Below are 288358 nucleotides of genomic sequence, written 5' to 3'. Positions count from 1 at the left end.
ACTTAGAGCATATCACATCCCTATCTGCCTCCCCTACAATACTTTTTATTGGTTCCTGTAACTGAGCAGGATCCTACGGCCTTCCCAGAATAGACCCTACCCGTGTCCACCTGCCTTTTGTCTGTGGAAAAACTTTAAGCAAAAGGATACATTTAATTAAAAAACAGAAAACACGGAAAGAAAGGAAACAGTCAAGCAAGACAAAAAAATAATAGTTTGTTCGTTAAACAAAGTCAAAGATCTTTAGTTCTTCTTAAGAACTATAGATAAGAGTTTGAGCCACATCTTGGAACTATCTTGGCAGATACTGAAACCCTACCAGGTGGAAGAAGTTAACTGTGTGCTCCCCACAAGCATGTAGACTCCAGACCAGTAGGAACCAGAAGGTTGATGATGCTGACTTTCACTTACCTCACAACTAACCAATGAGTAGAATGTTCATGGGCTGACTGTGTTTTGCTCCTTGAACACTGTAGGACTCCTCACTAGCCTCTCCAGGGTGGAAAACAGTTTTGAGGGCATTAGCCTGATGTGGCCTCCTTTGTCTGGCAAAGCAATATTCCTTTCTATTTCATCCCAAACTCTGTCTCCATATTTCAGTTTTGGCAACATTCCTAATGTATCTATGTAAGGGTTGCTTTTTTTTTTTTTAACTTTGAAAAAGGGTTGCTTAGTAACATCTTAAAAAAATCTACTAAATAAATGAAGAAATAATATTTTTGCTTTAGGAGGCTGGAATATTTGCTTGAAATCTAAAGGGAGATACTATTAGAAAATATTATAGTAGTTCAGAGGAGGAAATGTTTTAATAAAACCATTTACAAATTAATTTTCCATTTACTGACTATACCCCAAATTCAGATAGTTGTTTCATATAAACGTTTCTGTGTGTCTATTGGAAAACTGATAATATAATAAGCAGTCATTAAATATTTGTTGGCTATTTTGTCTATTTTTTCTTTTTTGATATTTCTAAGAGTTAAGATTTACAGTTTAAACCTTTATAAGTCTTTTAAAAGTTATAATTAGAAATGTATGAAGAAACATACTGCTGACAAAAGCAGTTAAATCATGTAGATTAGATGGATTTTTTAGGAAGTTTTCTTTTTCCCTTATACAAGTTCATTTTTATTTCTAGCTTCAAACATTTGGATCACTAGAAGAACTTCTGGATTCCAGAGTACAAAGACACTGAAATATGCTTTTTTATCTGCTTGAAGATAATAGCCTATTCATGGGAAACTCAATGCAGAGATTTTTCAACCTAAAAATCCCATATTACTTTCAGAAATAGGGGATTTGAAGTTTTTTAATTATAATGGAGGATATTTTAAATTTTGAGCATTCGTATGATTTCTTTCCTTGAATAAATCTGGTTTAACATTTTCAAAGCTTTTTACAGTCATTAGTTTGTCACACTGTTTTCTTTAGAGTATGTCAATTAATTTTTTTTTATAGCATGAGAAAATTTGTCAAAGAGACATTTAATAAAACAGTCAAAGAAACCATAAGATTTTCTAGCTTCTCTCTCTGGAACTATTTTTTTGAATTTCATTCAGTGATTAATAGTATAATCCAGATTACTTCTCTCTGAAGTAATCACATTAGAGGGTAGGACTTAGGGGAGTGTGACCTGATCAAAAATTATTCCCTTAGTCTGGACAGAAAAACACATTTCTTCTACAAGCTATTGAACCATTTTAGGTTTGGCATTCCAACATTTATTTGGTCTGCGTCTAGACATATGACCGTGTCTGTGACCAGCTTTGCTTCTTGCTTCCTAAGAAAGAGAAATTTCCCTGAAAACAGCAACTGTGTTAGACAAAAAAGATCAAAACAGAGAGTAAAAATAAGACAGAACCATGCAGCTTCATTTATGTGACCCATGGTGTGAAAAGCATTGGAAGCAAAATTGAATATGATTGAGTAGAAGATAATAAAATCCGTGGATTTCCAGTTGAGAAGGAATTTGTTCTGCCCTTTCACTTATAACTGCAATTATGGAAGCATTATCACAAACAAAAGGAAATTATCTTCAGTAATCAGAAAGCATCATAACTGGCTGGCCAGAGTTCAGGGAGTTCAGAGGCAGTTACAATTGAATACTGCTCAGACAGCAGTGACAGACCCATGCTCATTGATTGAAAAGGACAAAAACAGAATAAACTATTCTAGTGGTTTCAAAACAAAAAAAAGTTAAGATACTTCTTATATTAGGAAGACTTCAAAGTAAAATACACAAAACAAACAGATAATACTGTCTAAGGATCAAATAATTCTGAATAATATTCCATGACATATACTGAACATTTTGAAATAAATATTGCAGACAAGCTTTTTAATTAAGGAATGTGATTGAACATGACATGGTACAATGCCATAAACTGAAGTCTGAGATTTTGTCACATACAAGCTGCCAAATGCCTCTGTTGACCCAGTCCATGTGCTCTCTCAGAAGAACATATATTGAGAAGCTCCCCTCAGTGATTATTAAAATGCCTCTACTTTTAAGACAAAGGCCACACCAGTGTTTCCTATGCTAAGCTTGGGGTTATTCTTCAATCTGCTTGCCTCATATTGTCACACTTAAAAGATTCTAAAGAACAACCTATATAGTGAAAGACCTTCTAATTCAAAGCAATGAGGCATCGGCACGGCTGTGACTGCCTTTTCTCTCTTCCTACTATCCTGAAACACATATAGCCTCTGCAGATTAGATTTTTGACTTCTTTCTTCACCACCAGAGACCTCAGATGAAGTACATGTCCCAGAGGAATAATTCATCCAACAGAATACAAGTAAAGTATGGTATTTGGTGCTGGCCCCCAGTCCATGCTGAAAGAGGGGACAAAAAACAATGTTAGTGCAAAATGTTTGTTCTTGGAAAAAACTGTCTTTCCTACTGTTTATCATATTACAGTCATAGTTAATGTAAGTTGTATTTTTCTTAATTAATTAACAAATTATTCTTTAGCTGTTCCATTGATCTTTATATATATATATATATATATATATATATATATTAACTTATGATTAAATATTAATGGGAGCTGGACCTTCTCTAATTCATATAACTCAACAATAAAGTAAGCTAAAAACTCTGATGGAAAATGAACAATGAAGTCTGAGCAGCCCAGCCCTTCCTTGTAAAAGAGAACACAACAGAATGGGACTCAAGAAAGAATTTAAGATTAACAGGTAAAATGAAATAGTTCCATCAGTCCAGTCGCTCAGTTGTGTCTGATTCTTTGCAACCCCATGAATTGCAGCATGCCAGGCCTCCCTGTCCATCACCAACTCCCGGAGTTCACTCAGACTCATGTGCATTGAGTCAGTGATGCCATCCAGCCATCTCATCCTCTGTCATCCCCTTCTCCTCCTGCCCCCAATCCCTCCCAGCATCAGAGTCTTTTCCAATGAATCAACTCTTTGCATCAGGTGGCCAAAGTACTGGAGTTTCAGCTTTAGCATCATTCCTTCCAAAGAAATCCCAGGGCTGATCTCCTTCAGAATAGACTGGTTGGATCTCCTTGCAGTTCAAGGGACTCTCAAGAGTCTTCTCCAACACCACAGTTCAAAAGCATCAATTCTTCAGTGCTCAGCCTTCTTCACAGTCCAACTCTCACAACCATACATGACCACAGGAAAAACCATAGCCTTGACTAGACGGACTTTTGTTGGCAAAGTAATGTCTCTGCTTTTGAATATGCTATCTAGGTTGGTCATAACTTTCCTTCCAAGGAGTAAGCATTTTTTAATTTCATGGCTGCAGTCACCATCTCCAGTGATTTTGGAGCCCCCAAAAATAAAGTCTGACACTGTTTCCACTGTTTCCCCATCTATTTCCCATGAAGTGATGGGACCAGATGCCATGATCTTCGTTTTCTGAATGTTGAGCTTTAAGCCAATAGCAAGAAGAGATAAGAAAGCCTTCCTCAGTGATCAATGCAAAGAAATAGAGGAAAACAACAGAATGGGAAAGACTAGAGATCTCTTCAAGAAAATTAGAGATACCAAGGGAGCATTTCATGCAAAGATGGGCTCAATAAAGGATAGAAATGGTATGGACCTAACAGAAGCAGAAGATATTAAGAAGAGGTGGCAAGAATACACAAAACTGTACAAAAAAGATCTTCATGACCCAGATAATTACAATGATGTGATCACTGACCTAGAGCCAGACATCCTGGAATGTGAAGTCAAGTGGGCCTTAGAAAGCATCACTACGAACAAAGCTAGTGGAGGTGATGGAATTCCAGTGGAGCTATTTCAAATCCTGAAAGATGATGCCATGAAAGTGCTGCACTCAATATGCCAGCACATTTGGAAAACTCAGCAGTGGCCACAGGACTGGAAAAGGTCAGTTTTCATTCCAATCCCAAAGAAAGGCAATGCCAAAGAATGCTCAAACTACCACACAATTGCACTCATCTCACATGCTAGTAAAGTAATGCTTAAAATTCTCCAAGCCAGGCTTCAGCAATACGTGAACCATGAACTTCCTGATGTTCAAGCTGGTTTTAGAAAAGGCAGAGGAACCAGAGATCAAATTGCCAACATCCGCTGGATCATCCAAAAAGCAAGAGAGTTCCAGAAATAGTGCCATAGTATAAGCTAAATTCACATTTATTTAGGGACCTAAGATTCCCTTAGTCCCACCCTATCACTTAACAGAAGTGAGGCTCAGGTCACTAGATTTACCCAAGCTAGGGAGTCAGCTCTGGGCAAAGTGAGAGTCAGAATCTCATTCTTCTCCTGAAGTAATATACATTCTGTTCCAGCAAGCTGCTTCATTCAGATATCATGTAGTTAAGCCTGCTCATTTATAGTAGGAAAGCTAGAGCATACAAGGTTTGTGAAACTATGTTATAAAGAAAGAAAATTCGAATGCTTCACTGGGGAAAATAAGATAAGCATTATGAGAAATTTAAAAAAATGCTATATTCAATGAAAAGAGGATATCAGAGCAATGGTGAAAAAGTAACATCAGAAGATCAGTCTAGGAGAATAGATGGGGCTGAGAAATAGAACTGAGCTACCAGGAACAAGGGAGATTCCTCTTGGCCATTCCTCAACCCAAATCTACTTCCCACTCTGCCAGCCAAAATATCTGAAGCCTTTTGAAAGCAGATGTCTTAGGTTAAAAGAGAGAACTTTGTGTCATAGAGTCTCCTAAAGACCAAGGAAAACCCTATGAAAGAAATGATCATGAGAGATGATCTTTTTTTTTTAACTAGCAGGGCAGAAAGAAGGAAGCAATATAGGCAAAGGACTGATGGTTATACAAATACCAACTGAATGAATATTCAATAACCTATAGGCAGCAGGCTGACAATAGCCAGTGAACAGGTTGCACAATGGCATAGAATATATCTGATAACTCTCAAGGAAAGCCCCTCACTCCTAGGGCTTCTTAAAGGAAAGAGCTAAAGACTCACAGCCTGTTGAAAGGAGAAAAGTTAGGGGGGAAAAAAATCTCATAACACAGGTAAGGAAGCCCAAGGGCTCAAGGGAATAACAGGGGAAGGATATTTCCTTGGGGGAAAAAAATTGGCTTCTTATTAGGCAGAGAGCTAGGATTTTAATAAAAAACTGTTATTAAAAAAAAAAAAACTTAGGGTGTTTAAGTGTGATGCATTCATATCCATAGGCCACAAATTATTGTTTGTTTGGTTTTATCTGCATACAAAGGTGGGCAGAGGAAAAAAGAAAAAAATTAATAAAAGATAAAATAAGAATTGATAGAGCACCAGTCTGAGGCCATTTAGCATAAGTAAGCAACTCCTTCGTCGTGAAGTCGCTCAGTCGTGTCTGACTCTTTGTGACCCCATGGACTGTAGCCCACCAGGCTCCTCCATTCATGGAACTCCTTACCTGACACAAAAATTAGATTCCTATTCCAACAATTCTTTATGACAAAAAATGGTTTAAATGACTCTACTTTATCTATAGAGCTTTGTTTTTTTCCAGTGCTATTTTCTTAGTTTTGTGATTAACCAAGAAAGTTGTTAATTGGCCTTTAACACACCTTGCTCTCCCTTTTTACAGGAAAAGCTAAAACCATTAGGAAATGTGACTGGCTTCCCAGGTGGTTCAGCAGGAAAGAATCTGCCTGCAATGCAGAAGACACAAGAGACTCAGGTTCTATCCCTGGGTTAGGAAGATTCCCTGGAGTAGGAAATGGCAATTCTTGGCAGAAAAATCCTATGGACAGAGGAACCTGATGGGCCACAGTCCATTTGGTTGCAAGGAGTAAGACATGACTGAGCTACTGAGCCCACATGCATGAGTAGCCATGTTGAAGGAAGAATTCTGACTTCATGTTGAAACTGTTTCTTTGACTTTGACCCTTATTTATTTATTGCCAGGCTTGTCATTATAATCATACATAATGGCCTGCCTCTGGAGAAGGAAACTGCACCCACTCCAGTATTCTTGCCTGGAGAATCCCGTGGACAGAGGAGCCTGGCAGGCAACAGTCCATGGAGTCGTACAGTCGGACACAACTGAAATGACTTAGCATGGCATGGCAATGGCCTGCCTCAGAGAATCCTACCCCTCTGCCTGACTGTTCAGCTAAAGTGCCTTTGTTCATAACCCTGTCCATGGCAGGAAGAAAGAACTTAACACACCCACCTGCCTGAGGCTTGCTATTTTAGGAGATATTTGCAAGAATTAACTGGTCTTTTTTCTTTGTTTCCTCACCTATCCCCATCTCTGATCCATAACAGAACTTAACATCCATACCCCAAAAAGATGGTTATTTGAGACATTAGTCTGCCATTTTCTCAGTCACCCAGCTCTCTGAATAAAATCATATCCCTTGCCTCAACACCTTGTCTCTGATTCATTGGTCTGTCATGCAGTAAGCAGAGTGAGCTAGGACTTGGTAACAGCCAGAAAGCAGTCATCAGAGAGAGACAAGAATAGAAGAAATACAAAAGGAGAAAAATTGCAAAAAATATGAGACTCAACTTACATTGCACTGCCCTAACTAGAATTGATAATAACCTCTTTCTATTCTCTAGCTTCCTTCCAGAGCATATATAGCTAGGAATTAGTATCTAGAACAGAGAGGACCTGGGAGTGTGTGGGACATAGAGGCCTTGACTGAGACTGACCTAACTCCACTTTCCAAAGCAGATTACTGAGAAGTCTGCATCTGTCCATGATGTACTGGGCTGTCCCTGTTTAAAATAAAATGCTTCACATTTCCCCATTGGTTAAGTTTACTTCTGGATGTCTCATTTGAGGGAGATGCCTCACAGAAAGAAATAGTGATTGACAACAAAATTTGGTGATTGCTTGGTTCTAAATAATACTACAGTTTGTTATGGATTGAATTGTATCCCCTCAAAAAAAAATGCATTAAAGTTCTAATCTCAGGTGCCCTGGAATGCAATCTTATTTGGAAATAGGGTTATTACAGATGTAGTTAATTAAGGTCATACTTGAAGTAGAGTAGGCTTTTAATTCAATATGACCAGTGCCCTTATAAGAAGAGGACATATTGGTCACAGAGAAGATAGTCATGAGATGACAGAGGCAGAAAGTACAGTGTTATGCCTACAAAGGAATAAATCCCAAGGACTCCTGGAAAATACCAAAAGCTGGGAAGTGGCAAAGAAAAAATTCTCCCCTAGACCCATTAAAGAGAACTTGACCATTTCAACACCTTGATATTAGACTTCCAACCTCCAGAACCACAAGAATATCAATTCCTGTGGTTTTTAGTCAAGGAATTTTTGGGTCTTTGTTTCCAAGGCAGTGGGAAACCTATATGCCATGAATACTAAAAGCAACCATACATCTGTTACTGAATTCAAGCTCATACTGCTCACCACATGACAGGCCAATAAATTGAGAGATGAATCGTTGGGGCAAGGAATAGCAAGTTTACTTGAAAAACCAGCTGACAGAGAATATGGTGGACAAATGTCTCAAAGAACCAACTTATCTAAGTAAGAATTCAGGGTTCTTTCATACCAAAAGGGGAGACAGTGTCATTGGTTGTTGCAAATTTCTTGGTGTCAGAATCCTTGGTCTTGCGACTGTCTATGTAGATCAGGACACAGTGTTCTTGTGAACATCTCCAACAAGATAAATGTTACTATCTGTCCTGCAAATTTCTATCTCCATATGAATAACAAAATATTATAACTTTAAAGGTCAGAACCTTGAGAACAGGCTCTACTATATATTTCAGAGTATAGACAATATTCTTTTTGCTTGTAGCAAAAGCAATAGAGCACAAAGTTTAAAGTACAAGAAACATATCTATTAATAATATAGAGTCATATTTGTTCTTATTTTTCACATGCCCTTTCACTGCTAACCCTTTATGGAATATCCCCCAAATTAAGAGTTAATCACTTTGTGTGTGTGTGTGTGTTCTTGATTTTTTTTTCATTTTATTTATTTATTTATTTATTTTAACTTAACAATAATGTATTGGTTTTGCCATAGTAGCCATGAAAATACAGCATGAAGGCCAAATCTTTGTTTGTTTGCTTTTATAAATACACTTTTATCAGAATATAGCTATATTCATTTGCTAATAAATTTCTTGTGATTACTCTTATATTGCAATGGCAGAGTTTCTGCTAAGTCACTTCGGTCATGTCTGACTCTGTGCTTCCCCATAGATGGCAGCCCACCAGGCTCCCCCATCCCTGGGGTCCTCCAAGCAAGAATATTGGAGTGGGTTGCCATTTCCTTCTCCAATGCATGAAAGTGAAAAGTGAAAGTGAAGTCGCTCAGTCGTGTCCAACTCCTAGCGATCCCATGGACTGCAGCCTACCAGGCTCCTCCATCCATTGGATTTTTCCAGGCAAGAGTACTGGAGTGGGTTGCCATTGCCTTCTCCAAATGGCAGAGTTGAGTAGATGTAATAGAACTGTATGCCCCACAAAGCTGAATATATTTATTATATATATATAAAATATTTATTAAAATATCTTTATAGGAAAAATTGTTAACCTCTCTTCCAAACCTAGCTACAATTTGATATTTTTAATCACTACATGAGATAGAAATATTAACACAAAAAAATATAGAAATCACTGATAGAATTTTCAAAATACAGTAAAGAATCTGTCTGCAATGCAGGAGATGCAGGAGATGTGGGTTTGATCTCTGGGTTGGGAAGATCCCCTAGAGGATGAAATGACAACTCTCTTCAGTATTCTTGCGTGGAGAATCCCATGGACAGAGGAGCTTGGTGGATTATGGTCCATGAGATCACAAAGAGTCAGATAAGACTGAAGTGACTGAGCACAGCACACATGTTATTCTTTATTGTCACAATGTCTTCCAAAACTTAAATTTTACTTCTTCCTGAAGGTAGAAAATATAAGAAGTCTGAAAAGTCCTGAGGCTTTGAGCTAGCTTATTCATGTTGAAGGTAGACAAACAGGGTTGGTGCCCACAATTTAGGGACAAACCCAGTTTAGGGCCCACAGTTTAGGGTTATTATTAGGCCATAATAACCTGAAAAATGGAGGGAGTGTTCCTGTTCCTTTTGTACATTGTAGTGGCCAAGGGGGAGGTTGTGGTGGTTTAATGACCAGATGGACTCATAGCTTGTTGGAATTTAATTCCATTAGTTCTTTCTGGGAAAAATACTCACCCAGGCAATGTTACAGACCTTAAATAGTAACAGCAGCAGCAACAAATGCAAAAGAATTTCCTAATAAAGAAAGGAGAGATAGGACTCCTGAGCAAAGGTATTGAAAATGTGATTGATGCTTCCTTACCACAAGCACATCTTTCTTCTTTTCATATGTTTTGGAGCGTCTCAAGTTATCCTTTCAAAATTTATGCAAAAGATAAGACCAGATAGCATCAATAAGTCTGCCTAATTTGGAAAAAGTAAAAATACTCAGTGAAAGAATGATGTTGTCTACCTAGTATTAATTCTACTCTTCTTCTTTGGTGACAAAATTCCAACTATACTCAGGATGGTAACATGCATACGTTAAAGACACCATTTCCCAGACTCTTCTACAGCAAGTCTGGCTGCACAATTATGTTCCGGCCAAAGAGATTTAATAGTTGATAGGAATATTTTTTAATGGAAAACCAAATACTTGATAAACACTCCTTCATTTCTTCCTCTTAATTCTTATTTTAAGTGCTCTATTTTTGACAGCTGTCATGGCCCTTTAGAGAAAGGAGAAGAATCATATGTTAAGCTTGACAAACTAGATATATAGAAGAAATTTTAATCCCCAAGTCTATCCTGGAGCTGCCATATTGTACTTTATGATATTTGAAATGTGAAAAAACTCTCTGAACCCTGTTTAGCTACTGTTAATTTTAATTTCTATGATATGCAGTCTCCTCCACCACTACCGTATTCTTCATATTGGAAACGAAAAGACAGAATTGCTCACTATCACTCTGAATAACACCTTTGAAATGAGAATGATTATCAAACATACTTCAGCAATACAAAATATATTCAATGACACAAAAAGCAATGATAAAAATAGTAAACATGTATTATTAAATATAAATAAAAATTTGCTTAAATAAATAGGGATGAACATAGACTATGATACCAGGAAGTAAGGGACAGTGAAAATAGATATTACTCTAGACTTTAATATGAAGCATATTAGTTAAAGTAACCACTAGAAAATCAAAGAAAAGATATAAATTTTAAACATTTAAAAATCGTGTTGCATGTGTATGAATAACAACGCTATTTTGAACATACACAAAGAGTTGGATAAAAAAGTAAAACATATGCCCAAAATATCCTAATCTCTAAATCATATATTAATTTAATTTTCTTAACCATTTATAAATTTGATCTGTATACTGCCTATCATGAATTTACTCACAGAAGATAAAATAATATAGTTTTCTTAAAGATTTATTCAAGAAATTAGATATATCAAAGGAACATTTCATCCAAAGATGGGCACAATAAAGGACAGAAATGGTAAAGACCTAATAGAAATAGAAGAGCTCTGAAGAATACATGGAAGAACTGTAAAAAAAAAAAAAAAAAAAAGATTGCAATGACCCAGATAACTACGATAGTGTGGTCACTCAACCAGAGCCAGACATACTGGAGTGTGAAGTCAAGTGGGCCTTAGAAAGCCCTGCTGTCAATAAAGCTAGTGGAGGTGATGGAATTCCAGTAGAACTATTTAAAATCCTAAAAGATGATGCTATCGAAGTGCTGCACTCAATATGTCAGGAAATCTGGAAAATCCAGCAGTGGCCACAGGACTGGAATAGGTCAATCTTCATCCCAGTTTCCAAAAAAGGCAATTCTTAAAGAATGTTCAAACCACTGGACAATTGCACTCATCTCCCATGCTAGTAAGGTTATGGTCAAAATCCTGCATGGTAGACTTTAGCATTATGTGAACCAAGAACTTCCAGATGTCCAAACTAGATTTAGGAAAGGCAGAGTAACCATAGATCAAAGTGCCAACATTTGCTGGATCCTAGAGAAAGCAAGGGAATTTTAGAAAAACATTTACCTCTGTTTCATTGACTATACTAAATCCTTTGACTGTGTGGATCATAACAAAATGTGGAAAACTCTTAAAGAGATGACAATATCTGTAATACCATCTTATCTGTCTCCTGAGAAATTTTTTTGCAGGTTAGAACTGGATATGAACAACAGACTGGCTCAAAATTGGGAAAGGAATACATCAAGGCTGTATATTGTCACCCTGCTTACTTATACTCTGAGCACATCATGAGAAATACTAGGCTGGATGAGTTACAAGCTGAAATCAAGATTGGTGGGGAAACATCAACAACCTCAGATAGGCAGATGATATCCTGTAATGACAGAAAGTGAAGAACTAAAGATCCTCTTAATAAGGGTGAAGAAGGAAAGTGAAAAAGACAGCTTAAAACTAAATATTAAAAAAAATTAAGTTCATGGCATTCTGGCCCCATCACTTCACGGCAAATCAAAGGGGGAAATGTGGAAGTAGTGACAGATTTTCTCTTCTTGGGCTCCAAAATCACTGCAGATGGTGACTGAAAGATCCATATAGTCAAGGCTATGGTCTTCCCAGTGGGCATGTTTGGCTGTGAGATCAGGACTGAAAGAAGGCAGAGCACCAAAAATTCGGTGCCTTTGAACTCTGGTGCTGGAGAAGACTCCTGAGAACCCCTGGCCAGCAAGGAGATCAAACCAGTCAATCTTAAGGGAAATTCACCCTGAACACTCATTGGAAGGACTGATGCTGAAACTGAAGCTCCAATATTTTGGTAATCTGATGTGAACAGCCTACTCATTGGAAAAGCCCCTGATTCTATGAAAGATTGAGGGCAGAAGGAAAAGAGGGTGACAGAGGACAAGATGGCTTGATGGCATCTCTGGTGCAATGGACATGAACTTGAACTTGGGAAAACTCTGGGAGATGATGAGGGACAGGATGGCCTGGCAGGTTGCAGTCCACTGCAGCATGTCCAAAGAATCAGACACAACTGGGTGAGTGAAAAATAATAACAAATAAAATTTCACATATAAAATATGTAAAAGTGTTTTGTTGTTGTTGTTTGTTTTTTATGTGTTTTCCAAATGAAAGGGTGTCAGTTATTTGGGAAGATGCAGTAGTGCTTTTAAGCCCCATACTGCCATCTGGGTTACAAAGCAATCAATTAACAAGTTTAAAGTTTTGATTGAATTGATCTTAAATTGATTAAGTCAAATTGAGATAAATTTGAGAAAAATTACAGAGCGCAATTTGAGAAAATTTGAGAGTTCATTACAGAAAAATCATATGGAATATTTTAAATTTGGACTTAGAGACATCACTCATAGATGATATTGCTCTAAAATAATTGTGTTTTTACTAATTAGCTTAGGTAATTTTATTTTATTTTATTATTTTTTTTTGGAGGAAACAGAAAGGTGGCTTTATTTTTTTTTAATTTAAATTTATTTATTTTAATTGTAGGCTAATTACTTTACAATATTGTATTGGTTTTGCCATACATCAACATGAATCTGCCACAGGTGTACACGTGTTCCCAATCCTGAAGGCCCCTCCCACCTCCCTCCCCATACCATCCTTCTGGGTCATATGTTTTTGCATGTATTATTTGCTTACTACATGATACACTTCGTATGGGAAAGACGTTTTCTTATTTAATCAGTTTTCAGGGGAATGGATTGGTTTTTTGCCATCCTCAAAAGTTTACTTTTTTCTTTTATTAAAAGCTAATTAATATTTAGTAGCTTGATATCCATTACAATTTCATATAGACATGAAAATCTCAAATTGGTCACTGGGACCTCTTCAAATTGACTTTATATCTTTTTATAGTGACTCTAGTTGCTTTTAATAGCTATTCTGTCATCTTATATAGATCTTCCATGTTCATATTTTACAATTCCTACTATGGACATGGATCAGCCAGTTATCCTAAATACTCTGATATTTAAAATATTTATTTACTTTTTAAAAAATTATTTATTTTAATTGGAGGCTAATTACTTTACAACATTGTGCTGTCTTGCATATAGGGTTGTCATTACCATCTTTCTAAATTCCATATATATGCGTTAATGCACTGTTTTGGTGCTTTTCTTTCTTTTTTTTATATTTTATTTTATTTTTTAAATTTACAATATTGTACTGGTTTTGCCATATATCAACATGAATCTGCCACAGCTATGCACGTGTTCCCCATCCTGAACCCTCCTCCCTCCTCCCTCCCCATACCATCCCTCTGAGTCATCCCAGTGCACCAGCCCCAAGCATCCAGTATCGTGCATCAAACCTGGACTGGCGACTCATTTCATATATGATATTATACATGTTTCAATGCCATTCTCCCAAATCATCCCACCCTCTCCCTCTCCCACAGAGTCCAAAAGACTGTTCTATACATCAGTGTCTCTTTTGCTGTCTCGTATACAGGGTTATTGTTACCATCTTTCTAAATTCCATATATATGCGTTAGCATACTGTATTGGTGTTTTTCTTTCTGGCTTACTTCACTCTGTATAATAGGCTCCAGTTTCATCCACCTCATTAGAACTGACTCATATGCATTCTCTTTTAATAGCTAGTAATATTTCATTGTGTATATTTACCACAGCTTCCTTATCCCTTCATCTGCCAATGACATCTAGGTTGTTTCCATGTCCTGGCTGTTATAAACAGTGCTGCGATGAACATTGGGGTACATGTGTCTCTTTCAATTCTGGTTTCCTAGGTGTGTATGCCCAGCAGTGGGATTGCTGGGTCATATGGCAGTTCTATTTCCACTTTTTAAAGGAATCTTGACACTATTCTCCATAGTGGCTATACCAGTTTGCATTCCCACCAATAGTGCAAGAGCGTTCCCTTTTTCTCCACACTCTCTCCAGCATTTCTTGTTTGTAGACTTTTTGATGGCAGCCGTTCTGACCAGGATGAGATGGTACCTCATTGTAGGTTTTTGCATTTCTCTGATAATGAGTGATGTTGAGCATCTTTTCATGTGTTTGTTAGCCATCTGCAGGTTTTCTTTGGAGAAATGTATGTTTAGTTCTTTGGCTCATTTTTTGATTGGGTCATTTATTTTTCTGGTATTAAGCTGCAAGAGCTGCTTGTATATTTTGGAGATTAACAACTTGTCAGTTGCTTCACTTACTATTATTTTCTCCCATTCTGGAGGCTGTCATTTCACTTTGCTTATAGTTTCCTTCATTGTGCAAAAACTTTTAATTAGGTCCCTTTGTTTATTTTTGCTTTTATTTCCATTACTTTGGGAGGTGGGTCATAGAGGATCTTGCTGTGATTTATGTCAGAGAGTGTTCTGCCTATGTTTTCCTCTAGGAGTTTTATGTTTTCTGGTCTTACATTTAGATCTTTAATCCATTTTGAGTTTATTTTTGTGTATGATGTTAGAAAGTGTTCTAGTTTCATTCTTTTACAGGTGGTTGACTAGTTTTCTCAGCACCACTTGCTAAGGAGATTGTCTTTAATCCACTGTATATTTTTGCCTCCTTGGTCAAAGGAAAGTTTTCCAAAAGTGCATGGATTCTTCTCTGGGGTTTCTATTTTGTTTCATTGGTCTATATTTCTGTCTTTGTGCCAGTACCATACTGCCTTGATGACCATAGCTTTGTAGTATAGTCTGAACTCAGGCAGGTTGATTCCTCCAGTACCACCCTTCTTTCTCAAGATTGTTTTGGCTAGTTGAGGCTTTTTATGTTTCCATGCAAATTGTGAAATTATTTGTTCTAGTTCTGTGAAAAATACCATAGGTAGCTTGATAGGGATTGCATTGAATCTATAGATTGCTTTGGATAGTATACTCATTTTCAGTATATTGATTCTTCCAGTCCATGAACATGGTATATTTCTCCATCTATTTGTGTCATCTTTGATTTCTTTCATCAGTATTTTATAGTTTTCTATGCATAGGTTTTTTGTTTCTTCAGGTAAATTTATTTCTAAGTATTTTATTCTTTTCATTGCAATGGTGAATGTAACTGTTTCCTTAATTTCTCTCTCTGTTTTCTCATTGTTAGTGTATAGTAATTCAAGGGATTTCTGTGTTTTAACTTTATATCATGCAACTTTACTATATTCATTTATTATCTCAAGTAATTTTCTGGTTGTGTTTTTAGGGTTTTCTATGTAGAGGATCATGTCATCTACAAACAGTAAGAGTTTTATTTCTTCTTTTCCAATTTGGATTCCTTTTATTTCTTTTTCTTCTCTGATTTATGTTGCTAAAAGTTCCAAAACTATGTTTAATAGTAGTGGTAAGAGTGGGCACCCTTGTCTTATTCCTGACTTTAGAGGAAATGCTTTCAATTTTTCACCATTGAGGATAATGTTTGAAGTGTGTTTATCATTCATGACTTTCATTATGTTGAGGCATGTTCCTTCTATGCCTGCTTTCTGGAGAGTTTTTATCATAAATGGGTGTTGAATTTTTTCAAAGGCTTTCACTACATCTATTGAGATAGTCATATGGTTTTATCTTTCAATTTGTTAATGTGGTATATCACATTTATTGATTTGTGAATATTGAAGAATCCTTGCATTCCTGGGATAAAGTCCACTTGATCATATTGTTTGATATTTTTAATATGTTGTTGGATTCTGTTTGCTAGAATTTTGTTGAGGACTTTTGCATCTATGTTCATCAGTGATATTGGCCTCTAGTTTTCTTTTCTTGTGGCATCTTTGTCTGGTTTTGATATTAGGGTGATGGTGGCCTCATAGAATCAGTTTGGGAGTTTACCTTCCTCTGCAATTTTCTGGAAGAGTTTGAGTAGGATAGATGTTAGCCCTCCTCTAAATTTTTGGTAGAATTCACCTGTGAAGCCATCTGGTCCCAGGCTTTGTTTGTTGGAAGATTTTTGATTACGGTTTCTATTTCCTTGCTTGTAATGTATCTGTTAAGATTGTCTGTTCCTTCCTGATTCAATTTCAGAAGGTTATAGTTTTCTGAGAATTCTTCCATTTCTTCCAAGTTGTCCATTTTATTGGCATATAGTTGCTGATAGTAGCCTCTTATGAGGCTACTTTGTATTTCTGTGTTGTCTGCTGTGATGTCTCCATTTTCATTTCTAATTTTGTTTATTTGATTCTTCTCCCTTTTATTCTTGATGAGTCTGGCTAATGGTTTATTTATCTTCTCAGTTTTTTTGATTTTCAGTTTTTTTGATTTTGCTATTGTCTCCTTTGCTTCTTTGTCATTTATTTCTGCTCTGATTTTTATGATTTTTTCCTTCTACTAACTTTGGGTATTTCCAGACATCAAAAAGTGAAGAGACATTGATTTTTTTTTTAACACAACTGATTTATTGTAGTGTTTTAGCTTTTTGTTTTAAACCATGAAATGGTATTATTTTCCCTAATATTGGCTACTAATTGTGCTCTAGTTTTTACAAAATGTTGTTACAAAAATTTTAAAACATAGAAACAACTTAAAAAATATTTTCTGTAAACATCCTTAAACCCATTATTATTTTGTTGTTCTTGTTTCATTGCCTATGAATTTATCTAATACCTTTACCTAGCTTCAAACCCTTCACAATTATTTGTCCTTAACTCTATGTTATATTTATTTAGATTTATTGACATATAATTTGCATAAGAAAATTCCTCCACTGTAGATGGAACTTGATAAGTTTGTATAAAATTTATACAATTGTAAAACCATCACTACAATCTGCTTTTATAATACTTCTATCATCCAAGAAATTGTCCTTGTCTTGCATAAACTCAAAATAAGTTAATATCTATTGAATAAACAGCATATAAGATGACAGTCCTTATTTAAACATCATCATCTAGTTAGTTGCTTGCAGTCTGTAGTGTGCTGAGAATTTTTGAAACAAAGCATGCTATAGTTATGTCCAGCAGCAGAGATGTTCAGATTCTTGGTGACTATAGTACATGAAATTCAAGGGAGATTGATTTCCAATTAACAGTCTTAAAGAAAAAGACGTTTCTTTTGTTCCTGTTTTGTTTCTCAATTGTATTCTTTTTTTTTTTTAACTTTTTATGTTGTGTTGGGGTATAGACATTTAACAACGTATTCTTGGTAAAACACTGAAGAAGAAATTTCTTGTAAAGTAAGATGTCACAGATTTGTTTCATGAATTGGAATCATGTTATTCTCCAAGCTACCAAATAATATGTTGAACATAGAATCAATTCTAAATACATTTTGATAATGAATTGTAAATATCCTCTTTCCTAGGTATAATGCTAGTGCTTTTAAATTTGAAATAGCATAACAAATATGTTTCATTACTTACAGATTCTCCATTGTCAGTAAGGTAAGCACGATGGCTTCAGTAAAGAATCACTTCATTTATAATGTAAATATTGACTTCAGGTTATATATAAATATTTTATGTATTACAGGATATCTTATTTGCACCTTTTTTGTTAACTTAAGCATGATATAAATCTTGTGATATATTGCATACACTGTGCTTAATTTAACACTATTAATAAAATTTGAAAAACAATTGCCATTGACTATGTCAAAGGGCATGTTTGAAGATTAATTTTAACTACAAAGAAGATATCTCCAGTGCCCTGTGAGCTCCTTGGAGATCACACAGGGAATGCCCCTCAGGCTTACGGTTCTCCTCATTAACTTCGAATTATTCATTTTTGTTTGTGAGGTCATAACCCTGTGCACAGATGAACTTGAATAGGAAATGCTAGAGGCATAGTTTGCAAAAGGCTCTTACAGTTTTTTAATTATGAAATGTAGAAAGTGGGTATAAATATCAGAAAAAAATATGTATTTAGTTTGTCCCAGGTTTTAGCATTCAAATTCTTTACCATGTCCACTTACAAAGTATATTTTTCATATGTAACCAACGAATAAAATCACATTTATTTTTCTTAGATATAAATTCCTTTTGACTCTGGAGTACTTCTAGCTAAGGTTACTTTTAAGGCTAATTTTGCTAGATTTTTAAAGTAATGTTGTGTGACAAAAATCAAACTCTTTCCAGTGTAACGTGACCTAAGAATATATTCTATCCATGTCATAAATGTATGATAATAATTGATATCATTTTAAACTTCACAAATCATGATACAAATGCATTTTTCTATTATTTTCTCTCAGACTTTACTTATAGTGATACTTTTGCCTCTATATTAACTTCTAATATTCCTAGTCAGGAATAAAATGGCAGCAAATCATCTACCAAAGCACTGTCACAGTATTCTTTGTGTCATTTTTCCATTTTTATTTTAGGACAATGACTTAAAAGTAAGATAACTGGCTGTAAAGGGGGAAAATAGGTAGTGATTTCTCACTAAAATGTTGCCTTTTAACAAGGATGAAGATGCTCAACAGAAAGTGTAGGTTGTTAACTGATTCCTGACAATATACATAGTTCTTTGTAATCATTGCTTTCAGATTCCAATGATGTTGAGTTTTAGGTTATTATGAACTTGATACCACCCAGGTCTGAAACACTGGAGTAAAAATAAAGTCATGTAATCATAAGTTCTGTACACAATTTTTTTTTTCTAACCAGCAATTTCCATCTTCCAAATGGAAAAAAAAATCACCTTATGATTTCTACAGAAGAAAACTTTGGGCAGTGTCAAACCATTTTTAACAGTTATTTAACCAGGATGAACATTTCAATGAATGTTTCATGGTTAAGTTAGGTAAAGCACCTGAACAAGGGTAAAGCATTTGTAACAAGTGATGATGTGCATCCAGGACAACAAATGACTTAACTAACTGGATTAAGCATTTGAAATTTCATGTTTCCATACTCTTCAAAAGTATTTTATGAATAGGAGTCCCAGAAGTAGCAGATTTAGTTAATAACATTTTAAATATTTATTTTCAGTGCACTTTGTACTTTGACAGTGTGATAACAAACCTCACAAGTTATGTAAACAAAAATACTCAACCACTTCTTAGAAGAAAATTATTTTAAATAATCAGAAATTTGCATATTGAACAGCATGATAATCAATTTTATAGTGGTAAATTATAACTTATTTAAACTGAAAGTCATTCAATCGTGTCCAGCTCTTTGCAACCCCATGGACTGTTTAATCCATGGAATTCTCTAGAACAGAATACTAGAGTGGGTAGCCTTTCCCTTTTCCAGGGGATCTTCCCAACCTTGGGATTGAACCCAGGTCTCCTGCATTGCAGGTGGATTCTTTACCACCTGAGCCAAAAATTACTATTAAAAATGAAGTAGCAACGTTTAAATGGAGTAGGAAATGGCAACTCACTCTAGTATTCTTGTCTGGAAAATTCCATGGACAGCAGAGCCTGGTAGTCTACAGTCCATGGGGTTGCAAAGAGTCAGACACAAGTGAGAGACAAAGCATGCACACCGTAATGGTCTGTCATAATTTTTTAATGTGTGTTAGAGCTGTCATCTTTCCATTCATATACAGATGTTTATCAAGTGTATATCGTGTGTCAGGAGTCCTGAACAACAAGACCTGATCCTTTGTGTGAAATTTCCTTTGGTTTTATCTCTAATAAATTCATTTTCCATTCGACATTTTGGCTTTTGTAATTTATTTATGGTAGTTTTCTTTGCTTCTACTATTCCAAAGATTTGATCTTATTTCTATTTGCTTCTCAAAAAGACATAGATTCTTTTTTAGTTACACTATTCAGATACAAGAACTATGTTCTATATCTAGGTTTTGGAAAGTATTTTTACTATCTAGCCTTACTATCTTTATTAATAATTTTATTGTCCTACATTTCAAAAATGTTCCCTAGGTCACTGTCCTGGTGCTCCAGTGGCAAAGACTCCATGCTCCCAATACAGGGGACATGGTTTGATCCCTGCTTGGGAAACGAGATCCCACATGCTGCAACTCAGAGTCTACATGCCACAAATAAAAAGATCCTGCATGCTGCAACTAAGACCCAGCAAAGCCAAATAAATACACACATACATATTTTAAAAAATATTCCTTTGTAGTCTTTCATAAAAGATAAATTTAATTTTTCTCCCTTATGAAGTCCATGGGGTTGCAAAGAGTTGGATGTGACTTAGCAATTGAGCATAGCACACATCCATATATTCATATCATGAAATATGAACAATTAACTCAAAGATGTTTCTTCTTTCAAGAATAATTTGAAACTTTATATCTAAACAATTTTTAAGCTTTAAATAGCCAAACAGTACAAGATTACATTTTTCTTTAATGATTCAAATTATTAATCAACACATTTCCTTTAACAAAAAAGAAAATTAGTGGAACATTTGCAAACTACTTTTCCAAAGTAAAAGAACTATTTGACATTTTTCTTTTATTTATTGGTACAGGCAAAGTCTAAGAAGCACTAAGCAAAATGTTAATTAAATCAAAATTAGAAATGCTGACACATATCTCTTTCGATGAATGGAACAGCGTATTACCTAAGGATATTAAATGACACGTTGCATTTAGTGATTAATGTGAATAATTATCAGATTTCTGAAATAACCTTCAAGTTGAAACATTAACATTTTATTTCTATAACTCTTCCTTTGAAGTGTGAATAGTGTGCATCAGGGAGATTAACTGATATGTAGCATTTTGTTGTGTTTTGTTTTGTCCAAAAGCTGACTTGGATCAGAATATTCTTAATATTTTTCCTCTCTTTTCTTGTTGGGAGTGGGGCGGGCCTTGCCTGTAGCTCAGATGGTGAAAGAATCTGCCTGCATTGGAGGAGACCCAGGTTAGATTCCTGGGTTGGGGAGACCCCCCCAGTGAAGAGAATGGCAACCTACTCCAGTATTCTTGCCTGGAGAATCCCATAGACAGAGAAGACTTGTGAGCTACAGTCTTAGGGATCGCAAAGAGTCAGACACGACTTGCAAAAGACTAATACTACTCCTTTTCTAGGAGCAACACTGGTGCATGTCTGTTTAAACAAATCAAATTTATTTCTACTGTCTCATTTTACTGGAGGTGGAGGAGTGGCAAAGCTGTATGACCATTGAGTTAACCAATAGTACCTATAATATTTCCAACTACAATAGTTTCCTTGCATATTAACTTACTCCATTTATTTAAATAGAATCCACCACCTATTCCTGAATAAATTCCAACATGAATATTAGTTAGGAAAATTTGAATTCCTCATCTCTGCCACGACATGGGCACTGGTTGCTTCAGTCCCTAGAATGCTGTGATTCTCCAGCTCTCTCAGTTGCCCACTCCCTCTCAAAGGTAATAAAACTTTCCAGGTTCCTTCTAATAAACTATGAAGGAAACTAGCCACATTCACTGCAGCTCTCAGGCAATCTTTGCCATCAAGGTCATAGAACAGACCTCTGTCAGATTTCTTGGATCCGGGTTCTCCAGCAGCAGTTCATGTGATTGACAACCTGTATACCCTCACTCGGAGAAGGCAATGGCACCCCACTCCAGTACTATTGCCTGGAAAATCACATGGATGGAGGAGCCTGGTAGGCTGCAGTCCCTGGGGTCGCTAAGAGTCGGACACGACTGAGCGACTTCATTTTCACTTTTCACTTTCATGCATTGGAGAAGGAAATGGCAGCCCACTCCAGTGTTCTTGCCTGGAGAATCCCAGGGATGGTGGAGCCTGATGGGCTGCCGTCTATGGGGTCGCACAGAGTCGGACACGACTGAAGCGACTTAGCAGCAGCAGCAGCAGCATACCCTCATTACCCTCATTAAAATGCTAACCAAGATTCAGGATAGTAAATTAGAGATTCCAATCTCTTGCTATATTCTATCAATATTCCTTGTCTTTCTCTTGAGATCACATTTCTTTTACCTCATCTGGACACACGTTCTAATCTATATACTTGTCTGACAATGTCTTTTCAGGCCACTGGATTTTTTACTGTTCCTCAAACTAGCTATTTTAAGACATTAATGGAATTATAAATATCTCTTAAAGTGTAGTTTATTTGCCATAAAAGACACAAAATGATTTGAATATAATAAGACTTAAGGCATTGCAGGCCGTTCCTATAAAAGCTGCTTCTCCTATCTTCCTAGCAAAGATGTTTCTGAGCAGGGGAAGCTTGAGGGTGGAAACATCCCTGAAAGTTCCTTGTCTAGGTTTTATAATGTTGTTATGAACATTTTTCTAATAATTTTTCCATTCAGACTAAACACTAAACCTTACTGTTTTTGTGTTAGTCACTCAGCCTTGTCCAATTCTTTGTGACCCCATGAACTGTAGCCCATCAGTCTCCTCTGTCCATGAAATTCTCCTGGCAAGAATATTAGAGTGGGTAGCCATTCCTTTCCAGGGGATCTTCCTGACCCAGAAATTGAACCCAAGTCTCCTGCCTTCCAGGCAGATTCTTTCCTGTTTGAGCCACCAACTAAGTCCAAGCCTTACTATTGCTCAGTCATCAAATCATGTCCAACCCTTCCCTACCCAATATTTTGTGGGGTTGTCATGGCAAGTATACTGGGGTAGTTTGCCATTCCCTTCTCCATGGATCACGTTTTGTTAGAACACTCCACTATGACCAATCCATCTTTGGTGGCCTTGCACAGCATGGTTCATAGCTTCATAAGTAACATAAGCCCTTTGGCCACGACAAGGTAGTGGTTCATGAAGGGGATCTTACTAAGCCAAATTCTCTCAGCTTTAAGGCCTCTGTTCTTGCTGTTTCTTCTGCCTCCCTTATTTCTATTCTAAGATATTGGAAAAAGGTCATTTCTCATTTTCAAGCACTGACTTCAAGCCCCACTCCTTCCACCAAGCCTTCTCTATTCATCCTAGAGTACCGCCCATCCATTAGCAGCCTCTGTTCCACTGTTCTATTTATTTTTCTTAAAAAGCTCTTTAGGAAAACTGAATTATCTTATGCTTTCATATTCATTGCCAATGCAATCCCATAAGAATGGAAGCTTCATTAGGCCAGAGAAAGCACCTGCCTCATCAGGTTCTCTGCTAAATTCTAGATATTCAATAAATAATTCTTGAATCAAAGCAATAAAATTGCAGTGAAGCTACAAAGCTATCAAAATGCATACTTTTTTGGAAAATGAACAGCACAATTAATTTTGGGTTCATTTTCTCTGCTTCTACAACACATCATTCTTCCATCATTGCAGTACTGTTCTTGTTGAACTTAATTGCTCATAAATTTATCATTCTCCTTGGAATGACATGAGTTCAACTGTCATCACTTTGACACCCTGTGGCACCCTATCCCAGTTCCTAGATGCAAAGAGGAGCTCAGTATACTTGTTGAATTTCTAAGTGGGTATATGAAATCACCAAGTATTTATGAATAAGTGATGCAATTTAGTTATCAATTTTTCAAATAACCTTATCATAGTTGCAAAACTAATCATTAATAGATCTTGGATTTAATAAAAGACATCTCCAAGTAAATGTATGTAACATATCAGAACCTTGTTACTTAACACCTAGTACCAGATTATGTCTGTGTATCTTCTATTTCTATGGGAAAATACATGCAAAAAATGTCAATATTAATAATTGGTTAACAATCCCATACCCAAATTAGTCACTGACCTTCTGCTTGCACATGCTCAGTCATGGCGGACTTTCTGCAACCCTATGGACTGATGCCTGCCAGGCTTCTCTGTCCATGGGATTCCTCAGGCAAGAATATTGCGTGAGCTGCCATTTCCTCCTCCAGGGGATATTCCCTGACCCAAGGATAGAACCTGTTTCTCCTGTATTTCTTGTATTGCAGGTAGAGACTTTACCCACTGAGCCATCAGAGAAGCCCAATGACCTCCTATCACCTAGTTTAGGAAGTGGTACAGGGCCTTCAGGATTCTTGGCAGTTTTCAGGTTCCCTTAACCAAGTCATCATTCTTACACGCATCTTCATGCAGTGAATATGCTGCATCTTTGCCAGGTTAAAATTTACTTTTCTATTTTATTTTTTTAAGTCTTCATGATAACTTTGTAGATAGAGTGTTATTTTTTCTTAATTATAATGTTTAACAGGATATATCCCTATTTTTCACTATTACTGCCATAATTATTACTATTATTTTGTGGAGAAAACAACTGTAAACAAGCCATGCCATGTTTTTTACATGAAAGGCTTCCCTTACGTGCTTCTTCAGTTATTAGGTGGCAGCTTATTGTTCCCTTACATTAGATGAAATGCTTAAGGACACTGGAAGTAAGAACACATGTCATTTCTAAAAACTTTTTGAACACATGACTCCCTGATGAGGAAGTTTTCTCATTAAACTCACCATTAGACATCTGAGAAGGGGAAACCTGCAAGCAAATGGTATGAGGATTTCAGCTGGCACATTGTACCCCTGCCACCAGTCTGAGTTCTTCCAGGATGCTCTGTATTTCATAGGGTTGGACAGAACCTGGAATTGCAAAAGAACAGATTGGGAAGAAACAAGTAGGCTTAAATGGATAATAAGTGCTGTAGAAAGCAATCAATTTTCATGAACGAGCTAAAAGGGGTGACTATGGAAACAAATAATTAGAATGACAAAACTAATCAGCTGCTTTCAGGTCATTAAAATATTCCTCTAGTATGACTGCCAGAGAAAAAGCCACATACTGTAGATGAAAAATGAAGTTTACTGACTTTTGAAAAAAATGTAGGTGGCTTTTTCCTTTCTTTTTTTCCTTTCTACTGTTCTTCCAATCCACCTTTCTCCTTTTCTTCTCTCCCTACACTCTCTTTCTTATTTTCTTTCTTTTTGAAAGAAGTTTGAGTGACTTTTAATTTAGAAAGAATATTTTTCTTTTGTTCTTTCCTCTTTCGTGTCTTTCTTTCATTTTCTTTAAATTGGGGGCAAAAAAGGCTATGGAGATACAACAAATTCACACTAGGGAATGGAATAAAAGCTATTTTGCAGATTATGGGATAACACACCAGACTAAAAGGTAGTTAAAATATGGAATCCTGAATGACACACAACTAATGAGTAGTTGTTATTAATTATTTTTCAATTTTGCTGTGATAATGGGATTCAAGAAATATACCTTTTATGTTCCCATGGCTGCAATCTTTAATTTCTCTGTGCTCAAAGGTGTATCTTCTCTAATTGTAGTGTTTCTCAGGACTCTGACAGGAATTATTTTCTTGACAGAAAATGTGTAGGTGACATTTCATATTTGTCTGGTTTAATAATTATTTTTGTCAAATGAAATATGAACACTTTATGTCAACAGTTCAATTTTGAATAATAAGCTTTTTTTCCTCCCCAAAAGGCTACAGAAGTTGTTTGTCAATGTTTTCTGGAACTTTTTCCCTCATCCATCCATTGACCCAATGTGTGTGCATGCTAAGTTGTTTCAATTGTGTCCAACTCTTTGTGACCCTATGAACTGTGGCCCACCAGTCTCCTCTGTCCAAGGGATTCTCCAGACAAGAATACTGGAGAGGGTTGCCACGTCCTCTTTTAGGGGACCTTCCCTACCAAGACATCAAACCCACATCTCTTTAAGTTGCCTGCACTGGCAGGCAGGTTCTCTAACACTAGCACCACCTCGAATGCCCCACATTGATCCAATACTTACACATGCACCCATCCATCCATTTATTCATCCACTATCTTTTGAAATGGACAAAGACTCTTCTTAAATAAATTTTAGTCATGTTGCTCTCAGACTTTGTCTTGACTAGGCTGCTATCTTATCGTCAGCCTGCCTAGCCCAGTGTTAGGATCCTTAGTATCTGATCATCCTTGATAATTGATCAAGTGCTTCATCCCCTGTCTTTGATGTCTAAGCCCTTGGCCTCCTTTAGCAAGAATTCTTTTAGCTCAGTTTATAAAAATTTCCTTCCCCATAGTCCGTTTCCATCCACTGACTCCATGATCCTGTTGCTGCTGCTAAGTCGCTTCAGTCGTGTCCAACTCTGTGCAGCCCCATAGATGGCAGCCCACCAGGCTCCCCTGTCCTTGGGATTCTCCAGGCAAGGATACTGGAGTGGGTTGCCATTTCCTTCTCCAATCCATGCATGCATGCTAAGTTGCTTCAGCCATGTCCAACTCTGTGCGACCCTATGGACAGCAGTCCACCAGGGTCCTCTGTCCACGGGAGTCTCTAGGCAAGAATACAGGAGTGGGTTGCCATTTCCTTCTCCCTGTGATCCTGTTACTTGGTCATAAATTCCCACTTGTCCTAGTAGTCGGAGGTGAGTTAGGTTCCTCTCCATTATTTCAATAATCTTGAATAAAGTCATCTTTACCATTTTAACAAACATAATTATGTCTTAAACAATATGGTCCCAAAATTCTGACAGTATCAGATTCATTAGTGGACTTGGGCCTCTCACAGAGCACCCCGAGTGTACACCATTCAAGCCTTTGTCTTCACACGTGACTGACTGATCAGGGATCCACTGGTGAGTTCAACTTCTAATCCAATCTTTTGCTCCAGATGACAACATAATGAAGCAGGCTAAGAACAAATTCTGCTTCTTAAGACTCTAAGTGCATGCTCCGAGATCAGGTTAGTACCCCAGTCTTGTTTGGTTAAAAACTGTCTGAGCAAGAATCTTCCTTGATGGAAGACTTCCTGGCTCTTTTGGGCAGGGTTTTATATCCTGATGTTTGAGGTGAAATGCCTGGCTCTTTTGTGAGGACTCTCTGTTTGTAAAATAGACTGGGTTGGAGGTCCCAGGCTTCTTTGTCTATGAGGGATAATTAATTAAAATCACAGGAGCTCTCAGTGAACTGAACCTCCCCTTCTTAAATCCTTACCATTATAATGCAAACTCTGTCCATTTTTTTTCTTGCTGGCGTGATTTTTATACCAATCGATTAGAAATTCATTGGCTTTGAAAAGCTTAAGATCTCCTCCAACTGACTAACCTAAGACCTCTCCCTCCCCTTCACCTCCTTTTTACCTTGTTTTCACCATCTTCAGTCTTCCATTTAGTCCCCAGAATCCTTTAAAGTGTCACCTTCCAAACCCTTATCTCCTCCCTCTCCATCTATCTGTTGGAGCATCCCCATTCCACCCCAGTTCCTCAGCTCCTCACAGTCATTTGAACTTTAGGCCTCTGTCCCCATCGGGACCTCCTGATAGACTCAGGATGCCCCAAAGTAACTACACATCAGGACAAATAAAAATCTTAAAAGTCTCTTCCACAAATAATAATTTACTAAGCTTTGTCACCAATCATTATATGTATTTATTGAGTTGTAAGGTTGCAATTTGTGCACTTTTCTCTTTTTAGAAAGATGACAGAAATTGTGCTTTTTTCAGGTTAATATTCTACTGACTTTTTAGTTGTCATATTAGCATTTCTTAAAATGTGATTTAGTTCAATAAGAAACTATAGAATTCCCTCTTTAGAATGTCAGGAATAACTATCACTAACAACTGGAATTGATTCACATAATATGACTGACTGGCAGGTATCTCCCATCTCCTTTGTCCCTGCCACTTACAGCTGCTCAATGTCCTGAAAAATATGATCTTCCCAAAGATATGTATATTTTCTGGGCATATTTCTGGATATGCTAAATTAAAATCCATATGGATGGATTAGAAGCATTTATTTTTAATCCCCTAAATCATTTTATATGGCTTAAAAATTTTGATATATTTGCCTTTCTTAGGTACTGTGAAGAAGTAAGTAATGTTGAAAGCCTTAGTATTGTGTGTTTATAAATCTCCCACCACTGGCATATCTTGTTAGCAAGAGCTCTTAACTTTTCAAATAAATCAAAGCTGAACTAAATAAAAATTAGAAAAAAAGAATGAAGCAAAATGTACTCTGTTTCATTATGTTTTATTTTTTCTCATAAAAACAATACATGATAATTGTAGGAATTTTAGAAAATTTAAGAAAAAATAAAGTAAAAAGTAACTAAAAATTGTACCAGTGAATAATTACTACTCAAAGAATAATTCTCTCTGTGTGTCAGTAACAATCCACACAAGTAAATGAGATGATCACCAACTCGATGGACGTGGGTTTGGGTGAACTCTGGGAGTTGGTGATGGACAGGGAGGCCTGGCATGCTCCAGTTCATGGGGTCACAAAGAGTTGGACACAACTGAGCAACTGAACTGAACTGAACAGAACCATAATAATTAGAACATAGAAGATAATATCCACTTTCTTATATAGGATAAAAAGAAATTTTCTCATCATATAAAAATTTAAAATGATGGACCATTTTTTCAGTTGTATTAAGGAAAATTTGAAGTAAAATATTAGTTGTAAACATTTTCACATGATACCTTTAATAATGAAAGCTACCATTGTTGGTAGTTTTAGATGTAAGGGATTTTTACATGACTTTAGATGTAAGGGATTTTTTAAAAGAAGTTTTGAAAATATAAACTAAATAATGTGTTTTTAAACATTTAGTACTCTCTCTCTTTCTTGCTCTCTTTCCATCCTTATTGCTATCTAGCTCCTCTTCCATTATTCAGCTTTCAAAGGGAGTGAGAGATGATGCTTCTAAACTTGCTTCTTTGAATTATCAGAACTTGCTTGCATCTCATCTTCTCTGCATGGACTGCTGATAAAACTCTTCCTATATCACCCATCTTTTACTTTATCCATCAGTCACACACATATTTAAGGTCTTCATCTCTTCACTGGAACCTTGCAGCTTCAGGACTGCCAGGCTCCTCTGTCCATGAGATTTCCCAGGCAAGAATACTGGAGTGGGATGCCATTTCCTTATTCAGGGTATCTTTCTGACCCAGGGATCAAACACATACCTCTCACATTGGCAGAGGGATTCTTTACCACGGAGTCACCTAGGAAGCCCTCTGATTGTTCTTGAAGTAAAAGTGAAAGTGTTGGTCTCTCAGTGATATCTGACTCTTTAAACCCCATGGACTGTAGCCTGCCAGGCTCTTCTGTCCATGGAATTCTCCAGGCAAGAATACTGGAGCAGGTTGCCATCCCTTTTCCCGGAGATCTTCCTGACCCAGGAATCGAACCTGGGTCTCCTGCATTTCAGGCAGATTCTTTACTATCTGAGCCACCAGGGAGGCCCCTGATTGTTCTTACTTGGCACCATTTCAGGCTTCATTTATGGTAGCCATTCTTCTTTTGGAGATACGTAGATTATAAATCCTAGTTAGCATGTTTATCCCAGTATCTCTTCCACTTTAGCATTTGTCTTGTATTTCTCATTTTTCAACAAAAAAACATTTTATTTTTAAAAAAGCAAAATTTTATCTTAAATTCCTTTTCTTTTGGGAACTTCAATAACAATCACCCATGGAGCTCTTGTCATTTTTTTCCTTTGATTTTCATTTACTCAGTATATTTTAGATAGTATTGTATTTTTTTAAGTTTAATCCTAGACATTAAATAAGAAAAAAAAGCCTTAGGTGATATTATCTTCTTCCAGAAAGGAATAATTTTTCTTTTCAAAAGATTTTAGAGTGTCAGATATTTCCTTGATCTTCTTAAAATGCTGGATTTCAGATTTTTCAGAGATAGCATATATGAAGAATGTATGCTGCTGCTGCTGCTGCTAAGTCGCTTCAGTCGTGTCCAACTCTGTGCGACCCCATAGACAACAGCCCACCAGGCTCCCCCATCCCTGGGATTCTCCAGGCAAGAACACTGGTTCGAGTTCCTATTTCCTTCTGCAATGCATGAAAGTGAAAAGTCAAAATGAAGTCGCTCAGTCGTGTCCGACTCCCAGCGATCCCATGGACTGCAGCCTACCAGGCTCCTCCATCCATGGGATTTTCCAGGCAAGAATACTGGAGTGGGGTGCCATTGAAGACTGTATGCTAGGCTATAATTTCTCATTTCCACTGTGTGGTCTTTTTGGAACCTCAGTAAAAGCCCAGGGTTTTACCAAGGCCTCCCTGCCCCACAATAGCAGGATTTGTACTCCATTGTCTGCCTCCGGAACATTTTTTAACTGCTAAATTATCTCCTTGGTTCTTTAATTTTCCAGTCACTGTTTCTACCTGGAGTTATTGAAATCTTACTCTGTGCACTTTTAACTTAGAAGTAAGTTTTGAGAGGGAAGTTGCATGTGACTTTTAAGCTCCTTTCCCTGAAGTCTCTCTTTTCAAGATCTTACTCCTAAAGTCCTTTACCAGATTTCAAATATAAGTTTTACTACTCAACCCGATGAAACTGTACTTTTACTCTTCACTTTGTGAGATAGCTAAAAAGACATAATGGGAGCAACTTGCTGTGCTTCTCTTTATAGATGAGGATACGGGGACATAACAGGTAAGGCTGCTGAAGTTTCCAGAGTTGGTTAACGGCAGATCTGGAATTCAAACTCAGCCTGTCTGACTTCTGAGGCTCTGCTCTTACTGTCTAAGGTCAGCCGTCGCCTCTTTATTAAGATGTATTCTTCTGTTGTTGGAGGATCCACACTGAAGGGCTTGTCCACTGAGTCAGCCACTGATGCCTTCCTAAGCGTCTCACTCCCATTTCTTCCTCTTCTAAGATTCCTCCTTAGCTGGTCACCCCCACTGCTGCTGGGAGAATTATTAAGCTGGTTTAAGTAAATCAATCTTTACAGCTACTCCTCCCAGAACATGGTGCATGGAGAGCAGCTAGACTTCAAATTTAAGCCCTGAATTCAGAGATCCTGCCTGTGTTATAACCCAGCCAAGACTACTGCTTTTCTGATCTGGGAACACATAGAAGTTTCCCCAACAGCCCCAGACTCTTGGTTGTATGTCAGTTCCATCTACTCTGAGGGGAGCTTACACCTTGAGTTCAGATTGGTGAGATATATTGGAGACTTCTGACCTTCAAAACTGTGTGATTTAAAAAAATGTATTATGTTAAGCTACTAAACTTGTGATGATGGTTAGGAAACAAATATATTTGTGCTTCAGGTACCCAATACTTTTGAAGTCTGGTGTTGGAGAAGACTCTTGAGAGTCCCTTGGACTGCAAGGATATCCAACCAGTCCATTCTAAAGGAGATCAGTCCTGGGTGTTCTTTGGAAGAACTGATGCTGAGGCTGAAACTCCAATACTTTGGCCACCTCATGCGAAGAGTTGACTCATTGGAAAAGACTCTGAGGTTGGGAGGGATTGAGGGCAGGAGGAGAAAGGGAAGACAGAGGATGAGATGGCTGAATGGCATCACTGACTCGATGGACATGAGTTTGCGTGAACTCTAGGAGCTGGTGATAGACAGGGAGGCCTGGCATGCTGCAATTCATGGGGTCGCAAAGAGTAGGACACAACTGAGTAACTGAACTGAACTAAATCCAAGTATGTACTTTTTATTTCATTTTCCCCGTATGTAAATTTATTAGCTACAAATATTAAATATTTTGTTCTCCTAGAGCATTCTCTAAAGATTACAACATATGTATCTATAAGGGGTGCATTATTGAGTTCTAACCTGAATGATTAGGCAAATTCTGGACAATTTAAGAAAAGCAAGAAATCTGGTTATGCTTCCTACATTTGTGCTAGTGCTGTAATATATTTTAATCTTGTGTGTTTTAGAAACTCCCCAAAACATTATTTTCAAGTTATATGGTATTCCCATTTCTTTATCTACATTAAGCTTAAGCTCCCTATCAGATCTATGACTATTTTCCTTCTGCTTAAAGGCATTATATTTTTAGTTATCTAGTGTAGGTCTGCTATTTTTAGTTTATCTGACAGATGTCTTTAATTGTCCTTTATCTTTGAAGGATATTTTTACTGGTATGGGACTCTAGAATGGTAGCAACATGTTTTCATTATTTTGAAAATGTCATCCTACTGTCTTCTGGCTTTTATTGTTTAACTGAGAATTCAGTTGTGTCTCTTACACTGACTTCTTTGAAGGAAGTGAAAGTGAGATTCGCTCAGTCGTGTCTGACTCTTTGCGACCCCATGGACTATACAGTCCATGGAATTTTCCAGGCCAGAATACTGGAATGGGTAGCCTTTCCCTTCTCCAGGGTGTCTTCCCAATCAAGGGACCGAACTCAGGTCTCCCACATTGCTGGCAGATTCTTTACCTGCTGAGCCACAAGGGAAGGAAATCTGTCTTTTATTTTTCTTGTTCTTCTAAGATTTTAGTTTTAATATTTATTTTTATATCAGTAGATTTGCTTCTGTGTGTCTAGACTTAGTTTTCTTTATATTTATTCGTCTGGAAGCTGTAGAACTCACTTGTTGGGAAATAAGAACTGCAGCGTGCTGACTCCATTAGCAGAAGAACATTTCAGACTGTTTCTCTCTTTCCTGTCACAAATATGATGCTTGAAAATGACTGAGCCTTTGAAGAACTACTTTGAAAAATTACAAAATTATATACTAGTGTCTTTAATGTTTTGAATACTTAAAAATTGTCTGCTTACTTGTCAAATATTTGAAAATCTTCAATCAACAATTACAATGTCCAAATGCTTCTATGTCTTCAGGCTTGTGGTAAGTTGCAATTACTGGAAAAAAAAAAAACAAAAAACACACTTGTAAATAGGAACACATTTAAATGTATTCTTAAGAAACAAATAGAAATAGAAAAAAATTAAACAGCTATAGCTCAAAAGTTGTATACTACTTTATTCTGAACTATTATACAATACTTGCTTTGGATATTTTGACTTGTGAGAATATTATTTTAGAGTGCCAATATTTAGTTCAATAAATTTATATTTTGTTCTAGAACTGAAGAAGGCCTATAATTTTGCCATATCCAAATTTAACAAATAATTTGAGATAATCACAAATAAAGAAAACTCACTTGATGAGTATTGTTCTTTAGAAAGCTTTTAAGAAATGATAATTTTAAATAAGTCATATATAGAAACAAATTATTGCTGTGAAATATTTACAAATTTCACTATGAAAAAGGTTGAAATTGATGATGCTTCCCAGTTCAGTTCAGTTTAGTTCAGTCGCTCGGTCATGTCTAACTCTTTGCAACCCCATGAATCGCAGCACGCCAGGCCTCCCTGTCCATCACCAACTCCTGGAGTTCACCCAAACTCATGTGCATCAAGTCGGTGATGCCATCCAGCCATCTCATCCTCTGTTGTCCCCTTCTCCTTCTGCCCCCAATCCCTCCCAGCATCAGGGTCTTTTCCAATGAGTCAACTCTTTGCATGAGGTGGCCAAAGTACTGAAGTTTAGCCTCAGTATCAGTCCTTCCAAAGAACACCCAGGACTGGTTTCCTTTAGCAGAATTTTATTTGAGCTTACCTGGAACTTCAGTAGCTGTAGAAAATTATTTTTTTAATTAAAAGTATTTTAGTCTAAGAAAAGAATCTAAATAACAAAAAAAGTGTGTGTATAAACTTCTGAAAAAATTACAAACAAATTTATTTAAAGAATGATCTTTCATATAAAAGTGGAATTTTATTCAGAAAAACATCAGTGACATGGAACTGGAGTCATAGGTGGCTAAAAAATTAATTAAAATATGTGAAATGTGAAAAGAATATGTGTCCTACTTATGCTATTTTTTTTAAGTTCTGATAATAAAATTAAGGAGAGCTTAAAATTTTTCCTTAATGATCATTAATATAAACATTTTTTAAGAAGCAGATTATTTTTGAAAATACTCTCTGCTGCTGCTGCTGCTGCTGCTGCTAAGTCGCTTCAGTCGTGTCCAACTCTGTGCAACCCCATAGATGGCAGCCCACCAGGCCCCCTCATCCCTGGGATTCTCCAGGCAAGGGCACTGGAGCGGGTTGCCATTTCCTTCGCCAGTGTACGAAAGTAAAAAATGAAAGTGAAGTCGCTCAGTCTTGTCCGACTCTTCACGACCTCATGGACTGCAGCCCACCAGGGTCCTCCGTCCATGGGATTTTCCAGGCAAGAGTACTGGAGTGCGTTGCGACTGCCTTCTCTGGAAAATATTTTCTAATAGTGATAATATGACAGATTGTCATTCACTGAATAAATAGAATTAATTTCAAGAATCATCTCAATTGTTTTAGTATCTCAGAATTTTTTTATTGGTAAAAAAATCATGAGACATATCCTCTTATCAAATTTATCAAATTATTAGAGTATATTATAATAATGTTAACTATAAACATATTTCTGTGTAGCATATCTATAGAATTTTTTCATCTTGTGTGCATAAAATTCTGTATCCATAGGGGAGCAATTCCTTTATTCTCTTAACCCCAGTCCCTGGCAACCACCATTCTACCTTCTCTTTCTATGAGTTTGACTACTTAATTACTACATATAAGTGGATTTATGTAGTATTTGGCCTTCTGTGACTGGCTTATTTTATATAATGTCTTCAAGGTTTATTTATGTCATAGGCTATAACAGGATTTTTTTCTTTTTTAAGGCTGAATAATATTTCATTGTATGCATGCATATACCACATTTTCTTTATTCATATATCAATGGACATTTAGGGTTTTTCTATTTCCTTGGCTATTGCGAATAAAGCTGCGGTGAAAATGGGAGTCTAATATCACTTCAGGATCCTGTTTTCAACTTTTTAAGGTAAATATCCAAAATGGGATTGCTGGATCACATGGAAGTTCTATTTTTAATGTTTTGAGAAGTTTCCATATTGTTTTTCATAGCAACTACACCATGTACAATTCCAAAAGCAGCAGACAAAAGCTTCAATTTTTTCACATCCTTACCAGTGCTTTTATTTTCTGGGTTTCATTTAGTTTTGCTTGTTTGTGATGACAAGGCCATTCCAACAGGTGTGAGGTAATACTTCACTGTGGTTTTTGATTTGTAATTCGCTAATGATTTGTGATGTTGCACACACCTGTTAGTCCTTTGTGTATCCCTTTTGGAGAAATGTCTATTCAAGACTTTTGCCCAATTTTTATAAAGATTTTGGCTTTTTGCTACTGAGTTGTATTAGTTCCTTACATATTTTGGATATTAGGTTTTGATCAGATATATACTTTGCAAATATTTTCCACAATTCCTAAGACTGCCTTTTAAGGCTGTTGATTATTGTTTTATCATAAAGAAACTTTTTAGTTCGATGTAGCACCACTTGTCTGCACTTGCTTTTGTTGCCTGTGTGTATGGTGTCACAGTAATATCCAGAAATCACTGCGAAGAGCAATATTAAGAAGTTTGTTTCCATGTTTCTTTCTAGAAGTTTTATAGTCTCAGGTCCTACATCTAACCCTTTAAAGCATTTTTAGTTTAGTGTTTATTTAATGGTATAGGATAAGTGTGCAATTTCATTCTTTTGCATGTTGATATCCAGTTTTGAAGAGCTTATCATTTCCCATCATGTAGTTTTGACATGCTTACCAAAGATCACGTGCCTGTATTTACATGAGTTTATGTCTGGGCTCTATTCTCTTCCATTGATCATAAGTCTGCCTTTAGGGCAGTACCATATGGTTTTGATTACTATAGCCTTATAATATGTTTGAAATAAAGAAGGGTAAAACATCTATATTTCTTTTTCTCAAGAAAACTTTGGCTATTTGGGGTCTTTGGTGAGCCCACATGATTTTAGAATTTTTTTTTTCTATTTCTGTAAATAATGCTTTTGGAATTATGATTGGAATTGCAGTTGGTCAGAAATTATGACTTTTCATCTTGAACCACAGGACTTGACTTCTAAATTGAAGAAAGTAGGAAAAACCACTAGGCCATTCAGATATGACCTAAATAAAATCCCTTACACTTATACAATGAAAGTGATAAACAGATTCAAGTGATTAGATCTGATAGAGTGCCTGAAGAATTATAGGCAGAGGTTCATGACATTGTACAGGAGGCAGTGAACAAGACCATCTCCAATAAAAAGAAATGCAAAAAGGAAAAATGGTTGTCCAGAGAAGCCTTACAAATAGCTGAGAAAAGAAGAGAAGCTAAAGGCAAAAGGAGAAAAGGAAAGATATACCCATTTGAATCCAGAGTTCCAAAGAATGGCAAGGAGAGATAATAAAACTTTCCTAAGTGATCATGCAAAGAAAGAGAGGCCTTAGTAAGCATCACTACAAACAAAGCTAGTGGAGGTGATCGAATTTCAGCTGAGCTATTTCAAATCCTAAAAGATGATGCTGTTAAATGCTGCACTGAATATGCCAGCAAATTTGGAAAACTCAGCAGTGGCTATAGGACTAGAAAAGGTCAGTTTTCATTCCAATCCCAAAGAAAGGCACTGCCAAGGAATGTTTAAACTACTGAACAATTGCACTCATTACACATGCTAATAAAGTAGTGTTCACAATTCTTGAAGCTAGGCTTCAACAGTATGTGAACTGAGAACTTGCAGATGTTCAAAATGGATTTAGAAAGGCAGAGGGATCAGAGATCAAATTGCCATCATCCACTGGATCATCAAAAAAGCAAGACAATTCCAGAAAAACATCTACTTCTGCTTCATTGATTATGCTAAAACCTTTGTGTGGATCACAACAAACTCTGGAAAATTCTTCAAGAGATGGGAATACCTGAACATCTCACCTGCCTCCTGACAAATTTGTATGCAGGTCAAAAGACAACAGTGAGAGCTGAACATGGAACAGCGGACTGGTTCCAAATTGGGAAAGGAGTGCGTCAAGGCTGTATATTGTTACCTTGCCTATTTAACTTACATGCAGAGTACATCATGAGAAATGCCAGTCTGGATGAAGCCTAAGCTAGAATCAAGACTTCCAGGAGAAATATCAACAACCTCAGATATGCAGATGACACCAAACTTATGGCAGAAAGTGAACAGAGACTAAAGAGCTTCTTGATGAAAGTGAGAGGAGAATGAGAAGCTGGCTTAAAACTTAGCATTCAAAAAATGAAAATCATGGAATCTGGTCCCATCAATTCATGGCAAATAAATGGGGAAACAATGGAAATAGTGACAGACGATTTTATTGGGCTCCAAAAATCACTGCAGTTGGTGACTGCAGCCAAGAAATTAAAAGACACTTGCTCCTTGAAAGAAAAACTATGACTAACCTGCTGCTGCTGCTAAGTCGCTTCAGTTGTGTCCGACTCTGTGCGACCCCATAGATGGCAGCCCAACAGGCTCCGCTGTCCCTGGGATTCTCCAGGCAAGAACACTGGAGTGGGTTGCCATTTCCGTCTCCAATGCATGAAAGTGAAGTCGCTCAGTTGTGTCCGACTTTGTGCAACCCCATGGACTGCAGCCCAGGCTCCTCCATCCATGGGATTTTCCAGGCAAGAGTACTCGAATGGGGTGCCACTGCCCTCTCCAATGACTAACCTAGGTAGCATATTAAAAAGCAGAGACATTGCTTTGCCTAACAGAGGTCTATATAGTCAAAGCTATTGTTTTCCCAGTAGTCGTGCATGGATGTGCAACTTGGACCATAAAGAAGGCTGAGCATGGAAGAATTGATGCTTTTGAACTGAGATGTGGGAGAAGACTCTTGAGAGTCACTTGGACTGACAGGAGATCAAACCAGTCAATTCTAAAGGAAATTTACCCTGAATATTCATTGGAAGGACTGATGCTGAAGCTGAAGCTCCAATATTTGGCCACCTGATTGCCAAGAGCTGACTCATTAGAAACGACCGTGATGTTGGAAAGATCAGGAGGAGAAGGAGACAAAAGAGGATGAGATGGTTGGATGACATCACTGACATGAGTTTGAGAAAGCTCTGGAAGATGGCGAAGCACAGAGAAGCCTGGCATGCTGCAGTCCATGGGGTCTCAAAGAGTCAGACCCAACTTAGCAACTGAACAACAGCATAAACTTTACATAGCAAAGAAATGTATACATTTTGCTGATAATAAATATACAAATAAATGAATGAATATATTTATTAGTCAAAATGAACAAGATCATTCACAGACAGATGGAAAAATAATTATTAATGTTGCATTTTTACTCAACAACAAGCTCACTTAGCTCTAAACCCAGATATTTCCTGGTATCTTCCTTGCCTCTTAGGACTCTCAGGACAAGTGCTTTTTTCGTCTCAATCAGTGAACCTTAAGACCAAGGCCATAGAATGGATTTGATAGAAATTTGTTGACTGACTAATTGAATAATTAACTCTTCTGAAATGCAAAATTATGAGCTTGACTCTCAATCTGTGCACTTTTCCATGTTGATACCTCTGTTAACATCCATAAGACTCTCTACCAGAACTTTATCATTTCAGTCAGCTTTGTGTGGTACTCTGCTCATATTCATTAGACATCTGGCATTAATGATAGTGATGGATTACAGAATGTGTTGAATTTTTGTGTCATTTTATAATTTCTTATTAGTTTGGAATACCACTAATAAATTATGATTATATCATAGCAAATATCAGAATACAAAATTTTGCTCTTCAAAACTATTTCCTCTCTTAAAATATAAGACATTTTATTGAAAAGTTGTCTAAGAGAACTCAAATTTATCTTTCTACTAAGGTCAGGTTCTCCTTTTAGATACTGTTACATCTTATTATAGCAAATGCTATTTTTCATTTTACAATTAATAGTAATCTATTCTTGTTTCACTTCCAGTTTCTCATTCACTGGAGAAACAAATTAAATGATTTTACACAAATACTCATTTAAAATATTTTAAAATCAACTGAATTAATGTATAAATATGTATACATATTTACATATGTATACATATATATACATATTATGTATACATATACATATGTATATATATTATGTATAATATAGTATATAATACAGTTAAATGTACAGTGAGATGGGTTTGACAAGTAAACTCTCTTATGTGGCTACCATCTAATACAGATGGTAGCCACACAAACTTTCATTAAACTAGAAAGTTCCCTCATGCCACTTTCCAGTTAATGATATTCACTCCTTCCTATGTAAATTGATCTATATTAGTTTTAACTGTTCTATAATTTTAAATAGAACCAGGCTCACACAGTATGCAATAATTTTGGGATGGAGTTATTCATTTTTTGTGCATTTTGGCAGCTTATTCATTTTTATTCTGATTGCCATTTCACTATATGACTATATCACAATTTGTTTTCTAGTATATATGTTGGTGGACATGTGGATTGTTTCCAGCTTTTATCTGTTATAAATACAGCTGCTTTGAACAGTGCTTGTAACTTCTTGAAGACATATTTTCATTTTTCTAGGAATAAAATTGCAATGTTGTAGACTAGGCAGCTATTTAATTCAATAAGGCACTCACTGCCCAAGTGGCTAAGCCATTTAACAATGGCAATAATAATATATAAGAGTTAAGAATCACTCCACAACCTTGCAAGCACTTAGTATTTTTTAGTTTTAGCCATGTGGGTGAGTGTGAAATTGAATCTTGTAGTTTTAATTTACATCTACTTAATGGATAAAGATATTGAGAATGTTTTCATACATTTATTGCCCATCTATGTACCTTCTTTTATGTCAGTATAAGGTTTTTGCCTGCTTAAAACTTCAATGACTCATTGATGTTTTTATGTGGTCTGGATACAATTCCTTTTTCAGATATATGTACTGCACATATTTTCTTCTAGTTTGTAGTTTAACTTTTCATTTTCTTAGTGGTGTTTTTTTCAAGACCTTAATTTATTAATTTGATGAAGTTCAATTTATCATGAACTAAGATGTGATGGTTGGATGGCATCACTGACTCGATCGACATGAGTTTGAGCAAGCTCCGGGAGATGGTGATGGACAGGGAGGCCTGGCGTGCTGCAGTCCATGGGGTCTCAAAGAGTCGGACACCACTGAGTGACTGAACTGACTGAAGGAATCTTCACCTAACTCAAAGTGGTGGTGGTTTTCTCCAACTTTTTCTTAGAATTTTAATAGTTTAAGATTTATTTTAAGTCTATAATCCATTTTAAATTAATTATTATTTATAGTGTGAGTTTAGGATCAAGGTTCACATTTATATCTAGTTAATTCGGGAAATTAACTTGTTGAAAGCATAGTTCTTTTTCTTTTGAATCACCTTAGCTATTGGTCAAAATGATTTTATTTATATGTGTGTCTTTCTATTTCTTGATATTCTAATATGTTCCATTAGTATTATATCATTGTCACACCTTCTTGATTATTCATTTCAGTCTCTCAGTCATATCCAACTCTTTGTGACTACATGGACTACAGCATGCCAGGCTTCCCTTGAAGCCTAGCTTCAAGAATTTTGAGCATTATTTTGCTAGCATGTGAGATGAATGCAATTAATTGTGCGGTAGTTTGAACATTCTTTGGCATTGCCTTTCTTTGGGATTGGAAAGAAAACTGACCTTTTCCAGTCCTGTGGCCACTGCTGAGTTTTCCAAATTTGCTGGCATATTGAGTGCAGCACTTTTACAGCATCATCTTTAAGGATCTGAAATAGCTCAGCTGGAGTTCCATCACCTCCTCAGACAACCATTTTGACCTTTTGCATTTCTCTTTCTTGGTGATAGTTTTGACCACTGCCTCCTGTACAACATTATCAACCTCTGTCCATAGTTCTTCAGGCACTCTGTCTATCAGATCCAATCCCTTGAATCTATTTGTCACTTCCTCTGTATAATCGTAAGGGATTTGATTTAGGTCATATCTGAATGGTCTAGTGGTTTTCCCTACTTTCTTTAAGTCTGAATTTTGCAATAAGGAATTCATGATCTGAGCTTCAGTCAGCTCCCAGTCTTGTTTTTGCTGACTGTATAGAGCTTCTCTATCTTTGGCTGCAAAGAATATAATCTGATTTCACTACTGACCATCTACTAATGTCCAAGTGTAGAATTATCTTGTGTGTTGTTGGAAGAGGTTGTTTGCTATGACCAGTGTGTTCTCTTTGAAAAACTCTGTTAGCCTTTGCCGTGCTTCATTTTGCACTCCAAGGCCAAACTTGTTTGTTACTCCAGACTTCCTACTTTTGCATTCCTATGATAAAAAGGACATCTCCTTTTTTTTTTTTTTTTTATGTTAGTTCTAGAAGGTCTTGTATCTCTTCATAGAAACATTCAACCTCAGCCTTACTTGTTGGGGCATAGAGTTGGATTACTGTGATATTAAATGGGTTGCCTTGGAAACAAATAGAGATCATTCTGTTGTTTTGTAGATTGCACCCAATTACTGATTGGGTACTTGGTATAATAATCTTGATTACTGTAGAATTATAAATAATTTTTGAAATCAGTACTGTAAGTCCTCAAACTTTGTTCTTTTTTATTTTTCCAAAGTTTATTTGGCTTTTGTGGGTCTTTCAAAATTCCCCCAAATTTTAAAATCAGCTCATCAACTTCTGTACAATAAAAACATGGTGTTGTTATATTTGAGAGTATGTTGACTCTATTTACCAAAATTGAGAGAATTAATATCTCTTAGTCAATGACTATGGCATATTTTAAAATTTTTTTTGAATTTCTTTAATTTTCTCAGTGATGTTTTATAGTTTTCAGTCTAAAGGTCTTATATATTTTGTTAAGTTTATTTCTAAGAATTTCTATGCTTTTTATATACTATTTAATAGTACTATTACCAGTAGTAATGTATTAGCCAGTGGTTTTCATGAGCATATGCAAATTAAAATTATTTTTTATTTTGAGCTCATATTCTTCTAGTTGGTTATTTTTAAGATTTTTATAGATTTCTTGAACGTTTTACCTAAATACTATGTAATATAGAAATAAAGACAGCTTCGCCTTATCCTTTAAACATTTTAAACATTGTCAAATGATTTCCTGTATCTATTGAGTTAATCATATAATTTTTATCCCTAATTGGATTAATATGATTCACTAACAACTGATTTTCAAATACTGAACTGTTGTTGCATTTTAGGGATGAATTTTAATGATGAATTTGATCATTACTGTATGTATGCTTTCTGTGAAGAAAGTCCAAATAAAACAGATCCATCTTACAGACAATCTCAACTTCAGGGAAAAGTAAACTTGATATCATTAGCTCCAAGGTCTCTGTTAACTATTGAGATCTGAGCTTCCAGATGCCAGCATTTCTCCCAGGTGCTAGATTGACTCTGTCTGTGTTCGTGCTGTTGCTTTCTTTCATCACTTTAGCTGTGGGTGCTTTCTCTATTCAATGCAGTCTCTGTAGTTCATGTTTTCACTGCCCCTGGCCTGCCCAACCTGTCATCTGACACCTCAGATGTCACTGATCCAAATTTGACCTTCCCAAAATAAATAATGCAATCCTTTTACCTTCCCTAAAGTGTCCCGGAATGTAGGTTTTAATGTGTATTTAGAACACAACTAAAGAGCCTCTTGATAAGTGTGAAAGAGGAGAGTAGAAGAAAAAAAAGACTGGCTTGAAACTCAACATTAAAAAACATTAAGATCATGGCATCTGGGCCCATCCCTTCTCAGTCAATAGAAGGGGAAAAAGTAGAAGCAGTGGCAGGTTTTATTTTCTTGGTCTCCGATGGGGACTGCAGTCATTAAATTAAAAGATGTTTCTTCCTTGGAAAGAAAGGTATGATAAATCTGCCTGCTAAGTCTTTTCAGTCATGTACGACTCTTTGTAACCCTATGGCTGGTAGCAGACCAGCTCCTTGGTCCATGGGATTCTTCCAGCAAGAATACTGGAGTGGGTTGCTATTTCCATTTCCATGATAAACCTAGACAGTGTATTAAAAAGAAACAGAGACATCACTTTGCCAGCATATGTCCATATAGTCAAAGCTATGGTTTTTCCAGTAGTCATGTGTGGATGTGAGAACTGGACAGTAAAAAAAAAGCCTATCACCAAAGAATTGATGCCTTTGAACTGTGATGTTGGAGAAGACTCTTATGAGTCCCTTGGACTGCAAGGAGATCCAACCAGTCAATCTTGAAGGAAATCAACTCTGAATATTCATTGGAAGGATTGATGCTTAAGCTCCAGTAATTTGACCACCTGATGCAAAGAGCCAACTCATTGGAAAAAATCCTGCTGCTGGGAAGGATTAAAGGCAAAAGCAGGGAGAAGGGGGGAGTGGAGCACAAGATGAGGTGGTTAGATAACATCACCAACTCAGTGGACATGAATCTGAGCAAACTCCAGGACATAACAAAGGACAGAAAAGCCTAGTGTGCTGCAGTTCATGGGGTTGCAGAGTCAGACATGACCTAGTGACTGAACAACAAAAAAGAAGCAACTACCTAAATTTAGTTTATTCCTTTAACTACGATAGCATACCTATGGTTATTCCTTGCTAATCAAGTTGTTTCAGACTGAAATGTCTCTTAATTCAGAGTGATTTCCCTATTCCTACTGGTGCAATATTCTTAGAAAATTTATTTATAATTTTATTTTGTTTTCAAATGTTAATCTTGGAAATTTCTGACCTGCATTTCTGTCAGTCCTTTTTTCCTTAAAAACCCTCTTCCTTCAATATCCTGGAGTCATCAGGCAAATATAACAACACCTAACAACTTGCTTTAATTTCCCAGTGGTGCTACGCAGAGTATGTCTATAAGGCCCCCATGTTACCCATGCCACAATCAGAAGAAAAATAGTAACAATAATAATTAAGATATCATATTTTTAATACTTTCTGTACACCAGGCATTTGCTAAGCACTCAACATACAGAAGCTCATTTAAAACTCATGTAAACTCTGGGAAGTAAGCTCTGTAAACCCTAACATACAAAGGAAATAATTTGCCCCAGGCAATTTTGAACCATGGATGAATTATACTTCAAATTCAGATTGATCTCATTCAAAGCACTTTCTCCTAACCTCATGCTAATTTCTATAGGAAAATCACAGTATCCTTAACGTTCCACCCAACCATCCACATACCAAAGAAACACAAAACCATCCTAATGATTTCTCCACACATAAAACAATGATGCTATACATGCCTTAAGTCTGACTTGATTAACTGTCTTAGGGAAGTACCATGAAATTGCTTTTGTTGAGCAGGGGTTCATTATGTGTTTCGGTTCTTAAGTTGCACCAATTGTGATATTAACTTTCAAATATCTTATCTTAGGATTTGAGCTTTTATTCCTGCATCTTGACATTAAGTTTTGTTTGACTCACATACACTTTTTCCTAGACCATGAACCTGTCCTTTAATGTTTGTAGACATTTTATACTATCCACAGTGGGCCCCAAATCTCTACATTATCTTGTACTTTAAAAATAGGTTAACCCTGTATGCAAGACAGCAAAAGAGACACAGATGTATAGAACAGTCTTTTGGACTCTGGGAGAGGGAAAGGGTGGGATGTTTTGGGAAAATGGCATTGAAACAGATATAATATCATATATGAAATGAATCACCAGTCCAGGTTCGATGCAGGATACAGGATGCTTGGGGCTGGTGCACTGGGATGACCCAGAGGGATGGTACGGGGAGGGAGGTGGGAGGGGGGTTCAGGATGGGGAGCATGTGTACACCCGTGGTGGATTCATTTTGATGCATGGCAAAACCAATACAATATTGTAAAGTAATTAGCCTCCAATTAAAATAAATAAATTTAAATTAAAAAAAAAAAAAAAACTGTGGGGAAGCCCAGGTTTGCATTTGGAGGTCTGTATTTGTACTTTACCCACCTCCTGTGTAAAGATAAACTAGAAATAAAGACCTAAAAAGGACAAAAAAAAAAAAATAGGTTTTGGACTTTCATTCACTTTATAATCCCTTGTTGTTTAATCTTTAATTTAATCATTTTCTATAAAGTTTATTTTGGCAAAGTACTTGCATTTAACCTAAACTTCCAAAGCACAGTGCTTGTTTCTATAAGTATGTTTTCTCTAATTATTACATTAGTACAAATGGTTGCATTAATTATTATAAAGAATAAACTGAATTTGGAGGCCAATCTTATTGGAGCAAGTATGAGACAAAACTAGTAATAAACAACCACTGTTTACTTTAATCCATTGACCAACTGATTTTTCATAATTCAGTAAGACCAAGCTACCTGAGCACTGTGAATGTGCGGTGATTCATGCCATACAGGTATAATGAAATGTGATCTGCTGCCTTAGAAAGAAATTTCAGAAATCAACAGATAAACTGGCCTGTGACAATCTAACCAAGAAAAAATATGTCTGTAATTTACCTGTGGGACAAATGGCTGTCTCAATCTTATTCAAAAGAGAATTCAGTTTCTATACATCCTTATCAAATCTTCTATTCTCCCCAGTCTCAATTATCTCAAAAAATGGTATCACTATCAATCTGTTTGCTCAAGCCAAAATGTACACTTATGCTTCTTTCACTTTTTTTTCATCCTCACACCAATAAATTCTATGTATGCATCTCCTCCTGTTCTTCCATTACCCTCATCTTAGTTCAAGCAACATCATGTTTCCAGGTTTACTTCAATAGACTCAAACTGTTTTAATTTCATTCTTGTAACCCATTTCAAAAATGTCTTCTAACATTAATTTATGCTACTCTTATAATACGCAAATTCTAACAATTTAACATCACACTTAAAATATTATTCAAAACCTAACCAAGACCTATAAGCAACTACTTTATATATCCTCTGATGTTTTTTCTCGAGCTCACCTTGTACTAATCTACTGTGCTTCATGCTCCAGACACACTGACTTTTCTTCCCAGGATACATGATATACTAAACTCAATAGTATCTTAAGATTTTTACTTTTGGATAACTTTGCTTGTGTGTATCATTCCCTTCATTCAGGTATCAGCTCAAATCAATTCTTTAGAGAGGCTTTCTCTGATACTCAAATTAAAATGGTGTTTCCAAAGTTCTATCACACCAATACATGGATTTTGATATTTTGTTATTTATTTTTTATTTTTATTGGGTTTATTCATGCATAAGGGCTGGGACCAAATATATTTTCTTAGCACTATGCCAATAAACACTTTTGGGATAATTGAATGAATAATGAATGAACAATTTGTATATAAATACTAAGAAAAGAAAGAAAGAAAGTGAAGTCGCTCAGTCCTGTCCAACTCTTTGCAACCCCTTGGACTGTAGCCTACCAGGCTCCTCTGTTCATCGGATTCTCCAGGCAAGAATACTGGAGTGGGTTGCCATTTCCTTCTCCAGGGGATCTTTGCAATCCAAGGATCGAACCTGGGTCTCCCACATTGCAGGCAGACGCTTTACCCTCTGAGCCACCAGGGAAGTCCTATATAAATACTAAGGCACATGTAAAAATTGTGACATTGACAGGGAATATTAGTCATGGGAAATATTTGTTATGATCATGGGTCTAGTGGCTTACAAGGGACTTCCTGGAAGTGGTAGTATAGAATGAAGCCTTGAGCTTCCTAAAGTGAAAGTTGTTCGGCCATTTCTGACTCTTTGCAACCCCATGGATTATACAGTCCATGGAATTCTCCAGGCCCGAATACTGGAGTGGGTAGCCTTTTCCTTCTCCAGGCGATCTTCCCAACTCAGAGATCGAACCCAGGTCTCCCACGTTGCAGGTGGACTCGTAACCAGCTGAGCCACAAGGGAAGCCCAAGAATACTGAAGTGGGTAGCCTATCCTTTCTCCAGGGGATCTTTCTGACCCAGAAATCGAACCGGATTCTCCTGCGTTTCAGGCAGATTCTTTACCAACTGAGCTATCAGGGAAGAAATCCAAACTTCCTAAGGCCTGGTGAAAAAGAAAGAACCAGAGTTGAAAGAAAAAGCAGTGGGAAGAACTGACCATCTGATTATTTCAGGAGATTTCCTGGAGGGGTAGAGTGTTTCTACTTCCTGCTGGTTCTGGCTTTAAGCCATAGACTCTTGACATCTGAATTCTCTCTAACTTCCTTCTTCCAGTGAGTTGATAGCATGATGATAAGAGTCTTCTGGAGTTTAATTTCAATTGTACCATAGGATAGTAACCCAGCATCCTCCTCCACAGTTCCCACAGTGACACTGTAAATATTCTATGTCTTTATTGGCCCTGGCACTGGTTCTCAGGAAGTCTCACCCCTGTCTTAGCTCTCACCTTGCTTAAACAAAAGAGATATAAGAAGGAAGCAAGTGAGATGAAAGAGAGAGAGGAATTCTGTTGCTACTTGGTAAAGAAACTTAGAGTTGAATGTTGAAATTTGATTCTGATATATCATTGATTTCTTAAAGGGACAATGCCCTGAGTGTAACTTGCCTTTGAATGTTCAGGATTGTCAATTGTCAATATCGACAATATTTGTATATTGGTCCAACAATATATAAAAAGGATTATACTCCATGATCAAGTGGATTTATCCAAAGGGTGCAAGAATGGCTCCATATTTCAATTCAATCATGTAATGTGATGTACTACATTTAGAATAGAAAAGATAAAAATCATATGATTACTGCAATAGACACAGAAAAAGCATAGACAAAATTCAACATGCATTCATGAGAAAAACTTTCATCAAAATTGTTACAGAAGGAACATATCTCAACGTGATAAAGATAAGTTATGACAATACCACAGCTAAACCATACTCAACAGTGAAAAGCTGAAAACAGTTCTCCCAAAATTAGGAACAATATCTCCTCTTGTGTGCTCAGTTGCTCAGGCATGTCTAGCTTTTTGCAATCCCACAGATGGGGCCTATTCTTGCCACTTTTATAGTACTGTAAATCCTGGACTCAGCAATTAAACATGTAAAAGAAATAAAAGGCATAACAAATTGAAAGGGAAGAAGTAAAGCTATCATACATGTTAGAACATCTCCTCATATGACATATAAAAGTAAGCTCAAAATGGATTAAAGGCCTAAATATAAGACCTAAAACTATAAAACTGCTATAAGAGAGCATAAGCAAAACATTCTTTGACAACTTAGCAAAAGTTTTTGGATCTGTCTCCTAAAGCCAAGTAAATAAAGTAGATAAAAGTACAAAGCCTAATTTAACTTAAAAGCTTTTGCACAGCAAAAGTAACTATACAAAAAATGAAAAGACAGCCTACTGGTAGGCGAAAATATTTGCAAATAGTATAATCATTATGGTATAATCAATAGTATAATCATTATAATATCCAAAATATATAAATAGCTCTTAAACAACAACAAAAGCAAACAAGATTAAAAAAATGGACAGAAGACCTGAATAGACATTCTTCCAAAGAAGCCATACAGATGGGTGAAAGATACATGAAAAGATACCCAATATCACTACTTACTAAAGAAATACAAATCAAAACCACAATGAGATATCAACTCACTCCTGTCAGAATGGTTATCACCAAAATGTCTACAAGTAAGAAGTGTTGGCAAGGATGCAGAGAAAAGGGAATTCTCACACACCATTGGTAGGAATATAAACTGGTGTAGCCACTATGGAAAACACTAAGAATGCTCCTCAAAAATTGAAAATATCATATGACTCAGCAATTCTATTCCTGGGTGTATATTCAAAAACATAAAAACACTAACTTGAAAAGATACATGCATCCCAATTTTCATAGCAATATCATTTACAATAGCCCTGAAATGGAAGCAATTCAACTGTTCATCAACAGATGCATGGATTAAGAAGGTATAGTTTTATATACACAATGGAAGGCCACTCTGCCAAAAACTATTTGAAATTCTGTCATTTGTAACAGTATGTATGGACCCTCCAACCAGGGAAGCCTCAGATGGTAAAGAATCCACCTGCAATTGCAGGAGACACAGGTTTGATCCCTGGGTGGAAAGATCCCCTGGAGAAGGGAATGGCTACCCCTTCCAATATTCTTGCCTGGAGAATTCCATGGACAGAGGAGTCTGATGGGCTATATAGTCCATAGGTTTGCAAAAAGTCAGACATGGACACAATTTAGCAGCTAACATTTTGGCTTTCAAATGAGCAAGAGGTGGATGCATAGGTATCTGTAAGAATAATTAATATTAAAAAACCATACTTCATGAAAAGTCAGATTAGTATGCAATATCTGTTATTAGCTAGTCTTAAAATATTCCTATTTTTCCTCTCACCAAGATCTCAAATATATTAGTATTTTTGAGTTACTATTAAGTTCCAGTGAAAAATCTGAAGTTCTTAGAGTTTAATGGTGACAGAGAACTGATTCTCAAACATAATCCTCAAATTTGAAATGTATAAATATTTTTAGGGCACTTTTGAGTTTGCCATTTCTTTCCATACTTGAAAAGTATTATAATATATCTAATTATTATTGCATCATTTTATCTGTGAATGTGAAAAATTTGCATGCCAGATAATGTGAAGATCAAAAGTATATTTATGCAATAGAGGTTCATCTTAAATATACTAAGCAAATCCATTTGTTATATCCCAAATAAGAGCCATGCTTACACTATGACCACGCTCTGTCAAAATAATAAAAAAGGAGAGGGTGGGACGAATTGAGAGTAGCATTGAAACATACATTTCTACATTACATATGTAAAATAGTCAGCCAGTGGGAACTTGCTGTGTGACACAGGGAAGTTCAAACCCAGTGCTCCGTGACAACCTAGAAGGGTGGAATGGGGTAGGCAGTGGAAGGGAGGTTCAACAAGGAGGGGACATATATATATAACTATGGCTGATTTGAATTGATGTATGTCAGAAACCAGCACAATATTGTAAAGCAATTATTCCCCCAGTTAAAAATAAATAAATTATAAAATCAAAACAAAACAAAATCAATTTAGTCAGGCTACAACCAAAAGGAAGAGAGATTGAACCTGTTACTGAATCATAACTGACTTGAGAGCACATTGGCCTCCCTGGTGGCTCAGATGGTAAAGAATCCACCTGCAATGCGGGAGACCCAGTTTTGATCCTTGGGTTGGGAAGATTCCCTGGAGAAGGGCATGGCAACCCACCCCAGTATTCTTGCCTGGAGAATCCCCATGGACAGAGGAGCCTGATGGGCTACAGTCCATGGGGTCACAAAGAGTTGAACACAAAAAGCGACTAAACACACAGAACTGACCTATCAATTCTTTCAAAAAAGCTTATGTAGTAATTCTACAAGTAAAATTTACCTTCCTTCTTAATATTTCCTTCTCCTTTTTAATAAACAGTTAATTGAAAATCTCAATAAAATTTATAAGCTATATGTTTAGTTTTAAAGGGACAAAAATAAATCTAAATAATATCTTTGTGAGCCAAACAATTATTTTTTTTTCTATTTCCCAAAGGGTTATACTCAATTGCATATTTATTATTCTAGCTACTCAAATTTGCATTTAGTTCTTAAGTTTTATCAGTATGCTTGCTTGTTTCAGACAGGGGAAAAAAAAACTGTTAAATTTGTCTTATAGTTTGATAACACAAAATCTAGCACTGAGTCAATACATCTCAGTTTAAATGATAAATAATGGAAACTATCATTATAACTATAAAGTAAAATCATAGGAAAGTGTCATTTACGACTCTCTATATCAAGTAAGTTATGCCACTGAAAACATAACTAACCATCAGACAAAGCTCTGTTGATGATGCCCACTAACAGCAAATGAAATGTTAAGAAGAAAATATTTTAAGAACAAAAACAACATACTTGGAGGATGAAAAGTAATGTAGTAAAATTTAAATTCAGTAAACTGAATTTTAAAGTGTTAAAGCAATACATTACATGAATGCTAGAAAAGATATAGAAGAATATAAAGAAATGGTGACATCTGACAAAACACTGGATGTTCAAAATGACCTTGGAGGGGCAAGAGAAATAATTCATAATCTAACAGTGTTAGAGGATCAAATGGGGAACTCATTAATGAAACTTATTCTAGATAAAGATGTCAAAACAACTGAATAATATGCTATAGTCATCCAAAGAACTTTGAAGAGCTCTCCACTTTTGTACATTTGACTGGTTTCTTTACATTTTACAACATGAGATAAAATTATTAAACATTCTCTGCTAGAGGAATTGGGTTATGGCATACGATCTTGTTCAGATTCCATCAGGTTAGGAAAATCTCTTAATTCTGGCCAGGATATAGCAACAAGGGACCAAGGCAGGAATAGGCCATTAGTGTCTGAAAGACGACATGTGTGGGTTGTTTCTACTCTTAGGGAACTCATTCAAGGACAAGTCTTTAACAAGAAATAAACTCAGAAAACCTAAACAGTGCCTTTAGTTCACAGATTTTTAGTATTCCACTTGGGGAGATATTTTTATTTTTTTAATTTTTTTTAAATTAATTTTATTTTATTTTTAAACTTTACATAATTGTATTAGTTTTGCCAAATATCAAAATGAATCCACCACAGGTATACATGTGTTCCCCATCCTGAACCCTCCTCCCTCCTCCCACCCCATACCATCCCTCTGGGTCGTCCCAGTGCACCAGCCCCAAGCATCCAGTATCGTGCAAAACCTAAACAGTGCCTTTAGTTCACAGATTTTTAGTATTCCACTTGGGGAGATATTTTTATAAATTTAGATTTTTTGCCCTACACAAAACCTCTTGAATAAGAATTTATTGGGTAATAGGCCATGAATCAGCATGTTTAAATAAACACCAGGCAATTCTGACACATTGCATTGAAAACTCAACATTGGAGGATCTGACAAACCATATGGGTTACTTGAATAAGATTTCATGTTGGGAGACCAAAGAGAATCTACTTATTAGATGTAGAGACCTTAATAAAGTAGAAGAGGGATGGGATGTGAGCCTAGGAGTCTTGCCGACCTTGCTATCAGAATTAGGGTGAGGTATAATGTCAAGAAATCATATAAAGTCTAAATCCAGGGTTTAAATGATTCGTTTCACCCTTGGAAACAAGTTTTCCAAGAATAAATCTAGGAATAGGGAGAACATATAGGTCAGACTAACACAGAGATTGATCTTGATGTAAATATAAAATAACTGAAAAATACATCCCCAAAAATCTTCTCCTGAAAGATGCTGTGTTGATACACCAAAATCACAGTTAATATAATTACTGAGTAATAGAGAAAAGACAAAAAATAATGAATAAAAGTGAATTAGACATGATAGGCTGTTTTATATAATTAGAAACACCCAAATCTCAGTGACGTACTATAAAATTTATTATATATTGCAATTTAATTGCCTCAATACCTACCATCTTGGGCTTAGGATCCTGTTCCAGTACCAACAGAGGTTTGCTATCACTGAGTTGAAAAGAAGAAAAATACTTCTGTCTAAGATAAGCCACAGCAGAGTTTACTGCCATGAAGAGAAGAGGCAAGAGTGCTAAGGAATAAACAACAACAATAACTCAGCACCAAAAGGCAGGTTCACTAGGCCAATTAAGATTGAGGTTGTACCTGCCCCATTACAACCATAGCACCAACATCAGTCCACTTCCGGGGAATGGAAATACCATGGACAGCAACTCCCTAGCCTGTGTAGGATAAACAACACTTTAGAGAGCCAATATAGGATTCAGCCATACCAGAACAACAACAATAAATATAACAATAAAACATATAGTAGGGTAGCTATATTTTTTGCATGAAAATGACAGTCACTAGAAACTAATTATTTTTCTGTTTTATTTTTACATTTTGTTACATCAGTGCTACTGATTAATCAAAATAATGATGGCAGCAATAAATAATATTAAGGCTACTTAAGTAATATGTTTGACAAAATAGAGTAATAAATATGAAAAATTTTTTACGTAAATTGTGCTGTCTGAATACCAGATCACATGACCTGCTTCTTGAGAACCTGTATGCAGAGAAGGAAGCACCAGTTAGAACTGGATATGGAACGACAGACTGCTTCTAAATAGGAAAAGCAGGACATCAAGGCTGAATATTGTCACTTTGATTATTTAACTTATATGCAGAATTCATCATGAGACACGCTGGGCTGGATGAAGCATAAGCTAGAATCAAGATTGCAGGAGAAATATCAATAACCTCAGATATGCATGTGACACCACCCTTATGGAAGAAAATGAAGAAGAACTAAAGGGCCTCTTGATGAAAGTGAAAGAGGAGACTGAAAAAAGTTGGCTCAAAGCTCAACATTCAGAAAACTAAGATCATGGTGTCCAGTCCCATCACTTCATGGCAAATAGATGGGGAAACAGTGGAAACAGTGGTAGACTTTATTTTGGGGGGCTCCAAAATCACTGCAGATGGTGACTGTAGCCATGAAATTAAAAGACACTTACTTCTTGGAAGAAAAGTTATGACCAACTTAACAGCATATTAAAAAACAGAGACATTGTTTGCCAACAAAGGTTCATATAGTCAAGGCTATGGTTTTTCCAGTAGTCATGTATGGATGTGAGAGTTGGAATATAAAGAAAGCTGAGCACCAAAGAATTGATGCTTTTGAACTGTGGTGTTGGAGAAGACTCTTGACAGTCCCTTGGACTGAAGGAGATCCAACCAGTCCATCCTAAAGGAAATCAGTCCTGAATATTCACTGAAGGACTGATGCTGAAACTGAAACTCCAATACTTTGGCCACCTGATGCGAAGACCTGACTCATTTTGAAAAGATCTCAATGCTGGGAAAGATTAAAGGCAGGATAGGAAGAGGATGACAGAGAATGAAATGGTTGGGTGGCATCACTGACTCAATGGACATAAGTTTGGGTAAACTCTAGAAGTTGGTGATGGACAGGGTGGCCTAGCAGGTTGCAGTCCATGGGGTCGCCAAGAGTCAGACATGACTGAGTGACTGACTGGCCTAACTGTGCTCTCCGATAGAGAAATTTATTTTACTTAAAAAGAAAAAAAAAACCTATTGGATATTCACATGCTGTAAGCTAGATAGCATATTAAAATATGTAAACAAGAATATTGTGGTGTGGCAGAGGAACATGGTGAAGTAGAAGATGTGCTCTCATCTTCTCCTGTGAGAACTCAAAAATTACAACTCACTGATGAACAACCATTGACAGGAGAATGTTGGATGCCACCAAAAAAGATACAAGTTCAAGGGCAAAGGAGAGGCCCCAAAAAGTTGATCAGAAGGGCAAAATCACATTTAGAATCAAACCCCATACCCACCAGAGACACTCGGAGGGCTGAAACAAACCTTGTGGGCACCAGGACCCAGAGACCCCACAGAGACTGAGCCAGAACTGTGTTTGAGTGTCTCCAGTGGAGATTCAAGTCAGCAGTGGCCTGCTGCAGGGGTAGGGGCTCTGGGTGCAGCAGACCAGGGTATGGCATAAGCCCTCTTGAAGGAGATCACCATTAACCCCACCATAGAGCTGCCAGAACTTCTACAGGACTGGAGAAACACAATCTTGGAGGGCAAAAACAAAACCTTGTATATACAATGATCCAGGAGAAAGGAGCTGTGACCCCAAAAGAGAATGACCCAGACTTGCCCACGAGTGTCCAGGAGTCTCTGGTGGAAGCAAGGGTCAGAGGTGGCCTGCTGCAGGGTCGAGGGCACTCAGTGCATCAGTGCATGCATGGGACCTTTTGAAGGTCCCCATTGTCTTCATTACCTCCACCATAGTTGGGCTCAGGTCAAACAACAGAGAGGAAAGACAGCCCCACCCATCGACAGAAAATTGAATTAAAGATTTACTGAGCATGGACCCACCCATCAGAACAAGACCCAATTTTCCCATCAGTCTCTCCCATCAGGAAGCTTCTGTAAGCTTCCTGTCTTTATCTGTCAGAGGGCCAACAGAATGAAAACCAAAATTCCACACTAAACTAATCAAACTGATCACATGGATCACAGCCTTGTCTAACTCAATGAAACTATGAGCCATACCAAGTAGGGCCACCCAAGATGAACGGGTCATGATGGAGAGTTCTGACAAAATGTGGTCCACTGGAGAAGGGAATGGCAAACTACTTCAGTATTCTTGCCTTGAGAGCCCCATGAATAGTATGAAAAGGCAAAAAGATGGGACACTGAAAGGTGAACTACCCAGGTCAGTAGGTGTCCAATATGCTACTGGAGATCAGTGGAGAAATAACACCAGAAAGAATGAAGAGGCAGAGCCAAAGTAAAGATAACACCCAGTTGTGGATGTGACTGGTGATAGAAGCAAGGTCCAATGCTATAAAGAGCAATATTGCATAGGAACCTGGAATGTTAGGTCCATGAATCAAGGCAAATTGGAAGTCGTCAAACAGGAGATGACAAGAGTGAATGTCGACATTTTAGGAATCACTGAACAAAAATGGACTGGAATGGGTGAATTTAACTCTGATGACCATCATATCTTCTACTGTGGGCAAGAACCCTTTAGAAGAAAAGGAGTAGCCATCAGAGTCAACAAAACAGTCCAAAATGCAGTACTTGGATGCAATCTCAAAATCAACAGAATGATCTCTGTTTGTTTCCAAAGCAAATCATTCAATATCACAGTAATGCAAGTCTATACCCCAACCAGTAATGCTGAAGAAGCTGAAGTTGAACAGTTCTATGGAGACCCACAAGACCTTCTAGAACTAACACCCAAAAAGATATCCTTTTCATTCTAGGGGGACTGGAATGCAAAAGTTGGAAGTCAAGAGATAGCTGGAGTAACAGGCAAATATGGCCTTGGAGGACAAAAGAAAGCAGGTCAAAGGCTAACAGAGTTTTTCCAAGAAAACACACTTGTCATAGCAAACACCCTCTTCCAACAACACAGGAGAAGACTGTACACATGGACATCACCAGATGGTCAACACTGCAATCAGATTGATTATATTCTTTGCAGCAAAAGATGGAAAAGCTCTATACAGTCAGCAAAAACAAGACCAGAAGCTGACTGTGGCTCAGGTCATGAAATCCTTACTGCCAAATTCAGACTGAAACTGAAGAAAGTGGAGAATACCACTAGACCATTCAAGTATGACCTAAATCTAATCCCTTATGACTATACACTGGAAGTGAGAAATAGATTTAAGGGACTAAATTTGACAGACAGAGTGCCTGACGAACTATGGACGGAGGTTCACGACATTGTACAGGAGGCAAGAATCAAGATCATCCCCAAGAAAAAGAAATGCAAAAAAGCAAAATAGCTGTCTGAGGAGGCCTTACAATAGCCGTTCAAAGAAGGGAAATGAAGGCAAAGTAGAAAAGGAAAGATATATGCATTTGAATGCAGAGTTCCAAAGAACAGCAAGGAGAGATAAGAAAGCCTTCCTCAGGTATCCATGCAAAGAAATAGAGGAAAACAACAGAATGGGAAAGACTACAGATCTCTTCAAGAAAATTAGAGATACCAAGGGAACATTTCATGAAAAGATGGGCTCGATAAAGGACAGAAATGGTATGGACCTAACAGAAGCAGAAGATATGAAGAAGAGGTGGCAAGAATACACAGAAGAACTGTACAAAAAAGATCTTCATGACCCCGATAATTAAGATGATGTGATCACTGACCTAGAGCCAGACATCCTGGAATGTGAAGTCAAGTGGACCTTAGGAAGCATCACTAAGAACAAGCTTAGTGGAGATGATGGAATTCCAGTTGAGCAATTCCAAATCCTAGAAGATGATGCTGTGAAACTGTTGCACTCAATATGCCAGCAAATTTGGAAAACTCAGCGGTGGCCACAGGACTGGAAAAGGTCAGTTTTCATTCCAATCCCAAAGAAAGGCAATGCCAAAGAATGCTCAAACTACTGCACAATTGCACTCATCTCACACACTGGTAAAGTAATGCTCAAAATTCTCCAAGCCAGGCTTCAGCAATCCGTGAGCTGTGAACTTCCAGATGTTCAAGCTGGTTTTAGAAAAGGCAGAGGAACCAGAGATCAAATTGCCAACATCCGCTGGATCATGGAAAAAGCAAGAGAGTTCCAGAAAAACATCTATTTCTGCTTTATTGACTATGCCAAACCTTTGACTCTATGGATCACAACAGACTGTGGAAAATTCTGATAGAGATGGGAATACCAGACAGACTGGCCTGCCTCTTGAGTAATCTGTATGCAGGTCAGGAAGCAACAGTTAGAACTGGACATGAAACAACAGACTGGTTTCAAATCAGATAAGGAGTACATCATGGCTGTGTATTGTCACCCTGCTTATTTAACTTATATTCAGAGTATATCATGAAAAACGCTGGGCTGGATGAAGCACAAGCTGGAATCTAGATTGCGGGGGGAAATATCGGTAGCCTCAGATATGCAGGTGACACCACCCTTATGGCAGAAATTGAAGAAGGACTAAAGAGCCTCTTGATGAAAGTGAAAGAAGAGTGAAAAATTAGGCTTAAAACTCAACATTCAGAAAACTAAGACAATGGCATCTGGTCTCACCACTTCATGGCAAATAGATTGGGAAATAATGGAGTGAGTGACTTTATTTTTTGCTGCTCCAAAATCACTGCAGATGGTGGCTGTAGCCATGAAATTAAAAGATGCTTGCTACTTAGGAGAAAAGCTATGACCAATGTAGACAACATATTAAAATGCAGAAAATTACTTTGCCAACAAAAGTCCATCTAGTCAAAGCTATGGTTTTTCCAGTAGTAATGTATCGATGTGAGAGTTGGACTATAAAGAAAACTGGGCACTGAAGAATTGATGCTTTTGATCAATTGGAGAAGTGTTGGTGTTGGAGAAGACTCTTGTGAGTCCAATGGACTGCAAAAAGATCCAACCAGTCCATCTTAAAGGAAATAAGTCCTGAATATTCATTAGAAGGACTGATGCTTTAGCTGAAACTCCAATACTTTGGCTATCTGATGCGAAGAACTGACTCATTGGAAAAGACCCTGATGCTGGAAAATTTTATTGAGGTCAGAAGGAGAGAGTGAGATGGTTTTTGAGTTGACTCTGAGAGATAGTGAAGAACAGGAAGCCTGGCATGCTGCAGTCCGTGGGGTCGCAAAGAATCAGACACAATTAGCAACTGAACAATGAGTTTTCTATTTATAGAAGAATTTTATAAGTTAATTAAACAAATAATATATATTTCATAAAATATATTTTATCATATGGTGTAATGTATTATTTTTATTCTGTTTTCGACCTTTTTTAGTAACACTTTCCTAAACTGCCTGCAGTACTTTAAAAGAAATCTTTCTCTTCTTTCATGAGATTTTAAAATTGAAAATAGTCAATCACAAATTTTGTTCAACTTACAGGTCTGTTTTTATCAAATTTACATAATACCACTTTCTGATATGAATGTAGTGTTATGCCAACAAACTAAATATCTTCTTTAAAAAACATTGCTGTATGGGACATAATATTTTACTTACTAACAACAACATAGTTTTAAACACATGGAATTAGTTTCCAGCTCTCCAAAAATGACCTCCCACTTTGCATCTATAGCCTTGTTTTTGTAGATCAGGTATTTGTCTTTGGGATCTATATGTTCATAATATAAGCTATCCATGTCAAAATGTCCAACATTTTTTAATACTCTGAAATGCATTGACTATTACTGCAAGTTAAGTTCTTTCTCAGGAATAATGGTTTTAAAACACAGAAGTAATTTGAACATGTGAAAGTTGGATTCCAAGAAAAGTCCCAGCTTTAGTAAAGAAATGAGAAAATTGTGCTTAATTTAGCTGCCTTTATCTGGTGAAATATTTTTGAGTTCTGAGGCAGTGTTCTTTCAAAAGACGTTGTCTTTTTTCTTTGTGACTTGTCACAACCTACACATAACATCAAATAACTTAAGTGCAGTAAGTTAATCCTTTTGTGGGCATGTCATGGCTTCTTTTAAGGTTATCAAGAAATTTTGAGTAAATATAATATAAATTTGTGTTTTATTGTAACTGTTTTTTTGACTCATATTCTTACTATATTTCCAAATTAGAAAGCACTTATTTTTGTCCCACAGTTTGAAAATGTAATTTTTACAGCAGACCTCTATTTTAACACCTTTTCTATGGTGGAAGAGAGTTATTTTATAAATTCATGCTGAAAGAGGCCATTTTGCATTTCAACAAAGTAATGTCAATTTCAATAAATACTTCATTTTGAGAAAACCAAACACTAAACAAAATCTTTATTAAAAACCTCAGCATCACAGGTAAACAAACTACACCCTGTTTTTGCAGTTAATTATATAAGAAAAGAGCAATATTTATAGCTATATTTTTATTTTCTTTGATTAGAAATTTGCAGACTTAATTAAATTTGCCAAATTTTTATTTTTACTGTCTTCCAAATAAGCAGATTAGAGAATCAAAGTATATTTTGAATTGGACAAAATGCAACAATCTTTAGTTTTATGTTTTCTTACATTTCATTTAGAAATTTCATTCATAGAAATCAAGAAGGTTATTGCAAACTCTGTTTTTCAAACCAAAGTTCCTCATCTAAGATCTAGAGAGGGACATTTTTGTTGTTCCTGCCATCATTCAAAGAGTCACTTGATATACTCTGGAAGCATGATCATTGTTAAGATTTGACATAATTAGCCCTACTTTGTAAAGTGTCAGTACATCTGCTATCAAAATTTCTTCCTTTGTTCTTCCAAAAGACAATTTGACTGCAAGTTCTGAATGAGGATATGTATCCTTATTGAGCTTTATAGAACTATCAAAGGAACAAAGCAATAATACATGTTTATTTGTGTGGTATGCCCAAATTCAGTGACTTCTGTCTTCAGCTGAACATTCTTATCTTTGTGGGAAATGGAAAGACTTTGGTTTGGTTTCGGAGTGCTTGCCTATCTCACATCGGACTTGTAAGAGCCAGTGTTCATGTACGCTTTCACATCCCTTTCTCCCCACATCCAAGCCCACATTCTCCTTGGAGTATGCTGTATTTTGGCTACCTCCCTAATCCAGTTCCTTCGAGTAACAGTTATTTATCATTTTTCAGTGCTTCATGCTAGTTTTGACATTGCAGTTGTTTCATAATTTAACTCTTAGAAAACATGGTCACAGTAAACTCTGTGTCTGAGACTAAAGTTGCTATTTCTTTATACAAAGCACAACAGTTAATCCATACATAAAGACAGATTGTTTAAGTTCATTGCTATTAAAGTGCACATAAGTCACATTGGTCAGAAGAAATGAAATAATCAGTGGAATGGGCAAAATACAATTACAGTAACAACAGAAGGTGAATGTTTTTTATCCATTTGACATTAAAAGTAGGGTTCTTACAACCTCTATCTTTAGGGCTACAGTATGAGTTTTGTAAATTAAGTCAATTTTCTTTCCTCATCATTGATAAACCAGTACTTCCTGCATACTGGGGATGGGTTTCTCAGAAGTATGTAATAGAAGTACCTAAATTGGGATAGTCCTGGGCAAATTAGCACAGTTGATGACCCCATCAGAAGTTCAGGTCCTGTTGATAACTAAGCATGGATTGGAACAATGAGGAAATCTCTATTGCTAAATTAGTTTGGCATTCCTGACATGAACTTCAGTTGTACTTGGTATAGACTTTAAAAATTTTTTTTAATTGGAGGATAATTGCTTTACAATTGTGTTGGTTTCTGCCAAACATCAACATGAATCAGCTACAGGTATACTTGAACCTCCCTCCCACCCGACAGACCATCCCATCCCTCTAGGTTGTCACAGGGTACTGTGCTGAGTTCCCTCTGTCACAAAGCAAATTCCGACTGGCTATCTATATTACATACGCGTTTTATATATTATTGGGTTGCTTTTACAAAATTTTGTTAAGAAGTTTTAAAGATCTTTGTATTGATGTGAATGAAGGATGCAGGCCTATAGTTCTATTTTCTGGTAAAATTTCTGATTGCTTTTTTATCCAGTTAATATTGGCCTTATAATATGAATTGGGAAGTGAAGGGATACTGAAATCCATCTACTCACCTAGATATCCATTTCATCCAGAGCCCTCATCCTATTCCAGGTTCATTTCACCAAGATGTTCTTTTTCAACTGTTCAAATTCACTGCTTACTTTCTAGTCTTCTCTCCCCACCCAGTCCCAAATGCATTCTACTGTCAAGATACAGTTTTATTTTTTTAATTTTATAAATTCCAGATCTCCAATATAAAAGAGTACAAAATGTAGAGTCATTCTCCAGCATCTGTACTTTTCCTTCAGATCTTCAAATTCTCTATCCCAGAAGCTCTCAAGCCCAGACGTATACTAAAATCTCTTGGGAAGCATTTTTCGAATACTGATCATGTCATACAGGAAGTTATGTTGTTGCAATGGTAGTCTCCAAGTACAATACCAACTGAGCTATTTCAGAGGTCACATAATGGTGAGATTCACAGAGTTAAATTACTCAAGTGACCTTATTACTAAATCATTTTTTAAAGCATGCAGTCAGAAGCAGGGGAAAGATATGGGTACTTTAACACATTTATGATAGAATACAAGCATACAAGCAAGAAGTACCCAGATCTTGTTTTGGAGGGAAGAAAAGAAAGGGAGGATTTAAATTTCAATGGGCTATTAAGTGTCACACGTACTGTATCTCTCCCTGCCACATCAGTTTTCCCTGCTAATGGTGTGGTTATGAAGAACAGAATTAGACTTTTTAGCATTTGGGTCCATAGACAGAAAGGGCCCTTGGTCTTCTTTTTTGACTAGACATGAAGATAATTATTCCTGGCAACAGCTGTCCTTTGCCAATTAGCCAGCAAAATACTTTTATTTATGTTTTGGGAGCATGGAACATTTGAGGCAGAATGAAACACATGGTCAGATCGTCACTATCATATGCCTCTTGTGTATATTTTTGTTATTTACAGGTTTCATAAATAGTCACTCTTGGTACTTACTATCTAGTCACATGCATGCTAATTCACTTCAGTTGTGTCCAACTCTGTGTGACACTGTGGACTATAGCTCACTAGACTCCTGTGTCCATGGAATTCTGCAGGCACGGATACCGGAGTGGGTTGCCATTCTGTCCTTCAGGGGATGTTTCCAACCCAGGGATCGAACCCACCTCACGTCTCTTATGTCTCTAGTATTGGCAGGTGGGTTCTTTACCACTAACGCCACTTGGGAAGCCCACCAACTACTTAGCTTATACTTAATGCATCTCTTCTATTTCTCTATTTTACACTTAACACATACTGTGAATTCTGGCTTTGTCTAACAAGTATTCTGCTCACTAGTTACTTACAGATACTGAAAACATCTTTAGAAGTTTGGCCTATGCTTTACAAAGTACCTACTTATTTACCTAGTGGGTTTGGATAATCTCCAAAACAAATGCAATCTATAGATTGAGTGCCTGAAATTCACTTAGGACCCAATGAGTTAGAATCTCTTTGAGAAGGATCTATATCTTGCATGTGACAAGCTCTCCAGATGATTCCACTGTGCAACCATGTGGGACATTTCTCTTCCCCATCCCACCATGAAACCCACCTAAGAAACCATATGGATGTACTGAGAGTTTCTGCCTCTGCTCTGCTGTGCATACTATTTCATCTCATCCACCTGAGTTATCTCTTTCTAGCTAAAACTTATATAAGCCCCATTTCACTCTAAAGCTCTATCTAGTCATTGAACTAAGTTACCAGTTTAACTTCTCAAAGGTTAAAGCAATCAGCTGAGAACAGCCTCTTCACTTAAAATGTTTTCTGGATATCTATTACCATTTTCTACTTAATCCTGTGAATGCTGGCCTACTAAGTTTATAGTATTTTAATTATGTATATATTTATTTTATGAATATTGAACTCCTACTTTGTGTATATTTGCACTGAGCAATTAAAAGAGTTTAGGTGGCAACTGAGGAAGGAGTTAAAATAAAATAACCCATGCAAACTCCAAGTAGGTTCTCTTATGGAAATACTTAAGAGACAAGCAAGCACACTTGACTATTTGCCTATCTGCCAGGAGAGAGAGGAAATGGAAGAGGAGGGGAATAAAAGACAGGGAGAGAGGGAGGATATAAATTTTAAAAAATGAAAACACATCTAAGTAATTATAGAGAATTTTCCTTGACCACTTCAGTAGAACCAGAGAAGTTACCCATCTTTAGTGAACTGTCATTTTGTTTGGTGTGTAGAAATTGTCATATAATGAAAAGGGCATTCTTAGAATTTCATTTTAAATTACCCTATGTATTTACTTCAGAGAGCATAGCTTTTGCTAAATAATTCTGAAGACCTATTTGTATTAAATTGTTTATGGCATATGTTGTCTTCATGCAAACTCTCAGCAGTATAAATTCATGAAAGTGTCACACACTAGAGCAGAAAAATGAAAATCCTATTGAATAAAGCACTATTTTAGACACTAGACACCAGATTAGCAATCAGAAAATGTTTGGTCCTGACTTTGTTTTTTATTTTGATTATAAATATTCTATGAGACTTCTTATTTAGAAAACTGTTCTTGGTACTCAGAGAAGGCAATGGCTTCACTTTCACTTTTCACTTTCATGCATTGGAGAAGGAAATGGCAACCCACTCCAGTGTTCTTCCCTGGAGAATCCCAGGGACGGGGGAGCCTGGTGGGCTGCCGTCTATGGGGTTGCACAGAGTTGGACACGACTGAAGTGACTTAGCCGCAGCAGCAGCAGTTCTTGGTACTAAAGTAAAATTTTCTTCTTTACACAAGCTTCAGAATTGTCTATTGACTTAATAAGGTAGCTGTTTTATTTGATTAGTAAAATATTATCTTAATATTTAATATTTAATTTGATTGACCTTTGATTGAGCTGACCCTGTTTATCCAAACCAAATGAAATAAAACTTCATGTAATGTGAGGCCCATTATTGTATAAAGGAAAAGATATTCCTGATAGAATTCTTGAGAAATAGAAGTTCAGAAGTTCAATGTGAGGCCCATTATTGTATAAAGGAAAAGATATTCCTGATAGAATTCTTGAGAAATAGAAGTTCCTGTTAGGTTTTCAAAAGTATGGATCACAAGTACTGCTCTTACATTCCACATCACAGGAAGTATGAAGGATCAGTTGCTTACAAAGTGCTACAACAGCCTCCTGACCCATCAGTGAGCACTGGGGAGATACCTGAAGGTGCTTGGTCTTGGTTAGACTTTCAGTTCAGTTGTAGTTCAGTCTCTCAGTTGCGTCCAACTCCTCTCCACCCATGGACTGCAGCATGCCAGGCCTCCCTGTCCATCACCAACTTCCAGAGTCTATTCAAACACATGTCCAGTGAGTCGGTGATGCCATCCAACCATCTCATTCTCTGCTGTCCCCTTCTCCTCCTGCCTTCAGTCCTTCCAAGCATCAGGATCTTCTCCAATGAATCAGTTCTTCACATCAGGTAGCCAAAGTATTGGAGTTTCAGCTTCAACATCAGTCCTTCCAACGAATATTCAGGACTGATTTCCTTTAGGATGGACTGGTTGGATCTCCTTGCAGTCCAAGGGACTCTCAAGAGTCTTCTCCAACACCACAGTTCAAAAGCATCAATTCTTCAGCACTCAGCTTTGTTTATAGTCCAACTCTCACATCCATATATGACCACTGGAAAAACCATAGCTTTAACTAGACAGATCTTTGTTGGCAAAGTAATGTCTTTGCTTTTTAATATGCTGTCTAGGTTGGTCATAACTTTCCTTCCAAGGAGGAAGTGTCTTTTAATTTCATGGCTGCAATCACCATCTGCAGTGGTAAAATCCTTCACTGTTTCCATTGTTTCCCCATCTATTTGCTATGAAGTGATGGGACCAGATGTCATGATCTCAGTTTTCTGAATGTTGAGCTTTAAGCCAACTTTTGCACTCCCCTCTTTCACTTTCATCAAGAGGCTCTTCAGTTCTTCATTTTCTGCCATAAGGTGGTATCATCTGCATATCTGAGATTATTGATATTTCTCCCAGCAATCTTGATTCCAGCTTGTGCTTCATCCAGTCCAGCATTTCTGATGATGTACTCTGCATATAAGGTAAATAAGCAGGGTGACAATATATAGCCTTGATGTACTCCTTTCCCAATTTGAAACCCATCTGTAGTTTCATGTCCAGTTCTAATTGTTGCTTCTTGGCCTGCATTCAGATTTCTCAGGAGGCAGGTCAGGTGGTTAGACTTTAGGTAAGCTATTAATTCAGCTTGTCAAACAGTTACTATATATTGCATATGGATAGAATGAAAAGTTCCTCTTTCATTACTAATTCTCTTTACTGTAAGCAATTACCCTCATTAGATTTTTTTAATGCCCTAGATTCCTGCAGCAAGTGGAACACTTTAAATTTTACTTTCGTCCTTGAATCAGTTTTATCATTAGATTATACAAGGGTAATAGATAGATCTGAAATATCATCAGTATTATGGCATACATTTCATCTCATTTTGTTTGAGCAAGACTGAATTACTAGTAACAGTGAAAGTTTTTAAATTATAATGCCAAAATAAAGTCCAATTATGTGGGCATTTGGATAAGTTAGACAATCATGTGAAAGACAGTGGTTGGCTTCTCATTGGTGGAAATTTGAGCTCCCGACAAAGATGCAACATTCCAAAATTTGGGAATGTTCAAATTAATCTAAAATAATGAAAATTACTTTCGTTCTTTGTTGTTTATGATGAAACCATATATATTACAAACTTAAATTTTATGGCACATCTAAATTCTTTATTTGAGTCTTTTCTGTCCTGATATGAGAAACTCCTTTAAATGGACAGATTTGCTCAGCACATGCCATTTTTAATAAAAAGAAGATTGAGGAAAATCACGAATCCATCTTCCTTTTCTATCCCAGTCTAGCATGGTTTAATCTATAATATTTTCTAAAATTTTGTTTTATAAAATAATGTTTTACATTGCTTGGTTATAGAATCACATACAAATATATCACCCATTGGGATAAATATACTTAACACTAATTCTCATTTTGTGGTTTTTCAGAAGATAGAAAAGTAAAAAGTGCACAAATAATAAGTGCTGGGAAAAGTGAGGAGAAAGGGGAACCCTCCTACACTGTTGGTGGGAATGTACATTGGTGCAGCTTCTTTGGAGAACAATATGGAGGTTTATTTTAAAAAGAAAAGAAGAATTGCCATAAAAGCCAACAATCCTACATCTGTATATGCATGTGTGTGTTTAGTCTCTTCAGTCATGTCTGACTCTCTGAGACCCTATGGACCAAGGCCTGCTAGGCTCCTCTGTCCATGGGATTCTCCAGGCAAGAAAAATGGAGTTGGTTGCCATTTCCTTCTCCAACTTCTGTATGTATCTATATCTATCTATCTATCTATCTATATATATAAAAGATGAAACCTCTCACTCAAAAAAAAAATACATGCACCCTTATATTCATAATAGCACTATTTACAATTGCCAGTACATGATAGCAACCTAAATGTTCACTGGTAGATGAATGAATAAGGAAGATATGATTTATATTCACAATCAAATTCTACTCAGCCATATAAAGAATGAAATCGTGTCATTTGCAGCAGCGTGGTTGGAACTAAGAGATTATTGTACTAAGTGAAGTAAGTCAGACAGAGGGGAAAAAATGTCATATGGCATCACTTATATGTGGAATTTTCAGAAAAAATGATACAAGCAAACTTATTTACAAAACAGAAATAGACTCACAAATACACAGAACAGAATTGTGGTTGCTGAAGGGCAAAGGGGAGAGGGAGGATAAATTAGGACTTTGGGACCAACAGATACATTCTATTGTATACAAAATAGATAAATAAGGACAGGAAATTATATCTAGTATCTTGTAACAACATATATATGACTATATATGCAAATATATGAATCCATGTACATATAAATAAACATATATATATATATATATATATATATATATATATACACACACATATATACATATATTGCAGTCCCATGGACTGCAGGGCCCCAGGCTTCTCTGTCCTTCACTATTGCTTGAAGTTTGCTCAAATTCATGTCTTGAGTCTACAATGTTATCTAACCATCTAATCCTCTGCCTCCCCCTTTATCCCTTTTCCTTCAATCTTTCACAGCATCAAGGTATTTTCCATATGACTGTGCAAATTTCCTCATGGGTATATATCCAAGAGAATTGAAAAAAATGTGTCCATGAAAAAACTTGAACATAAGTGTTCATAAAATCACTCTTTAGAATAGCTCAAAAAAGAAAACAATCAATATATTCATCAACTGATGATTGGATAAACAATATATGGCATTTTCATACAATGGCATATTACTCAGTCATATAAAGAATGAAATACTGATGCATGCTACAACATGGATTATCCTTAAAAGCCTCATTCTAACAAAAGAAGTCAGACACAAAGATCATATGTAGTGTGATCTGTTTGTATGAAATTTTCAAAATAGGTAAATCCATAGAGTAAGTCTGGATTAGGAATGATGAATGACCTCAAATTGGTGTGGAATTTCTTTTTTGGAGATGAAATATTCTGAAATTAAAGAGAAGTAAAGGTTGCACAACTCTTTTAATGTCATAAAATCCCTGAGTTGTGCACTTTAAAAAATGAATGGTATAGTATGTGAATTATATCTCAATAAAGCTACTATGGCGGGCTGCCTGGTGTGCTACAGGCCATGGGGTCTCAAGAGTCAGATATGACTTAATCACTAAACCACCAAATATAACAAATATGGTATATTTATGGACTTCCCTGGTAGCTCAACTGGTAAATAACCCACCTGCAATGCTGGAGATCCCAGTTCAATTCCTGAGTAGGTAGGATTCCCTGGAGAAGGGATAGGCTACCCACTTTAGTATTCTTGGGTTTTCCCTGATGGCTCAGATTGTAAAGAATCTGCCTACAATACAGTAGACTTGGCTTCAATCCCTGGGTTGGGAAGTTCCCCTGGAAGAGGGCATAGCAACTCACTCCAGTATTCTTGCCTGGAAAATACCCAGGGACAGAGGAGTCTGGAAAGCTACAGTTTATGGAGTCACAATGAGTTGGACATGAATGAGTGGCTAAGCACAGCAGATACACACACACACACACACACACATATACATGTGTGTATATGTAACCAGAGTCCCTTGGACTGCAAGGAGATCAAACCAGATCAAATCCTGAAGGAAATCAACACTGAATACTCACTGGAAGGACTGATACTGAGTAATAAGCTCCAATACTTTGGCCACCTGATGCAAAGAGCCAATTCATTGAAAAAGACCCTGTTGCTGGGATAGATTGAGCACAAGAGGAGAAGGGAGCAACAGATGATAAGAAGAGTAGATAGCATCACTGATTCAATGGACATGAATTTGACCAAACTCTGGGAGATGGTGGAGGACAGAGGAGCCTGAGTGTCTTACAAACAGTCAGACACTACTGAACAACAACAATATATGTGTAACTTAGGGGCTTAAAACAAATATTTAATCATGTTCCCTGAATCTGGGATCAGGACTTTGGGCCAGGTTTTGTGGGAATGATTTTCCTTGGCTTTCTGATGTCTGAGACTTCCACCAGGATTCAATCAGCTAGATGACTATGGCTGGGGAATAGCCTCATCTGGAAGTATCTTCACTTACATGTTGGTCAGTGGATGTCGTGTGTTCTGAGACTTAGACTGAGCCTGTCAATCACACTTATTTAGCACTCTTCCATGTACCCTGGCTTGCTTACCATGCATGGCAGCTGTAATGTACTCAGACTTATAAAAGCAACTCAGGGCTCCACAAGAAAGTGTTCCAGTGAATTAGGTATATAATATATTGCCTTCTCTGATACCATAATTATTGCATCATTCTGACACATTTTATTGATTTCAAATGAGTCAAAAACTCACCTAGATTCAAAGGGAGGAGGCAGAAAGCCTGTCTCTCAATGTGAGTCAGTGAATTCATGGCTGTGTGTGTATGTGTGTGTTTTATGATGGAACACACATAAAACAAATGTAACATCTTAACAATTTTAAGTTCACAACTCAGTAATGTTAAGTACATTCACAATGTTGTGCAGCCAATCTCCTAAACTCTTTTCATTTTACAAAGCAAAAAGATCTCTATACCTATTAAACAACTTCCCTTTCTAGTTCCTGGTAAACACCTTTCTATTTTCTGACTCCATGAAATTTATTACTCTAGGTGCCTCATATAATTGAGGGGGATCAACAATATTTTCTTTTTGCAACTAGCTTATTTCACTTAATATAATGTCCTCAAGGTTCTCCCATGTTATAGTGTCTATCAAAATTCCTTTTCCTGTTTCAGTTCACTTCAGTTCTGTCGCTCAGTCATGTCCGACTCTTTGTGACCCCATGAACTGCAGCAGGCCAGGCCTCCCTGTCCATCACCAACTGCTGGAGTCCACCAAAACCCATGTCCATTGAGTTGGTGATGCCATCCAACTATCTCATTTTCTTGTTTAAGGCTGACTAATATTTCATTGTGACTTCCTTGGTTGTTCAGTGGTAAAGAATATGCCTGTCAATGTAGGAGACAAGGGTTTGATCCCTAGATTGGGAAGATCTCCTGGAGAAGTGGCAACCCACTCCAGTATTCTTTCCTGGGATACTGCATGGAGAGAGGAGCCTGGTGGGCTTTAGTTAATAAGGTTACAAAAAGACACTACCGAAGCAACTCAGTATGCATGCACACAGCCATACTACATATTATTCATCTGTTGATGGTTTGCTTCTCATCAACACTTGGGTTGCTTCCACATTTTGGCTATTATGAATAATTTTTTAGAATCAAAGGTAAACAAATATCTCTTTGAGTCCTTACTTTTTGGGGTATATACTCAAAAGTAAAATTACTGGATCAAATGGTTGCTGCTGCTGCTGCTGCTAAGTCGCTTCAGTCATGTCCGACTCTGTGCGACCCCATAGACGGCAGCCCACCAGGCTCCTCTGTCCCTGGGATTCTCCAGACAAGAACACTGGAGTGGGTTGCCATTTCCTTCTCCAGTGCATGAAAGTGAAAAGTGAAAGTGAAGTCGCTCAGTCGTGTCTGACTCTTCACAACCCCATGGACTGAAGCCTACCAGGCTCCTCTGTCCATGGGATTTTCCAGGCAAGAGTACTAGAGTGGGGTGCCATTGCCTTCTCCGGATCAAATGGTAATTCTGTTTAAATATTTAAGCAACTACTATAATATTTTCCATAATGGCTGAACCATTTTACATTACTACCAATAGTGAACAAGGGGTCCAATTTCCTCACATCCTTGACAGTTCTTGCTATTTTCTGTTTTGTTTGTCTGTTTTTAATTTACAGTAACTGTCATAATGGATGTGAAATGGTGTGGCTATATTTTTAAATACTAATTGGGCAAGGGAAAAATGTTACCAATTAAACTGCTGACTCACCTAATCAGAATAGCTTATTGTGTTGAATTTGAACTGGCCTTGTGACTTACCTTGGCTCAGTAACAGAATGCAAGGAGAGGAACATAGGGCTTCAGAGAAATCTCAGTAGACATTGAAATTGCTTCTATCACCCTCTTGGAAATCTACCCTGGAACTTCCAAGTAAAGATCTTCCTTAGTCTATAACAGGATGAGAGTGTGTGGGAGCCTACAGTGAGAACTGTCATGTGAGTGAGCCCCTCTTGGTCCATCCTTTCTCTATCAAGATGCCAATTAACTGCAACCAATAATTGTAGTGTCTCAGGAGTGGTCCAAGAAGAAAACATCAGGGGAATACCTAGTTGTTGGGGGAGTTTGTAATTTCCTCGGTTCTGTCTCGCTGCAGCTAAAATTTGAAGTGACGGATGGACCAGTGTTACAGTTGAGTTTTATGTGGCAAGCAAAGGAAAACAATGCTCAAGGTGTGAGGGCAGGCAGACCCAAAAGACATGAAGAGAAGAGAGGCCCACTGCTCAATTTTGGCTCCCCTTTTTATATGCTCTTTCTCCTCCCCCCTGAGCCTGCCCTATGTAAATTGGGCTAGCCAAAAGAGCTGTTTGTTTTACCTGAGGTTCTCACTCTGGTCCTCATACTTTTCTTTGTTCTATTTTTGCAGATTATTTCCTTTCTTAGTCTTTTAGTCACCACCATTATGGACTCCTTTTTCCTATTCTAACCACCTAGCATTCCTCCCTCAAGAAATGGGGGGCCCAGTTCTTTGGGAATAGGGGCTTTGAGGTCTCTCTGGCTACTTCCTGCTGAACTGGGATGGCAAGGGGCATTGGGCCTCCCCCTCTTGCTAGTCTCAAGCCTCAGAGTCCTTATAATGGTGTCCATCTAAGGGTGAGTGATATTTTCCATGGTTGGCTGTAGTTGTATATCTCCTTGTTGAACTGGCACTGCATGTTGTAGCTTGTTGACCTGGGCAGAGACAATACAGATTAGACAATTGATAATACATGGAGCAATCATAAGTGCATCAACATAATGATTATAGGGATTAGTAGGGGGATTAGCCAACTCCAAATTCCCCATCACCAGGAGAAGGATCCCTCAAAGAGAGATTGTAGCCACTTCAAGAAATTTCCAGCTCATTCTTTGAGGTCCTATTGGATCTGGAATGTTTTTCTTGAGGACCGTGAGACTTTCTTTAACTTAGCTGGAGGCATTTACCCAGAAACAACACATCTCATTCAAGACGGCTCAAGTTTCTCCTTGTTCAGAGATCAAGAGATCTATCTCCTGCCTATTTTGGAGAACAACCCCTACCAGGCTGTGTTGGCTCTTTAGAGCTGTATTGAGAAATCTTATTCTCAGAAACTGAATTTTGGGGGTGTTCATTAGAATGCCACTCATTTGTAGCTCTGAATAGGCATCTGAGATCTCCCAGGGGCTCACAGGTATATTGAGTGTCCTCTTCTGTTTACTTCCATGGCTTGATTCATGAGTAGTGAATCCAGAAGTTATGCCCTGGTACCTTGACTGCTGTGAGAGTAGAAAGTATTACAGGGTAGGGGCCCTTCCATGTGATCTGGTGTTGAGCCTTTGGAAACTCATGTTTCCAGACTTTAATTAGGACCTGAGTCCCTGGATCATAGAATGGTGGCTCTTGAGAATCTTTTGGGTCCTGGTTGACACCCCACAAGCATATATCCTGTTGGAATTGCCCAATGGCAATGTTGCCTACAAAGGGGCAGGATCTGGTTGTAGGAGTTAGTAAGTGGCTTAAGAACAAATTGATAAGAGGCAAAAAACAAGATGTTCCATAAATGTAGAGTGAAGATTTGATCCAGAGGTATGTTTGTAACTTTAGAAGGGTAGTAAGAGTTTGGGCCCAAACGGCCTTCAGGGCTAACTCCCAAAGTGGCAAACATTATCCCTGGAAGCCCAATTGCCCTTAAATGAATACCACCAACAGATTGACTTCTAGCAGGCATTATGTGACTGTCACCCGCCCTAGCATGTTCACTGAGAAATGCTATTGTTGTACATGTTGCAGAAAATATGGAAGATTAAGGCCTGAATATCTAGTTCAGTTCAGTGGCTCAGTCGTGTCTGACTCTTTGCGACCCCATGAACTGCAGCACACCAGGCTCCCTGTCCAACATCAACTCCCAGAGTTCACCCCAACCCATGTCCATTTAGTCGGTGATGCCATCCAACCATTTCATCCTCTGTCATCCCCTTCTCCTCCTGCCCTCAATCTTTCCCAGCATCAGGGTCTTTTCCAATGAGTCAGCTCTTCACATGAGGTGGCCGAAGTATTGGAGTTTCAGCTTCAACATCAGTCCTTCCAATGAAAACCCAGGACTAATCTTTAGGATGGACTGGTTGGATCTCCTTGTAGTCCAAGGGATTCTCAAGAGTCTTCTCCAACAACACAGTTCAAAAGCATCCATTCTTTGGTGCTCAGCTTACTTCACAGTCCAACTCTCATATCCATACATGACCACTGGAAAAACCATAGTCTTGACTAGATGGACATTTGTGGACAAAGTAATGTCTCTGCTTTTTATTTTTTTGGAAATGTGAATATTTTTTTATGAATAATGCTGCTATGAATGTTCATGTACAAGTTTTTGTGTGGGCACATATTTTCATTTTTCTTTGATATATATCTAAGAGTAAAATGGCTGGCTTATATGGCAACTCTATTTTAACCTTTTAAGGAACTGCCATCCTGTTTTCCAAAGCATCTATATCACTTTGCATTCCCACCTGCAGTGTAGGAGGGTCCCAATACTCTACATCTTCACCAACATTTGTTATCATTTGTCTTTTCCTTACAGTCATCCTAGTGGGCGTGAAGTGGTATCTCACTGTGGTTTTGATTTGCATTTTCCTGATATCTGATGATGCTGAGCTTTTCATGTGCTTATGGCCATTTGAATATCTTCTCTGGAGACATGTCTGTTCATATTCCTTGCCTCTTTTTAACTGGGTTGTCTTTTCATTACTGAGTTGTATTTTATTATTATTTTTTTAATTTTATTTTATTTTTAAACTTTACAATATTGTATTAGTTTTGCCAAATATCAAAATGAATCCACCACAGGTATACCTGTGTTCCCCATCCTGAACCCTCCTCCCTCCCCATACCCTCCCTCTGGGTTGTCCCAGTGCACCAGCCCCAAGCATCCAGTATCGTGCATTGAACCTGGACTGGCAACTCGTTTCATACATTATATTATACATGTTTCAATGCCATTCTCCCAAATCTCCCCACCCTCTCCCTCTCCCACAGAGTCCATAAGACTGATCTATACATCAGTGTCTCTTTTGCTGTCTCGTACACAGGGTTATTGTTATCATCTTTCTAAATTCCATATATATGCGCTAGTTTACTGTATTGGTGTTTTTCTTTCTGGCTTACTTCACTCTGTATAATAGGTTCCAGTTTCATCCATCTCATTAGAACTGATTCAAATGTATTCTTTTTAATGGCTGAGTAATACTCCATTGTGTATATGTACCACAGCTTGCTTATCCATTCATCTGCTGATGGACATCTAGGTTGCTTCCATGTCCTGGCTATTAGAAACAGTGCTGCGATGAACATTGGGGTACACGTGTCTCTTTCCCTTCTGGTTTCCTCAGTGTGTATGCCCAGCAGTGGGATTGCTGGATCATAAGGCAGTTCTATTTCCAGTTTTTTTAGGTTGGTCATAACTTTCCTTCCAAGCAGTAAGCATCCTTTAATTTCATGGCTGCAATCACCATCTGCAGTGATTTTGGAGCCCAGAAAAATAAAGTCAGCCACTGTTTCCATTGTTTCCCCATCTATCTGCCATGAAGTGATGGGACCAGATGCCATGATCTTAGTTTTCTGAATGTTGAGCTTTAAGCCAATGTTTTCACTCTCCTCTTTCACTTTCATCAAGAGGCTCTTTAGTTCTTCTTCACTTTCTGCCATAAGGGTGGTGTCATCTGCATATCTGAGGTTATTGATATTTCTCCTGGCAATCTTGATTCCAGCTTATGCTTCATCCAGCCCAGCATTTCTCATGAGGTACTCTGAAAATAAGTTAAATAATCAGGGTGACAATATACAGCCATGATGTACTCCTTTTCTTATTTGGAACCAGTCCATTGTTCCATGTCCAGTTCTAACTGTTGCTTCCTGACCTGCATACAGGTTTCTCAAGAAGCAGGTCAGGTGGTCTGGTATTCCCATCTCTTTCAGAATTTTCCACAGTTTATTGTGATACACACAGCCCAGTCAAATGCTTTGGATTAGTCAATAAAACAGAAATAGATTCTTTTTGGAACTCTCTTGCTTTTTCAATGATCCAACAGATATTGGCAATTTGATCTCTGGTTCCTCTGCCTTTTCTAAAACCAGCTTAAACATCTGAAAGTTCGTGGCTCACGTATTGCTGAAGCCTGGCTGGAGAATTTTGAGCATTACTTTACTAGCGTGTAAGATGAGTGCAATTGTGCAGTAGTTTGAGCATTCTTTGGCATTGCCTTTCTTTGGGATTGGAATGAAAACTGACCTTTTCCAGTCCTGTGGTCACTGCTGAGTTTTCCAAATTGTCTGGCATATTGAGTGCAATAGTTTCACAGCATCATCTTTCAGGATTTGAAATAGCTCAACTGGAATTCCATCACCTCCACTAGCTTTGTTCGTAGTGATGCTTTCTAAGGCCCACTTGACTTCACATTCCAGAATGTCTGGCTCTAGGTCAGTGATCACATCATCGTGATTATCTGGGTCATGAAAATCTTTTTTTGTACAGTTCTTCTGTGTATTCTTGCCATCTCTTCTTAATATCTTCTACTTCTGTTAAGTCCATACCATATCTGTCCTTTATCGAGCCCATCTTTTCATGAAATGTTCCCTTAGTATCTCTAATTTTGTTGAAGAGATCTCTAGTCTTTCCCATTCTGTTGTTTTCCTCTATTTCTTTGCACTGATCACTGAGGAAGGCTTTCTTATCTCTCCTTGCTGTTCTTTGGAACTCTGCATTCAAATGGATATATCTTTCCTTTTCTCCTTTGCTTTTCACTTCTCTCCTTTTCACAGCTATTTGTAAGGCCTTCTCAGACAACCATTTTGCTTTTTTGCATTTCTTTTTCTTGGGGATGATCTTGATTCCTGTCTCCTGTACAATGTCACAAACCTCCGTCCATAGTTCACCAGGCATTCTATCAGATCTAGTCCCTTAAATCTATTTCTCACTTCCAGTGTATAGTCATAAGGGTTTTGGTTTAGGTCATACCTGAATGGTCTAATGGTTTTCTCCACTTACTTCAATTTCAGTCTGAATTTGGCAATAAGGAGTTCATGTTCTGAGCCACAGTAGTTCCTGGTGTTTTTGCTGACTATATAGAGCTTTTCCACCTTTTGCTGCAAAGAATATGATCAATCTGATTTCAGTGTTGACCATCTGGTGATGTCCTTGTGTAGAGTCTTCTCCTGTGTTGTTGGAAGAGGGTGTTTGCTATGATCAGCGTGTTCTCTTGGCAGAACTCTATTAGCCTTTGCCCTACTTCACTGTTTACTCCAAGACCAAATTTGCCTGTTACTCCAGATGTTTCTTGACTTCCTACTTTTGCGTTCCAGTCCCCTATAATGAAAAAGATATGCTTTTTTGGTGTTAGTTCTAGAAGGTCTTGTGTCTAGAAGGTCTTCATAGAACTGTTCGACTTCAGCTTCTTTAGCATTTCTGGTTGGGGCACAGACTTTGATTACTGTTATTTTGAATGGTTTGCCTTGGAAACAAACAGAGATCATTCTGTCATTTTTGAGATTGTATCCAACTACTGCGTTTTGCACTCTTTCGTTGACTATGATGGCTACTCCATTTCTTCTGAGGGATTCCTTCCCACAGTAGTAGATATAATGGTCATCTGAGTTAAATTCACCCATTCCAGTCCATCTTAGTTCACTGATTCCTAGAATGTCGATGTTCACTCTTGCCATCTCCTTTTGACCACTACGCTTACTCCTTGGAAGAAAAGTTATGACCAACCTAGATAGCATATTGAAAAGCAGAGACATTACTTTGCTAACAAAGGTCTGTCTAGTCAAGGCTATGGTTTTTCCAGTGGTCATGTATGGATGTGAGAGCTGGACTGTGAAGAAAGCTGAGCACCAAAGAATGGATGCTTTTGAACTGTGGTGTTGGAGAAGACTCTTGGGAGTCCCTTGGACTGCAAAGAGATCCAACCAGTCCATTCTAAAGGAGATCAGCCCTGGGTGTTCTTTGGAAGAAATGATGCTAAAGCTGAAACTCTAGTACTTTGGCCACCTTATGTGAAGAGTTGACTCATTGGAAAAAACTCTGATGCTGGCAGGGATTGGGGGCAGGAGGAGAAGGGGACGACAGAGGATGAGATGGCTGGATGGCATCACCGATTCAATGGACGTGAGTCTGAGTGAACTCCGGGAGTTGGTGATGGACAGGGAGGCCTGGCATGCTGCGATTCATGGGGTCGCAAAGAGTCGGACACGACTGAGCGACTGAACTGAACTGAACTTGTTTACATGTGGAAATCAACAACCTGGAGCTTTTTTCAAGAGAGCACTAGTTAAGCAGTTTTAACACATAACCAGATCCAGTCATGTAGATGCAGAGAAGATAACAACTATTTGGTAACAAGGGAACAGAGTTGAAAAACCCTGTCTGGGCTGTGGACAGAAGCAATACTTGGGAACAACTGGGGCTGCTTATTCTGGTGGCTGAGGGTTTGGGAGCTGTTACTGCTGTTGGAAGTTGTATTGCCAGTGGATATCAATTTGAATAGCTGGCATTTAGCTCATTGTGTTCTACTGGGAGCCACTGCCCTATTACAATATCCAACAGGCCTGAAAAAGGCCTTGGGACCACCTACCTGCACACAGGGCAGATACATTGCATAAGATGTTGTATTGGATATAGGCTAAGCTTCTCTAACAAAATGATTCCAATGTGATGTCTCAAATGGTGTAAAGTTTATTTCTCTCTCTCATTACAGTCCATGAGGAAATGGACAGTACTATGTGGGCAGGTGGGTTTGTTTCCTCAGGTCTTCTCAGTACCCAGCTTATTCCTAATGTGTTACTCTTCCATCCCTCAGGGTATGATCCTTGTCTCATTGGCAATGAGTCAAAGCTGCCTCATTGGCATGACATCTGATATCTAGTCTGTAGAAAAGGTAATAAGGATAAATGGAAGATGCATAATTTATTTTTATGATAAAGAGACAGCACTCACATACATCACCCATGCTCACATACCATTGATAAAAAAATTTATTCATATAATCCACCCAGGGATATGGATAAATCTGTGTCTGAGCAGCCACATGCCCAGCTCATGGGACTGTTGTCTGTTACTAAAGGTGGAAGAGAAGAATAAGGTTAGGGAATGATTACCAGTCTCTGCTACATCAAAAATGACCATTTATAGAGTCATCCATTTATCCAATGGACTTCCCTGGTGGCTCAGACAGTAAAGCGTCTGCCTACAATGTGGGAGATCCAGGTTCAATCCCTGGGTTGGGAAGACTTCCTGGAGGAGGAAATGGCAACCTACTCCATATTCTTACCTGGAAAACCCCATGGATGGAGAAGCCTGGTAGGCTACAGTCCATGGAGTCGCAAAGAGTCGGACACGACTGACCTACTTCACTTTCACTTTTATTCATCTAACAAACATGAATCGAATCCTATCATGTTGTTGTTCAGTCACCAAGTCATGTCTGACTCTTTGAGACCCATGCACTGCAGTATGCCAGAATTCCCTGTCCTTCACTCTCCCTGAGTTTGCTCAAACTCATGTCTATTGGGTTAGTGATGCTATCCAGCCACCTCATCCTCTGTCACCCCCTTCTTCTCCTGCCCTCAATCTTTCCCAGCATGATGTAGCATATTTTAGATGTGCAGATCATAGAGAAGAAAAACTCAGTTCTTAAAGTTCTCACAGCATAAGAGACATCTAAATAGATGGAATGTAATACATGAAGTTTAAAAGTACTGTGAACAAAATATCACAGGATCCCAGAAGAAAAATCAAATAACTGCCTGAGGGGGTTATGAAAGGTTTTATTGAGTTGGAATGTAAATAGAGTGTTGAAGAATAACTAGACATTTACAAGACAGAAAAAGAAAGGCATTATAAGCAGAATAAGTCCCTTGACATTTACGGCATGTCTGAGATCGGTCAAACTTAAGTTGTAGCCTCCAAAATTGCAGACTTAGAAACCAGACCTCAGAATGTAGCTTGAAGGGGAAAAAAAGTATTAGCATAAAATGTTTCAATCATGTATTTATTTTTAATTGGAAGATAATTGCTTTACTACATTGTGCTAATTTCTGCTGCACAAAAATGTGGATCAGCCATAATTAAAACTGGATATATATACCACCTCCCTCTTAAGCCTCCCTCCCACCCCTCATCTCACCCTCCTAGGTTATCACCGAGCACCAAACTGAACTCCCTGTGCTATACAGCAGCTTCCCACTAGCTATCTATTTTGCATGGTAATATGTATATGTCAATACTACTCTACCAGTTCTTCCCACTCTCCTTCCCCTACTATGTCCACAAGTCCATTCTCTGTACCTGCAATGAAGTCAATGTTAAACAATAAAATTTTTGCCATCAAAAATTCTGAATATGGGTGTCCCCTGAAGCCTTTCTTGATGTTACTACCTTTGCACACATTCTGTTGCTATCACTCCATTAACATTCTTTCACAAAACATTTTCTGAAGTAATACTCCATAGCTCTAAAGCAAGCCTTCACTTAAGGCATAGTCCCTTTCAAAATTTTAAAGACATTATGCTTTTTAATTCAATAACAAATTTATAAATTGCAGTTTTTAGAATGGAATCACTAAGATGTTTAGTTTTTATAGTCATTTCCAGGATTCAGTTACTAAATCCTTTTCTTTTTAATCAGATGACAAAGAAAATAGCAGTTCATAGACTTAATCAAGAGGAAAGAATTCTCTGTGGTCAGACAGAGAAAATAGATATTAATCTTGAAATAGATTTATATATTTTATTGAAATATAAAAGCTCTGAAGGAGAAGCAAACTCACATTAATCCAGTTTGACAAGCTGATTATTTCTATTTCTAATCAGCTTTCTAACTGAATTCACTACCCTGCTCACCCACTTTTGCTGAAATAGTTTTTGTAGATATAATTAAGGGGGTAACACACTTTTGAATTCTTGACATTTTTTTTGAAAAAAGAATCAAATGTCAATTACACTGTGAATGATATTTGATGAAGTAACTTTCCCTGCCATTTTACCGAAGACAATGGAATAACAAAACCATTAAGAAATTCAGGTTTTTGAAAGCCCTAATTAATTTTGTGCTATAATACCCTGGGAGCTAGGACTCTTGGGTAATGCAATTTGTCCACTTGGTTCTGACACAGTAATTTCTGTACTTCTGGTAGGAAAGGAGAAGGGGGGAAACTGACAGGGTTTTACTGAATGTGTGCATATTTGGAAATGGATCATAGAATTGAATTGCTTCTCCAATTACACAGTAGAATAAATGCTCAATATACCTAATGAGGTGAAAGATAACCAGTAAAAAATTGCCTAATGTTCTAAAATTATTTTCAATAATGATTATTAGTGCATTGTGGTATTGCATTTTGCTGGATTTGGAAGAAAGTCAAATTCTCTATTGTTGCAAATTTCTGCATTCCTTAAAAATGTTGACAAAAAAATTGTTCTTTAATCATTAGAAATAACCCTGAAAAAAAATAAAATGGAACTAGTGCAAATATTTGAAAGAAAAAATATATATATTTATATCCTAATCAATGGTTATTACATTACAAATAGTGGTTTGTGGGGTTCTTTTTATATAATTTTGAAGGGGCATTCAAGGATTTCACAGATCTTAAAAATAATTCATAAACGTATCAGTCAGAACATATCTGGTTATGCTGTAAAAACCAACAACTAGAAAACTCTCAGTGGTTTGAAAGAGCAAAATTTATTTGTTACCTAAGCTTGTGGGTTGGCAAGGTTTATGAAGGCATCACCTTGACAGAAGTTTCCATGACCACAGAATTATCTATGAGAGTATGGCATGCCATGTTCTAGTACTCAACACCTCTGCCTGGAAGTGACACATAGAGCTTGCATTCATGTTTTATGGGCCAAGCAAGCCACAAGGCAAAATCTGACTTGAAATAGCAAGCAAGTCAATCCTACCATATGTCTGGAATGAGAGCACTCAACATCTGTGAATGGCCATAATGACAAACAGAGCCTACCCTTTGAGTTATAAATATTCAAGTCCCTGGAGATGGCAATGGCACCCCACTCCAGTACTCTTGCCTGGAAAATCCCACGGACGGAGGAGCCTGGTAGGCTGCAGTCCATGAGGTTGCTAAGAGTCGGACACGACTGAGCGACTTCCCTTTCACTTTTCACTTCATGCATTGGAGAAGGAAATGGCAACCCACTCCAGTGTTCTTGCCTGGAGAATCCCAGGGACGGCGGAGCCTGGTGGGCTGCCGTCTATGGGGTCGCACAGAGTCGGACACGACTGAAGCGACTCAGCAGCAGCAGCAGCATTCAAGTCCCTATCCTTTCCCCATGCATATACAGTACACTGACTTCCTCTAGGAGGAAGAAAACCCAAAAGTCCCAAATGATATTTAGTCCAGTGTTTTGAAATAATTTGTATCAAGACCAACATGATTTTTCTTGGTTTAATAATCAGAAAAAGAAAGAAAGAAAACATCTGCTCCTAATAAATAATATCTATGCAATGAGTTAGGGAAAAGATAATGGTGATAAAACATGTCCATTCTAACTTGAGATCTTACTGAGCAGGTACTGCGAGGAACCCCTATCCTGAGCAGAGGATAGAAGGGAAGTGGTCCTTCACTAAGTTTCTGGTCTAATTCCTGTGGGTAAATCCATCAGGTCACTGGACACTCCTGTTGCCTGACTCCATGGCTAATCCTGAGGGCTGGGCAGCTGTCTCAGTTTCCTTGCTGCTTCTAAAGGATAAAGGTTCCAAGGTCTAATATTAGTACTTAATAGTCATACTGTTCTAATTCAAACTGTTAATACCATAGTTTCAGTACACTGTCTAGCTCTTTTAAAAATCTGTTTGTGTTCGTATCTAATTATGGTCAACTCCACGTGCTGTAACCAAATTCATAGTTCTTTTAGACACAGGCTTTTCTGTCTAGACTTAATTATAGGTGTCTTGAACCTCTCAAATATCCTTGGCAAGACTCAGCCCTTAATCTTTTCTCTCTGAGCCATTACTGAACATCAATATACCAAACTTGGAGAATTTAACAAAGTGAACTCCATACTCATTATTAAGTCTGTTTTGTAGAGCTTGATTTTTAATCAGCAATGTAGAGAAATTTCTGAACTCTCTGTATCCTGCTAGAAAATTTGTTATGTTTCTGAACATATTTATTTTCAAATGTTGTTAATAGCATTTATTCCATGCTACCATTTCAAATAAAGTTAGGCTCATTGGACAACTCTTTCTTTTAAGTTATCTGATGTGGGCATCTTATCAAATATTTTGCAAGCATAAAGTCTATTACTATCCTTTTAATATAATAAGGATATATATTTATTGATACACTGATAAAAATAAAATATATCCACTTTATTTATTTACACTTTTATTCAATAATTTATACACAAGTATGAGTTAGGTGCTTATCCAATATTATATGTACCTCTGAAATACAAACATATATAACAGAGATCGTTAAGAAATAAAATTCTTCATTATTGCATGTATCATTAAAAATGGTGTACAAAAATATTGTCACTAGAAATTTGAATAGTTTAAACTATTATGTATTGATTATTCTGTATCAGACATGATTTAAGAGTTTACATGCATAACTCATTTAGTCAACATTGAAGGCATATCTGAATGCTGAATGAAATAAATAAATCTGAGTGATTGCTTCATAAAATGCTCCCATGAAATGTACAGTGGCCTGTTTTGAAGTATAAAGTCAGAATTCCACATAGATTGTAGCTTCTTGTCCATCTTTCCCTACTTGATTATACTTAATATTTTTCACTGATTTTTAATATCTACTTTACCTAATTAATAACACTAGGGAGGTGGTTCTCTATCAGGGAGAATTTTGTTCCCTGGGAGACATTTGGCAATACATACTGATATTTTTGGTTGTTCCTACCTGATATATGGGGGATGGAGTTTATTGTTATTTGATAGGTAGAGTCCATGTATACTGGTAAATATCCTCTGATGGCTCTCAAACAAAGAATTATTCGACCCCAAATGTCAGTATGTCCAAAACTGAGAAACTGTAGTTAGGATTCTAGTACAGTTTTGACCTTGACTTTTAATGTAGTTCTCCAATCCTTGGAAGGGGAAAGATGTTTTAGGAAGTTTCAAAGTCTGAAATGAAGGTGCAAGACATATACATTAAATACAGTGAGCATTGGGAAAGATCTGCCAAAAGTGATGCTCAGGGATTTATAACTTATTTTAATGTTTCTAGTCCTATGTATGAACTCTCCTTAAAAAAAAAAAAAAGATAAAATTTTATATTTGAAAGAAATTAACTAATGTGACTAATACTGATCTCTCACCCATGCAATGATATCCTTTGCACCGTCCTTAGATTCCAGAGTAAGTGTAAACAAGTTTATTTTCTATGTTCAGTTCAGTTCAGTCCCTCAGACATGTCCGACTCTTTGTGACCCCATGAATTGCAGCACGCCAGGCCTCCCTGTCCATCACCAACTCCCGGAGTTCACTCAGACTCACGTCCATCGAGTCAGTGATGCCATCTAACCATCTCATCCTCTATCGTCCCCTTCTCCTCCTGAGCCCAATCCCTCCCAGCATTAGAGTCTTTTCCAATAAGTCAACTCTTCGCATGAGGTGGTCAAAGTACTGGAGTTTCAGCTTTAGCATCATTCCTTCCAAAGAAATCCCAGAGCTGATCTCCTTCAGAATGGACTGGTTGGATCTCCTTGCAGCCCAAGGGACTCTCAAGAGTCTTCTCCAACACCACAGTTCAAAAGCATCAGTTCTTCGGCACTCAGCTTTCTTCACAGTCCAACTCTAACATCCATTCATGACCACTGGAAAAACCATAGCTTTGACTAGACGGACCTTTGTTGGCAAAGTAATGTCTCTGCTTTTGAATATTCTGTCTAGGTTGGCCCTAACTTTCCTTCCAAGGAGTTTTAATATCTACTTTACCTAATTAATAACACACAGGAGTAAACGTCTTTTAATTTCATGGCTGCAATCACCATCTGCAGTGATTTTGGAGCCCCCAAAAATAATAAAGGCTGACACTGTTTCCACTGTTTCCCCATCTATTTCCCATGAAGTGATGGAACCAGATGCCATGATCTTCGTTTTCTAAATGTTGAGCTTTAACCCAACTTTTTCACTCTCCTCTTTCACTTTCATCAAGAGGCTCTTCAGTTCTTCTTCATTTTCTTCCATAAGGGTGGTGTCATCTGCATATCTGAGGTTATTGACATTTCTCCCAGCAATCTTGATTCCAGGTTGTGCTTCTTCTAGCCCAGCATTTCTCATGATATACTCTGCATATAAGTTAAGTAAGTAGGGTGACATTTTCTATGTTAGAGGCACTGTAACATAACTTTATAATAATTTCCATAATAATGGAAATTAACTTTCATTCCAACATTACTTATCAACACCAGTATTATTATTTTTTCATTTCCCATGTTCATATACCTTCAGAATACACTACCATTCCTATGTATAGTACCACCATATCCCTCAGAACCTATCACAGTATAGGTGTATAAAATGGGTCTTTAAACAATTGTCTTAGTCAAAATCCAGTTAATTGTAGTTACTCTTTAAGTGTCAACATCCATGAACATTGGCCTTAAATGACACCTTAGATTGAAAGACAATAGATATACACAGAATGTGTGCTTAGTCACTCAATTGTGTCTGACTGTTTGTGACCTAATGGACTATAGCACACCAGGTTCCTCTGTCCATGGGATTATCCCAGCAAGAATACTGGAGTGGATTGTCATTTCCTACTCCAGGGGATCTTCCTGACCCAGGAATTGAACCCACACCTCTTGTGTCTCCTGCATTAGCAGATAGATTCTTTACCATAAGTGCCACCTGGGAAGCTCCATACACAGAGTATTTCTTCCAAACTCTGCAGAATACACAGTCTTTTCATGTGTACATGGAGCATTCTGTGGGATAGATCACATTCTAGGCAACAAAACACCGATAAGTCTTACTAAATTTAAGATTGAAATCACATCAAGCATCTTTTCTGACTACAACACTATGAAACTAGAAACATATCACAGCAACAAACTTGAGAGAAAAAATCCACAAATACATGGAGACTAAATAATACACTACTAAAAACCAATAGATTAATGAAGAAATCGAAGAAGACATTAAGAGAAAAAAATGAGAAAAATGAAAATGTCTATTTCTAAATAGACGTTTCTCCAAAGAAGACATACAGATGGCTAACAAACACATGAAAAGATGCTCAACATCACTCATTATCAGAGAAATGCAAATCAAAACCACTATGAGGTACCATTTCACACCAGTCAGAATGGCTGCAATCCAAAAGTCTACAAATAATAAATGCTGGAGAGGGTGTGGCGAAAAGGGAACCCTCTTATACTGTTGGTGGGAATGCAAACTAGTACAGCCACTATGGAGAACAGTGTGGAGATTCCTTTAAAAACTGGAAATAGAACTGCCTTATGATCCAGCAACCCCACTGCTGGGCATATACACTGAGGAAATCAGAAGGGAAAGAGACACGTGTACCCCAATGTTCATCGCAGCACTGTTTATAATAGCCAAGACATGGAAGCAACCTAGATGTCCATCAGCAGATGAATGGATAAGCAAGCTGTGGTACATATACACAATGGAGTATTACTCAGCCATTAAAAAGAATACATTTGAATCAGTTCTAATGAGGTGGATGAAACTGGAGCCTATTATACAGAGTGAAGTAAGCCAGAAGGAAAAACATAAATACAGTATACTAATGCATATATATGGAATTTAGAAAGAGGGTGACAATAACCCGGTGTACAAGACAGCAAAAGAGACACTGATGTATAGAACAGTCTTATGGACTCTGTGGGAGAGGGAGAGGGTGGGAAGATTTGGGAGAATGGCAATGAAACATGTAAAATATCATGTAGGAAACGAGTTGCCAGTCCAGGTTCGATGCACGATGCTGGATGCTTGGGGCTGGTGCACTGGGACGAAAAATGGAAACATAATATTCAAAATCTATGAGACAGAGCAAAATTTCATAAGGAGGCCTGCATGACAAATAATAAACAAAATGAAATTGCAGTGTGCTAAACAGGAGAAGAAAATTGCAAATAATATGCCTGGTCTGGGTTAGTATACAAAATACGTAATGAAAACATTCAGCTCCATATAAAACAGTTCAGTTCAATATAAAACAAATAAATGATACAATTGAAAATAGATAGAGGACCTAAACACACATTTTTCTAAAAGAAGTATAGGAGGCACATGAAAAGGTGCTCAATATCACTAACCATCATGGGAATTAAAATTAAAATAATAACGAAAAAATAATAATAATGAGACACCATCTCACACCTTTCAGAATAGACGTTATCAAAAAGGTAAGAACTAATAAATGTTGTTAAGGATGTGAAGAAATTGGAGCCCTTGTAACTGTATACCACTGGTAGGATTGTACATTTGTGTAGCCACTATGGTAAACAATAGAAGTTTCTCTGAAAAGTTAAACATAGAACTACAATATATAATACAGAAATTTCACTTCTGGATATATATCCAAGTAAAGGAAAAATACTAATTTGAAAAGATATGTGCACAGCAATATGTACTGTAGCATTATTTACCATAGTCAAGGTATAGAAGCAACTGAAGTCTCCCTCAGCAGATGAACGGATAACGAAGATGAAGGTTTCATACATATACATGTGGGTGGGTGTGTGTATATATGAAAGTGAACATGTTATTTGTTAGTTGTATCTGACTCTGCAACCCCATGGACTGTAATCCACCAGGTTCCTCTGTCCATGGGATTAGCCGAGCAAGAATACTGGAAGTGGGTAGACATTACCTTCTCTGAGAGATCTGCCCAATACAGGGATTGAACTCAGGTCTCCTGCATTGCAGTTGGACATGACACACACATATATATGTAATGGAATATTACTCAATCATAAAGAGACTGAACTCTTGCCACTTTTGAGAACATGGATGGGCCTGGAGGGCATTAGGTGAAGTGCAATAAATCATAGAAAGAATACTGTTGATTTCACTTACATGTGGCATATATAAAAACAAAATAAAGTAACAAGAAAAACAAAACAAAACAGACTCAGAAATACAGAGAGAAAACTAGTGCTTGCCAGAAGGGAGGCTGGTGAGGATGGGCTAAATAGATGACTTAGATTAAGAGGTACAGACTTCTAGTTATTAAAAAAAGTCACCAGAAAGAAATATACTACAGGGAACAGAGCTATTAGCAAAATAATAATTTTGTACACGAACAAATGATAACTAAACTCATGGTGGTGATCTCTTTGTAACATACAAAAATATCAGATCAATATGTTATACACTGATGCTAATATAATACTGTAAGCCAAGTATACTTCAATTAAAAATTATTTCCAATGAAATCATGATGAATATAATCCTAAATATTAATAAAATCAATTCTTTTTAGATTCCAATAATAAAATTCCTACTTCCTCTCTACACAGAGAATCAAATTGAACTTTAAAAGAGAAAGTATGCTGAATCCATGGCATAATATTCAAACTTTCTATGGTTAATATCTAATCTTCTCTATTCTGACAATCACCATAATCCCTATCAGCCATGAAATTTCCAATGTCTTAAGAACCTGAAATGCATGTGTCTTCTGAAAGTGGTGTCTGGGAAGTCTTACAGCTGATTACTTACAAGGACTCTCACTGTTGAAATTGTTTATCTATCACATAATATGGATCTTGGTGTTCTTCTAATCTTTTATTCATCAGAAGTCTTTATATATATATTTGTTGATGGGTTTGTCCACACTAACACTTTTGTATCTAATTCAGTAGGCTAACAGATTCCAACGAAAGAAACTGATTATATGAACTATATAAAAATATTAGGACACTGATGGCACTTCATCATTTATATAACTTAAATGCATGAAACCCTTCTTTATTCTGAAAATCAGAACATACCTGCCAGACTCTATCAAACTTCAGAAATGAGTGATGCTAGCACCAAGGCAGAAAATAGATTCTTCCTGTCTGCCTTGGCAATCATGGTCATAAACTGAGACGCAGGATTTAATATTTCTTTCACCAGGCTCTACCTCCTGTCTCTGCAGCTTGAAGGCTAGCCCACATCCCCTCTTCTATATTACATCATCATATTTTCTTGTGCCTGACAGCTGCTGATATATTTGGACACTGCTTATACTTCTGTCATCCTGTTTCTTAGATTTGTGACAAATTTGATGACAGGCCTAGAAAGATGAATAACATATGAGAATTTGAGGGCTTTTCACTAGGGGATATTAGGCATAGATGGAATGTGGACACAGGTTCTACCCACATGCCACACACACCCCCTTTTTAGTAGCTGTGGACATCACTGAGTCCTGAAATAATTTGTAGTAATTCAAACTCTTACTGGCTGGAAGTGTTTTAAGAAATTTTATTGAATCTATGAATATCGAAAATATTCTTTTCACATTTATAAGCAAGAATGTTAGAATGTTGTCACTTCTCCAAAACTCCTTTCCTTTTCTATCACTGTGGCAATAAGAACAAGAAAAGGGGCTATGGGATGGTTCTCTGATGTCTCCTAGATGTTGAGGGATCTTGGCTTACTCTAAGGATTTTGCCACCAGTAAGTCATCCTTATGCTTTCAAGACGGAGAAGGCAGTGGCACCCCACTCCAGTACTCTTGCCTGGAAAATCCCATGGACGGAGGAGCCTGGTGGGCTGCAGTCCATAGGGTCGCTAAGAGTCGGACACGACTGAGCGACTTCCCTTTCACTTTTCACTTTCATGCATTGGAGAAGGATATGGCAACCCACTCCAGTGTTCTTGCCTGGAGAATCCCAGGGACGGGGGAGCCTGGTGGGCTGCCATCTCTGAGGTCGCACAGAGTCGGACATGACTGAAGCAACTTAGCAGCAGCATACTTTCAAGAAGCAAATTTTCTTAAATTTATTTTTCTTTTACATTGGTTCCCTAGAGAGACTTCAGGAAAGAATTATGGAAATAGTAGTGGTATTCTAAAGCATTAAATTAATGAATTGGATTAAAATTAAAGTCATGAGGTAAATTTCTATGTAAACTGATTTAGAGTTATTCCAAAGTGAATAACTTTGGTAGATATGAGGAAGATTATAGATTTGAAAGTTCAAATGCTATACCATTTAGTAGATTATTTATCATAAGTATCTGTCCTCTATATGCTTCTTAGGATTAGTCTTCGATAAACATGAGCCAGTTCCTAATTAGGAGAATTAGGACAAAATTGGGTCTAGGGGCTAGACTTCTGGAACCTGAAAAAGAGCTGAAGATTAGGAATAAAATTTAGGCAGGGGCATAAAAAAGGATGTAGAAATCTAGGCAGGATGAAGAAGAAGAAAGATTGTGGAAGCATGAGAAATACAAAATGTTTGGCCACATGAGTTGAATCATGAGTTAAATAACAGAAAAAATTTGGTTTAGATAGAGGCTCAGAAATTAGATCAGGTTATCTGAAGGTGTAAATACATAAGTAGTAGATAGATAGGTAAAGATTAAGTTAAATTATATAACATTAAATTTTAAAGTATCCACCAGGCCCAGACATAATTATTCTGGACTCCTGTAGCTTCTGTAAGTTTAGGTGATTTTATTTGAGGTAATGTTGCTATCCTATCTTTATCCCCTCACTGTTATACATGTCCATGTATATTATATATTCATGCTATAAACATACACACAAACCTGACATTGAGATGCCAAGAAGTTCTTGACGTCAATCTCAACCCTTTCTATCCTTCCTTCTAGAATACAAGCTAAAAAGCTTTGGGATTTTTTCTGTTTTGCTCACTGTGAAATCCTCAGTACCTAGTGGAATATCTTGCATGAAGCTGAATGAATGAATGAACTAACGCAAAAGCATTTCATGTTTTTGACAGACTTCTTCCAGCTGTAAACACCATTAGATGAGAAAACCTCAAGAAGCTACCTTTTCATAAGCTGACACAACCTTAGTGTAGCTAAAGGGCAGCAGTTAAAAGGTGACTTAAAATTCATTCTCTACCACATCTGATACCACTGTTGACCTCAGTCATCATCAGACATTCAACCTGGTAACTTATCATCATTCAGATTTTGTTTTAAATATTACTTCATTGCCTTCTAATTCTCAACTTCTGCCATGCTCTATGAAACTCAGACTGTATATTTACCAAAAGGGAAAAGTTCTTCCTTTATTTTCTCTTTAGGACACAACTTTCCTTGTAGCCTTCTCAAGGAAGCTGTTTTATTCTATCACAGGAGATGTCTCTCAAGGCCAGGAAGTGGGGAGGGGATATTCTTACTAATTGTTGCTGCTTCACTGTGATTCCTACCTTCAGCCAAATTTTTTCCTGGATGCATGTTCCTCTCATGAAAGACTGGGACAGGCACTTTGGTTCTTGGGACTCACTTGAAGCTTTAGTAAAACTGTTCCCACTGAGAACATCTCTCCTCATTTGGGGTCAATCTTCAGACTTATGCTCTATTGGGGCATTCTTTAAATGCTTACTCACAAGCTTTATTCCACCTTGACATCAGTCCTCTCTCAACTCTATGATTTTGCTTGCACTGCTATACAGTTTCTTTGACATTCTGACCTTTACCCCAGTAATAGCCTCAATTCTGACAATTAATGACAGAGGCTGGTAGCTTTAGTTAATTGCTTCCATTGCTTTTTCCATAGTAACAGCCCAATCATTTTTGTCATGGTCAGAGTGTATAATGATTGCTTCGTTTAGAGACAGTTTCTTAGTTTGGATAAAAGAGTTGACAATTATATTTACTGAAATGCATTGCTCATGTGCTATCCAAGCCAATTAAACCACCCAAGGTCTTGTTGATTTTATTTGTTTTAGCAGTGAGTGTCTATTGATTTGTTAATCACTCAGTTGTGTCTGACTCTTTGCAACCCTGTAGACTGTAGCCTGCCAGGCTCCTCTGTCCATGGAATTCTCCAGGCAAGAATACTGGAGTGGGTTGCCATGCCCTTCTCCAGGGGATCTTCCTAACCCAGGAATTGAACCCAGGTCTCCTGCATTGCAGGCAGGTTGTTTACTGTTTGAGCTACCCAGGAAGCCCTCCATTGATCTGAAGAAGTTCAAATGGGTTTTATTGACTCAAAGAACAATGATTCAATCTAAATTTTCCAAAATAATTTAGATAAAAAACCAATATATTCATTCAGTTCAGTTTAGCCACTCAGTCGTATCTGACTCTTTGCAACCCCATGGACTGCAGCACACCATGCTTCCCTGTCTATCACCAACTCCCAGAGCTTGCTCAAACTCATGTCCATCAAGTCAGTAATGCCATCCAGCCATCTCATCCTCTGTCATCCCCTTCTCCCCTCGCCTTCAATCTTTCCCAGCATCAGGGACTTTTCCAGTGAGTCTGTTCTCCCCATTAGGTGGCCAAAGTACTGAAGCTTCAGCTTCACCATCAGTCCTTCCAGTGAATATTCAGGACTGATTTCCTTTAGGATGGACTAGTTGGATCTCCTTGCAGTCCAAAAGACTGTCAAGAGTCTTCTCTAATACCACAGTTCAAAAACATCAATTCTTTGGTGTTCAGTTTTCTTTATGGTCCAGCTCTCACTTGCACACATGACTACTGGAAAAACCATAGCTTTGACTAGACAGTCCTTTGTCAGCAAAGTAATGCCTCTGCTTTTTAATATGCTGTCTAGGTTGTTCATAACTTTCCTTCCAAGGAGTAAGCATCTTTTAATTTCATGGCTGCAGTCACCATCTGCAGTGATTTTGGTGCCCAAGAAAATCAAGTCTGTCACTATTTCCATTGTTTTCCCATCTATTTGCTATGAAGTCATGGGACTGGATGCTATGATATTAGTTTTTTCAATGTCGAGCTTTAAGCCAGTTTTTTTTCACACTCTTCTTCGCATTAATCAAATGGCTCTTTAATTCCTCTTTGCTTTCTGCCATAAAGGTGGTGTCATCTGCATATCTGAAGTTATTGATATTCCTCCCTGCAATCTTGATTCCAGCTTGTGTTCCATTTAGCCCCGCATTTCTCATGATGTACTCTTCATGTAAGTTAAATAAGCAGGGTTAAAATAGACAGCCTTGATGTACTCCTCTCCCAGTTTGCAACCAGTCCAATGGTTGTCCAGTTCTGTTACTTCTTGACCTGCATACACATTTCTCAAGAGGCAGGTAAGGTGGTCTAGTATTCACATCTCTTTCAGAATTTTCCAGTTTGTTGTCATCCACACAGTCAAAGGCTTTGGCATAGTTGATACAGCAGAAGTAGATGTTCTTTTGAATTCTCTTGCTTTTTCTATGATCCAACAGATGTTGGCAATTTGATCTCTGGTTCGTCTGCCCTTTCTGAATCCAACTTGAACATCTGTAAGTTCTTGGTTCACATATTATTGAAGCCTGGCTTGGAGAATTTTGAGCATTACTTTGCTAGTGCATGAATTGAGTGCAATTGCGCAGTAGTTTGAACATTCTTTGGCATTGCCTTTCTTTGGGATTGGAATGAAAACTGACCTTTTCCAGTCCTGTGGCCACTGCTGAGTTTTCCAAATGTGCTAGCATAGTGTATGCAGCACTTTCACAGCATCATCTTTTAGGATATAAAGTAGCTCAACTGGAATTCCATCACCTCCACTAGCTTTGTTTGTAGAGATGCTTCCTAAGGCTCACTTGACTTCACATTCCAGAATATCTGACTCTAGGTGAATGATCACACCATCATGGTTATCTGAGTCATTAAGGTCTTTTTTTGTATAGTTCATCTGTGTATTTTTCCACCTCTTCTTAATATCTTCTTTAATCAATGTATCATATCTTATTTATCCACTATTTTTTGATCAGATTCTAATGGATTTTCCAGTCATAGCAATGAATACCAATTACTGTTGCAAAATATTTAGTCTTCTAAATGCAGAATGCATTGAAATTGGGCAAAATAAATATTGACCTTTTAAGCTGCACAAGAAAATTGTTGTTATTTTTAAAAAACAACACACCATAAAATACAGTAGTCATAAGGTAGGATTCAAAACATTGAATAAAGTATATAATAATTATTGTATTAATGTTTTGAATGTTACAGAGTTACCATCACTTTACCAAAAATAAATGACAGAGACACCTTTTCTCTATTTCTTTCCTGCAACCAAATTCCACCTGTTCTATGTTGCAAAGTGTTTCTTCTGCTACTTCTTTTCTCATTAACACACAAGCTTGTTTTTAAATTAAAATTCGATTTTGAGATAGATAATTGTCAGTTTTTATACTATTATAGAAATAGTACAAAATATCCCATGTACATTTAACCCATGTTCCACAATGGTAAAAACTTAGAAAACAATGGTACAAGATCACAACCAGGAAACTGACTCTGAAACAATCAATATGTAAACACCAAATGGTTTTTCATTTTACCTTTTTTTTCCCTTTAGCCACACAGATGTCTCCCCCCTCTTCTTCTTACCTTATTTACTAAACCCTAGAAACCAAAAAGGAGATAGATGCCCAAATGTATTATTTTCTACATGGATAGCCATTTGATATCCAATGATAATTTTTTGAAAGAACTCTTCTTTTTCCAATTGTGTTGTCTTTGCACCTTTGTCAAAAAATCACTTGACTGTAAATATAAGGGTTTATTTCTGAATTCTCATTCCTATTCCATAGATTTTTCAGTTCAGTTCAGTCACTCAGTTATGTCTGACTCTTTGCAACCCCATGAATCCCTGCACACCAGGCGTCCCTGTCTATCACCAACTCCTGGAGTTCACCCAAACTCATGTCCATCGAATCTGTGATGCCATCCAGCCATCTCATCTCTGTCGTCCCTCTTTTCCTCCTGCCCCAAATCCCTCCCAGTATCAAGGTCTTTTCCAATGAGTCAACTCTTTGCATGAGGTGGCCAAAGTATTGGAGTTTCAGCTTCAGCATCAGTCCTTCCAATGAGCACCCAAGACTGATCTCCTTTAAGATGGACTGGTTGCAGTCCAAGGGACCATAGATTTTTGTGTAAGTACAAATTCTCTTGATTACTGTAGATTTTTAGTAAATTCTGAAGTCAAAAAATGTCAATCTCTAACTTTTATTTCTCATTTTTTGGGCTATTTTCAGTTCCTTTTATTTCCATATCAATTTTGGGAGCAGCTTCTCAATTTCTGAAAAGAGATATAAAAGCTGGAATTTTTATAGGGTTTGCATGAAACTGTAGATCAACTTGGAGAGTGTTTTAATCTGGAACAATATTAAATCTTCTAATTCATGGGCAGGAATGTCTTTCCATTTATTGAGATATTCTTTAATTGCTTTTAGTGATTATTTGTGTTTTTTAATGTGTAGGTCTGGTACTGCTTTTATCAAATGTATCCCTTAGTATATTATTTTTGATGGTTTGTAAATGGAATCATTTTCTTAATTTAATTTTCCAAGTATCCATTGCTAGTATGTAGAAATAAAATTGACTTTATCTTTGAACTGTTATCTTGCTAAATTATTTATTAGTTCTAATAGTTCTCTTATGGATTCCTTGTAGTATTTTCCACACATCATCTGTAGATAGGAAAATATGTTACTTCTTATTTTCCAACCTGAATGTCTATTTCTTTTTCTTTATTAGCTAGAACTCCCCATGCAATCTTGAATAGAAATAGTGAGAGTATACATATTTGTCTTATTTTTCATCTAAGGGGAAAAGAATTCAGTCCTTACCATTAAAGATGATGTTACATGTGAGTTTTTCATTGATACACCTAACAGGATGAGGATATTTCCTCCTACTTTCAATTTGTTGAATATTTTATCAGAGTAATGTATTTCATCAAGTGATATTTTTCTAAATCTAAAAGATGATTGCCTGCTTTTATCCTTTATTTCATTAATAAGCTATATCGCATTGATTTCCCTGCATATATTAAGTCAAATTTGCATTCCTGTGATAAGTCCAATCAGATCACAGTATATAATCTGAGTCTGTTTAAGCTGTTTCACTCTTTGTCTTTCTAATTCTCATACTTGTATAATCTTAATTGACACATTGCCTCGTGCACTGCTTTTCATTTTTTAGTTCAAATCTGTTGTTGATAAAAAAAAAAAAATCTGTTGTTGAGCTCCTCTAGTGATTTTTTCATTTCACTTATAATCTTCAATTCCTGAATTACCATTTGGTTATTTAAAAAGTGATGGTAGTGACATTGATATTTGGTGACACATTGTTCTCATACAGTATTTAAAATATAGAATGGTTTCCTTTACAATTCTCAATATTTGTAGTGATCGATTTGAAGTTCATTCTAAATAAGTCAAACATTTGGGCGTAATTCTCTTGACTCGTGTTTCTTCTGTATATAAGCCATACTATTTTCTATTTCTTTGCTTGCCTCATAATCTTGTGCTGAAAACTAGATTTTCAAATAATGTGGCAACCCTGAAACTCCTCCCCCAAACCAGAATTCACTGTTGTTGCCATTTGTTTGCATAGTAACTTCCTCAATTAATTTCATAAAGTGTGCATTTTTTCACATGTATGGACCTTGAAGTCTTACTTAGTTACTTTGCTGCTGCTGCTGCTACTTCGCTTCAGTCTTGTCCGACTCTGTGCGACCCCATAGATGGCAGCCCACCAGGCTCCCCCGTCCCCGGGATTCTCCAGGCAAGAACACTGGAGTGGGTTGCCCTTTCCTTCTCCAATGCATAAAAGTGAAAAGTGAAAGTGAAGTCGCTCAGTCGTGTCCGACTCCTAGCGACCCCATGGATTGCAGCCTACCAGGCTCCTCCGTCCATGGGGTTTTCCAGGCAAGAGTACTGGGGTGGGGTGCCATCGCCTTCTCTGGCTTAGTTACTTTAGCAGTCAGCTAATAATTGAACAGACTTCTTTAAATACCTTGAACCTTCTTTAAATACCAATAAATCTCCCCACCTTTGTAGAGAGGCAGGCGGTTTCCAACTCTTTTCCCTTCACTACTCACGCACCGAGCCTCAAGGTCAGCAAGACAGGAGAAGTTAGGCCCTACTCAGGTCTTTCCTGGGCATGCCCATGGTCCTAATCATATGCATAATCGTCTATGTTCCCCAGAATATTTCAGGACTTTGCAAGTTTCTTTGTGCATATATATTTATCAAATTTGTATTTTTAAGGTTTTTATCTGCTTCTTTTTAGTCCCAACTAGAATCTTCCTGAACACAGCCATAAAATTAAGTGATTCTCACTGATTATTTTTGACACATGCTATAAGGTTTTATTATTTGTACAAAGCAATCTCTGAATCAGCTCAAATAAAGACAGTGGAGCTTTTTATAGGCCTTCCGAACAAATCAAACAGTGACAGTTTTCTGGGCATGCGGCTTTCCAGGATTCCCCAAACACATGCTGCCCCTTACACTGGCCGCTAGGCTGCTGATTTTTACAATTTACTAAGTGAAATTTCAGATTTTAAATTCTAAGTATCATTGCTAAACTCTTCTAGAAGATGCAAAGGTTATATTTGCAAGGTTACTGGTATCAAGGCTATCATGGAGTTTGGAAGAAGGGATGGGACTAGCACAGGTTAAAATACAAGAAAATGTACTGCTCTTACCAAGATACGACCATTTGTTTCTGGAATAAATGTTCCTCAGATTGTTCCAAGTCTTGGGCTAGCTTCTAGAATTCTTAATTTTGGAATTGAATTTTAAAACATTGACTGAGACAATTTTTACCATTGATCTCACTGATTTTATGGAGGAATGCATTTTAAGAGTTTCTTATTTCAAATGTGCTCCTACATCTGGATTATTTTCAATTACAGTCTCACACACATTGTCAAATTTTCTTAATGAAATACACTTGGATTCGTTCACTGAACTATTGTTCTTAGATAACAAAATAATAATAAGCTCTAGTTCAGTGTTCTGAACTCTTAGTATTCTGAGCTGGCCAATCATTAAAACTTATTTCTAAATATCCCTTTCATGTCTCACCCTTAGGCAAGCCACTGATAACTGACTTATTCACTTCAAACTTTTTAAAATCAACTTTTTTTGCAAAAGATCTGGGATATCCTTCATATCTTCTATCTTTGTATGGCCAAGCAAAAATGCCATGTACTTTATGATGATTTTGTTTAGTAACTTAGCTAGAAATGCCTTTTATAAACTCCTAAAATAATTATTTTTTCCATTAGAATAAAATGTCTTATAATAATAAGATATTAGTAGCCCTGAAAATGTATCAGTTCAGTTCAGTCGCTCAGTCATGTCAAACTCTTCATGACCCCATGGACCACAGCACACCAGGCCTCCCTGTCCATCATCAACTCCCGGAGGTTACTCAAACTCATGCCCATTGAGTCAGTGATGTCATCCAACTATCTCATCCCCTTCTCCTCCTCCTTTCAACCTTTCCCAGCATCAGGATCTTTTCAAATGAGTCAGTTCTTTGCATCAGGTAGCCAAAGTATTGGAGTTTCAGCTTCACCATCAGTCCTTCCAATAAACACTCAGGACTGATTTCCTTTAGGATGGACTAGTTGGACCTCCTTGCAGTCCAAGGGACTCTCAAGAGTCTTCTCCAAAACCACAATTCAAAAGCATCAATTCTTCTGTGCTCAGCTTTCTTTATAGCCCAACTCTCACATCCATACATGACTATTGGAAAAACCATAGCCTTGACTAGACGGACCTTTGTTGGCAAAGTAATGTCTCTGCTTTTTAATATGCTGTCTAGGTTGATCGTAACTTTCCTTCCAAGAAGTAAGTGTTTTTTAATTTCATGGCTGCAATCACCAATTGCAGTGATTTTGGAGCCCCCCAAAATAGAGTAAACCACTGTTTCCAGTGTTTCCCCATCAATTTGCCATGAAGTGATGGGACCAGATGCCATGATTTTAGGTTTCTGAATGTTGAGCTTTAAGACATGTTTTTCACTCATCTCTTTCACTTTCAAGAGGCTCTTTAGTTCTTCACTTTCTGCCATAAGGGTGGTGTCATCTGCATATCTGAGGTTATTGATATAGTCAACAAAAACAAGACCAGGAGCTGTGGCTCAGATCATGAACTCCTTATTGTCAAATTCAGACTGAAATTGAAGAAAGTAGGGAAAACCACTTGACCATTCATGTATGACCTAAATCAAATCCCTTATGATTATACAGTGGAAGTGAGAAATAGATTTAAGGTACTAGATCTGATAGATAGAGTGCCTGATGAACTATGGACTAAGGTTCGTGACATTGTACAGGATACAGGGATCAAGATCATCCCCATGGAAAAGAAATGCAAAAAAGCAAAATGGCTGTCTGGGGAAGCCTTATAAATAGCTGTGAAAAGAAGAGAAGTGAAAAGCAAAGGAGAAAAGGAAAGATATAAGCATCTGAATGCAGAGTTCCAAAGAATAACAAGAAGAGATAAGAAAGCCTTCCTCAGTTATCAATACAAAGAAATAGAGGAAAACAACAGAATGGGAAAGACTAGAGATCTCTTCAAGAAAATTAGAGATACCAAGGGAACATTTCATGCAAAGATGGGCTCGAGAAAGGACAGAAATGGTATGGACCTAACAGAAGCAGAAGATATTAAGAAGCGGTGGCAAGAATACACAGAAGAACTGTACAAAAAATATCTTCACCACCAGATAATCACGATGGTGTGATCACTGATCTAGAGCCTGATGTTCTGGAATGTGAAGTCAAGTGGGCCTTAGAAAGCATCACTACGAACAAAGCTAGTGGAGGTGATGGAATTCCAGTTGAGCTATTTCAAATCCTGAAAGATGATGCTGTGAAAGTGCTGCACTCAATATGCTAGCAAATTTGGAAAACTCAGCAGTGGCCGCAGGACTGGAAAAGGTCAGTTTTCATTCCAATCCCAAAGAAAGGCAATGCCAAAGAATGCTCAAACTACCACACAGTTGCACTCATCTCACATGATAGTAAAGTAACGCTCAAAATTCTCCAAGCCAGGCTTCAGTAGTACCTGAACTGTGAACTTCCTGATGTTCAAGCTGGTTTTAGAAAAGGCAGAGGAACCAGAGATCAAATTGTCAACATCCGCTGGATCATGGAAAAAGCAAGAGAGTTCCAGAAAAACATCTATTTTTGCTTTACTGACTATGCCAAAGCCTTTGACTGTGTGGATCATAATAAACTGTGGAAAATCCTGAAAGAGATGGGAATACCAGACCACCTGACCTGCATCTTGAGAAATTTGTTTGCAGGTCCAGAAACAACAGTTAGAACTGGACATGGAACAACAGACTGGTTCCAAATAGGAAAAGGAGTACAATCAAGGCTGTATATTGTCACCCTGCTTATTTAACTTATATGCAGAGTACAACATGAGAAACGCTGGGCTGGAAGAAGCACAAGCTGGAATCAAGATTGCCGGGAGAAATATCAATAACCTCAGATATGCAGATGACACCACCCTTATGGCAGAAAGTAAAGAGGAACTCAAAAGCCTCTTGATTAAGGTGAAAGAGGAGAGTGAAAAAGTTGGCTTAAAGCTCAACATTCAGAAAACGAAGATCATGGCATCTGGTCCCATCACTTCATGGGAAATAGATGGGCAAACCGTGGAAACAGTGTCAGACTTTATTTTTGGGGGGCTCCAAAATCACTGCAGATGGTGACTGTAGCTATGAAATTAAAAGACGCTTACTCCTTGGAAGGAAAATTATGTTCAACCTAGATAGCATATTCAAAAGCAGAGACATTACTTTGCCAACAAAGGTCCATCTAGTCAAGGTTATGGTTTTTCCAGTGGTAATGTATGGATGTGAGAGTTGAACTGTGAAGAAGGCTGAGCGCCGAAGAATTGATGTTTTGAACTGTGGTGTTGGAGAAGACTCTTGAGAGTCCCTTGGACTGCAAGGAGATCCAACCAGTCCATTCTGAAGGAGATCAGCCCTGGGATTTCTTTGGAAGGAATAATGCTAAAGCTGAAACTCCAGTACTTTGGCCACCTCATGTGAAGAGTTGACTCATTGGAAAAGAGTCTGATGCTGGGAGGGTTTGGGGGCAGGAGGAGCAGGGGATGACAGAGGATGAGATGGCTGGATGGCATCACTGACTCGATGGACGTGAGTCTGGGTGAACTCCGGGAGTTGGTGATGGACAGAGAGGCCTGGCGTGCTGTGGTTCATGGGGTTGCAAGGAGTCGGACACTACTGAACGACTGAACTGAACTGATACTTCTCCTGGCAATCTTGATTCCAGCTTGTGATTCTTCCAGCCCAGCATTTCTCATGATATATTCTGCATGTAAGTTAAATAAGCAGGGTGACAATATACAGCCTTGATGTACTCCTTTTCCTATTTGGAACCAGTCTGTTGTTCCATGTCCAGTTCTAACTGTTGCTTCCTGACCTGCATATAGGTTTCTCAAGAGGCAGGTCAGGTGGTCTGGTATTCCCATCTCTTTCAGAATTTTCCACAATTTATTGTGATCCACACTGTCAAAGGCTTTGGCATAGTCAATAAAGCAGAAATAGATGTTTTTCTGGAACTCTCTTGCTTTTTCCATGATCCAGCGGATGTTGACAATTTGATCTCTGGTTCCTCTGCCTTTTCTAAAACTAGTTTGAACATCTGGAAGTTCATGGTTCAGGTATTGCTGAAGCCTGGCTTGGAGAATTTTGAACATAGTTTTGCTAGTGTGTGAGATGAGTGCAATTGTGTGGTAGTTTGAGCACTCTTTGGCATTGCCTTTCTTTGGGATTGGAATGAAAACTGACCTTTTCCAGTCCTGCGGCCACTGCTGAGTTTTCCAAATTTGCTAGCATATTGAGTGCAGCACTTTCACAGCATCATCTTTCAGGATTTGAAATAGCTCAACTGGAATTCCACCACCTCCACTAGCTTTGTTCATAGTGATGCTTTCTATGGCCCACTTGACTTCACATCCAGGATGTCTGGCTCTAAGTGAGTGATCACACCATCATGATTATCTGGGTGGTGAAGATCTTTTTTGTACAGTTTTTCTGTGTATTCTTCTGTGTATTCAATTATTCTGTGTATAATACACCTCTTCTTAATATCTTCTGCTTCTGTTAGGTCCATACCATTTCTGTCCTTTATTGAGTCCATCTTTTCATGAAATTTTCCCTTGGTATCTCTGATTTTCTTGAAGAGATCAATAGTCTTTCCTGTTCTATTTTTTTCCCTCTATTTCTTTGCACTGATCATTGAGGAAGGCTTTCTTTTCTCTCCTTTCTATTCTTTGGAACTCTGCATTCACATAGGTATATCTTTCTTTTTCTCCTTTTTTTTTTTCTTTTCTTCTTTTCACAGCTATTTGTAAGGCCTCGAATGCATCAGACATTCAATAAATGCTCCATGATTGATGCAAATACTCATGAATAAATAGAATATATACAAGTGAATGCTATTATCTCTTGTAGATAAAGGATTTTTACAAAGTATTAGTTTTCTCTTATATTTACTAAAGATGCCCTTTATATTGCAACCTACTCCAGTACTCTTGCCTGAAAAATCCCATGGATGGAGGAGCCTGGTAGGCTGCAATCCATGGGGTCATGAAGAGTTGGACACGAGTGGATGACTTCACTTTCACTTTTCACTTTCATGCATTGGAGAAGAAAATGGCAACCCACTCCAGTGTTCTTGCCTGGACAATCCCAGGACGGGAGAACCTGGTGGGCTACTGTCTATGGGGTCACACAGAGTCGGACACGACTGAAGTGACTTAACAGCAACAGCCGTTTATATTATGTAATGAGAATATATTAAATTACTAATTTAAGCAAGACAGTTTATAAAGTTTAAGTTAAAAATAACACTTATTTGTAATTTCAGCAGTTTTAACATTTTTTATATTTTCAGAATATATTGAACAGAGACATTGACATTGAAGTAATTTTTACTATATTATTTTCTAATATCAAATATTTATGTTTGTGATAACTCTTGTATGTGTATACCTAAGTCACACTGGCTATAAGCAGTCTATGAATTCTTGTACAAGAACATTCATATTCTATAACCTGATACAGAATAGCCACTTTATTTTTTTATAGAAAATATGCATGAAGGAGGAAAAGGTGATCATGTTAACAGAACTTTGGATATATGAAACATCAGGAAAAAAATGTGAATGAAGATACATCAGCTGTAGCTCTTTAAACCATCTTTCCATGTCACCATAATGGTGGCATGAAAGTCCTGGGTGATTCTCTTAAGAGTATCAAAAGTACCAAAAAGAGAGACAAACTCCAGATGCTTATTAGGCAGTGTTGCAATTCACTGTCAGATTTTTAACTGTGATGATGAAGCACTGGTGAATTTGAAATTATCAATGATCATAGGGCTGGGAAAACGTGTGGAGTGAACAACCCCAGATTTGATGTGCAACTCAAAGATCCAGAAAAAAATGACCAAATAACCTTCTCCTATAAAGTCAATTTGGTTTCATTGTACTGACAAACTCAGCTGGCATCATGGGCCATGAAGAAGCAAGAGGAAAACACAAGAAGGAAAATTCTTAGATTTTTTCTCTAGGGATATAACACATACAAATAAAATGCCTTAGAGGGAGAAAAAAGAAACATCAGCTGTACGTGTATGGCCAGATGTCATCAAAAACAACATTGATTCTGCTAAAAAGATACTATAGTACCTCTACTATTAGAGCAAAATCACTTTGGGGAAAGTTTCCCTTTATTTCTCAAATACTGTTAAATGATTTACTTCTAGATAATAGAAAAAGTAGAGTCTAAAGTCTCATTCAGTGTATAAACAAATAATATCTTGAATGTATTAGTGATAAACAGAAATGAAATGAGATAAATCATGCTTGAAGATTACTTTTAACATAAACTTGGAATTTGTTGAAATACATTTATAACTAGAGTTTAAATTTTGGCAATATAGCTTCTTTTTTGTCAGCTAACCTTTCTTCTTTTATTTTCTCTTTTGCTAACAAACTGTTAGACAGTTACAACATAATTTTTCCACATTTATCCAAATGATTAGCATTTCCTGGAAAGGAGTTTATGAAAAGTGGCCCCATACCAGATATTTATTTTGATACCCAGCCTTGACAACAAGACCCAAATGAATTAAGTTTTCAATTCTCCCCCATTTGAAGATGTTTATGAATAAATATATACTCCCTAGAAGTTATATTTAGGTTTTGCTTTTGTAGTTATGATATCTTAATTTCTTGCTTCCAATTTCTTCATAAAATAGTTATTGTTTAAGAGAGATGAGGAACTGAAAATGTTACTCAAGAAAGAGAAGATGCAATTCCAAGAGACATCCAGAAAAAAGTACAGAAGTTTCTTAGTCAAAACTAAAGAATCAGTACAAAGACAATAAAATATCTTCCGTGGTTGTGTGCTAAGTTGTTTCCATTGCGTCTGACTCTGACTCTTCGCACCCTGATGGGCTGTAGCCCACCAGACTCTTCTGTCCATGGGATTCTCCAAGCAAGGATACTGGAGTGCGTTGTCATGCCCTCCTCCAGGGATCCTCCCAACTCAGGGATGGGACCCACATCTCTTACATTTGCTTCATTGGAAGGCAGATTCTTTACCACTAGTGCCTCCTGGGAATTCCCAAAATATCCTCTACCTGTAGAATAACACTATGGGTGTGTTTCATAAGAAAATAAAGTGAAAGTGAAAGTCACTCAGTTCTGTTCGACTCTTTGCAACCCTATGGACTATACCATCCATGGAATTCTCCAGACAAGAATCCTGGAGTGGGTAGCCTTTCCCTTCTCCAGGGGATCTTCCCAACCCAGGGATCAAACCCAGGTCTCCTACATTGCAGGCAGATTATTTACCAGCTGAGCCACCAGGGAAGGAAGTTAATTGAACTCAAATTCCCACCAATAAATGTTTGTTGAAAATATATTTATTAAAGAATATATACAACAGTAATAAAAATGAGAATCTTGTCTGAGTATCTGGGTCTCACAAGGACCTAGGAATGTCACACTGAGGCTTCTAAAAAGAGAAATGGTGTCTGGAAAGTGACATGGCTAGTTATTCATTCCCTCTTTCCCTTCATGGTAACTGTAAGTTGTTTTTTTTTTTTCCCCTACATCTGTGACACTATTTCTGTTTTCACTTCTACTGAGTGAGAGGCTGGACTTGATAGTGTTTGAGTAAGGAGCTTACACAGTGGTGGAGGTTTGGATTAGCTTTAGAAGAGAATGGGTGAGAAACTGAACAGGTACAGGAGAAAACATTGACAGATGGAGTCTAGAGTTTGAGAACAGGTGGAGGACAACCTGCCAGTCCATTTTTATTATGTGATTTCTTCCTGATCATGAGATTTCAGGCCTGCCAAAAATCTTCACCCAACTCCCTGACTAGGAATGATGAGGACAGATGAAAAGATTGCTCAGAAGATCAATCACATGTATTTAGAGAGAAAAAAAATAGTTAAGAGGCTGGGAAGATGGAGAAGTCAGGGACTGGAAGGCTTGAAGAGACAGATACCAGTGTAAGCAAGATGGGGATTTGGATAAGAAAGTAGGACCTCTGAACAAGGTGAGCCAAATTCCCAGATGATGCTATGGTGTGTTGCATGTGGTAGGTTCAATCTGGCCACAACTTCTTGGCAGCTCCTCATTACTCTGAGTCTGACCAGGCCTTCAGACTTGCTCTGATCAACAGAACATAGACGAAGTGAAGGTGTGTCCATCCTGAACTCTAGGTCTGTAGAGGCCTCGTGGTTTCTGCCTTCCTGGTCTGAGAACAATGCCCTGGGACTGTGATAGAAAAAAAAAAAGTTCATGATGAAAGACCATGGGAAGAGTGGGCCTAGCCTCTTCTCAACTGAGCCCATCTTCTACCCAGTTTTGGCTAAATGGAGCCATGGGGGTGAGCTCCAGGACACCAGCAGAAGGATGGCCCAGTCAGCAGACAGACGGAGGCAAAATATTAAATAGTTGTAAATTCTGATGTATTTTTTAAGACTAAATAAGCCAGGCATGTTTGAGGTCCAGCTGATAATCCAGAGCAAGCAGAAGATGAGATCAGAAAGAACAGTGGTGGTGAGCAAAGTGTTGAACATGCAGAAGATGAGATCAGAAAGAACAGTGGTGGTGAGCAAAGTGTTGAACATGCAGAAGATGAGATCAGAAAGAACAGTGGTGGTGAGCAAAGAGTTGAACATGCTTAGAGATTATTGGACTTGGACTTGAACTCTGAGATACAAAGCCATTCAAGATTCATGCAGAGGAATGACACGATCTGCCTTGAGTTTTAAAATGATCATTTTAATGAATAGCTACAATATGACATTATATGCAGATATGGTGTGACATTGCTCTGTTCATCAGTTCACTGAAGATCAGTTGGCCTATGGATAGAAAAAGTTGGGATTTAGCAGTCCAGTTGACAGCTAAATTGGATAACTTGACTCCCAATATAGAAATGTTGGCTTCAGTTTTTGTGCACATTTCTATTAAAATTTTGCTTCTCCAAGCCTCTAAGTTACTTTTCACAGTTCCTGCCTGAGTTCATGATTTCCCACATCATCCAAATTAGAGCCTGGGTCAAGTAAAAAGTTGTAAAAACACATATTTCTATGCAAAAGTAATTTTTTTCTAGATTTCAGAGTTGTATTCTATAACTATAACCAAATTAAATATTTTTTACAAATCAGAATTTTTTTTCAGTAACTCTCATAAAATCTTTATTGCTAAAATCTGTCAAAATACAATTAACCAGTGACGTTGCTCAGTCATGTCCGACTCTTTGCAACCGCATGGACTGTAACTTACCAGGCTCCTCCATCCATGGAATTTTCCGGGCAAGAGTACCAGAGGGGGTTGCCATTTCCTTCTCCAAGGAATTTCCTGACCCAGGGATCGAACCCAGGTTTCTCACATTACAGGCAGATGCTTTACCATCTGAGCCACCAGGGAAGCCCAAAATACAATTAAAAACCTCATAAATAAAATCTTTGGGATAATAAAGCTGCATTATTTAAATTTACATTTACAACTTTCCACAATGACATCTCCTTAAATATGACACCATATTCTAACAAACAGGTAAGTTTTACTAATAGCAGTACAACAGCCTACCTCCAACCTTTGAAGTAGCAAGACTAATGTCATATTTTATTTTTATATTCAATTATCTATGCCTAAAATATAATAAATACTGAGTTTAAATGTGTCAAATATGAACTCAACAATAATGCATTTTGCGTGATTCCATCTTAAGGCATTACTTCAAATTTTTTGCTTGGAACCAAAGAGTTGTCAGGAACAGGCCTAAATAATTACAGAAACGAGAGGAAAAGAGGCTTTTAATAAGAAATTATAAATCAAGATAACATCTAAAAGTATAAAACTTGGGTCTGGAAGGAAATATATGCTGAGAAAAAATGACAGCATGATCTTAACACATTTTTTCAAGATTCAGACAAATATTACTATCTGTAGCAGGGTAATATATTAAAATAATAAATTTGTATCTTATATATTTCCCCCTGTCCATATTCTAAGATCTTTAATAATTTCTTAGAGAATTTTGCAGTTAGCAAAGCATAAATTACTATTTCAGAGATTATTGGGTATAAACATTGCATTGTTTTATTTAAAAAAGACATCTTTATTACTTTTTATGCTCTGGGAGAAATTAAATATTAGAATCTGATCTTTAAACATTCAATAGAAGTGCCCCCTCAGTAACCCTGGAACCATGCACTTTGGAAAGGAGAGGTTTAGCTCATTTGCAACTTTTCCTGTCCTACTATGGAAACATACACTGTCTAATCTGTTTTAATAAAGTATAGAGTGCTTTAATAAATTACATTTTCATTGGAAAATTTCCATTTCATTCAAGATATCTTTTCAAAGAATTGTGCAAAGTAGTTTTTTTTGAGTTTTCAAACTTTAGTCAATTTCTGTGATCTTTTCCATTTTTTACTTATTACATTATATATCTGTAATTGTCTTAGTTTTCCTTTGATTGCATAACCTAGTACCTAGTGGTTCAACTATTTTGCCGACTTTCAAAAAAGTAGATTTTTAAAATTTGTTTTACTGTTTTTCTAACTTATTAAATTTATCTCATTAATTCATTCTTTCAGTTGATTTTGGCTTTATTTTAATATTTTACAAGTATATGCTTAATTTATATCTGCATGAATATATTTAATCCAATTTAATCCAATTTAATATTATGAATGCTCCCATAAGTACTGTTTTACATGTATCCCAGAGATTATGATACATACTGCTTTCTTTGCCATTCTTTTCTACAAATCTTATAAAATTTATTTGACCTTCCCTCTGCATCAGCAGTTTCTTATAAAGTTTTAAGATCTCTAACTAGGAGGATTTTTCCTTTTATAAATGCAATTTTTATTTTTATTTAATAGAATATTAGATTTATTATTTATTTTTGTTCGCTTGGAATTTACTAAAGGTAAATTATCTGTGAGGCTTTTATATTTGGTCCTTTTTGTTATAATCTTATTTATTTATTTTGGGCTGTGCTGAGTCTTCATTGCTGTGCGGGCTTTTCTCTAGTTGTGGTGCGAGGGTTTCTCATTGCAGTGGCTTCTCTTCTTGTGGAGTACAGGCCCTAGAGCTCACAGGCTTCAGTAGTAGCAGCACGTGGGCTCCATAGTTGCAATTTCGCATGTTCTAGAACATAGGCTCAATAGTTGCCATCCACCGGCTTTGTTCCTCGGAGGCATGTGAGATCTCCGATCAGGAATCAAACCTGTCTCTCCTGGACTGGCAGGTGGATTCTTTACCACTGAGCCACCAGGGAAGCCCTGATCATTCCTTGTATATTTTCTAAGAGCAGATAAAAAGAAGATATACACTCTAATTACACTTACTGAAATCATATTTCTTTGACCTTATCTGTGTCACAATATGCTGCATTTACTAACTTTAATTGATGTTTGATTCTCAATTATTAAAGATACGGAGATTAACTATATCACTTGACCTAACAAAATCTCTTTCCCTTTGTTTCTCATTTTATGATGGTTGTGTCATTTCCTCTTTCTTATATGGCATGTATATTTCATTCTGTCACTCGTCTACATTTACTTTTCCTTAGATTTCAGCCTAGTTAAGATTCTGTCCCTGACTTTTTGCTCTAGTTTCCTGAAAATATACATTTGGCTAAATGTTCCCCACTTTCTCATAAGGCCTATAAGAACAATATTTCCTGAATTATTCCCCGCCACCCCCATTTGGTTTTCTTACTTGAAAGACATTAAATATGATATACATTAGGTGGTTGCAGTGGAGTGAGGGAGAAGGAAGTGCAATTAATGATGGTAAGAATGTGAATAAGGGAATGTATAACAATATGACAGAAACTTCAGTTAAAACAGTGTTCAATGCTGCATGGAATGCACACATATATTTTGTACCTGAAATTTATATGACTCAATGTCATTATTCCAGGCAATAAAACTTTAAGTGTCTGTGGATGAAGTAAAATTGTGCATATTAATTTATTTTAAATAATAGTTATATGAATAGTTATTACAGGCTGTTAATTTACTCACAATTTATTGAGCAGCAACATACCCTTTGTGCTAACTTGTATCAGAAAAGGAGACAGACAACAATCCTTGCCCTCTAGGAAGTTACATTTACACTAGCTAAATATATATGTAGAGCTTTTCTCTACATAATCTTTGAACATTCTGTTCTTCTGAGTCTGAGATTATACACAGCTTTTTAACACAATTTGCTTATGTTTCTGAAACATATTTTAGTTGTAGAGAACTATGTACTATATATTTGAGAATAATAATAATGTCAGTTGCATATATAATGAAATATATCGAAAGTAAAATGCTGTGGGACTTCCCTGGAAGTCTGGTCCAGTGGTTAAGACTCTACATTCCCAATGCAGGGGGCATGGGTTCAATCCCTGGTCAGGGAACTAAAATCCTGGATGTTTCAATTTTGTTGTTGTTCAGTCCCCCAGTCATGTCTGACTCTTTGCAACCCCATGGATGGCAGCATACCAGGCGTCCCTGTCCCTCACCATCTCCCAGAGTTTGCCCAAGTTCATGTCCATTCCATCATTGATGCCATCCAGCCATCTCATCCTCTTATGCCGTCTTCTCCTTCTGCTGTCAATCTTTCCCAGCATCAAGGACTTTTCCAGTGAGTCAGTTGTTCACATTAGATGACCAAAATACTAGAGTTTCAGCTTTAGCATCAGTCATTCCAGTGAATATTTAGGGTTGATCTCACTTAAGATTGACTGGTTTGATCTCCTTGTTGTCCAAGGGACTTTCAGGAGTCTTTTCCAGCCCCAGAGTTTGAAGGCATCAATTCTGTGGCATTCTTTCTTCTTTACGGCCCTGTGCACACAACCATGTGTGACCACTGGAAAGACCATAGCCTTGACTATATGGACCTTTGTCGGCAGAGTAATGTCTCTGCTTTTCAAAACATTGTCTAGATTTGTCATCACTTTCCTGCCAAGAAGTGATCATCTTGGCTGTAGGCACCATCTGCAGTGATTTTGGAGCCCAAGAAGAGGAAGTCTGTCACTACTTCCACCTTTTCCCCTTGTATTTGCCATGCAGTATTTGGGCCAGATATCATGATCTTAGTTTTATTTATTTATTTATTTTTAATATTTAGTCTTAAGCCCACTCTTTCACTCTCCTCCTTGACCCTCATCAAGAGGCTCTTTAGCTTCTCTTTACTTTCTGCCTTTAGAGTGTTATCATCCACATATCTGAGGTTGTTGATGTTTCTCTCACCTATCTTGATTCCAGCTTGTAACTCATCCAGACCAACATTTCTCATGATGTGCTCAGCATATAGGTTAAGCAAATAGGATGACAGCAGATAGCCCTGTCATACTCCTTTATTGATCTTGAATCAATCAGTTGTTCCATACAGGATTTTAACTGTTTCTTCTTGACCTGCATGCAGGTTTCTCAGGAGACAGGTAAGATGATCTGGTATTCCCATCTTTCTAAGAGCTTTTTACAGTTTGTCATGATCCACACAGTCAAAGGCTTTAGCATAGCTGATGAAACGGAGATAGATTTTTTTTGTTTGTTTTTTCCTGAAATTCCCTTGTTTCTCTATAATCCAATAAATATTGGCAATTTGATCTCTAGTTCCTTTTCCTTTTCTAAATCCAGCTTGGGCATCTGTAAGTTTTGGTTCATATAGTGCTGAAGCCTAGCATGCAAGATTTTAAGCATGACCTTACTAGCATGGGAGATGAGTGTAACTGTCCGATGGTTAATGCATTCTTTGATACTACCCTTCTTGGGAATTGGGATGAAGATTGACCTTTTCCAATACTGTGACCATTGCTAGGTCTTCCAAATTTTGTGAAATAATGAATGTAAAACCTTGATGGCATCCTCCTTTAGGGATTTGAATAGTTTTGCTAGAATTTTATCGCACCAACTAGCTTTATTAAAAGCAGGGCTTAAGTCCCACTTGACTTTGCACTTTAGAATGTATGGCTCTGGGTGACTAACCACACCATTGTAGTAATCTGGTTCATTAAGATTTTTTTTTAATACAGTTCTTCCATGAAGAACATATATTCTTCATGTTCCTTTCATGTGTTCTTTCCATCTCTTATTGATCTCTTCAGCATCTACTAGATCTACCATTTTTATCCTTTATTGTGCCCATCTTTGGGTGAATGATCTCTTGATGTTTCAATTTTCCTGAAGAGATCTCTAGTCTTTCCCCTTTTGTTGTTTTCTTCTATTATTAAACACTGTTCATTAAGAAGTCCTTCTTGTCTCTTATAGCCTTTCTTTGAAACTCTGAATTTAATTGGATGTACATTTCCCTCTCTCCCTTACTTTTCAATTCTCACTGTTCTTCTGCTATTCATAAAGACTCATCAGATTATCACTTAACCTTCTTGCTTTTATTTTTCTTTGGGATGGTTTTATTCATCACCTCCTGTATGATATTATGGACCTCTGTCCATAGTTATTCAGGCACATTGCTAGCTAGATCTAGTCCCCTGAATCTATTTGTTAACCTCTACTGCTAATTCATACAGGATTTAAGTCTTGCCTGACTTGCCTACTCTTCTTCCTGGTTTTCTTTAGTTTAATCCTGAATTTTGCTATGAGAAGCTGATGATTTGAGTCACAGTCAGCTCAAGATCTTGTTTTTGCTGACTGTATACAGTTTCTCCATCTTTGGCTACAAACAGTGCAATCTATTTGATATCAATATCAACCATTTGGTGATGATCATGTGTAAAGTCATCTCTTGTATTGTTGAAAAGGGGTATTTCCAATGGCTCTTGGCAGAGTTCAGTTAGTCTTTGTCTTCATATTGTTCTCTAAGGGCAAACGTGCTTGTTTCTCCAGGTATATCTTGACTTCCTACTTTTGCAATTCCAATCCCCAATAATGAATAGAACATCTTTTCTAGGTGTTAGTTCTAGGAGGTCTTCTAGGTCTTCACAGAACTGATCAGCGTCTTCAGCAAGGGTGGTAAGGGCATAGACTTGGACTACTGTGATGTAAATGTCTTGCCTTGGAAATGAACTGAAATCATTGTCATTTTTGAAGTTGTATCCAAGTATTGCACTTCAGGCTCTTTTGTTGATTATGAGGGTTACTACGCTTCTTCTATGGGATTCTTGCCCACAGCAGTAGATATAATGGTCATCTGAACTAAATTCCCCATTCCCATCCATTTTATTTGGCTAATTCCTAAGATGCTGATGTTTATTCTTATCATATCCTGTTGGACCACATCCAGTTTTCTTTGATTCATGGACCTAACATTCCAGATTCCTATGCAATACTGTTCTTTTCAGCATCTGATTTTACTTTGAACACCAGACACATCCACAACTGAGAACTGTATCCACTTTGGCCTAGCCACTTCATTCATTCAGGGGCTATTGTTAATTCTCTTCCTCTCTTTCCCAGGAACATACTGGACACCTTCAGACCTGGGGGACTCATCTTTTGGTGTCATATCTTTTTGGCATTTTATACAATTCATGAGGTTCTTACAGCAAGTATACGGGGTGTTTTGCCATCCCTTCCTCCAGTGGATCACATTTTGTCAGAAGTCTTTGCTATGACCAGGGTCTTGGGTGGCCCTGTACAGCATGGCTCATAACCTCATTGAGTTACACAGGCCCCGCCACCACCACAAGGCAGAGATCCGTGAAGGGGGGAAGTTTCATGGCCCAAAACAAAGCAAAGCAGAAAACACCGTGAAAATGCAAATAGTGCAGAAAATGCAAGTGGATACTTCAAGAAACTTTTTTTTTTTTTTTAAGAAAAACATTGTATTTCACAAATAATGATTTATGTTTATTAGAAGCACTTTTGTTGATACTAGCTTACTAGTATTAGAGCAATTATATTGCTTGTAATTCTCAAGTATTTTATTCGGTAACTTTTTTCATTTTGCTTTCAAAAAGCAGAGGGAAATAAATGTTGACTACATATAATTGGAGAATGGTGAGATTTTCTTCACTAGAGAAAGTTCAGATTTCAGTTATATACTTTTCAGCAGCACTTTATAAACATGAATATCTTAGTTCTTGCCATCTAGTGGTAAAATTATCAATTTCTAGGCCCAACTCCCCAACTAGAATATGAGCTCATGCACACAGGCAGATGTAATGTCTATTTATCTTTGCATCCACTGTGATTAAACAAGATTTGATGCATAATAAACCTTCAGTATATTTTCTGCCTAGAACTACATCTTTCCCTATATCTTAAGTGCCAGGATAAGACTAGATTTGAAACACTAGATACTGCCTCTGTGTTTTTCTCTAAGCAGAACAGTGTTTTGCTTGCATTTCCAAATGTAGGTGGTCAGACCTGCTTGTAGAGAGGGAACTGGGTCACGGGGACAAATTGGGTTATCTACATGGAGACCTACAGCTCGGCTCCATGAAAGGCTGCCTTTGGTGCAATGTGCTGCAGTGCCTTGCTCAGCATGTTAGGCACAGGGAGTGGGACTTGGCAGTTGTTTGGTCAGATCAGTGGCCACTCTCTCTTGATTCTCAGTCCCTTAGTATTTCCGCCATGCCAGCCTCATATGGAATGCTTTCCTTAAATTCTCTCCCCTGAGCTTCCTACAATTTAATCATGTCCTAAATAGCTAAGAAGTGGAAAATGGATGCACAGGGGTTGGCATTTGCTGCCAAGTGGCTGCAAATAGCGTGACATCAAGATGTGAAACCCAACTAAGTGTCAATGTCAATAATGTAAAGCAGCAGGAACAGGTCAATGAAAGCACAAGCCCTCCCGTGCCAGCTGCCCAAGGCCAGAAGCTTGCATACTACAGAGTCCCAGGGCCTGAGAGAGAGCTAGGACTTCATAAGTCAATCTGAACCTTCTTATTTCCATACAGACACTCCTTCTGCATGGACAGAACAGAAGGTTACCCAAGGTCATCCTGAAATATTTCCACTGAAGGAAATGTGCAGTGTTTCTGCTCCTGGGAATAAAACTTCCCAGAACTACATGTGATAATTGAGGCCAAGTGATAAAATACATCTAGTTTAATCATTTTTGAAAGGTGGAGAAATCCATTTGTAATATGCTGAGTTAAAACTGAATTATTGAGGCAATGACCTAACTGAGTTAAAAATTACACTTTGCCTGAAATACATGAACTCTTTCATACATTGTATTATGTGAATCAAACAATTCAACCCTAAAGGAAGTCAACCTTGAATATTCATTGGAAGTATTGATGCTGAAGCTGATACTCCAATACTTTGGCCACTTGATGTGAAGAACCAATTCATTAGAAAAGACCCTGATGCTGGGAAACATTGAGGGCAACAAGAGAAGGGGGTGACAGAAGATGAGATGGTTGGATGGCATCACTGACTTAATGGACATGAGTCTGAGCAAATTCTGGGAGATAGGGAAGGACAGGGAAGTCTGGAATGCTGTAGTTCTTGGGGTTGCAGAGTCAGATATGACTTAGTAATTGAACAACAACAAGCATTATTATGTGAATCAATCACACTTTGTTTTCTAAGTAGCATTATAAATAGAAATGATTCCTCTTGACCTCTAAATCCCCATCTTGTTTTTCAAAATTATTTTTCATTGACACACAATAAATATATTTTTAATCACACCTTGGTAAAGACACACACACACAACTGTAGCATGAACAAAAGCATCATAGAATAATACTCACCCTTTGCATTATGCAGCCTCATGTTTTCTGTTATTTACTATTTTATTTCACTTATTTATTTTATAAAGTCATCAGCACTTTAATTTTTGCTCACACTAAGCATACATTCTCATTCTAAGTCAGCTGTGGTTCTGCTTCATGTTGTCTTCACCCAGAACCTAAGATGATGAAGTAGATTCTATCTAGAACATTGCCATTTCTTGTGGCACGTGGAGAACTATATGCTGGTTTGTAAGGCATTTGCCCCCACATGAAACACATTTCACTCACATAAGCAAGTCAAGACATGTGGCTAAGTCTGATATCAGATTCAGAAGACATAATCTTCCTTCAGAGATAATTAGCAGTTATTTATGAATAGTGATTATAATGTAGTCTACTGCAGAGATTTATGTACATTTATAGTTTCTTATAAATCTTAAAGCCATGTTTATATTAAGTATTATTCACTGTATTAAAGAGATTACAAAATGAGGCTCCTAGATCAAAGAACTCATGGACCCAGCCTGAATTTAGAACTTCTCTAGGAGCTTTCCTGGTGGCTCAGATGGTAAGAGTGTCTGCTTGCAATGCGGCAGACCCAGGTTCGATCCCTAGGTTGAGATGATCCCCTAGAGAAGGAATTGTCAATCCACTCCAGTACTCTTGACTGGAAAATTCCATGGATGGAGGAACCTTGTAGGCTACAGTCCGTAGGCTCACAAAGAGTTGGTCACGCTCACATGACTGAGCGACTTCACTTTCACCTCATGATATATAAACCCATTCTCATAACCTATACATCTTTTAAATCACATCCCAATAGACTGAGATTTCACTTACAAGATCTCCCCAAACCTAACAATTACAGTAATGAAGACATAAGCTTATTAATGATATTCTACCATTAAAAAATAACTATTGTCCCACTGAGAAAGATTGAGCTCTGCAGCTTGAATAACTTTGTTCCATGGATGGCCAAAGAGGTTGGGAATGTGGAAAAATATTTTTATTTTCCATAATGACCTATTCTAAAAAAATAGTATTACATTAAGAAACGAATTGAATTACAGAGCCATGAGATAACTGGAACGGGTGAACTAACATCACATCCAATTTTACACACACAAGGTGTTAGATAAACCTTATTTCTGGAAAAAAAAAAAGGGTTTAAATTATTAATTTTATGAGTGTAATATGTCTTTAATATTCACCATAAGAATGTAAAGCAATCCTTACTTAAATCCAAATAGCTAGCAACTGTGTTTCTTTTTTATATAATTTTCTTGACAAATTACTTTCTAGTTCTTTTAGAGCATTTTAATGGGTGAACTTCTAAGTGCTTTGCATATTTTACCTCAATTCATCCACACAATAACTTATAAATCAAGGAATATTATTTCCTTTATTTGACAAATAAGCAAATAAGAGGGCAGAAGTGAAGTAATGTGCTTATAGTCACCCAGTCGGTGAGTGAGAGAGTCAAGGTCACACCCAGGCTCTCTGGCTCTAGAAAATATGTTCTAATTTTCTAATTATGATAAAAAATAATATAAAAATTACCATTTTAACAATCCAATAGATTTAAGAGCATTTTCACTGTTGGGCAGCCATGATCACCATCCACTTCCAGAGCTGCTTTCATTTTGTAAATCTGAAACTCTACCCATTAAACTATAACTCCACACATTCCCATGACTGCCTTCATTTTCCTTTCAGTTTCTATAATTTGATTACTCTAGGTACTTAATATAAGTGTCATAACACAGTACTTGTCCTTTTGCTACCGGTTTAGTATTTTTTTTACAAGGTTCATCCAGTTAGTAGCATGTATACCATTTGGGCTTCCCTGGTGGCTCAGATGGTAAAGAATCTTCCTGTAATTCAGGGGACCTGGGTTCCATCCCTGGGTTGGGAAGATCCCCTGGAGAAGGGAACAGCTACCCACTCCAGTATTCTGGCCTGGAGAATTTCATGGACAGAGGGGCCTGGCATGCTACAGTCCATGGGGTTGCAAAGAGTTGGACACGACTGAGAACCTTTCATTCACTATCTGATCTTTTTCTTCTTTAAGGCTGTGCTTGTAAATTTCCATTGTATGTATATGCTACAATTTGTGCATCTGTTCATTTCCTGATGAGTTCCTTGTTGACCCCATCTTTTGGTTTTATTGACAGACCTGTTATGAACATGAGAGTACAGATATCTTTTCAAGTTCCTGCTTTCAATTCTTTTGAGTATACACTCAGAAGTGAAATTGCTGGAGCATATAATAATTCATTATTTTAAATTTTTGGAGGAATTTCCATAGTATTCTCCACAGCAGTTGCACCATTTTATATTACTACTAGTAGCGTACAGGAATGCCAAATTCTCCTCTTCGCCAGCACTTGTTACTATCCGACAGTTTTTCATCTTTTTAATGATCTTTTTTATTTTTATTTATTATTATTATTTTACTTTACGATATTGTATTGGTTTTGCCATACATCGACATGAATCCACCATGGGTGAACACATGCTCCCCATCCTGAACCCCCCCTCCCACCTCCCTCCCCTGCCTTTTGTTTATTTTTTATACTAATCACCCTATTGAGTGTGAAGCTATTGTCTCTTATGTCTGCTCTCTGGTATTTTTCAGAGAAAGTTTCTGTTGATTTATTTTTCTTTGAATATGCCACAGTTAGTGTTTCTTTATTTGTGCTCTGCTTTTGTTGTGGTGGTAGTTGTGGTTGTTATTTAAAAATGTACATTTGAATGATTTGTTAACTGGAGATTAGAGATTTTCCCTTTCCCAGGATGCTGGGGGGTTCTTGTTTCTTTTCTGCTTGTTTGTTTGGTTTACATGTTTTCTTATTGTAGGGTTTCTCTTGGGGCATGTGCAATGACTTTTTAAATTCCCCTTTATATGCAACTGCTTTGAATGTCCTAATCCTTAATTGCCTGGATCCCAAAAGACGACAAAGAGAAAAATGAAAGAGAGAGAAAAACAAACAAACAAACAAACAAAAACCAGACAATGGATCTTGAAATCCCTAGAAGTCACTTCAGCAAGAGGAAAGGTTTGTAACAGTTTCTGCCTTTTCTGTGTCTGACCTCCACAATCGCAATCAGAAAACGAATCCCCAATATTTGGAGGACAGAATCCTTAGTGCCCACCCTGATTCCCGCAAGTTGCTGACAAACTGCTCCAGGAATATATGAATTCTGCCTGCCATGTGGCTGTGGGCTATAGGAGAGATACCTGCTACTGCTCTACTGCCCCAAGATCTGAAATTGACCAAAATGAAGGGTGTTTAACTATCCAGGACATCCTGTAGATATTGCAAGCTATTAACAGTCTATACTCCGAAGTAGTTACATCAGACAGATGTTATTTATGTGGAAAATCAGATTCCTAGTGCTTGCTACTCATCCATTTTAACTCTTGAGATAATATATTCCTAAATACCACACTCAAGTAGAGTTCTTTATTCCTCTTCTGACCAAAATTTGCCATTTGGCTTCCTTAGACATAGGCTGTATGAGATAAAAGCATAATTGTCTGGACATTTCCAAGTGAATTAAACTATGGACTGCACCCCAGGGTCAAGCTTCTTTTAGTCTCGGAGGCCTTGGAGTTTTCCAGAACGTGCTCCTGGAGCACCACTGATTTGCCAGTCATTCCTTCCTCGTAGAGTTAATAGGTCTCACTATGCAAATAATTAAAGACATTAACTTTATTTTCTAACTTTCCCTAAAAAATTTCAGTTCCAATACTCATTTCCTTTTCAACACCACAAGTGAGTCTGGGTGATAAGTGAAAAGGGAAGGTTTTTCCCAAATGGAGAAAGAGCTTAATAAGTAGGTTTGAATAATAATGGAACCTTAAGTAAAGCTCTATTAATTCTGCTTCTTTCATGTCCCTCTTCCCCCTTCTCAGGCTTTCCTGGTGGCTCAGCTGTAAAGAATCTGCCTGCAATGCAGGAGACCTGGGTTGGAACCCTGGGTCAGAGCCCTGGGTCAAGAAGATCCCTTGGAGAAGGAAATGGAAACCCACTCCAGCATTCTTGCCTGGGAAAGCCCATGGACAGAGGAGCTTGCTGGGCTACAGTCCACAGGGTTACAAAGAGTTGAACACAACTTAGAAACTGAGCAAGTTCTCCTTCTCACATGACAATGACTAGTGCTGTCCAAAGCCCACCTTGCCTCTGTTATTTGCCTCTGAACTGTTTTCCTGGCTCTACTCTGTCCCCTCGACTAGATATTAGATACCAGTACAAATGTGATCTTTCAAAAACACGTATCTGATCATATTACTCCTCCACTCAAAACCCTATATTTTGAAGATATGAATGCAGCTATTCACCTGGCGTTGTCTTTGATCACCACGAACTAGATCCAACTTGTATCCCCCTCACTTGAGGCATGGATAGGCGGTATGCTGAGAAATACAGCCCAGTGTGAAGAATTTCCTGAAGCCAAAGGCAGGGAAACTAGGTATATGAAGCAGTCATGGTAGATTTTCAAATCTTTGTTGAAGGAGAAGAATAAGAAACTAACCCCCCAAAGTGTCATATACGTATACAGAGAATTCCATGGACAGGGGAGCCTAGAGGGATACAATGCATGGGGTTGCAAAGAGTCAAAGACTCAACGACTAAGACTACTACTACTACTACTGTGTATACAGAAGACATATACTCAAAGATATTATCTGCATAGCATTCTTGAAAAATGTTTGAATTGAACCTAACCACGAAAAAACAATCATAAAAATTAAATAGTTGGGCTTTCTAGAAGAAAACTGGCCTATTCTCATCAAAGATTTGATGTTATAAAAAATAAACAAAAAGGCAGAGGACAGTTTTAGATTACAGGCAATTAGAGAAAAAAGGCATGAACTTTCAGCTGCAGTGTATGGGCCTTGAAGATATTCTGGACCAGAAACACGCACAGCCACACAACTATAAAAGGCATTGGTGATGTTAAATGCAGCTGTCCACTAGTTAATAATACTGCATTAATGTTTATGTCTTTAGGTGGCATGATGCTTTGGGAAGGAGTTAGAATTGACACAGTAGGGTAAGGGGAAAACTTAAAAAGTTGCCTTGAACCAACAAGCGTGATTATTCTAACACTTGGCACCTCAAATTCAGCTAGAAAACATATCAACAGATAGTAAGAACCTTTTAAGATTTCAAGCATGAAACTTAAGTCCATGAATCTTTAGCACTTTCCATGAATCTTTCAAGGCTTAGCATTGGTTTTTTGTTCCTGACAGTCCTGCATTCTATACAAGGGGCCAGGCCAAAACACAAGGGTTCTTATAGGCAGCTGTGCCCATTCATGTTTCTGCTGCTTTGTTCATGCTACTTTATCTGATGAAATGCTCTTTTCCTTTTCTTATATAGCATAATCATACTCATTTTTCCAGACTCAAGGACATATTAAAACTTTCCTACCTCTCTCTCTTTCTTCTGCTATTTCTTTGAACTCTAACCTACACACACACACATGCACACACACACACACTTCCCCTTAATGATATCCAAGACTCTATAACTATTACTTCCTCTTATCAGTTTATGTGCCTCTCTAGATTGATCTTCCATTATGGTGGAGACTATGTTTTATTCATGCTTGCTTTCCAAATACTGAACAAAGTGGACATAGGCAGATGTTCAATAAATATTTGTGACAAATGAATTGAGGAAGGAAAAACATCACGGTCTCCTTACATTCTCAAGCTGCTGACCAAAAGGAGAATTGTTTGGCAAGGTTATCAAGTTAACAAGAGTCAGCACTGGTTAAATCCTAGAACAGAGTTCTCTGATACAGTGCATTATGAAATCATATGGTTTTCATTCATTTTTAAACATTTATTGACTACCCACAGTGTCCTCAAAACTGTTCATGAATCTGGGAATACAAAGAGATGAGTAACACACATTTCCTGTGCTTGAATGTCTTAAAATATACTGGGAATCAATAAAATGTATCTCATATTTATAATAGTGCAGGTAATATTTGAAAGAAAAAAAAGAGGCTTAGAAGGGAGGATAATCTGAATTTAGGGTAGGGAAGATAAAAGTTTGAGGGTAAATATTTCCATAGAATCTTAAAAGATGCATGGAATTTGGACAGGTAGGGCAAGAAGGCAAGGAAAGAAGGAATAGTGAAGGGGATTCCATAGAGGAAACAGAGGGTGTGAACACCTCCTAAATTTTCCCTCCTACTCTGTTCCCACAGCCACCATCACCTTAGTTCAAATTCTTACTACGTCTTGTGTGGCTTAGTGGTGCTGGGCCTTACTGCCTTCGTTCTCCATACCCAACCCACTTCAAGCCATTTTAAACTCCACCACATTAATTATATCCCAAATGCAAAAACCATAGTAACTAATGCTTTGCTTAATATCTTTCAAAGACTTGATTTTTGCTTTCAGGTTGAAAGCTGCACATCTTCTCTTATTACAGAAACTTCCTGGTGCTTCCATAGGAGTTCCCTGGTGTTTCTTGTCTGAGCATTAATTCTTTCATGTTTCCAGTTTGGTCATTATGTGTCCATCATACCAAGCTCTTGAACTTGCCTGAACATCCTAAAGTCACCATCCTATTTCCTAGCACATATTTCTCCCATATACTGGCCTGCTCTCTAATCCTCCCCCACACAGTCCTTTTTTTTTTTTTTTCGGTCCCAAATTTCATTATTTTTTAAAGCAAGTGTTTACCAAACACTACCAACATTCTGGGCTTCCTGGGTGGTTCAGTGGTAAGGAATCTGTCTGCCAATACAGGCGATGTGGTTTTGATCCCTGGGTCAGGAAGATCCCCTGGAGGAGGAAATGGCAACTCACTCTACTATTTTTGCCTGGAAAATCTCATGGAGAGAAGAGCCTGGTGGGCTACAGTCCATGGGGTCACAAGGGGTTGGACACAACTGAGTACTGAGCACATACCCACAAGTGAAGATTCATGACATCTTCTTTGTGATCCCAATGCAATAGCATCATGTTTAAAAATACTTTCCTGTTGGCTGCATTTTATATACATACATATATATATATATATATATATATAGCATTATAATTATCTGTTTATTTTTCCAGTACTGAGAGTTATCTGTGATATCCTTTAAGACAATAATTGTGTCTTTTTTAATCTCTGGTCTCCAAGTATTTTTGCTGTCATTCAGTCGCTCAGTCATGTCCAACTCTTTGTGACCCTATGGATTGCAGCATGCTTCCCTGTCCTTCACCATCTCCTGGAGCTTGCTCAAATTCATGTCCACTGAGTCAGTAATGCCATCTAAGCATCTCATCTCCTGTCTTCCCCTTCTCCTCCTGCCTTCAATCTTTCCAAGTATCTTAAACATTTAAAATAAATACAAGTTTTGTGTCTTTAAAAATTTTGTTGAAATATAGTTAATTTGCAATATTTTGTTAGTTTAAGGCATACAGCAAAGTGATTCAGTTATACATATATATTCATTTTTAAATTTTTTCCAATACAGATTATTACAAGATACTGAATATAGCTCCCTATGCTATACAGTAGGTCCTTATTAATTATCTATTTTATATATAATAGTTTGGGAGTACACTTTAATCCCAAACTCCTAATTTTTTACAGATTAAGTGTTTTGGAATAAAAGTTTTGATGTGAATGAATGAACAAATTATCTTTGCTAAAATTAAGTAAAGCCAGATGCCTGATTAATTTCTAATAACCCTTTCTCTGAGACTAAAGAGCTTCTTGATGAAAGTGAAAGAGGAGAGTGAAAAAGTTGACTTAAAGCTCAACATTCAGAAAACTAAGATCATGGCACCTAGTCCAGTCATTTCATGGCAAATAGATGGGGAAACAGTGGAAACAGTGGCTGACTTTATTATGGGGGCCTCCAAAATCACTAAAGATGGTGATTGCAGCCATGAAATTAAAAGACACTCCTTGGAAGGAAAGTTTTGACCAACCTAGACAGCATATTAAAAAGCAGAGACATTACTTTGCCAACAAAGGTCACTCTAGTCAAGGCTATGGTTTTTCCAGTAGTCATGTATGTGAGAGTTGGACTATAAAGAAAGCTGAGTGCCAAAGAATTGATGCTTTTGAACCATGTGTTGGAGAAGATTCTTGAGAGTCCCTTGGACAGCAAGAAGATCCAACAAGTCCATCCTAAAAGAGATCAATCCTGGGTGTTCATTGGAAGGACTGATGTTGAAGCTGAAACTCCAATACTTTGGCCACCTGATGCAAAGAGCTGACTCATTTGAAAAGACCCTGATGATAGGAAAGATTGAAGACGGGAGGAGAAGGGGACAATAGAAGATGAGATGTTTGGATGGCATCACTGACTTAATGGACATGAGTTTGAGTAAACTCTGGGAGTTGGTGATGGACAGAGAGGCCTGGTGTGCTGCAGTCCATAGGGTCACAAAGAGTCAGACATGACTGAGCGACTGAATTGAACTGAACCCTTTCTCTTCATTGAGAGAACTCTATATTTTGAGAGTGGCTATTTTAACGAATAAACAATTTGTCATTTCCCTTGAAAACTAGGGTAGCCAATGTTATGAAAAGGAAAGTTGTTGTACAGTGAGGTCTTCAAGAAAGCTCTTTGAGGGGGCTGACTCTGTTAATCCATATTGCCTTTACCTCCTCTTTCCTTCTTCTTTCTTTCTGGAAGCCAAATATGATGGCTGAAGCTGCAGCCACCGCCTTGCAACTAGAAAGTGAAAAACATGCTCTAAAGGTATTGGACAAGGAAGATGGATGAATGTTGAGGCATTGACAATATCATAGAGGCACTGCACTCCCTCTGGACTGTCTGTCTCTAGATTTAAGTGAAAGGAAATACCTCCCAATCTGCAGAGAAACCAGATAAGAGAATGAAATAAAACTTTGCAAGATAACTCCATTGCTTTAGAGTGGTCTGGTGGATGGCAGAGAAGAAAACAGGTACAATGTATAGCCCAGATCTTAATGGAGGGAGCAGCCAAGGGAGAAATCAAATCAAGATGAAGAGGGGGGCTGAAAGGCTTGAAAGTAGGTTGCAAATATTGTCAGAATGTTGAGTGTAATTTTCTTTAGTAAGATAGAATCATGGTCATTTTGGGATAAACTGGTATTGGGAAGCCCATGAGGTATCCAGGAGGAATGTCAATGAGAATAAAAGGCATTTGAGGAGGGAGTTCCCAGAGAAGTCTGGATTCAAGCTTAACGTTTCACACTAGATGCTACCAGCAGGAGAGTCAAGAAACAGAAAGCAGATACATCATTAGTCTTTGAGGAGCAACACCATGAAGAATCAGAAGGAAGAGGAGAAGCCAGAGTCATTACTTTCAACAGGAGAAACATAACTCAGTATTATGTAATAACACACAACAGCAGCAACAAAGAAAGTGGTGTTAAGGTGTGCCTGTGTACAATTCAATAAACTTGATTGTATTTGGATTGTTGATTCTTTGAAAGTATAAGCTAAAGATTCTAAAGAATATTTTTAATCACCACATTTCCTAGCAAAATCTAGTATATGTGCTCCTTCGCTCCATTGTGTCTGACTCTTTGCAGTCCTATGGACTGTAGCCCACTAAGCTCCTCTGTCCATGCAGTTTTCCAGGCAAGAAAGCTAGAATGGGTTATCATTTCCTTCTCTAGGAGATCTTTCCTATCCAGGGATCAAATGCTTATCTCTTGCATCTCCTTCATTGACTGGCGGATTCTTTACAACTAGTACTAACATAGTTGGCTCTGAAAAGTTTACTATTTTAATTTTTGTTGATTCATCCAGAACAGGCTCCATGCTTTGCAGACAACAAGGCCGTTTTGGGTGCTTTCAGACTGCTGCTGATGAACTTTGCATGTAACTTGCTCCCTTCTTTAGTATACTTTAGAAGTAAAGTATAAACATTTTAAAAGGAAAGAGTTATACCGTGTTTTCCTTGGTTAATATAACTGAGGAAGGAGAAGCAGAAATTTTAAGTATATTCTGTGTGTTCTGCCTTTAAATCAAATGAAATAACTTCGACTCCAATCACAAGTAGGTTGCTCTAGTAATCAGTTTTTCCTAAGGTGATAGCTAAAGTGATATAGGTTCTACATTATTATTTTAGCATGTGACTAGATTCTGAGAAAAATAGCTCCTCTCAACATATCTGTAAAAAATCAATAAATGTTAAAATAAGCAGGCTGCTATAAAAATGATACCGATTTTTAGTCACAGCAACTACCTTCAATTTGTAGACTGGAGAGAGTTTTCTAAAATGGTTTGAATTGGAACTGAGCATTTTCCAGCCTTGTACACTAGAAAATAATAACCACAGCGCCCAAGGTGTGTGTGTATATATATATATAATTAGTCTTAGAGAACTTGAAAACCTGCAACAACTGTACTTAACAGAGGTTCACATAATTCCTGCATCATAATCCATTCTACTTCGCAACCAACATCTGCTTTTGTACAGAACTACCATCCTGAGCGTCTTGGTGCTTCCTATATTATCAACCATCAAGTTACTTCTATTATTTTACATATGTCTGTCTCCTCCAGCGTCCCTGAACATTACCTATAGGATAGAAAAAACAATACATGAAAGTGTGAAGATTTCATCTATACTATCAAGAGATGACTTTTTTTTTTTTTTTTTTTTGACTTAACCCCTTGGGTAGCAGTACCATAATTACTGAAACATTTTTATTAATATTTAAATTTCATGAAAATATTTGGTAGAGTTATTTAGCATTTATTCATTTCTGTAGAGTGAAAAATAAGAGCCCAGAGCTGGGTTCAAATCTGTGTTCTTCCAATTACTGGCTGTGAGACCTTAGGCAAGTTTCCTTACCACTTTGCACCTTGGGTTTTTTTTTTCCACATGGTGGAGATAAAGCAATACTTAGACTAGGAGTTTTACAAAATCAAAACATGTAAAATCCTTTACAGAGGCAGTTGCTGAATCAGAGTAAGCCCTTACAAAATTTTACCAACCACTCTTTAAACATGTATTATGTTTATTACTAATAAAACATATATAGATAGATAGATAGATAGTGACATATACGTAGATATACACAGCATTCCACTCCAGTATTGTTGCCTGGAGAATCCCATGGACAGAGGAGCCTGGTGGGCTATAGTCCACAGATCACACAGAATCACACACAGTTGAAGCAACTGAGACTACACACACACATATATATATGTATGTATATATATACATATGCACATATATACATATATAACATGGGAAAGAAAAAGAAAAGACCAAACAATCTGTTGCACAGTCCCCAGTCATGATAACTGTGTTATCATAGTGACACCTCTTCTGAAATACTTCATTTTCAAAATTTTCAACCATATGCTACAGATAAGTCACACTCCAAAACAAATGTCCACACAGAAAACAAGCTGTCATGTCAATTTCCAAGTAGAAGACATCTCAAACTTGAATATTTATTTCATTTTCATTTAAGTTAAAAGTTGTTTGGCTTGTTTTGCCTTGTTTTTAAATAGTCCCAAGAGAATATTCTATTGCCAGTAAATGAGGCAATACCATTGATAACATGGTAGGTATCATTTTTATAGTAGTTAAGAAAGCAAAACTTTATGTTTTTATAAAAATATATAAGTGTGAATTATCAATTCGTTATAGTTTTTTTCTCAGCTTATTCACTGTCATAGTCTTTCAGAGGGGTCCTCCAAGCAAAAGATCTCTTGATGGCCCAAAGCACTGATTTGAAAGGAAATGGTTTCAACTGGAATTTTAATGTCAACTGGGACAAGCTGAATATAAGAAAGATGTATTAGAAAATGGTGTGGAGAATAAAGTCTCAACACACTTAGTTAGTGTATTTTAAATTATATATATGTACTTTAAGCCTGTGATTTCCTGTACTCTATAGGAAGATTTCAAAGAGGATATATAAATGCCTGGTCTTTTCAATCTGAAAATTAGTATGCCATAAAGTAGATGAAAATTCATTTCCTTTCTTCTCATGTGGCATATTCATCCTGCTTTTGGTTACAATAAAAATTAAGATGAATACTTACCTTCTATGTTTTAGTTCAAATCATTTTCAGTATATAATAATAAGTTTCATTTCCATGAACTGTGGCCAATAGAGAAGATTGTATAGTTTGTCTTTAATTTTCAAATGTATATACATATGTTTCAAAGTCAGTTAAGTCCTTTAACTTAAAAAAAAAAAAACACTAATTAGATATATCTCTGAGAAATACACAATTGGCAATCTCAGGGGCTTTTCCCCACAAATGCACAAAATCAAGACTGCACTTAGTTTTCTACTAGTTCAACAGTTTCTCTTTAGCAAAATAAGTTTACTTTGGCATTAAAAAAAAAAGAATATCAGGACTGTGAAAGCAGAGGTAAATGGCTCTGTGAATGTGAATGTGTGCTCAGTCACGTCTGACTCTTTGCAACCTGTGGACTGTAGCCCACCAGAGTCCTGTGTCCATGGAATTTTCCAGGCAAGAATACTGGAGTTGGTTGCTATTTCCTATCCCAAGGGATCTTCTTGACCCAGGGACTGAGCCCATATCTCCTATGTCTTCTGCATTGGCAGGCAGATTCTTTACCACTGAGCCAGCTCCATGCACACATAAACTTGTAAATAAAACAAAGTGAATTTTGGAGAAAAAAAATGATTTAAAGATTAATGGAAAAATGACACATCTATTCATTCTCTTAGCAAAGTTTTAGGTGCCAGTAGGTTTTAGGTGCCAAAAATAAAGTGAAGAATAAGAGAGAGAACCTATTCTCCTGGAAATTGGCATTGTAATGACAGTGATGTCTAAAAAAAATTGAGGTACACACACTTAGATGAATAGTTAAGATGCCTAAGGGTGCTTCCATGCTGGAGGGCAGAATTACATTAAAATCCTTTCTGTTCTTATTTTGGTGGTTTGAATAAGCTGTGGGTTTTTCACTGTGGGTTTTTCTATATAAAGATAAATATCAACTAATAAACTAAAACACTATATTTTCTGTCTTTAGATTTATAAAGCTTACATATAGGAAGCACACATGACAAATGTTACAATCAGAACGTTTTCAGATAGTTTTTATGTTCATATGTGTAGCCATGATTTTAATCTGATAAAAAGTGTAAGGTCTAGCATAATGACAATAACCTGTTGATAGCTGAAAGTAAAGATGTGAAATGGGTACTAGAAATATAGAAGGTAATTATAAAAGGGCTAGTGATTTAAACGCAGATGTGATGCCTGGATGGCAGCAGCCATTTGTGACCACGTGGCAACAGTACTGATTTTAAAAAAAGGAAACGTGATGAGAACAGTGGAAATAAATGCAATTAACCCTTGAACACTGTTTGGGCTTGGGTGCCAGTCCTTCAGTGCAGTTGAAAATCCAGGTAACTCATAGTTTACCCTTATTGCTGTTGCTGTTGCTAAGTCGCTTCAGTCGTGTCCGACTCTGTGCGATCCCATAGGCGGCAGCCCATCAGGCTCCCCCGTCCCTGGGACTGGCCTTCTCCGAAGTTTACCCTAAATAGATGTAATTCCTCTATATCTGATGTTCTGAAACTGTGGATTCAATCAACCTGGATCCTGTAGTACTGTAGTATTCACTATTGAAAAAAAATCATATAAGGGAACCTGAGCAGTTAGAGTGTCAACTGTAGTCTCGTTTGTTCAGGGAACAGCCAGTGTTTTCTTATTTGTAGATGAAGGCATTGGCTCTTCAGTATTACAGTTACCACGGGTGAAAAGCAAGGTTTGGATTAAGAGTTTTTCATACATTAACTTGGAGGGTGTTTAACATGATGATCCCCTGGAGGAGGAAATGGCAACCCACTCCACTATTCTTGCCTGGCAAATCCCATGGACAGAGGAGCCTGGTGTGCTGCAGTCCATGGGGTCACAAATAGTCAGGCATGGCTTAGTGACTAAACAACAACACACCTACACTGGAGTCATGGTTTGACTGAATGAGAGGAACCTCCTACCAGTCCTATGGGAGAGAATCAGACTAGGATGCAGAGATAAGCAGCAGGCACAGAAAATAATGAGTGAGTTTTGCATGCAGAGTGAAAATGGCAATTCACTGTGGTAAAGGAAGTTCAGAGAAAGTCTCGCCTCTGATGAAAGTTTAAACATATGGGAAAAGGACAAATCCTTTGGCAGTGGTAATTCTTAAATTCCTGTTTCATTTCTATGCTCTGTACATCCAGTTAGGTGGCTAATCAAGTTTTCCTTTCCCTTATGTGTATTCATTTCTTCCTGGTATTAATTCATATGCAGCATTGATTGCATCAAGCAACAAACCTTCAAGCAGTAAGCATTATTTTCTAACAGGGAAAGAGTAAAATTAATTAGCACCTTTGGCATTTGAAGACCATAAAACTTGCCTGAGGTCACCAAAAATGAGCACTAATGGGTCTTTATTAGCAACTTTATGCCTAGTCCACTGGGCATCTGTAGGTCTATTTTTGTCAGAACTTTTAAAGAAATAAATTATTTATATCCTAATTATAAAAAGTAAACATTTCAGATGGTTATTAACAATGGCCCCAGGAAACATATCAACCTAAGAAGTAAACCTGAATTTACTGAACATAGAAAGATATAAGGTTTTTTTTTTTTTTTCTTTTTTTGAGGAAAAAGTGAGATGATGGAATTTGTGAAGTTAAAGATATATATTAAAAGATACACTTTCAAAAAAAAAAAAGGAAAACTAAGAAAGATCCTTAAGATGGCATGCTGAATTCTAGAGAGAATATTATAAAAAGAATTAACAATATAAGAAAGAAGCCATACAAATATCTCTTCAGTTTATTCTTAACAAAGCAATCACTGAATGCTTAAAGATTTTATAAATTGCTTCCAATAGCTTGACTGAGTTTGACTGAGTTATAAGAATTAAGAATGTTGCAAATATAATGCAATCCCTAATAGGATCTTTCTTATAATGCAAGCTCCTTCTTTCAGGGATAGTGTCAATAATTCTGCTTTTCCCTAGAAATGTAGCAAGGTAAAATCAGTTCCAAGTCTTCAACTTATTATTGATTTTTCTTTGTTCAACATATAAACTTGCCTGTTAAGAGCTTTCCAGAATGTCAGGTATTGAGTGAAGGGAACGACAATATAATATATCTATTCATAAAAGCTTTCAGTTAGAATTCTAGACAAAAATACCATTTGAGAACAATATATTTAACTTAAAGAAGTAAAAGGGATACTATTAGTAGATAAAAGGTAGAGTAGGAATTTAAACTGGAGAAGGCAATGGCACCCCACTCCAGTACTCTTGCCTGGAAAATCCCATGGACGGAGGAGCCTGGTGGGCTGCAGTCCATGGGGTTGCTAAGAGTCGGACACAACTGAACGACTTCACTTTGACTCTTCACTTTCATGCATTGGAGGAGGAAATGGCAACCCACTCCAGTGTTCTTGCCTGGAGAATCCCATGGACCGAGGAGCCTGGTGGACTGCAGTCCATGGGGTCGCACAGAGTCAGACACGACTGAAGCAACTTAGCAGCAGCAGTAGCAGCAGGAATTTAAACAGCCTATAATTGATTGACAAGCAGTTGAAAAGTAAACAGTGCTCCCTTTTACAGCATCAGCCAAAATGAAATAGTCTGTAGGCTAGTTCTAGATGCATTCATCTGTATGACTTAGTCATTAGGAAAAAATTCATTTTATACAGGTGAAGGGAAAGTGTTAGTAATTCAGTCATGTCCGACTCTTTGCGACCCCATGGACAGTAGCCCTCCAGGCTTCTCTGTATGCAGAATTCTCCAGGCAAGAATACTGGAGTGGGTTGCCATTCCCTTCTCCAGGGGATCTTTCTGACTCAGGGATCAAACCTGAGTCTCCTGCATTGCAGGCAGATTCTTTATTGTCTGAGCCACCAGGGAAGCCCCTTTATATAAGAAGTGCTAAGTTATAAAACTATTTTTTATGATTTGGAGAAAATTAATTCAATCCATTGCATTTTTTAAAGTATATACCTAAAGATTTTCCTTTAAAAATGTTAATCCTATTGTTATTGCAACTGGCAAAACAATTCAAAAAAAAGTCAAAATACAAAACATAGCAACTAGCTAAATAAAATTTAATCATCTCATCCTGTGAGATACAATGCATTATTTAAAATGTTAGAGTTGATTTATTGATCAAGAAAGATGTGCACTGTATCTTACGTTAAAAAAAGATTATGTCAATAAACTCCTATTAAAGAGAGAGAGTCCAGTTTATGAAGAAAAAGAAAATATTGCCTGCCATTCAAGTTTTATAAGGATCAAGCCATTCGCCACCACAGTCACCCACTGACGCTGCATGAACCTGAGGCAAACAGGATGGAGAAAAATTTTTCCTTGCATCTCCCGTTTTCTATGGACCTTCCCTAGATTGGAAAGATGCCCTGGAGAAGGGAAAGGCTACCCACTCCAGTATTCTGGCCTGGAGAATTCCATGGACTGTACAGTTCATGGGATCGCAAAGAGTTGGACATGACTGAGTGACTTTTACTTTCTCATATAGAAAAGCACTACAACCATTAACTTGAAATTCTTTGTGATTAGCAGTAGTCTTTAGGTGTCTTTTTTTTTTTCCCCCAACAACAACAACAACAATCATGTATATCCTGGCTCCCTCCTTACCTCTTTGGAGCAGTTCCTCTGAGGCTGTCTCCCAGGCTACAGTCCTTAATAAGATCCCCAAATAAAACCTTTACATTGTGCATTTTTCTTTCTGTCAATAGTTCATGTGTATGGTATTTCTGCATCCTTGAAATACATAAGAAAATACATAGAATAGTATACAATTTTAATAGTGATATCTTTGAGATTTTTGAGCAGATTTTTATGGATTTCTTTTTTTGTTTTTGACTTTGATAAAGAGAAATACAAATGCCATTTAAAAAATTAATAGTGTAGAATTCAAATTCAGAGAGAAATGAAAAGTTGATCTAGACCCTTCTTAGATGATATTAGAATAACCTCTGCATTATTCTTTCGGTGTGATAACTCAGCTTCTAGCTGCATGCCTCTGAACAAGTGTAGCTCACTCACTTCAATTTAGGCAGGTTGAATGGAAAGTTTCAAGCATGAAAAATATCTTTTTCTTTCCAATTCCACTCTTCCTACTTGTAACTCCTGTTTGGCTCTTCCTGTGCATAAGTGGTGCGAACAAGTTTCTTTCTTATTATAAAAAGCAGGCCTCACAGTACATCAAGAATGCTTAGTACTCTGAGTCCTTTCTTTCCCAGGTCTCTTCAATCTCTTGGCCTAAAGTGAGGGGAGCGGGTGGGGAAGCAGGGAGACTCAGCATTTGATGATACGGCTTGAGCAGACCACCTCTCCTAAGCAAGGCTCCAGACGGCCCCTCTTGCAAACAAACCACTTTCCACAAGCACTTTCAGGGGTTCCTTCACGTAGCTGGGGGATGAAGGATTAAAGCACCTTAAATGAGGGAGTGTAAATACAAGTGCATCCATCCTAGTCTAAGAACATGGAATGCTGACTCATCTTCTGCCTAAAGGAACATTTTTGTACCCAGACTTGTCCAAATGATTTTTAATGGACTTGCTAGGAAAGTAAGAAGAATTAGACATAGCACAATTGAAGACAGTACCTGAAGAAAAAAGAGAAAAAAATGATTCTTTTTAAAATCCACGACTGATTCCATGTATTTTAAATACTTCCACGGTTAGTCAGCTACTTGAGTCATTTACAGTACCTGACTCAGATTTTGCATGTGGTAATACTCAATGATATTTCCTATGCTTAACACATGTCTTACAATTAGAATCATACGCACACAGGTTGTTTTTTTTTTTTTTTTTTTCGGAACCATAGCAGAAGTTTGACAAATATCCACATTGAAAGACAAGCAATCCATAGTTATCCTGATCAGTTGAAATATACACAGTACATAAATGAATTCATGCACAATTTATTCTATTCTATTTATTCTATTTGCTGTGGATGCGGACTTTAATATATTATAACATTATTAGTAAATCAGCTTAGAAATTAACTGAAGAAAATTCCCGATCTTATCTTCAAGAGATCTGATGGGTACCTGCCAGTTAAAGTTAGGCTTTTTAAATTACTGGTTGCTCTTAGTTTGGACTCTGATGTAAACAGCGGTTTCAAATCTTTTTGGCCAAGAACAAAATGTAGCAATGCAAGAGCAGACTCCAATGCAGCAGAAAATATGGAGTTAAAAATATAAGATCCTTTGAGGAGTATTAACTCATGTACATTATATAAGTAGGTAATAATTCAAAATGCTATTTTCTAGCATCCTCAAACCTCCCACAGAGGCCCCATTTATTTGGACTTTTAAAATAGCTCAGCATAGGTTGAAGCATGAAATGCATTTGGGCCACTGAAAACACAGGAGAACCACAGTGAGTCAGCAGTCAGTCACAGTCTTCTGTCCCACAGGTCAGAGATCAGTCTGTTCAAAACCCTATGAGTGAAAATTCCTGTTAGGTCATATAGCGTGAAAATTCTTCTCTCACTTAAACAGGAGGAGGGTGGTTCTCCACACGACTGTTTTAGTTCTGCTACTCACTGGTCACCTAGGGACATCACCAATTCAGATTCTGGATGGTAACTAGAGGAAACTTGTATCACTCACCCATGCATCCCATTACAGAGCAGAAATGGAGCAGAACCAAGCCTGATTCAGCAACTCAGCCTCATGCCTGAGAGCAAAGGCAGCTGCCTGAAGCCAAGGTAAAGCTGAATCCAGAGAAGAATAGAATCACACAGAGATAGATAAAAGGGTGAGAGAAAGACATGTAAAGATGGAAAAATAAATATACTCCCACATAGAATGCTATAGTAACACTAGATGTCTGCTCTTTCCTCCTTTAGCTGTTTCTATTTAGCCGTTTAATCTTTTTTTTTTTTTGCAGGACCTCTCAGAGCCTTTAATGATTGTCATGTATTTGTGATTTTTCTTTCCTTTTTTTATATTGCCGTATTATTGCTTTACAATGTTGTGTTAGTTTCTGCTGTATAACAGTGTGAATCAGCCATATGGGGAGAGTGGGAGGGATGTCCATGGGGTTTTTAATTGCAATTACTATGCATACCACTTCTAGAAGTGCTTTGTCTGATTGATTTGGTTATTTATTTATTTATTTTGGTAGTCACTTATTCTCTGGTCATACTTTCATTCTTTTTTTTTCTCTAAAACATATTAAATGTAACTGTCTTATACTTTGATAATTCTTTTTGTGGGTCTATTTCAACTTTGTATTGTTCTACTTATTCTCATTTATAGAGTTTTGTTTTGTGATTTCTGACTCTAAGCAAAGCATGCCTTTAAACTTGATTTTTGGGAATTTGTGAAGATGTGAATTGAAATTGAGCTTCTCAGAGACTGTACTTTCATCAGCCAGTCTAGGGGACACTTCTAATGTAGTGAAGTGAAGTGAAGTGAAGTGAAGTCGCTCAGTCGTGTCTGACTCTTTGCGACCCCATGGACTGTAGCCTACCAGGCTCCTCCATCCATGGGATTTTCCAGACAAGAAGAGTCCCTCGCAATTTAATTATTAGCTTGAAGTTGTTAGTCTACTCTGGTTGTATGAATGTAGACCAAAACTGATGAAAGACACTCAGTGATACGGATTCTGAGTAGAGATCTCTTCAACACAGCTGAAAACTACAGCATGTTGTATCTCTCCACTTGGCAGGATTCAGTTCATCTTATACCAAGGGTAACAGCTTCTACTGCCTGTGTAGGAGTCTGGTTTCAGATTCCCCCATTGTGCCAGCATCCTAATTGTTATATTCCATTTTTACTACCCCATGCAGCTATCAAAAGAGTCTAATTTATCTCCTAGGAGTCTGTAGCTACATCATTTCTTATTCCAAATTTGAATTTTCCTTATTTTATTGTGCCTGCTCAGCTCAGCATTTTGTTTCAAACAAGAGGATAATTCAGGATACCCATCCCACTAAACTGCTGAAATAAAAATAAAATAAACTCAATTGAAAAGGTTCATGTTCTGATATGTTTCCCCCAGTGGACTATGTTAATAATCTATCTCTTTCCAGGACCTTGCACAAAGCTGACCCTAAGTGGGGCTAAATAAAACTTGGAGAGAAGAACAAATGCATTTCATGGCTTCTTTTGGTTGTTCAGATTAGTTATGCTCACTCCCATACCAAGAAACTTGCAAAACCTATTCCTTCTTCACCTCCCAACTTCAATCAATACAAACCAGAGATCTCTTACTTAATAACCCTTTCTAATGTTCAGAAAAGTTCATTTGCCTAATTTATATTTATGTAACTCTCTGTGTTTCTTTTTTTATGGTGTTATCACTAATCCAGGGGTGAGTTGTTTGATGTCAGTCTCGCTGTATCTTGTTCCTGGAAAAATCTCCAATGCCTGCCATGGTGCCTGATATAAAATAGTGCTTTGCTCATTTCCTGTTGAATGATTCTTAAAAGAATAATTTAAAAACATTTTACATACATACTGAAAAGGGGGATTGCATGGCAACTACTTTTTTACTTTTCACTTTAAATGTGTAACAAATGTGGGAATTAATAGTCATGTAGATGAACAGTGGTGTGTAACCAATTCTTCCTTCTAATAAGGCAGGCAGATGGAACACTGCCAGGAAGGCAGCTAGGAATTCCTTCCCCTTGTTCAAGCTCCAGGAAGCTATATTATTTACAATTTCAAGGGTTTAAAGGGGAAGGAGATGACAGAGGATGAGATGGTTGGATGGCATCACTGACTCAATGGGTATGAGTATGAGGAAACTCCGGAGGTTGGTGATGGACAAGGGAAGCCTAGTGTGCTGCAGTCCATGGGGTTGGAAGGAGTCAGACACGACTGAGCAACTGAACTGAACTGAAAGTGAAGAACAACACTTATGTGAAACCATTTATATGAGTTAAACTTTTAAAACCTGAAATTTATTTAAATCAAGACATTGCATGCTTAATGTATCTAATTATTTATATTTTGGCTTTGTAGTAGTCCCTGTAGGGTATTATAACAAAATTATAAATATAAAAGATAACTGCTGTGTGTATAAACAGGGGGACACACCAAAACTCTAGCTTCAGTAATCAAATGCATATTTTGCCCTTCACTGAATTGTATCATTGTAGGTATCAAATAAACCTTTATGATAATTTCACTTGATTTCTATTTTAAGCTTGAAACAAAACTTTAAGGAAAGAAAACTCCATAAAATAAAATAATGCTATCAAGAAATATCATATTTATTCTGGATTTCTTTAATGACATTTCTTTTGTGGTTTGATGAGAATAAGAAGCTCATCTTAAAGATACTGGGAATGAATTTATGCTAAAAGTCTAAAGCAATAGCTAAATATTCCATAACAAAGTTAATATGTGCTGTGTGCTGTGCTTAGTTACTCAGTTGTGTCTGATTTTTTTGAGACCTCATGGACTGTAGCCTGCCAGGCTCCTTTGTCCATGGAATTCTCCAGGCAAGAATAGTGGAGTGGGTTACCATTTCCTTCTCCAGGGTATCTTCCAGACCCAGAGTTGAACGCATGTCTCTTGCATCTCCTGAACTGGCAGGTAGATTCTTTACCACTGTGCAACCTGGGAAGTCCAAAGTTAGAATAATCACCAAAATAAAAATTCTATAAATATGAAAGTGAAAGTTGCTCAGTTGTGTCCGACTCTTTGCAACCCCACGGACTATACAGTGCATGGAATTCTCCACTCCAGAATACTCGTGTGGGTAGCCTTTCCCTTCTCCAGGGGATCAAACTCAGGTCTCCAGCATTGCAGGTGCATTTTTTGCCAGCTGAGCCACAAGGAAAACCCAAGAATACTGGAGTGGGTAGTCTATCTCTTCTCCAGCATATCTTCCCTACCCAGTAAACCAACCAGGGTCTCCTGCATTGCAGGAGGATTCTTTACCAACTATTTAACCTGAAATATCACATGCCAAAAGGATTCTTTGTTTTCTATTTTATTGTGAAAAACAAAATTAAAAGCAAACTCCTTAAGCCAAACAGATATAGATTTATATTGGAGTATTAATTTTTTAAAATATGGAAATGAATCAGTAATCTTCTTTTGATACATTTTCATACTTAGAAATTGTTAAAATTTTCTTTGTCAACAAAAGTAAAAATAAACAAATGGTACCACTTTTTGTTTAAAGAGAAGTAGATCACTTTTTTGTCAGAGGATATGACTATACCCAAAATTATATATTACAATAGATGCAGTAATTTCAAATAGCCACAGCCAAAAATTCACTTCACAGGGTCAGCAAATTCAACAGATTTTATTTGGCTGAAAGAAAGAAACCTAGAGTGATAACCGAACCTAATAGAGGCAATTCAGTGGGGAAAATAACAAGTAATGTCTGTGACCATTTCATGGCTTACAAACTACATACATAACTTACAAAATTCACATGTGATGACTCAGAGAAGGCATCGGTCCACCTTTTCTAAAAGGAAGGCATCTTACACAGAAAACCCCCTTAATTTTTTTTTTAAATTATAGTATAATTACTTTACAAACTTGTGTTGGTTTCTGTCACACATCAACATGAATAGACTATAGGTATACATATGTCTCTTACCTCTTGAACCCCCTCGTCTCCCTCCCCATCCCACCCTTCTAGGTTGCACCAGCTTTGGGTTCCCTCTGTTATACACCAAACTCTCACTTCTCATCTATTTTACATATGGTAATATATACGTTTCAATGTTATTCTCTCAAATCATCCCATCCTTTCCTTCCCTCACTGCGTCCAAAAATCTGTTCTTTATGTCTGTGTCTCCTAGATTGCAAACTCTTTTTTCTCAAGTTCAAAGAATAGAATCAAAACTGGAGAGCTAGAACAAATAATTTCACAATTTGTATGGAAATACAAAAAACCTTGAATAGCCAAAGCTATCTTGAGAAAGAAGAATGGAACTGGAGGAATCAATCTACCTGACTTCAGGCTCTACTACAAAGCCACAGTTATCAAGACAGTATGGTACTGGCACAAAGACAGAAATATAGATCAATGGAATAAAATAGAAAGCCCAGAGATAAATCCATGCACATATGGACACCTTATCTTTTACAAAGGAGGCAAGAATATACAATGGATTAAAGACAATCTCTTTAACAAGTGGTGCTGGGAAATCTGGTCAACCACTTGTAAAAGAATGAAACTAGAACATTTTCTAATACCATAAACAAAAATAAACTCAAAATGGATTAAGACCAGAAACTATAAAACTCCTAGAGGAGAACATAGGCAAAACACTCTCTGACATACATCACAGCAGGATCCTCTATGACCCACCTCCCAGAATATTGGAAATAAAAGCAAAAATAAACAAATGGGACCTAATTAAACTTAAAAGCTTCTGCACATCAAAGGAAAGTATTAGCAAGGTGAAAAGACAGCCTTCAGAATGGGAGAAAATAATAGCAAATGAAGCAACTGACAAACAACTAATCTCAAAAATATACAAGCAACTCCTACAGTTCAATTCCAGAAAAATAAATGACCCAATCAAAAAATGGGCCAAAGAACTAAATAGACATTTCTCCAAAGAAGACATACAGCTGGCTAACAAACACATGAAAAGATGCTCAACATCACTCATTATCAGAGAAATGCAAATCAAAACCACTATGAGGTACCATTTCACACCAGTCAGAATGGCTGCGATCCAAAAGTCTACAAATAATAAATGCTGGAGAGGGTGTGGAGAAAAGGGAACCCTCTTACACTGCTGGTGGGAATGCAAACTAGTACAGCCACTATGGAGAACAGTGTGGAGATTCCTTAAAAAACTGGAAATAGAACTGCCTTATGATCCAGCAATCCCACTGCTGGGCATACACACTGAGGAAACCAGAAGGGAAAGAGACACGTGTACCCCAATGTTCATCACAGCACTGTTTATAATAGCCAGGACATGGAAGCAACCTAGATGTCCATCAGCAGATGAATGGATAAGCAAGCTGTGGTACATATACACAATGGAGTATTACTCAGCCATTAAAAAGAATACATTTGAATCAGTTCTAATGAAGTGGATGAAACTGGAGCCTATTATACAGAGTGAAGTAAGCCAGAAAGAAAAACACCAATACAGTATACTAACGCATATATATGGAATTTAGAAAGATGGTAACAATAACCCGGTGTACGAGACAGCAAAAGAGACACTGATGTATAGAACAGTCTTATGGACTCTGTGGGAGAGGGAGAGGGTGGGAAGATTTGGGAGAATAGCATTGAAACATGTAAAATATCATGTATGAAATGAGATGCCAGTCCAGGTTCGATGCACGATACTGGATGCTTGGGGCTAGTGCACTGGGACGACCCAGAGGGATGGTATGGGGAGGGAGGAGGGAGGAGGGTTCAGGATGGGGAACACATGTATACCTGTGGCAGATTCATTTTGATATTTGGCAAAACTAATACAATTATGTAAAGTTTAAAAAAAAAACAAAACAAAACTGGAGGCAAGTTCTTTGTACAACAAAGAGGTGATTTCCCACAATACCTGGTGATTGAATTATGCCTGAGAAAAAGAACTATTCTAGCACAGCATGGAAAGATATGCTTCTGCAACCAAAATATAAAAGGTTAGATAGTATATAAAGGTATAATGTCAGTTTAATAGTGAAATAGATGAATAGAAATATAGGGTAGTGCGAAGGAACTAGCTTTAGTCTGTATTGTTAGACTGCAGTAGAAATATTATGCCAGGTTATGAGACCTATACTTTAGAAAAATTATAGATCAAGGGCCACTATTGATATCAGGCCTAGTCAAATCTGTCCCAGAAATGTTATTTTCTTAGCCAAAAACAAATAATGAAAATATTTGACAATGATCAAGACATGGAAGCAACCTAAATGTCCACAGATGGATTAATAAGATTGGTACACACACACACACACACACACACACGCACACCCCACACACTGGAATATTATTCAAACAGAAAAAAGAATAAAGAAATACCATTTACAGCAACATGGATGAACCTCAGTTCAGTTCAGTTCAGTCACTCAGTCATGTCTTACTCTTTGTGACCCCATGGTCTGTAGCACATCAGGCTTCCCAGTCCATCACCAACTCCCAGAGCTTGCTCAAACTCATGTCCATTGAGTCAATGATGGCATCCAATCACCTCATTCTCTGTCATCCCCTTATCCTGCCTTCAATCTTTCCCAGCATCAGGGTCTTTTCCAATGAGTCAGTTATTCACTTCAGGTGGCCAAAGTACGGGGGTTTCAGCTTCAGCATCAGTCCCTCCAATGAATATTCAGGACTGATCTCCTTTAGGATGGACTGGTTTGATCTCCTTGTGGTCCAAGGGACTCTCAAGAATCTTCTCCAACACCACAGTTCAAAAGCTTATATTCTTCACTGCTCAACTTTCTTTATAGTCCAACTCTCATCCATACATGGCTACTGGAAAAACCATAGCTTTGACTAGATGGACCTTTGTCAGCAAAGTAATGTCTCTGGTTTTTAATATGATGTGTAGGTTGGTCATAGCTTTTTTTCCAAGGAGAAAGTGTCTTAATTTCATGGCTGCAGTCACCATCTGCAGTGATTTTGGAGCCCAAGAAAATTAAGTCTGTCACTGTTTCCATTGTTTTCCCATCTATTTTCCATGAAGTGATGGGACCAGATGCCATGATCTTAATTTTTTGAATGCAGAGTTTTAAGCCAGCTTTTTCACTCTCCTCTTTGACTTTCATCAAAAAGCTCTTTATTATACTAAAAGGAGTAAGTGAGAGAAAGATAAATATCATATGTCACATATGTGGAATCTAAAAAATGATACAAATGAATTTATTTACAAAAAGACTCATGGACATAGATAACAAACTTTTAGTTACCAAAAGGGAAAAGGGGGATAAATTTGGAATTTGGAATTAAGATACACATTACTATTTATACAATAGAAAACTAATAAGGTCTTACTCTATAGCACAGGGAACTATACTCAATATCTTGTAATAACCTATAATGGAAAAGAAGCTAAAAAAGAATATATATATATGTAAACTGATGTATATAACTGAATCAATTTGCTGTACACCTGAAACACTATAAATCAACTATACTTCAATTAAAAAAATTTTTTTTTAATCTTGAAATATGCCTGCCTGTGAGGATTACAGACCTTGAGTGTCCAGGTTTCCTTGAGCATTATCACTCTCTAGTGTCTCATTTCCAGCAACTGTACACTTTCTCTTTCCCTGCCCCTGGTAGGGATTTGAGTTTCTAGACTACTGATATGAATAAACTAAGCAATTTTTCAAAATTGTGGCCAGGTGGTGAAGGGATAAGCTGTGTCATCTGAGGATAATTAAAGAACAGGGCAAGTCTAACTTGAGACAGAAAAGTCTTGATTATGTGAACAAGTAATATGAAATTTGATGGTAGATTTTTATCATGTCCTTACTGTGCTTTAAACCATGTAAATTTGTTTATGCCTCAAGGACAAAGGCCAAATGTTTGACAAGTCAAAATAATCCCTTTTCCCTGCAATCTGACCACACCTTAAATTCATTTTCTCTCAATGTAGGAAACTGCAGCAAAACGCTCTGAACCCAGTGGTCTCATGACTCCATATTCTTGCACAAAGCCCTCTGACTTTAACACAGTTGCTAGTCTTGTTTGCCTAAGCAAGTCACTTTTCTGCATTTCAGCTCAAACTTCTGTTCTTCTCAGAAGCCCTCCTAACCTTCTTGCAGAGCTAAGCTGTGTTCTTCAAGCTCAGTTATACTCTACAGTGTTTTCACTGTGGCTCACTTTTTCTCTTCCTACATTACTCCAGGAGACCTGTCAGGAAAGAGATTGTGTCGCCTTTATTTTTGAGCCCTTGTTTTTTAGTGCAGTGCTTGGCACATAAAAGGTACTCAAATAATGTTTATCAAATGATACTAATACCTTCTTTTCAATGTTTGAACACCTGGTGGGTGCAACAAGAAAGCATGATTACCCTACATTGATGGGGGCTAGAACTAGGGCCAGTGAGTGCAAGACATAGGAATGTGGATTTCTATTGAATGGGAAAAGATCTTTCCAACAAATCTGAACTCTTCCAAAGATACAAAGACCTCCCTGCGTGGAAAAATATGGAAGACAACCAAGTGTGTGAAGCATGAGCTAAGGACAGAATCTAGCCCTGATAAGTGGATTGATTCAGTAGCCCTTTAAGTTTCTTTCAATTTTGAGCCCAGTAATTCTCTGAATGTTTTGTATTACTGGCCATGTGGAAAGCTGGCATGCACAGAAATACTACCCTTTAAGTTTTAGGAACAAGTCTCCTCCCTGGGGCTGTGAGTAGGAGGGATTTCTATTCAATCAATTGGATCTTAAGGAAAAAGAAAATAAGAAGGGTCGATCTGGTAATTAGTATGGTTCTGATGACTCTTGCTGAGGTTTTCAGCGTGTTCCCAAATCACCAGAGGGTTTCCCACAGAAACACTGCCTTCAATAAAACTTCCTTAAGTTCACCACCAGAAATAGAACCTACATGCTTTTTATGTTGAGGAAAAACATAATGATCTTTAAGGTTCTGGGAATCTGGCCACCTTGAATTAAAATTTATAAATAAACACCAAAAATACATATATTCTACAACCTAGAAATCATAGTCACTTGTATTTTTAATTTTTTCTTGGCTACTGTTAATTCTCTCTCAATTGTCTTTCTTTTACCTAAGTTCTATTAAACTTAGGTCCTCTTCCCTCCCCAGTCTCTGCATCCATCTACCTATTTTTCTATAATCTATGTCAGTGTAGGTTATTGCTCTGTTCTCCAACAGTGTCATTCTTTCCTGCACATAGGCGTAGAAAGTGTCTCTACATTCCTTTCAGATTTCACTGAATTACAGAAACAAGACCCTGCCTAAAACTGTTCATTCTTCTAACACAGTCACAACAATTCTACCCAGAGAACACCCAGGTAGATAAATGGACAGATTTTAAATCCTGCTTCACACAACATCCTAAGTTTCTAAAGATCAAGAAGAATGTTTCAGATTTCTGCAATTTCTGGAAGTCACAGTTTTAAAAACTAGAGAAGGACAGAGGTAAGACTAAGAGCTGGCCTACGCAATTACAGTGAAGACCCATAAACGTTGACATGTGGCACTTAATGGGGCGACTTTTTTCAGAGGAAATTCCATGACCCTTTCTCTGAAGCAGGTGCTAGTGGAGGATTTAGCATAGCGATGCTGGAACCAGGTTGCTTGTATTCATGTAAAGGATTGACCACAATAGAAGCTGTGTGCTTATGGCTTTTATATTTTCCACCTCTGTTTCCACATTTGCAATGATAATATTCCTGACATTATGTGGGGATTTTTTTGATAAGGATTAATGAAATGTATCCTGGTGAAATGCTTAGACACCTTGAGAGTTTAAAATACCCCTTTGAAAAAGTTGTTTCAGTAATAGAGTGCAACTGAGGCTAAATGACTTCAAGGTGTTGAATTCACTACAATCTGATTAATAGAATAAATCTCAGACCCTGCTGTACATTCAAGTATAAGCAATCAATTACATGAATTGTATGGCATTGTAAATGAATCAGTATAAAAATATCCCTACTAATATGCAGAAAAACTGCAAATAATCACATTAGGTATACATTCATTCATTCATTTATTCATCTGTAACTCACACATATTTTTGATTGCCACTTAGGATTTATATGAAGACCAGTTCTTTCCCAGAAAAGCTGAGGGAATGCAAACTTAATGTTTTCTTTTGCAACTGTGGGGCAAAATGAGCAAACAAGACCCAACTTATATCTTTATTTTAAATATACATTTCCAGTATGGTGGACCTAATGAGCCGTCCCCAGGTATCCTTTGGTATTTTTGTTTTCTTTGGTAAAAATAAGTTGATTAATATTATACAATAAAGTACCTATGAACAGTCAGGTATGAAGTGATGTAAGCAAATGAGACACAAGCAGAGGCCTAAAGAAACATTTTCACTATTCACACGTGGCTCAATTTTTATCATAGTCCAATGTGATTGCAGGGCCCAGTAGACATGAATGTCTAAATGATGTGTCCATGGAGGATGGGCAGGGAAGGTCCCACAAAGTTTTCAGAGTCCAAGTCCACACAAGTCATACAATAAGATGTCACAAACAAGATCCAATGTTTTCCCCACGTCTCTCTCATCACACACATACACAAATAAAAAACTATTAGCCATGAGAGGAAAGCAATTGCTGGTTAGTTCTTTAGTTTCCTCTCTTTCTCTCATACACAGACACAGATACACACATACACACACATAAATAAAAAGTGTTTGCCATGAGAGGGGAGCAATTGCTGGTTAGCTCTTAGATTCCTGAAGAATTCCTGGATTTAGATTAGAAATATTTTAATGAAAAATTGTATTCTCTCCAGTGAACATTTCCATTTCAAGAAATTTTCTGTAGATTGTTAATATTTTAAAAAATTCATTCTATAACTATAATGAATGATTCCTGTTATCCCAGTAATGCCAGTGATTCTGTTTTACTTTCATTTTCTTTTGACTTAAGCAAAGCTTTCAAATCTAATACCAAAATTAAAATCTAGTAGTTTCCCACCTTACAAATAAATTTTCATTAGAGCTGCCCTATCTTCTTAACTCTACTCCAGTTCTTATAGATTTTCACTTCCCTTTGACTTGAACGGTTGATAAATTATCCTAATAATGCTGTGTTAAAGTTAATGATCTGTCTAAAGGAATTAGAGACTTATTTTACAAAGTGAGAAATGTGACTACCAAAAGAAAAGGCAAGATAAACTCTGAAATGACAGCTTTTGTGCTGAACTTTGATTTTTTTTCCCCCTTAGATTGGCTAAAATGCCATCTGACTAGCAGTTATAGTAGATATGAAAAGTGAGCTTCAGTATATTGAATAAAATATTCGGTTAAAACAGTACACCAAAGACAGAGCTGTAAACAATGAGAAATGAAAGAGATAAGTGTCTCATGCAATTTTACACAAAAGATCAAATTAGATTTGCTTTAATACATAAGATATTGAAATCTAAAAAAAAGTGTGTCTTTGTGGTTTAGATATACTGAAAAATGTTTTGTTTTTAACAAAAATAAAAACTATTTCATCCGATTGATGCACAAAGCACTGTTTTTCATTCAGAGTGATTCTAGATGATTCTTTGTATAACATATTTCAAAACTTGGCCATATCATTCTGTTCCCTTGATGAATACAACTTCAATGTTTTCAGCTGAAGACTCAACTCAAAATACCAACATCAAAAATAAATTCCCAGCATCAACATATATACACTACCATGTGTAAGACAGATAGCTAGTGAGAATTTGCTTTATAACACAGGGAGCCCAGCTTGGTACTCTATGATGACCTAGAGGGGTGGAATGGGTACAAGGGAGGGAAGCTCAAGAGGGAAGTGATTTATGTATAGTCATGGCTGATTGTGTTGTTGTACTGTGCAAACCATGGAAGAAGAAATAGCAATCCACTCCAGTATCCTTGCCTGGAAAATTCCATGGACAGAGGAGCCTGGTAGGTACAGTCCATTGGGTTGCAAAGAGTCAGACATGACTGAGCAACTGAGCACATAGCACAACACTAACACCATATTGTAAAGCAAATTTCCTCCAATTAAAAAATAAATTGAAGAAAAATTAAAAATAAATAAATTCCCTCTTCTTCAATCCCATATTTTTTGTTTGAAAAAAGAAGTCGCTCAGTCATGTCTGATTCTTTTTGACCCCATGGACTGTGGCCTACCAGGCTCCTCCATTCTTGGGATTTTCCAGGCAAGAGCACTGGAGTGGGTTGCCATTTCCTTCTCCAGAGGATCTTCTCGAACCAGGGATAGGACCCAGGTCTCCTGCATTGTAGGCAGATGCTTTATCATCTGAGCCACCAGGGAAGCCCTATTTTTGTTTAGGACAAATTAATTTTGGTGTCCACAGATAAAATTGTGAAAATTAAACTATCTTAACATTTGGGTAATTTGACTATTATAGTATGAGGAAATTTCAACCTCTAAAGGAAAATAACTGAAATAATGCAAAAAAGCAAAACTCTTAAAAATCTACTTTCTAATGAACTCAATTGAGAAAAACCTATGCTGAATATTTATAGTTGATGTTCAAAGGAAGAGTGTGAAAGATCAGATATTTTAATTTAATGTATAACAGGAAGTTGATAAACCTAAGTGTTGGTAAATAAATGCAGATCAAAACTTTTAAATGCAGCCTATACTCTGTCAGTCAAATCCATAAAGCTTGCTTTTTGGGGAGTGTGAGAACATGTTATTTTTGATCTGAAATCTCAACAAGTGTCCAGGTTTGACAGTTAGAAGAGTATGATCTCTCAGACCCCAAAATATCCTTTTTTTTTAAAAAAAATTAAATTTATTTATTTTAATTGGAGGCTAATTACTTTAAAATATTGTATTGGTTTTGCCATACATCAACATGAATCTGCCATGGGTATACATATGTTCCCCATCCTGAACCCCCCTCCTACCTCCCTCCCCATACCATCCTTCTGGGTCATCCCAGTGCACCAGCCCCAAGCATCCTGTATCCTGCATTGAACCTGGACTGATGATTCATTTCTTTTATGACATTATACCTGTTTCAATGCCATTCTCCCAAATCATCCCACCCTCTCCCTCTCCCACAGAGTCCATATACATCTGTGTCTCTTTTGCTGTCTCGCATACAGGGTTATCATTACCATCTTTCTAAATTCCATATATATGCATTAGTATACTGTATTGGTGTTTTTCTTTCTGGCTTACTTCACTTTGTACAATAGGCTCCAGTTTCATCCACCTCATTAGAACTGATTCAAATGTATTCATTTTAATAGCTTAGTAATACTGCATTGTGTATATGTACCACAGCTTTCTTATCCATTCGTCTGCTGATGGACATCTAGGTTGCTTCCATGTCCTGGCTATTATAAACAGTACTGCGATGAACATTGTGTCTCTTTCAATTCTGGTTTCCTTGGTGTGTACGCCCAACAGTGGGATTGCTGGGTCATATGGCAGTTCTATTTCCAGTTTTTTAAGGAATCTCCACACTGTTTTCCATAGTGGCTGTACTAGTTTGCATTACCACCAACAGTGTAAGAGGGTTCCCTTTTCTCCACACCCTCTCCAGCATTTATTGCTTGTAGACTTTTGGATTGCAGCCATTCTGATGGCTGAAATGGTACCTCATTGCGGTTTTGATTTGCATTTTCTGATTATGAGTGATGTTGAGCATCTTTTCATGTGTTTGTTAGTCATCTGTATGTCTTCTTTGGAAAAATGTCTATTTAGTTCTTTGGCCCATTTTTTGATTGGGTCGTTTATTTTTCTGGAATTGGACTGCAGGAGTTGCTTGTACATTTGTGAGATTAGTTGTTTGTCAGTTGCTTCATTTGCTATTATTTTCTCCCATTCTGAAGGCTGTCTTTTCACCTTGGTTACAGTTTCCTTTGTTGTGCAGAAGCTTTTAATTATAATTAGATCCCATTTGTTTATTTTTGCTTTTATTTCCAATATTCTGGGAGGTGGGTCATAGAGGATCCTGCTGTGATATATGTCGGAGAGTGTTTTTCCTATGTTCTCCTCTAAGAGTTTTATAGTTTCTGGTCTTATGTTTAGATCTTTAACCCATTTTCAGTTTATTTTTGTGTATGGTGTTAGAAAGCGTTCTAGTTTCATTCTTTTACAAGTGGTTGACCAGATTTCCTAGCACCACTTGTTAAAGAGATTGTCTTTTCTCATTGTATATCCTTGCCTCCTTTGTCAAAGATAAGGTGTCCATAGGTGTGTGGGTTTATCTCTGGGCTTTCTATTTTGTTCCATTGATTTGTATTTCTGTCTTTGGGCCAGTACCATACTGTCTTAATGACTGTGGCCTTGTAGTAGAGCCTGAAGTCAGGCAGGTTGGTTCCTCCAGTTCCAGTCTTCTTTCTCAAGATTGCTTTGGCTATTCAAAGTTTTTTGTATTTCCACACAAATTGTGAAATTATTTGTTTTAGCTCTGTGAAAAATACTGTTGATAGCTTGATAGGGATTGCATTGAATCTATAGATTGCTTTGGGTAGTATACTCACTTTCACTATATTAATTCTTCTGATCCATGAACATGGTATATTTCTCCATCTATTAGTGTCCTCTTTGATTTCTTTCACCAGTGTTTTATAGTTTTCTATATATATATGTCTTTCGTTTCTTTAGGTAGATATATTCCTAAGTATTTTATTCTTTCCGTTGCAATGGTGAATGGAATTGTTTCCTTAATTTCTCTTTCTATTTTCTCATTATTGGTGTATAGGAATACAAGGGATTTCCGGTGTGTTGATTTTATATCCTGCAACTTTACTCTATTCATTTATTAGTTCTAGTAATTTTCTGGTGGAGTCTTTAGGGTTTTCTATGTAGAGGATCATGCCATCTGCAAACAGTGAGAGTTTTACTTCTTCTTATCCAATTTGGATTCCTTTTATTTCTTTTCCTGCTCTGATTGCTGTGGCCAAAACTTCCAAAACTATGTTGAATAGTAGTGGTGAGAGTGGGCACCCTTGTCTTGTTCCTGACTTTAGAGGAAATGCTTTCGATTTTTCACCATTGAGGATAATGTTTGCTGTGGGTTTGTCATATATAGCTTTTATTATGTTGAGGTATATTCCTTCTATTCCTGCTTTCTGGAGAGTTTTTTATCATAAATGGATGTTGAATTTTGTCAAAGGCTTTCTCTGCATCTATTGAGAGAATCATATGGCTTTTATTTTTCAATTTGTTAATGTGGTGTATTACATTGATTGATTTGTGGATATTTGAAGAATCCTTGCATCCCTGGGATAAAACCCAGTTGGTAATGGTGTATGGTCTTTTTAATGTGTTGTTGGATTCTGATTGCTAGAATTTTGTTAAGGATTTTTGCATCTATGTTCATCAGTGATATTGGCCTGTAGTTTTCTTTTTCTGTGGCATTTTTGTCAGGTTTTGGTATTAGGGTGATGGTGGCATCACAGAATGAATTTGGAAGTTTACCTTCCTCTGCAATTTTCTGGAAGAGTTTGAGTAGGATAGGTGTTAGCTCTTCTCTAAATTTTTGGTAGAATTCAGCTGTGAAGCCGTCTGGACCTGGGCTTTTGTTTGCTGGACGATTTCTGATTACAGTTTCAATTTCCGTGCTTGTGATGGGTCTGTTAAGGTTTTCTATTTCTTCCCGGTTCAGTTTTGGAAAGTTGTACTTTTCTAAGACTGTCCATTTCTTCCAAGTTGTCCATTTTATTGGCATATAATTGCTGATAGTCGTCTCTTATGATCCTTTGTATTTCTGTGTTGTCTGTTGTGATCTTTCCATTTTCATTTCTAACTTTATTGATTTGATTTTTCTCCCTTTGTTTCTTGATGAGTCTGGCTAATGGTTTGTCAATTTTATTTATCCTTTCAAAGAACCAGCTTTTGGCTTTGTTGATTTTTGCTATGGTCTCTTTTGTTTATTTTTCATTTATTTCTGCCCTAATTTTTAAGATTTCTTTCCTTCTACTAACCTTGGGGTTCTTCATTTCTTCCTTTTCTAGTTGCTTTAGGTGTAAAGTTAGGTTATTTATTTGACTTTTTTATTGTTTCTTGAGGTATGCCTGTATTGCTATGAACTTTCCCCTTAGCACAGCTTTTAGAGTGTCCCACAGGTTTTGGGTTGTGTTTTCATTTGCATTCATTTCTATGCAATTTTTTATTTCTTTTTTGATTTATTCTGTGATTTGTTGGTTATTCAGCAGCGTGTTGTTCAGCCTCCATATGTTGGAATTTTTAATAGTTTTTCTCCTGTAATTGAGATCTAATCTTACTGCATTGTGGTCAGAAAAGATGCTTGGAATCATTTCAATTTTTTTTGAATTTGCCAAGGCTAGATTTATGGCCCAGGATGTGATCTATCCTGGAGAAGGTCCTGTGTGCACTTGAGAAAAAGGTGAAATTCATTGTTTGGGTGTGAAATGTCCATAGATATCAATTAGGTGTAACTTGTCTATTGTATCATTTGAAGTTTGTGTTTCCTTGTTGATCTTCTGTTTAATTGATCTATCCATAGGTGTGAGTGGGGTATTAAAGTCTCCTACTATTATTGTGTTATTGTTAATTTCCCCTTTCATATTTGTTAGCATTTGTCTTACATATTGTGGTGCTTCTATGTTGGGTGCATATATATTTATAATTGCTATATATTCTTCTTGGATTGATCCTTTGATCATTATGTAGTGTCCTTCTTTGTCTCTTTACACAGCCTTGTTTTAAAGTCTGTTTTATCTGATATGAGTATTGCTACTCCTGCTTTCTTTTGGTCTCTCTTTGCATGGAATATCTTTTTCCAGCCCTTCACTTTTAGTCTGTATGTGTCCCCTGTTTTGAGGTGGCTCTCTTGTAGACAGCATATATAGGGGTCTTGTTTTTGTATCCATTCAGCCAGTCTTTGTCTTTTGGTTGGGGCATTCAACCCATTTACATTTAAGGTAATTATTGATAAGTATGATCCCATTGCCATTTACTTAATTGTTTTGGGTTTGAGTTTATACACCGTTTTTGTGTTTCCTGTCTAGAGAATATCCTTTAGCATTTGTTGGAGAGCTGATCTGGTGGTACTGAATTCTCTCAGCTTTTGCTTGTCTGTAAAGCTTTTGATTTCTCCTTCATATTTGAATGAGATCCTTGCTGGGTACAGTAATCTGGGCTGTAGGTTATTTTCTTTCATCACTTTAAGTATGTCTTGCCATTCCCTCCTGGTCTGAAGAGTTTCTATTGAAAGATCAGCTGTTATCTTTATGGGAATCCCCTTGTGTGTTATTTGTTATTTTTCCCTTGTTGCTTTTAATGTTTGTTCTTTGTGTTTGATCTTTGTTAATTTGATTAATATGTGTCTTGGGGTGTTTTGCCTTGGGTTTATCCTGTTTGGGACTCTCTGGGTTTTTTGGACTTGGGTGACTATTTCCTTCCCCATTTTAGGGAAGTTTTCAACTATTATCTCCTCAAGTATTTTCTCATGGCCTTTCTTTTTGTCTTCTTCCTCTGGGACTCCCATGTTTCAAACGTTGGGGCATTTAATATTGTCCCGGAGGTCTCTGAGATTGTCCTCATTTCTTTTAATTCATTTTTCTTTTTTCCTCTCTGATTCATTTATTTCTACCATTCTATCTTCTAATTCACTAATCCTATCTTCTGCCTCCGTTATTCTACTATTTGTTGCCTCCAGAGTGTTTTTTATCTCATTTATTGCATTATTCATTATATATTGACTCTTTTTTATTTCTTCTAGGTCCTTGTTAAACCTTTCTTGCATCTTCTCAATCCTTGTCTCCAGGCTATTTATCTGTGATTCCATTTTGATTTCAAGATTTGGGGTCATTTTCACTATCATTATTTGGAATTCTTTATCAGGTAGATTCCCTATCTCTTCCTCTTTTGTTTGGTTTGATGGGCATTTATCCTGTTCCTTTACCTGCTGAGTATTCCTCTGTCTCTTCATCTTGTTTATATTGCTGAGTTTGGGGTGGCCTTTCTGTATTCTTGCAGTTGTGGAGTTCTTTATTGTGGGGTTTCCTCGCTGTGGGTGGGGTTGTACGGGTGGCTTGTCAAGGTTTCCTGGTTAGGGAAGCTTGTGTCGGTGTTCTGGTGGGTGGAGCTGGATTTCTTCTCTCTGGAGTGCAATGAAGTGTCCAGTAATGAGTTATGAGACGTCAGTGGGTTTGGAGTAACTTTGGGCAGCCTGTATATGGAAGCTCAGGGCTGTGTTCCTGTGTTGCTGGAGAATTTGCATGGTATGTCTTGCTCTGGAACTTGTTGGCCCTTGTGTGGTGCTTGGTTTCAGTGTAGGTATGGAGGTGTTTGATGAGCTCTTGGTGATTAATGTTCCCTGGAGTCAGGAGTTCTCTGGTGTTCTCAGGATTTGGACTTAAGCCTCCCACTTCTGGTTTTCAGTCTTATTTTTACAGTAGTCTCAAGACTTCTCCATCTATACAGCACCTTTGATAAAACATCTAGGTTAAAGAAGAAAAGTTTCTCCACAGTGAGGGACACCCACAGAGGTTCACAGAGTTACATGGAGAAGAGAAGAGGGAGGAGGGAGTTAGAGGTGACCCGAATGAGATGAAGTGGAATGAAAAGAGGAGAGAGCAAGCTAGCCAGTAATCACTTTCTTATGTGTGCTCCACAGTCTGGACCACTCAGAGATGTTCACGGAGTTATACAGAGAAGAGAAGAAGGAGGAAGGAGACAGATGTGGCCAGGAGGATAAAGGGGGGAATTAAAAGGAGAAAGAAAAACCCAGCCAGTAAGCAGTTCCCTAAGTGTTCTCCACCGTCTGGAACATGCAAAGAGATTCACAGAGTTGGGTAGAGAAGAGAAGGCAGAGGGAAGAGATAAAGGCGACCTGGTTGAGAAAAAGGAGAGTCCAAAGAGGGAGAGAGCAGTCAAGCCATTAATCTTGCTCCCAAGTAAAAATGGGTACTGAAGACTGGGTTCTTAAAGGTACAAAATTGATAACAAATACCAAAAATCAAAGATTAAAAATCTAGAGTAGAGGTTGGATTTTCAAAAATACAATATTAAAAAAAAAAAGTCACAAAAATTATAAATATATATATATATGAAGTTTGCTTTAAAGAATAGGGTCTTTTTTTTTGTAATAGTAATAGTAGGTTATAAAGTAATAGTAGGTTATAAAAATGAAAATTAAAGGAAAAATAGAGGACTTAAAAAATTTTTTTAAATAAAAAAATAAATAATGATCATAAAAATATATCTAGGACTTTCTCTGGTGTTGTTGTGGGCAGTGTGGGGTCAGTTCATTTTCGGATAGTTCCTTGGTCCGGCTTATATTTCTCAAGATCTATAGGCCCCTTCCTATGTAGTCAATACTAACTACAGGGTTTTAATCTATTGCACCTGTCACTTTCAAGGCAGTTCCCTCTGTTTTAGCTTTTTTTGTTTGCTGGTCTCTCAGTGTCTGATTTCTGCCCTGACACAAGGGGGCCGGTAGTGGACAATTTTTCAGGCTCACTTGTTCAGTCGCGCTGTGGAGAGGGAGGGGTGCTGCAAACAAATAACACTGGCGTGTGCTCGCAGTGTCTCAGCCACACTGGGCCTGCCCCCACTCACGGCGCATGTGCCCTCCCTGCCCACACTGCTCAGGCTCTAGGTTGCTCTGCCGAGAACTGTCCGAGGCCAGCCCTGGGCTGCATGCACCTCCCACTTCTAAGCTACTCAGGTTCAGTCACTCAAGCAGTCCTCAGAGGCACAGACTCGGTTGGGCCTGCGTTTTGTGCCCTTCCCAGTTCCGAGCATCTCAGGTGATGAGGTGTTTGGCAAGTGCAATCGCTGCGACTTATCACCTCCCCTGTCCCTGCCACTCGGTTTTCTGGGTGTACAACCTACACACCTTCTCAGGTGGATGTTGACTGTCCAGAACCCCAAGAAGTCTTAGTTAGCAAAGAAGCCTGCTTTCAGTGTGGTTGATAATGTCTCTCTAGGGCTGTGATTGTCCCCTTCTGGCTCTGGCTGCCTGTCACCGGAGGGTCTGCAGCCAACTAGCTCTGTACAGTCCTTTGTTCTGTAGCAGGCCTGGTGGTGTCTTAAGTTAGGGCTTTTCACGTGGTATCTCTCCCACAGTCTGGTTTGCTAGCTCAAGTTAGTTCCCTCAGATTGCCCTTGGGACGTTCAGGCCCGGTCCTTACTCTAAGTAATGCAGCCCGTGCCTCCCTGCCCAGCCCCTGCTTGCTAGTGGCGGGTGCAGGCGTCTGTGCTACTTCTCTGCTGGGGGAGTTACCGTTGGGCATGTAATCTGTGGGGTTTAATTATTTATTTCTTTTTCCTCCCAGTTATGTTGCCCTCTGTGGTTCCAAGGCTCACCACAGACTCGGCAGTGAGAGTGTTTCCTGGTGTTTGGAAACCTCTCTTTTTAATACTCCGTTCCTGGGATGGAGCTCCATCCCTACCTCTTTTGTCTCTTTTTTTGTCTTTTATATTTTTTCCTACCTCCTTTCAAAGACAATGGGCTGCTTTTCTGGGTGCCTGATGTCCTCTGCCAGCATTCAGAAGTTGTTTTGTGGAATTTACTCAGCGTTTAAATGTTCTTTTGATGAATTTGTGGAGGAGAGAGTGGTCTCCCCATCCTATTCCTCCACCATATTAGGACTGCCCCCAAAAAAATACCCTTCAGTATATGCCCCGTGATAATGGTACTCCTTTAAGCATCTCTCCTTTCCAGTGAGCACAAAGTTAAACTTTCTAAGTAAGAGGTGCTGGCAGGATTTGAAAGAACAGACTCCCCTGATGACTCTGTCTGGTACTTGGTGAGTCTGTCATGTGTGTATGAGAACATCTAGTGGAACTTTGTCCTTGAGAGTAGTCCCCTAATGGTGGTCCTTTGGTGAACTTGCAATTTGTGCTGATTGAACTCAGTCACTCAGTCGTGTCCAACACTTTACAACCTTTTGGACGGTAGCCCACCAGGCTCTCTGTCCATGGGATTTCCCAGGCAAGAATACTGGATAGGGTTGCCCTTTCCTTCTCCAAGGGATCTTCTTGACCCAGGGATCAAAGCAGAGTCTCCTGTGTTTCCTGCACTTCAAGCATTTTTTTTTTTTTTTTTTTACCTGCTGAGCCATTGGGGAAGCCCCAACTTGCAGTTTGGTCTGACAATAACCAGTCAGTAGATCTCATCCCAGAAACCATCATCCCAAAGGGTTCTTATCCTGAATGTTGTCCAAACCGGCTCCATATTACACATTAACACTCAAAGTCATATCAAGAGTTCTAGCACCACATTCCCAATGCAAGCTTTCTCACAGTCTGCCTCGCTTAACTTCCCTACGTTCCCATTGAACCTCTGTATCCTCTGTAAGCCCTGTGCACCTTGTCTGTGGCTTGAAAAGTTTCTGACCACCCTGTTCCATGCCTGTGCTCCAGATCACTACCTGCTTAGCCAGTAACTATATATCAACCCCACACTAGCCAAGCCAGCAAACTTCTTTGCTCTCCAGTGAGTAGAAGCACACCTTCTCCCACAAGCTCTGAAAATCTACCAAGGATATTCTTCCTCATTCCCAAGATACTATATTGAGTTTTCTTATCTCTTAAGTTTACTTTTACCATGCTTAAATGGTTATTTATACTAAGCTTATCCTGTTTAATCTACTCTAGGGTTTCTGTTTTCTGAGTGAATCTAGACTTATCCATCAGAATATACAGCACCTATTTGTATATCCATGTTAGAAATAAAAATAAAATCATATGTCAAATTCAGAACTTTCCAAATAGGCTTCACTGGGTCTCTTCTGACTTTTCAAGATTCTAATACTGAAAGGTGTGTCTATTTCTCTTCCCATGAAAAAAATCATCTGATATAAAATTTACATGACAGAGAAATTTGCCAGTGTCTTACTTACTACGAAAAATAATGACCTATGAAATTTTGCATATGGTCACAGTATTAGATTTGTTTTTCTACCATAAACAACTAGAAAATTGGATAAATTATATGAAAAGCCTTTTTCAAGCTTTGGACAGCATGCAACACCAGAGTTTCATGTGTAAGAAAAGGACAACAAATGATATAGGTCCTATAACTCTGATTTTACACTTTGAAGCAATTTCAGACCTCAGTATAGGGAGAGGTAACTCAGGCAGAAGGTGTCTCCTCACTGACTTAAGGACACAGAAATCAAGCACAGGAAGACCAAGATGCCAAAATGTATGAGTCATTATATATGGGATGTATACTGTGAGAAAGCTCCAGAAATCTGCCTATGGATCACAGTGAGTCTACTGTACATTCCAGTTGCACATATATTGAATAAAACTCCACAAGGACAGGCAAAGAGTAATGGATGCCTATGAATTTAGCAGGTCCTAAAACTTATGCAGAGCTAGTATGCATCGAATTTACAGTGAGTCAGAGTGAAGATATTTAGTAAAATACTTACATCATTCAATTAAGATAGGTGAATCACAACGTAGTAGAATGGATAACTTACTCAAAGCAAGATTTCATAGACTTCCTCTATCAAATCTTAAATATAAGCTTTGATGGAATCAAGATGATCTGCAAAAAGCTAACAACCTGCCAAAATAAACTCTGATATTGCTTAGAAGAACATAAAAAAATCAATGCATCCATAAAACTAATAATACCAATGTTCCATATCTAATAAAATTATTAAACATGAACAAAAGGGAGGTGAATATTATCATTAGTTTTAAAAGAATCAGTTCTATTAAGAAACAGACCTAAAAGTAAAGAGAAAACATCAGATAAAAACTATAAAACATCAATTATGCCCCCAAAAGATAAAGGAAAACATATATATAATGAGGAAATAAATACAAGAAAAAAACCATCAATTAAGATAACCAGTAATGAAAAATTATCTGAAATGAAAAGCCATTAGATAGGCACCAAAATGAGAAAAGATCAGTAGATACATGATAAAAATGCTGTGAAATGAACAACATTGAGAATTTACAAAGTTCAATTTTAAAATTAAATTTCTTAAGATAATACACAGTTATTATGCTTTTGTGAACAAAGATTATTTATATTTTGTTAGGGAAAAAGTTAGATTCAAAATATGAAATCAAGGATTACTGTTTCTAGTCTATTTGGATACATAAATTTTTGCTTTAATACAATCATTTTGTTTCAGGCATTTAGCAATATAATATTTGAAATGTATACTTGTAATGACATAATAGGTCTTTAAGATAAAATTCATAATATTAAGGACTTCCCTGGTGGCTTAGTGGTAATGAATCCACGTGTCAATACAGGAGATGTGGATTTAATACCTGGGTGGGGGAGATCCCCTGTAGAAGGAAATGGCAACTCAGTCCAGTATTCTTGCCTGGGAAATCCCACCAACAGAGGAGCCTGGCAGGCTACAGCCCATAGAGTTGCAAAGCGCTGGGCATGACTTAGCAACTAAACAACAACAATAATATTAATAAGATTTACCAAGACTGTGTAAAAAGATATTACACAAGTAACAATTCAATAAATGAAGGGAGCAGGGTAAAGCAGAGTACAAACTTTTAGATTATAAATTTTAAAATAAGTACCTCTATGTAAAAACACACAGAAAACATGAAAACTCACTATAATCTCACCATTTTCCATGACTCATATTTTGCTCGAAATTTCCATGGGAATTTGGAAGAAGGAAAATTAAGCAATTGTGCTCGCAAAATTATCTCAATCATAAAAATCTGAACATATCTATTTTTAGAAGTGATGATATTTCAAAATAAGAACACAATAAAACAAACCATAGCAAAAAAGAATGAACTGCCATTCTTCAGGCACTAGGACCTTTATACAGAGTGAGAAATTGAGATTAAAAAGAGAACGAATTATAGCAAAAAAGGTCTTCCCTCTGAGCTGACTAACATAGTTCCACGCATCTCTACAGTAGTTATTGTTTTCAGGAAGGAGAAAAAATCAGATTATCCTCTGTCATTTCTTACAGCATGACTTCCAATTCAGGTTGCAGTCTTATAAGAAACCTTATAAGTCTTATAAGAAAAAGAAAAAGAAAAAAAAAGCACTGTATATCTCTCGTCCAGCTAACTAGTTAAGAAGAGAAGGAAGTCCATGCCTTCTCTATCCATAGTGAGCAAGGGACAGAAGACAGAGTTAAGGTTTGGGCAGAGTACATTCTAAAAAGGTTAAAGTGTTAGTTGCTAAGTCACGTTGAACTCTGTGATCCCATGGACTATAGCCTGCCAGGCTCCTCTGTCCATGGAATTCTCCAGACAAGAATACTGGAGTGGGTACCCATTCCCTTCTCTGGGGGATCTTCCCCACCCAGGGATGGAACTAGAGTCTTCCTCATTGCAGCCAGATTCTTTACCATCTAAGCCACCAAAAAGTCCCTACATTCTAATATAAAGTTAATAAAAATGACACTGAAAGAGAACTTGAGGTCAGGAAAGACATCAGTAACCTTTGAACAAAATATAATCAATTATTGGCAGAAGGATTGCAAGTCATATGTAAAGACTGTGAATCTTATACGCCAAGTCCTATATTGTAGGCGCTGCTATTAAAAACAAAACAAAACAAACTAATCAATTCTGTGTAAATATACTTGATCTATCTAGATGTTCAGGCAACCAGAGCCTGAATAAAAAAGAAAAGAAAACCAGGCTGCTCTGTCCGTGGAATTCTCCAGGCAAGAATACTGAAGTGGGTTGCTATTCCTTTCCCCAGGGGATCTTCCTGACCCAGATTGAACCCATATCTCCTGCATTACAGGCAGATTCTTTACCATCTGAGCCAGCTTTAGAGAGGTGAAAGGAAGATAAGAAGACCACACAGCAAGGAAGGGCTTCTGGGTGGGCTGAGCCAAGCAACTGTGAGAGAGAACTGTTCAAGTGGAACACACTAACTAGCCTAAAAAATATCTGTGGGGACTTCCCTGAAGGTCCACTGGTTAAGACGTCGATTTCCAATGCATGGGGTGCTGGGTCAGTCCCTGGTTGGGGAGCTAAGATCCCACATGTCTCGCAGCCTAAAAACCAAAACATAGAACAGAAGCAATACTGTAACAAATCCAATACAGACTTTAAAAACGTCTCACGTTTAAAAAAAAAGAAAAGAAAAGAAAAGAAAAAGAAAACATCTGTGTGTACATCTCGATTATGTGGTCAGTGAAGTTATATAATCATTTATAGATGAAAGATTAGAGTGGCTATCCAATATTAATCTCTTTTCCTTACAGGGTGCAATTTTAGTTTTACTCCTGGAAGCTTTAAATAAACAGATGCTGAAAAGTTCTTTGAAACAAATGAATGTGAATATTCACAAGAAGAATTGAGGTGGTAACTGGTAAATGGGGATTTGTATTTTCTCTGATTTTTTGAAGTCACTTTCAAGGATGGAGATATTGTTAATGGAGAAATAGAGTAATGAAAATGTTGTAGGAAAGGGGACCCCCTTCCAGGGCCCGAAACTGGGCTCTTGTCTAACACTCAGAAGTGAATTGTCCAAGGAGACACATGTATTGACAAAGCAAGAGATTTTACTGGGAAAGGGTGCCCGGGCAGAGAGCAGGAGGGTAAGGGAACCCAGGAGAACTGCTCTGCCACGTGGCTCACAGTCTTGGGTTTTATGGTGATGGGATTAGTTTCTGGGTGGTCTTTGGCCACTCATTCTAATTCAGAGTCTTTCCTGGTGACGCACGCATTGCTCAGCCAAGATGGATGCTAGAGAGAGGGATTCTGGGAAGTGGACGGACATGCAGCGTCTCCTTTCAACCTTTCCGTAACTCTTCTGGTTGGTGGTAGCTTATTAGTTCCGTATTCCTTATCAGGATCTCCTACCATGGTGCCTGGCCAGGGTGGGCAGTTTCAATCAGTGTACTTCCCCTAACAAAAAGACCACAGATAAAGATAATCAAAGGATTCCCTCTCCAAATCCTTGATACTCCCATGTATCCACACCCCGAGAGAGTTACAAGGATCACACCAAAACCATATCCATGACCCTAGGTACATTTCCAAATGACAAGACAGAAATTATAAAACTTGTATAGATTTCACTTGACTAAATTACTTATATAAAGGAAATGAGGACAAAGTATAACATTTAAAACTTTCAAAATTCTAGGGCAGCAAATAACAATAAACTTAATACTTACATGCATTTGTTAGTAAGTCAGATAAAAGGCAATAATCTATAAGGACAATAGGCTCACCCACTTGGATTTTACAGTGCTACCAAAAGGAGACCTAAATACGTGGATGATTCTCTCACCACAGTTGTGTGCTGTAGAAATGGAAGGAACCAACGAGTACTGACATCAGCTTGGCCATTGTGTGTTTCTGAAGTGGGGACCATTCTGACAATGACTTTTCGTCTTGTTCAGTGGGAGGGACTGCCATGACCCTGCAGAAGGATGAATGCACAAGAAAAAAAGTGATTCGACATCCAGCTCTAAGGAAGGAGTTAAGTAAAAATACCCTATATTTTAGCTAATCTCTTGAATTCATAAGTACATTTCAACGATTCTCAAATTGCAACAAAGTGAGACACTTTACAGAGGAGTTTTATAAACAAAATATAATGTAATATATTTGTTTATATAAATACAAATATATTTGTATATATTTGTGTTTATATAAAATATAAACAAAACAAAATGATGTAAAATGCTGTTTTTCACAGTCCATAAAATTTTGCTCTGTTGAATCTGGTCAAATCACATTTGTTTCTATTTCTAAATGATTTCTCTTATTATAGGGGAATCTTTTTTGTGGATACAAAATGAAACTTTAAATTATTTTGCAGTCATCACCTTTAATTGTGTCCTCCTGGCCTTACATAGCAATTAAATAGTTTTTTTTTAATGGTATCTCAGACGGATTTTATAATTCTTTCATCTCTTTCAGTGTTCACACAAACTCACTTAACTTGCTGAGAGTTGGTCTTCCTCATTTAAATAGCAGTCTCATATCTGATTGAAATTCTTTCTACTCCTTTCCTGAAATCCCTCCCTGATCATAGCATCTTGGAATGGAGTGAAAAAGACAGGAGCTTCTGGCATGCATTTCCTCCTGCTCCTTCTCTAATTTAACCTCTGAAGTTGAGACTGCTCAAAGTCAATTCCATGGAAATTAGTTGGCTTAAAATCAGTTTACCAAAAACCAATTCTCCCAAAAATCAGTTTGCCAAAGAATTAATCGAGTGAATAACCTATTTCTTTCTATAAACTGTATATATGATTTTTATAATTCATATTAAATGCTAAATTTTCATAGATTTGAGGTTTTTATGAAGATTATTTGAATGACTTTCATGTTTTTCTTTTTATATTTTTCATTTTTATATCATTTTAAGCTTACCTATGATGTATTGTTTTGCAGATTTTTGACTACAGGGCACTCAGAAAGAGAGAGGGTAGTGCTGAAATTTGGTATATTCTCTTTCTGGCCATGAGTGGGTGGGCCTGATTTCAACTGGAAGGAATGATTTTTAAAAAATGATTTAGAAAGTAGTGTGCTCTATGGAGCAGTAGTAGGTGCTGCGTCATTGAGAAGAAGGTGGGAGAAGGAAGATCCTATGTTTGTAGCAAGATAAAGCATCATTTAGGTCTCCTAAAACAGGGGATAGGCTGGTGGACAAGAGAAGCTTAATTGAGGAACCAAAGACAGTAGGAGATGAAATTAAGAAGATGTTAAGAATGAGGGCCTAATAGGGAGACAGAGAATTAGGAAGCAGATGTTTCTTATCAAGTGGCATTCCTCTTCTTGTCTGGTCTGATGTGGACAGGTGGTGGCCAACTTGTCCTGCTGAGAAAGAGGTTCATTCCTGTGACCTGCTTTAAGCACTGTGGGTTCCCTTGGCTTCAAACTGGTTGCATCACATGACCTTTCTCTGGTGTACAAACTTCTTTGGCAACACAAGGTTGCAGTTCTGGCAATATGGTAACTTCCAGTCTCATCCAATCTGCACAGTCAAATTGTCAACCATTGGGAAGGAGAAGGATTCACCTCCTATTCCTCTCAACAGTCTTACTTCAGGAGGATCAGTCTCAGTCCGCATTCTGTAGGCAGTCTGCCTGCCATTTGATCTTGCACAAGTAGCACAAGAGAAGATCACAGTATTTCCTGGTCAATGAGCAAATCAATGCCAGCCTTTTATTTTTCAAAGCAATCTCCATTCAGTCTTTATAAGTGATTAGTTTTGATGGGAAGAAATTGCGGTGCACGGGGCTAATATTTGCTCTACTAATATTCTCCTGACATTGTTGGAGGGAAAAAATGACAATATCATTAACTTTAATAGCTATACTGATTTTTTATAACTAGCATCCATTTGAGATAGCCAGTGCTGTGCCAGACTGGCTAACAAATAAATATCATTCCTGGTGAAATTTATTCTCTAAGCTTGCACGTTTCAACAAATCCTGTGAGAAGATTTCTGGCCCTAATCACAAATGGGCCTCAGAATTTACAGATTGGGATATACGTTTCCTTTGGTCTCTACTTTTGGGTTTTGATAACAATTCTAGGACCCAAGAAAAATCCCACTGAGCCCTTCTAAACCATTCTTTAATAATGCTGCTATGATGAAAGGTATTTTATTGCCTTTTTAAATGAGCATATGGTTACATTATCCAATGCTTTCTTTGATTGGTAGTAAAGAGCATGTGGTGATGCTTATCCATTTTATTCATATGCTTATAAAATATATATACTCTTAATTTGTATGATGCTCCAGACACTAAGATAAACAAAAATGAGAATAAATAAATATAATTAGAACCATGAAGTCAGGAAACTAAGTTTTTAGGGGAGAATAAAAAAAGGACCTTAACATGTACAGATAAAATACAGCAGCAGTTAAACGTGGGAGATTACCCATACATGATGGAGCAGATAAATTTGATCTGGGTCTTGAAGTAAAAATAGAAATGGGAACCAAAAAAATAGAAAGAAGATGTATGAACGTATTATCAAAACATTACCCTCTCTTCTAAAATATAGTTGATAATAACTTCCAACTCTGAATTTTTTTATTGAATTCTTATAAAATCTTAAATCTGTATATAGACTGACTTGGGCATTCTCAGTAATATCATAGAATTTTAAGAAACCAATTTCACTCCTCTACATTTTAGCCTAATTGTTGAGTACCTGATAATCTGTGCCTATCAGGAATAAAAGATACTCTTTACCTTCAAGAATTCAGTCTAGTAATAAACAAGTATAATAAGTGATTCATACCATTCCATTCAACTTTTCAATTTGAATGAGAAAGCAGGCAACCTGTAATTAAGATGATCCTTCATATGTCAGAAAGTATCTGCATTTTACCCTCCTTGAATTAGTTTGTTCACAACTCTGGGTGATGACGAATACTTTCTTTTCATCAGGAAGAAATAGAAACAATAATTGTTCACATAAAATTTTTATCAATAGCATATAAGTAAGTAACACAAACTATTAAGAGAAATTAAGCTTACTGCTGATTTTTTAAAGATTCTTTTTATTTTCTAAAATTTCTAAAATGTATACATATTACTTTTATCATCCCAAAATAATATTTGTTATGAAAAGCTGTAAGCAATCAATTTCCACATGCCCAATTTTCTAAATGAACAATTTTGAAGATTTTGGAAGAATTTCATATATATTTTATTTCTCTTATTTTGTTGTTATGATTTTTTAAAACAAATTCCAGCCATCATTTAATGTTATCTCTATAAACTTCAACATATACCTTCAAAAAGTATGAACAATTTCCTGTGTAAAGTGAATGGCTTTTTCATACATAACAAGATTAGCAAATTCCTTTATGTCAATTAAAATTGAGCATGTAATAAATTCCTCAGATTTTTTTAAAAACTCTTTTTCATATATACTTTGCCTAAATCAAGATTCTGAAAATTCATATGTTAGTCACATTTGCTTATGAGGATCTCTTTTGATACAGAGCAGTCCTCACTAACTGTTTCTAAGCCATTGATTTGTTTCAGAAATAAGTTCTTTTTAACTTCTAGGACATTCCTATTTTTAACTTCCTCTCTGTGGCTTATGCTAGTCATAATTATAGTCATGTTTATGCCACCTAGACTATTAGTCTATCTATAAAGATTTCCTTCATTTCCTTGTTTTCATTTTAGAAGAAATTCCTTCAATCAAGGATTTATTTCTGTTTTATTTTCTCTGACATATTTAGAGGAGTCTGATTCCCAATATCATTTAGAAAGAAAGAAAAATGTTTTCTTTATAAAAAAGTGGTGCTTGTTTTTTAATTTAGGAGATGCAACCAGAGAATACTGAATTTGAAATATTTGTTCTAATAGTCTTGTTCTTTAAGATACACAGCTGGTGGAGAAAATCGGCACTCCAAATGGCTAAAAATTTTGTTTTAAAAATTTCTGTCTTGTTACTTTTGACTGATTAAAATCTTATTTTTTTCTTTCCCAGGACTGATTTTCTCTGTAATAATTTTAGAATATATATCTTGTGAACTTGATTACCTTTTGCCTATTTTTCCTTTGTGTCTTTTCCTTCAAATTTATTGTCTATGATTGATACTAGGAAGCATATGCCTATGATTAATATGAGCTTAGGTAACATATGCAAATGAGTATTAACCTGATTTTGTTTTTGAAGGATGAACCTCTTGCTAAATATTTTAAAGTATTAAATATGCCAGTATTTCAATTTCATATTTCAAAAATAACTTTAATAAAGACAGAACAATTTATAATCTGAGCTTTTATGGATTTTAAATATTTTTTTATTGTTGTTGCTTGAAAAAAGTCAGGTACAGATTTTTGCTTTTCCTCTGAACCTATGTGAGTAAAAATCAACTCTGATTTCAGCAGGATTTCCAACCTAGCTTCATCTTCTTTCCTTTAAAATCAGATTTGGCTCCTATGAAGAAAACAGGGCAGAGTAAGGCAGATCCAACAGCTTTTTTTTTTTTTTTTTTTTAAATTTTATTTTATTTTTAAACTTTACATAATTGTATTAGTTTTGCCAAATATCAAAATGAATCCACCACAGGTATACATGTGTTCCCCATCCTGCTTTTTATGACCACCCTGTCTCCTTAGAGATTGCACACCCTTTTGTGTATGTGTTTAGTTTTGATTGAACATATATTTGTTCTGTGTAACTATGTGGGATTGTATTGTTTGAGAAACATACATAGTACAATTAAAAAAAAAATACAAAGTACTTCTTTCTGGTTTTTTATCCCAAGAACAATTTTCCACTGAGATACTCTTTTACTCCAGGATCATCATAATTTTTCCTGATCCCAGGCACAAAGGCCAATGGTTGTTGATCCATCTGCTGGAATAATTCATCTCTTTATACCTTATATTAATGAAGGTTTTTTCTTTTTATATATGAGGTGCTCATTCATTCAGTCAAGTTGGACTATTTGCGGCCCTATGGACTGTAGCCTGCCCATGGGATTTTTTAGGCAATAATACTGGAGTAGGGAGCTATTTCCTTTTCCAGGGAATCTTCCTGATTCAGGGATCAAACCCAGGTCTCCTGCACTGGCAAGTGAATTCTCTACCACTAGTACCACCTGGGAAGCTCTTCAAATATATAAGACTCAGGAATAAACCAAGAGAGGATCAATTGGAATTAAATTTTTTCTTCTATTTGGATCCAAAGACCAAATTTACATTCCTAATCTTGCTTTAACACTAAGACACATTGAGCAAATTCCTTTTCTTCCGTGGACTTTGCAACCTCTTTGCCAACGATTCTTTTTCCATATAGCCAAAAGTGCAATTTATTTAGCAGTCTCAGTTACCCCCTGGTGCCTTCATATGTGAACCTAAGGGACAATCTTGGAAGAATGAAGAATTATTTAAAAGACAAGAATATTAGAAATGTTCAGATGCAAACTGTTTAAAGTTATTTGTTATTAGCATTTTTTAAAATTCACCCACCTATTCAAGTTTTCTTTTTATTGCTCATCTCTTTATCTAAATTGCCTTAGTAGCATCTGTCAGCATCTTCAACTTTGGATTGCAAATTCCCAAGAGATAGATTATGTCTGTCTAACTTTGTGTGCACAGCAACTAATAAAGCATGTTATGAAGATAAATTTGCAATGTGTTTTGATGGTGATAAATTTTACTGACTCCATTTTAATATCTCATTCCAGATACTTTTAAAAGGGAAACATCATTATCAGTATACCACACAATTAACCCTAATGCATTTGAAAAGAAAGCCAAGATATGAAATGTTTTTCAATTTTTTTTATATCTGACTTAGGTGAACTGTATTAATTTTGCAGCAAAACTTTTTTTATATGATATAATCCAAATGCCATTGAGAAGAGAGTAATTTAAAAATATCTATGAAGATTAGTTTTCTATTATTATCTAGTTAATGATCCAATTATTTCATAAGGAAATAGCTTAATTTAGTCTTTATTCATTTAAAATTTTGGCTCAAAGCTATTGTACGTTTTTATTGGCTGATACCAATAATTATGTGACTCTCGAGTGATCAGCATGCTGCTGATAGTCTCAGTTTATTTTAAGGTTACAGTTGTAAACAGAAATGTAGCAAAAGACCTCACTTATAAAACAAATAAAGACACATCACAAAATTATTATCTGAAATCAGTGTTTCAAATTATACTCTGATGAATTTAGGAACCCATTTTCTGCCAAATTTGCAAAGGGATTTTTATTTTAGAGAATTTTTTTTTAAACCAACAGCTTAGTGTAATCACAAAAAATAATTTTTGGACTTAATTTTAGCACCAAGTCATCATACCCTATGCTTAACTTATTTGAGCTTCAGAAAAATGTCTACCACAAATTTTTCAGAAAAATGACACATCTATTAGTTTTGCAATACACATTTCCAGGAGGTATTGTTCACCTTTTGGTTGGAGATGAGCTAAGAAAAAGCTCCAGAGTTCTTCCATAATCTAAGTCCTTCAGCGTCACAAATAAAACACACTTTTTTTCTAATTTCAATATAAAAGCACAGTCCAAAGGGAATTAAATCATTTTGAATAATCTAGAGTTGCTCCTCTTTATTAGTTCAGTTAATTTAGGAGTGAAAACAATGTATAGGATATTCCAAAATCAGGATCTCTTATCATTTTGTAAATCAAAGGTGAAGCTTCTGAAACTTCTGAAACTCTGAAGGTTAAGCTCTTGGGGTGCCTTTTTGATCTCTCCAAGCGCTGATCCCCTCATCACACCCGGAGTATTCTTCACCATACCCTCCTGAATTAAAGTAGTTAGACACTTGGGTACCCTGAGAAGGCTACATTTTCCCCTGAGTTAGTGTTGCTCAGTTGTCTCTGGCTCTTTGTAAGACCATGGGGACTGTAGCCTGCCAGACTCTTCTGTCCATGGAACTCTACAGGCAAGAATCCTGGAGTGGGTTGCCATTGTCTTCTCCAAAGGATCATCCCAACCCACTTCTCCTGCACTAGGAGGTGGATTCTTTACCATCTGAGTCACCTGGGGAGCCCACCATAGCTTTTTCTGGTCCTTTTCTTGGAATGTTTTATTTTCTGTTCTCAGGACTGATTTCTTTACAACTTGTACAAGTTTTCCTTTCAAATCTTACCTTTAACTTGAGAGTTTCCTTGATCAGTCTTGTTCACAATTCCCTCAAATTATTCCATAACTCATTTATTTGACAATTGCAAAGAAAATGTCCTGTGACAATCTCATTTTTGTTCCTTACCATTTATATTAGTGATAAGCTTTGCATGTTGCAAAACTTTTCTGTAGAAGGTAGTCAGTGAATTAGATGTCTATGTATTCCTTTCATTGCCAAGGAGAGTACAAAAAGAGTATGTATGATGAAAAGAACAAAGGAAGAAAGTGAACAAAGGGAATGACCTTCAGCGCTCTCTCAAACTGAGTTAACATTGTGTAGCTGTACGAAGTTGTTTGATTTGGGTAACACCAGATGTGAACTTCAATAACAAGAGTAAAAGGACTTGTGGACTGATGCTGGGTAAGCAGAACTCTTGTGCATGTAACAATAGTTGATTAAATTCTGTGAAGAATGTGGTTTGCTACTAGACACAACTATGTCTTTGATGGATTAAAACTAGTCATATGTCCAGAAATCTTGGCAAAAACACACTTTTATAAATTGGACAAATAATTTAAAATAACATTTCTTTTATAAGGAGAGGTTGAGTGAAAATGAAAAGAATAGAGTAGTCACAATTGAATATTTGAGAAATCTGATTCAGCGTATACTTTAACTGGCCAGCACTATCTATATTCTTTTTTCCCTATTAGAAATGAACATTCCTATAACTGAATTTGATGGTCAAGGAAGTTACAGAGAAATCATTTTCTTTTTTTATTGAGAGGTAGAGCTTTGCCAGTTTAGGGTTTCTTGCTTGTTTACATTGTTTGCTTATTTTAACTAAAATATTATAAGCATATATGTATACACACCCAAAATAGACAAAACTGAAATGGCTACAAGAAAAAAAAAATGCAAAAGTTAGTTTTTGAAACATTTTTGTTCTGTAGTTTTATATATATATATATATATTTCATATATATATATGAAATAATACAACATAGGAGAAATACAATAAAGAATATATATATTAACATATTTGTATATATATATATATACACACAAATATATGTAGCATTAAGAAGAGAGATAAATTGTAAATTGACCTTATTTTTGAAGTCCTCTTTCTTGTTTTAAGGGTTCTTTGAATACTATAAAATCTTTTTATAAGTTTTTTTTTAAGTCTTATTGAATTCATCACAACAATGCTTTTGCCCTGTGGTTTTTATTTGGGGTGGGGGGTGTTTTGACCATGAATTATATGGAATCTCAGCTCCCTGACCAGGGATTGAACCTCACGCCCTGTACTGGAGGGCAAAGTCCCACCCACTGGACCACCAGAGAAGTCCCCAGAGGCCTTCTTTTACAACCTTATCTCCACTTAGATTTTGAATCCAGAGCTGCTATGTCCCTCAGAGCCCTGCGTAGCTAAAGAAGGCTCCTTTCTTACTGCTTCTGTGTTTTCTTATAGACCTCGTAGAGATATATTAGGTTTCTCCTTAGTTAAAGAAAGAAAGAAAATGTAGTAACATTTCAAGGGAAAACTGATTATTTTCTTCAATAATTTTCATATTTTGCAAAGAAGGACTAACTGAATTTTGTCTCAGGGCTGGTAACTTTGCGAAAGTCCTTGTATTTTTCAAACTGGGGTTAGCAAACACATTTTCCGGCTCTTCAAGCTATATGAAAGTGAAAGTAAAAGTGTTAGTTGCTCTGTCCAGTCTGACTCTTTGTGACCCATGGACTATAGCCCACCAGGCTCTTCTGTCCATGAAATTTTCCAGGCTATAATACTGGAATGGGTTGCTATTTCCTTCTCCAGGGGATCTTCCCAACCCAGGGATCGAACCTGGGTCTCTTGCATTACAGGAAGATTCTTTACCATCTGAGCCACTAGGAAATATCCTACGCACAGACTTTTTAAATACTGAATATTATTTTATTTTCAGTAATAGTATATAAAAGAAAAAAGAAACTGAAAATAAGCTGAAGTGTTCCATAACCCACTTTTCATTGGCTGTTACAATTACCATGACAGAGCAGCAAAAGGAATCAAAAGTAAATTTCACTTTTTATTGGCATGTTTAGAGGACACCAATATCAATCCAACTTATAATTCAAAATAATACTCCATGGAAAAGCTTGCTCCCAATCCTCTAGCTTCCAGTATTGCTTACACCTCTCAGCCTCTCTCAAAATTGAAGTTCTCTTATTAATCCTCACCTAAGCCCCTGCACATATCATGGACCTTTTCATTTTCTCCCTTTTCTTTCCCACTTTTCTTTCTTTCTCATTCTTTATTTTTTTTCTCAGGCAACTGAGCATTCTCTTCCTCTTTTTAGTATTTCTTGCCCACATCTTGACTATAAGCAAAGATAACTTTAATATAATTAAGTAAAAATTAAATAAAATCTGTACAATAGCCAATAGGAGCAGAAGGTGAAATGCTTAGGTGGTAAGAAAGAAAAGAGGCATGAAAAATAATTTTTGTGACCCTTAAGCACATTCCAACCTCATTAGGCTCTGAGTTACAGTATCATTTGTATGTGATCACATAAATTAAGAATAATTGCATTTAAATTACATGTTTAAATATTTCAGACTAAGGACTGAAGTTCTCAAGAAGTCCACAGTGATTTTTCAATAGCCCTCAAATATTTACATTTGCAAATAAGCTTTCTGAGTTGAAAGTAGGATGAACTCTCTAAAATGGGGTAGATTGTTGGATAGATTTGCACAGTCCATGTGAGATAGAAGCTTATGAGAATAAAAGTGAATAAAAAAGTGAAAAGTCCAGGTGTCACTGGGCCTACAATGCCAAATATAGATATTTGGCCAATTAAATAGAAATAAGAGAGGTGCCAAGTGTGTCCTCTTAGAACAAGGAACAATTTCTATAGCCTTTCAAGCTGACTGCTTTGGACAAACTCACTGTGGAAATTCATTGAATTAAGGGAGCCAATTTAATAAACATTTAAAAAATATGTAAAATATGTATCTATACCTCAATAGACAATTATATTAAAGTTTTAAAAATGTTTTATTAGAATAAAATATGCACAGAAAATAACACACAACTTAATTGGCAGCTTAATAAATTGTCACAAAATGAACACAACCATGTAACCATAAACAGAGAAGGGAACCACAATGAGATACTATACAGCACACACTAAGATGGCTATGATTGAAAAAAGAGACAAAAGAAATGAAAAATAACAAATGTTGCCAAGAATGTAGAGAAAATGGTACCCTGATGTATTGTTGGTAAGAGTGTAAAATGGTACAGTCATTGTAGATGATGGCTTGGCATTTCCTCAAAAAGTTAAACACAGAATTACCATGTGATCCAGAATTTCTATTCTTACACATATACCACCCAGTTGAAAACAGATACTCAGATATTTCAAATAATCATAGCAGCAGTATTCACAATAGCCAAAAACTTCAATTGTCCACCATGGACCAATGTGTAAACAAATTGTGCTTTTTACATATATTTAAAATGGAATATTAGTCATGAAAATGAATGAAGTACCAAATGCATGTTACAAAATGTATGAACTTCAAAAACATACTAAGTGTAAGAAGTCAGACACAAAAGGTTTTATATGATTCTATTCATAAGAAGTATTCAGAATAGGTAGATCCATAAAAACAGAAAGCAAATTAGTGGTTGCCAGGGCCTTCAGGAGGTGAGGGAATAAGGAAGGACTGCTTAATGGGGATGAGATTTTTTTTACTGAACCAAACTTAGATTACTTACCCAAAGCCCAGCAAAGCCAATCTATTGACATCAGGCTGAAGTGAAGGAAAATGCAGAGTTTATTGCAAGGCAACCAACATAGGGCTAAGTACGAAGAATGAGCAAGTTATGCTTCCAAGTCTCCAACACCCTCAAGAGTTTGGGGAAAGGGTTTTTAGAGGCAAGGTATGGAATAGGATCTCAGAGTGCCTGCTCAGCTTATGGACATTTCTTCTGACTGGTTTGTGATGAGGCATCAGTGTGGTGTATCAGGAGTTAACAACATCAGCCTTCTGGTTCCAACTCGTTTGAGGTCTATGTGCTTGCAGTCATCATGCAGATAACTTTTTCCACTGGGTAAGGGTTTAGTGTTTACAAAACAACTCAAAAATACAGCCTAAAATATTATCTATGGCCCTTAAGGATGAAATAAAGGTCCTCGAATTTGTTTTGTTTATTTTATCTTACTTGACTATTTTCCTTTGCTTCTGCATTTTCTCACATCTCCAATTAAATTTGCTCTTTGGAACTCAGAGAAAGCCTAGGAAACTATAGCTTCCCTACAACCAAAAGACAGGCAGGGGATAAGGGAGTCTAGCCCTGGGACAGCCCCACAGGTCCTTCTTGGTTTCATCTTCTTTAGTTGATAAAAATGTTTGGAATTTGATAGAGGTTGTCATTTCACAACTTTGTAAGTGTACTAAATTTCACTGGATTATATACTTTAAAGTGTTTAATTTTATATTATATAAATTTCACTTATTTTAATATAATATATTAAAAATATTCAAAGATATTTTTAATGTATCAGATTAGAAAAATGCAAAAAAAGTTTGATAAGGCACAAACGACTAAAATGTGAAAAAAGTCATCTATTCACATTGCAACTGGACATGCAAATGAGCACAAATATTAAGGAGGGCAATATTTTTAAATATAGAGTTTGCAATTACCTATAATCACAACATTATGCATAATAAGAAGATAAAGTATAATTCAAATGATTAAATAAAGCATGATGTAGTCATACATTGGAATGCTGTATGAGGAGCAACCCCACCTCCAAGGACTGGTGGCTGTGCGGGCACAGGAGGGCCTAGAGGAGCTGTTTCACATTCAAGGTCAGAAGGGGCGGCAGTGAGGAGATACCCCTCGTCCAAGGTTAGAGAAACCCAAGTAAGACAGTAGGTGTTGCAAGAGGGCATCAGAGGGCAGACACACTGAAACCATACTCACAGAAAACTAGTCAATGTAGTCACACTAGCACCACAACCTTGTCTAACTCAATGAAATTAAGCCATGCCTGTGGGGCCACCCAAGACGGGAGGGTCATGGTGGAGAGGTCTGACAGAATGTGGTCCACTGGAGAAGGGAACGGCAAACCACTTCAGTATTCTTGCCTTGAGAACCCCATGAACAGTACGAAAAGGCAAAATGATAGGATACTGAAAGAGGAACTCCCCAGGTCAGTAGCTGCCCAGTATGCTACTGGAGATCAGTGGAGAAATAACTTCAGAAAGAATGAAGGGTTGGAGCCAAAGCAAAAACAATACCCAGTTGTGGATGTGAATGGTGATAGAAGCAAGGTCCGATGCTGTAAAGAGCAGTATTGCATGGGAACCTGGAATGTTAGGTCCATGAATCAAGGCAAATTGGAAGTGGTCAAACAGGAGATGGCAAGAGTGAATGTCGACATTCTAGGAATCAGCGAACTAAAATGGACTGGAATGGGTGAATTTAACTCAGATGACCATTATATCTACTACTGCGGACAGGAATCCCTCAGAAGAGATGGAGTAGCCATCATGGTCAACAAAAGAGTTTGAAATGCAGTACTTGGATGCAATCTCAATAACGACAGAATGATCGCTGTTCGTTTCCAAGGCAAACCATTCAATATCACAGTAATCCAAGTCTATGCCCCAACCAGTAACGCTGAAGAAGCTGAAGTTGAATGGTTCTATGGAGACCTACAAGACCTTGTAGAATTAACACCCCCAAAAGATGTCCTTTTCATTATAGGGGACTGGAATGCAAAAGTAGGAAGTCAAGAAACACCTGGAGTAACAGGCAAATTTGGCCTTGGAATATGGAATGAAGCAGAGCAAAGACTAATATAGTTTTGCCAAGAAAATGCACTGGTCATAGCAAACACCCTCTTCCAACAACACAAGAGAAGACTCTACACATGGACATCACCAGATGGTCAACATCGAAACCAGATTGATTATATTCTTTGCAGCCAAAGATGGAGAAGCTCTATACAGTCAACAAAAACAAGACCAAGAGCTGACTGTGGCTCAGATCATGAACTCCTTATTGCAAAATTCAGACTAAAATTGAAGAAAGTAGGGAAAACCACTAAACCATTCAGGTATGACCTAAATCAAATCCCTTATGATTATACAGTGGAAGTGAGAAATAGATTTAAGGGACTAGATCTGACAGATAGAGTGGCTGATGAACTATAGACTGAGGTTTGTGACATTGTACAGGAGACAGGGATCAAGACCATCCCCATGGAAAAGAAATGCAAAAAAGCAAACTGGCTGTCTGGGGAGGCCTTTCAAATAGCTGTGAAAAGAAGAGAAGCAAAAAGCAAAGGAGAAAAGGAAAGATATAAGCATCTGAATGCAGAGTTCCAAAGAATTGCAAGAAGAGATAAGAAAGCCTTCCTCAGCGATCAATGCAAAGAAATAGAGGAAAACAACAGAGTGGGAAAGACTAGAGATCTCTTCAAGAAAATTAGAGATACCAAGGAAACATTTCATGCAAAGATGGGCTTGATAAAGGACAGAAATGGTATGGACCTAACAGAAGCAGAAGATATTAAGAAGAGGTGGCAAGAATGCACAGAAGAACTGTACAAAAAAGATCTTCATGACCCAGATAATCACGATGGTGTGATCACTCACCTAGAGCCAGACATCCTAGAATGTGAAGTCAAGTGGGCCTTGGAAAGCATCACTACGAACAAAGCTAGTGGAGGTGATGGAATTCCAGTTGAGCTATTTCAAATCCTGAAAGATGATGCTGTGAAAGTGCTGCACTCAATATGCCAGCACATTTGGAAAACTCAGCAGTGGCCACAGGACTGGAAAAGGTCAGTTTTCATTCCAATCTCAAAGAAAGGCAATGCCAAAGAATGCTCAGACTACCACACAATTGCACTCATCTCACAAGCTAGTAAAGTAATGCTCAAAATTCTCCAAGCCAGGCTTCAGCAATACATGAACTGTGAACTTCCTGATGTTCAAGCTGGTTTTAGAAAAGGCAGAGGAACCAGAGACCAAATTGCCAACATCCACTGGATCATGGAAAAAGCAAGAGAGTTCCAGAAAAACATCTATTTCTGCTTTATTGACTATGCCAAAGCCTTTGACTGTGTGGATCACAAGAAACTGTGGAAAATCCTGAAAGAGATGGGAATACCAGACCACCTGACCGGCCTCTTGAGAAATCTGTATAGGTCAGGAAGCAACAGGTAGAACTGGACATGGAACAACAGACTGGTTCCAAATAGGAAAAGGAGTTCCTCAAGGCTGTATATTGTCACCCTGTTTATTTAACTTATATACAGAGTACATCATGAGAAACGCTGGACTGGAACAAACACAAGCTGGAATCAAGATTGCCGGGAGAAATATCAATAACCACAGATTTGCAGATGATACCACCCTTATGGCAGAAAGTGAAGAGGAACTAAAAAGCCTCTTGATGAAAGTGAAAGAGGAGAGTGAAAAAGTTGGTTAAAACTCAACATTCAGAAAACGATGATCATGGCATCTGGTCCTATCATGTCATGGGAAATAGATGGGGGAACAGTGGAAAGAGTGGCAGACTTTACTTCTTTGGGCTCTAAAATCACTGTAGATAGTGATTGCAGCCATGAAATTAAAAGGTGATTACTCCTTGGAAGGAAAATTATGACCAAACTAGACAGCATATTCAAATCAGAGACATTACTTTGCCAACAAAGGTCCATCTAGTCAAGGCTACGGTTTTTCCAGTGGTCATGTATGGATGTGAGAGTTGGACTGTGAAGAAAGCTGAGCACTAAAGAATTGATGCTTTTGAACTGTGGTGTTGGAGAAGACTCTTGAGAGTCCCTTGGACTGCAAGGAGATCCAACCAGTCCATTCTAAAGGAGATCAGTCCTGGGTGTTCTTTGGAAGGAATGATGCTAAAGCTGAAAGCTCCAGTACTTTGGCCACCTTATGCGAAGAGTTGACTCATTGGAAAAGACTCCGATGCTGGGAGGGATTGGGAGCAGGAGGAGAAGGGGATGACAGAGGATGAGATGGCTTGATGGCATCACTGACTCGATGAATGTGAATCTGAGTGAACTCTGGGAGTTGGTGATGGACAGGGAGGCCTGGCGTGCTGCGATTCATGGGCTCTCAAAAAGTCGGACATGACTGAGTGACTGAACTGAACTGATGATGTTGCTATTAATACAAAAAAAAACAAAGAACTCTATGATATGTGATACAAGATATATTATTACATATAAAATAATCATGATTCAGGTACATTTGGTGTGAGAAGAAGGAAAATTGGATTCTATATCTGTGTTGTTTTTGTATACATATAACAACAAAATCTTAAGGATAAAATTATGGAAGCTAGCGGTAAGAAAAATGTTTACATATAGGTCTTCACTTCCTTCCTTCCCTAATCTCCCAAGCCCATTCCAACCTGGATTCTGTTATTTCCTAACACTTAACTGAATCTTCTTGTCAAAGATACTCTATTTCAACAAAATCCTCATGTACTTCTCTGCCTGCATCCTATAAGAGCTCTGTGTCAGCAACTCTTGACAAGACAGGAGGATCTTCTCTCTTGAAAGCCTCCCAGCATCAAGGACACCATACTATTGTGATTTGCTTATTGGCTTGTTTCTCCTCTTTGCCTCAACCTCAAATGATTGGATTCCTCAAAGTTTAGTCTTAAGGCCTCTACTCTTTTCACATAGAATCCTAGACCTTAAGAAATCTTATCTACCCATAATAATGAGTTTAAATATCATTAGTTCAGCATGGGTTCCTTGTATTTTCTGTTTCATAAGTTCTAGGTTCCTATGCCCAACATCTACTTTTTAAAATTAAACGTGTCTCTCTCTAAGAACATTTAAGTTTTACTCTCTTATACTTTCTTAGTAAATTCATCTCAGCTCAGTTCAGTCACTCAGTCGTGTCTGACTATTTGCGACCCCAGAAACCACAGCATGCCAGGCCTCTCTGTCCATCATCAACTCCTGGAGTCCACCCAAACCCATGCCCATTGAGTTGGTAATGCCATTCAACCATCTCATCCTCTGTCGTCCCCTTCTCCTCCTGCCGCCAATCCCACAAGCATCAGAGTCTTTTCCAATGAGTCAGCTCTTTGCATGTGGTGGCCAAAGTATTGGAGTTTCAGCTTAAACATCAGTCCTTCCAATGAACACTCAGGACTGATCTCCTTTAGGATGGACTGGTTGGATCTCCTCACAGTCCAAGGGAGTCTCAAGAGTCTTCTCCAGCACCACAGTTCAAAAGCATCAATTCTTCAGTGCTCAGCTTTCTTCACAGTCCAACTCTCACATCCATACATGACTACTGGAAAAATCATAGCCTTGACTTGATGGACCTTTGTTAACAAAGTAATGTCTCTGCTTTTGAATATCCTATCTAGCTGGTCATAATTTTCCTTCCAATGAGTAAGCATATTTTAATCTCATGGCTGCAGTCACCATCTGCAGTGATTTTGAAGCCCAGAAAAATAAAGTCAGTCACTGTTTCTACTGTTTCCCCATCTATTTCCTGTTAAGTGATGGGACTGGATGCCATGATCTTCGTTTTCTGAATGTTGAGCTTTAATCCAACTTTTTCACTCTCCTCTTTCACCTTAATCAAGAGGCTTTTTAGTTCCTCTTCACTTTCTGCCATAAGGGTGGTGTCATCTGCATATCTGAGGTTATTGATATTTCTCCCGGCAATCTTGATTCCAGCTTGTGCTTCTTCCAGCCCAGCATTTCTCATGATGTATCTGCATATAAGTTAAATAAGCTGGGTCACAATATACAGCCTTAATACACTCCTTTTCCTATTTGGAACCAGTCTGTTGTGCATGTCCAGTTCTAACTGTTGCTTCCTGACCTGCATACATGTTTCTCAAGAGGCAAGTCAGGTGGTCTTAGTAAATTACACAATTTCAATTATACAATACAGTGCTGTCAATGATACACCACATTATACCTTATATCTTCAGACCTTATTCACCTCATAAGTGAAATTTCATACCATTTTTACCAACTTCCTCCTATTTCTTTTGGCAGCCTCTTTTCCCTTCCCTTTTCCTATGAACATCTACTCTTAGCTATGATAGAAATATCTCAAATTTAGCATGTCAAAATGGAACCTCTGGTTTTCCCCATGCCTTTCTCCCTCCATCTTTTCCACTTTAGCAAAAGCACTGCATCTGCTTTGGTGTACTAAGAAAAGAAAACATAGAAGTCATCTTAGTCCTCTCTCACTCCTCCTCAGGTCTTTTCTAATATACCTCCAAAATAGATCTGGGTTCTCTTTTTTTTCCCATTTTTAATCCCCCCACCCATCTCTCCCCTCAGCAAGCACAAAAGTACTCTCTTTTCAGTACTTCCTCTTTGCTTCTTCCGAGCCATTCTCCACAAAGCAGCCAGCATAATATTTTAAATGTGTAAATTGTATCATGTCACTGGCTCACTTAAGAGATTTAGTTAATTGGATCCTAATTGCATTTAGAATAAAACACACATTTCTCATCATCCTGTTAAGCATGGCGTGACCTGACCATAACCAGGCTAACCCCTGGTTTTCTGTACCTTGATAAACTGACTTTTAGTCACACTGGCTTCTTTCATTTTTTGGATCTATTTATTTTACTTTGATTTATTTCTATTTCTTTGGAATAGGAATGTGTGTGTTTCTGTCTCTTTGTATGGCTGTCTCCTTCTGTTGTTTCACTTCTGGGCTTAAAGATCTCCTTCCCAGAGAGACTTCCTCTGAACATGCCTGCATGGAAGTAATGCATTCTTCCTCCTCCATTATTCCGTATACAACTGACCCTGCCAATTTCATTTATTACAAATTCTATATTTATTACAAATTCTATATTCATTTGTATATAATTATTCTCTCTCCAATATTGGACTGTAAGTACCAAAGATTTTTAATCTGTCTTTTTCAGCATGCCTTTTAGACATTTTCCAAGAAATACTCGTAAATGCAGGAAATTGGGATGCAGCTAAACAAAGGAAAATTCAGGGTATCTCATGTCTAGCACTGCTTATACTACATATTATTTTCCTGATAACTATTCTAGCCAGGGAATCATTCGTTGTTGAATTATTACATATCTGGCACTCAGTGAGGAACTGGGGACTAAACGGTGAACAACAGTTTATAGCCTTATTCAGATAACTGATAAGTAAAATATCAAATTAGATCATGTATACTCCAATAGGGGTCAGTGTATAGTGATATTTGGAATCTATTTCTCCATTTCCTTGAACTGGGTGAGCCGTGCATCCAGTTCCAGACAGAAGCTCTTAACTGATCTGGCAGCTTGTGCTTCCTGCCTCCCTTAAGAAACTAATTGTTATGTAGTGAGGCAATCCTCATGGAGAATCTACATTTAAGTGTTCCAGTCCAAGGCCATGCCATGTGAATACTCTCTTGGAAATCTTGGTTTCAGCCAAGTCTTCGGATGACTCAGATCCCAACCACCATCTGTCTGAATGTGACTGCAGGCAAGATCCCAAAGAACTGCCCAGTTGAAACAAGCCAACTCAGAAATCTGAAAGAAACAATAATGACTGTTGTAAGCCACTAAGTTTTAAGTTTTGTTTTTTGGGTTATTTTAAACAGCAAAGGATAACCTCAACAGTGACTACAGGGTATCTCTGAGACAGTGCAGGTTTAGTTTCAGACTAGTGCAGTAAGACAAATATTGCAATAAATTGAGTCACACAAATTTTCGTTTGCTTCTCAGTGCATTTATAACCCATGTTTACGTTATACGGTAGCCTTCTATGTGTGCAATAACACTATTTTGAAAATATACATATTTTAATTAAAATGGCTAATAAATGCTTTATAGCTAATAAAAGCTAATCATCATTTGAACAAGTCTTATTGTTCAATCACTCAATCATGTCTGACTCTTTATGACCCCATGGACTGCAGCACGACAGGCTTCCCTGTCCTTTACCATCTCCTGGAGCTTGCTCAAACTCATGACCATTAAGTTGGTGATGCCATCCAGCCATCTCATCCTCTGTTGTCCCCTTCTCCTCCTGCCTTCAACTTTCCCAGCATCAGGGTCTTTTCTAATGAGTCAGGTCTTCACATCAGTGGCCAAAGTATTGGAGTTTCAGCTTCAGCACTAATCCTTCCAATGAATATTCAGGACTGATTTTCTTTAGGATGGACTGGTTTGATCTCCTTGCAGTCCAAGGGACTCTCAAGAGTCTTTTCCAACACCACAATTAAAAAACAATTCTTCAGCACTCAGCCTTCTTTATGGTCCAACTCTCACACACATACATGACTACCAGAAAAACCATAGCTTTGACTAGATGGACCTTTGTTGACAGTCATGTCTCTGCTTTTTAATGTGCTGTCTAGGTTAATCATAGCTTTACTTCCAAGGAACAAGAGTCTTAATTTCATGGCTGCAGTCACCATCTGCAGTGATTTTGGAGCCCAGGAAAATAAAGTCTGTCACTGTTTCCAGTGCTTCCCCATCTATTTGCCATGAAGTGATGGGACCAGATGCCATGATTTTCAGTTTTTATTTATTTTTATTTTTTTTCAATTTTTAAATGTTGAGTTTTAAGCCAGATTTTTCACTCTCCTCCTTCACCTTCATCAAGAGTCTCTTTAGTTCCTCTTCTCTTTCTGCCATAAGGGTGATATCATCTGCATATCTGAGGTTATTGATATTTCCCCTGGAAATCTTGATTTCTGTTTGTGCTTCATCCAGCCTGGCATTTTGCATAATGTACTCTGCATGTAAGTTAAATAAGCAGAGTTACAATACACAGCCTTGATGTACTCCTTTCCCAATTTGGAACCAGTCCATTGTTCCATGTCCGGTTCTGTCACTTCTTGACCTGAATACAGGTTTCTCAGGAGGCAAGTAGGATAGTTGGTATTCCCAGCTCTTTAGGAAGTTTCCACAGTTTGTTGTGATCCACACAGTCAAAGGCTTTAGTGTATTCAATGAAGCAGAAGTAGATGGTTTTTCTGGAATTCTCTTGCTTTTTCTATGACCCCATAGAGCAAGTCATAGGGAAACCATAAGCATTTTCCTGCTGGAGGGTCTTCCCATGATGTTTATGATTACTGACTGATCAGGATTGTGGTTGCTGATGATTGGAGTGGCTGTGGCAATTTCTTAAAATGAGACAACACTGAAGTTTGCTGCATCAATTGACTCTTCCTTTCATGATTTATTTTTCTGTAGCAGGCAGGGTTGTTTGGTAACATTTTGTTCAAAGTAGAACTTCTTTCAAAATTGGAGTCAGTCCTATCAAATTCTGTCACTGCTTTATCAACTGAGTTTATGTAATATTATATATCTTCTGTGGTTATTTTAACAATCTTCAAAGTATCTTCACCAGGAACAATTTCCAACTCAAGAAGCCACTTTCTTTGATCTTCCATAAGAAACAACTCCTCATCCATTCAAGTTTAACATGAGATTGCAGCGATTCTGTCACATCTTCAAGCTCCACTTCTAATTCTAGGTCTGTTGCTATTTCCAACACTTCTTCAGTTATTTCCTCAATGAAATCTTGAATCCCTCAAAGTCATTCATTAAGGTTAGAACCAACTTCTTCCAAGCTACTTTTAATGTTGATATGTTGACCTCTTTGCGTGAATCAAGGATATTCTGAATGGTATCTAGAATGGTGAACCATTCCCAGAAGGTTATCAATTTATTTTACCTAGATCCATCAGAAGAATCACTACATGTAATACCTATAGTCTTAGGTAATGTATTTCTTAAATATTAAGACTTAAAAGTGGAAAGTATTTCTTGATCCATGGGCTACAGAATGGGTGTGGTATTAGCAGGCATGAGAACAACAAGAATCTTGTTGTACCTCTGGATCTGACTTTTAGATGACCGGTTATATTGTCAACAAGAAGTAATATTTTGAAAGGAACCTTTTTTTTTTTTTTTTTTTTCCTGAGCAGGGTGGGCTGAAAATATTCAGTAAACCATTTTGTAAATAGATGTGCTCTCATCCAGACTGTATTGTTTCATTTAGAGAACAGAAGTTGAATAGATTTAGCATAATTCTTAAGTCCCTAAGATTTTCACAGTAGTAAACAAGCATTGACTTCAACGTAAAGTCACAGGTGCACTAGCACCTAACTAGAAAGTCAGCTTGTTTGTAGCCAGGTATTGACTTTTCTTCTCTAGCTATGAAAGTCTTATATGGCAAATTCATCTCATAGAAGCCTATTTTGTCTACATTGAAAAATCTACCATTTAGTGTAACCACCTTCATTAAATTTCTTGGCTAAACCTTCTGGATAGCTTATGCATCAGTACTTGATTCTTCATCTTGTATTTTGATGCTATGGAGACATTTTCTTTCCTTCTACCTCATGAAAGAACCCTTGCTAGTTTCAATTTTTTCTCCTGCAGCTTCCTCACCTCTCTCAGCCTTCACAGAATTTGACAAGAATTAGGACTTTTCTCTGGATTAGACTTCCACTTAAGGAAACATTGAGGCTGTTTTGATCTACCCAGAGCACAAAAATTTTCTTCATATCAGCAGTAAGGCTATTTCACTTTCTTATCATTTGTGTTTTCACTGGAGTAGCACTTTTAATTATTTCAAGAACTTGTCCTTAATACTCACAACTAGAGGTCTAGCTTTTGACCTATCTCTGCTTTCGACATGCCTTTTCTCATTTCTAGCTTTTAATTTCAAGTGAGAAAAATGTGACTCTTCCTTTCCCTTGAACCCATTGTAGAGTTACTAATTAGCCTAATTTCAATGCTGTCATGCCTCAGGGAATAGGAAGGCCTGGGGAGGAGGAGAGAGATAGGGGAAAAAGAAAAAAAAAAAACTAATCAGCTGGAGCAATAAGAACACACACATTAAGCTTGCCATCTTATATGGGAATTTGTGATGCTCCCAAAACAATTACAATAGTAACATCAAAGGTCACTGTTGATGGATGACCATAACAAATACAAAAACAATGAAAAAGTTTGAAATTTACCAAAATTTCATAAATTTCACATTAATTACCAAAATAGGTTACAGAGATACAAAGTGAGCAAATGCTGTTGGAAAAGTATTGCTGAAAGATTTACTCCATGTAGTGTTGCCACAGACCTTCAATTTGTAAAGAAAGCAATATCTGTCAAGCACAATAAAATGAGGCGTGGTTGTACATTTTCATTATAGTATTTTTAGCCTGTATTTGTTAATAACATAACAAGAAAAGAAAAGAATATAATTGCTTAACTGAGGGCAACTGAGGCTACAGAAAACATACATATCAGACTCTGCTTTGTTTAAACTCAGGTCTATTTAACACTTCCGAAGATACCTTTCTCTATGTCAGTCTATACATCCACACATTCATTCTTCCAACTCTATCCATTTTCTCTTCCATCCATCTACTCATCACTCCATAAATCCATTCATTTAAGATTCAGTTCAGTTCAGTCACAAAGTCGTGTCCAACTCTTTGCGATCCCATAAACTGCAGCATGTCAGGCTTCCCTGTCCATCACCAACTCCCGGAGTTTACCCAAACTCATGTCCACTGAGTCAGTGATGCCATCCAACCATCTCATCCTCTGTCGTCCCCTTCTCCTCCTGGTTCCAATCCCTCCCAGCATCAGGGTCTTTTCCAATAAGTCAGCTCTTTGCATTAGGTGGCCAAAATATTGGAGTTTCAGCTTCAACATCAGTCCCTCCAATGAACACCCAGGGCTGATCTCCTTTAGGATGGACTGGTTGGATCTCCTTGCAGTCCAAGGAGCACTCAAGACTCTTCTCCAACACCACAGTTCAACAGCATCAGTTTTTTGGTGCTCAGCTTTCTTTATAGGCCAACTTTCACATCCATACATGACTACTGGAAAGACCATAGCCTTGACTAGACAGACCTTTGATGACAAAGTAATGTCTCTGCTTTTCAATATGCTGTCTAGGTTGGTCATAACTTTCTTTCCAAGGAGTAAACATCTTTTAACCTCATGGCTGCAGTCACCATCTTCAGTGATTTTGGAGCCCCCCAAAATAAAGTCTGACACTGTTTCCACTGTTTCCCCATCTATTTCCCATGAAGTGATGGGACCAGATCTTAGTTTTCTGTATGTTGAGCTTTCAGCTAACTTTTTTTACTCTCCTATTTCACTTTCAACAAGGGGCTCTTTAGTTATTCTTCACTTTCTGCCATGAGGGTGGTGTCATCTGCATATCTGAAGTTACTGATATTTCTCCCAGCAATCTTGATTCCAGCCTGTGCTTCCTCCAGCCCAGCATTTCTCATGATGTACTCTGCATATAAGTTAAATAAGCAGGGTGACAATATACAGCCTTGACGTATTCCTTTTCCTATTTGGAACCAGTCTGTTGTTTCATGTCCAGTTCTAACTGTTGCTTCCTGACCTGCATACACATTTCTCAAGAGGCTGGTCAGGTGGTCTGATATGCCCATCTCTTTCAGAATTTTCCACAGTTTATTGTGATCCACACAATCAAACGTTTGGCATAGTCAATAAAGCAGAAATAGATGTGTGTGTGTGTGTGTGTGTTTTCTGGAATTCTCTTGCTTTTTCGATGATCCAGCAGATGTTGGCAATTTGATCTCTGGTTCCTCTGCCTTTTCTAAAACCAGCTTGAACATCTGGAAGTTCATGGTTCACGTATTGCTTAAGCCTGGCTTGGAGAATTTTGAGCATCACTTTACTAGTGTGTGAGACGAGTGCAATTGTGTGGTAGTTTGGGCATTCTTTGGCATTGCCTTTCTTTGGGATCAGAATGAAAACTGACCTTTTCTAGGCCTGTGGCCACTGCTGAGTATTCCATATTTGTTGGCATATTGAGTGCAGAACTTTCACAGCATCATCTTTCAGGATTTGAAATAGCTCAACCGGAATTCCATCACCTCCACTAGTTTTTTCATAGTGTTACTTCCTAAGGCCCACTTGACTTCACATTCCAGGATGTCTGGCTCTAGGTGAGTGATCATACCATCCTGATTATCTGGGTCTTGAAGATTTTTTGTACAGTTCTTCTGTGTATTCTTGCCACCTCTTCTTAATATCTTCTGCTTCTGTTAGGTCCATACCATTTCTGTCCTTTATCGAGCCCATCTTTGAATGAAATGTTCCCTTGTTATCTCTAATTTTCTTGAAGAGATCTCTAGTCTTTCCTATTCTATAGTTTCCTCTATTTCTTTGCACTGATCACTGAGGAAGGCTTTCTCATCTCTCCTTGCTATTCTTTGGAACTCTGCATTCAAATGGGTATATCTTTCCTTTTCTCCTTTGCTTTTTGCTTCACTTCTTTTCACAGCTATTTGTAAGGCTTCCTCAGACTGCCATTTAAGATTATGGAGCTCTTATTCTGAAGCAAGTCCTTTAATAGACAATAAGAATATAAAATTGAATGAAATATTTTTGATTCCAAAGAGAATGTATCTTATTGGAAACCATTATTTAAAACAAAATTTCAGATACATGGTGAAAGTTATAAAAATAGAAGATGCACCTTTTGTTTGTTACTGTTTTGTTTTGGTTATTTCAAAATGGTTATTTCTCCTAGAGTCTCAGATCATTCTCAGTTACATGAAAGCCTCACACACACTTCTCTGTTTTTCATATCTACTGAAAAAAAGAAAACAAGTCTTAGCCGATAATTGAAAATAGTTGAGAATCTACTGAGGAAGATGGCTTGCTATAGGAGCTAAGTCTGATAACAGAACAGAGTAATTGAAAAAGAGATTCTTGCATCACCCTTTTATCCATTGCCCTCCAAGAAATTCCAGCAGATGCAGGAGAAAAAGAGCCAGAGAAATAAAGTAACAATTGTCTGGTTGTCTTTAGACACATCAGGTGTCCAATCTATATTGATTATAATTTCTAAATTTTTATCAGCATTTACTTAACTTTATACATACGTGACCTAAGTCTGTATGGTACCAATTATTAAAGTAGGTGAGTTATTTGGTAACTCTGTGTCTACTTTATCAATGTAGGCTACATAATAGAGTTAATAATAATTTGGGGGTCATACTTGATTATTTGCAGTATTATATAGACTTCATTTCCCATAGATTTTTAACATGTGTATATCCTTCTTCAGTGACAATGAGAGTATCTAATGCATTTTGATCTGATTATAAATCTCTTTGCATTTTATTTTTTGTCTTTTCTTTTTGTCCAGTGTTTGTTTTTTTTTTTTTCAACCGATATGTTTATCTTTGGTAGTCAAACCATGCTTCATGCAGTTAACCATAAAAAATTCATGTTTCTCGAGTTCACTTCAAAAGCACTACCTGATCGGTCAAAGTTTATTTTAAAATGTCATAATGCCTTTCCATTATGCCTTTATTTGGAGCTGTGGTGCTTTAAAGTCCCATTCTACAGAGGAAAAACACAGATTCTTTCTACTTCAGAAGGACAAGTAGCAACACATTGGTATATGGGAGGACACTCACAAACCAGCAATGATTTAATAATTTTTGTTGTAAATTAAGTAAATGGAGGAGAAGGCAATGGCACCCCACTCCAGTACTCTTGTCTGGAAAATCCCATGGATGGAGGAGCCTGGTGGGCTGCAGTCCAGGGGGTCGCTAAGAGTTGGGCACGGCTGAGCGACTTCACTTTCACTTTTCACTTTCATGCATTGGAGAAGGAAATGGCAACCCACTCCAGTGTTCTTGCCTGGAGAATCCCAGGGATGGGGGAGCCTGGTGGGCTGCCATCTGTGGGGTCGCAGAGAGTCGGACACGACTGAAGTGACTTAGCAAGTAAATGGACATTCAGACCTTGGGGAAAAACACATTTTCAAAATCTGAGATAAAAATTAATCACTATGATGTTTCAGTTGTTAAAGATAAAGTTAACAAGGTTAACCCCTCATTGTTAATTTCGAAGGTGTGTATTATTTAGCAAAATTTCTCTATATAGCTAAGGATGAAATTCTGAAAGTTTCAGGCTTCATGTGTACTTTCATATGAACTTGAATTTGAAGTATGAAATAGTAGAATTAATATCAAAGGAAATGGTAAAGAATTGTGGAAGCTTCATTCTGTAAGCAATGGTTACTCAACTTGATGTACAGTTTAAATATGTCATATGACTGCTAAACTCACTTGTTTCCTGTCCCAGAAGAGCTAGTTAGTTTTGTTCAGGTTTCTAATCTTAAGGGCATCTAGCACCTTAACCTCAATTTTATAATCTATTAGAAATTCTATGTCATAAGGAATGTATATTGCATATATCAATACAACTTATCATTATAGAAGAAAAAAAATAGTCTCTATAACTGAAGTTACACATGTGCAAATTCACCATCATTCTTGCATGAATGTCTTAATTGTCTATCAGTTCAGGTCACTATAGTTACTAATATTAAACAAAGGTTTGTATTATGTGACAAACATCGTGATGGAGTTGAGGGCCTTGTAGCTGGAAAGCAATATAGACATGTTGCCTTCCTATCTGGACCATCTAATCTAGTAGGAAAACATAATGAAGAGGGAAGTTTAGAAACCTTAGCCTCAGGTTAGGACCTTAGCATAAGGTCCAAGCCATCTATGCTCAGTTTGCAACAACCTACTTCAATAAATGCCTTGCTCTATGATTTCTTGCCTTATGAGGGAAAAAGAGAGTCCTAGAATACATGTTGAATAAAAGAAATTTAGTATAAAGTGACACAAGATAACTATTTAGTCAGCTCTGATGTACAGAGCTACCCTGGGTCAAGTCCCACTCTCCAGCTCCAATCTCTGGTGATCCCTCATTTCAGTCACAGTGGCTCCATAGGGGAATACTCTTCAGGGGCCTTAGAAGTGGACACTCATGAGCTTCATAACGTGGCTTCTCTCATTTCTCAGCTCTGTGCATATACAGGTTAATCATTCATGGAATCTGATAATTAAAACTTTATGGAAAAGAAAAAAAAATGCAGTTCTTTCTTTGAACTTATTTTTATTCTGTGAGGACATGCATCTTCCCTATTCTGTGAATCATTTTGAGACAAAGAAGAGCATAGTGGGCACTGGGCAGACTCACATATGTTTTTCATGTGGAGTCTTAACTCTGTCTTCCCCTTTCTCTCCCACGCTGTAACCCTGCCACCAGCTGGGGCTGCCTCTTCTTTAAGAGATTTGTATTGTATGCAAATTCTTACCCTTCACTTTAGCAAAGTCCAAAGACCTTCCTGAAATTTCTGTGACAAAGGCACTTAAAGTCACCTGGTCCCTTCTGGTTCTGAATCATCATCTTTGCTGAACTCTGGATTTCACACATTTTTCAATTCCTACAGCTGTTTATTACCTTCTCTTCCATGCTCGCCCCATTTCTATGCCTACTTCTTTTCTTTGGTATCTCCCAAGATAACTTCATTTGTACTTATCTGTATGTATAACAGATTTCATTAAACATTTTGAAGTTAGAGATGAGCTTTAAACACATTCAAAGTACTTAACTTTAAAACTTTGACCATCTTTCTCTAAGTGTTATGGTTGCCATTTCCTGCCAATGTGTGCAACAATCTGTCTCCTGCAAAATTTCAATGTCCTTTGCTTTATTACACAGAACTAACTCCATCTCCCCAGTTCACTCAGGCTCACCTACTATGATAAAGTACTATCTGCTCTCAACATCAATCTAGGATCACAGAGAACTCCCCCAATCTGTGCTTTTTATTTGAAAGTGAAAGTGAAAGTCACTCAGTCGTGTCCAACTCTTTGCTACCCCATGGACTATATAGAATTCTTTAGGCCAGAATACAAGAGTGGGTAACCTTTCCCTTCTCCAGGGGATCTTCTCCACCCAGGGATTGAACCCAGGTCTCCCGCATTGCAGATGGATTCTTTACCAGCTGAGGCATTTTCTTTATCTCTTACTAATCAATCTCTGCTATAGGATAGATCAGAAGACATTCTAAAGTGATTAACCTCCCACTAATAAGAACAGTTAGAACTGGACATGGAACAACAGCCTGATTCCAAATCGGGAAAGGAGTACGTCAAGGCCATCCATTGTTATCCTGCTTATTTTACTTATATGCAGAGTACATCATGAGAAATGCTGGGCTGGATGAAGCATAAGCTGGAATAAAGATTGCTGGGAGAAATATCAATAACCTCAGATATGCAGATGACACCACCTTCATGGCAGAAAGTGAAGAAGAACTAAAGAGTCTTTTGATGAAAGTGAAAGAGGAGAGTGAAAAAGTTGGCTTAAAATTCAACATTCAGAAAACTAAGATCATGGCATCTGGTCCCATCACTTCATGGCAAATAGATGGGGAAACAATGGAAACAGTGACAGACTTTATTTTAGGGGGGCTTCAAAATCACTACAGATGGTGACTGCAGTCATGAAGTTAAAAAACACTTGACCCTTGGAAGAAAAGTTATGACCAACCTAGACAGCATATTAAAAAGCAGAGACATTACTTTGCCAACAAAGGTCCATCTAGTCAAGGCTATGGTTTTTCCAGTAGTCATGTATGGATGTGAGAGTTGGACTATAAAGAAAGGTGAGCCCTGAAGAATCGATGCTTTTGAACTGTGGTTCAGTTCAAAAGACTGAGAAGACTCTTGAGCGTCCCTTGGACAGCAAGGAGATCCAACCAGTCCATCCTAAAGGAGATCAGTCCTGAGTGTTCATTGGAAGGACTGATTCTGAAGCTGAAACTCCAATATTTGGCCACCTGATAAGAGTTGACTCATTTGAAAAGACCCTGATGCTGGGAAAGATTGAGGGCAGGAAGAGAAGGGGACAAAAGAGGATGAGATGATTGGATGGTATCACTGACTCAATGGACATGAGTTTGAGTGGACTCCGGGAGTTGGTGATGGACAGGGAGGCCTGGCGTGCTGCAGTCCATGGGGTCGCAAAGAGTCGGACATGACTGAGCAACTGAACTGAACTGAATTGAAATGAACTATGCTGTTCACAAATGGAAGAGAGCTGTGATTAAATCTGCACTGGGTTTTAAATAATTTTTCACTTTATTGCAAAATTTTACTTTGAGTCTGAGTTAGGTAGCTCCTGTGCAGTCCCTACAAAATTCATCAGGACACAGATTATGCGATCAATTTAACGGTCTTTATCTCCCACTAGGCTGAGATTTCCACAAGCAAAGAAACCCTGCATTTTTTTTCATTGTGTGTATTTTTTTTTTTGTAACACCCAGCTTCAACTAGAAGTAGCTATTCAACAAATAGTTGTTATGTGAATGAGTGAACAGCATCATATCTCTGACAAGACCTTGATTTTTGGCATTTGCTACCTCTTTTTGTTATACACATATATTTTTTGCATATTCTTTTCCATTAGAGTTTATCATAGAAAGTTGAAAATAATTCCTTGTGCTGTACAGGAGGAACTTATTGTTTATCCATCATGTGTATATAATAGCTGGCATCTGCTAATCCCAATACTTCCTTCCCTCTCTTCCCCCTTGGCAACCACAAGTCTGTTCTCTATGTCTGTGCATCTATTTCGAGATCATAGTTTCTCATTCTAAAGTTGAGGATGCTTTGACCAGAGAAGAGAAGCAGCTTGGCTTCATTTTGTTACACTGCAAGAAATGTGCTGTTCATAGAAATCAGACTTCCTCTTTCTCTGGCTCTGTGCCTTCCCATTACACCACAGATACACCCGAGGCATCAGGCATTCTTCATCTCTGAACCATGAATGGAGGAGCAGTGCACAGCTTTCCAGGGACCAGCATTGTTCGCTTCAGCATCCCTTTACAGGTAGTGTGGGATATGTAGAAGTCTCCCCACTCCTGGCAACCTGAGATGTCTTTTCAAGTTTAGGAAAGTAACACAGGAATTCCATCTTTCTTGGCAAAAAAAAGTACATGGGCTTTCCAAGGGCATTTCAGATTTTCAAAAACTGTTTTTTGACTCTGGAAAAGTTTAGTTCCAAGAAAGTGGTTTAAGTGCTTCCTCTGGGCATGAAAGGATTAAGAACTGTAAGGGAAATCCATTTAAGAATAAGAAGAATTAACTTCCAAATAATTCTTGCATTTATTTGTTCTGCTGATATATCTCCTAGCAAATTTCTTCATTGCATGGGACAAATGAGAATAGTTGGAAAAGAATTGATAACCCATAGATTAGACAAATCTCCTTGAGAACAGCCATTAGATATTTAATCCCCACTGTGTCCCTTTTCTCACTTCTTTACAGTTTCCATGCATCTTGTCTATCTCTTTGACCTCACCCCCAAACTCTTCATTCACATCCTGCATACAAGCTACAGAAACATGGCTGGAATATATTATTAGAGACACAATATACCAAAAATTGCTTCCATTTCAATCCTTGCTCCATCACCTTCTGGTTATGTCACATTTCTAGCTGTGTTGACTGTTCCATTCTGTTTCTCCCTCATTTGAAAATTAAAAAAAAAGAAGGAGAGTAATAATTAGAGAGTTTTTTCATATAAAATACTTGCCCAGCACATAATAATTCATCAACAAACGTTACCTACCTTTGACAAAATCTTGTTTGCAATTCTACAGACTTCAATGATAAGTTTTATGTAGTTCTTTTGTAACAAACCTTTAACCCAACTTGAGTTCATCTGACAGTAAAATTCAACTGGAACTGATGTGAGACTGTGTCTAGTCTATATTTATTTTAATTAGTACAAATATGATTCAGTTCATTTCAGTCACTCAGTCGTGTTTGACTCTTTGCGACCCCATGGACTGCAGCACGCCAGGCCTCCCTGTCCATCACCAACTCCCAGAGTTTACTCTAACTTATGTCCATCGAGTTAGTGATGCCATCCAGCCATCTCATCCTCTGTCGTCCCCTTCTCCTCCTGCCCCTAATCCCTTCCAGCATCAGAGTCTTTTCCAATGAGTCAACTCTTCTTATGAGGTGGCCAAAGTACTGGAGTTTCAGCTTTAGCATCAGTCCTTCCAATGAATATTCAAGACTGATTTCATTTAAGATGGACTGGTTGGATCTCCTTGCAGTCCAAGGGACTCTCAAGAGTCTACTCCAACACCACAGTTTAAAAGCATCAATTCTTCAGCACTCAGCTTTCTTCACAATCCAAATCTCACATCCATACCCGACTACTGGAAAAACCACAGCCTTGACTAGATGGACCTTTGTTGGCAAAGTAATGTCTCTGCTTTTGAATATGCCATCTAGGTTGGTCATAACTTTCCTTCCAAGGAGTAAACGTCTTCTAATTTCATGGCTGCAATCACCATCTGCAGTGATTTTGGAGCCCCAAAAAATAAAGTCAGCCACTGTTTCCTCATCTATTTCCCATGAAATGATGGGACCAGATGCCATGATCTTCATTTTCTGAATGTTGAGCTTTAAGCCAACTTTTTCACTCTCCACTTTCACTTTCATCAAGAGGCTTTTTAGTTCCTCTTCACTTTCTGCCATAAGGGTGGTGTCATCTGCATATATGAGGTTATTGATATTTCTCCCAGCAATCTTGATTCCAGCTTGTTCTTCTTCCAGTCCAGCGTTTTTCATGATGTACTCTGCATATAAGTTAAATAAGCAGGGTGACAATATACAGCCTTGATGTACTCCTTTTCCTATTTGGAACCAGTCAGTTGTTCCATGTCCAGTTCTAACTGTTTCTTCCTGACCTGCATACAGGTTTCTTAAGAGGCAGGTCAGGTGGTCTGGTATTCCCATCTCTTTCAGAATTTTCCACAGTTTATTGTGATCCACACAGTCAAAGGCTTTTGCGTAGTCAATAAAGCAGAAATAGATGTTTTTCTGGAACTCTCTTGCTTTATCCATGATCCATTGGATGTTGGCAATTTGATCTCTTGTTCCTCTGCCTTTTCTAAAACCAGCTTGAACATCTGGAAGTTCATGATCCACATATTGCTGAAGCCTGGCTTGGAGAATTTTGTATACAAATGTGATTACTTTAATGAAGAATTTGATTAGTTTGATTACAGGGTGCTGTTCCAGACCCCACTGGGTATTATAGTGAATTAAAGCTCAGTATTGTGTTTCTCACTTCTTATAAGCTTTAAATTCTGAAACACATTGAGACCCAAAAGTTTTGTGTAAGACACTATTGGTTTCAGGTTTATTTATCATATTATTATATATTATTATTATCTCAATATAAGTCACCAAATCAGCTATGTTTGCTTCACATACCTCATCTCTCACTTACCCTTGTCCTATTGATTCAGGGAAACCCAGGTCCAATGTTTGTAGGGCTCTGTGGAACTTTCTTCACTATTCTAATCACTGGGACCATTTTTTTTGTTCCTTAATGGTTCTTAACCCTCTACTCCATACAGTTTTCTTTCCTATATTTTGTGAATTGTATCCCAAGAAAATTAGATAGCACTTAAGAGAACAAATAAATTATACCCAATGAGTATTTTCTGTTTACACTATTACCTGATGAAAAATAATCATGCAATATTTTAAAAATCTATTTTAAACATAAAATGAAATGCTAATATTTTAATGATAAAATTAACTATGTGAATAGTAAAATATTTTTTTCTTTCTGGTTTGAAAAAAATAAGTTGCTATTGCTATGAAATATGTCCTAACAAGTACTTACACATATTCATGAAAACACATGAAAACCCCACTGCCAACAGAAGAGCAGGCTTCCTGTTGCCAAAGGAAAAACTATTCCTTTTGAGAACTGAACAATCACAGGTGTTTCAATGATACAGTATTTTAGATAGTTATAAGGGAATAATTTCAACAAGATATCAGAGGGCATTTTAAACCTTTATGGATCTAAAAAGTCATTATACACGATAATCCTTAAGACTTTATGTCAACATATTTTGAAAACTTGTTATTTTATTATAGTTTTACATCCCTATTACAAAAATACTATGTCTGTTGTAGAAAACTTAGAGTATATCTATAAGCATAAAGAAGAAAACATGTTTGCTAATACTCTTCACTAGCCAAAATTAATGCTATTTACATATTTATGATGTTATTTACTTAAGTATGCATATGTAAATAGTATATGTGTTTGTGTATTGTAGATCTGCTATGTTTTAATTATAGTGAAAAAATCATAGTATACTGCAAATGAAGCAATTATACTATGGAATTTCTAGATTTAATTAGATATGGTTTGAAATAGCAAAAAAACAAATATAGAATTATCGTGGCTTTCCATGAAGGAAACTTACAGGGGGCTGAAATATAGGGGAATAGGGAATAGAGTCATTAGGGCAGAAACTCTGAAAACTTCCAAAGACAAAGTGTCTAGAATACTGGGCAGAGAGTGAAACAAGATGAAAATGTAGAGCTTCATAGAGACCAGATCATGAGGTGCCCCGTGGTCCATTATAAGGGTATAAACTTATTTTGATAAACAGTGGAACAGCATCAGTGGGCTTGCTGCAAAGAGACTGATGTGATTTGGCCAAATCTGGGCTATTCTGCTTCAGCACTATTGACATTTGGGGTCAGATAACTCCTTGTTTTGGAAGACTGCTCTTTGCATCGTAGTATGTGTAGTAGCATTCAAAAAACTAAGATCATGGCATCCGGTCCCATCAGCTCAGCTCAGTTCAGTTCACTCGCTCAATCGTGTCAGACTCTTTGCGACCCCATGAATCACAGCATGCCAGGCCTCCCTGTCCATCACCAACTCCCAGAGTTCACTCAGACTCACGTCCATCGACTCAGTGATGCCATCCAGCCATCTCATCCTCTGTCATCCCCTTCTCCTCCTGCCCCCAATCCCTCCCAGCATCAGAGTCTTTTCCAATGAGTCAATTCTTCGCATGAGGTGGCCAAAGTACTGGAGTTTCAGCTTTAGCATCATTCCTTTCAAAGAAATCCCAAGGCTGATCTCCTTCAGAATGGACTGGTTGGATCTCCTTGCAGTCCAAGGGACTCTCAAAAGTCTTCAACACCACAGTTCAAAAGCATCAATTCTTTGGCGCTCAGCTTTCTTCACAGTCCAACTCTCACATCCATACATGACCACAGGAAAAACCATAGCCTTGACTAGACAGACCTTTGTTGGCAAAGCAATGTCTCTGCTTTTGAATATGCTATCTAGATTGGTCATAACTTCATGGCAAATAGATGGGGAAACAGTGGAAACAGTGTCAGACTTTATTTTTTTGGGTTTCAAAATCACGGCAGATGGTGATTGCAGCCATGAAATTGAAAGATGCTTACTCCTTTGAAGGAAAGTTATGAGCAAAAGAGACACTGATGTATAGAACAGTCTTATGGACTCTGAGGGAGAGGGAGAGGGTGGGAAGATTTGGGAGAATAGCATTGAAACATGTAAAATATCATGTATGAAACGAGATGCCAGTCCAGGTTCGATGCACGATACTGGATGCTTGGGGCTAGGGCACTGGGACGACCCAGAGGGATGGTATGGGGAGGGAGGAGGGAGGAGGGTTCAGGATGGGGAACACATGTATACCTGTGGTGGATTCATTTTGATATTTGGCAAAACTGATACAATTATGTAAAGTTTAAAAATAAAATAAAATTTAAAAAAAAAGAAAAAAAAATAATAAAGAATCTGGATGCTTGATGAGTAAGTGAGCTGCTGCTATTATAGTTTTCTTACCATTATGGGATAAAATATATTAAAATAATAGGTTTAACAGAGTGGAGGGCAATGATGGGAAAGCCAAAGTGGAAATGGAAGAGTAGTGGGTTTGAGTGAAGAGTACTAGTGGCTTGTGTAGGAGATGAGAGTACCTTGGACCGAGGAGATCTGTCTTGGAGCTGTGTCTTATGGTGTCTTGAAATTGTGGCTATGGAGAAGTTGTAATAATCAAGATTTTTTTGGAGCTAGAACAGACATGATTTGAATTAGTACTTCAATCTGGGTATCATCCCATTCTTTTGCTTCATTTCAAGCAAAACTTCTCACAAGAGTTGTCTGTTTTCCAGAAGGAAAAAAAAAAAAGAGGCAAAGTTTTATATAGTGTGTATACTATCTTGGTATAAGACTGAGGTTACGTATAAGCCAAATGGCACACAATTAACTGTTTAATACATGTTGAAACAGACGGCATTCTGAGAAAAAAATTTTAAATAATGGATTTCCTACAGAATGCCTCTAAAAAATAAAATTCAGATTGATAAAAGACATAAATTTGCAAAGTAAAATTTTAAAACTATGAGAAACAATATAGGAAAATGTTTCCTAGAAATGTCTTTTTGGGATTGAAACATATTTATTAATGATATAAAAGCAAATCTCACAAAATAAAAATATAATTATATGTATTACAACAACAAGAAAACAAATTTTTTGTCTTCTGAAAGACTTTAGAAACCAAAAGTAAGGTACGATATAATCTGAAAAATAGACATTTCTCCAAAGAAGACATACAGATGGCTAACAAACACATGAAAAGATGCTCAACATCACTCATTATCAGAGAAATGCAAATCAAAACCACTATGAGGTACCATTTCACACCAGTCAGAATGGCTGCAATCCAAAAGTCTACAAATAATAAATGCTGGAGAGGATGTGGAGAAAAGGGAACCCTCTTACACTGTTGGTGGGAATGCAAACTAGTACAGCCACTATGGAGAACAGTGTGGAGATTCCTTAAAAAACTGGAAATAGAACTGCCTTATGATCCAGCAATCCCACTGCTGGGCATACACACTGAGCAAACCAGAAGGGAAAGAGACACGTGTACCCCAATGTTCATCGCAGCACTGTTTATAATAGCCAGGACATGGAAGCAACCTAGATGTACATCAGCAAATGAATGGATAAGCAAGCTGTGGTACATATACACAATGGAGTATTACTCAGCCATTAAAAAGAATACATTTGAATCAGTTCTAATGAGGTGGATGAAACTGGAGCCTATTATACAGAGTGAAGTAAGCCAGAAGGAAAAACACAAATACAGTATGCTAACGCATATATATGGAATTTAGAAAGATGGTAATGATAACCCTGTATACGAGACAGCAAAAGAGACACTGACGTATAGAACAGGCTTATGGACTCTGTGGGAGAGGGAGAGGGTGGGAAGATTTGGGAGAATGGCATTGAAACATGTAAAATATCATGTATGAAATGAGATGCCAGTCCAGGTTCAATGCACGATACTGGATGCTTGGGGCTGGTGCACTGGGACGACCCACAGGGATGGTGTGGGGAGGGAGGAGGGAGGAGGGTTCAGGATGGGGAACACATGTATACCCGTGGTGGATTCATTTTGATGTTTGGCAGAACTAATACAATTATGTAAAGTTTGAGAATAGAATAAAATTAATTTAAAAATATTTTATAATATTTAGGTGCAAGATTTATATACAGAATGTATAAGAAACTTCTTTATCACTTCAGTTCAGTCACTCAGTCATGTCTGACTCTTTGCAACTCCATGAATCGCAGCACGCCAAGCCTCCCTGTCCATCACCAACTCCCAGAGTTCACTCAGATTCATGTCCATCAAGTCAGTGATGCCATCCAGCCATCTCATCCTCTGTCGTCCCCTTCTCCTCCTGCCCCAAATCCCTCTCAGCATCGGAGTCTTTTCCAATGAGTCAACTCTTTGCATGAGTGGCCAAAGTACTGGAGTTTCAGCTTTAGCATCATTCCTTCCAAAGAAATCCCAGGGCTGATCTCCTTCAGAATGGACTGGTTGGATCTCCTTGCAGTCCAAGGGACTCTCAAGAGTCTTCTCCAACACCACACTTCAAAAGCATCAATTCTTCGGCGCTCAGCTTCCTTCACAGTCCAACACTCACATCCATACATGACCACGGGAAAAACCATAGCCTTGACTAGACAGACCTTTGTTAGCAAAGTAATGTCTGCTTTTCAATATGCTATCTAGGTTGGTCATAACTTTCCTTCCAAGGAGTAAACGTCTTTTAATTTCATGGCTGCAATCACCATCTGCAGTGATTTTGGAGCCCCAAAAAGTAAAGTCTGACACTGTTTCCACTGTTTCCCATCCCTTTCCCATGAAGTGATGGGACCAGATGCCATGATCTTCATTTTCTGAATGTTGAGCTTTAAGCCAACTTTTTCACTCTCCTCTTTCACTTTCGTCAAGAGGCTTTTTAGTTCCTCTTTTATATCCCCCCAAATAAAGAGACAATGCAATTGAGATAAATGTTGAGTAATTTCTAAAATGGTATCACAAATGCTCCCATCCATATGTAGTTCTCTAATTCCACTACTAACTAAAGAAATCCAATTCAAAGCAAAACAGTAACTACATTCACAAAAAGTATACCCACAAAGTATATGACAAAAAAACAATGACAATTTCCAGTTGTGTTAAACAAGTGGAATATAAGAAATCTTACAGGTTCTAGTAGGAACAAATTAGGATTTTTTTTTGGTCTAAATATTGAGTAGAGATTAAGATATGCTGATTCTAAAAACATGATGCAATTTAACTTCTGGGTATGTGTGTGCCTTGGAGCAATTCTGTGCAAGTATACAATGAGACATTGCATTATTTACAACAAGAGAAACAAAGTTTTAATGTTCACACAGTGAATAATCTTAAACAATAAAAGTGACAGAAATAGGTTCATACAGTATCAAGCTAGAACTGAAAAGTAAATGATGGCTATTATAAATAATATTTTATTGAATATTCTGTGCATATGTATAAATATATATATATATATATATATATATATATATATTGTTTTTGTTGTTGTTGTTGTTGTTGAATATTCACCTCAAAGTGAAATTGGTTGTTTGGAGGGTATAATACATTTTGCTTTAGCAGATTAGGTCAGTAGATTTAGCAGTTCATATTCGTTTCAATGGTTTTCAAAGTGGCAATGCCAATTTAAATACTCAACAGTATGGAAAAAACTAGACATAACCCCATATCAAAAACAATAGAATGTACCATTGTAGCACATTCATAAAATTCTTTTGAAAGTAAAAATAAAAGAATCAGTGTTCCAAATTAAAGAGAGACATCTCACAAGAAATAATGCTGAAGGAAATATGACCCCATTTATTTAGAGTTAAAGCAATAACACATCTAATCCATGATGACAGAAATTAATTAAGGGCATGAGGACTGAATGAAGACTCCAGAGCAGCTTCCTGGGCTGGTTTCACTTACAATCATGAACACATGATGTTCTAAGGGCCCATAATTTGGTAAAAATTTATCCAGTCCAGTTCAGTTCAGTTCAGTTCAGTCGCTCAGTCGTGTCCGACTCTTTGCGACCCCATGAATCGCAGCACACCAGGCCTCCCTGTCCATCACCAACTCCCAGAGTTCACTGAGACTCACGTCCATCGAGTCAGTGATGCCATCCAGCCATCTCACCCTCTGTCGTCCCTTTCTCCTCCTGCCCCCAATCCCTCCCAGCATCACAGTCTTTTCCATTGAGTCAACTGTTCTTATGAGGTGGCCAAAGTACTGGAGTTTCAGCTTTAGCATCATTCCTTCCAAAGAAATCCCAGGGCTGATCTCCTTTAGAATGGACTGGTTGGATCTCCTCGCAGTCCAAGGGACTCTCACGTGTCTTCTCCAACACTACAGTTCAAAGGCATCAATTCTTCGGCGCTCAGCCTTCTTCACAGTCCAACTCTCACATCCATACATGACCACGGGAAAAACCATAGCCTTGACTAGACAGACCTTTGTTGGCAAAGTAATGTCTCTGCTTTTGAATGTGCTATCTAGGTTGGTCATAACTTTCCTTCCAAGGAGTGTCTTAATTTCATGGCTGCAATCACCATCTGCAGTGATTTTGGAGCCCAAAAAAATAAAGTCTGACACTGTTTCCACTGTTTCCCCATCTATTTCCCATGAAGTGATGGGACAACTTCGCACTTAATATTTATGCACATTCTGTATGTTTGAATTCAACAAAAAAATTTTTAAATATAATGTTAGTTTTTAAAAAGTGAGATAAAATATGACTGATAGAATATACCAATGTACAGTTTTCAAAGGTAAACACAGCAATACTACGCATATTCTCTCTCTCTCTCTCTCTTTATATATATATATGTATACACACACACACACTTGTGTGTATATATGTATGTATGTGTTGGACTTCCCAGGTGGTACTAGTGGTAAAGAATATGCCTGTCAAGACAAGAGACATTAGATGCAGGTTTGATTCCTGGGTTGAGGCTATTCCCCCTGGAGGAGAGCACGGCAACACACTCCAGTACTCTTGCCTGGAGAACCCCATGGACAGAGAAGTCTGGTGGGCTACAGTCCATAGGGTTGCAAAGAACTGAACATGACTGAAGTGACTTAGCACATGTATATACATACATATATATATATATGTATGTATACACATATGTATATATATTTGCATCCACAGGTGAGCATATATTTGAATACACATATGTGTATATATTTATATGTACATACATAAAAGTTTCTGGGGAAGGAAGTCAAAGAATAGCTGGGCCTGGGAAGTTGAAAATAAGAAATTTCATTCATCTGTAGAGATAACAATATATGTACTTCATGGACTGTTGTGATGATCAAATGATTGAAAAGATATAAGACTCAGAACAGGGATGAGCATAAAGGGAGCTATACCTGATAAATATTATCCCTCTTGCTTCACAATGGAGGGCTAGCTTTTCAAGAAGCATGATTAAGGTTTAGGAAACAAAATTTTGGAATTGTCACCAACCTTGTCACCATCCACATTACATTTTAGTGAACTGATAGCTTCTGCTCTCCTCAAATATATGCTTAATGTGTGCATATGTGTGTGTGTGTGTTCCCTGTGTATGTGTGTGTGTGTGTGTGTGTGTATTCTCTGTATAGGTATGTGTATGTATTCTCTGAAGCTTATATCTTGTTGCAGACATGAATACAGATAAATTAAAGAAGCATACTGTATTCAGTAGCCTCAAAATGAAATGACAAACTATCTTAAGTTAGTTCAATCTTGCTAAGCAACATCATTTCTCTTTCTCCATAGAAAACTTCTTCTATGATAGGTTTAATTATTCAACTTCAGTTGCTAATCATAATCTTCAGAATTCACATCTTTTATTTTCTAAATTACAAATGAGATAGTCATCATAGAGGATAAGTTTGAATTAGTTATAATGGATATAGATGGCACTGAATTGCTATTTTATCTATGAATTTAACTGATGTTTACTCAAAGCACGGTGTGGTGTGCTTTTTGCCAGAATAATTTTGACCTTTGTTTTACTCTTATGTCAGTTTATAATTATCACCACCCCCTAGATCAGAGATCTCAGATGTACACTAGTTTAAAAAATAAAAATGAAAAACCGCGAAGTTAAAGTCTTTGTGATTCAAAGATAAGTTTGAGCACTGACTTTTATTCAGTAGAAATAGCTCTGGGGAAATAAAAACATCTACAGTGTGTAACCATTCATCTAAACTCCAGTTAACAACTCTCTTTCAGTCACATATACCTTCCTGATCTTGAAGAGCAGAACATTTTTTGAATCATTCAAACAATTGCTTTAAAAAATTATTACTATTTATTAAAACATACCATATGCCTGACACTTGACGGGGCTTAGGTAAGTTATGATCAGATAAGATCAGATAACTGTAGATCCCTGTTCTCTTCAGATTTAATGTCTTTTAGGGATGATGACTGGAGAAGGAAATGGCAACCCATTCCAGTATTCTTGCCTGGAGAATCTCAGGAATGGGGGAGCCTGGTGGGCTGTCATCTATGGGGTCGCACAGAGTCAGACACGACTGAAGCGATTTAGCAGCAGCAGGGATGATGACAAGTAAGGATGGAAGTAGATGCAATAGGATTAATGCTTTGAAAGACAAGTACTTCTTGATATGGTAATATTAAATGTAGGTGGCATAAGACCTGTCTGGGGCAGAATGAGGAGATTAAGGGCCCTGTTATTAAATGCATTCTAAATGTTGGTAAACAAACAAACAAACAAAAATATCCTTCTATCAAATAGCCTTATGAGAATTTAGACTGACTTAATGCGGTTGACATACAATGTGAATAAAATCCATAAATTTATTTTTGTCCTTTTACCATGCCTCTTTAAATCACAATTTAGAGAACAGTGGTCTACCTTTGAAAAAATAAGAGGTAAGGCTTATGCTGAAACATAAATAAGTTCTTAACTTACATTAGTATATTCTGATGCTTTCATATTTGAAATGTATTAGGTGGGAATGCAGTTTATAGAATTCAGAATTGCTTAAATAGTTCAATGGTGGGGTTTTCAATTTTTAAATATAGAAAAGGGTAAATAATTCCCCAAGACTTTTTTACCACCACAATGTTAAGACCATAAGCAGAATAAGCTTTTTCACACTTTATTACTGAATTTAAAAAATGCTCCAAGCACTGAGATTTAAAAACTAAATCATGATACCGTGAAAGTGACCATACAGCATACTCTACAAATGAACAAAATGTGTATCTTTAATGGCAATTAACTAAGATGCAGGGTTATGTAGCATAATGAAGAAAAGATGTGCTATAGTTCAATTCTTGAAAACTATTCCAGAATAAATGCATATGAATATCCTGGGTCTGCTGCTCCCAAGATTGATTTTTACAAAACTTTTACACAATTCTGACGTAGCCAGCGAAATACGTTGGAGTCACTGAACTAAACTGCCCATTCAAATCTAAGATTATATGATATCTTGTGAAATGGAAAGGAAAAACTACTAGACGAAATATAAATACATATGTAATAAGGAGATATAATACCTGTCAGAGAAAGAAATATAACTACTTTGTTGTTGAATTTCAGAAAAATGCCATAGCCAGTCTTTTTTTTTATTATTATTAAATAAATGAATAGGTTTACCTCGGAAACTCTGAAAGAGGGCTGACCAAGAGAGAAACATATTACAAAGGAAAGGTGCATTAAAGAACATGCTGCATTCAGCATATATCAAGTAGTAACTGTACAATGCTAAGTCGCTTCAGTCGTGTCCGACTCTGTGCGACCCCATAGATGGCAGCCCACCAGGTTCCCCCGTCCCTGGGATTCTCCAGGCAAGAACACTGGAATGGGTTGCCATTTCCTTCTCCAATGCATGAAAGTGAAAAGTGAAAATGAAGTCGTTCAGTTGTGTCCGACTCCTAGCGACCCCATGGACTGCAACCCACCAGGCCCATCCGTCCATGGGATTTTCCAGGCAAGAGTACTGGAGTGGGGTGCCATTGCCTTCTCCAACTGTACAACAGTACATAGCAATTTATATATACCAGGAATGGCTTTTAATGCTTTATACATTTTGATATTTAATGAATAAAATGCAGTTTGTCCCTTTTTTTATAGTTGAAAGGATTTAGGTAAGAAGGGTGCAATTAGTTGCCAGATTTCAAAGCTAATAAAGGTCATGATAGAATTTGAACCCAGAAAAGGCTGTTTCTCCAATAGAGAACATTGAGGCAGCCATGAAAGATTGTAAAATACATTAGATATTGACCTCAGATAATTAAAAACTTAGATAATTCATATCAAATTACCTGCCAAAAAAATTAGCCTGGAGTATATGTAAAATCTAATAGAAGTTACCAAAGAACTAAAACTGCTGTGAAGAAAATAACTGGCCAATAAATGAGCTTGACATTCTGACTTGTTGATATGAGAAAAGCAACTGAAAGGCTGGGTAGCATTTTTGATTGTCTCCTGGATCTAGGAAGTAAATGTTAGAGCACAGAGCCCGTGGAGAATGGTGTTTCTAGCAATCCATCCTCTATTTGGAGTTAGAATGGCACAGAAATAAGGATGTTATTTCTTTGGAGTTAGAAATGACCCAAGAAATAAGGATGAGCTGGAACATACAAGAATATTCACACAAACTGTAGCTAACTTCAATTTTAAATTTTTAAAAATTCCAATTCTTGAAGTTTGCCTATAATAATATCACATTTTCAGTCATCTTGGGATGAGCCAAGAAAAAATTCTCCCCAGAGGAAGAAAACATTCTTTCTCTCAAAATGTTTGCTTTTTTCCAAACTATTTACTACAAAATCAAAAAGTACGAGACATACATATAAAGGGTAACATAAATTAAAATCAGCAAAAGAACTAACAATGTAATCAGTGGCTCTAGAAAGTGAAATTATCTGATACAGACTTAAAAGAAAAAAAGATTGTCACTACATTAAAAAGATAAAGATCAAGATAGAATATTGAAAGAGAGAACTGGAAACAGACATACTTAAAAAGAGAAAAAAATTAATTCTAGAATTAAAAAATATATAGAACATGAAATTAGGGATTCAGAGAGTAAATGTCATAGGAGGTTAAATACAATTCATTAGATACTTACAGAACTAGAATGCAAAGTCAGGAGAAAGTAAGTAGAAAAAAAGCAGCGAGTAGTAAGAAGACAGAAAAAAAGAAAGGATGCAAATGGTTAAAGATTTAATGTACATATAATTGGCATCTCAAAAAAAAAAGAGATGGAAAATAAGGCAGGATTAAAGAGATTTGACTAAGAAATTCCCTAAATTAATAAAAATACATCAACCTTCAGATTTGGCAAGCTTATTCTGCACATGCAATCAACTTATAGATAAAAGAATTTCATATAGCATATATAAAAGTACAAAAACTAAAGACAAAGACAAAATATTAAGTCACTAGAAAAAGAAAACAAACTACAAGCAATAGTAGTAGGCACTTATAAATGATTTCTATACAAACAATGCCATTATACAGTGGAATGACATATTCTTAGTCCTGAAAGAAAATCATTACCCAAATAAAATATTAACTAGTGAAAATACATGCCAACAAATAAAGTGAAATAGACATATTTTCTTTCCATAACTCATAAAAAAGTATGTTACCTAACAGATTGCACTAAAATAAATATTATAATAAAGGATGTTGTACATCCAGAAGAAACTGTAAAGGCCATGGTTGGTTGAAGATACACCGAGGAATGAAAAATGGTAAAGCCAGAAAATCTGTGATGTAGTAAAAAAAAAAACTGACAAATTATTGATAACAACTTATATAATTCCATATTAACTATAGAGTATATTCATAAATAGTAATAAAAATCTTCATAAAGTAAAAAAATGGAAAGCAAACATTCTAAGATTTTAGTGTTGCCTGAAAAGAAGAAGAATTGAAGATTAGTGCTAGATTTTAGTTAATCAAGGACACGTAATCTGGCTTAACACTAAAACAATAAGGAAAGAGTGCATGGTTTATAAATAACAAAGGAAAGAAAATTAAAGATCACAAAATGGTCAGGACAAATAGAAAGTTTTCGTTAAAATGATAAAAATTAGTGATTACACTGAAATTAATTGAACAAAGAGACAAATTCATAAGGAGCATTATATTCTGGAAATAAAATTATATTTTGTTTAAATGTGATATATGTAAAGCATAAACACTGAAAAATTAAAAAGACATATGATACAAACATTAGCTAAAAGAAACTGGTGTAGCTATATTAAAATTTGAGGAAAGGTAGAATTAAGGCATTATTTAAGAGTTGCATTTTCAAATCAAAGCTGGTTGTGTTTTCAGACAGAGATATCTTTTTTCATCTAGGACATTTTCTGGAAATCTGTAATTTTATTTTTTTAATCTTAGAAATAAATACTTCCTTTTTCAACCTACATAATCACTGGTTCTAGAGTGTGTCTCAGGGGAGACTTCAATACAGTATGTTTCTCACACTGCATTACTCAAATAATACTTCAAAACATTATTTATGCTTATATAAACTAAATATATATCTTGCTGCTGCTAAGTCGCTTCAGTCGTGTACAATTCTGTGCGACCCCATAGATGGCAGCCCACCAGGCTCCCCCGTTCCTGGGATTCTCCAGGCAAGAACACTGGAGTGGGTTGCCATTTCCTTCTCCAATGCATGAAAGTGAAAAGTGAAAGTGAAGTCGCTCAGTCGTACCCGACTGTAGCGACCCCATGGACTGCAGCCTACCAGGCTCCTCCATCCATGGGATTTTCTAGGCAAGAGTACTAGAGTGGGGTGCCATCGCTTTCTCCGACTATATATCTTAAATCTCTGTTTATTTAGTATGTAAACACATAAATGTTTCCTCTTCTTAAAAAATTGAAAGTAAATTAATTTAAATATTCAAAATGACTTGTTCATTCTTAGTTATTTACCTAAATGTGAATGTCCATTTAGGTAGTAATCATTAGACTTACAGGTCACAGAGGAATAATGCTATGAAATCACAAAAACATTTTATTCTGATTGCAATTATTAACATATATTTATTCAGTAAATGTTCTTGACTAGTAAGAATATTTGCTAATTATGTCTGAACAATAGAGTGTAGGAGGTTATTCTTTTGGGATTAAGTATCACTTTGCAAAAATGTGTTTATAGAATGAAACTTTACTGATTACTGTTCTGCTAATCTCCCAAACCTATAATTCTGTATTCAGTAAATGTTAATTCTATTCTCCTTTGCTTCAGTTACTTGAATAAATACTTAAGTAAAACTTTTACTACACATTGATTGTCATGAATCCCCATAGTTACATGAAATTATTAGGTTGGTACAAAAGTAATTGTGGATTCATACTGTGCATTTTAAATCATAACTAGGCTCAAATACATCTTTATCAATCAAAATAGGAACCATTACATCAACATATTTTTGCCAATGTGAAATAAGTGTATTCCTGCAGCATAAAAATCTGCTTCAGGATTTGATACATTCTGGAAAGCATTATCTGCCTCCTACTGGTTGTGGAAGTGTTTTCCCCACAAAAAAAAAAAAAAAAAAAAATTGTCCAGATGCTTGAAGAAGTGGTAGTTGGTTGTTGAGAGATCAGGCAAATATGGTAGATGAGGCAAAACTTTATAGTCAAATTCATTCAACTTTTGAAGTGTTAGTTGTGTAAAGTGTGGTCAGGCATTGTCATGGAGAAGAATCGAGACCTTTCTGTTGACCAATCCCTTCTGTAGGCACTGCAGTTTTCAGTGCATCTCAGATTTCCTGAGCATATTTCTCAGATGTAATGATTTTGCTTGGATTCAGAAAGCTGTAGTGGATCAGACCAGCAGCCGACCACCAAACAGTGATGATGACTTTTTGGGTGCAAGTTTGACTTTGAGAAGTGCTTTGGTGCTTCTTGTCAATCCAACCATTGACAAGCCGTTGTCAGCTGTTGTATAAAACTCTTTTTGTTGCACATCACAATCCAATCAAGAAATGATTCCTTGTTGTTGCACAGAATGAGAAGACATCACTCCAAGATGATGATACTTTTTAGTTTTGATCAGTTCATGAAGCACCACTTAAACTTTTCCACTTTTCCATTTGCTTCAAATGCCAAACGACTATAGGATGGTCAACACTGAGTTCTTTGGCAAATTCTTGTGTAGTTGTAAGAGGATTAGCTTTGATGATTGCTCTCAATTGTTCACGGTCAATTTCTGATGGCCAGCCACTGGGCTTCTCATCTGTGCAAAAATTCTTGTGCAAAATTTCACCACTTGCAAATATTCTTAAACCTGTGCAAAAATTCTTAAACCACTTCTGCACTGTATGTTCATTAGCAGTTTCTGGGCCAAATGTGTTGTTGTTCTGAGCAGTCCTTGCTGCTTTATGACCCATTTTGAGGGAGAAGGCAATGGCACCCCACTCCAGTGCTGTTGCCCAGAAAATCCCATGAATGGAGGAGCCTGGTAGGCTGCAGTCCATGGGGTCGCTAAGAGTCAGACACGACTGAGTGACTTCACTTTCACTTTCCACTTTCATGCATTGGAGAAGGAAATGGCAACTCACTCCAGTGTTCTTGCCTGGAGAATCCCATGGACGGAGAAACCTGGTAGGCTGCAGTCCATGGGGTCGCACAGAGTTGGACACGACTGAAGCGACTTAGCAGCAGTAGCAGACCCATTTTGAACTCAAATTTTAAAAATCACTCAAATTTGCTTTTTATCTAACATAATTTCTATAATATAAAATAAACAGCAAGCAATGCCATTTAAAAAGCATAGAGTGAGAAATGCTCATTAAAATGATGTGTAACGTAACTACATATATTTATGAATGTATTCAAGTACTAAATGGCAAAGGTCAACAATGAAAAACTGCAATGACTTCTGCACCAACTTAAACATATTTATCAAAATATTTTCAGTACTGTGCCTAGCTGAGAGCACGCCTGTTGTTTAAAGTATCTGCAAGTAGTGTTCTTTCTGCCAAACAAGATCAACTACCTGTATTGCCCATCAGTGCCTAATGCAGAGAGAGCTTGTGTTATAGGAGAGTGACACTATAGTTCTTAGGGCTGTATCTTTGTATGTTTTTAATCCCATGTTCTATTTTTTTGTTCTTATCCCTAAAATTCCATAACTGGTTATAGAAGTTAACTAGTCTCTGACCTCAGCTATTCTGTAGTCATTTTCCCAGGGAAAAATTTGGCTTTTTCTGGTCTCGGCACTATGAGGCATGTCTGACCATGAAAGAAAGGGGAGAGGAGAGTAAAATCCAAAGATAAAGATAGGAAAAACCAAATGTCAAGCTAAATAATAATGATTTGATTATTTGCTATTTCTATAAATATTCCATTAGAATTTCTTAATTAAATCTCCTCCTCTGCTCCCCAAAGTTTAAGCAAAGGGCAGATAACATCAAACAAAGTATTACAGAGTGGAAATTTTCATCTGACCTTGGTGTACAAAAATGTCTTCTGGATTTTTCCCTCTGATTTACAAGGTCTATGTTTAGAAATCTGGTCATCAGATGACTTAATAAAATAGCACTCTGAAAAACACAGAGCCAGTCAGTGCTTGGGCAACTTACACCAGCTCTGATCTCTGATCTAGGGCAAGTGCCTAAGTATTTTTTCCTTAATTCAAAGTCGTTATTCTATCTTGAAAGTATTCTTTAGTCTCCATAGCAGTCCTTTGACTATTCAATAACATGATCTTACATATATTCATATTTGTTCTGAAGTAAAAGACCCTGCTACTTTCTTATTATTGAACACTTGGGGGAAAAAAAGGTGAAAATGTTCCATAATAGTACCGTGATTTTATAACTAAAGTATGGAAGTTCTCCAACAAAAATTCCAGTTTCTCACCGGTCAGAGCTCTGGGAAAAGACAAAATCTGGGAACAAGTTGCCATAGACATCATAGCCCTTGTTCTCTAAACAGTTTTAACATTTAACAGAAGATTTAGAGAACACAAATACTTAATACAAAAACACATTATTCACATATATGTATGTACAAAGACTTTATATTCATTCATATATATATATATATATATATGAAATATACACATATGTATTCACACTTTATATTCAGAATATGTAACCACAGAATAGGAAAATTATATAAGTATAGCATATGAAACATACTGTAATTCTATTGAGGACTAGGCAGAATGAATTAACCTGGAAGTTACTGAGATCAACTGAGACAAATAAGAAGGAAGAGGATTATTTTTTACACTGTTTCTAAGATTGGCAACTCCCATGTCTACCTATCATGTGTAAGTGTGTTAGACCTAAAAGTTACTTAAAGTCAGACATGTGCATAATAGATATCTTGAATGACAGACAGGTTTGTCTTCAGTGAATGATGAAAGTGACCAGGTGATAGCAATTACAGAGTAGCAAGATGGAGAATTATAATGATGTTGTAGTAGTAACAGTAGCAGTATTAACAGCAGTAGATGTCTCTTGCAAAAGGAAGAAAAAATAATAGTTTGGAAGAAAAGGGGGGTACCCAAGCTGTTACTTCAGAATGTTTCGAGAATGCAGAGTATTCATGGGGCAGTTAGGTTCAGTTAAGCTAGAAGGTAGAGGGGATGTTCAGGAAGAAAGCTGAGGATACAGTACTAATCACCTAGCCACACTTCTGGGAACACAATGGAAAGATTTGGGTAACATAGGAGGGTTATACAGATCAGAGCAACACAACAGTAGGAATTCCCCTGTTAATGGGTGACTGTGGGATCGCAGAAATCTTCCAGTGTCTGGGTTAAATGAGCACAGACAATGGTGGGGATTGTTCTGATGGTTTCTTAGAGGGGAGTAGGTGCTAGAGTAGGGTGGTATTGGTAAGATGGCTTCCAAGAAGCCCTTCCCTCACACAGTTCAACTGAAAATGATTGATGGCTTTAAAAGGAAAGAGCACAAAAGATGCATGTGAACAAATGAACTGGTGGTTGCAGATGGACAAATTGAAGAGGGCACATGATAGTGAAGAAAACACTGCTAGCACATAAACTGACAACATCCAGAGACTCCAAATGCTTAAGTATAATTGAAATGAAATAGATAGGATGGCTTTGCAATAGTGAGAGATAAAAGATAGTCAGAAATAGCTGAACCGTGAAAGGCTTATTGGTCATACCAAGGCAATTTTTCTGAGTGGGTTTAATTTCACCTGAGTCTAAAATACCTTGAGGACTTGTTAAACTTGCAGAATTCCAAATCCCTCTCTAGTCTAATAAGAATCTCTAAGATACAGAGCCTGAGAATCAGGTCCTTAAGGATGTGTGCGTGTGTAATAAGTTGCTTCAGGTGTGTCCAACTCTTTACAACCCTGTGGACTGTAACTTGACAGGTTCCTCTGTCCGTAGGATTCTCCAGCCAAAAATACTGGAGTGGGTTGTCACTCCAGGGCGTCTTCCCAACCCAGGGACTGAACCACCGTCTCTTATGTCTCCTGCATTTGTAGGCGGGTTCTTTACCACTAGTGCCACCTGGGAAGGCCCCTTAAGGATAAAAGGAATTACAAAGGCCAAAGTTTGAAGACATGATTTTGGTACTTAATTTTGCAGACAAAAAGGAGAAAATGAAAAATGCTCAAGACAAGAATATTATCATTGTCATTCTCATCATCACCATCTTATAGTGGATTTCATATAGAAAAAACTTCTGTGTACATAAAAATGAGCACTGATTTAATATACAGTATAAGCTTTAAGTTAAAATAAAATTCGAGTATACATATTCCACTTTTATGAATATTTCCTTTTACCAACTTTTTCAATTAACTCACTCAGATAAGAGAGCTTCTACATATAAAAATATTAATAGTAGTCAACTGTGGAGTTGGAATTACTAGAGAAATATTTTTCTTTATTTTTGAATTGATGTTTTCTGAACTTGGTTAAAAATAACATTATTTAAATAATTAGAATAAAAATATATTGGATAACAAAAATTAGAGGCAAAAGGCCATCAGTCTAATGCAAACAAACACAGAAGCAGCAATATTCAAATCAGAGTGAATATTAAAGATGAAAAACTACTAAATTGGCAACAGAAATTCATTTTACATTGATTAAAATCTAGAACTTTTGTCAGCCATCGTCATATTATATAAAAATTAAAAAAATCAAAGAAATCTATTTAAGTAATGCAAAAAAACCCAAGAAAATTATAGTAATCCATTTAGTATAAGTAATGTTTTAATATAACTCTATGGATTACGAAAATAAAAGGTGAAAATGAAACAAGATTTAGTTTTGTGAAAGAATTAATATATAAAGAACACTGTACTCTACAAATAGAGACTACCCATTCTCTTAGGTTGCCAAGATGTTGACCATTTCTTTGCCAACCCTATTATTTAGATTCTTGGTAAGGAACAAGTTGCACACACACACACACACACACACACACACACACAATGGATAATTTGAGGAGTTTTAAAGAATGTGTAGGGAAACCACAGGGATGGTGTGATGTCCAGGAACTTGTCCTAGATTCCTCAAAGGCTGAAGAAGCATCTGCAACATTCAGAGAGAAAGAGAAGGTTGTATGGAGACCCACCTCAAAGAAACTGTAAAATTTAGAAAACAGAAGGAGCTGAGGAAACAAAAACCTCAGTCGTCCTCTCTTCCTTCTCTCTGCTCTCCTGAGAAGCTCACTCCCTGCTTCCCAACAGCTAAATACAATCTGCAGCCAGTTGTCATGGGCGACCATTGGTTCAGCCTCTGGGTCACAAGCAGGGTAGAGAGCATGGAGAGTTGATATATAGAGGAAAAACAGAAAATACCTGGCACTATCACAAAGGAAAATTCCAATATAAGGATAAAATATAAGACACTTATCCTCTGATCATAATTATTTCAGTTTGCCCACTATTTAGCTAGAAATGTTGTAGCTATTGTAGCTTACAAAGATGAAAATCTTTGTAAGGAAGGCATTAATTTTGATGTAGTGGAAGAGAAATGGCTGCATACATATCCAATGTTAGAGACCATGTCTGAACTGATTTTTCAGCCTCAGTTACTTGGTCAGAAAGAGAAAGCTGAGGACTAGGTCTTCATAAAAATGAATGACAAATGTCCAGGCCATTTTTAGAGTTTTCCTCAATTTCTCTCTCTATACAGTAGGACCTGATAAATCGATTCCAAAGTTTGGCAAACTATGATCCACTGATCCACAGTTTCAATCTAGTCTACCACTTCTATTGCAAAAAAAAAAAAAAAAAGTTTTATTGGAACACAGCCAGGCTCATTCATTTCCATGATTCCTGTAGCTTATTTCATATTACAATGTCACAATTTAGTAGTTGCAACAGAAGCTATCCAAAAATACTTACATCACATTTTAAAGACTATTCAGATACAATAAAATTCCTAAATAAAGCATGTCTACATATAGAATGAAATTCTGAAACAATCATGTGAGACACCCATCATACAGCATAACTTTAAATATCATAATGAATGGAGAAGGCAATGGCAACCCACTCCAGTACTCTTGCCTGGAAAATCCCATGGACGGAGGAGCCTGGTAGGCTGCAGTCCATGAGGTCACAAAGAGTCAGACATGAATGAGTGACTTCACTTTCACTTTTCACTTTTATGCATTGGAGAAGGAAATGGCAACCCACTCCAGTGTTCTTGCCTGGAGAATCCAGGGACAGGGGAGCCTGGTGGGCTGTCGTGTTTGGGGTCGCACAGAGTTGGACACGACTGAAGTGACTTAGCAGCAGCAGCAGCAACAGTGACTATATAGCATCCAGCTGAAGGCTAGTGGGGGTACTCTTTCTGCCCCCTTCTGATGCCTATGTCAGAAGCTTTCTCTATCTCCTTTATACTTTAATAAAACTGTATTACACACACACACACAAAAATAAATAAATATCATAATGAAAGTTCACATAGCAAGGTAAATTACTTAAAAACAAACCTATATTCCTGTGATATACTATGTCAAAAAGTAAATAAAAATAATTGAAAATAATTTATAAAATTCTTAAAAATGATAATATTATTTAAGGAAATGCTTCTCATAAATTCAAGGTTCCACATAAATATAAAATTATTACACACATTTTACCAAAAAGCTACTAAAATCAATATTGTAAGATAGCTTCAAACATAACAGACAATAAATCTAGAGAAAGCAAATAGAAGGAAAGAAAAGAAATAGATGTTAATAAATTTGGCTTCGAGTTTCAAAATAAGAATGGTCATTGTAAACTGAAAAGCACCATTATTTACAGGTAATATTTGTCTTCTAAGGGCACAAGAGAAATATCTACATAAAATCTACTAGAAAAGACTAGCTGTGTAGTTACAAAATAAATATTCACAAATTAAAACTTTTTACCTATTAGGAAGTCTCAGGAAATTAATGGGAATAAAATATTGTCTTCTAATATTCTACTAAGTTATTCAAAATAACTTGTAACCATCTTGGCAAGAAATATTAGAAATACATGAATATCTCTAAAATATTTGATAAGAGGTCTTAAAAGATGATGTGCAAAGTTAACAATGATAATGCACAAAACATTATTAAATTATTAATACATTTAATACATTATTAAAGTGTATTAGCAGACACTAATACAACATTGTAAAGCAATTATCCTTAATAGTGTAAACATTTCCTCTCAATAAATATTTACAAATATTCAATATACTTGAAGAAAATATCCCTACAGATTTTTAAAAACTACTTTGAAGTTCATTGACCAGATATATAGCAACATTTTTTTTTCTGAAGCAGTAACAAATGAGACACTTATCTCTAGAGAATGTTAAAAAGTAATGTAAAGACAAAAATAACTATATTCTGGTTATAGGACATAGATTACATATAAACATCTCCCTTTGTATTAATGCCTTGAAAAAAACAATGAAAATATGTGTTCTTTGGTAATGAAATTTCAGGAATAAAGATAGAGAAGATAAAATCTGAGAAGCTTAAGGGCAGGAGATGAGTGGTAAAGGACTTGAATCCAGAAAACAGAATCCTCAGCGGGTGGTGGAGTGAGTTCACTTTCACTGCAGAATCTTCTGAAGCCCGGGAATGGATGACATCCCATATTTCAGGAAGTGAGTGTGAAAGCAAGGAAAACAAGAGGATTAGTTAAAAATGCAATTAAAAAAACAAGCTCCCTAAATCACACCCGGTATGGACCTAACAGAAGCTGAAGATATTAAGAGGAGGTGGCAAGAATACACAGAACTATACAAAAAAGATCTTAATGACACAGATAACCACCTAGAGCCAGATATCCTAGACTGTGAAGTCAAGTGGGCCTTAGGAAGCTTCACTACGAACAAAGCTAATGGAGGTGATGGAATTCCAGTTGAGTTATTTCAAATCCTAAAAGACAATGCTATGAAAGTGCTGCACTCAATATGCCAGGAAATTTGGAAAACTCAGCTGTAGCCACAGGAATGGAAAAGGTCAGTTTTCATTCCAATGTCAAAGAAGACAATGCCAAAGAATGTTCAAACAACTGCACAATTGCACTTATCTCACACACTAGAAAAGTAATGCTCAAAATCTTCAAGCGAGGCTCAACAGTACATGAACCGAGAACTTCCAGATGTTCAAGCTGGATTCAGAAAAGGCAGAGGAACCATAGATCAAATTGCCAACACCCATTGGGTCATCAAAAAAGTTCCAGAAAAACATCTATTTCTGCTTTATTGACTATGCCAAAGCCTTTGACTGTGTGGATCACAACAAACTGTGGAAAATTCTTCAAGAGATGAGAATACCAACTACCTTACCTGCCTCCTGAAAAATCTGTATGCAGGTCAAGAAGCAACAGTTAGAACTGGACATGGAACAACAGACTGGTTCCTAATAGGAAAAGGAGTACGTCAAGGCTGTATATTGTCACCCTGCTTATTTAACTTACATGCAGAGTACATCATATGAAATGCTGGGCTGGATGAAACACAAGCTGGAATTAAGATTGCCAAGAGAAATATCAATAACCTCAGATATGAAGATTACACTACCCTTATGACAGAACGTGAAGAACTAAAGAGCCTTTTGATGAAAGTGAAAGTGAAGGGTGAAAAAGCTTGCTTAAAACTCAACATTCAAACAATGAAGATCATTTTCATCCAGTCCCATCACTTCGTGGCAAATAGCTGGGGAAACAATGGAAACAATGAGAGACTTTATTTTCTTGGGCTCCAAAATCACTGCAGATGGTGTTTGCAGCCATGAAATTAAATGGCACTTGCTCCTTGGAAGAAAAGTTATGACCAACCTAGACATCATATTAAAAAGCAGAGACTTTTGCTGACAAAGGTCTGCCTAGTCAAAGCTATGGTATTTCCAGTAGTCATATATGGATGTGAGAGTTGGACCATAAAGAAACCTGAGTGTCAAATAGATTCTTTTGAATTGTGGTGTTGTAGAAGACTCTTGAGAGTCCCTTGGACTGAAGGAGATCCAACCAGTCAATCCTAAAGAAAATCAGTCCTGATACTCATTGGAAGGACTGATGGTGAGGCTGAAGCTCCAATACTTTGGCCACCTGATGTGAAGAGCTCACTCACTGGATGCTGGTACAGATTGAGGGCAGTAGGAAAAGGGGACGACAGAGGGTGAGATGGTTGGATGGCATCATCTACTTAATGGACGTGAGTTTGAGCAAGCTCCAGGCTCTGGTGATGGACAAGGAAGCCTGGTGTGCCGAAAGTCCATGGGGATGCAGAATCAGACACAACTGAGCAACTGTACTGAACTGACACCACACCATGATTCCAGGCACAGGTATACCTCTTATTCATCTCTTTTGAAGGGTTGCCTGTAGTGAAGGTCACAGTATTGTAGCCCAGGAACCACTAGCAGAGATGAAGGTGAGATTCCAGCACTTACTGTAAACAGCAGCCTCAGTGAATATTTACTCTTTGAAATATTGACATACGTGGTACTTATTCCCCACTGAGCTACCATAATGTTAGCACATTATACTCTGTAGATCACTGAATGAAAGATTATTTTCTGGGAATCTTTTTGATCAAGATAAAAGTTCTCAAGGTACATTGGGGCCAAGGCAACCCTTCTCAGGTACCATGGGAGAAGTAAGCCCGGATGATCCAGGACTTCTATTATACACAAAGAATTAAGCTGTCTTTTCTGAATCTAAAATGGTACAAGCTAAATAACTCTCCTGAGAAAATAGCCATGCATACATATTTTGTGGTACTTATTTCTCTCCCAGAACCCTGATGAGAAAGGTCAGGCCTTCAGTGAAAACCCCAATCTATAAAGTATACTTACACATAGAAAACGTTGATCAGCATCCTCTCTTATGTATGAAAAATAACAAGGAAAGCAGAAAATTATACTCTGTGGAGTTTCTAACTATTTCATCTAGGAAACAAGAACAAAGTGCTTTGACAAATAAATACTTGAAACAAATAAGCTTGGAAATCATAAATGTTTCAGCAGAAATAAGAAAAATTAACAGAAGCTATGTGGATGAACCTAAAGTTTATTATACAGAGTGAAATATGTCAGAAAGAGAAAAAAATATCATATATTGATACTTATATATGGCTTCTAGAAAAAATAGTACTGGTGAACTAATTTTCAGGGCAGGAATAGAGAGGCAGATATAGAGAATGGACTTATGAACATAGAGGGGGGGACAGCATGGGATGAGTTAGCACTGACATATACACAGTACTGTGTGTAAAATAGATAGTGGGAAGCTGCTGCCTAACATGGAAACCTCAGCTGGATGCTCTGTGATGACATAGAGGGATGGGATGAGGGTGGTAGGAGAAAGGTTCAGGAGGGACAGTATATATGTGTACACATAGCTGACATTGTTCACATTCATGTTGTTCTGCAGCAGAAACCAATACAAGATTGTAAAGCAATTATCCTCCAATTAAAAAATAATGACAATAATAAAAATAAAATTTAAAAATAACAAAATGATCAGAAGATAAAATTAAAACAATATACTGACCAGCAGAGCAAAAATAGAAAAGTGAAGAAATGTAATGAAAATATTTTTTAAAACACAAATTCAGTCTCAAAGGCCCAACATGCAAATTAGAGTTCTAGAAATAGAAAATCAGTAAAGGGAATCATCAAAGAAATTTCCTAGAATCAGAATAAGGAATTTTCATTTTGAAATGACCCATTCAAAACAATGGTAAAAAAAATTATTCTCTCACTGAAAGGTACATTTGCTTATATTTTTAAAACTTAGGAGACAGAAAAGAAAAAACAAGTATAATTACGAAGGCTAACAAGTCATAATGGCAACAATGACATTAAAAGTTTAACCACAGTGTGGTGTTGCCTATAAGAGCCTAGAGAAATGATTATTTCCAATATAGAATTCTAATACCAGCCAAACTGCCACAAATATGCCAGAGCAGAAATAGAGAAATTACTTTCAGATATAAAATACCTTCCATATCTTATCTTCCATGGTCACTTTCTCAGGAAGAAACCGAGAGAGTAAACCAAGGAAGAGAAAGTCATGGACTTAGAAAACCAGGTAACAAACACAGGAAAAAAAAATAGTCAAAGGGAATGGATAACAGTGAAAAGAGATTCCAAGGTGATTGCCTGCAGCTATCCTAGGAATCAGCTAGTACTGCCTCAAGTAGCTCGTGAGGCTCTGGGAAAGTGTCTGGAAAAAGATGAAATGACTAAAATACTGTAGTGTTTAAAAACATTGAGAGGCAATTTAAGTAACTGGAAGTGATTTGGGGGAAGTACTAATGTGAAAACAGGATGATTATTAACTTCAGGGAAAAATGCTGTGTAGGGATATAAGTGTAATCTTATTGTGCCACATGTTCTTCTGTGGATTCAAAATATGGAGTTGAATATGTAAAATAAGAAAAAAATCTGATCAAAGTTATGATATAATTCTTTGGAAATATTGGGAAACAGCATTTATGCCTGTGAGTATGGGTGGTAGAGAGAATATGCCACTTATTTTCAATACATCATGAAGTAGTCATTCAAGCACATAGTTTAGAGCCGCGGAAGCATATGCCAAAAGAAACAACTGAAAGAGGTGTGGGGTCTTAGGCTTTGCACCTTACACGCACTGCCTTCCCGCTGTGGTGTCTGTTCTTGTGTCTCCTTCTACTCAATTTACAACGTTCTTTCTGATATTCCAATCTCACTTAATGTTGACTGTTACTCAATTTTTAGCTTTGTCACTTCCTCAGAAAAGTCTTCCTGAATATTCAGAAGCTTCAAACTAGTGCAGATTCTATTGTGTCCCTCTTGACATTGTAAACTCTTCTTTGTAAAGTGAACAATGGTTCCAGTTGTATTTTGTATTGTGAACTCCAGGGTTCAGGTACTGCATGGGTTTTTTGGTTCCTTGTACCCCTAGCAACTGACTGGCTGCGGTTGCTGACTGCAGCATCCTGACTGCAACGGGGAACTTACTATATATTTGTGGAATAACCAAATTAAATACTGTGACTAATTAATAATTTATCACAAAAATACAAACCATAAGCCAACTATAAATATTATGAATTTTAAAATCTTAAATCATATATTTGCAAATAAAATTCACCGTAATTTAGCAACAGTCACTATGGAATACATTAAGACAATGTATCTTATTAATGTGACAGAAATATGTGACTACCTCATTACCAGAAAAAATGATTATCTTCAATATCAGAAAGTCTGGAAATAGATCCTTTTTATTAAATAAACTATTTCTTTAAAAAACAAAGCAGAAATATAAAAAATAACCATAAGACCAATAGGTATCATTATATTTGCTTTTAAAGCATTATTTATTCCCTTTAATGCAAGGAACAAGAAAAATACGCTTATTTTCTCAGCCATTATTTGGCATTGCTCTTTGTGTTGTAGAGACTGAAATTGAAAAACTAAATGAAAAATTAATAGAAAAATCTTTCAGTAGGATCACAATTCTTTTAGAACCTGTCTATAAGAACCAGTTGGAAAAATAAAATGAAAATGAGACAAGATTCTGTTTACAATAGTGAAAACAAAAGTAAAGAACTTAGGATTAAATCATGTAAATGAGTAGTCAGAGATCTTGGAGGAAAACCAGCAGTGAGACTTCATTAGCTCAAACAGAAAAGAATGTTTTAAGATGGATAGAATTTCAGAGTGCCAAAAGCTGGTTAAGTTTAAGTAAAATAGGGACCTAAATATAAATATTGCATATCAAGACAAAGAGTTAATTGGACTCTTGGTGAGATTTCTATATGCAGAAAACCACAGATTTTTACTGAAGGACATGACGTATTTAGCCAATAACTAGGTATGCACTGTTTCATGACAAGATGTTTAATTTCCTGTAGCTAATATTTTAAGTGAGTACAATTTCATCCAATATCATTTTTTTAATAAACTCATTAATTAAGGCTTAGGATATTTATCAACATGATAATATATATCTGCTGCTGCTGCTGCTGAGTCACTTCAGTCGTGTCCAAATCTGTGTGACCCCATAGACGGCAGCCCACCAGGCTCCCCTGTCCCTGGGATTCTCCAGGCAAGAACACTGGAGTGGGTTGCCATTTCCTTCTCCAATGCATGAAAGTGAAAAGTGAAAGTGAAGTCGCTCAGTCGTGTCCGACCGTCAGCGACCCCATGGACTGCAGCCTACCAGGCTCCCCCATCCATGGGATTTTCTGGGCAAGAGTACTGGAGTGGGGTGCCATTGCCTTCTCCGAATATATATCTATGTTGGCCTAAATTCTTTATCCTTAATGGAGAAACACTAGACGAGTTTCTAATTAAATGAAGAAAAATATATTGTTATTGTCCAACATTTTACTGGAAGTAAAGTAAGCTACACAAATTGCATAAGAGATAAAACTATCACTATTTGCTGATAATGTGACAGCATAAGATAGTTCAGTAAGATAGCAAAGCATAAAATTAATATACAGAAATAAATGTCATTTATATAATCAGAAACTAATCCTGAAAGATGATGCTGTGAAAGTGCTGTACTCAATATGCCAGAAAATTGGAAAACTAGGCAGTGGCCACAGGACTGGAAAAATACAGTTTTCATTCCAATCCTAAAGAAACACAAAGCCAAAGAATGCTCAAACTACTGCACAATTGCACTCATCTCACATGTTAGTAAAGTAATGCTCAAAATCCTCCAAGCCAGGCTTCAGCAATATGTGAACTGGGAACTTTCTGATGTTCAAGCTGGTTTTAGAAAAGGCAGAGGAACCAGAGATCAAATTGCCAGCATCTGCTGGATCATGGAAAAAGCAAGAGATTTCCAGAAAAACATCTATTTCTGCTGTATTGACTATGCCAAAGCCTTTGACTGTGTGGACCACAATAAACTGTGGAAAATTCTGAAAGAGATGGGAATACCAGACCACCTGACCTGGCTCTTGAGAAATCTGTATGCAGGTCAGGAAGCAAGAGTTAGAACTGGACCTGGAACAACAGACTGGTTCCAAATAGGAAAAGGAGTACATCAAGGCTGTATATTGTCACCCTGCTTATTTAACTTATATGCAGAGTACATCATGAGAAACGCTGGACTGGAAGAAAAACAAGCTGGAATCAAGATTGCCGGGAGAAATATCAATAACCTCAGTTATGCAGATGACACCACCCTTATGGCAGAAAGTGAAGAGGAACTAAAAAGCCTCTTGATGAAAGTGAAAGTGGAGAGTGAAAAAGTTGGCTTAAAGTTCAACATTCAGAAAACGAAGATCATGGCATCCGGTCCCATCACTTCATGGGAAATAGATGGGGAAACAGTGGAAACAGTGTCAGACTTTATTTTTTTGGGCTCCACAATCACTGCAGATGGTGACTGCAGCCATGAAATTAAAAGATGCTTACTCCTTGGAAGGAAAGTTATGACCAACCTGGATAGCATATTCAAAAGGAGAGACATTACTTTGTCAACAAAGGTCCGTCTAGTCAAGGCTATGGTTTTTCCCGTGGTCATGTAAGGATGTGAGAGTTGGACTGTGAAGAAATCTGAGCACCAAAGAAGTGATGCTTTTGAACTGTGGTGTTGGAGAAGACTCTTGAGAGTCCCTTGGACTGCAAGGAGATCCAACCAGTCCATTCTAAATGAGATTAGTCCTGGGTATTCTTTGGAAGCAATGATGCTAAAGCTGAAACTCCAGTACTTTGACCACCTCATGTGAAGAGTTGACTCATTGGAAAAGACTGTGATGCTGGGAGGGATTGAGGGCAGGAGGAGAAGGGGACGACAGAGGATGAGATGGCTGGATGGCATCACTTATTCGATGGACATAAGTTTGAGTGAACTCTGGGAGTTGGTGATGGACAGGGAGGCCTGGCATGCTGCGATTCATGGGGTCGCAAAGAGTCAAACATGACTGAGCGACTGAACTGAACTGAACTGAATGTGAATTTAAAAACTTGATTTCCAATAATTGCACTAAGTGTAAACTACCAAGAAAGAAACTTAATTTTAAATATGTAAAGCCCTTATGAAGAAAAAGATTTCAATACTCCTAATGACACAGGGAAAGACTTGAACAAATGAAAATACATAACATGCTCTTATTTGAATATTCCAACATCAACATTATATTATTATCCCTAAGTTTTTTAATATGTTTCTAATTTAAAAAAAAAACAAAGGATTTTTTTTGTAAGAAAAAAATTGAAGTAAAATAAGCACAGAAAGTAAACAAAAAAGAAAACTTCAGAAAAGTTTCAGAAAAAAAGAACAGTGGGTGGAAAGGCCATTACCCATTGTTTAAATTTGTTATAAAATAAAGTTAAACACTGTAAAACACACATAAAGAGATAGATCAATGGAATTAGAACAGAAAGCCCAGGAAGAGAAGCCCATAGAAGTTGAAATTTAATTTATAATTAAGATGGTATAATCAGATCAGTAGGAAAACAAGATAGGAACAATTTCATAGTTATTTAGGCCAAAAAACTATCAGATCCAATCATACAGCAAAACAATTCCAAAAGAATCAGCAATTTATATTGATATTTTAAAATAAAATATTAAAATGATAAGAAGAAATCATATAATTCTTTCAAGAGAAGGCTGTTTGATGACTCAAATTTCTGAAGCCAAACAAAAGATGAATGTAGTTTAACCACATTTTTTAAAAATATGAAATATGTTCAGAAAATAAATTATAAAATGGGGGACATATTTTCAACTAATATCACAAAATGCTTTACTTTTTCCTATTTATAAAAGGGTTTCTAGAAAAGAGAAAACTCCATGAAAAAATTAAGAATCAGTTCAGTAGCTCAGTGGTGTCTGACTCTGGAACCCCATGAATCGCAGAACGCCAGGCCTCCCTGTCCATCACCAACTCCCGGAGTTCACTCAAACTCATGTCCATCGAGTCAGTGATGCCATCCAACCATCTCATCCTCTGTCGTCCCCTTCTCCTCCTGCCCCCAATCCCTCCCAGCATCAGAGTCTTTTCCAATGAGTCAACTCTTCGCATGAGGTGGCCAAAGTACTGGAGTTTCAGCTTTAGCATCATTCCTTCCAAAGAAATCCCAGGGCTGATCGCCTTCAGAATGGACTGGTTGGATCTCCTTGCAGTCCAAGGGGCTCTCAAGAGTCTTTTCTAACACCACAGTTCAAAAGCATCACTTCTTTGGTGCTCAATTTTCTTCACAGTCCAACTCTCACATCCTTACATGACCACGGGAAAAACCATAGCCTTGACTAGACAGACCTTTGTTGGCAAAGTAATGTCTCTGCTTTTCAATATTCTATCTAGGTTGGTCATAACTTTCCTTCCAAGGAGTAAGCATCTTTTAATTTCATTGCTACAGTCACCATCTGCAGTGATTGTGGAGCCCAAAAAAATAAAGTCTGACACTGTTTCCACTGTTTCCCCATCTATTTCCCATGAAGTGATGGGACCGGATGCCATGATCTTCGTTTTCTGAATGTTGAGCTTTAAGCCAACTTTTTCACTCTCCGCTTTCACTTTCACCAAGAGGCTTTTGAGTTCCTCTTCACTTTCTGCCATAAGGGTGGTGTTATCTGCATATCTGAGGTTATTGATATTTCTCCCAGCAATCTTGATTTCAGCCAATACAGACTGATAAATGCTATGCACTATGAATTAATAAATACAACAAAAGAAATACAATGACCCTTAAACATGAGAAAGGTGTTTAGTATAACTCATATAAGAAAATGCAAATGTGATGCCATTTTTCACTATCAGATTAGCAAAAATTCAAAAACTAGAAAATGCACAGTGTTATTAATGCATGAAGGAAATGAATATATATATATATATATATACTGGAGAGAGGGTAAATGTTTATCTTTTATTGTATAAATGTTATATTGTATATGAAAAACATTATATACAAATGATATGTTTTATTTTTGTTATGTTTACTCCAGACACAAAGTAATTTTGTAAGAACTATCAAAATTATAAATATGGTTGTGCTTTTTTACCAAACAGTTTTATTCCTGGCAAACTGTTCTTACACAGTTGTGCTAATCTGGATATGTACAAGTTTAATCATAATAGTAGTGTTGATAATGGCGAAAGATTGGAAAAACTCAAATGTCCATTGAAAAGTGAAAATGTTAGTCTCTCAGTCGTGTCTGATTCTTTGCAATCCCATGAACTATATAGCCCATGAGGCTCCTCTGTCCATGGAATTCTCCAGGCAAGAATACTGGAGTGGGTTGCCATTTCCTTCTCCAGGGGATCTTCCCAAGCCAGGGATCAAACTCAGGTCTCCTGAATTGTAGGTTGATTCTTTACTAGATGAGCTGGTACCTCCATAAAATGCAATCAAATTATTTAGAAAGATTAAGGATGCCGCCCATATACTAAATGAAGACACCCTAAATGTATATTGCCAAGTGAAAAAAGCATATTGTTGAGGAATAACTTTTGTTTAAAAAAAAAGAAAAAGTAAATAAAAATCTATAATTACTTTAGGACTTCCCTGGTGGCTCAGAAAGCAAAGAATCCGTCTGCAATACAAAAGGCCCTGGTATAATCCCTGGGTCGGGAAGATTCCCTGGAGATCTCCCCATGGAGAAGGGAACGGCTGCCCACTCCAGTATTCTTGCCTGGAGAATTCCATGCACAGAGGAGCCTGGCAGGCTACAGTCTATGGGGTCCAGAGAGTCGGACATGATTGAGCAACTAACACTTCCATAATTACTTTAACATATATTTAAAAAAACACTTGGGAAGTATACAGATCTTCAGTTCAGTTCAGTCGCTCAGCCATGTCCAACTCTGCGACCCCATGAACCTCAGCACGGCAGGCTTCTCTGTCCATCACCAACTCCCGGAGTCCACCCAAACCCATGTCCATTGTGTTGGTGATGCCATCCAACCATCTCATCCTCTGTCATCCCCTTCTCCTCCCGCCTTCAATCTTTCCCAGCATCAGGGTCTTTTCAAATGAGTCAGCTCTCCGCATCAGGTAGCCAAAGTATTGGAGTTTCAGCCTCAGCATCAGTCCTTCCAATGAATATTCAGAACTGATTTCCTTTAGGATGGACTGGTTGGATCTCCTTGCAGTCCAAGGGACTCTCAAGAATCTTCTCCAACACCACAGTTCAAAGGCATCAATTCTTTGGCACTCAGCTTTCTTTATAGTCCAACTCTCACATCCATACATGACTACTAGAAAAACCATAGCCTTGACTAGACGTACCTTTGTTGGCAAAGTAATGTCTCTGCTTTTTAATATGCTGTCTAGGTTGGTCATGACTTTCCTTCCAAGGAGCAAACATCTTTTAATTTCATGGCTGCAATCACCATCCGCAGTGATTCTGGAGCTCCCAAAAATAAAGTCAGCCACTGTTTCCACTTTTCCCCATCTATTTGGTGTTTACTGATTTGCAGGAGAAAGGTGACAAGGGAACTGGGAAGATGGCAAATAGGATGAGAGGAAGAACTTTTACCATATACCGTTTATGCTTTTTGGCTTTTTAATATCATGAATGTTAAAAACTTTTCTTTTCATACTGTCAAATTATTTTGAAAATTTTCAGGAAGGATAAATTATTGAAAATAGACAAAATAGTGAACAAGACACCTTACCCTACTGAAAATTAAAACACACTCTAAAAAGTCAACTGTGCATCAAAAATAATACTGTGTTATATTGGCCCAACAAAAGTAGGCATGACAATGGTAAAAGACATAGAGATGCACCTAAATATAGTATATGAGAGATATGATAAATGTCAGGAGAAAGGATGGATTATTCAATCAATGGTAATAAAATTGCTGCTGCTGCTGTTGCTGCATCACTTCAGTTGTGTCCGACTCTTTGAGACCTTATGGAATGTATAGCCCTCCAGGCTCCTCTGTCCACAGGGATTCTCCAGGCAAGAATACTGGAACGGGTTGCCATGGCCTCCTCCAGGGGATCTTCCCAACCCAAGGACCAGGTCTGTGTCTCTCATGTGTTCTGCATTGGTAGGCTGGTTCTTTACCACTGCTGCTGCTGCTGCTAAGTCGCTTCAGTCATGTCCAACTCTGTGCAACCCCCTAGACGGCAGCCCACCAGGCTCTCCCGTCCCTGGGATTCTCCAGGCAAGAACACTGGAGTGGGTTGCCATTGCCTCCTCCACTAGTGCCACCTGAAATTAACAGGCAACAATTTAGGAAAAAATAGTACAGTTAGAGCCCAACTTCATACCATAAACTAATTCTAAAAGTACAAAAGAAAAAATTAGACATTTTTGATAGCAGACCCAGTGCAAAGAGAATTCTAGATATTGTTTATGAGGATGGGTTGATTATACTTGGAATCCATGCTCTAAAACCACTTAAAATGGTCTGTAAGTGAGCTTTCAGAGAAGAACCCTTTTAGACCCATTGTCAATGACCCAGAAGAGACAGCTATTTCAAATCAACTCTTCACAGGCAGTTAAACAAACTTCTGTTGCTTATGCTGCAATCTGTTTTCTTCACTAAAATTTCACAGCTGTTCTCTTTTGTCACTTTGAAGTATCCAGCAATTGCAGTTTTGATTATTCTTTTTAGATTTCATCCTGCTACAGGTACCTAAATGTTTCTTATAATTGGCCCATCTTCTAGGTTGTGCTGCTGATCACGGAGTGTTTTCCTAAAAGGGCTCTTGATTTGCACTGAATGCCAAACCTAGGTTCTCAGCACGAAATCATCTTTCTTCCACTCCTTTTTCCCAGCATCATGAATTTTTATTTTACTGCTAACTGCAGTGCCTTTAAGTCTAACACTTTATCTTACATGTTAAACAAATGACTATAAAACATAAAAGTACTTTCATCTTAGGATTTATTTTCCCTTTCCTTTCTCTGCTCTCCTTCCTGTTTACCAAGGACTTTATATTCATCAAATCTCAATCTGTCAATTACACAAAAAGAAATTTGTGCAAACAAATATGGTATCTAGACATGCCAGGAGTATTTCTTTTATTCTTTGTTTGTTTGATCCCTTGTTTACTTGTTTTAATAAAGCAGAGCTAGGGAGTATAGATGGAATCAAAATATACCTGGGCTCAGTTCCATATCTAGCTGTTATATAAGACATCATAAATACCTTACTTAACCTTGCTAAGATTCAGGTTCCTCAACTGTCAACTAGGGATAACACTCACCTCATATAATTGTTTTTAGGACTAAATAAATTTCACTGTAAAACTAGGTATCTTGGGCTTCTCCAATGGCTCAGCAGATAAAGAATCCCTCTGCAATGCAGGAGACATTGGAGAAATGGGTTCAATCCCTGAGTTGAGAAGATCCTCTGAAAAAGGAAATGGCAACCCATTCCTGTATTCTTGCCTGAAAAAAGCCCATGGACAGAGGAACCTGGTGGGCTACAGTCTACAGGCTTGCAAAGAATCGTGTACAACTGAGCGACTAAGCACAAGCACTAGGTATCCTGATGCTAACGAAACATCTTAGTTGTTTATCTTATATTTTATATACCTAAAATTTTTGGCATATAAATATTGGTACTGTTTCCTGCAAAAGGATGATGTGAGAGGGAACAGCGGCCTCAGCAATCTAACAGCCTCTGTGAGAATGCTTTTCTGTTATTATGTAAAGATTGCTATTACCCTTTTCATATATGTCAAATGAATGCATCCTAGATCCGGACAAAGTAATGATTTTCCCTGGCTGTTTTTCAATGGGGAGACTTTCAGGCAGAGAAGCTGATGCCTTGCTCCCCAGGAAGGGATCTGCTTCAGGACTGTAAACCTGTGAGCAGAGGTGCCCTTCCTGAAAGCACACAGGTAACCTAAGCACACTGTACTTTAAATGTTTGTTGAATACAGCTCTGACAACAGAGCAATTTTGCAAGAGTAAGTCAAAAGCTCAGACTTGGAAATCTGGACCTACATGGTCCATCCACCTAGTCAAAGTTGTTAATCACAATCCATCTAACTTCTGACTAAAGCAATGTTTAAACTTGGTGAGATTAAAGGGTTCCAAAACAGTGGAAACAGTGATAGACTTTATTTTGGGGGGCTCCAAGATCACTGTAGATAGTGACTGCAGCCATGAAATTAAAAGGCACTTACTCCTTGGAAGGAAAGTTGTGCCCAACCTAGACAGCATATTAAAAAGCAGAGACATTACTTTGCCAACAAAGGTACATCTAGGTAAGGCTATGGTTTTTCCAGTGGTCATGTATGGATGTGAGAGTTGGACTATAAAGAAAGCTGAGCACCGAAGAATCGATGCTTCTGAAAACTGTGGTGTTGGAGAAGACTCTTGAGAGTCCCTTGGACTGCAAGGAGATCTAACCAGTCCATCCTAAAGGAAGTCAGTCCTGAATATTCATTGGAAGGACTGACGCTGAAGCTGAAACTCCAATACTTTGGCCACCTGATGCGAAGAATTGACTCACTGGAAAAGACCCTGATGCTAGGAAAGATTGAAGGTGGGAGGAGAGGACAGGGAGGCCTGGTGTGCTACAGTCCATGGGGTTGCAAAGAGTCAGACACGACTGAGCAACTGAACTGAACTGAACTGAAGGGGTTCTAAGAGCATGATGGACACCAGAAATAATAAAGAAACATTGGCCAGGTAAGAATGCTGCTCCTTTTGTGAATGATGAACAATAAGCAAGACCCTTAGAGTTGAATCTGGGCTGTCTTAGGTATGATGGATAATTGGTACAGATGCATTGTTTTATTCCTCAGATTTCATCTGGTGAGAGTTAGAAAAGAGGGTATACCAATCTGAGGAGCTACAGAGAATGGAAAGGAATTTAAGGAAAATAAGATAGTTTATTTCTTTTATATCCAGGGTGTTTCTATATCTTCTCATTGATGATCCATAGCAAAAGGTAACAAAGGGAAACCAAATGGTGTTGGAAGGAAGGAGAGAAATGCCCTTCCATGAGATCTCATCATGTGGGTCAAGGTACATACAGTGATGTCCCCACTATCTTTCAGTTCAGTTCAGTCACTCAGTCGTGTCTGACTCTTTGTGACCCCATTAACCGCAGTAAGCCAAGCCTCCCTGTCCATCACCAACTCCCGGAGTTCACCCAAACCCATGCCCATTGAGTCGGTGAAGCCATCCAACCATCTCATCCTCTGTCTTCCCCTTCTCCTCCTGCCCTCAATCTTTCCCAGCATTAGAGTCTTTTCCCATGAGTCAGCTCTTCGCATCAGGTGGCCAAAATATTGGAATTTCAGGTTCAGCATCAGTCCTTCCAATGAATATTCAGGACTGATTTCCTTTAGGATGGACTGGTTGGATCTCCTTACTTTCTTTAAACATGCTAAGTGAAAAAATATTTGAAACAAAACTGAGAGTAATAGCAACAGGCATTTATGTGATTTAGCAATGCTAATAGATTTTACTCTTTTTTTTTTTTAATGTGGCTGGTTTCTTGATACAGTCTTTAGTGAATTTGTTACAAAATTGCTTCTGTTTTATTTTATTGCTTCTGTTTTATTTTTTTCGGGAGGGGGGCTGCTGAAGCATGTGGGATCTTAAGTCTCTGATCTGGGATTGAACTCTCACCCTCTGTATTGGAAGGTGAGGTCCTAACCTTCAGACCCCAACAAAAAGTCCCTGTAAATTTTACTCTTAATCTAAGGTGAGACTATTTCCGATTGAAGTCTTTAGGATATTTACTCAAAGAAAAGACAAAAAAAAAAAAAATGTCTTAAAGGCAGAGAACACAATGGCTATCATCTCCTTGGACTCAACTTTAAAAATAAACTTCCTTATAATAGATTTATGGATTTAAATTTATAGAAATAGATTTAGATATACAGAGACTTTGCAATGACAGCATGAAGTTCCCATGTATCCTGTGCAGAGTTTTGACTACTAATATCTTACATTGCTACAGTTATTTTGTCACAGCTAATGAATAAAAATTGCATTATTATTAACTAAGTTTCGTATTTTCAATAGTTTTCTCTAATGACCATTTTTTCCCCAGAATTTCATCTAGAACCCCATACTACATTTAGTTGTTATGTCTTCTTTGGCTTCTCTAGGCTATAACATTTTCTCAAATTATTGTTTTTGATGACTTTGACAGTTATGTGGAGTACTGGTCAGGTATTTTGTAGGAAGCTCCCTCAGTTGGAGTTTGTCTGATGTTTCTCTCATAATTTAGGGGAGAGAGACAACAGATGCCATTCTTATCACATCATAGCAAGAGTACATACTATCAAATCTACAAACATTAAATGCTGGTGAAATTGTGGCGAAAACAGAAAGAACTCTCCTACACTGTTGGTGGGACTGTAAATTGGTCCAGCCACTAAGGAGAACAGTATGGATGTTCCTTAAAAAAACTAAAAATAGAACTACCATATGATCCTGTGATCCCACTCCTGGGCATATATCCAGAGAAACCCATAAACGTTCAAAAAGATGCATATACCCCAATATTCATTGCAGCACTATTTACAATAGCCAAGACATGGAACATATATACTGTATATATATATGTGTGTGTGTGTGTGTATATATACAGTAAAATATTACTCAGGCACGATAAAGAATAAAATAACGTCATTTGCGGCAACATGGATGGGCCTAGACATGATCATACTAAGGGATTTAAGTCAGATAGAAAAGGACAAACATCATTTGATATCACTTATATGTGGAATCTAAAAAATATTATATAAATGAACTTATTTGCAAAACAGAAGAGTCTCACTAGATTTAGAAAAAAGATTTATTGTTACCAAAGGGAAAAAGTAGGGGGGGATAATTTAGGAGTTTTGTATTAACATCTACATTTTGCTTACTATGTATAAGCTAGATAGTCAACAGGACCTACTGTAATGCACAGGGAACTCTACTCAATACCTTACAATAAGTGATATGGGAAAAGAATCTGAAAAGGAATAGATGTATATGAATATGCATAACTGAACCACTTTGCTGTGCACATGAAACTAACACAATACTATAAATCAACTATATTCTAATATAAAATAGAAATTTGGAAAAAGAATATAAATCATGAGTTAGATCATCACTGCTGAGGTTAACCTTCATCCCCTTTCTGAGGTATATTATCAGTTTTGCTATGTAAAGTTGTCCTTCTTTCACCTTTTTTCATATTATATTATTTAGAATTAAGCAAATAAGCACAGTCCACACTTAAAAAGTGAGGAGTTATGCCTCACATCTTTGAGGGGAGTGACTGCATAAATTATTTGGAATTCTTTGTGTAAAAGGTTTATATCTTCTCTTCCATTTTCTTATTGCATTACTTAATTGTATCACTATAGACTCATGAATATCTATTTCATGCTTTGGGTAATAATGTATTTGCTCTTTTGCTGTTGTTCTTCCAGTGACTCCAGGTTTATATTAGAAGCGCTTTCAGTTGGCTCCTATGTCCGTTTGACAAACACTCATTGCTTTGTTCTTAGGTTCCTTCATTACCTTTTGGCACTCAATATGCCCTAGGCTTATTTTGTATATTCCATGGCCCAGCAGGAGATTAGTTTTAGCCTAACATGTTATTCTAAGTTTTCCACAATATATTTTCCTATACAAAATTAAACTGTAACTTCAGAGAAACAATGTCTTTGCAGACTAGTTCTCACTAAATCTAGCCAAAGTAAAACAATGCCCTTCAGTATATTCGATGAAATGTAACATTGTATACAGTACTTTTTGTTAACTCTCTGCTTGCATGGGCTATGCCTAGATGTCTTCAAATTCTCTTTACCTGCTAGGTAAAGAAAATACAATTCAAGGTCCCTTAGATACTGAGAGATATTTCTTACCAAAAGAAGCAAAGAAAATAAAAGATACAAGAAAAAGAAAAGACATTTTAAAAAGTGAAGGAAAATATAAAGCCAAGAAAAAAAAATATTCAGACAGGCTGACAAAATCAATGGTGTGGGAAAGAATAAAGCCAGATATGGGATCAGAGTATCCACAGGTATGTGAGTAGTGGGTAGGGCAAGCAACAGGTGACACCATTAAGCAGATTTGTCTGTTGTAGAGATCTTGCAACTTTTATAGGATAAAGGGTGCCAGATAGAGAGAGCATTGAATTTAGAGGGCAATTTCTAAATCTTGGATTTTACTCCTCTGAAAGAGAAACTTTCTTGGTACTCTTGCATCAATTATAGATCAAAAGCTGTAGCACTTGACTAAAAAAATTTTCATTTTACTGCCTAAGTATTCAATGGCTACCTATCCTTGGCATCAATGACTCAATGGACATGAGTCTGAGCAAACTCTGGGATCTGATGATGCACAGGAAAGCCTGGTGTGCTGCAGTCCATGTGGTCACAAAGCATCAAACATGACAGAGCGACTGAACTGATCTGACTAACTGACTGACCCATACCTGGGGAGGACCCTTTCTAGGCACTGTGAATATAGCAGTGAAAGAAAGAAACTACCAGCATTTGAGAAGCTTACTTCTAGTGGGGAGACATAAATAATAATACTAATAACAAAAGAAAAAGTGTTCTGGCGCTAGTTACAAGTACTGAAAAGAAAGAAAGAAATGGAGAAATGAAGATAAAGTGATGGAATAGAAGATGCAAGTTTCACCATAAAATAGACAGAGATATCTTTGTAAGAGATATTACAGTAGAAACCTGAGGAAGTGAGAAGGTAAAATATGCGGAAAAATGGGTGAAAGTTTTGTAGGTAGAGGAAAGGCAAATGCAGAGGCTTGAACCGGGTGACTTGACTTGTTAAGGAAGACCAAGAAGACCAGTGAGGCAGAGATGAAGAAGTAACAGTTAAGGGAGGAATAGAAACTGTCCTATCTTGTAGGAGAAATGGGAAGCTACTAGAGGATTTTTAAAATAAGAAGGACATGATCTGACATGTTTTTAAAGGTTTATATGGCTTTTCTATGTAGATTAGAATGGGTGAGAGAGGCAGGACAGTCAAGGATGTTTTAAATACAGGTTTTACTATAATTCATGTACAGTGAGGCCAACATATCAGGAGACTACTGCCCTACTACCATTGAAAAAGTGGTTTGTTACTCACAATTCCCTAGAGGAAGGTTCATTGATTGTGGTTTCTGTGGGAAAGAAAAAAGACAATGCAGGGTGTGCAGTCATTGGATTGGCTAGTTTGAGTAATTTCAGTGACTATATAGGGTAGGTCTCTAGTAGTCTGGAAGCTGCCCCTAGGATGATTAGGGCAGAAAGATGATGATCTGGAGTATAAGATCTCTGTAACAGAGAAAGTTGAAGTTACGGGCTTGGATTACGTGGTTTGCATTTGAAAGGAGCACTTGCAGGCCAGTATATCTCTAGAGATTGGCTAGCCCTGGGAGGGCAGTCTCTCCAAGGTCAGCAGGACCCCAGGTGTCAAAGCATCAAATATATATACATAGCTAGTAGAAAATGGAAGCAGAAAAAATTATTTAGGAGACTATTCAAAAACCCAAGTAAGTCTGTTCTCTATGTCTGCATCTCATGTTGATGTACACCAGAAACCAACACAATATTATAAAGCAATTATCCTTCATTTAAAAACAATTTTTAAAACAGAAACACAAACAACAGAAAATAAGGATAAATCACTGAGTTGGATATACTTTGAAAGTATAGCTGACTGGTTTTGAAGATGATTTAGGTGTGGCATATGAGAGAAAAAGGGAAGTCCATGATGACTCCATGATTTGGGGTCTGACCTAAAAGAATGGAGTTTCCATTCACTAATATGGAAAAGTTCATGAGAGAAAAAAAAAAAAAAACAAGAGTTTGGATTTGAACTTTTTAATTCATGAATCAGTAGACAGATATGTAGATATCAGCTGGGCAATAGGATATATGAATCTGGAGTCCAAGAGATGGTCTTGTCTGCAACTACAGACTATGAGGTCATCTGTATATAAATGACATCTTAAACCATAGAAATAACTCAAAAATCTATTATTGGTAAATAAGAGGTATAAGGACAGAGATGGGGGTGCTCAAATGTGTGTGCCTTACAATCCAGCAAAGAAACTGACAAGAGCTGTCAAACAGCAGCAAGAAATGGAGAGTGAATTGAGAGTAGTCTTGTTTGCTGAGGGTTCTAAAACCTGGTCTTCCTGTCTGCATTGGGTTTCTATAGTCTTTCACTCTCAGAGAAGGCAATGGCAACCCACTCCAGTACTCTTGTCTGGAAAATCCCATGGACGGAGGAGCCTGGTAGGCTGCAGTCCATGGGGTCGCTAAGAGTCAGACACGACTGAGCGACTTCACTTTCATTTTTCATTTTCATGCATTGAAGGAGGAAACGGCAACCCACTCCAGTGTTCTTGCCTGGAGAATCCCAGGGACGGAGGAGCCTGGTGGGCTGCCGTCTATGGGGTTGCACAGAGTCGAACACTACTGAAGCAACTTAGCAGCAGCAGTAGTCTTTCACTAACTTCACTACTGGATGTGGTATTATTAAGAGACACATCAAGAATTCTGGGAGATTTAGACATGTTTTCCTGCTTCACTGAATAGCAGCAATCATGATTAATAATGAAAGCCAATCACTTTAGCCAATGTAGCCTTTTTGGCTTTGGAGTCCAATCGTGTCACGCACTCAAAACGGCATTGTGATGTCCCAACTTCCAGTTCAATGAGGCAATTATTGTTAATCCTTAAACAAGCAGTGCTCAAGGTTAAGAGAATGGAATGCAAAAACATTGCAAATGGGTTATCAGGTACAAAACAGAAAAATGATACTAATTCTTTCATATATTGCATGAGTACCATATGTTTGCCACAAGTTCAAAGACTATGCTGAATACTGTAGGACAGCACTCTAATCTAGTAATGTATTGCCTGCAAGCTAATGCCTTAACTAAATGTCCAATTTGACAGTCAACTTGCCTACTTCACTTTTATTACTGCAGAATAAATTTCATAACCAGAAGCAGTAATACATAAAATATATTACACAGAAAATTTACAGTAAGCCACATGGTAGTGATCCTTGCAGAAGCATGATGGTCACAAAAAGAAAATCCATATTCAATATAAATATTCTTTACAGTAAAAGGTAAAAATTCCCCCATGATAGAAGAGATCCAATAGAATTAACCAGCTCCCAGATAAATGACCGGTCCCTTCATATTCTATATCAATGAGTAGTTCAGCATTTTCTTCAGCTATTAGCAAGTGGGTCCTTGACAGCGACAGTAGCCAGATAAGCCTTACTGGATGCTTGGAGCTGGTGCACTGGGACGACCCAGAGGGATAGTATGGGGAGGGAGGAGGAAGGAGGGTTCAGGATGGGGAACACATGTATACCTGTGGTGGATTCATTTTGATATATGGCAAAACCAATACAATACTGTAAAGTTAAAAAATAAAATAAAATAAAAAATAACATGTGGCTTGTGCCTCTGCCACCACAGCCACTTTGTTTATGAGTTGTAGTGAAAGAGACTTCCATTCAGAAATGGAGTTTATTTGATTACTTAGAGCCATCTTTGGTATGGATGCCATTAATAAAGTATTTGTTAGGTAAAAAGCAAATATCCTCCCACTCTGAGACAACCATCCACATATGCGTTGTACCATCAATCCTCTAATACTATTCCTACCAAACCCCTGACCATTCAATCATACTCCCAGGAGGTACGAATCCAGACCTCAGATTATCTAAGACTCCAGGACAAATGGGCAACTAGTTCTCCCCATGGAATAATTTCTCTGTGTTTTAGAACCACTGGTTAATGGGGTTGTAATGCCCAGCAAAGCACTTATGACAGGTATTTGCATGTCATATACAATCACCAGATTCTATATTTTTCTCTTACTCAACTGCTGATAGGAGACTCCTTAGGTGGCCAGAGCAGGAGTTGAAGCGGGAGCAGAAGTGCAAGCAAAAGAAGGTGCACGGAGTGTGTGGACCTACTGCTTATATAATGTACATGTACCCCAGCCCAATGTTGGGTATACTATCACCATTTGATGATGGTGTGCCACTTAAAACATCCAATTTTATAGCTTGGGTTATCACATAATAATTAATGATGGGCATCTCAAGCCCTTGGATCATATTTGGTCTCATGGTTAGCCATTAATCTCAGTTAGGTTCCATTTGCAAACCAGGAATTATTTATCAGAAGAAAAGTGGTTTATAGAAAACTTCATGACTTTCCAGGGAAATCTATGGGACTACACTTTGGTTCCCTTATCAGGGATTTCCACAGGCTCCATTCAGAATCATGTCCTATAATGGAAAGTGTTACTTAGAGTAACACTAAGTATACTATGCCATAGGAACCAAGTGGCAGGGATTCTTGCCCATAAGCTAGAGCCTACTAAAGAGACCTGTCTTTCAACTTCCGGAATATTCAAGCAAAGAAAAACTTAAAGAGAGATTGTTGAAAGCCATCACTTATGCCAAAGGATTTGGCATGCTGTAAAAAAAACAAAAAATGGGAAGAAAAAGAAAAGAGAAAGAAATTTAAAATGTTAATAACTGTAACAAGAGGGATAAAATTGGTGGTGATAGTGTCCCAGTACAAAAAGGCTGTTAAAGAGTGAACCACAGTAGTCACCTGTGTCTGTGCCTCCCTTCTTTATTGGGGATATATGGGCTGGAACAGCAGATTTCAGCTACTTATATGAACAAGTCCTTTATTATTATTATTATTATTTTGTGTGTGTGAAAGTGTTACTTATTCTTTCACTTGTATGTACAGAGAGGTTTTTCTGAATATTTATTTTAAGGGTTAAATCACTTTTGCTTGTGTTTATTACTGCTTGAGGTTGAGCCTTTTTGCATATTTAAAAATATATACCAACAAACTCCCCTCCCAAGGAAAATATTGCCACCATTTACAGACCATGTAACCTTCAAGTATGTGCTATTTTTTTTGTCCCTGTATCTAACCCAAATCAGGAGCTGTATTTTTTTTAAACAATTTGCTTTTGAAACTTGAAGTCTTGAAAACATTGTGATGCAATTGCTGTTGTTCTAGTCCCCAAAGAGTTTTCTGTGCAAAAATCTTAAAATCAATAAAGATGGAAGGGAGAACTTGGAATGTTTATTTGCAGCCCTCAGAACTTTACTTTAGTAACAGCACAACAAATTAAAAACAACTCATGCCATAGTAAAAAAAATAAATAAATAAAATTGAGACCTGTCTTGCTCTTCAGTCTACTCCAAACATTAGAGATTACTAGGTAAGGAGGTAACTCATGTACCAATACATATTGCTCTTCAGTCTACTCCAAACATTAGAGATTACTAGGTAAGGAGGTAACTCATGTACCAATACATATACCTTCCAAAATCAAAGATGTCAACAAGAATTCCTTTCTTATTAATAATAGTGGCTTAAATGTAGCATCTAGTTTTTCACTCTAGACAGGATATCACAACCAACCACAAACATTTGGGTTTAAGAAAATTTACTAAAATGTCAACCCTTAACTATTTGTGGGATAGTATATAGTATATCTCACTACCAAAAACTATTATATCCAAAGACATTTGTATTGCTTGCTTCTTACTGTTCCTGATATACAATCATCATGAAATCAACATTACAGAAGATTTGTTTTACTCCAGGTAGGTATGAAAACGGAGAAAGCAATGGCAATCCACTCCAGTACTCTTGCCTGGAGAATCCCATGGACGGAGGAGTCTGGTAGGCTGCAGTCCATGGAGTCACTAAGAGTCGGGTACGACTGAGCAACTTCACTTTCACTCTTCACTTTCATGCATTGAAGAAGGAAATGGCAACCCACTCCAGTGTTCTTGCCTGGAGAATCCCAGGGAGGGGGAGCCTGTTGGGCTGGCGTCTATGGGGTCGCACAGAGTCGGACATGACTGACGAGACTTAGCAACAGCAGGTATGGAAAGCAAATTAAGAGAAAGCAAGAGAGTTAATAGTACACTAAGGAAAGACTGAAAATTGTCCTGCTATATTTATAGATTACATACAAGGCTTAAGTTTTGTTTTATTTTTATTTTTTTAATTTAATTTTATTTTTAAACTTTACATAATTGTATTAGTTTTGCCAAATATCAAAATGAATCTGCCACAGGTATACATGTGCATTAAAAAAAAAAACTTCTGAAACAGCATCTGAGATTATAAACATAATTTTACTTAGGCTACTGGTCTGTTGCTATTCACTAAGATACAAATGTGAGATATTTTAATCCTATCGTAGATCTTCTCCTTGTTCTGTGTCTTGAATTTGAAGCTCTTAAGCCATATCATACATTTGGAAATAGCCAGTCAATTCTAGCACTTATACTTCGTATTTCTTTCTGAAACACCACACGTACTACCAAGGAAGCACTTTAAATTGGCCTTTCATTCCAAGAGACTATATGTGAGAACTGAAGAGACTATTTTACCATTCATTCCATGGGCTAGTAAAGCCCCATCATGTAGTGATAGGTAGATTCTCAATGCCTTCAAAGTCAACTAGAGCAAATAACCAATCCAAAGTTGTTGAAAAGTTTGCTGCTTATAAGCATTTCTGATAATAAACTATCTATTTTAATAATATAAATAATTTTGCTACTTTAAGTATAAAGTGTTTTAACTCAGAAAATTAGGTGCTCTCAAATTTGTTAAAAGAGTTGAAAGAAAAAGCTGGACCTTTTTCTAGTTATGACTTCCAGAAGAAAGTGACAGACTTGTTTCTCAAAGGAGATGTATCCTTCCTTGCATAATCAGAAAAACTGTTAATTCAGAAATTACTACTGCGATTACTGGCACCAAGCCATCCCATTTCTAGTACAATTTTGTTTAGTTGCTAAGTCGTGACCAACTCTGTGACCCCGTGGGCTGTAGTCTGCCAGGCTCCTCTGCCCATGAGATATATCCCAAGCAAGAATACTGGATTGGAGTGTCATCTCGTTCTCCAAGAGATCTTCCTGACCCAGGGACTGAGTCTCTTGCTTGGTAGGCAGATTCTTTACCACTGGGAAGCCCAACTACTACAATAGGGAGAGCCTAACATCTGAAATTCAATAAATCTGAAAGATGTGGCTTTTCATTTTCCTGGTTCCAGTTTGTCAGGAAGGTTCCTGAGAAGGAGATTGGAGCCAGTGTGAACGAGTTAATTCACTCTATTATTGTTGTATAATATTATCAAAATAATACTAATGCAATTTGTCACCAAATTAAAATTATTACCTGAATGCTATAGGTAGAGTGATTTCAATCTCTTTCTGTAAACATTATAGACCTCTAACTAATTTCATGAGAATGTACTGGTACCTTGTGCATATATACATATATATATATATACATACATACATATATGCACACACATATGTATGTACATACGACAGAGGATGAGATGGCTGGATGGCATCACTGACTCGATGGACGTGAGTCTCAGTGAACTCTGGGAGTTGGTGATGGACAGGGAGGCCTGGCGTGCTGCGATTCATGGAGTTGCAAAGAGTCGGACACGACTAAGTGACTGATCTGATCTGATACACATATATATTAATATATATGCTCCACTTAAACAGATTCAATTATCTTCCTCATTCTCCTTTTTGTTGCTTTTTGAACTAATTACATACATACATATTTATAACAAATTTGATCTTGGATCAAACAGGACTGCTTTAATGTGATAAGATATTAATTTTGTCAGTCAATATATTGATTTTGATTTATGTCTCTGATTATCTCATCATGTCTTTATTCAATCACTAACTACCAAATAGAGGATTTTCAATGACACACTGCTGATCACTTCTTGGCCTTTTGGCAAACATCAAGTGTATCTATGACAGTGCTGGTAGTTGAGCCTCATATATTCCCCAACTTTGTTTTATATTGATCCATTCACCATGTCATGTTGTGTAGAAATTTGAGACCTATTAGGCATACTTTAAATAATGCTATCATTCAAAGCAAATACCTGCATCTTTTAAAGAACTCTATCACAAGACATTAAAAAATTCCTTTATAAAATAAGTTTATATCTATAGTATTTACCTGGCATATGAGCCTAGCAAGATTATTCTTTTAGTACCAGGTTAACTATTCTCCTGTATAAATACTTGATACAGTACAAAACATTTACCTCCCCAAACAAATACTACTTTCTTATGCCATGCATTCATTCATTAATGACTTTATTGAAATGTAATACACATCATGTGGTTCACCCACTTCAAGTACACAATTCAGTGTTTTTTTTTTAGTTCTGATTTGTGCAACATTATCATAATCTAATTTTCATATATTTTCATCACCCCATAAAGAAAATCCATCCCTGTTCCCCATTGCCCTCACTCCACCCAGCCATAGACAACTAGCAATCTACCTTATATCCCTATAAATTTGACATTTCTGACAGTGTCATCAAATGGAACCATACAATTTTGGCCACAAAATTCCCTGGTGGCTCAGATGGTAAAGAATCTGCCAGCAATGTGGGCGACCCAGATTCAATCCCTGCATCAGGAATGTCCCCTGGAGTAGGAAGTGGCAACTCACTCCAGTGTTCTTGCCTGGGAAATACCATGGACAGAGGAGCAAAGAGTCAGAAATGACCAAGGGACTGACAATTTATCCATGTTGTAGCACATATGAGAACTTGGTTCCTTTTCAGAACCTCTGCCCCACTGCTCTGAAGACTGGGGAAAGGAGTGGCCCACCTCTCCCCACTTCTCCCTTAGACACATCTTTTCTACTTGTGGGTCTCCACATGCTCATGGTCTTTCGGGCTGGATTACCCTGACATGGAACCTATGATCATCAAGATAGTTGCAGCACAGATGTTCAATTCCCAGTATTCTTAGCCTACTGCAGCTGGAGCAGAGCTTCTGGCCTATGTGTGGGAGCTGTGTAGGGAAGGAAGCCCAGGCTTCTTACCCCCATTAACCCACAGTAAAGCTTCTACCATATGGAGTTAAGTGATGAGATATGCAGGAAGGCTGTGCCTCACTGTATAGGGTGAACCTGTAGTCCTAGATTGGGAGCGTGGGGTAAAGGGAGCCTTTTATTCTTGGCTGCAACTGCTAGGAGTAGACCTTCCATTGCATTAAGCACAGAAGATGGGTGTGAGTAGGTCATGGCTCAAATGTCACAGACTCTCACTGTTCTTACCACTATTTAGTAGATGTCCTTAAATAGGTATTTCTCCATTTGTTGGATACTTAATTTCCAGAGATGTTAAAAGACAGACTTTCATAATTTGGGGTGAAATTGTTGTCTCTCAGGGCTTCCCTGGTGGCTCAGTGGTAAAAAATCCACCTGCTGATACAGGAGACATGGGTTCGATCCCTGCTCTGGGAAGTTCTCACATGTTGAGAAGCAAATAAGCCCAGACACCAACTATTGAGCCTGTATTCTGGAACTTGGGAGCAGTAACTGCTGAAACCTGCATGCACTACAGCCCGTGCTCAGCAACAAGAGAAGCCATCACAGCAGTAAGCCTGTGCACCGCAACTGGAGACAAATCCCTGCTCGCCACAGCTAAAGAAAAGCCTGCAGAGCAATGAAGGCCCAATGCAGCCAAAAATAAAATTATTTTTAAAATTGTTGTTTATCTGGTAGAGGCTCTTCTGAGTTCCTTATATAGGCATATTAAGTTGTTAACCCCTGTGAATCCATTTGTTAATGATATTACTATTTTTTGGTTGTTTGTTTTTAATTTATTTATTTTTAAGTAAAGGATAATTGCTTTACAGAATTTTGTTGCTTTCTGTCAAACCTGAACATGAATCAGCCATAGGTATAATCTATGTCCCCTCCCTCTTGAAACAGACATAGAGAACAGACTTATTGCTAATATTTTATTGAGAGGTGATTCAAATGCCAGAAAAGTCATCCATTTAGAATGTACAATATATTGATAAATGTGCAATCATCAACAGTATCTGATAGCAGAAGATTTTCATCATTCAAAAGAGAATTTCCACGCCATGAAAGTCAACCCTCACTCTACCCTATCCCCAGTCCCTGGAAACCACAAATCTATTTACTAAACCTAAGGAAGGATCTGACTGTTTGAGATATTACACATAAATGAATTCATGTAACATGTCGGGGGTTTTGTGTTTGGCTGTTTCACTTAGCATAATGTCTACAAGATTCATCTGTGTAGTAGTTTGTATCAGTACTTCATTTCTAATTGTTGAATAATATTCCATTATACAGATAAATCATATTTAATTTTTCACTCAACAACTGATGGACATATGAATTAGTTGCACTAAATGGCTATTATGAATACTGTTACTATAAGCATTCATGAACATTTTTTGCGTGAGGACCTATGTTTTTTATTATCTTGAGTGCATTCAGGTGTACCACTTTGCAAACCTACCAATAGTGTATGAGGGTTCTAATTTCCCCCACATGCATGGCAATACTTACAATCGTCTATCTTTTTAACTGTAACATCTTAGTGTGTTTGAAGTGATATCTCATTTAGTTTAGATTTGTATTTCCTTAATAATTAATCACATTGAGCACCTTTTACTATGTCAATCATCTATTTGTATATTTTCATTAAAGGCATGTCTGTTCAAATCCTTTGCCTACTATTATTTAGCTTATTTTCTTTTTTGTAGTTTAATTTCATGAGTTCTTTATATTAATATATTTTGAAAACTAGACTCTTACTAGTTATAATTTGCAAATACTTTATCCTTTATATCACTCCCATGATAGTGCCTGTTGAAACTAAAAGTTTTAAATTTTGGTAGAAAATGATTCACTTTTTTTTATTTGGCTTCCTCTGCTGTTGGCGTCATATCTAAGAAACCACTGCCTCAACCAAGGTCACAGTGATTTATGCCTGTTTTCTTCTAAGAGTTTTATAGTTTTAGCTCTACCAGTAAGGTCTTTAATACATTTTACATTAATTTTTAATATAGTATGACATGGCCACTAGAGTTTCTGTTCAGTTAGCACACTAATAAGTTAATGATTGGACAGAGGTTTCCTTAAATGCCTGAAAAATTTCTTAGTCTTTACCAAGGGCCTCAGAATGTGTATGCATGTACATATCAGTGCTCAGTATATTGTTTAGTTTTGCCTTAGCCTTCACTTTGTAGTTGCACAGAGCCTCTAAGTTTGACATTGATGAGGGCTCAGGATCTTTTCAGGACCTTTCAGAGCATGCATACAGCCTTAAGCATGCATAGACCTGTACACATATGTATGCCCTTCTAGACTGCCAGATGTCAGAGCTTTTCCAAATCTCTTAAGAACAACTAATTCTCAAGTTTGTCCTATTAAGCTTTTTAATTTGTGTATTGTTTACTGTAAAAGTTTTCTACCATTGTAGGAAGCCATATTATTAAATTATTGTCACTGATTGATTACAACTGACACCCCTGAGGGAAAGCTGTTCTCACTGGGCAAGCTCTGAGTCAGGTCAGATAAGACAAATCTTGTCCAATTCTTTGAAATTAGAGCTTTGAACAATCTTCAAAATCATCTGCCTCATCCAGTGGCTGTCAATCACAAAGGCTGTGGGATGCTGGTTTTTAAAGCTACCATAGAGTTGTGATAGGGTGATGGGAAAGAGCAAGTTAAAACATTACAAAGGTCACTGTTTTTACCTAGATTCAGTCACTTTTATGAATAAATACTGCAATTCTTTGGTTCATTCCTAGGGTTTTAAAAATTTGTAACCATTTTTGATTCTGACCATTTCTTTTATGCAAGAAATAACTTCTGGAGGTCCTTGCTCTGACACTACCCCCATACATTCATTTTTAATGTTCCACTTGCTGAGAACACTCTCTGCTCTCACCTCTAATGAAATAGCCACAAGATGCAGTTCTATCTGCTCAGGCTAATCTTAAAAAGAAAGTATACCTTCATCCTCTGAATTCTCTAATAATTACACATATTTATAGTTGATTTTCATAGAATGGTGTTTCTTACAGTTATTACCTAAACTCTGGTAATAATTAATGGTGGTGTTTAGCTTTTGATATGTATGTTTATGGGGCTTCCCAGATGGCTCTAGTGGTAAGAGAACCCACCTTCAAATGTAGGTAGATATGAGACATAGGTTGGATCCCTGAGTCGGGATGATCCCTTGGAGGAGGGCATGACAACCCACTCCAGTATTCTTGCCTGGAGAATTCCATGGACAGAGGAGCCTGGTGGGTTACAGTCCATAGTGTGGCAAAGAATCAGACACAACAACTGAAGTAACTTAGAATGTGCTGCACCATGCATATTTGTAGTAATTTCTTTCTTCAGCTAGATTATAATTATTTTAAATGGAAAAAATAATATCTGATACATATTTTATACCATATATATATGGTATATATAAATATATATATATAAATAGTTCTAAGTATATGAACTGATATTGTTGATGGATGGGAGTTGGTGATGGACAGGGAATCCTGGCCTGCTGCAATCCACTGGGTCTCAAAGAGTCAGACAGACTGAGCAACTGAACTGAACTGATATGAACTGAATTCAATGAGTCAGTTATTTAAACTGAAGTTACAATATTGACTAAGTTACATAAAGCTTCCCTGATAGCTCAATTGGTAAAGAACCCACCTGCAATGAGGAGACCCTGGTTCGATTCCTGGGTTGGGAAGATCCCCTGGAGAAGGTACAGGCTATCCACTCCAGTATTCTTGGGCTTCCCTTGGGGCTCAGCTGGTAAAGAATCCACCTGCAATGCGGGAGACCTGGGTTTGATCACTGGGTTGGGAAGATCCCCTGGAGAAATGAAAAGCTGCTCACTCCAGTATTATGGCCTAGAGAATCCCATAGGCCACATGGGGTCGTAAAGATTCAAACATGACTGAGCCACTTTCACTTTATATAATTGACTACAAAAATTGTTATCAAAAGTTTTATATATATCAATATATATAACAGATAGATACATACATACACACCATATTTTCCAGAGCTAAAATGTTTTTGGAGCAGAATACTTACTTATATTGGCAGACTATTACTTCAGATTATTTTTGAGGCATTTTTCATGTGACAAGCTTTACATCTTTTCATTACTTTTCTGAAGAGGCTGTTGATCTTCACCGAAATTCATATATTTAGCATGCCCTAAATTTTACTTGTCACAAAACCTTTTATAGTTATTCCCTTTATACTACAGTCACAGCCTTCATATTCCACTAAATAGAATACCAAATGACATATTTAGTTATATTTCTTTGTAGTGAAATTGCTGTACTTTTCTAAATTCATGTTAGACTTTTGGGAACTTAATAGTTACTTAATGTGAATGATGTTTACCACTTACGAAATGCAATTGCAGTGAAAAAGGTTGAAGAAAATATCCTACAGGCATTGTCAGGCTTTCACTGGGAGAACCATAAAAGATGAGATATTTCATGCTGTTGAAGTAATTAGAAATAATTCATAAACACGCAGGAAAAGGATGATGCAATTTTTATCCATCAGACACTGGTGCTTGCACGCCAGGTAAGGCAGCCTCTGCTTGAGTTTTCTTGAAACTTTAAAATATTCATGGTGACAGCAACCATGCCTTCTCTCTGATCTAAGTACTGTGAAGGAGCATTATATATAAGTTGACAATAACGTTTTCTGTTTTCCTTCAAGTATGTAATTGAGTTGGCTGAAAATGAAAAAATAAGCTCAATTTTCTTTTCTTTCTTCATCCTCTCTCCACAGGAGAGGGAGCAGGAACACAAAATAATAAAATTATTCAGTGTTAGGACAAAGACCAGGAGCATCTCTGTGTGGGACATTCCGCATCTGGGCCGCTAGACTGGAAGTAACAATAAATGTTCTATGTACCCTCTCCTGCCGCTACTTGCCCATACCCAGGCATTGTTTTTTCTCTACTCAGCTTGAAAGCATGTAAATGATAAGGCTTAATGCAAACCTGACCCAATCAAAAGGCTTTTGTTTTTCCCTCAGGAAAACTCTCCTCCGTGTGACAGAATAATCACTTGAGAACAATGGATGGAAACAAACAACAGAAATGATTTCCAAATCAAAATGCTAATGCACCTGTTAATTCCCTGACAGTAATTTTCAAGTCAGCGCTTAAAAATAATCTTATTCAAGAGATTCATTAAACCTGCCATGATAGATATTAACTGAAAACAATACTCATTTACTGCCATGCAGAGTCAGCCATAACTAAGATATAACTTGGGAAACCAAAAAATGTGAGCTTCGGTATTCAAAGCTAATGAAAAACAAACTTTATCAACTGTAAATTTCACTTGCATAAGAAAATATTTTCATGCTTGATGTGTTCAACCATTGCACTAAATCTCTGATTAAAGACTGAAGACAAATTAAAATTTACTTCTATAACTTAGAAAAATTAACTGTAAATAACTGTAACTTAGTTAATTTTTACAGTGATTTTTATTGGGGGTTGGTATATGTTGTGATTAGTTTTTTATATGATAATATATGTCTGCTGCCTTCAGAATGAAGGGCAATTTAACCATAAATAGAAAGCCAAGACACACATTTTCTTTTCCCCTTAAAATTTTGAAAGAGTTGTCCTTCAGATTCTTAGTATTGAAAAGTCTGAGGCCAATCTGATTTTCCTGTTCTGTTGTTTAGGCCGAATCCTTTATTTATTTTTTTTTTGAGTTATGAATGTTTTATTTTTTTAATTTTATTTTATTTTTAAACTTTACATAATTGTATTAGTTTTGCCAAATATCAAAATGAATCCGCCACAGGTATACCTGTGTTCCCCATGCTGAACCCTCCTCCCTCCTCCCTCCCCATACCATCCCTCTGGGCCGTCCCAGTGCACTAGCCCCAAGCATCCATTATCGTGCATCGAACCTGGACTGGCAACTCGTTTCATACATGATATTTTACATGTTTCAATGCCATTCTCCCAAATTTCCCACCCTCTCCCTCTCCCACAGAGTCCATAAGACTGAAAAGTTACATGTCGACACTTCAAGAGAAAACATTTTGAAGTTAGTATCATTTTATTAACTTCTCGTATAGTCAGGAGACTCTTTGGATATGCAGGTACATACCTTGATGTTATTCATGTCAGATTTTTTTTTCATTTAAATATATTTACATTTTTCCACTGTCTTCTCTGTTGTTCTGTTTCCTCATGACATTTTCGGGAGTCCCTGATCTTCTGGTAGGGTTTCTCTCACTAGTACTGTCCAGTCATAATGATGTCTATTAGGAGGAAGAGTTGTAGGTTGAACCAGTATGTCTTTGTTTTCCATACTCTCTCATATACACATTCCCAAAGTACTTGGATATGGGAGATGATGCTCTATCATCACTAGATATGGTGTGGATTGTCTTTAATCTGTGTCTTCTATTGGCCATTGCAATGAGAACTTGGAATCGAGGATTGACAGGCCCTGGTTAGGCTCATTTTACTCTTTCTTGTAAACAACTGATAATTTTTTAAACTAGTTTTTCCTTTGCATCGCATGCTCACTCTTGTGTGTCCGACTCTTTACCACTCCATGGACTATAGCCTGCCAGGTTGCTCTGTCCATGGGACTTCCCAGGAAGAATACTGGAGTGGGTTGCCATTTCTTTCTCCAGGGGATCTTCCTGAACAAGGGATCTCCTGCATTGGCAGACAGATTCTTTACTGCTGAGCTGGGAAGACCACTGCATTAGAAGAATACATCACATATAAAATACAAGGTTTGTTAAAATGTTAAAGAACATCTGGTTGACAAATATGGTGCTGTTATTTCAATTTTCAAAGTTATTTTATCAAGATCACTTTTGCCAGAATAATAGAGAAGTTAGATTTAGAGAATAAAAGCTATTTTGTACCAACTTCTAGACTGAAACAGGCTTCCCAGTGGCTCAGTGGTAAAGAATCTGCCTGCCAATGCAGAAAACGTGGAGGTGCTGGTTTGATCTCTGACTCAAGATGATTACCTAGAAGAGGAAATGGCAACCCGTGCCAGTATCTCACCTGGAAAATTCTATGGATGGAAAAGCCTGGTGGGCTACAGTCCATGCGGTCTCAAAGAGTCCCACACAACTGAGCATGCACACAGCTAGACTGGAACATCGCTGAGATTCCCAAAATCCAAATGATATTTAAATTCTCTGTTCTAAATAAATAAAAAATAAATTACTTTTAAGCTGAAACTTTATTGGTGGAGGAGAGTTTTCTAATGCAGAGGTATCACACTCAACTGTTTGTCCGTAACACCGTATTTAAGGGTAGAGACCCTCTGATGGATGTTTGTAATAGTCCCTATGGGTTTGTATTTTAAAAACAAAATATCTAAGTTTTCAGTAATTGCTAAGATGGTGTACACTAACTACACTTTACCTCACCCACTGATTACAATTTAAACACTCTGGAGAGACAAAAATAACTCCTGAAGACTTGAAAAGTAAACACTAGCAGAATAGAGGATGGAAGTGAACACTTAAGAGTGACTCCTAATGGTAGTGGTTTCATACTTCTTCTCTTCCTTTTCTCTTGGCTTGGATCTACCCCTGCTGTCTATCATCCCTCAACTCCGAGCCTGGTCTCCCAGCTCCACAGTAGTGCTGGCATCTCCACTTAGCATTTTAGCTTCTCAACATCTACTTCTCACTTCTAACATCAGCATATCAGAGGATTTAGCAGATTCCTACAGAATGTTGGGTTCACTTCTCTGTGGTTCCCTTTTTTCCCTGGGCCTTGGCCTGGCTAACCTTTTATTCCACATCCTGCATTGAAAATGTTTCAGGAAAATTCTAAACGCTCTCAGTCTCTGCTTTCTCCTTGGCCTCTCTGGCACATTTCAGAAGCACACTGAGAAGAAAACATAGCAGAGAAGGTGGCCTCTCTTCTCTCTGCAGCCTTGGCCTTTCAGGTCCTAGTTTTCTCTTTCTGTTTTATTTTTCAACGTAGCTTTCTTGCTGTCTCAGTGCAATATTGAACTGATGCAAGCTGCTGTGATGTAACCAGAAATGGAAGACCTTATAATTTATGATTTAAAACCTTGTTAATTATTAGCTTTATTGGCCAAATTTTTTTTAAGTTTTAGAAATTAATAACCTTTAAGTATTTGAGACTTGGTTAAGTATTTGCTCTGACATATTCAGCTGGTACCCATCTCTTTGTTATATAACCAAAGCATTCCCCTCTTCCTTTTGCAAAATTTACTATATATATAGGTTCCCTTTAATATGAAATACATGTATGTTCAAGGAAGTATTTTCTGAATCCTTGTAAATTGTCATAAATATTTTTAAGCAAGTTTTCAATACATTTAAGTAATTTCAAGCAATTGCATGTATATTTAGTTAATATTGTTTGGGGATTAAGGCTAGTATTGAATTTTTCAAAGCCTGTATAATTCACTGTGAAAATCTATGCATTGTACAAAATGGATTTAAATGTAAAACTGCCTCCCCAAAATAGATGTAACTTGATTAAGTATGCCCTCATACATATCTAAAAAAATTTAAAATCACCTAACTTATTAATCTCTGTAAAGGTATGGAATGATAACTTCATAAACATTATATCAGAAAAATCCAGTCTTGCTGATGCAGCAACTGCAGGTCTGATCTGATTTAAAAATTGGATGTGTAACATTTTTTAAATCACGAGATGGAGCCACAATTCTCAGAAAAAAAAATTCTTCAAAATAATTAATCTATTATGTGATTCTCATGTCTGAATAGTCATAGATATAAAGAGTTGAATTACCTTTCAGCTACTAGTGTCAGCTTTCTATTGGCTTTAAGTTCAAAATGTGGAAAATTCATCTTCTGGGAAATATGTCATACTTTGGTTTACAAATTCTTAACTGAGGTAAATAAGAAAGTGAGGGTAGGGAAATTTTGTTGGCAAAGTACAATGAGCAATTCCCCAGTAGCTTTCCCATTCTGCAGTTTCACTGAGGGACACAGCTTGTCACATAAGATCCTACCCAATTCTGATAGGTAAGACAGAGTCCAGCCACCAGCTTTATAATGTGTCATTTTCTGAGGTGTCTTCTCCAGTTGTTTAGACCTGGAAAGCTTTTAAGATGTTTTTATCTGAAAGAAGTCTGAACTTTTCTTCTTCCTGTAAGTAATGACTACAACCTCACAAATTACAACTTGACAAATCAAGGCACTATCTTGGGGTAATATCACAAAATAAAGCTTCACCCTCTTCAAATGTGTGTACTATCCCTTGAGAGAGAGCACTCAGAATCACATGTTGGTCAAAGGGTACAAAGTCACAGTTATGTAGATGAACAAGTCTAGAGATCTAATGTGCACCATTATGATTGTGGCTAATAATACTGCACAGTACACTGGCAATTTGCTAAAGAGAAAATTTTAGGTGTTCTCATGACACACAAGAGTAGAAACTATTGCATTGGCCAAAAAGTTCCTTTGTTTTTTTAAGTAAAAATAAGACATATGTTTCTTTTTCACCAAGAAAGTTATTGAACAATGTATTCACCATTTTGTTATACTGCATTCTGCTATTTTTTAGGAAACTTCTTAATTCCATCTTCCCAAAACTTTTTTTTAAAGTATATATATATATTTTGGCTGTGTTGGGTCTCAGTTGCAGCACTCTGGCTTCTGTCTAGTTGTGGGTGTGACACACTGGCTCCTCTGCAGCATGTGGGATCTTAGTTCCCAGACCAGGGATCGAACCCGCATCCCCTGATTGGAAGGCTGATTCTTAACCACTGGACCATGAGGGCCATCCCATCCCAAAAACTTTTTGAGAAAATAGTTGTTCCAGGTGATTTTTACAGTCTTCCAGGGAATTGAATTTTTTTTTTTTTTTTTTGTCCATTAAGAGAATTTTGTAAAGACTGAAATAAAGATATCCAAAAGTGTAATGTCTGGTGACTACTAATCAGAACTACCCAGCCAAGCTGTAACAATTTTTGCCTGGAAATCAAAGAAAAGTGGTCTTGCATTAACCTGATTGAAGATTATGCATTTTCTGTTGACTAATTTCAGATGCTTTTTGTCAAGTGCTACTTTCTGTTAGTCTAATTGTGAGCAGTACCTTTTGGATTTAATCTTTTGGTTTTTCCAGAAGGTGTTCATACTAGAGGACATGCTTCCACTGTATACACAACATTACCTTCTTTGGATGAAGACCATTTTGCTTGCTGCATGATCTCTTCCATTCCATATCATTGTAGAGTATCTACTTTTCACTGCTCATCACAATTTGCTTAAAAAACAGAACATTTTCATTATGTTTCAGTAGAGAATCACATGCAGAAATACAGTCAAGAAGGTATTTTTCACTTAAGTGGAACCCAAACATCAAGCAAGTAACATAACCAAGATTTTCAACCCTTGATATGGATATTTTGAATATGTCAGCTGTCTCCTGCATGCTATAATGTTGATTGTTCTTAATTAGTCTCTCGATTTGATTGCTATTAACTTCAACTGGTTTATCTGACCATAGAATAATGTCCAGCAAGAAATCTCCAGCATAAAAGTTTGCAAACCTCTGTTGACACATTTGATCAGTCACAGTACTTCTCTGTACACTGCACAAATCTTTTTTCCTTTTTGCATCTCTATTGTGTTTTAATATTCCTTGAAATAATAAAGCATAATATGCCTAAAATGTTAGTTTTTCTTCCATCTTCAATATTGAAATGGCTACACAAAAATTCACCAATTTTGATATGTATTTTTCAATGCGTACTCATATGACAGTTATCACAATACAATCTAACAAAACTGCTTTGCTTGAAGCGATTCATGGTGTCCCAAAGAGTCAGACACGACTGAGCAACTGAACTGAACTGAACTGAACTGAAACATAACCAAGGGCTACTAGAGCCATCTTACAGAAAAAGCTGGACAAACTTTTTGGTCAACTCAGTAAATAAGGAGATGAGTATGCTAACTGGTCTGACTATAATAATCTATGTCTCTATTTAAATGTATATCAAAACACTGTTGTAGTACTTGCTGCTGCTGCTGCTGCTAAGTCGTTTCAGTTGTGTCTGACTCTGTGAGGCCCCATAGACGGCAGCCCACCAGGCTTCCCTGTCCCTGGGATTCTCCAGGCAAGAACACTGGAGTGGGTTGCCATGTCCTTCTCCAATGCATGATAGTGAAAAGTGAAAGTGAAGTCGCTCAGTCGTGTCCAACTCTTAGCAACCCAATGGACTGCAGCCAACCAGGCTCCTCTGTCCATGGGATTTTCCAGGCAAGAGTAATGGAGTGGGGTGCCATTGCCTTCTCCTGCTGTAGTACTTAAATATATACAATGGTTTTTTTTTTTGGTTATAATATCTTTTTTTTTCTCTTGTGTTTTCTTTTATTTATTTATTTTTAACTTTACAATATTGTATTGGTTTTGCCATATATCGAAATGAATCTGCCACAGGTATACACGTGTTCCCCATCCTGAACCCTCCTCCCTCCTCCCTCCCCATACCATCCTCTGGGTCGTCCCAGTGCACCAGCCCTGAGCATCCAGTATTGTGCATGCATCGAACCTGGACTGGCAACTCATTTCATATATGATATTATACATGTTTCAATGCCATTCTCCCAAATCATCCCACCCTCTCCCTCTCCCACAGAGTCCAAAAGACTGTTCTATACATCAGTGTCTCTTTTGCTGTCTCATATACAGGGTTATTGTTACCATCTTTCTAAACTCCATATATATGCGTTAGTATACTGTATTGGTGGTTTTCTTTCTGGCTTACTTCACTCTGTATAATAGGCTCCAGTTTCATCCACCTCATTAGAACTGATTCAAATGGATTCTTTTTAATGGCTGAGTAATACTCCATTGTGTATATGTACTACAGCTTTCTTATCCATTCATCTGCTGATGGGCATCTAGGTTGCTTCCATGTCCTGGCTATTATAAACAGTGCTGTGATGAACATTGGGGTTGAGAACACATGTCTCTTTCAATTCTGGTTTTTTCAGTGTGTATGCCCAGCAGTGGGATTGCTGGGGTCATAAGGAAGTTCTATTTCTAGTTTTTTAAGGAATCTCCACAGTTTTCCATAGTGACTGTACTAGTTTGCATTCCCACCAACAGTGTAAGAGGGTTCCCTTTTCACATACATCATAACAGGATCCTCTATGACCCACCTCCCAGAATATTGGAAATATTAAGAATTTTAAAAGGATAACATTTAATATATCTTTATAGTGAAAGATGCCTGATCTGGATTTTACCAAAGCTTCATGAACATTTAGTCAAATCATAGGAACACTGACTTTGCATCAATTACTCACCCGATCCCAGTGGCACTATTGTCTTGATCACACCCGTATGTTCAGCTTATTGCCATCGAGCATATGTAGCTCATATTAAAATACATCACAGCAGGATCCTCTATGACCCACCTCCCAGAATATTGGAAATAAAAGCAAAAATAAACAAATGGGACCTAATTAACCTTAAAAGCTTCTGCACATCAAAGGAAACTATCAGCAAGGTGAAAAGACAGCCTTCAGAATGGGAGAAAATAATAGCAAATGAAGCAACTGACAAACAACTAATCTCAAAAATATACAAGCAACTCTTACAGCTCAACTCCAGAAAAATAAATGACCCAATCAAAAAATGGGCCAAAGAACTAAATAGACATTTCTCCAAAGAAGACATACAGATGGCTAACAAACACATGAAAAGATGCTCAACATCACTCATTATCAGAGAAATGCAAATCAAGACCACTATGAGGTACCATTTCACACCAGTCAGAATGGCTGCGATCCAAAAGTCTACAAATAATAAATGTTGGAGAGGGTGTGGAGGAAAGGGAACCCTCTTACACTGCTGGTGGGAATGCAAACTAGTACAGCCACTATGGAGAACAGTGTGGAGATTCCTTAAAAAACTGGAAATAGAACTGCCTTATGATCCAGCAATCCCACTGCTGGGATACACACTGAGGAAACCAGAAGGGAAAGAGACATGTGTACCCCAATGTTCATCGCAGCACTGTTTATAATAGCCAGGACATGGAAGCAACCTAGATGTCCATCAACAGATGAATGGATAAGCAAGCTGTGGTACATATACACAATGGAGTATTACTCAGCCATTAAAAAGAATTAATTTGAATCAGTTCTAATGAGGTGGATGAAACTGGAGCCTATTATACAGAGTGAAGTAAGCCAGAAGGAAAAACACCAATACAGTATACTAACGCATATATATGGAATTTAGAAAGATGATAACAATAACCCTGTGTACGAGACAGCAAAAGAGATGCTGATGTATGGAACAGTCTCATTGACTCTGTGGGAGAGGGAGAGGGTGGGATGATTTGGGAGAATGGCATTGAAACATGTAAAATATCATGTATGAAACGAGATGCCAGTCCAGGGTCAATGCATGATACTGGATGCTTGGGGCAAGTGCACTGGGACGACCCAGAGGGATGGTATGGGGAGAGAGGAGGGAGGAGGGTTCAGGATGGGGAGCACATGTATACCTGTGACGGATTCATTTTGATATTTGGCAAAACTAATACAATTATGTAAAGTTTAAAAATAAAATAAAATTAAAAAATAAATAAATAAAATGTCCAGGTAATTTACCACCAACCTTCCAAGGGAAATGACGCCTCATGGAAACATGTTCAGAGAATAACTTTTGTGCAGTTTTTCAAAGCCCTGAACAAAGAATCAATTCTAACTAGGATGATTATTGCTTAGGTAGAATAAACATCAATGCAATTCACAATTTTGGTCTCATTTGGTAGAATAAAGAGAAAATCATCAGACATTGTAAACACTCAATAATCCAGTATTGCATTCTCAAGGACTCCTAAAATGTTTATCATCTAACGTTGGCCTCCATATTCTATAAAATCCATCTTTTTCCAGTTCATATTAAACTTCTGTGTATTTTTTCTTGCCCCTATTAATCTCAACACTGTATAATGATATTTGTTGTTGTTTAGTGGCTAAGTTGTGTCTGGTTCTTTGTGACCCCATGGACTGTAGTCCACCAGTATAATGATATATTCATACACAAATGTAGGGAAAGAATGATGACTATGGAAAGCAAAGATGAAGTTTGTGGGTAAAAGTTTCCATTTGGCAATTTAGAAAAGAAAAATATATATGGTCATATTTTGAAGACATGTTTGACCAAAGAAATGAAATGTCAAAGGGAATTTGAATTATTTACTGTAGATTAGAAATTATTCACATTTGTGGGCCCCCAAATGTGAAGCAAGAGGATGTGGGGCAAAGAGGCAGGAAATGTAGCCAGCAAAAATTCTATAATAAAAGAAGACACATTTTCCTTAATGGGAAAAATAACTTTTTAAAACTTTCCTAAATAATATGTGCTCAGACTTGTCAAACTCTTTTCAACCCCATGGACAGTAGCCCACCAGTTTCCTCTGTCTGTGGACTTTTCCAAGCAAGAATATTGGAGTGGGTTGTCATTTTCTTTCCAGGGAATCTTCCCAACCCAAGTCTCTTACATCTCTAAAGGGTAATAATTTTTACCAATTCATGTAGAAATATCTAACAATTCAAAAGTCATTTTACCTGGCATGATATCTAGGTTTATTTTCTTCCACACAATTCATCTTATGAGTTACACAGTTGTTAAGGTTAGTTTCAAAATGATTCCCTATGTCATATATTATAGCATCAACTCCACTTTTTTCCCTGGAGCATTTCTTACTTAAACCTTCTACATTGATCTGGGTTAGTTGCTCTGCAATCTGATATATGTACCCTTGGACCTTACTACATTCTTTTATTGGAATTTCTGTTTTTTAGTCTATTTGGGTCTCCTCCCTGGCTTACCTTCTTGAATTGATGAAAGACATCCTCCAAGCTTTGTAAAAAAGGTGAAAAAATATTTTGACTCCTTCATATTTTACAATTTTTAATTCTACATTTGAATACTTTGGCCATATGATATGAAGAATCGACACATTAGAAAAGACCCTGATGCTGTGAAAGATTGAAGGCAGGAGGAGAAGGGAACGGCAGAGAATGAGATGGTTGAATGGCATCACCAACTCAATACACATGAGTTTAAGCAAGCTCTAGGAGATGTTGAAAGACAGGGAACCCTGGCATGCTGCAGTCCATGGGGTTGCAAAGAGTCAGACACAACTGAGCGACTGCACAACAACAACAATTCTATGTTTATACTCAATAATTTGGTTAATAATGAAGTTCTAAATTAAAATGATTTTCACTGAGAAAGTTGACGGCATTTCTTCATTTCCTTCTGGCATCTGTTATCAATTTTAAAATCAAATGTTTAACCTGTAGAACAGTCTTTGGTCTGTGCCAGGGATCTCCTGGCTTGGCTTGACCATCCTTCACTGGAACACAGCACATCCTTGGTAGTATGCAGCAGAGGAAACCTGCCCAATTCTGCAGCGAGAGTCCCTAGACACCTGTGAGCATTTGCGTTCACACTGCTAATGTCATCATGTCCATCACCACCTTCAGCTCAAGTAAGTACATTGCTAAATATCAGTAAAAAACATCATGACAGGTTGAGATAGAGACACTGTGGACTGAAGGAAAATGTTTGATATTTTAGAAGTTAATGACACTTTTTTTCCTGCTTTTTGAACAAGGGGCTTTAATTTTCATTTTGTGTTAAGATCCACAAATTATACAGCTAGTTTTGCACTGAAGATTCTGAAATTTCTTCTGATATGTCTTAGAGTGTATCAAAGAAGAGTATGTAAGTCTATGTACAGACAAGTTCTGTTTTAAGAGCATATTCATAACTCCAATCTGTTCATAAGTCCAACGAAGTTAGCCTAGGTACCCAACTAACACAGTCAGTACTGTACTGTAAGAGGTTTACAATACTTTTCACACACACAATATGTACATAAAAAACAAGCACAAAATAAAGAAGACATTTTTAATCTTATAATACAGTACCTTGAAAAGTACAGTAGTGTGCACAACAGCTGGCATATAGGGACTGACATTAAGTGAAAAGGCAAGAAGGGTTACTGACTGGAGGAAGAAGAGGTGGGAGATGGGAGAGCTGAAGGACGGTCAGCAATAAGAGACAAAGGGCAAGCTGCAATTTCACTCATGCCTGGCACATGGCAGTCGGTGGCACAGATTCTGGCTCCTTGCTGGGTTCAATTTTATCTACCTTCTTGAGAAAAAGATGCAGTGATGTCTGAGTAGTAGCTCTTTGTTTTTGTCATGGAGAACACAGTGGCACTGGATTGCATTCTGAACGACTGTTGCAGCCTTCATATACTGCTCTGCGTTCAGGTCCTGTGCCTCAAAATTAACAGTGTCTCCTCAAATAAAGAAAATGCTCTGCCATTTCCTGTGTCACAAATTTCTCCCATTCTTCCATTACTTCTTCCTCTTGTCTTTCTTTGTCCTGTATCTGGGCCTCTAACTCCATCTTTTGCCTCGCTTCACTCTCTCAATTATTTTCACTTCTGTTTCCATCGTTTTTGCTTGGCACTTCTTAGCAGTTGCAGCTGTATCACCTCTGCTTTTAAGTTTGCTTCCAGACATCCTGGGCTTGAAATACGCATACTGTGCCACTGTATTCTATACAGTATTATACAGTAAAGTACACAAAAGCACAACCACTTGTATAGGATGTATGTATGTAACAATGTATGCCAGACACATGAACTAACTTACATGACTGGACGTGCAAATGCATATTCACATATTGGAAAGCTTGCAGCTTGAAGGTTTGTATGTAGGAGACTTACTGGGTTAGAGGTCCTTATAGGGTTGTGGCCACTTTTTCATCGGTGACTCACAAGCCTAAGTGTCTAGACATTTATTCTGTAGGATGGATCAGAGGGGAACTATCCACTCTTCTCCATAATGGGCATGGGCCTGCACACTGGCTTCTAAGGAGTAAACTGCAGAAATTGTCACTCTGTAAATTTTCACTAAATCCCCTGTATCTCCCAGTGCCTCGTTTCTAATTTTATTTATTTTTTCTGTAACATTGTGTCCTGAGCTCCTCTCATAAAATTTCTCCAGGAAGATGTCTTTCTGAATCTGCCATCTGCAAGTAGTCCAGGGAGTTGGTGTGAGGCAGGTTATGAGGAAAAATGGATGTATATTCACTCTGAGTGCAAATGTTCAGATCACCCCTCAGCTCCAATGACACCTTTAAGTTCTATGGCACTTGGTACCTCTCAGGGTTCTGCGAAGTGAACATGCTCACTAATCAGCAGGAGAGTCTCAGCAGGAAGAGGAGTTTGCCCATCACTCCAATAGATCAGGACAGTTATCATTCTTCCATCCACCTTCTCTCACTCAAAAACTCATGGAAGTCTCTTTTCTATTTATTTTTCATTTATTATTCTCTTTGTACTTGTGTTTATAAAGTTGGCTTTATTTCTCTACTGTCATTTAAATAGCATTTCATAAAGTGGAAAAGATAAGTGTGTGTTCAATTCAACAACTTTAGCTGGAACCCTCAGTCATCATGTTTAATGGCTGTATAACACTTGCCTGTTAGAAGGAAAAATGACTGATCACATTCATTCCAAATTTAGAAGTTTATTTACTATCTTACATTCACATCATGAACAATATCTCATACATCCATCTTTATATGATAATTCCCTAAAAAATTAGAGTCAGGCTCTATATTAAAATGTTGATGTATATGCATATACCTGATACATGAGAAAATTTCTATTGAGTTACCATTAAGCAGTGAGTTGGTTACTAATTCAACAGGATAAGTATTTTTTTCTTTTTGCAATAACTCTTTGCTAATTTCTTCAAACCAGGAATAGATGTTGAATTTTATCAAACTTTGTCTAATTTATACTGAGAGTATATATTTTATTTATTTGTATTATAACATGAATAATTATTTTAAAGATTTATTGACATTGCACTATCTGAATTTCTAGAGAAAATCCCACTTGATTATTGTTCGTTTAGAACAATTTGATTCTTAGTTGCCATCTTTAAATTTGGGCTTTTGCATATGTACTTGTAAATGTTTTTAGTCAGAGGTTCAGTTCAGTTCATTTCAGTCGTTCAGTCACGTCCGACTGTTTGCAACCCCATGGACTGCAGCAAGACAGGCTTCCCTCTCCATCACCAATTCCTGGAGTATGCTCAAATTCATGTCCATTGAGTCGGTGATACCATCCAACCATCTCATCCTTTGTCATCCCCTTCTCCTCCCTCCCTCAAACTTTCCCAGCATCAGGGTCTTTTCCAACGAGTTAGTTCTTCACATCAGATGGCCAAGGTATTGGAGTTTCAGCTTTAGCATCAGTTCTTCCAATGAATATTCAGGACTCAATTTCTTTAGGATGGACTTGTTGGATGTCCTTAAGAGTCTTCTCCAACACCACAGTTCAGAAACATCAATTCTTCGTCACTCAGCTTTCTTTATAGTCCAGCTCTCACATCCAAACATGACTACTGAATAAACCATAGCACTGACTAGACGGACCTTTGTTGGCAAAGTAATGTCTCCGCTTTTTAATATGCTGTCTAGGTTGGCCATAGCTTTTCTTCCAAGGAGCAAGCATCTTTTAATTTAGAACCATTCAACTTCAGATTCTTCAGCATTACTGGCTGAGGCATAGACTTGGATTACTGTGATATTGAATGGTTTGCCTTGGAAACAAACAGAGATAATTCTGTAATTTTTGAGATTACACCCAAGTACTGCATTTTGGACTTTTTTGTTGACTATGAGGGCTACTCCATTTTTTCTAAGAGATTTTTACCCGCAGCAGTAGTAGTATATCGGTCATCTGAATTAAATTCACCCATTCCAGTCCATTTTAGTTTGCTGATTCCTAGAATGTCAACGTTCACTCTTGCCATCTCCTGTTTGACCACTTCCAATTTGCCTTGATTCATGGACTTAACATTCCAGGTTCCTGTGAAATATTGTTCCTAACAGCATCAGACTTTACTTCCATCACCAATCACATCTACAACTGGGCATTGTTTTTGCGTTGGCTCCATCTCTTAATTCTTTCTGGAGTTATTTCTCCACTGATCTCCAGTAGCATAGTGGGCACCTACTAACCTGGGCAGTCCATCTTTCAGTATCTTATCATTTGCCTTTTCATCCCACTGTTCATGGGATTTTCAAGGCAAGAATACTGAAGTAGTTTGCCATTCCCTTCTCCAGTGGACCACATTTTGTCACAACTCTCCACCATGACCCATCTGTCTTGGGTGGCCCTACTCAGCATGGCTCATAGTTTCATTGAGCTAGACAAGGCTGTGGTACATGTGATCAGTTTAATTAGTTTTCTCTGATTGTGGTTTTCATTCTTCCTGCCCTCAGATGGGTAAGGATAAGATGCTTATGGAAGCTTCCTGATGGGAGAGACTGACTGTGGGGGAAACTGAGTCTTGTTCTGATGGGTGGGGCCATTCTCAGTAAATCTTTAATCCAATTTTCTGTTGATGGGCAGAGCTCTGCTCCCTTCCTATTGTTTGACCTGAGACCAAACTATGGTGGAGGTAATGGAGATAACGGTAACCTCCTTCAAAGGGTCCCATGTAGGCACTGCTGCACTCAGTGCCCCCGAGCCTGCAGCAGGCCACTGCCGACCCATGCCTCTGCTGGAGACTCCTGGACACTCACAGGGTCAGTCTCTTGTGGGGGTCATGCTCCTTTCTTCGGGGTCCTGGTATGTACAAGGTGTTTTTGCTTTTGTTTTTTTTCACACAAGATATGGAGTAGAAGGACTTGCACTCGTGTTCTCCTGCAAGAACTCCAAAATTACAACTCACTGCTAAACAACCATTGAGAGGCAAATGTTGGCTTCCACTACAAAAAATTACCCCATGTCCAAGGGCAAATGATAAGCCCCAGCAAGATTGTAGGAGGGGGGAAATCACATTTAGAATCAAACCCCATACCCCCCAGAGACACTCAGAGGGCTCAAACAAAACCTTGTGCACACCAGGGCCCAGAGACCCCACAGAGACTGAGACATACCTGTCTTTGAGTCTTTAAGTGCCTTCTGAAGAGTCCCTGCAGTCAGCAGTGGCTGGCTGCAAGGACAGGGGCTCTGGGTGCAGCAGACCGGGGTCACACAGTGTGTGGCATAAGCTCTCTTGGAGGAGCTCGCCTTTAACACCACTATAGATCTGCTGAGTAGATGGCCCACGAACTGCAGAACAATTATACCAAATAAATTATTGCACTGTTAGGAAAGTTCTAGGACCCACAACAGATTTCCCAACCTGGGGATCTGACAAAGGGACTGAGAACCGCCAGGGAATTTGACTTTGGAGGCCAATGAGATTTGATTACAGAATTTACACAGGACTGGGAAAACATATTCTTGGAGGGCACAAATAAAACATTGTGAGCACCAGTCAGAGGTTATCTTTTTTTTTTTTTTTTAATTTTTACTTTCTTATATAGATTTAGTACAGTAAGTATATTTGCCTGGAAAAAGAACTGGGAAGTCCTTATTAGTCAAATTTCTAGTTCTATTATCACAAAAAGTATCTATTCTGAATTTACCTGTAAAATTCTCTGCCACAGCACTTGTCTTAAACTATTATTTAGAAAATTAAAATCTTTAAACCTTGGGTTCAAAACATAAAAATAAAAGATCTATCTGAGATACTGGAAAAGCTTCAGAGATGGTTCCGTTTGGAAGCAGCATGACATAATGTAAAACCTCTTATTTTGGAATTAAATAGCTCCATCTTTGAGTTCTGTCTGTACTACATAATAATAGATAATTTATCTGAGATACAGGTAGAGTGAAACAATAATGATGAGCAAATAAGACACTATATATAAAACAGTGGCAGAATAGAACAGTACATAACATCTTTAATTATATAAGCAGTAAAACTCATAAACCTGTCTGAGGTTATTGATATTTCTCCCAGAAATCTTGATTCCAGTTTGTGCTTCATCCAACCCAACATTTCACATGATGGACTCTGCAAAAAGTTAAATAAGCAGGGTGACAATATACAGCCTTGATGCACTCCTTTCCCAATTTGAACCAGTCTATTGTTCCATGTCTGGTTCTAACTGTTGCTTCTTAATCTGCATATAGATTTCTCTGCTATGATATTTTAGCAAATAAAACACAGCAAAAGTATTGTTATACAGTAGAATTTACTATGAATTTTTTTTTCTCATTTTAAATACTAAAAACAGCTACTATCGCGAACGTCAGAAATGGAAGTGTGGACTTTTTGGCAGGTGAAATACATCAGTAAATAAGTTTGAAGAACTAGTCCCCTGATGGAGACATCTTGGATGAGAATCATTAAAAGAGCCCTGTTTGGGCTCAGAGAAGAGTTGGATGCACTTGACAATTGATTAGAACGGTGCTTCTCCCACTCTACTACTCTACTTACATCAGAGTCACCAAAGGGATTCTTTTTTATTCTTTTTTTAAATTTAAATTTATTTATTTCTAATTGAAGGATAATTGCTTTATAATATTGTGCTGGTTTCTGCCAAACATCAATATGAATCAACCATAGGTATATCTATGTGATTCTTGGAACACAATGATTCTGATTCAGCAGGTCTTGTGTGGGGTCAGATAATTTGAATATGTAACAAGTTCCCAGGTAACGTAGATGATGCTGGTCCAGTTCACAATTGGAGAATTATTGCTACAGAGAAATTAGTCCCTCTGTCAATGATGTTCTCTCCTGAGACAAACTACCCACAATCGTCAAGGCTTACCATAAATTGCATCTGTTTTGGTAGTCACAAATCTATACTTTGGTCAGATAGGTACCAGTGTCTCTATTCTGAGGGCTTCCCTTGTAGCTCAGTCGGTAAAGAATCTGCCTGCAATGCAGGAGATCCAGGTCTGACTCCTGGGTCAGGAAGATCCCTTGGAGAAGGAAATGGTAACCCACTCCAGTATTCTTGCTTGGAGAATCCCATGGACAGAGGAGCTCTATTTTTCATATGAAGAAGTGGCCAGGTGATATTTTCTCAATCACTAAAGAAGACATTAGAACCTCGGGTTCTCCCTAGAGAATCTCTCAGGCATCTGAAGAACGTTAAAACCCAAAACTCCACAGTGCACTTCAGTCACCGTTTTTAAATGTAAAATTCCTTACAGTCAGAGATTTCATCCTTTTAACAAAATCCCTGAGATTTACATATAAAAGTCAAAGAAGATTAAGAAAACTGGAATTGAAAAGAAAATAATACTGTAAGCATCTTGAAAGCAGGGATAATGTAGATCATCAGCACCTTGTTGTGTATCTGGTTTAAAATAGTAAGTTAATCTTTTTTCAATAAAAGGATGAATTTATATTTGTTTTGGATTATTTATATTCCTTTTATTTTTGTGGTATCTTCAGTTCTATAATGAGATATTCCAAAGTGAGAACTATGGAATGCCACAGAAACAAATTTAATTCTAGCATGTCATCTGAAGGAAATCCACAATAAACAAGAAAAAAATACATTTTAATAGCTCAAGAAAGGTCATTTAAAAAAAAAAAATGTAACAAAGTAAATCTATAAATCTAGCCAGCAATTGATTCTAAGAACAAATGTTTTAAAAAGCATCTGACCTTTATATTGGTTTTCTCTCCAATTAATGTGTGCAAAAACCAGTGAACAAAAAATAATGCAGTTCATTTAAATTACATTGCGTGTGTGTGCTTAGTCATTCAGCTGTGTCTGACTCTTTGAGACCTTATGGACTGTAGCAGATCTTCCAGGCAAGAATAATGGAGTGGGTTGCCATGCCCTCCTCCAGAGGATCTTGGCAACCCAGGGGTCAAATCCAGGTCTCCTGCATTGAGGTGTATTCTTTACCATCTGAGCCACCAGGGACATTGGTAATGCTATATATAAAAGGATCGAAATATAACTCAAAATTTCTAATAATTGATATATCAAAGCATCTTTTTCTCCCTAAAATATAAATTATAGTGTTTATTATCTCAAGAGGGAAGGGACATGTATACCTATGGCTAATTCATGTTGATATATCATAGAAACCAATGCAATATTGTAAAGCAATTATCCTCCAACTAAAAATAAACAAATTAAAATAAAACATATCTCAGAGCATAATTCATAATAGAGAATTTTTAAATACACTTTTATTTTAAACCCTAGCAGCACCAGAAAATGAAATATAAATGCTCAGTCTTTTTAGCAAAACAAGGAAAAAAAATTATTTATAAAGCATCAACCACCCAAAGTGAATAATAATACAAGCAAGCAATAAGACTTTATCTAAGAGCTCCTGTTGTATATGAACAGAAAACACAGAGAGGATACAATGACTAAAATGCATCAAATGAGTGGAAGAGCCAAATTGTATGCCTGTATCCTACCAGTTCAGTGCTCAAGGAACTTCTCACAACTCAATCCATCTGGTAGAACTAGTCAACATACCTGGTACTTATTGGATTTGAACCTGGTTACTAATTTAATAAAAATCTGGCCAAGTAATTGAAGTTATTCACAAAATCTTTTCTCCATGAAGGTTACTTTTTCTAAGAGAAAATTATTTCAATTCTACTACAAGTTTAAGTATTTATCATTGACATTTTTGCATTAATATACACTGTGAATTTCCTAAAAGAGAATAAAGTATGTAACATTTCCCAAACTTATTTGGTAACTAAATTAGTTTCCTATTATAACCAATTAACACAAGCCTAGTGGCTTAGAACTCAGTTGTGTTCAACTCTTAGCTACCATTTGAACTATAGCCCACCAGGATCCTCTGTCCATGGGATTTTTCACACAAGAAAACTTTAGTGGGTTGCCATTTTCCTCCTCCAGGGGATCTTACCAACTCAGGAATCAAATCCACATTACATCTCCTATGTCTGCTGCAGTGCAGGCAGATTCTTTACCCTCTGCACCATTGGGAAAGCCCCAATGTGTGGCTTAGAACAATACAAAGCTATTCTTTTACAGTTCTGAAGTCCAAGATGTGTCAGGAGGGTTGTGTTTCTTCTGGAGCCTCTAGAAGAATATCCATCTGTAGCCTTTCTAGCTTCCAGAGGCCACCTGCATTCCTTGGCTTATGGCCCCACTATCCATCTATAAAGCCAGGAAGGTAGCGTCTTCCAATCTTTCTCTATGTCCGTCTGTTTCCATTGTCACATCTCGGGCTCTGGTCCCTCTCTTACATGAACCTTATTATTATATTGAGCTCACTAAAATTATCCAGAATGATCTCTTAATCACATGTGCAAAATCCCTTTAACCATGTAAGGTAACATATTCATAGATTCCAAGGATTCGGATGTGGTTATCTTTGGAAAGCCAACATTCACCCAACTACAGCTATAGCATCCTCTTTTTAAAATAGAAAATCCATTATAATCTCACTGAAATAGTATTCTGTAGAATAAAGTTTGGGAACTTGTGTTTTTATAAGAATATAAACAAGATGCCAGACACTGGAAGCAAATATGTTATAGCCAAGAAAACTGTACAGCAAAGACCAGTTCACTATGGAGAAGCAATAATTACTGGAGCCTGTAGCTTGCGACTTGAACCACTTGTGTCAACATGAATGGTCAAATGAGGGAAGGAAAAGCACCAGGAAACTGTTCTGACATGCTCCAGATTCCTTAATGCTATGTTGAATGCTCCTTAAAATGATTAAGAAACTATAGAAAAGTGTAATAAACGAAGAAAAGATGGATGTGAATACTCTGACCTGTTGGATTAAGGGAATTTGTATGTTTAATGAAAATGTGCCCTGATACATTGTTAATAAGGGTAATTCAAAGATAGGATTTCTGAAGTTCATGAGGTTGTGTGAGGTTGGGATTAGATAGGTATCTTTTATTTACTTTTGTTTGGCTGCACTGGGACTTCACTGCTGCTCTTAGGCATTCTCTAGCTGCAGCAATCCAGGGTTGCTCTCTGGCTGTGGTGCAAAGGCTTCTCATTGAGGTGCAAGAACCCTGCTCTTGTTGCAGAACTGAACTCTGGAATGTGAGCTCAGTAATCGTGGTGCATAGGCTTAGGTGTCCTGCAGCATGTGGAATCTTTATGGACCAGGGATTGGATCCATGACCCCTGCATAAGCAGGTAGATTCTTAACCACTGGTTCACCAGGGTAGTACAAGTTAGGTATCTTATGTCATGCTATGAAGCATGCTCCCTTGGCTAAATCAAGGCAAAGAAAAAACAAAAAGTAAATTCTTGTTTTAGTTAAAAGGTAGGGTGATACAGTGGTTACTAGCCCACAGTCCAAGTTCAGGTTGCAATACAGAACTGTTGTTCCACGACATTAATTGCCTTTGCCTCTTTCTACTACATTTTTCTCATCTGTAATCAAATGCATGTCTCTGAAGTCTAACTTGCTCTTTACCATCACTTGGGCATTCTCAGTATTATAATTGCTCTGGTTTCCCAGGAGAAAAGCAAAGGGCAACAATGACAGGAAATATGACCGAGAGCTACGTGTGCTGTGTCTTCTTCTTACATTATCCTGTCTGATTAGAAGTGGATGAATGTCTGGCAACACACCTTCTGGAACAGTGAGATGAAGGAAAGAATAATTCTCTTCTGAAAATCTGAATTGATTACATGAAATTACTGTTCATACTACATACTTTAATGAAATATAAAGACTGCTCTGAAAAAAGAATCCCCTCATCAAATGGTTCTCAAATATTGGTACATTTTTTGGAATCAACTTGGGCCATGAAGGAATACCATTGCCTGCCTAAGGGGGCATTCTTGGCATTGGTGTTTGTATAAGCTCCTTTAATGGTTCTAATGTGCTGTGTGGATCACAATAAACTGTGGAAAATTCTGAAAGAGATGGGAATACCAGACCACCTGACCTGCTTCTTGAGAAACCTATATGCAGGTCAGGAAGCAACAGTTAGAACTGGACATGGAACAACAGACTGGTTCCAAATAGGAAAAGGAGTACATCAAGGCTGTATATTGTTACCCTGCTTATTAACTTATATGCAGAGTACATCATGAGAAACACTGGGCTGGAAGCAGCACAAGCTGGAATCAAGATTGCCAGGAGAGATATCAATAACCTCAGATATGCAGATGACACCACCCTTATAGCAGAAAGTGAAGAGGAACTCAAAAGCCTCTTGATGAAAGTGAAAGCGGAGAGTGAAAAAGTTGGCTTAAAGCTCAAAATTCAGAAAACGAAGATCATGGCATCTGGTCCCATCATTTCATGGGAAATGGATGGAGAAACAGTGAAAATGGTGTCAGACTTTATTTTTGGGGCTCCAAAGTCACTGCAGATGGTGACTGCAGCCATGAAATTAAAAGATGCTTACTCCTTGGAAGAAAAGTTATGTTCAATCTAGATAGCATATTCAAAAGCAGAGACATTACTTTGCTAACAAAGGTCCATCTAGTCAAAGCTATGGTTTTTCCAGTGGTCATGTATGGATGTGAAAGTTGGACTGTGAAGAAAGCTGAGCACCAAAGAATTGATGCTTTTGAACTATGATGTTGGAGAAGACTCTTGAGAGTCCCTTGGACTGCAAGGAGATCCAACCAGTCCATCTGAAGGAGATCGGCCCTGGGATTTCTTTGGAAGAAATGATGCTGAAGCTGAAACTCCAGTACTTTGGCCACCTCATGTGAAGAGTTGACTCATTGGAAAAGATTCCGATGCTGGGAGGGATTGGGGGCAGGAGGAGAAGGGGACAACAGAGGATGAGATGGCTGGATGGCATCACTGACTCGATGGACGTGAGTTTGAGTGAACTCCGGGAGTTGTTGATGGACAGGGAGGCCTGGCGTGCTGCGATTCATGGCGTCACAAAGAGTCAGACATGACTGAGCGACTGAACTGAACTGAACTGAATGTGCAAAAAAGTTTGAGAACCACTGCCCTTGCTGGTTAAAAAATTGTTAACTACTAAGGAAGAAATATCAAGTTTACTATGTAGCAGCATGCACTTTATTACTTTTGAGTTCATATTAGAATTAAAGTCTCTGAATTTCTGTATAGTATGTTGAACCATATTATTAAATTACTAGATATTCAACTATTTTGACCTTTTTTAAAATGGTAATTTCAGGTGCAGTGATTCAGAGTACTATCTATGCAGAATAGCTCTTGTTCTAAAGAACCTAAATGTCCAACAGTGAATGAATGGATCAAAAAAAAAGTGATATAGACACACAATGGACTATTATTCCATCAAAGAGAAGGAGCAAATCTTGCCATATGCTACAGCTTGGATGAAACTTGAGGATATTCTGCTTAGTGAAATAGAATCACAGAAGGATAAATACTGCTGATTGCACTTGTATGAGGTATCTAAAAAAGTCAAACTCTTAGAGAAAAACAGTACCATAGTGGTTTTTAGAAACTAGGTAGAGGGAGAAATGAGAGGTTGCAGTTCAAAGAGTACTCAGTTATGCAAGATGAAGCGTCCCAGAGAATTTCTGTATAACACTGTATTTATCATTAGTAATATGTTACTTTACACATCAAACATTTTTAAGAGGCTACATCTCATATTATGCATTCTTTATGACTATCAGAAGGTACTACCTAGTAAAAACTAGATTGGCTAGCAACTGTAGTACTCTTACAACTTCTTCCAAATAGAGTGTCTTCAGTTTGCATTCCATTGTAGAACAAATTGTAGAATTCTCAAGTTTTTTGTTTTGCTTCATGTTTATTTCTTTTGGTATTGATGTGTAGTTTATTTACAATGTCTTGTTAGTTTCAGTCATATAGCACAATGATTCAGTTATATATATATTTTTATATATTATATATGTATTTAAGTTCTTCTTATATAATATATAAATATATTTAAATGTATATTATGTATATTTGACCTGTGGTGTTGGAGAAGACTATTGAGACTCCCTTGTACTGCAAGGAGATCAAACAAGTCAATTCTAAAGGAAATCAATCCTGAATATTCATTGGAAGGACTGATGCTGAAGCTGAAACTCCAATACTTTGGCCACCTGAAGTCAAGAACTGACTGATTGGAAAAGACCCTGATGCTGGGAAAGATTGAAGGCAGAAGAAGGGGATGACAGAGGATGAGATGATTGGATAGCATCACTGACTTGATGGACATGAGTTTGAGCAAACTCCAAGAGTTGGTGATGGATAAGGAAGCCTGGCATGCTGCTGTCCATGAAGTCTCAAAGAGTTGGACATCTCTGAGAGACTGAACTGAATTGGGGTATATTAATATATATATATATTAGGGGCATAGACTTGGGTTACTGTGATGTTGAATGGCTTGCCTTGGATATGAACCTAGATCATTCTGTCATTTTTGAGGTTGTACCCAAGTGCTATATTTCAGACTCTTTCACTGATTATGAGGGCTACTCCATTTCTTCTATGGGATTCTTGCCCACAGAGGTAGATAAAATGGTCATCTAATTAAACTCTCCCATTCCCATCCATTTTAGTTCACTGATTCCTAGGATGTCAATGTTTATTCTTACTCCCTCTGGCTTGACCACACCCAATTTTACTGGATTCATGGACCTATAATATTCCAGGTTCCTATACAATACTATTCTTTGCAGCATCAGGTTTTACTTTCATCACCAGACCCATTCACAACTGAGTGTTGTTTCTGCTTTGGCCCAGCCATTTCATTCATTCTGGGGCTACTGGTAATTCTCTGCTCTTCCCCAGTAGCATATTGGACACCTTTGGACCTGGGGGACTCATCTTCTGGTGTCATATTGGTTTGCCCTTTATTCAGTTCATGAAGTTCTTATGGCAAGTATACTGGGGTGGCTTGCCATTCTCTCCTCCGGTGGATCACTTTTGGCAGAACTCTCTGCTATGACTCATCCATCTTGGGTGGCCCTTCACGGCATGCCTCACAGCTTCATTGAGGTACACAAGCCCTTCACCACAACAAGGCAGTGATCCTTGAAGGGGAAATGTATATTTTGTATATTATACAATATGTTAATATATATTAATATATTGCATAATATTATATGCAATAGAATGTATTAAACATATATGATTACATAATCATATATTATATATTATTTAATAATATAAATTGTATTATATCTAGCATATATATTAAATAATATATCATACATATGATATATATACTTTATAATTTATATACAATATATATCAGATATTGGTTATATATTAGATATATATTCTATATGATATATATTACATAGTATATAATATATTAAAGGTTTACATAATATACCATATTTTATATATAACATATGTTAGTTATATAATGTATATTAGATATGTATTATATATATTGTATTTTATATATATATATATATGTATACTATCAGAGAAGGTGATGGTACCCAACTCCATTGCTGTTGCCTGGAAAATCCCATGGATGGAGGAGCCTGGTAGGCTGCAGTCCATGGGGTCGTGAAGAGTCAGACACAACTAAGCGACTTCACTTTCACTTTTCACTTTCAAGCAAAGGAGAAGAAAATGGCAACTCACTCCAGTGTTCTTGCCTGGAGAATCCTAGGGACGGGGGAGCCTGGTGGGCTGGCATCTATGGGGTCGCACAGAGTTAGACACGACTGAAGTGACTTAGCAGCAGCAGCAGGAACTCACAATTGGAGAAGGCAATGGTAACCACTCCAGTAGTGTTGCCTGGAAAATCCCATGGACGGAGGAGCCTGGTAGGCTGCAGTCCATGGGGTCACGAAGAATCGGACATGACTAAGAGACTTCACTTTCACTTTCATGTATACTATTCTTTTTTCAGATCTTTTCCCCCATAGGTTATTACAAGATATTGAGTAGAGCTCCCCATGCTATACAGTAGGTCCTTCTTGCTTATCTATTTTATATACAGTAGTGTGTATATGTTAATCTCATCCCCCTACTTTACCACTCCCACTCCATTCCCCTTAGGTAACCATAAGTTTGTTTTCTTCATCTGTGGTCCTTCAGTTTTATAAATAAAGAGCTCATTAAATCTTGAAGTCCTACTTCCAATGCTGCATTTTCCATCAGTGCCTTATGTTGTAAAATAAAGGTCACAAACCTTGCCCATCAGATGACATCTCAAGGATATGGCTGTGACAAGAGAAAGAAAAAAAGATATGAACTTCCTCTAGAGAAGCATCAAAATTTTAATTTTAAAAAATCTATGGAGAAAACTGATGAGTGAGAAATTGTGGGGAACAGAATGCTTGTGAGAATGCTGGGGAGAAGTGGGAACAAGAGGACTGAATTCTACAAATGTATGATGACCCAGTGCAAGAACAGGTGCAGCAGGAGTGAGAGTGGACAGCACAGGCCCAAACACTGGGAGACAGGAGGCTCTGGTTGATGACAATGAGCACAACTGCAAATAAATGATATATGTGCATGTTGGGAGAGTTAGATAAAAGCACAATACTGCTGCAAGTAATTAGATGTTAGAATTAAATTATGCTTACTGCTGTTTTATTTGTGTACAATTCAAATCGTGGGTGATTAAGGATCTAGTATAAGAAATTGGCATACGCTCTTCTCATGGCTTTCTTCTTGGCATACTTTCTGGAAGGAAACGAGCATGTGATGCAATAAGGCAATGCGGCACCTCTCTTTTCTGCTTGATCCTTTGAAGTCCTTGTGTAGTAAGAACAGTACAGTGTGTGATCGTGCTGACAAAGAGGAAGACCTCACTCGGGAATAAAGAGGGGCAATTTCCACGGACGCAATCACCGCCTGATATTAGCCCTCTTCCCCATCACCCAAGTCTTCCCTTTTGCTAAATCAAGAAAGAGTGATCGTGACTCCGATACTCATGTCCTCAGTGTTCTAGGTTTCAAGGAGAGAGAAAGTCAAATTTTCATCACTAACCGCGACTGTAAATGATTGCTTTTTATCTAAACACCTGTGTACTTCTTTTATTATGCTTATTGCCAAGTTGTTCATGGGCTTTGATTGAGGCATCCTAGGGCTTCAGCAGGAAACAAAGAAAGGAGAAGTAGGACCAGGACAAGTAAAGCAAAACCAGCTGGGCAGTACGGCTGATCCTATGGGTTTGTTGCTACATAATAAAGCATAGTGATAAAGTGGGTGAGGGCAATGTAATGTTACACCCATCAAGAACGGCTCACCCAGGATATTACAACTGACGACTGGGACAGGGAAAAAGTGCAGTGGGTGGATATACTGGATATTAAATCAGTGGTTTAACATTTCCAGGTGATCAGTACATAAAGATCAATTTACATGGCCAGCAATTTAGAGGATGTGAAAAATCATGCTTCCTGGGAAAAAGAAAGGTTTGCTAAAGATAGATTGGATGCTAAGAAGGTGTCTGTCAAGACACAATAGAAAATAGCAGTACTAGTTAGAGAAAGGAAGGCAGAATCTCCAGCTCAAGAGGCTGGCACTTGTGTTTTGAGTACCTTTATATCTAGAGTCATCAAAAGTACACTGGATTCTGGGTCTGAGCCTGTATCTACCTGTATACTGCCTTCTAAATCAAGAAAGTATCAATAACTAAAAGGTCCTAGACTGTTTGAAATAGGAATCAGTAACTAGAGGTAGAAACATTGAAAGCATAGTCAGTCGTGTATAATAGTTACTTATGCACTTAATATATTCCTTATGCTGCTGCTACTGCTGCTAAGTCACTTCAGTCGTGTCCGACTCTGTACGACCCCATGGACTGCAGCCTACCAGGCTTCTCCGTCCATGGGATTCTTCAGGCAAGAACACTGGAGTGGGTTGCCATTTCCTTCTCCAAATATATTCCTTATACTACACAGTAAAAATCCTGAGGACATGGAAGATGCCTGATTTATCTGAATCCCGGGAGAAGTTTGTGTCAATTATACATTTATAAGATAAAAGCTCAGAGAACTGTCATAGTTCCTCTAATAAAAGCCAGGGCTCCTTCATGAGTTTATATCTAGTTTTGTTCTATAGATACATTTATTCTTGAATTTAATTGATACATCTCTGCCATCTGGCATTTCATGGCTAGGCAAAGCACCTTCTCCAGAAAGTGAAAAGACAGTGATAATAAAAAGCAGCTTGAGTTCACTGTGAATCAATAACATAGTTTCTGGGCTGTAATCCACTGCTATGGAATAGAAAAGGCATAAAATATGAGCATCAAAAAGCAACACATATTGAGATGTATCATGCCAAACAGAGGAATGAGTGTAAGGAATGATGAGGGCTTCAGTTCGGCTGGTGGTTAAGCAATGTGTTTGTCAAATGCATTCAACACTTTTTACCCCCGAGAGTTTGCTCATGTAGTTCTTTACTGCCTTAGACTCCTCCCACCAGCACTAATATGAAAATTCTGCTGATTCCAGGGTTAGGTCAAATGGTATATTTTACGTGAAACTTTCCCTGATTCCTAACTCCATGAGTGGAATCTCATTGCCCTTTCTTGTAAACCTTATTAATTGTCTGCAGTCCCTGGCCTTAGTGTTTGGGTCTCTTCTCTATCGATTTTATGACTGGTAAGTGATCTTATCCAGTCCCAAGACTTTCAGTGCCACCCATAATTATTGAGTTCTTCTGTTTTTCCTAACCCTAACCTCTCTCTTGATGTAGTCAACTACATGCTTTACATCTGTGTATGCATGAGAAGTGCTTCAGTCATGTCCAACTCTTTACGACCCTATGGACTATAACCTGCCAGGCTCCTCTGTCCATGGGATTCTCCAGGCAAGAATACTAGAATGGGTTGCCATGCCCTCCTCCAGGGCATCTTCCAAGCTCAGGGACTGAAACTGCACCTCTCATTTCTCCTGCATTGGCAGACTGGTTCTTTACTACTAGTGACACCCGGGAAGCCCACTCTACATCTATGCTTATATAGGAATAGAAATCTCAAATTTAACATGTGTGAAACAGAACTGTTAAGATTGTCTTCCCAAATTATCCTCTTCCATTGGTCTAAAAAGATGAGGACCTATTTCTGATTCTTCTCTTCTTTCACACCACAGATCCAGTATTCTCGAGCGAGTTTCATCAGCTCTGTCTTACAGATACACCAAGGATTGGATGGAGCATTTGTCACCTTTCCGCCACCACCCAAGCCTAAACCAGCATCTTCTCCAGCCTAGACTCTGCCAGGGCATCCTCAAAGATCACCCAGTTCTGCTCCTTCCCCAGCTTTTTTGCACAGAGCCACTGGAATAATTGATTCAAAATTTAAATTAGATCATTTGATACAGCTGCTCGGACCCTTCCAACACCATCTCATCACACTGAGAACAAAAGTCCAAGTCCTGGGCTTCCCTGGTGGCTCAGTCGTGAGGAATCTGCCTGCCAAAGAAGGAAACATGGGTTCGATGTCTGATCTGGAAAGATCTCACATGCCAAGGAGCAACTAAGCCTGTGGGCCACAACTATTGAGCCTGTGCCCTGGAGCTGCAACTACTGAAGCCTGAGAACACTAAAGCCCATCTCTGCAACAAGAGAAGCCACCGCACTGGGAGGACTGTGCACCTCAGTGAAGGTTTGTCTCTCAGTTAGAGAAAAGCCCGAGCAGCAGTGAAGACCCAGCACAGCCAAAGAAAATGAATAAATAATTTTTTTTAAGTCCAAGTCCTTCAACACAGTCTAAATTCCTGCATTCTTTTCTCCCAAAAACATCCAACACTCACCCCCCAACCCACTTATCTCCACATGTACTTGCCTCTTTGCTATGCTTTGGACACTTAGGTTCATGGCTCCTTTGCACCCTTTACTTAACCCACATGCCCTTCCTTCCATCCTCCTATGGTCCCTCCCTTACTTCACTGGGTCTCTGTCACATAGCCCCTCTTCTGAGAGGCCTTTCCAGACTTCATTTCTTAAAAGAGTGTCCCTGGCCGACTTTTTGTCCTTTATCCTAGTTAATTTGTCTCCCTACAATTCATCACTATCTGGCAACATACTGAATATTTGTGTGTGTGTGTGCTCAGTCCATGGGATCTTTCAGGCAAGAATACTGAAGTGGGTTGCCATTTCCTCCTGCAGAGAATTATCCAGACCCAGGGGTCAAATCTGGGTCTCCTGTCTTGCAGATGGATTCCTTATCATCTGAGCCACCTGGGAGTCCCCATATTTACGTATGCATTATCATTCTAACTTCTTTGGGATATTAGTTTCATTAGGGCGAATTTTTTGTTCTGTCTGCCATTATATCCCCACATCCAGAGTAGTGACAGGCACAGACAATATGTGCTAAACATAATAATGTCAGGCTATAGCAATTTGTTTGAATCCTATTTAGAGTGTTTTAATTTTTATAGTTATTTAATTTTATATTTAATCTTTCCTAGAATACTATATGCTTCTGGAGAGCAGGAAAGCTATCCATTAATGCATCCTGTAAAAATCTAGCAGATAGCTTTGAATTAATGATACTGAATAAGTATAAAAAAGTAACAGTGGTAGTTGCTCAGTCATGTCCAACTCTTTGTGAACCCATGGACTGCAGCCTGCCAGGCTCCTCTGTCCATGGCATTCTCTAGGCAAGAATAATGGAGTAGTTAGACATTCCCTTTTCCAGGGGATCTTCCCAACGCAGGGATTAAACCTGGATCTCCCACACTACAGGAAGATTCTTTACTATCTGAGCCTCCAGGGAAGCCCCCACAGAATAAGCATATTTTTACTAAATTCATTAATTCAAGAGCATGAAAGTAGTGTTTGGCATTTTAGCATGTTTAGAAAAGTTGAAAGATGATCACTATGGAGCAATTTTTATAGATTCTAGGAGAAAAATAAGGCTATCTGAAAACTCGGTCAAGGAATGCCATCCTCTTAACTAAAGTACTTGATTAATGGCTACTATATTAAGATTGTGATGTAGAAAGAATTGGAGATGAGGGAAAAGTAAAGGCAAAGTATCAGTTTAGAGATTATAGCAACAGGCTGGATGAAAAGTCATTATCTGAAGCCAGGCATTTGCTAATGAGATTAGAAAGAAAGCAAAAAGTACAAGATGCTCTCTTGTAGAGGGTAAGCTGGTAAACTGGATCATCTTGGGCTTCCCAGGTAGCCCTAATTGCAAAGAACCCATCTGCCAATGCAGGTGACATAAGAGATGTGAGTTCAATCCCTGGGTTGGGAAGATCCCATGGAGGAGGACAAAGCAACCCACTCCAGTATTCTTGCCTGGAGAATCCCATGGACAAAGGAGCCTGATGGGCTACGTCCATAGGATCACAAAGAGTTGGACCCAACTGAAGCAACTTAGCACAACACACACACATATTGGATCATCTTGGTTACAAATTAGAAGAAAAGGTCATAGAAAAAAAAAAAAAAAAAGAATCAAAGCAACTTTAAAATTTTTTACATAATTAACACGGAGAACAGCAATATCAATAAAAATAAGAAAGTAACAAGGAGGCAACAATTTAATGAGAAAAATTAATTTGGTTCAAGCATTTTTAGATCAGAAAAAAGGGAGTAAAGCATAAAGATAAGAATGGGAGCAAACAAATAAATAATTATTGTGCCAGGGACTAAAATTCCACTTTTTAAATGATGATCCACATTTAAGGTGTTGCAATTTGCTTCCACATCCTGGTTATTGTAAACAGTGTGGCACTGAATACTGGGGTGCATGTATCTTCTTGAATTATGATTTTCTCCTGATATATGCCCAGTAGTGAGATTGTTGGATCACATGATATTTATTCTTAGATTTTTAAGGAACCTCCATACTGTTATCCATAGTAAATATTTATCAACAGAATAAATAATGAATAAAGAAAATGTGGTACATATATACAATGGAATATTACTCAGTTATAAAGAACAAAATAATGCAATTTGCAACAACATGGATGGACTCAATATGACTATTGAGTGAAGCAAATCAGACAGAGAAAGACAATCACCATATGATACGACTTATATGTGGAATCTTAAAAAAAGATACAAATGAATTTATCTATAAAATAGAAATAGAGTTATAGATATAGAAAAGAAACTTATGGCTATGAGGGTGTAAAGGATGACGGGTAAACTGGGAGATTGGGATGGACATATACACACTGCTGGTGATTTAGTCACTAAGTTGTGTCCAAGTCTTGTGGCCCCATGAACCGTAGCCCTCAGGCTCCTCTGTCCATGGAATTTCCCAGGCAAGAATATCTTCCTTCTCCATATACATACCACTATATGTAAATTAGATAACTAAGGTATCGCACAAGAAACTTTGCTCAATACTCTGCAATGGCCTATGGGGAAAAGAATCTAAAAATGAATGAAAATATGTATATGCATAACTGACTCATTTTGCTGTACATTATAAATCAACTGGAGAAGGCAATGGCACCCCACTCCAGTACTCTTGCTTGGAAAATCCCATGGACGGAGGAGCCTCGTAGGCTGCAGTCCATGGGGTCTCGAAGAGTCGGACATGACTGAACGACTTCACTTTCACTTTTCACTTTCCACTTTCATGCATTGGAGAAAGAAATGGCAACCCACTCCAGTGTTCTTGCCTGGAGAATCCCAGGGACAGGGGATTCTGCTGCTTCTGCTGCTAAGTGACTGTGCGACCCCATAGACGGCGGCCCACCAGGCTCCCCCGTCCCTGGGATTCTCCAGGCAAGAACACTGGAGTGGGTTGCCATTTCCTCCTCCAATGCATGAAAGGGAAAAGTGAAAGTGAAGTCGCTCAGTCGTGTCTGACTCTTCACGACCCCATGGACTGCAGCCTACCAGGCTCCTCCATCCATGGGATTTTCCAGGCAAGAGTACTAGAGTGGGGTGCCATTTCCTTCTCCAATAAATCAACTAGACTTCAATAAAGACACTTTTTAAAAAATTCTTCTTTAAAGAGTTCACCTAAGGACTTTCCTTTTGGTCCAGTGGTTAGGAATCTGCCTGCCAATGCAAGGGACATGGGTTCAATCTCTGGTCCAGGGAGATCACACATGCCACAAAGTAACTGAGCCCATGCACCACAACTACAGAATCTGCACTCTAGAGCACATGCTCTGCAACAAGAGAAGCCACCGCAATGAGATGGCCACTCATCACAAGTAGAGAATGACCATGTGCATCAACAAAGGCTCAACATAGCCAAAAATAAATAAATAAATATTTTTAAAAGTTTACCTGATCTCTGATAGATTTCTTTGGACATCAAAAAGATGGCATATACTGTAAGAATCAATGTTGTTGTTATCATTTTTCAGTCACCAAGTCATGTCTAAATCTTTGTGACCCCAAGAATTGCAGCATACCAGACTTCCCTGTCCTTCACTGCTTACCCGAGTGTGCCCAAGTTCACGTCCATTGAGTTGGTGATGCCATCTAACCATCTCATCCTCTGTCACCCTCTGTCCCTCTTGCCTTCAATCTTTCCCAGCATCAGGGTCTTTTCCAAGGAGTTAGCTCTTTCCATCATGTGGCCAAAATACTGAAGCTTCAGCTTCAGCAACAGTCCTTCCAATAAATACTTAAGATTGATTTCCTTTAGGATTGAGTGGTTTGATCTTGTCCAAGGGACTCTCAAAAGTCTTCTCCAAAACCACAGTTCAAAAGCATCAATTCCTTGGTGCTGTGCCTTCTTTATGGTCCAACTCTCACTTCCATACATGACCACTGGAAAGATCACAGCCTTGACATAAGGACCTTTGTCAGCAAAGTAATGTCTTTGTTTTTTAATACATTGTCTTTTTTTGTCATAGCTTTCCTTCCAAGACACAATCATCCCCTAATTTCATGACCGCAGTCACCATACACAGTGATTTTAGAGCCCAAGGAAAAGAAATCTGTCATTGCTTCTACATTTTCCCCTTCTATTTGCCATGAAGTGATGGGGCCAATATCATGATCTTAGTATTTTTAATGCTGTTTTAAGCTGGTTTTTTCACTCTCTTCTTTCACCCTCATCAAGAGGTTCTTTTGTTCCTTTTCACTTTCTGCCATTAGGGTGGTGGTATCATCTGTGTATCTAAGATTGATATTTCTCCCAGCAATCTTAATTCTAGCTTGTAACTCATCCAGCCCAGCATTTTGCTTTATGTGCTCTGCATATAAATTAAAAAACAAAAAAAAAAACACAGGGTGACAATATATAGTCTTGATGGACTCCTTTCTCAATTTTGAACTCGTTATTTGCTCCACATAAGGTTCTAACTGTTGCTTCTTGACCCACATACAGGTTTCTCAAGAGACAGGAAAAATGGTCTGATAAGACTGGTAAGACATCTCTTGAAGAGTTGTCCACAATTTGTTATGACTTACACATTGAAAGACTTTAGTGTAGTCAATGAAACACAAGTAGATGTTTTTCAGGAAGAAAAAAATCAAGAATCAATAAACAGAATGAAAAACAGACTGACAAAATTTTATCTTCATAACCAGTCCCCCACTCTTCATAAAGCTAAAAATGGCAGTTTAGGCAGGTCACTCATTTTTTAAATTGCTTATTCTTTTATATTTGTGTTTATGGCAAAGCAACATAGTGTCAGCTGTTCCATTTTCCCCTTGGTAGCTAAATTTGAGAAGTTTGCATCTTCTCTTGCAATATTTTTGTCGATTCATGAGGAAAAAAATGATTACAAAAATTACCAAATTTACTTTCTTCAGATCCATCACTCAGAGACTACAGACTTAAACAGTAAAAGTTCCTGAAGAAAGCCAGTTTCCTAATATGGTTTGAGTAACTTAAGTAAAAGATGTAATGAAAGTCATCTTTCAACCTTGCTATCTCTTACTAACTTTCATGAACCCAACAAACAGTGGCATAAGTTTCCCCAGTCAGGTATAAATGCCCGCACTATACAGGCAAGATGAAACCATCCCTATGACCTGAATATGATCTCAGTTGCATTATACAATCAAGGAACATGCTGATAACAGCATCAACAAAGCAGTTTCTTACACCTGGCAAATCAGCACTGACCAACTAGCTCCCAGCTGTTCATACAGCCCCCAAAAGTCATACTATAATAAAATTCCATGTCTGAATCACAGAAACTCTTAATATACAGCACTGGAAACTTCTGGTCACCTTTCGGACCCTTGTGAAAATACCATCTCAAAAATATTTTCAATTAGTTCTTATATAGATGGCAAGTTCAGCTGGGCTTACCTGAATTAAGCAGGAATTAAGTTAGAAAATTCTCATGAAGAAGATTCCAAGAGTATAACTTGATGAAAAAGTTTTAGAAGCATTTTTTTACCCACACAAAATAAATAAATAAACATGTTACACTATGATCCCCAGAAAAAGACAAACAATTTTTAAAGTTTAATAATAGCACTGGATTCAGATACTCACGATGGTGTGATCACTCACCTAGAGCCAGACATACTGGAATGTGAAGTCAAGTGGGCCTTAGGAAGCATCACTATGAACAAGGCTAGTGGAGGTGATGGAATTCCAGTTGAGCTGTTTCAAATCCTGAAAGATGATGCTGTGAAAGTGCTGCACTCAATATGCCAGCAAATCTGGAAAACTCAGCAGTGGCCACAGGACTGGAAAAGGTCAGTTTTCATTCCAATCCCAAAGAAAGGCAATGCCAAAGAATACTCAAACTACCGCACAATTGCACAATCTCACACACTAGTAAAATAATGCTTAAACTTCTCCAAGCCAGGCTTCAGCAAAATGTGAACCATGAACTTCCTGATGTTCAAGCTGGTTTTAGAAAAGGCAGAGAAACCAGAGACCAAATTGCCATCTGCTGGATCATCAAAAAAGCCAGAGTTCCAGAAAAAACATCTCTTTCTGTTTTATTGACTATGCCAAAGCCTTTGACTATGTGGATCACAATAAACTGTGGAAAAAGCTGAAAGAGATGGGAGTACCAGAGCACCTGACCTGCCTCTTGAGAAACCTGTATGCAGGTCAGGAAGCAACAGTTAGAACTGGACATGGAACAACAGACTGGTTCCAAATAGGAAAAGGAGTACGTCAAGGCTGTATATTATCACCCTGCTTATTTAACTTATATACAGAGTACATCATGAGAAATGCTGGGCTGGAAGAAGCACAAGCTAGAATCAAGATTGCTGGGAGAAATATCAAGAGCCTCAGATATGCAGATGACACTACCCTTATGGCAGAAAGTGAAGAAGAACTAAAGAGCCTCTTGATGAAAGTGAAAGAGGAGAGTGAAAAAGTTGGCTGAAAGCTCAACATTCAGAAAATGAAGATCATGGCATCTGGTCCCATCACTTCATGGCAGATAGATGGGGAAACAGTGGAAACTGTGTCAGACTTTATTTTTCTGGGCTCCAAAATCACTGCAGATGGTGATTGCAGCCATGAAATTAAAAGACACTTACTCCTTGGAAGGAAAGTTATGAACAACCTAAACAGCATATTGAAAATCAGAGACATTACTTTGCTAACAGGTCCATCTAGTCAAGGCTATGGTTTTTCCAGTGGTCATGTATGGATGTCAGAGTTGGGCTATACATAAAGTTGAGCACCGAAGAATTGATGCTTTTGAACTGTGGTGTTGGAAAAGACTCTTGAGAGTCCCTTGGACTGCAAGAAGATCCAACCAGTCCATCCTAAAGGAGATCAGTCCTGGGTGTTCATTGATAGGACTGATGTTGAAGCTGAAACTCCAATACCTTGGCCACCTGATGCAAAGAGCTGACTCTTTGGAAAAGACCCTGATGCTGGGAAAGACTGAGGGCAGGAGGAGAAGGGGAAGACAGAGGATGAGAGGGTTGGATGGCATCATCAACTCGATGGGTTTGTCTGATATCCAGGAGTTGGTTATGGACAGGGAGGCCTGGCGTGCTGTGGTTCATGGGGTCACAAAGAGTCAGACACAAGTGAGTGACTGAACTAACTGACTGGGTTCTGAAATTAAGCCCAGTAGGAAATAAGTGTGATGGATTCTAAAAGGCATTGCACATTCTTTTTTAAGTTTCAGTTGGCATATTTCTGTGTAACCTACAACACTTTTGTGTAACTGAAAACACAGCATGAAGGCATATGGAAACTCTTTCGAGTGCCATTAAGTGCACTGATTTGTGTTTTTTTTTTTTTTTTTTTTGCCACACCACATGGCTTGTGGGATCTTATTTCCCTGACCAGAGATTGAACCCAGGACCACAAGAGTCAGAATGTGCCAACTCCTAACCACTAGCCCACCAGGTAATTCTCCATTAAATGCTTTTTAAAAATCTTTATGTTCCTGGAATTTCCTCTTGTTTCACTTAATTAAGAATTATAACATGAAAAACATGAAATTATAACATGAAATACCATACCAGGCAATTTCAAAGGTGCTAAATACACAGAGTGAATAAGACAAAATAAAATGTATGTCCTTAAGGAGCTTACATTCTATTGATAAAGATAGAATAAGTTATGTAAGATATCTGTACATAAGATGATGATAAGCACTATGGAGAAAATCAAACCTGGAAAGAGACAAAGCATCCTGGGGAGAGAAGGAAGTTTGCAGTTTTAAGTAAAATTTCCATGGGAATGTTCACTGGAAAGGTGAGCTGAACAAAGTTGAAATCATGTAGATGCCTGGGGGAAAGCATCCCAGGCAGAGGGAACAGCAAGTGCAATGTCCTGAGATAGAACCCTGGATGGTATGACTAAGAGAAGCAAAGAATCAGTGGAAAGTTTTGGGAATAAGCAAGGGTACGAGAAGAATAAGAGATGAGGATCTTATAAGTCAAAAGATGTTGGCTTTTATTCTGAGTTAGATGGTTAGGAGAAGTGCAGTTTGATTGACATTTTCAAGAAGCACTTTGGTTACTTGCTAAGAATAGGCATGAAGTAAAGGCAGGGATAAGAACACTTAGAAGGCTACTGAGATGAGAGAATAGGGCAGCTTGTACCAGAAAGTCAGCAATGGAGGTGTTAAGATTTAGTCATATTCTGAAAATTTTGAATATGGATACAAAGTGTTTGCTGACAAATTAGATGTGAGGTATAAAAGAGAAGAGTCAAGGACTCCAAAGCTTTTGACCTAGGGAACTGGGAGACTGGAGTTGCCATTTACCAAAGGTAAAATCAAGTTCAGGAGCAGAGAGGAAAAGAAGAGTTTGGACTGGACATATTAACTTTGCTGTAACTGTTGATATTGAACAACAAGACATCCAAGTGCAAGATATAATACTGGTTCTCATAGGAATTAAAATGATCTTTAAAGATAGGACCTGGGTGAAAGCAAAAGACAAGGAGAAGGGGTCTTACTAGTGAGCCCTGGAGCACATCAACTTTCAAAGGTTGGAGAAAAGAGAAGGGACAAGTGAGAAAAGTTGAAAACAGTGATCAGTGAGTTATAAGGGAAAATGCAAGCATGGATTGAGTCGCTGAAGCCAGATGAAGAAAAAAGTTCAAGGAAGCAGCAGATGAACTGTCCAAAGATATTGATGGGTTAATACGAGGGTCATTGGATTTAGCACTGTAAAGTCATTGGTGAACTTTACAAGAAAAATTCCAGTGGATTGTGAGAGGGTGAATTGGTTCGGGAGAAAATTGTTGTTTAGTCACTCAGTCATATCCAACTCTTTGTGACTTCAAGGACTGTAGCACATCAGGCTTCCCTGTCCTTCACCATCTCCCAGAGTTTTCTCAAACTCATGTCCGTTGAGTCAGTGATGCCATCCAAACATCTCATCCTCTGTCAACCTCTTGTCCTGCCCTCAAGCTTTCCCAGCAGCAGGGTCTTTTCCAATGAGTCAGGTCTTAACATCATGTGGCCAAAGTATTGGAGCTTCAGCTTCAGCATCAGTGCTTCCAATAAATGTTTAACATCTCTCAAAGGATTCTAATGAAGAATATTTAAGGACCATTATTCTTGGCACATCTTTTTGATTGTCATCCTCCAAGCAGTCTTTCAGTTCTGAGGGTTTAGTGCAGGGAACAAAGGAATAGTAAGAAGTCAGCTCAGGAGGTAATGCATTGGGATAGGGTCTCTCATAAAAGAAGGACATTTTTCTCAGTAAATTCTCATGGGTCCATCTTAAACAAGCTTGTGATTATCTAAACTGCTCTTAACAACTGTTCCTCATCCCTCCTCAGATCTTTCAAACCTAACTTAAAGTGCTAAGTCATGGGCTGAGACCACCTGTCTATCCATACTATTGTATCTCTCGGTACTACGGATAGAGAGTAATTTGTATTAATACCAGTCATTTGAGCAGAAACCAGAACACATAAGTAAGGCACCCTTGGGTGTTACGAGCCTGTATATAAATGGCATGCTTCATTTCCTGTTTCTATCGTTCTTTAAATGCATTACTCTAACTGCTTCTAACACCTTTAGCCTGTTGTTTTCTTTTCTTATGTGCTTTTTTTTTTCCTGTCTACATTTACTTTTATGCTTCTCTACCTTTCTATTCATTTTGTTGTTTCTTTCACTTTTCTTGTCACATGGGCAACAGGTAGAATGGAGAGAACAGAAAAGAATATATATCCTGGGGATGTAACATCCTGGAAGGTCCTTATAATGATTTAGACCATTTCAAAGTAAAAGGAGGGTGTAGAAATTATGTATCAGAGCAAAAAAAGGCCAAAAAATATATTATAATGCAGTTGCATCATTTACTCAAGAAGAAGAAACTAAAGAAGTTAAAATTACATATGTCATATATTTATACAAGTTTTATTTTTTTAATTTTATTTTATTTTTAAACTTTACATAATTGTATTAGTTTTGCCAAATATCAAAATGAATCCGTCACAGGTATACATGTGCTCCCCATCCTGAACCCTCCTCCCTCCTCCCTCCCCATACCATCCCTCTGGGTCGTCCCAGTGCACTAGCCCCAAGCATCCAGTATCGTGCATCGAACCTGGACTGGCATCTCGTTTCATGCATGATATTTTACATGTTTCAATGCCATTCTCCCAAATCTTCCCACCCTTTCCCTCTCCCACAGAGTCCATAAGACTGTTCTATACATCAGTGTCTCTTTTGTTGTCTCATACACAGGGTTATTGTTACCATCTTTCTAAATTCCATATATATGCATTAGTATACTGTATTGGTGTTTTTCCTTCTGGCTTACTTCACTCTGTATAATAGGCTCCAGTTTCATCTACCTCATTCGAACTGATTTAAATGTATTCTTTTTAATGGCTGAGTAATACTCCATTGTGTATATGTACCACAGCTTGCTTATCCATTCATCTGCTGATGGACATCTAGGTTGCTTCCATGTCCTGGCTATTATAAACAGTGCTGCGATGAACACTGGGGTACACGTGTCTCTTTCCCTTCTGGTTTCCTCAGTGTGTATGCCCAGCAGTGGGATTGCTGGATCATAAGGCAGTTCTATTTCCAGTTTTTTAAGGAATCTCCACACTGTTCTCCATAGTGGCTGTATTAGTTTGCATTCCCACCAACAGTGTAAGAGGGTTCCCTTTTCTCTATATCCTCTCCAGCATTTATTATTTGTAGACTTGGATCGCAGCCATTCTGACTGGTGTGAAATGGTACCTCATAGTGGTTTTGATTTGCATTTCTCTGATAATGAGTGATGTTGAGCATCTTTTCATGTGTTTGTTAGCCCTCTATATGTCTTCTTTGGAGAAATGTCTGTTTAGTTCTTTGGCCTATTTTTTGATTGGGTCATTTATTTTTCTGGAGTTGAGCTGTAGGAGTTGCTTGTATATTTTTGAGATTAGTTGTTTGTCAGTTGCTTCATTTGCTATTATTTTCTCCCATTCTGAAGGCTGTCTTTTCACCTTGCTAATAGTTTCCTTTGATGTGCAGAAGCTTTTAAGGTTAATTAGGTCCCATTTGTTTATTTTTGCTTTTATTTCCAATATTCTGGGAGGTGGGTCATAGAGGATCCTGCTGTGATGTATGTCAGAGAGTGTTTTGCCTATGTTCTCCTCTAGGAGTTTTATAGTTTCTGGTCTTACATTGAGATCTTTAATCCATTTTGAGTTTATTTTTGTGTATGGTGTTAGAAAGTGTTCTAGTTTCATTCTTTTACAAGTGGTTGACCAGATTTCCCAGCACCACTTGTTAAAGAGATTGTCTTTAATCCATTGTATATTCTCGCCTCCTTTGTCAAAGATAAGGTGTCCATATGTGCATGGATTTATCTCTGGGCTTTCTATTTTGTTCCATTGATCTATATTTCTGTCTTTGTGCCAGTACCATACTGTCTTGATAACTGTGGCTTTGTAGTAGAGCCTGAAGTCAGGCAGGTTGATTCCTCCAGTTCCATTCTTCTTTCTCAAGATAGCTTTGGCTATTCAAGGTTTTTTGTATTTCCAAACAAATTGTGAAATTAGTTGTTCTAGCTCTCTATTGGTAGCTTGATAGGGATTGCATTGAATCTATAGATTGCTTTGGGTAGTATACTCATTTTCACTATATTGATTCTTCCAATCCATGAACATGGTATATTTCTCCACCTACTAGTGTCCTCTTTGATTTCTTTCACCAGTGTTTTATAGTTTTCTATATATAGGTCTTTAGTTTCTTTAGGTAGATATATTCCTAAGTATTTTATTCTTTCCGTTGCAATGGTGAATGGAATTGTTTCCTTAATTTCTCTTTCTGTTTTCTCATTATTAGTGTATAGGAATGCAAGGGATTTCTGTGTGTTGATTTTATATCCTGCAACTTTACTATAGTCATTGATTAGTTCTAGTAATTTTCTGGTGGAGTCTTTAGGGTTTTAACAAAATTCTAGCAATCAGAATCCAACAACACATTAAAAAGATCATACACCATGACCAAGTGGGCTTTATCCCAGGGATGCAAGGATTCTTCAATATCCGCAAATCAATCAATGTAATACACCACATTAACAAATTGAAAAATAAAAACCATATGATTATCTCAATAGATGCAGAGAAAGCCTTTGACAAAATTCAACACCCGTTTATGATAAAAACTCTCCAGAAAGCAGGAATAGAAGGAACATACCTCAACATAATAAAAGCTATATATGACAAACCCACAGCAAACATTATCCTCAAAGGTGAAAAATTGAAAGCATTTCCTCTAAAGTCAGGAACAAGACAAGGGTGCCCACTTTCACCATTACTATTCAACATAGTTTTGGAAGTTTTGGCCACAGCAATCAGAGCAGAAAAAGAAATAAAAGGAATCCAAATTGGAAAAGAAGAAGTAAAACTCTCACTATTTGCAGATGACATGATCCTCTACAAGTTTTAAATATACAGTCTGCTTATTCAGTAGAGATTATCACCTAACTCTTTAAAAATTGTAATGGTGTTCCTCTACATTTTAAGGTACTGGCATTCTCCTGGAAGAGCAATTTATAATGCGTTCACAGTAATCACAGTAATGCACACAACAATATATAATCAGTGTACAATCAGAAATGAGGCTTTTAGATCCAGTGCATAGGTAAAATACATTGTTTAAAAGAAATTATTTGATAAAGAGAAAAAAATCATGCATTAACATTTACAATACCTAGCTCTCAGTCCTATACACATAGTAACTTAGTACTTATTAAATATTAGTAAACTAATAGAGCTTTATAATTGTTCTTGAATTTAGACTAAAAACTTTTAAGAATCCCTTTTAACTGGACATCATCACATCGTTATGGTAATAAGACTGTTTTCAAAACCAGTAAGACTTTGGGCAAAATTGCTAGAAAACTGTAATATCATTTAACTCATTAAAGTAAATTTATTAAATGTATTAATTGTATACCAGGAATCCTAGACACAACTGACTTAGGATGAATCCAAACAATATAAAAATAGTTCTAGGAGACAAAAAAAAAAAACATAGATAATTGAGTTTCACAGAGGAAATTGTCTTCATGATTTCTATTGAGGTAATTGTTTCATCCTTTGCCAACATTATGAGGAAATTCAAGTGAATTTGTGAAGAGAATTATAGCTAATCAGCTAGGAATTATAAAATGTTAGTTCTTTTTTTTCCATTTATGATAACTTGATCAATATTTTAACTATGAATGACTTTTATAATTTGGGTCTCCCTCCATAAAAATACTGAAGATTTTGGAGCTATTTGAATTTAAGCATTAAATGAATTAAATCATTACCTTACTTTTTATCCATGTAAAGTTATTGTGCCCAATAAAAAATACCTCAATGTCTAATAAAAACATTCCTACAACAGGTATACATCTTGGACACATTCAATTATACATTCTCAATTGTTACTTATTTGCTTAAATATCTATATCCCTAGTATATTGTGAGTTTCCTGAGAATAGAACTTATTCAAATCATTTTCTCCAGTATCTAGGACAGTGACCACACCTGGGAGAGAGTTAATAAATATTTGTATATCAGATTTCTTAATTTCTTAGCAGAAAAGGACTATAGTGTTTTAAATTTTGTTTTCCAAATATGGAATACAGAAAACAATCATCTATAAATCATTCCTCCTCAGTGGGTAATCCTAGAGCAGGGCCCCAATCTCTGGTCCACAAGACTTACGTAGTCCTAGAATGTTTCTAGTGATTTCATTTGACCTGTAAGAGTGTTTTTTAAAACACAGCAGTTAGGTAGGCGGCATGCCTACAGTGGTAGCAATGGGAAAAGGGAGCTCCTATTTTGTTCTATGACTGCTTCACACTCTGTGCCACAACATAAATCCTGTATTCATTCAAGTTTATGAGTCTTACCTCCTGCAGTCCAGAATTTTAGAACTGAAAGAACCACAGTAATATATTTACCAAGCTTAGAGTCTAAAGTATCTGTGTGATTCTGTAAGAATATGTGGCATATATTACTTTTGAAAAAATCATTGCATTTTGTATTGCTGTGCAACAAATTACCACGAATGAAGTAACTTCAGACGGCGCAATTTCTGTATGTTTCTGTGGGGCAGGAGTTAGGAACAGTTTAACTGGGTCCTTTGATGAGGCTCAAATAAGGTGGCAATCTAGATGTCATCTGGGCTATATTCCTTTCTGGAGTTTGAAGTCTTCCTCCAAGCTCTCATGATTGGTGTCAGAATTCAGTTCCTCAAGGTTGTAGGACTGCGGTCCCTTTCTTGCTGGCTATAAGTCATCTGCTGCTCAAGGCCCTTTAGAGAACCAGAGTTCCTTGCCATATGACTCTCCCACAGGCCATCTCATAACGTACCACTTTACTTCTTCAAGGCCAGCAAGAGAATCTCTCTTCATTAATGGCCTTCCTTTCTAAAGGAAAGTTATCTGACTAAGTCAAGCCCATTTAGGATGATCTTCCTTTTGATTAACTCAAAATCAACTGACTTAATTATACTTGCAGAGTCCCTGACCTTTGCCATGTAACATAACTTAGTTACAACTGTGACATCCCACAATATTCAGAGGAAGACCAGAAATCTTGGGGACCATCTTATAATTCTGACGACTGCAATGATACATATCTCTCAGGAAGTCTTCTTTTCCAGCATGAAAAGGTGTATTGACATATGTGTGTATATGCTGTACTTAGTCACTCAGTCGTGTCTAAGTCTTTGAATCCCAATGGACTGTACCCTGTGAGGCTCCTCTCAGGGATTTTGCCTGGGGATTTTCCAGGCAAAAATAATGGAGTGGGTTGCCATGCCCTTCTTCAGGGGATCTTCCCAACCCAGGGATGGAACCCAGATCTCCCACATTTCGGGTGGATTCTTTACCACTGAGCCACCAGGGAAACCCAAGAATACTGGAATAGGTAGTCTATCCCTTCTCCAAGGGACCTTTGTAACCCAGGAATTGAACCAGGGTCTCCTCCATTGCAGTTCCTTACCAGCTAAGCTATCAGGGAAGTCCATATGTGTGTACAGTACATACTTACATAGTATATAAAAAATATAATGCATACTGTATTCAGTTAGTTCAGTTGCTCAGTCATGTCTGACTCTGTGACCCCATGGACCACAGCATGCCAGGCCCCTGTCCATCACCAACTCCCAAAGTTTACTCAAACTCATGTCCATTGAGTCAATGATGCCACCCAACCATCTGATACACTGTCATGCCCATCTCCTCCTGCCCTCAATCTTTCCCAGCATCAGGGGCTTTTTAAATGAGTCAGCTCTCCACATCAGGTGGCCAAAGTATTGGAGTTTCAACTTTAACCTCAGTCCTTCCAATGAACATCCAGGACTGATCTCCTTTAGGATGGACTGGTTGGATCTCCTTGCAGTCCAAGGGACTCTCAGGAGTCTTCTCCAACACCACACTTCAAAAGCATCAATTCTTCGGAGCTCAGCTTTCCTTATAGTCCAAATCTCACATCCATACATGACCACTGAAAAAAACCATAGCCTTGACTAGACAGACCTTTGTTGATAAAGTAATGTTTCTGCTTTTAACATGCTGTCTATGTTGTTCATAACTTTCCTTCCAAGGAGTAAGCGTCTTTTAATTTCATGGCTGCAATCACCATCTGCAGTGATATTGGAGCCCAGAAAAATAAAGTCTGACACTGTTTCCACTGTTTCCCCATCTATTTCCCATGAAGTGATGGGACCAGATGCCATGATCTTAGTTAACTGAATGTTGAGCTTTAAGCCAACTTTTTCACTCTCCTCTTTCACTTTCATCAAGAGGCTCTTTAGTTCCTCTTCACTTTCTGCCATAAGGGTAGTGTCATCTGCATATCTGAGGCTCTTGATATTTCTCCCAGCAATCTTGATTCTAGCTTGTGCTTCTTCCAGCCCAGCATTTCTCATGATGTACTCTCAGTTCAGTTCAGTTCAGTTGCTTCTGAGTCTTTGCGACCCCATGAACCACAGCACACCAGGCCTCCCTGTCCATCACTAACTCCCAGAGTTCACTCAAACTCACATGCATATAAGTTAAATAAGCAGGGTGATAATATACAGCCTTGAAGTACTCCTTTTCCTATTTGGAACCAGTCATTTATTCCATGTCCAGCTCTAACTGTTGCTTCCTGACCTGCATACAGGTTTCTCAAGAGGCAGGTTAGGTGGTCTGGTATTCCCATCTCTTGAAGAATTTTCCACAGTATATTGTGATCCACACAGTCAAAGGCTTTGACATAGTCAATACAGCAGAAATAGATGTTTTTATGGAACTCTCTTGCTTTTTCAATGATCCAGCGATGTTGGCAATTTGATCTCTGGTTCCTTTGCCTTTTCTAAAACATACTTGAACATCTAGAAGTTCACAGTTCAAGTATTGCTGAAGCCTGGCTTGGAGAATTTTGAGCATTACTTTACTAGTATGTGAGATGAGTGCAATTGTGCAGTAGTTTGAGCATTCTTTGGCATTGCCTTTCTTTGGGATTGGAATGAAAACGGACCTTTTCCAGTCCTGTGGCCACTGCTGAGTTTTCCAGATTTGCTGGCATATTGAGTGCAGCACTTTCACAGCATCATCTTTCAGGATTTGAAATAGCTCAACTGGAATTCCATCAC

The sequence above is a fragment of the Bos taurus genome, chromosome 9, assembly GCF_002263795.3.
Source record: "Bos taurus isolate L1 Dominette 01449 registration number 42190680 breed Hereford chromosome 9, ARS-UCD2.0, whole genome shotgun sequence".
In the NCBI taxonomy this organism is placed as follows: Eukaryota; Metazoa; Chordata; class Mammalia; order Artiodactyla; family Bovidae; genus Bos; species Bos taurus.
The sequence above is the reverse complement of the archived record's forward strand: the minus strand, read 5'-3'. Positions refer to the sequence as shown.